The sequence below is a fragment of the Populus alba genome, chromosome 6 (assembly GCF_005239225.2).
Source record: "Populus alba chromosome 6, ASM523922v2, whole genome shotgun sequence".
Taxonomy (NCBI): Eukaryota; Viridiplantae; Streptophyta; class Magnoliopsida; order Malpighiales; family Salicaceae; genus Populus; species Populus alba.
The window spans coordinates 2,819,974-3,089,577 of record NC_133289.1 but is presented as its reverse complement, the minus strand read 5'-3'; the positions used below and the strand labels follow the sequence as shown (position 1 = coordinate 3,089,577).

The 269,604-nt window shown below is 32.9% G+C and overlaps 25 protein-coding genes, 3 long non-coding RNA genes and 1 pseudogene across 46 annotated transcripts; 12 read left to right on the top strand and 17 right to left on the bottom strand.

Annotated features, from left to right (window-relative positions):
- Positions 1 to 11,478: 11,478 nt before the first annotated feature.
- On the top strand, positions 11,479 to 21,901 carry LOC118053085 (protein STRICTOSIDINE SYNTHASE-LIKE 2). 2 transcript variants are annotated; one of them, XM_035064240.2, is made up of 3 exons: positions 11,479 to 11,965; positions 19,389 to 19,655; positions 21,190 to 21,830. In XM_035064240.2, the coding sequence occupies exons 1-3, from the start codon at positions 11,667 to 11,669 to the stop codon at positions 21,755 to 21,757; spliced, it is 1,134 nt and encodes a 377-aa protein (XP_034920131.1). In that variant the 5' UTR covers positions 11,479 to 11,666; the 3' UTR covers positions 21,758 to 21,830. The 2 variants fall into 2 exon arrangements, with proteins under 2 accessions (XP_034920131.1, XP_034920130.1); XM_035064239.2 differs by lacking the exon at positions 11,479 to 11,965 and adding an exon at positions 17,684 to 18,587 and having other exon boundaries at positions 21,190 to 21,901.
- A 122-nt stretch (positions 21,902 to 22,023) lies between these two features.
- On the bottom strand, positions 22,024 to 22,356 carry LOC140955656 (ATP-dependent zinc metalloprotease FTSH 6, chloroplastic-like). The gene has a single exon (XM_073409624.1). The coding sequence runs from the start codon at positions 22,354 to 22,356 to the stop codon at positions 22,024 to 22,026; it is 333 nt and encodes a 110-aa protein (XP_073265725.1).
- Positions 22,357 to 22,972: 616 nt separating this feature from the next.
- Positions 22,973 to 27,496, bottom strand: LOC140955655 (uncharacterized; annotated as a pseudogene).
- A 5,771-nt stretch (positions 27,497 to 33,267) lies between these two features.
- LOC118053095 (uncharacterized) lies at positions 33,268 to 37,302 on the top strand. The gene is made up of 6 exons (XM_035064251.2): positions 33,268 to 33,708; positions 34,256 to 34,362; positions 35,395 to 35,503; positions 35,594 to 35,755; positions 36,298 to 36,471; positions 36,994 to 37,302. Exons 1-6 carry the CDS (start codon positions 33,457 to 33,459, stop codon positions 37,021 to 37,023), a joined length of 834 nt encoding a protein of 277 aa, XP_034920142.1. The 5' UTR covers positions 33,268 to 33,456; the 3' UTR covers positions 37,024 to 37,302.
- Positions 37,303 to 39,049: 1,747 nt separating this feature from the next.
- Positions 39,050 to 50,876, top strand: LOC118053114 (kinesin-like protein KIN-7O). The gene is made up of 33 exons (XM_035064275.2): positions 39,050 to 39,262; positions 39,367 to 39,456; positions 39,529 to 39,647; positions 40,999 to 41,112; positions 41,198 to 41,279; positions 41,397 to 41,464; positions 41,539 to 41,613; positions 41,713 to 41,858; positions 41,942 to 42,044; positions 42,152 to 42,232; positions 42,416 to 42,484; positions 42,572 to 42,631; positions 42,714 to 42,875; positions 43,600 to 43,656; positions 44,522 to 44,764; positions 44,839 to 44,904; positions 45,001 to 45,186; positions 45,349 to 45,453; positions 45,812 to 45,880; positions 46,820 to 46,942; positions 47,105 to 47,218; positions 47,406 to 47,492; positions 47,589 to 47,792; positions 47,875 to 48,063; positions 48,212 to 48,418; positions 48,533 to 48,622; positions 48,722 to 48,850; positions 49,070 to 49,167; positions 49,292 to 49,370; positions 49,485 to 49,649; positions 49,776 to 49,844; positions 49,924 to 49,995; positions 50,301 to 50,876. Exons 1-33 carry the CDS (start codon positions 39,139 to 39,141, stop codon positions 50,538 to 50,540), a joined length of 3,885 nt encoding a protein of 1,294 aa, XP_034920166.1. The 5' UTR covers positions 39,050 to 39,138; the 3' UTR covers positions 50,541 to 50,876.
- A 697-nt stretch (positions 50,877 to 51,573) lies between these two features.
- On the bottom strand, positions 51,574 to 54,156 carry LOC118053091 (uncharacterized). Of its 2 annotated transcripts, none has more exons than XM_035064244.2 (8): positions 53,997 to 54,156; positions 53,523 to 53,839; positions 53,188 to 53,280; positions 52,872 to 53,016; positions 52,648 to 52,758; positions 52,490 to 52,572; positions 52,342 to 52,399; positions 51,574 to 51,888 (listed from the first exon to the last, which is right to left on the bottom strand). In XM_035064244.2, the coding sequence occupies exons 2-8, from the start codon at positions 53,805 to 53,807 to the stop codon at positions 51,809 to 51,811; spliced, it is 855 nt and encodes a 284-aa protein (XP_034920135.1). In that variant the 5' UTR covers positions 53,808 to 53,839; positions 53,997 to 54,156; the 3' UTR covers positions 51,574 to 51,808. The 2 variants fall into 2 exon arrangements, with proteins under 2 accessions (XP_034920135.1, XP_034920136.1); XM_035064245.2 differs by having other exon boundaries at positions 53,960 to 54,119.
- A 1,103-nt stretch (positions 54,157 to 55,259) lies between these two features.
- Positions 55,260 to 60,265, bottom strand: LOC140955699 (uncharacterized). Its single transcript, XR_012170118.1, has 4 exons — positions 59,835 to 60,265; positions 56,548 to 56,735; positions 55,667 to 56,411; positions 55,260 to 55,552 (listed from the first exon to the last, which is right to left on the bottom strand). It is a non-coding gene; the product is annotated as an uncharacterized lncRNA (long non-coding RNA).
- A 1,166-nt stretch (positions 60,266 to 61,431) lies between these two features.
- On the top strand, positions 61,432 to 67,308 carry LOC118053092 (ABC transporter C family member 8). 3 transcript variants are annotated; one of them, XM_035064246.2, is made up of 11 exons: positions 61,436 to 63,286; positions 63,378 to 63,698; positions 63,889 to 63,975; positions 64,060 to 64,710; positions 65,060 to 65,224; positions 65,312 to 65,603; positions 65,684 to 65,898; positions 65,988 to 66,293; positions 66,399 to 66,462; positions 66,558 to 66,797; positions 66,933 to 67,308. In XM_035064246.2, exons 1-11 carry the CDS (start codon positions 61,790 to 61,792, stop codon positions 67,076 to 67,078), a joined length of 3,984 nt encoding a protein of 1,327 aa, XP_034920137.1. In that variant the 5' UTR covers positions 61,436 to 61,789; the 3' UTR covers positions 67,079 to 67,308. The 3 variants fall into 3 exon arrangements, with proteins under 3 accessions (XP_073265858.1, XP_034920139.1, XP_034920137.1); XM_073409757.1 differs by lacking the exon at positions 66,933 to 67,308 and having other exon boundaries at positions 61,432 to 63,286; positions 66,406 to 66,462; positions 66,558 to 66,791; XM_035064248.2 differs by lacking the exons at positions 66,399 to 66,462; positions 66,933 to 67,308 and having other exon boundaries at positions 61,432 to 63,286; positions 66,463 to 66,600.
- A 17,350-nt stretch (positions 67,309 to 84,658) lies between these two features.
- On the top strand, positions 84,659 to 90,270 carry LOC118053083 (CDPK-related kinase 7). 3 transcript variants are annotated; one of them, XM_035064237.2, is made up of 11 exons: positions 84,662 to 85,487; positions 86,320 to 86,450; positions 87,026 to 87,067; positions 87,159 to 87,267; positions 87,484 to 87,562; positions 87,673 to 87,969; positions 88,067 to 88,179; positions 88,421 to 88,528; positions 88,646 to 88,712; positions 88,843 to 89,003; positions 89,842 to 90,270. In XM_035064237.2, exons 1-11 carry the CDS (start codon positions 84,999 to 85,001, stop codon positions 89,929 to 89,931), a joined length of 1,686 nt encoding a protein of 561 aa, XP_034920128.1. In that variant the 5' UTR covers positions 84,662 to 84,998; the 3' UTR covers positions 89,932 to 90,270. The 3 variants fall into 3 exon arrangements, with proteins under 3 accessions (XP_073265789.1, XP_073265790.1, XP_034920128.1); XM_073409689.1 differs by lacking the exon at positions 88,843 to 89,003 and having other exon boundaries at positions 84,660 to 85,487; positions 88,646 to 88,708; XM_073409688.1 differs by lacking the exons at positions 88,843 to 89,003; positions 89,842 to 90,270 and having other exon boundaries at positions 84,659 to 85,487; positions 88,646 to 88,825.
- Positions 90,271 to 92,638: 2,368 nt separating this feature from the next.
- Positions 92,639 to 96,349, top strand: LOC118053097 (uncharacterized). Its single transcript, XM_035064256.2, has 6 exons — positions 92,639 to 93,043; positions 93,585 to 93,677; positions 93,922 to 94,155; positions 94,714 to 94,816; positions 94,935 to 95,164; positions 95,737 to 96,349. Exons 1-6 carry the CDS (start codon positions 92,718 to 92,720, stop codon positions 95,963 to 95,965), a joined length of 1,215 nt encoding a protein of 404 aa, XP_034920147.1. The 5' UTR covers positions 92,639 to 92,717; the 3' UTR covers positions 95,966 to 96,349.
- An 861-nt stretch (positions 96,350 to 97,210) lies between these two features.
- On the top strand, positions 97,211 to 101,263 carry LOC118053084 (uncharacterized). 2 transcript variants are annotated; one of them, XM_073409692.1, is made up of 7 exons: positions 97,211 to 97,652; positions 97,746 to 98,185; positions 98,616 to 98,647; positions 98,859 to 98,923; positions 99,036 to 99,114; positions 99,516 to 99,821; positions 100,703 to 101,263. In XM_073409692.1, the coding sequence occupies exons 2-7, from the start codon at positions 97,785 to 97,787 to the stop codon at positions 100,855 to 100,857; spliced, it is 1,038 nt and encodes a 345-aa protein (XP_073265793.1). In that variant the 5' UTR covers positions 97,211 to 97,652; positions 97,746 to 97,784; the 3' UTR covers positions 100,858 to 101,263. The 2 variants fall into 2 exon arrangements, with proteins under 2 accessions (XP_073265793.1, XP_034920129.1); XM_035064238.2 differs by having other exon boundaries at positions 97,214 to 97,652; positions 98,616 to 98,668.
- A 1,935-nt stretch (positions 101,264 to 103,198) lies between these two features.
- Positions 103,199 to 109,473, bottom strand: LOC118053088 (rhomboid-like protein 20). The gene is made up of 8 exons (XM_035064243.2): positions 109,281 to 109,473; positions 109,056 to 109,156; positions 108,097 to 108,237; positions 107,593 to 107,659; positions 105,475 to 105,626; positions 105,238 to 105,339; positions 104,116 to 104,238; positions 103,199 to 103,788 (listed from the first exon to the last, which is right to left on the bottom strand). Exons 1-8 carry the CDS (start codon positions 109,303 to 109,305, stop codon positions 103,621 to 103,623), a joined length of 879 nt encoding a protein of 292 aa, XP_034920134.1. The 5' UTR covers positions 109,306 to 109,473; the 3' UTR covers positions 103,199 to 103,620.
- Positions 109,474 to 112,571: 3,098 nt separating this feature from the next.
- On the bottom strand, positions 112,572 to 116,022 carry LOC118053113 (F-box protein At2g26850). The gene is made up of 5 exons (XM_035064274.2): positions 114,915 to 116,022; positions 114,711 to 114,790; positions 114,291 to 114,463; positions 113,986 to 114,060; positions 112,572 to 113,051 (listed from the first exon to the last, which is right to left on the bottom strand). Exons 1-5 carry the CDS (start codon positions 115,515 to 115,517, stop codon positions 112,864 to 112,866), a joined length of 1,119 nt encoding a protein of 372 aa, XP_034920165.1. The 5' UTR covers positions 115,518 to 116,022; the 3' UTR covers positions 112,572 to 112,863.
- A 7,657-nt stretch (positions 116,023 to 123,679) lies between these two features.
- Positions 123,680 to 127,255, bottom strand: LOC118053111 (uncharacterized). Of its 3 annotated transcripts, none has more exons than XM_035064272.2 (7): positions 127,108 to 127,255; positions 126,750 to 126,889; positions 125,733 to 126,572; positions 125,483 to 125,626; positions 124,363 to 124,454; positions 124,221 to 124,289; positions 123,680 to 124,070 (listed from the first exon to the last, which is right to left on the bottom strand). In XM_035064272.2, exons 2-7 carry the CDS (start codon positions 126,880 to 126,882, stop codon positions 123,681 to 123,683), a joined length of 1,668 nt encoding a protein of 555 aa, XP_034920163.1. In that variant the 5' UTR covers positions 126,883 to 126,889; positions 127,108 to 127,255; the 3' UTR covers position 123,680. The 3 variants fall into 3 exon arrangements, with proteins under 3 accessions (XP_034920163.1, XP_034920164.1, XP_073266238.1); XM_035064273.2 differs by having other exon boundaries at positions 123,680 to 124,033; XM_073410137.1 differs by lacking the exons at positions 123,680 to 124,070; positions 124,221 to 124,289; positions 124,363 to 124,454 and adding an exon at positions 124,463 to 125,319.
- A 1,481-nt stretch (positions 127,256 to 128,736) lies between these two features.
- On the bottom strand, positions 128,737 to 133,406 carry LOC118053110 (uncharacterized). Of its 2 annotated transcripts, XM_035064270.2 has the most exons (12): positions 133,275 to 133,406; positions 132,280 to 132,896; positions 132,047 to 132,187; positions 131,579 to 131,715; positions 130,856 to 130,927; positions 130,644 to 130,724; positions 130,524 to 130,553; positions 130,234 to 130,320; positions 129,769 to 129,829; positions 129,508 to 129,583; positions 129,247 to 129,320; positions 128,737 to 129,028 (listed from the first exon to the last, which is right to left on the bottom strand). In XM_035064270.2, the coding sequence occupies exons 2-12, from the start codon at positions 132,890 to 132,892 to the stop codon at positions 128,901 to 128,903; spliced, it is 1,500 nt and encodes a 499-aa protein (XP_034920161.1). In that variant the 5' UTR covers positions 132,893 to 132,896; positions 133,275 to 133,406; the 3' UTR covers positions 128,737 to 128,900. The 2 variants fall into 2 exon arrangements, with proteins under 2 accessions (XP_034920161.1, XP_034920162.1); XM_035064271.2 differs by lacking the exon at positions 130,234 to 130,320.
- Positions 133,407 to 135,935: 2,529 nt separating this feature from the next.
- Positions 135,936 to 141,741, bottom strand: LOC118053109 (uncharacterized). The gene is made up of 13 exons (XM_035064269.2): positions 141,620 to 141,741; positions 141,382 to 141,442; positions 140,226 to 140,808; positions 139,902 to 140,048; positions 139,267 to 139,403; positions 138,834 to 138,905; positions 138,657 to 138,737; positions 138,547 to 138,576; positions 137,926 to 138,012; positions 137,670 to 137,730; positions 137,256 to 137,331; positions 136,822 to 136,895; positions 135,936 to 136,593 (listed from the first exon to the last, which is right to left on the bottom strand). The coding sequence occupies exons 2-13, from the start codon at positions 141,382 to 141,384 to the stop codon at positions 136,466 to 136,468; spliced, it is 1,479 nt and encodes a 492-aa protein (XP_034920160.1). The 5' UTR covers positions 141,385 to 141,442; positions 141,620 to 141,741; the 3' UTR covers positions 135,936 to 136,465.
- Positions 141,742 to 145,520: 3,779 nt separating this feature from the next.
- LOC118053107 (pentatricopeptide repeat-containing protein At1g80270, mitochondrial) lies at positions 145,521 to 149,374 on the top strand. The gene is made up of 3 exons (XM_035064268.2): positions 145,521 to 145,703; positions 146,564 to 147,152; positions 147,938 to 149,374. The coding sequence occupies exons 1-3, from the start codon at positions 145,669 to 145,671 to the stop codon at positions 149,183 to 149,185; spliced, it is 1,872 nt and encodes a 623-aa protein (XP_034920159.1). The 5' UTR covers positions 145,521 to 145,668; the 3' UTR covers positions 149,186 to 149,374.
- Positions 149,375 to 152,406: 3,032 nt separating this feature from the next.
- Positions 152,407 to 157,939, bottom strand: LOC118053108 (uncharacterized). Of its 2 annotated transcripts, XR_004688318.2 has the most exons (4): positions 157,752 to 157,939; positions 154,274 to 154,456; positions 153,612 to 153,705; positions 152,407 to 153,526 (listed from the first exon to the last, which is right to left on the bottom strand). It is a non-coding gene; the product is annotated as an uncharacterized lncRNA (long non-coding RNA). The 2 variants fall into 2 exon arrangements; XR_004688320.2 differs by having other exon boundaries at positions 152,407 to 153,705; positions 157,752 to 157,936.
- On the top strand, positions 152,517 to 156,760 carry LOC118053106 (uncharacterized). Its single transcript, XM_035064267.2, has 8 exons — positions 152,517 to 153,532; positions 153,633 to 153,765; positions 154,228 to 154,443; positions 154,654 to 154,809; positions 155,040 to 155,292; positions 155,385 to 155,785; positions 156,131 to 156,247; positions 156,337 to 156,760. Exons 1-8 carry the CDS (start codon positions 152,517 to 152,519, stop codon positions 156,670 to 156,672), a joined length of 2,628 nt encoding a protein of 875 aa, XP_034920158.1. The 3' UTR covers positions 156,673 to 156,760.
- A 1,278-nt stretch (positions 157,940 to 159,217) lies between the features above and the next one.
- LOC118053105 (DNA gyrase subunit B, chloroplastic/mitochondrial) lies at positions 159,218 to 168,066 on the bottom strand. Its single transcript, XM_035064265.2, has 21 exons — positions 167,862 to 168,066; positions 167,425 to 167,569; positions 167,229 to 167,309; positions 166,983 to 167,096; positions 166,372 to 166,428; positions 165,966 to 166,067; positions 165,440 to 165,590; positions 165,014 to 165,090; positions 164,641 to 164,751; positions 163,838 to 163,908; positions 163,517 to 163,658; positions 162,987 to 163,085; positions 162,740 to 162,868; positions 162,478 to 162,592; positions 161,796 to 161,863; positions 161,438 to 161,551; positions 161,217 to 161,333; positions 161,033 to 161,086; positions 160,828 to 160,933; positions 160,276 to 160,406; positions 159,218 to 159,709 (listed from the first exon to the last, which is right to left on the bottom strand). The coding sequence occupies exons 1-21, from the start codon at positions 168,014 to 168,016 to the stop codon at positions 159,641 to 159,643; spliced, it is 2,208 nt and encodes a 735-aa protein (XP_034920156.1). The 5' UTR covers positions 168,017 to 168,066; the 3' UTR covers positions 159,218 to 159,640.
- A 1,913-nt stretch (positions 168,067 to 169,979) lies between these two features.
- Positions 169,980 to 176,152, bottom strand: LOC118053104 (UDP-glycosyltransferase 76B1). The gene is made up of 2 exons (XM_035064264.2): positions 175,531 to 176,152; positions 169,980 to 170,872 (listed from the first exon to the last, which is right to left on the bottom strand). Exons 1-2 carry the CDS (start codon positions 176,012 to 176,014, stop codon positions 169,986 to 169,988), a joined length of 1,371 nt encoding a protein of 456 aa, XP_034920155.1. The 5' UTR covers positions 176,015 to 176,152; the 3' UTR covers positions 169,980 to 169,985.
- Positions 176,153 to 178,562: 2,410 nt separating this feature from the next.
- Positions 178,563 to 185,117, bottom strand: LOC118053102 (microtubule-associated protein 70-1). 3 transcript variants are annotated; one of them, XM_073409751.1, is made up of 11 exons: positions 184,776 to 185,117; positions 184,208 to 184,293; positions 183,749 to 183,814; positions 183,493 to 183,663; positions 183,183 to 183,353; positions 182,912 to 183,067; positions 182,652 to 182,798; positions 182,064 to 182,135; positions 181,456 to 181,986; positions 181,170 to 181,345; positions 178,563 to 178,935 (listed from the first exon to the last, which is right to left on the bottom strand). In XM_073409751.1, exons 1-11 carry the CDS (start codon positions 185,023 to 185,025, stop codon positions 178,866 to 178,868), a joined length of 1,896 nt encoding a protein of 631 aa, XP_073265852.1. In that variant the 5' UTR covers positions 185,026 to 185,117; the 3' UTR covers positions 178,563 to 178,865. The 3 variants fall into 3 exon arrangements, with proteins under 3 accessions (XP_073265852.1, XP_034920153.1, XP_034920154.1); XM_035064262.2 differs by lacking the exon at positions 178,563 to 178,935 and adding an exon at positions 180,235 to 180,903; XM_035064263.2 differs by lacking the exon at positions 178,563 to 178,935 and adding an exon at positions 180,290 to 180,869.
- A 2,702-nt stretch (positions 185,118 to 187,819) lies between these two features.
- LOC118053101 (uncharacterized) lies at positions 187,820 to 190,918 on the bottom strand. The gene is made up of 4 exons (XR_004688317.2): positions 190,761 to 190,918; positions 190,108 to 190,256; positions 188,763 to 189,596; positions 187,820 to 188,654 (listed from the first exon to the last, which is right to left on the bottom strand). It is a non-coding gene; the product is annotated as an uncharacterized lncRNA (long non-coding RNA).
- A 2,408-nt stretch (positions 190,919 to 193,326) lies between these two features.
- On the bottom strand, positions 193,327 to 199,958 carry LOC118053100 (transcription factor TGA2.3). Of its 2 annotated transcripts, XM_035064259.2 has the most exons (12): positions 199,797 to 199,958; positions 199,232 to 199,626; positions 197,876 to 197,979; positions 197,198 to 197,271; positions 196,901 to 197,095; positions 196,644 to 196,721; positions 196,494 to 196,553; positions 196,253 to 196,330; positions 196,111 to 196,162; positions 194,793 to 195,064; positions 194,150 to 194,398; positions 193,327 to 193,955 (listed from the first exon to the last, which is right to left on the bottom strand). In XM_035064259.2, exons 2-12 carry the CDS (start codon positions 199,339 to 199,341, stop codon positions 193,809 to 193,811), a joined length of 1,419 nt encoding a protein of 472 aa, XP_034920150.1. In that variant the 5' UTR covers positions 199,342 to 199,626; positions 199,797 to 199,958; the 3' UTR covers positions 193,327 to 193,808. The 2 variants fall into 2 exon arrangements, with proteins under 2 accessions (XP_034920150.1, XP_073266100.1); XM_073409999.1 differs by lacking the exon at positions 199,797 to 199,958 and having other exon boundaries at positions 199,232 to 199,785.
- A 12,424-nt stretch (positions 199,959 to 212,382) lies between these two features.
- On the top strand, positions 212,383 to 214,268 carry LOC118053099 (uncharacterized). Its single transcript, XM_035064258.2, has 2 exons — positions 212,383 to 213,040; positions 213,892 to 214,268. The coding sequence occupies exon 1, from the start codon at positions 212,560 to 212,562 to the stop codon at positions 213,016 to 213,018; it is 459 nt and encodes a 152-aa protein (XP_034920149.1). The 5' UTR covers positions 212,383 to 212,559; the 3' UTR covers positions 213,019 to 213,040; positions 213,892 to 214,268.
- An 8,174-nt stretch (positions 214,269 to 222,442) lies between these two features.
- LOC118053086 (amino acid transporter AVT1A) lies at positions 222,443 to 227,000 on the bottom strand. The gene is made up of 12 exons (XM_073409666.1): positions 226,566 to 227,000; positions 225,528 to 225,802; positions 225,209 to 225,423; positions 224,961 to 224,984; positions 224,675 to 224,855; positions 224,332 to 224,551; positions 224,124 to 224,259; positions 224,023 to 224,039; positions 223,691 to 223,839; positions 223,366 to 223,409; positions 222,967 to 223,029; positions 222,443 to 222,856 (listed from the first exon to the last, which is right to left on the bottom strand). Exons 1-12 carry the CDS (start codon positions 226,754 to 226,756, stop codon positions 222,761 to 222,763), a joined length of 1,611 nt encoding a protein of 536 aa, XP_073265767.1. The 5' UTR covers positions 226,757 to 227,000; the 3' UTR covers positions 222,443 to 222,760.
- Positions 227,001 to 233,390: 6,390 nt separating this feature from the next.
- LOC118053035 (uncharacterized) lies at positions 233,391 to 235,958 on the top strand. 2 transcript variants are annotated; one of them, XM_035064164.2, is made up of 5 exons: positions 233,495 to 233,541; positions 233,777 to 233,881; positions 234,428 to 234,614; positions 234,762 to 234,834; positions 235,588 to 235,958. In XM_035064164.2, exons 1-5 carry the CDS (start codon positions 233,511 to 233,513, stop codon positions 235,834 to 235,836), a joined length of 645 nt encoding a protein of 214 aa, XP_034920055.1. In that variant the 5' UTR covers positions 233,495 to 233,510; the 3' UTR covers positions 235,837 to 235,958. The 2 variants fall into 2 exon arrangements, with proteins under 2 accessions (XP_034920057.1, XP_034920055.1); XM_035064166.2 differs by lacking the exon at positions 233,777 to 233,881 and having other exon boundaries at positions 233,391 to 233,541.
- Positions 235,959 to 236,634: 676 nt separating this feature from the next.
- Positions 236,635 to 243,761, bottom strand: LOC118053034 (nonsense-mediated mRNA decay factor SMG7). Of its 3 annotated transcripts, none has more exons than XM_035064162.2 (8): positions 243,582 to 243,761; positions 243,175 to 243,274; positions 240,855 to 241,460; positions 240,603 to 240,725; positions 240,166 to 240,398; positions 238,166 to 240,091; positions 237,925 to 238,057; positions 236,635 to 237,139 (listed from the first exon to the last, which is right to left on the bottom strand). In XM_035064162.2, the coding sequence occupies exons 2-6, from the start codon at positions 243,241 to 243,243 to the stop codon at positions 238,255 to 238,257; spliced, it is 2,868 nt and encodes a 955-aa protein (XP_034920053.1). In that variant the 5' UTR covers positions 243,244 to 243,274; positions 243,582 to 243,761; the 3' UTR covers positions 236,635 to 237,139; positions 237,925 to 238,057; positions 238,166 to 238,254. The 3 variants fall into 3 exon arrangements, with proteins under 3 accessions (XP_034920053.1, XP_073265948.1, XP_034920051.1); XM_073409847.1 differs by having other exon boundaries at positions 237,925 to 237,996; XM_035064160.2 differs by having other exon boundaries at positions 237,925 to 240,091.
- A 4,440-nt stretch (positions 243,762 to 248,201) lies between these two features.
- LOC118053033 (ferredoxin-dependent glutamate synthase, chloroplastic) lies at positions 248,202 to 263,958 on the top strand. 2 transcript variants are annotated; one of them, XM_035064158.2, is made up of 33 exons: positions 248,202 to 248,717; positions 249,325 to 249,637; positions 250,055 to 250,497; positions 250,577 to 250,708; positions 251,299 to 251,397; positions 251,774 to 251,844; positions 252,307 to 252,403; positions 253,215 to 253,307; positions 253,825 to 253,970; positions 254,422 to 254,581; positions 254,745 to 254,855; positions 254,982 to 255,197; positions 255,850 to 256,007; positions 256,639 to 256,768; positions 257,262 to 257,320; positions 257,437 to 257,542; positions 257,673 to 257,769; positions 258,079 to 258,194; positions 258,311 to 258,508; positions 258,723 to 258,833; positions 259,096 to 259,335; positions 259,430 to 259,528; positions 260,199 to 260,294; positions 260,389 to 260,586; positions 260,667 to 260,741; positions 260,875 to 261,003; positions 261,103 to 261,201; positions 261,515 to 261,657; positions 261,759 to 261,852; positions 262,222 to 262,460; positions 262,559 to 262,637; positions 263,236 to 263,319; positions 263,428 to 263,958. In XM_035064158.2, the coding sequence occupies exons 1-33, from the start codon at positions 248,421 to 248,423 to the stop codon at positions 263,590 to 263,592; spliced, it is 4,893 nt and encodes a 1,630-aa protein (XP_034920049.1). In that variant the 5' UTR covers positions 248,202 to 248,420; the 3' UTR covers positions 263,593 to 263,958. The 2 variants fall into 2 exon arrangements, with proteins under 2 accessions (XP_034920049.1, XP_034920050.1); XM_035064159.2 differs by lacking the exons at positions 248,202 to 248,717; positions 249,325 to 249,637; positions 250,055 to 250,497; positions 250,577 to 250,708 and adding an exon at positions 251,130 to 251,220.
- Positions 263,959 to 269,604: the final 5,646 nt, after the last annotated feature.

The window sequence follows — 269,604 nt, the reverse complement described above, 5'->3', positions numbered from 1 at the left end:
TAAAAGTTGCACCATTGTAGACAAGGGCATCCACATTGAAACAGGATGATTGTAGCTGAACTTGTCTGCCTCAGAACCAACCTCACACGTTCACTCATCAGATTTCATGGTCACTTTGGCCCTACCTTTGTTTCAGTGACATTTGGATTTGGTATTTCCATCGACCAAATATTTCAGTATCGGGATCTTGTCTCTCTCTCTTTTTTTTTTTTTTATAGAATTAACTCTTAGCTAGTGAATTGAGTTCTTGAAATGAGTTTTAGTGGACACACATGCAAAAACAATCACACCAATATGTTAAGCATGTCTTTGGTTGTGCGATAATAACTATTAAGACAAGAAATAACATTCATCAACCATTTTTTTTTATGAAAAGATATGTTAGAAAATAATATAAATCATATTTTTAAACTTTATATAATAACTTAAACTTTCAAAAATAGTTTTTTAATAAAAACCTCACAACATTATCAAATACACTAAAATCAGCTCAAACAAACACACAGTTAAGCTAATTTTAAGAGGTTCCATGGTGTAGCTAGGCTCCATGAAATAATTAAGAAAGACTGATTTCCTCATTCCATTAACACATAGATTAGTTCAAGATTACCGATCATTCAACCCTAGCCTCATGATAAACAGATTAACAAGTAAATTAATTTGCTAATCCTTCCATTAGAGCGTGTTATATGTGTAGATTACACTATCTGTGTCATTATCACAACTTTTCACCTGTAAATTGTTTACCATTTAAAACCTCGAGGGATTTTTGGCGTGGCCACGTTGCCGAGAGAGCAATATATATTGTACAAATTAAATCAAGAAATGAAAAACTTGAAAACGTACATATTGGTGGGTTTGTAATAATGAAATGTAAATAATCCTGTAGAAATTATTAAGACAATAAGAGTGGACGGAGGCATCTCGTCATCACATGGCTTGTTGACACACTTACACGTATATATAGAGATCTATGCTTTGACAGATAGAGAAATCTACTGGGTTAGAAATTAGGGTTTTTGGGTGCCGAATATGTGCATGGTCCCTCCTCTCTTCTTACCCTTTGCTTTGGGCCTTTTTGCTTCTCCCCATCTCTCCAATATATATATATATATATATATATATATATATATATATATATATATGGTCCCCGCTCCTCCTCCATTTCTCTCGAATCTGAAAAAAGAAGATAGATTTAAGAGTTGATTTTGGGTACCACGTCATATTGGCATATAAGTGGACACTCATCATCATATATTATAATCACTCTATCAAGAAAATAAAGCCATGATATATTGTAATCATTATTAATACGGTAAGATATGGATGATGAAAAAATTGTGGTAAGATATGGTTTCCATGGTTGTTTAATCATGTACCAATAAAACATTGCATTATCAACACAAAAAATAAATCATTTTATTGAGTCACAAGGTAATTAATTAATTCTATTTCAGTGTTAGTTTTACAATCTTTTTATTTGTTGCATGGTGCATACAAGGGGTGATGATCATGGTAAATCTACTAAATCCCAAAATTCATCTTGTTAGTTTTTCTTTCTAGATAACTAGCAATCTATATATGACAAGGGTAGCATCATTAAACCCCACTCAGTTGGAGGTTTGAGTCATAGGGTTGAAGGTATTCATCCAGATTATTCTAAAATAATGTTGTTTTAATTTTTTTAAAAAATTAAATTAAACTTTTAAAAGTTAAAAGGTTTTGATTTTGTCATAAATTGACCTGCCAGGTCAATTAAGCCAGTTCTCATCTAGTTTATTTTGAAACTCGGCCTCAATTATGTCTTGGATTGATAAATTATCTAATTCACCCACCAAACTAAATTTAATAAAAATAGTAGCTATCACTCGTTTATCTTTATTAAATTTAATAGTTTTACAATTAAAGTTTTTGTTAGTTTTTACACTAACATATTACATGCTTATAAATAGAAATAGTCCATCAAAAAAAACTCTTTTGATTAGATATACTATTAAATTGTAATATTTTTGGAATAATTTTTATACATGAAGACTGTTTGTTTTTTTAGTCGAATGAAAGCAGATCATACACTATTTATATCAAGATTAGGTGGTGATTCATCCTTCTCAAAAAAAAAAACATTAGCTAGGTGATTCATAAACTAACCAACTTATTTTTTTATTTGACTTGTATAACGAGAATATTGCAAGGTCATTGTCAACGAAATGATAATGTTGACATGCTAAAAATTCTCAACATGTGACTAGACATAGGGGACCTAATCCTGCTCACAGTGATGCATCATTTGAGTAATGACATGCTCCTAAGATGTGCCCTTTCAACTAAAAAAAGCATCCTTCCATGAGAATTCCACTCTCTTTTTTCCCTTAATCATCAAACAAAGACAAGGTAGCTAGATAATACAATAGTAAAAATAAAACCCTTCATTTTTTTCTTTGGACCAACACATACAAGACAAAAAAAAAAATCAATATGATCTCCTCATGTCTCTATATTTGTTCTAATTACCCGACAAGATTTGGGAATTTTTTTTTCAAAAATCACATGAAACCATGATAGAAATTAACAAAGAGGAAAGGGGGGGGTTAAAATTAAGAGAAGGGGGTACGTTATACCTAATGATGTTCAATGAGCAGTTGCAACCAATTAATTAGTGATTGATTCAATGAACCCTCCTGCAGGAAAGCTATTAGATTTATAAGATATAGTTTGTACTTTTTCAGATCTCTTCGGAGAATATACACAATTAGATAAGAGATTAGTTAATTAAAGGCTTATAATAAACACATGCAAGATTAGGTCTAATTAGGTGTGTATGATCATAGCCAAATCATGGGCACACAAACTTGAAATAAAATAAGTTTCATGTAAATCTAAATCCCATTTGCCGAGGCTGGAAAATTTGATCAAGAAATATAAAATACCACAATTGTTTTGCAAGCAAAAGCCTAAACCATTGTAAGAGTCGTTGGATTTGGACCTCGAGAATCATAGTTAATTAAGGAATGAATTACTTTTCTAATTAAAAAAACTACTAGACAAGTAAGGTTGGATTATACTTCTGCATTTCAAAAACATTTTTAAAAATATTTAAAAAAATTTCATTGTTTTATTTACTTCAAATTAATATTTTTATTGTTTTTTAATTATTTTGATATGTTAATATTAAAAATAATTTTTTAAAAATAAAAAAATATCATTAACATGCATTTAGACACAAAAAGTTATTTAAAAATCAATTATAATTATATTTTTTTAAAAAAAATCAAAATTAATTTTTTAAATAATTTATATCATCAAGAGTATATTAAAAAGTCCATAAATAAAAGATTACATCTTACAAGGTAGCTCGAAACCTCTCTGGCTTGTTTAGATGAACCAATTGATGCCATATATGAATAGAATTCCTAACCAAACAAAATAGTAATTGGAAATCATTATCGCCTGGGCCCCAAACTAATCATGGGTAGGTCAACCTTCAATGAAATGATAAAATATAATTTATTGGATTTTTTTAGCACATGAGTAGATATGGTGCATGGTGGATCTTTTGTTTTATTAGATATTAACCATAGTGGGCTGGATATTTTTTTCAATAAAAAAAATTAAACATGGAGGAATTTGCAATATTTTTTTAATATAAATAATATTAAGTGTAGATTGTAAAGTTTGTATACGTATCTAATTAAATAAATTAAAAATTATTTTTTTCAATAAATAAAAAAATTCATTAAAAATAATTAAATACACTTTTAGAATTCATCATCATTTCTCTTTCCTTTCTTAAATTAGGAACTGGAAAAAAAATATATGATATTTTTATACTAAAATTAAATTGAAAAACTATTAAGAAATTGAACATGTATAATTTGTAAGATTTGAGGAGTAAAGTAATTTTTTTTAGCTGAATTGATATCTTTTTAGCTCGAGCATCATGTGTTATGCCTTCAATTCTTCATTCTTGGATTTCCATATCCGAGGGGGGAATCAATTAAATGTTGGAATATAAATACGGGACGAGAATTTAATTGGTTGTTGGGAGCTCAAAATAAATAAATAAATAAGGTAGATGGTAAATTACTACAAATAAAATCAATATAATATTCTTTGGGAATTGACATTATAAAAAGAAAAAAAAAAAAAAGAGACAAAAGTATCTAACGACAGCAAAAAGGAGAATGGTTATTCGATAATGGTGGGATTAAAAGCAACCCTCATGAAGAGCCCGTTGTTTACACGATGCTTTTAAGAAAATAATTTTTTTAAATAATTTTTTATATATATTTGAATCATTTTCATGTACTTATATCAAAAATAAAATTTAGAAAATAAATAAATAAATTTAACGGACATGGTCAGCCCAGTGAGCACAAGTGAAGCAGCAATCATCTTTAAGATTTATAGAAATCGTAGCTGTTAACTGTTTGTAAAGGTGAATGGTCCCAATCTCGCATTCCAAGAAAGGCTTTGCCATTCCAAAACAAAAGATCCTTTTATAAATTGGGATCATGATTCTTGCCAGGTATTGTGGGTCTTGTTTTCCTCTCTAAAGCCTCTCTGTAGGCCTACCTCCTTCATGTCCTGTTCATACATCTATTTATCATCTAAATCAAAGACGATTATCATATATTTTTTATATATTTTTTATTTTTTTTATATGTCTTATTATTTAGCTGTATACACTCCACTTGATTTGAATTTAATTATAGAACGATATAATGATTTTCTATTTTGAATCTCTACACTTATATTTTGTGTAGAGATATTTGTTTCAACCTTGTTTTTGTGTTTTTTTTTTTATTTTTCAATAGCATTATTAAATTCGATTCAGTCTAATAGGTCAACCTGACATTTGAATAATCAAGGACTTGATATTGGCCAAGTCTAAAAAAACCCAAGCAAAATCTAATTTAATTAAACTTAAATGATTTAATGCGTCAATCCGTATTCTATTTATGGTCCATTTAACTTTTTAAATTTTCTTTTCAAAATTAACAACATGAACTTTCTTTCTAATTAAAACGATATTGATATTATTTTAATTGATATGGTCAAACCACCTAACCTTAAACCGAGTGATGAATTAGGACGAGTTTAATAGTTTTGTCTGAGAATAATGAAAACATGAGTTTTTCATTATCTAAAAAAAAAAAAAAAAACAGCTTTACTTTCAAATCTGTATCTCATGGGCTGTAGTTATCTTCAATTTCTACTCAAAGTCAACGTCTTGTTGTGAAAGATTTCCTAATCCGTTTGCATGTTTTGTCATGGAGATATGGCAATTTTATTTTCTTCATCTAAACAGCGATCGAATTATTGATTGACCCTTGTTTCTCGCTTTTCTTGGATATAGCTCACAAGAACTTGAAACGAATACAGTGATGAGAATGCAAAGGGTCAATCAAACAAGAGAGCTTAACAGGAAATTTAAAAGTGGAAGGGCCTATATGAAAGAAATAGGATAATATTGAAACTAAAATAACACAAGGCAAGCCATGGAGATAAAGACACCAACTTTCACGGAACCGATTTGAGATTTCATTGAAAATAAACCAAAGTTCAAGGACTATAATCTAAAGCTGAAAAACAAGAAATTGGCTCGTAGACTCGATATAAAAAATCCCAGACTTCTTAATTTTTCTTCCACTACTTGAACCAAAAAATCTTGGAAGCAGTTGTACCAATGCAAGGATACTCTTTTTTTTTTTAATAATTATGTTTTTTTATCGTAATTGTTCTTTATATTCGAATATTAATAGAGCCATTTTCTTTCAAATCGATACAAATATTAAAAAAATATATATTTATCTGTAAAATTTAATCCATAAAATAATAAAATGAAATCCGCCCACCATCTCAACAGTCCAGTTGTGCTTTAGTTTATCGTGCAATTATTTTTGGGATGTAGGATTTGGTATTAACTTGCTGCAATGATAGTCGTATTGTTTTATATTATTCTTTTTATACACAAAATCTTCTTTGGCTTGAGATCTTTAGGGTATTTTTAAGCAGTGATAACACACTCGTAATGAAAGGATTGTGCCCCTAAGATGGCCTCTTGGGGCATTTGTAAGTGTCCCTAGGACATCCCTTTGGGGCACGCAAAATCTTTCTCCAAATCTTTTCTTGCTTCGGATGTCCATTAATGGATTGTTGAAAGATTTCTTAAGAGAAAATAATATGTGCAAAAGCTTCTTCACAAGCAACATCCAACACTGGATTATGTAAAGTTTCCTCATAAAGTGTTTTGGCAGATTAGTTAATTAGAGCCTAATTAAGCTTTTTCAAGCACAATTATTTTCTACATGTACTGGAATTTTTTTTATTTTTTTGGGCACCTATTAAGCACCCAGAAAAATCCAAATCATGGTAAAATTATCTTAGTGAATTATTTAGAAACAGGGAGTCAAAAATGTATATCTTGCCTGCTAAAAAAAAGAAATCGGGATAACAATGTACGAAACTTCATGATTTCAAAACTGTTTAAACATATGTCAATTATTTCTTAATTATTAAGGATGGATTTCAATTTTTTTTTCTTTATATATATATATATATATATATATATAATAAAAAAGAAAAGTGGGTCTTTAATAATAAAACTTCAATCATGATCATGGACGGACAAAATTAATTGGAGTTGATCATGGACTCACAAAATTAATTTGAGTTGATGTAAATTATTTTTAATGGTAGACTTGATTATACCATATAACTCTTTTTATTTTTTTTTTAAAAAAAAACTCAATATAAATCAAGTTTCGAGTTGAATGGGTTCAAATTAACTTGTCGAGTATGCCTAAATTAACTATTTGAAAGTGCTTTTTAAAAGTGTTTTTGAAAAAAAATTGAATTTTTTTTTGCTTTGAATTAATATATTTTTGATGTGCTGATCTCAAAAATAATTTTTAAAAAATAAAAAAAAAGCATTATTAATATGTTTTTCTAAATTAAAAATATTTTAAAAATTGAATAATAACCACTATTTCAAATACGTTAGAAAGCGGGTCTCAAAACATTTTTGGGTGATAATTAGAGGTTGTGTAGATTGGACCAAAACCAGCACGTATCCCTTAGTTTGAACTTGTTCCTGGGCTTTGACTACATTCAATTGCCAAAATCTCCCAAGCCTAAACAGAATTCTTCCTTCAATTAAACACACACTCGCACACACACAAGAAAAAAATCTCCCTCTGATAATCTGAGTTGAGTCAATCAAGCTTAAAGATGCTACAGACAAAACGTTAATAACATCAACCTTGCAATCTATATAATAATTAAAACGTTTGAAAATCACAATACTTCATCATCACGACATAAAAAATGATTGATTTTTGTCTTCACAGGAAAGTTTAACTCAACAAAGGCAATCAATAAAGACGTATATTTGTGAGCTTTTGGAATCAATAGTCAGAGCCTTGAAGAAGTTTTCAAGCTTGAGTCCAACAAGAACATGAATTGTTTGACATTGAAGGAACTAAAGTAATCAAAATATATTTCTTAATGCCTCGACTAAGAATTTGATTAGCTTGCTTTATCTGCTCTTTTCTTTGTGGTTAAGTTGTCCCTCTCCTTCATAGAATAACCATGTATTTAGCACTTGATTATGGATTGGACATGAGGCAATTTGGGACCTTTTCACTTGAGTACTCTCGAGACCAAAAAATTTGACCCCTATAGAGAAAATATGATAGAGATTCTTGTATTTTATGTTTATATCACATGAAAGACTCGTCTGCTCACTGTTTCTTGTAAGAAAAGGAGAGAAGCATTGGAAACTTGGATGATTCTTCTTAGGAAGACGACATTTAACGAGGAACTTCAAATTTTTATTGGCCTTTCTTGTTCTTTGTCTGTGGATTTGTGACGCCATTGTCTATTGTTTATATCTATTAAGATGATTGTGGTTGTGATTATTATTGGTGCATTTTGACAATCAGGACAAATTTTGTATACCGAGAATTCTTTCTTTCATGGATCAGTGTATTAAGAAAACTTTCCGGCAACTTTCGAGATCCGAATCCGAGGTAATAACATGGTAGAAAGATCCGTTTAAGGTTTTGATTAAATTTTCAATTATGCAGCCCAGTTAAAGAGAAGGTGCAACTTGAGTTGGGCTCATCTCAGGAGGAAGGTAGAGGTCAGCCTGGACCAAGAAATTGATTTTTCGTTACGAGTGATTTGCAAAAATCATAATTAAAACATGGTTTATAGTTCACCCCATTAATTTATTGATTCAAAACCAGGTTTAAGATGTTTTATTTCAACCGATTTGAAAATACCTAGTTAAATCCAGCCGAGATCCGACTAGATCAAGGGGATGTAACTTCATTAAAAACCCGATCGATTCTAGAAACAAAACCACAATCCGAATCTCCACTCAGGCTCAAGCAACTGCACTCGCTGTTAGTCACTGATCGGCCATTTGAAAATATGATCAACGGCTCCACTGTAGTCAAATCTAATGATTCAATGGCCGTCCACATTTCTGATGTTGCACGGTTGTCATCCCTTCCTTTAAATCCATACTTTAATTCTTTGTTTACTTGGGCCCAGTTTCTGGAATTCGACCACACTGAATTGTCGAATTAATTTCAACATCCTCTAAGAAGATCACAGTGCATGAACTGGACGAGAGTATACCGATGCATGAGCTTCTGATTTATGATGAATCGAATACAAATCTATTGTATATTTTATACACTTTCATCTTCTAATTTTAAAAATAATATAAATAATATAATTTTAATGTCTTAATTTTTTTCAAATTCAATTGTGGTTCAAAAATTTATCTTTATTTTTTTTTAATTCCTGCTTGAAAGAGAAAAGAAAAGCTGTCATTTTAGCAGTAGTGAAAAAAAAATATTATTGATATTGATTTAAATGTTAAATTATTTCGCTAGATGAGGAGAGTTTATATTAGATATTTTCTTACTTTTAAATTTTATGAAAAAAAATAAAAATAAAGCTTGTTTTGATTTTTAATTTAGGGTTGATTTTATTTAGCCTTTATTTTTTCATGAAGAAAATGCTTAAGGAGCATCGTTTCTTTTCCTTTTCAGTTTTGATATGCAAGTGATCATGTCTTCTACGCCGGTGAATATACGGCTAGATTATTTGATTGAAGCTGATGGGTCACTCCCATGTGAACATCATCATCGATATTGCCATCGTTTTGAAGGCATCTTTTTTTCATTGATAATTATTTCATATATATCCACGTAATTAAAGAGTCCACCGAGGAACGTTTCAAATCAAACTTTTAATCATATCTCCACGTATATAAGGAATTATTTCAATAGCTCAACCGAGGAATCTGTTGAACAGAGAGGATCGTTTCATTTTTCTTTTAGATTATGAACCCTAGCTAGTATATAACAAGCCGAAGGCCAGCAGACAGCAACGCAAGCAGTCGATCAGCAGGGTAAGTAAGTGAACAGGAGAAGGAAACAGCAAAATGCCCATATGCCACTTAGGTTTTTTTCTTTTAATCTTAATTTTTATGTATAATCCATAGTCCGTACTTGATCTACAGTTAGAAGAGACACAACTGCTTCGAAGATTCAAGAAGTCATTAACTAGAGAGACGAAGCTGGTCCGAGATTCAAGAAGTCATTAATTAGAGAGACGAAGCTGGTCCGAGATTCAAGAAGTCTTCAAGTACGCATCAGCAATTTGATTTTTTTTTTTGGGATGGTTTTTTTGGTTTTTAAAGTCATGGATAGATTTATTATAATTTCTAAGATATTTTAGGTAATAATAAAAAAAAATTAAACCCTGATTTTCTAATCATTTTAGTTATTGAAATCTGAGCAAATTAGACTACACGTCGTTTGATGTTTTTTTTCAAAAAAATTAGGAAAATAACATATCATCTGCACCTACATTTGTTGCAATAAAAAAAAAAATATAAAGATCTAATTACATGGACCCCAACAAAATAAACTAGATAGGCTGCCCTAACTTGTCAAGTCCCACAATGTTCACCTTAGTTTTTTTCCTTTTCTTTTTTCTTTTTTTTTTTTTTTAATTTTTTTGGTTTTTTTCTCTATTTTTTTTATATTTAAGTTCATATCTCTTCTTTTTATCATTCTATTTAATGAGTCTCTTCTAAAAGATTATTTATTTTTTGCTATGAATTTAAATTTTAAAGAGTTTTTATAATTCATCTATAATATTTTTTTTATTTTCTGTATAAATAAACTTTATTTTTTAAAATAAAAAAATTATTTTCATATAATATTTCTAATATAAGTCGTCTTGTATATTATTTTTTTTATTTTATTCAATCAATTTACTTTGTGTCTCTATAATCATTTGCTTAAATAAAAAAAATATTTTAATAAATAAATTTAGTAAGCACAACTAGGTAAATTTCTCAACTTGTGAAATCAACAATTGTCTCTTAATTTTTTTATTTGTATTTTTAGTTATTTTTTATGATTTTTTTATTTATTAACACACATAATTTTTATTTTTTTCATTACATCTATAGAAAAAAAATTTAATTTTTATTTAAGAATTTTTAACTACAGAAACATGTTAAAAAAACATATATTATCATTTTTTTATTTAAGAAAATATCTTACCGACGGCAAAGTAAATATCAAGTATCTATATGTATCTATTGTTATTCATGGATGTAATAGCTAGAAGCTGTGGCTCACATCTTTTGTTCAAATGGCTCACATCGTTAGCGGTGGCTCTACAGTCCTGTCAGAGAAGTCATTTTCTTATCAATTTCTTTAGTGTCAATCCAATTGAATTTTTAGCTTGTTTATATAGCATAGTTTAAATAGTTATTAAACTTTAATATATTTGATGATTCATTAATTTAAAACTTAATTTAAAATAAGTTTTTTATATAAAAAAATCACCGATATTTTCTAATAACCTTACGGGCTAACTTGCAATCTAATTTCACCAAAATGAACAATAAGAAGAAAAAAATATGTTTAAAGAGCATCATTTCTTTTTCTTTTCAGTTTTGATATGTAAGTGATCATGTATTACAAACGTAAGTGATATGTACCAAACTTAGCTCTAAATTTTAAAAATGTCTCAATTTTATTGTTAAATTCAAAGATTTTTTTTTTAATAGAAGCATTCACTTAGGTCTTAGAGAATAATTTCTTTTATTTTATAGTTTTGTTTTGTTTAAATTTACTTTCAAGTTTATCCTTAAATTCTTTATATCAAAAACCCCTTTCATAAAATTCTAGCTCTGCCTTAAACCCAAGCCGGGAAAAAAAAAAAAAAGGGGGAATATTTTTCCCTGATTGTTCAACGTCTAGTTGGCAAAGAGGTTTAAATTCTAAAATTACAATTATTATTATTATGGAATTTACTGCTGTAGTTGTTCCAGGCAAATAATAATAATAATAAAAAATAATAATTACTCCTGTAGCTAGAGAAATGAATATTTCGTGAACATATATAGAAAGAAATACCTAGAAAAACACACATTGATCGATCTTGCATAATTAATTGGGGATAAATAAGGGGTATCGCACTTTATTAAAGAATTTGAACCACAAATCAAAGAGTCCTATCTAATTGGTGTTTCCAAATTCCAAGAGAATATAAACATATATCTCTCACCGTTAAGTAACATATTTCATACTCTATCTATATCTCCTTCCCGATCCTCTCATCTTTTCCCCATGGCCATGAGCTCAAAGCTATTCTTAACAGCAACTATCATAGCTCTAACCTCTTCCTTAATTGCAATTACTCATGAGTTTTTGTATCCGCCATCTGTTGTAGAAAAGATTTCTAGCACTGGTCATGTCCAACGGAGGGAGTGGGAAGCTCTTCAACTTGAGGGTGCCACCGGGCCTGAAAGTTTTGCATTCGACTCGCTTGCCCGGGGTCCCTACGCCGGAATATCTGACGGTCGAGTCGTCAAGTGGGAAGAACATGAAAGGCGTTGGATCAATTTTTCCTTTGCTTCTCAAGAGAGGTACTGTTTATATAATGAATCTATCTATATTATTTCTTTTCAATTTTAAACGGTAAAGATGTTCTTGCGTCAGCTTTTGAAGTCTATACTTGCTGTGTTTACGATTATTTCAATGGTTTTAATTTCCCTCTTTTGTGGAGAGAATTAATGGATAATGAAAGAACGAAGGAAAGTGAATATTGAAAAAGAAAACTAGTGAAGGAGATGACACTATTTCATGCCTGGCTTAGATTTGCTGACAACAACCCTTGTTTGAAAATGACGATTTAATGTTTTTTTTTTTAAAAAAAAAAAAAAAAAAAACACCTTTAGAACGATTGGATTAGGCCTAACAGCTGTTTTTTGGTTATTCCCGAACAGTCAGTAGAAATAGGATATGATTCTTCTTCCACTCCTCATCACTGAAAAAAAATATATATTTATTTTTCCTTTTTTGAGAAGCTACTGCTTACTGATATTTAGTCTTTGAAAAATAAACTATATATTTTTATATTTAAGTAGAAAATAAAATAGAAAATATTTTTTAATATTTTGTTATAAAAAATATCTGAAAAATCACTTAATAATAAATCAATTTTTTTCAACCTTATCTAACAAATACAAAACATTAAATATAATTATTCAACATATATCTAGATTTTTGTATTTGGAAAACAATGAAAATAAATTTATTTTATATGGCATCGTAATTTCATAACATAATTTTATGATTTAAAAAGTATGGCTGTTATATAGTATGACATATTTTGCATTCAAAAATATTTAATATCAATATTATTTAAATTAAAGTATTAATTATATGCACTAGTATTTTAAATTAATATTTTTTTATATTTTATATTAATATGTCCTAGTATATTATTTCCTATATAAATATATTATTAATTTATTATCTTCTAATAATAATATATTTTTAAATACTTTATTGATAATAATAAAAGTTGTACCAATTTAGTTCTTAATGGAAAGTATTTTCCAATCTTTTAAACTGAAAAAATACCTTTTTATATCTAAAATTTAATATATATTTTTAGAAAAAAGTGAATTTAATTGACCTGTAACGTAACATGAAAAAATCAAGAAAGTATTTTCTAAAAAAAAACACTTTCCAACAATAAATAAGACGAAAACAGTACAAAACTAAAGTGTCAAGAATAGCTGGTGTGTAAATTAAGAAGAAGGGAGCGGCAGAGCCTTAATTAGGGGGTAAAGAAGAAAAATGGCATGTGAGAGTATATTAAGAAAAATTAAATCATGTTGGTATCAATAGTATTGCACCTGATATATTAATTAATCAATACAATTTAATGTGTATTTAATAATATGGTGTATATATTTTTATAAAATTACGTTTGGATTGAAACATTAGTTTGGTATTTTAAAATTTTTTCCAATGATTTTAATATTAAAATTATCTAAAAATATATAAAATGATATCATTTTAATATCTTTTTTATTATTTTTAAAGTATTTTTAATGATTTTAATATTAAAATCATCTAGAAATATATATAAAATAATATGGTTTTAATATCTTTTCAGTTCAAATTCATTTTAACATTAAAATCGAAATTTTTTTCAATAATTGCATGTATTTTCAAAAATATATATATTTTTTTAAAACTAAAAATATTTTTTTGATAACAGTGAGATTATATATATATATAAGGCTAGAATGTTTAATCAAATATAAATCAGTATATCATAGGAGGCAAATGAATTGATTTCTAAAACTCTTTGATCCTTGTTACAATCTTGAACAAAACCTACAGAATCAAGTGTATAAAATTGAGGTAATGGAGGATATTGAGCTGAAAGAAAAAAAATATTGAAATAATAAGGTTTAGGACAGAGCTATGACGACGGCGATGGAAGTCTTAGGGGACGGTGACGTCGTTGTTATGCTCCCCAAATTAAAGAGGTCACAACTTTTTATCAGCGTCTCATCTTTGTGTGACATACATTTTCATGCATCTTTCGGTAAAAACTAGAGATAGGAAAAAAAAAATTAGATTAAACTAGTTTATGGACTCGTTCTACCGCAAGTCGGAGTGAAAACATTAAATGTGAAAAAAAATATAGGCATTGTTAATATGTCTTAGAAAAAAATAATTTTTTACCATGAATTTAAAATCATGTGTATATTAAATGATATTTTTATTTAATATTAAGATAGAAACACATTAAATCTATTTATGTTAGTCTGAGTTGAAAACTTGCAGGGATAATTTTGAACAAAAAAAGCTAGAAAGCTAAATCATTGAAAAACAAGATTGGTAAAAAAACAAAAAATCAATTGAATAAAAACATGTGAACATGAATCAACCAACTATAAACTTGTGACATAAGGAATGCACACAATAGATTCAATAAGTTTTTTATTTCATAAATTATTTTTTATTTAATAGATTTATATGACAATAAAGTGCATGATAATTATTTTATATTGAATATTAAAAAAAAAACATGATTGATGCATGGGACTGGGACAACAAAAGCAAATTATTAATAACAAGAGTCAAATTGCTCTTTTTTTTTTCAAGTTAAATAAAAAAAATAGATCATTAATAATAAATTATGAAATTTTATTTTTTTTTATATTGAGGGTCAGAAAATGCATTGAACCAAGAAAATAATAAATCGAATATTGTGGTCTAACCTGTCGAACTTATAAACCAGGTCACGGACTTAACAAGGTTCAATTATTTTTTTTTTATAAATCTATAATTAACCTAAACATAATAGAGAAAGGGCCGACAACCAACCCAGTAATGTGGGCTTATGGCTCGGTTCCTTGGGCTTGTGAAAGGAAGGGCTTGGGCTTGTGGCCCCTCAAGCCCTAGCCAATATGCACTTAGGCATGTTTTTTTTTTTTTAATGATTTAAATGGGTGGGCGACCTTTTTTTAAAAAAAGAAAAAAGATAAACGACACATCACCAGTTGTAGGAGATGAAGTTTGCCAACCCATAATCTAGCTACTATTGTGGTGGTTGGAAAATTCAGCCTATGTGTTTTTTACCTAAAAATTCAATTTTCAACTCATTTTAATTTGAAAAAACTCCTTACAAAGACTTTTAAAACATCAACAAACCAACTCGTTAACCTAATAAACCCAAAAAAAGTTATAAATCACAAAATCAACTCGAATAAATTTTTTTATTCATAACTTAGATATGGTTTTTAGACAATATTAATACTAAAAACAACTACTATAAGACTATCATCATCGAAAGGATTATGATAACACTAATTTTAACCATTGTGATGGTCGGTATAGGTGTTAGCAATATTTTATTTCTCTACGCTGAATTTCAACAAATACCTCTTTTTCTTTCTTTTCTTCATAAAAAATAATTGAAAAATAAAAAAAATATTTAACAAGGACCAAACTAATTTTTTAGATAAAATTTGAAGAGTCACTATTTATTTTATATGTGTCTTTCATGTTAATTCTTTATATTTCAATTTCATCATCTCTTAAACAAACAATGTGATTGATTATCACCTCAGAGTCAGAAATGCTCACTTGTGAAAAAAAATCTGATGACAAAATTTAAAATTATAAAAAAAGAATTGAGAATAAGTTGTGTACAGTGCAAGGTATACTTTAAAATCTCCACATGGCTTAGTTTTTTTTTTTTTTAATGTCAGAACAGGGACTTGTCGACGTTTGAACTTTATACTAGCTGTCCTTCCAAATCAGATTTAATACTTCTGATGAAAAAGATGGCTGCAGTACCACGGTCGAGGACCAAAAACTATAGACACCACATTAAAATCTATATGAAAGTATTTGGGAGTGTAGTAGTGGTTATTTTTTAAATAGTTTTTTATGTTGAAAAGCATGTCAATAATGTTTTTTTATTTTTTAAAAATCATTTTTAATATCAGCACATCAAAACGATTTAAAAAGTACAAACCGCATTCAATTTTAGCAAAACAAAAAAAAAATTTGAATTTTTTTCAAAAAAACAGGTTGCACCTCAATTGCAAATGGAAGATTTTTCATGGTTATTAGAGCGGGTCTTGGTTGGCAGGATAAATTAAACCTATATTAAAATAATATTTATTTTTTTAAAAAAATTAAATTATGTGTTTTTAAAAAAAAATAGATGCCAACTGAATTTGATTAAATTAACTTTTTAAATTGATCAAAAATAAATTCAAAACAAGTAATATTTTAGATTGGCAAACTATACTCGGGGAGGATGAGTATGATAACTACAATATTTTCTATCATGGCACTTGCAATGTTCACCACACAATTTCCTTTTACAACTTTTTTTTATATATAATAGCGTAGTAAAATTTTGTAGTACTAAGTGATAACATATAAATTAAAAACAAATTAAAAACCAGCCCCACCAACGTTTGAATTGATAAAGTGAAACACAAATATTGGGAGGGAGTAAATAAAAATCAAGTAATTTATAAACATAAAATTCGATGCTGAAAAAAGTTAATAAAAGTGCACATGCCATGCTTATCATTTTATTTTTAGAATCTCAAGTTATAATAATAATAATAATAATAATAATTCTCAAGTTCGAGTCAGGACGTGTATTTTTTGTAAGAGTCTGGGACAGCTGGAGTTTTATTCGTTCATCTAGGCCCACAAAGTATGCTTTTCGGAGGGTAGGTTTTCTCGAATAAAAAATAATAATAATAATAATAATAAATAAATAAATAAATAAAGCATGGCGTAAGAAAACTCTAGGCCGGATCGGCTGTAAATATTCAATTCATGTGAGCCCAGACCATTAATGTCCTCATCCGAATTAATTCTAGTCAGAATACCGTCAGCATCACATAGACTAGTTGCAGACACGTGTACAAATAGAGTGTACACATGTATGGTGTCGTTTTGTTTGCACCAAGTTATTAAACCCGGTCTTAAACCGGTCATTAATTCAGCATTGAATAGGTTATTTTTAAAAAAAAATTAAATCAAATATATTTTTTACTGGGTTAACTTACTAGGTTGACTTTGTCAAATTAAGATTGATTTTTAAAAAATTCTGATCCAAACTAAGGGTTAAATATTCAAATAGGTTTTAAATCAACCTACCATGACAAAATAAATTTAATAACTTTTGATTTGCTTAGTTTAGTATTTTGATTATGGATTTTATAAAATTTCTCAGTTGATAAGTAGAGAGAATAAAAAATATATATTTAAATTTAAATTAACATTGAAACTATTTCTTGTGATTTTATTTTTATCTTTATATATATCTCTTTAACGTGAATTTGTAAACCACAAAGTAAACTTTGATAGTTGTGATTTTTCATTTAAAAATGAACGTAAATTGGAACTAATAAGAATTTCATTACAATAATAAAAGGGATTAAGATATTTTCATGTTTTTTTTTCTATGATCTAATGATGTTTATTAAATTTAAAATGTCAAATCCCAAATCAAAATAACATGATTGTAGCATATATTAAAAAAATATAAAAAACGTAATTCACTAGCTTAATTGATAAATTGTTTTACCGTACCTAATCCAAATCACTGATGGATTCAAAATCAATGATAAAATTAAAAAGTATGATTTACTATGTTTTATTTAAAACATAATATAAATATTTTTTTTTAAAAATGAGAAACGCTATTATTTATTACTCTTTTAAGATACGAGGGAATTCAAATCCATTATTATGAGATGTAAATATTTATAAATATATCATTTTAAAACAATTTAGTGAAAAGACTCCAATATTACATTAATTGTTGAGGGTAAATTAGGTTAAATTTCGAATATTAGCATGACTTAATCTTAAAATTACTTGGAATTAACTATATGCATGCAGTAGCTTTGCCAATTAAATTAGAATTTAAACACCAAATAAACCTCGGAATATTAATTAATTGACATGCACGTCTAAAAAGAAAATTCCTAAAAATCAAAATTTGGCTGGATACTTCACCTCTCCTCGCCCTTGAAATGTTGGATGAGGGTTAATCCTAAGAACACACAATATGCCACCTGTCCTTGGCACTTACCCTAGCCTTCACAACTCTCTCAAATATTATCCAAATTCTTCTAATTTCCAGCAGCAAACCAATCATGAATGAGAGAGAAAGATGACGTGTAACCTTATATTATTGTCATCAAACCCTCTTCATCTCTGTACAATATCTTTTTAAATTTTAATAAATTTTTTTGTTAAAAATTATTATTTTAATATATTTTAAAATAAAACATACTTTAACTATTCCACCAGCAAATAATAAAGCGGACACACCCTTCTAGCTCCGTGCGCAAAAAAAAAAATAATAATTCAAATGTATATGAATTCTTCTCTCTTTAACAACAACAAAAATTCCTCCTTTCCCATAACTATGGCTTCCAAACTCTTGCTCACGGCCATAGCTCTTCTTCTCTCCACCTTAGCCATTGTTATTTTTTCCTCTGAAACATCCAATATAGAACCTCTTTCCAGTGCCGGAGCTAGACAGCTCAAAGAGGTTCCGATTGCGGGTGCTTTTGGGCCTGAAAGCTTTGCATTTGATTCGCTTGGGAAGGGTCCCTATGCCAGTTTATCGGACGGCCGGATAATCAAATGGCAAGGAAACAGAAAGGGATGGACAGATTTTGCCGTGGCTTCTCCAAATAGGTATGCATGTCAGCAACAGCCTCTTGCTCACGGTGGTATAAGTTTAGGAAGTTCATGGCTAAGATGTTTTCTAGGCTAGAAAGTCAAGTCGTCGTTATCACTCATCAGCATCAAGATGAACACGTTGAAGGTCTAAGCTAATTCCTGCAATTGTCTTGTATGTTGAGCTTTATCTTCTTCTTCTTCTTCTTCTTTTTCTGCTCTTTAGCACCAAATTTTTTTTTAAAAAAAACAGGTAGGTGATGGAGATGGAGATAGAATGGAAATAGTAAGCCATTTATTGTCCTTACCTTATCTTTCATGTTTTCCTTAAAGAAGGGTAAATATGGTCATCATTGGCACCATATTTTATAACCTGATCGGGCAGTCGATAAGGATAAGGATGGTTCAAAGGGCTAATCTAAGTTAATTATTTAAAAAAATTAAAATATTTTATTTTGACAAAAAAAAATTATTGTTTTTACTGAGTTTTACTAAATCAGGCTACTAGTTAATCAGGTTTTTTTTTTTAACTAAAATTTATTTAGATTTTATATTCCTGCTAAAACGAGTTAAACAACAATTGAAAGTCGTTATTGTACCAAATTGCTGAAGAAATGGAATAATAGTGATTATCAAAATCCAATTGCAAATGGAATTGCATTTGTGAAAATTCTTATATTAAATGGAACGGTTTCTTATTTATTTTAATGGGATTTTTGTAGAGACCAGATTATATAAAATAAAATAATTTAATTTCTTATTTAAGTGGGATTTTTGCTTGGACTTAATTTAACATGCTATGATTGACAACGCCACCAGGGACGGCTGTGGAGGGCCGCCTGATCACCAACAGACGGAGCACATTTGCGGGCGTCCATTGGGTTTATGCTTCGACGAAACACACGGTGATCTATACATTGCTGATGCTTACATGGGATTACTTAGGGTGGGGACCCAAGGTGGCTTGGCCACCAAGATCGTGACACATGCACAAGGAATTCCATTGAGATTCACTAATGGTTTGGACATAGACCAATCAAGTGGTGCCATTTACTTTACCGATAGTAGCTCACAGTATCAAAGAAGGTATGTGAAACACTCTATCTTTCCTTGTTTATTAAATAATAATATTAGGAGAATATTTTTGTTTAAAAAAAATATATTAAAACTAACTTAAATTAACTCATCACTAACGTGTGATTGAGTGTTGTTACAGTTATTTTTTAAATAATTTTTTATATTAAAATTTATGTTAATAATATTTTTTTATTTTTAAAAATTATTTTTAGTATCAATACATTAAAATAATTTAAAAATATTAAAAATATATTAATTTAAAATTAATAAAAAAAAAATTTTAAATACTTTTTAAACATAAAAACAAACACTCCCTCATGGTTGGTTGACTGACTAGCTCCATTAAATTAAAGTGATATAATTTGTGTATATATATATATATTGCCTGTTAATAATCAGGACACGAAAAGATATCATTTTGAATATAGGTTGGAATTTTTGTACCAAATTTATTTTTATTGATAATTTGTAGATGAGAACTCAAGTGTGAAACTTTGTGATAATTTGAAAATAAAAATATATTTGATGTGAGGAGTAGGGGGGACAAAATTGAGGCTATCCCAGTACAAAGACCGCCGGGACAAATCTTTAAGTGGTGGGGATGGATTTTCTTTTAGCCACAAACTAGCTGGTTTGCTGCAATTTTTGTTTTTTTACATAATTAAAATAAAATAATTCAAAAGGAGAGGAAAAAATGTATTCGTATAGTAAAAGATTCTATTTTTTATTCATGTATTTCATAATTAAAATAAATATTTAATAAAAACTGAAAACAATTCAAAAGAAGACGACATATTTATTCATAGAGTAGAAAATTATATTTTTTATTCATGCATTTCATTTTCGTTTTGATAAAAATACCTTCTTTAATATATAGTAGCTTTTTTTAGAAAAAAAAATAAATTAGATTAAATATTTTTAAGGATTTTAATAATTTAAATTGAGAAAAAAAATATGGATTATTTTATTTAAAAAATCGTATTATTTATTCAATTATTTTTTTTAAATTCTAAACATGTTTTTTTTAAAAAATTTCATTATAACCTGTAAAACAAGTTTTAATTAAAAAAAACACAACTTTATGATTTTACCGTAACTATGTGAAAAACATAATGTGATATATATATATATATATATATATATATATATATAAGAATATAATTATATTTTAAGCATATTTTAAAATACAAACTTTTGATATTTATTATTTTTCATAAAGAGAGAGAAAAAGGCCAAGAGAATGAGGCCAGCCCCGCCTTTAAAAAAGCAGGCGCTATTGGGTCTGTATAGCCAGGCCCACCTAACTTAACTACTAAAAAAACTCGGGCACATTCTAGAAAGGCCAGACAAGTGCATCTAAGCTTTTTTTTTTTTTTTTTCTTGCATGGCATGCCCCTTCATTTGAATAGGTTAGCAAAGCAATAATGCAACTGAAATATTATTAATTGGTCAAATTTTGAACGGTTGTCTAGGCAGCCTTTAACCTGCACATATGTTCTTAGAAATGTTTACAACAGCCTGAATGATAGATGCAATCTTGCAGGAATTATCTCTCAGTGGTATTGAGTGGGGATAAATCAGGAAGACTAATTAAATATGATCCAGTAAACAAACAAGTGAGAGTTCTTCTCAGCAACCTCACGTTTCCAAACGGAGTAGCTCTAAGCAAAGATGGAGACTTCATTTTATTAGCTGAGACCACCAGCTGTAGAATCTTAAGGTATTGGATAAAAACGTCGAAAGCTGGAACTGTCGAAGTCTTTGCTCAACTGCAGGGTTTCCCGGATAACATAAAAAGGAGCCCTAGAGGAGGATACTGGGTTGGTATAAATTCAAGAAGAGAGAAGCTATCTGAGCTGTTATTTTCATATCCATGGATAGGGAATCTTCTGCTTAAGCTTCCACTCGACATAACGAAGATCCAATCAACTCTGTCCAGGTATAGAGGGAGTGGCTTGGCGGTGAGGTTGAGTGAGAATGGTGACATACTGGAAGTGTTCGAAGACGTGGACGGAAGTAGGTTGGAGTCTGTAAGTGAGGTAATGGAGAAAGATGGGAGATTATGGATAGGGTCGGTAGCTTTACCTTTTGCTGGAAGGTATAGGATATGAACACGCAACTATATATTAGTGTGGATATTTTTCATGAAACAATTAAGAATTACATGCAAAGTTTTTTTTTTTACATTGAGGCAATATAAGTATGTACGTATATGGTTTTTCATCATATATATATATGAGAAGAAATTAAGGCCGGGCTCCGGTTAGCAAAGTAAGCAAAATGATATAATGGATTGAGAGTGATAATATGGACAATATAATTATAACAATTTACATCTCACTATAATTTTATATGCTACATTATCCAAGTAATTATGCTAGGCATTAATCAATTCTCTTACAGGGGTTCTATCTGTTTTATCAACATGAATATCTGTGAATTCAGACAAGATTGCCCTGAACTCATCCCCAGAGAGGGTTTCCTTTTCTGGCAGCACCTCCACCAGTTTGTCAACGGCCTCCCTATTGTTCCTTATTTGTTCCTTAACAATCTCATATGCTCTTTCAATTATGTCTCGCACTGATGAATCGATATCTTCCGCGAGTTTCTCTGACATGGAGTTTCTAGCTAGCATCCTTAGAACCACATCACTGCTCTGTGCTGCTGGATCGGTCAGTGCCCATGGTCCGAGCTCAGACATGCCATTCATTGTTACCATCTGCAGGAAAATAATTTATCAATCCAAGTTAGAGAAGTTTCCCTTTCGTTTTATGATCTGTAAATTTGAGTGATCTGTTTAGTAATCTTAGTTTGTTATGACTTACCTGTTTAGCAATTTGAGTGATCTGTTGCAGGTCCCCTGCTGCACCAGTTATGATTTCTTATGTCGTGAGGGATATGACCTATGTTAGCAAAGAAGGCCGGGCTCCGGTTAGCAAAGAAGAAGGTTTTAAATCTTTCAATCTTATGTCGTGAGGGATATGACCTATGTTAGGTCCATAAGATACCACAGCTTTTAGTGTTCTATAATTCACCTCAACATAATGAGTAGGTAGTTCAATTCTTTTGATTCTTCTCTTCATAGTCCACCTTTGGGGGGATGCTGAAAAGATGAAAGAGAGATGTATATTGATTGAATGAATATTACAGACCTTAGGTCATGTACAGTATTTGTACAGCAAAAGTATTCCTATAAGTTAGGAATAAGAAACTACATTACAGGAAATTAAGCTATAAGATAGGAACTATAACAGGAAGATAATATGTACTGATTATCTATTTCTATATAAAGATAATGTTAACGTTTATCTTGCTAACACTCCCCCTCAAGTTGGAGAGTGAATATCTTGGACTCCCAACTTGCGGATCATAGGAACGAAATTCTCCTTTCCCAAAGACTTGGTCAAGATATCTGCTAGCTGATGTGCAAAACTCACATATCTTGTGATCACTGAACCATCTTGAATTTTATCTCTAATGAAGTGGCAATCCATCTCTATGTGTCTAGTCCGCTCATAAAAAACTGGGTTGGCTGCTATGTGCAAGGCGACCTTGTTGTCGCAAAACAATAGAGTTGCTTTATGATGTATTAGACCCAAGTCTTTCAATAGTTGACGTAGCCATGTCAACTCACAGCAAGCTCCTGTCATTGCGTGATATTCGACCTCGGCAGAAGAAAGGGAAACTGTTTTCTGTTGTTTTGACCTCTAGGATATCAATGACGGTCCAAGAAAGACACAATAACCTGTGGTGGATCTCCTAGTAAGTGGGCAATCTGCCCAATCCGAGTCACAATATGCCCTTAACCTGAAGTCATTATTCGATGAGAAAAATAAGCCTTGACCTGGTGCACCTTTCAAATATCGGACAACCCGAAGTGCTGCTTCCATGTGAAGTTTTCTAGGCTCATGCATAAATCTACTCAAAACATGTACTGCATATGTTATATCTAGCCTCGAAACTGTCAGGTAAATTAATCTACCAACCAATCTTCTATACTTACTCAGTTCTTTCTAGTCTGATAACTTTCAAACCTCATTCCATAGGAGTGTTAATTGGGGCAGCTCCTAACAAACCCACATCATTAATGATTTCCAATGCATATTTGCGTTGACAGATAAAAATACCTTTCTTGGATGCAGAAACTTCAATACTAAGGAAGTACTTTAGATTACCAAGGTCTTTAAGATTAAACTGACTATGCAGGAATTTCTTAGTGTCAGCAATGCTAGCATGATCATTTCCAGTAATTAGAATGTCATCAACATATATCAAAAGTGCAATAAAGAGCTTGCCTTGTGTTTTGGTGAACAAAGAGTAATCGGCTCGAGATTGAATGAAACCAGCAGAACAAATAGCCTCTGAGAATTTAGCAAACCATTGTCGAGACGCCTGTTTCAAACCATACAACGACTTATATAGACGACACACCAGATTAATCTCCCTCTGTCGCTGTAAGCTAGGTGGTGGACACATGTAAATCTCCTCAGCCAGATCGCCATGAAGAAAGGCGTTGTTTATGTCCATTTGATGCAAAGACCACCCACGGGCTGCGGCTAAGGCGAGCAAGCAGCGAACTGAAATAATCTTGGCCGTAGGAGAAAAGGTATCCTGATAATCGATGCCCTCCAGTTGAGTGAAGCCCTTGGCGACCAACCGTGCTTTGTGCCTTTCAACAGTCCCATCTGATCGGAGCTTGACCTTATACACCCATCTGCAGCCAATGGGAGTTTTACCAGTGGGAAGTGTAGTAAAAGTCCAGGTGTCGTTAGCCTGTAGAGCTTGTAACTCAGAAGTCATGGCTTTCTGCCACTCAGGATGAACAACGACCTCTGAATAGGACTTAGGTTCAGTAATTGTACCAATTTGAGCAACAAAGGATCTGTGATGAGGCATGTATCTGTGATAGGAGAGGTGGTTAGACAGAGGATGACGAGTACCTTTAGTTGGACCCAGCGACAAAGAGGTGGATTGGTTAGTGTAAACATTGTTGCAGATGAAATCCTTGAGTTTGATCGGTGGACCGGTCTGACGACTTGAGCGACAGAGAGGAATAGGGACAGGAATAAGGGTAGTTGGTGAATTAGGGGGTGATGAGTGTTCAGATGGTGGAGCTGAAGGAGATGGCCGTGTGGGTGAAGAAGGTGACGGTGATTCACGAGGTGAAGGGGACATGTGTGATGGCTCCGGCAAAGGAGAGGAAGGTAGGGAATTTGGTAAAGGGGGTGTAAGGGATTGTGACAGAGAAGCATCTGATGTGGAAGGAGAAGAATTGGGCCAAGGGATGTGACAGGCCATAATAGGAATTGGGCCAGGCTCGGATGGGGAAATGGGCTGGACAGATGCATAAGGAAAGATGGTTTCATGAAATTTGACATCGCGGCTGGTGAAAATTTTTTTATTCGACAAATCAAAAAATTTGTATGCCTTTTGTCCAACGGGATAACCAATGAAAATTGAAGGAATGGAACGCTGATCAAATTTATGAGAAATACGGACATTAGTAGCATAAGTTAAACAACCAAAAACACGGAGATGAGAAAAAGAGGGTTGTTTTGAGAAGAGAAGTTCAAAAGGAGTTTTTAGAGAAAGAATCGGAGAGGGCAATCGATTGATTATGTGGACGGCAGTAAGAGCACATTCCCCCCAAAAAAAGGTAGGGAGATGGGCTTGAAATTTTAAAGCGCGAGCCACTTGTAAAATGTGACGATGTTTACGTTCCACAACCCCATTTTGTTAAGGCGTGTAAACGCAAGAATGTTGAAATACGACCCCATGATCTTGAAAAAAAGAACATAGGGAGGTAAATTCTCCACCATTGTCACTTCAAAATGTTTTTATGTGAGATTCAAATTGTGTCCGAACAAAGCTGAAGAATTTTTTTAAAAGTGATTGTGCTTTATTTTTATGTCGCATTAAAAAAATCCATGTGAAACGAGAAAAATCATCCACAATGGTAAGGAAATAATGAGCACCAGTAAGAGAAGGATGTCGATAACGACCCCAAATATCACAATGAATTATTTCAAAAGGTTTTATTGAAGAAATAGTACTAGGACTGAAAGGTAAACGACTCTGCTTTGCCAAAGGACATACATGACAAGCATTATTTGACCGAATTGAAAAATTTAAAAAATTCTTGGCAATAAAACTTAAACAAGGAGATGATGCATGTCCTAAGCGATGATGCCAGAGATCAGTGGATGAGATGGTAAGATTGCAGGTTGGCTGTTTTGTGGGTGAGGAAGAGGTGTTTACGGTTTATTCGTCACAAGTGCCGACAAATAATATAAACCGTCTCTTTGTTTACCCAAACCAATCATCCTCCTCGTAGCCAGATCCTGCAAAATACACCAATAAGGGAAAAAAGTTATTGAGCAATTCAGGCCTCTCGTCAAACGACTAACTGATATCAGATCAACTTTGAAAGTAGGAACACAAAGCACATTATGCAGATAATAGACAGAGTTTAAAGGCAACGATCCTTTCGCGACAATATTGACTTTATCTCTGCTGGGCAACATTACCGAATGTAATGAACAACTTTTATTTTTGCGGAATAATTTAGATGACGAAGAAATATGATCCGTCGCCCCGCTATTAATGATCCAATTACGGGAAGTGATTTTAGACAAACCTGGTTTGGTCACATCATTTGCCTGAGATATAGAGTCATCATTCATACTAACAAGTGACAAAAGTTGTTTTAATTGATCCTCTGAAATCCTAATGAACTGACTGCCATCAACCTTGGAAGGGCTCTCGACCACATTATTCACTGCAGGCCTAGCCCAAGAACTCTCGGCCACATTATTCATTGCAGGCCTAGCCCTGTTATGGAAACTTCTTGAGCCCGGGTTGAATTTGGCCTTTGGATGGCCCACTGGATACCCGTTTAGCTCATAACATGTCTGGACCCAGTGTCCCATTTCTCCACAATGTGAACAATTGGGACGTCCTCTGCCTGGGACTGTGCCCTGTCTTCGTCTGTCTTGCCTGAAGTTGTTCGTCTGCCTCTCTTGCGACTGTGGTTCTTGCGAACCATATAGACGGTTGAATCGCTCATGTCTGACTGGATTGGGTCTCCCTCGAACAGCCATAGCTGCGCTGTTGCTGGGTTCAATTGCGGCGTGTGTTGAATTAGGGATGCGCTGTTTCTCTTCCTGGGAAATGGAAGAATACGCCTGCCGAATTGAGGGAAGGGGATTCATAAGGAGGATTTGCCCGCGAATAGCACTGTAAGAATCATTCAGCCCCATCAAAAATTGCATCATTTTTTGTTGATCCTGTTGTGCCTCATGTACTGCATTATCATAGGAAGCCAATTCATCCCATAAGCCTTTTAATCTGGTGTAATAAGAAGAAACAAAGAGCTGTTCTTGTTTGATATAAGCAATGTCTCGTTGGATTTCAAAGATGTGAGGTGCATTGCTTTGAGAGAATCGTTCACCAAGATCTTCCCAAACCTCATGAGTAGTGGAATAATAAATCACACTGTTTGAAATTTCTGGGCTGAGAGCGTTGACGATCCATGAGTGGACCATATCGTTACATCGAGACCATGTTGCATAGCCTTTGGGATCAGTTTCTTCCGAAGGAGCTTTGATTGAATTGTTAACAAAGCCTAATTTGTTTTTGGAGTTCAAGGCTAAAGTCATAGCCCTTTTCCAAGTGGAGTAATTATCTCCGTTCAAAGGTTTGGAGACCAAAATCAAGCCCGGATGATCTGAGTGATGAGTGAAATAGGGATTTGAGATGTTTGTTTTTGAGAGATCTGCAGAAGTGGTAGGAATGGCCATCTGATTTCCCAGGCCTGTGTCAATTGCTGGAGATGTTTCTTCTGTGGACATGATGATTGTAAAAGGAAGACGTTACACAGGTGATTTGAATGCAACGGAGAACAGCGAAGGATCAAGATGAATCAAGATCTTAATTCTGCGCTGATACCATGAAAAGATGAAAGAGAGATGTATATTGATTGAATGAATATTACAGACCTTAGGTCATGTATTTGTACAACAAAAGTATTCCTATAAGTTAGGAATAAGAAACTACATTACAGGAAATTAAGCTATAAGATAGGAACTATAACAGGAAGATAATATGTACTGATTATCTATTTCTATATAAAGATAATGTTAACGTTTATCTTGCTAACAGATGCGGAGCAATAGCCTTCGAAAACGAAAGCGCTCGCACTCAATCAATCGAAGGCGGAAAGCATTCTTATTCCGGGCAGTCGGAAACGGTATACCCAGCAACCTAAAGAAGGAAGAGAAGAGGATGAAGAACAAGCAAAAATTAACCACTCTTTCAGAGCCTGATGTGACTCGGACCTCCAAATGAGCAGATCTAAAGCGACGTTCCTTTAGTTTCAGGAAGAAAGTTGGGAAAACATAATGGGTTCTTGGAGTATGATTGGAGGAGGATTAGTTGTGGAAATTAATGGCAAAAAATTGTTTAAAAATCTTATGTGGATTACAGGTGATCGATCACTTATCAGGGCCATATATATAAACTTCCTGGTGGAAAACTGACTGGTGTAAAAATAAAAAATGTCAATGGAAAAAGACTCCTTGACCTCTTATATATACATAGCTCTGTCAGCAGTTCCAAAAAAGAAAGCTTTTGATATGCGAACTTCTCATCAGAAAAAGGTGTCCATTTTTCGTCTATCATTAAACTAGGTATGCCATACCGCAGAACTTCATATTTTCGATTGTTTTTCTGAAAAAAAAATGATTTTTTTTTAAATTTTAAATATATATATATATATTTAAATTATTTTGATATAATAATATTAAAATAAATTTTAAAAATTAATTCGTATCATACTTTCAAATATCCAAACAGGGATGCAAATCCATTTCACTCCTTGACTCATACGAGGCCACGAATAACTTCAAGGGAAGTAGTCTTTTTTTTTTAATTAAAAAAAAAAAAACAGCTTTAATCTTGCCTTTTTGAAGTGCGGGGCAAAAAAAACTATGCCCTATAAAAAAACAAGAAGAAAAATCGTCTAGAAAATTAATCTAAGCTTGTATGAAATTGTATAGAGTATGGAACGGTGAGTATTCTTGAAATATTGGAAAATATTTTCATTTTTATTGCTTGTTGTTCAAAAAAGAAAGAAAAGCTTCAAATTATTTACTTGAGATTTATTTAATAAAAAAATAAAAATTCAAGAATATAGAATGAAATGCATGTCTAAGGCTGCTGTTGTTTAAAAAAAACAAAAAATATTTTAAAAAAACAATGAACAACATATTTTTTTTTAAAAAAAAACCGAAGACACTTTGATTGCTATGCACAAAAAGTCACATAAGGAAGTCACGTGAAAGGGGATGGATCGGCTGCAGAGACCAATTTGTAAGCTGTGTCCTTCCATGGTTCCGTGTTTTATCCAACTTGCTTGATTTGCATTGGTTACAAGTTACTACAATTCTTGAAGATGACCTCTGAGTATAGATAATTTATTTAAGATATAGTTAGAAAGATATTTAATTTCAAGACATAAAAATTGGTTTGCAGATATATGTATTCTTGAATTTTTTTTTAAAAAAAACTCACAATTATTTCGAAGAAAAGATGAGTAAAAAATAAATTCCCCCAGTCCTTATCCATCATACTTGCATACATGTAAGACTGGTATTAGATTATTCATAACAACAATAATAATAAAAAAGTTTGGTTTAATTTGGTTTTGACTAAATTATCTCTAGTCAACAACCAAGTCATAATGTATTTTAATTGGACCAATTTATAGCCCAACAAGCTCATTCTATTTTTTATTTTCTTCATTTCTCTTTTTTTTTTTCAATTGCCTATGTCAATTTTTTTTTAATTTATTTTCTGAGCTACCATCATATATATATATATATATATATATTGACTTACGTAAGCTACAACTTCAACTATAACTACCACCTTTCATGATAAGCTACTCATAATACAAGCTACACGTGACATAAGCAGGCAATCTTAAGACATGAGTGAGTTACAAAATAGAACTATTGCCTTTTATAGTAAGTTGCTCTAGATTTTTTTTCAAGATAAACTATATATTCCCAAGTTTAACGAGAGAGAAAAAAGAAGTGTTCTCATCTCAACATGACCAAAAAACATTTTAGTTATCTCTCTCTCTATTTGCTTCTCTTACATTATATATATTTAAAAAAAAAAAACTCAAACCGATTTAAGCATTGAAAGGTTATTTTGCAGGTAATATCTATCACCTAGACTATTATTATCCGTGAAGAAAATCCAGGTCTAGTGAAGTTTTTTCAGCTTTATCAAAAAATATCTGATACATTTTGATATGGTTTTAGATGATTATATGTATCTATGTATAGTTTATTTATTGTAATTTTGAATCTGAAATAATAGCATACAAACCAAATTTATCTATCAAGTGGAGCGAAGTTTAAACACCAATGGATTGATTTAGAGCGTGTTTGGCAGTGTGGTAGCGGTTGCTTTTCAAATAGTTTTTCGTGCCGAAAAGCATGCAAATGATGTTTTTTTATTTTTTAAAAATTATTTTTGATATCAGCACATCAAAACGATCCAGAAAGTACAACCGTCATTTAATTTTTAACAAAAAAAAAAATTTGAATTTTTACAAAACACTGGTTTGACAGCAATCCCAAACGGGCTCTTAGTGATTAAGGAGGTCTGTTTCCTTCATTGATTTTTTAAATTTAAATTTAAATTTTAAGGCTGAGCTTCACCTCCGCGCAACCTGTTCTCAACCACCACTGATTCTGTCGTCTATTGCTCGATACCTGGTTCTGTCATCCGCTCTGAAAACCGACTTCATCAATCATGGGAGCTGTCAAGATCATAAACACACAGATGTGGTCTAGAATCCAACATATCCTTCCTCCAGTCAAGCTAGGCCACCCACCCATCACTGTATGGTCTCTTGACAGGCATCGATTTCAAGGTTGTGGGCTCGCTCCTGGCTCTGGACACAGTCCTGGTGTTTATCTTCATGTCAAAACCTAATCTTGAACACGGCCTTTTGTGGTCGAAAATGGCTCCTCCATCGGATTCTTGCTTTTCCTTCGAAAACTATATATAACCACCAACTGAGAACCTGTGGTTTGTGCTTCAAGCTGCCTTCGTGTGGCTGACAATGCTCTGCATAAACGATCACTTTAAGGTGTAGTTTTGATTTTTCCTATCGTTTGTGAGTACAGATTTCAGTGTTTTATCTCAATAAAAACAGTGACATTGGATCTTGTATATAATAAGATTCGTATATATAATCGAAAATGAATTAACTAGGTTGATGCAAGGCAGAGAAGAAAGGAGGAAAGGTGCAGATTCTTGAATTCTTTTTTCTTAATGGTTAACGTTAATTCTTAGACCATGTTTTAGATTACCTGCGATGAAATCTCAACTTCCAAAATATTTTTAATGGAGTCGAGACCGCCGCTGCAACCTCGACTTTAATAACAAATTGTTTGTTTTTGCGGCCGGTTTTTTTAAAATTAATTTTTTAATATTTTTAAATTGTTTTAATAGGTTAATATAAAAAATAAAATTATTTTAATATATTTTTAAATAAAAAACAACAATACAAATTACTTTTTTATTCCTCAGTCTTGATATACAATGAAATTTATCTTCATTTCCTTTTTACCTTTTTCTTAGCAAACTTTTTTCAATCCTTGAATTATTTTTATGCGTGATAAGTTAAATCAGTTTTTTGGGTGAGTTTTGACAGATAATTTATTTATTAATCGATATATTGATGGATTGTTTTTCCTCATCTCTCCTTAAAGTCAAGCAGATGACCAGTTATTTAATGAATAATGTAAAACATTTTTCATTTAATGAGAATAACTCAGTACACTTCCACTACCCTGTGAGGCACGTCCATAGCGACAAGACCAACGTTATGTCAACGTTAACAGTTCCATGACGTGTTTGAAAAATTACAACGAAATTTACAAGAAAGGGTTCTTGTACTTTTCTTTTTGAGAATTTCCTATATTTTGTAAATCCCCTGTCGCCTTTTGCTCCAATAATTTCATCTGTATTTCCACCTATATATTCAATTTTTTTAAACAAATATATAAACATTTGTTAAATATTAACAAATATATATTTATCTTGACTTGTAGGGTTGAGTTGAAAAATATTTTAAACAAATATGTAAACATCGATCATAAATGAATTGCTAAAGATCACTAGACTTGTCATGTCGCTTGCATCGATCATTTTGTCACCTGGAGCCGAAGGATAACAAAAGTGGGCCCACTGTGATGGTAAGAATATGAGTGATGACATGGGAAAAGGGGGCCCACTTGTGGCCCCACTTTGTGTTGAAGATGGGCAATGCTAGAATTTGGTGACGTGGTGTTTAACTACCATCATTGCATGCCACATCATGGCTTCTGTAGGGCTTGCTTCCCAGCTTGGTAATATAATGACGTATATAGTGATTTCTTAATTTCTTTTAATCAAAAATATATTAAAAATATACATGTTAAAACTATCAAGAAATATAAAAAAAATGAATTTTTTAATTAAAAAATATTTTAGAAATTACTTTGTATCAAATTATCACGAATGATAATATTTTTTTAATTTAGATTTTGAGTTCAATGATTGATTCATGAATATTATTAATTTGGTAATATATTTCATCCGTTGATGTGATAATTTTTAATTATCATCTCAATTTTGATTTAGGGACCATATGATCCAGTGCTTGCATCCTCGCACATGTTTCATAGATGGGTGAATGTTAAAAATACTTTTCAAAAAGAGAAATTAAGATGGCAAAAATCCATACTACCTTGATTTTTCTCTTCTCATCATGAAGGAGAAAAAGCAGGAACCTTCCTTTTATCTTATCTTATCTGCTATGCGGTGTTGTTTAAATATATAAATTAAAAATAATATTTTTTAAAAAATAATTATGATATTAGCATATTAAAATAATATAAAAATATAAAAAATATTAATTTAAAATATATCTTTTAAAAAATACTTTTAAAATATAAAAACAAATAAATTTTATAAATGATCGCTAAAATTCAAAAAGATAAGTCAATACACAAAATAAAATATTATATCAACTTATATGGTTTTTTTATTTTATTCCACAAAATAAGATGCATTTTAATTTAATATTAATATGTTTATCCAGGGTTGACATGAACATCAACCTCTAATATAATATTTAAAAATGATGTCATTAATGAATTGTTACCTTAACAAGTAAATAAATGAGTTTTTCCGTACATATTCTATTTGCAAAAAAGAAAATAATATTTTTAAATTTAAATAAATTTAAAAACACCCACACACATGTAATTTTTTTTTTTATATATCTTAGAGATCAAAGCTGGTGAACAAACCAGGTGCAATAAATTATGTTGTTTTTTATAGAATATTTATGCAATCAACATATATCCACTTAGACACTTTATTATATATAAAAATAGGAAATATTTTTGAATAAATTAAAAATCAAACATTCAAGTTTAGCACTCAAAATCACTTTATTCCTTGATATTTTATTTTGTGTACCAGCTTATATATACCTTAAGCCAGCTTATTGATATTCACTATGTTACTATCCAATATCCATAAAATGGCAAAACCGTAATATACTAGTCCCTACAAGCCCACTATCACAATCTCCCAAATTATCCGACACTCTTTTTCTTTCAGGTACCCGGTTTCTGCTTTCTAAAAGCCTGCTCTTGCCACTTGAGAACCCAAAAGCACGAAGAACCAAAGCCACCATAAATGTAGCTACAAAGATCACAGTACTAACAAAACTAAGACAGAAATGGCAACAGCAGGAACAAAACTAACAAGGGTTCTTTCAAGATTCTTCATTAATAATGTTAACAACAAACCTTTGAAGGTAATGGGATCCGGTTCTTCTTTTAATGGGTTGGCCAAGTATTCAACATCTGCATCTACAGCGGTGAAGGATTATGAGGATTATAGGAAGTCTCTATACGGTGATATTTCACATAGAGCTTTGCTTGTTGATGCTGTTGGTACTCTTGTTGTTCCCTCACAGCCCATGGCTCAGGTACTAACGTGTGTGTGTGTGTGTCTCTAAACTGTGATTTTGCGTGTTTTGATTTCCGGGCTTAGGGTGTTTTGGTTGTGTGGATTGTGTTATGAGGTTTCCAAGTGGTGATGTTTGTGTTAAATTTTGTTTTTTGCTAGTGATTTTGTTAATATGCCGGGCTCTGAATTTTGTAGTTGATTAGTTAAGTCATTCTCAACATTTCTCAGGAAGATTTTGGGTGGTGTTTCGAGAGCTTGTGTTATCAGTGAAATCAGCTTCTAGCTTAAATCAAAAGCTCCCATCTCTCGTTATATTAGAGCTGAAAGATCTGTGTGTAGATTAGGGGAGTCTGAGTTTGTTTCATTCATGGATTCTGTATGTAACTCTTCCCTGTATAAATATGCACGGTGAATAATTTATGCCTTTCGCTTTGTATAGTTTGTTTACATGTCTGGATAAATTATTCCGGGTGGTATTTAACATTTTCTTTTTTTTGGTTCTCTTGTATATTTGTAAACTAATTTTGATATGAATGGAGTGATAAATTGTTGTTTTGTTGTTGTAGATATATAGACAGATTGGAGAGAAGTATGGAGTGGAGTACTCTGAGGATGAGATATTAAACAGATACCGATGGGCTTATGGGCAGCCTTGGGGCCGATCTCGTCTCAGGTCTGCTCCCTTTTTTACTTTTCGCATTTAGATGGAATTAGTTTATGATTTCCTCGCTGGAATCCATGTACTAGAACTTGTGGATTTTCTTAAAAGATTACTATTCTTGCATCTATTGCCTTTCCGGACTGTTGGAGTAGCAATAATAGTGGTAGCAAAGAAATTATTAAGTCGTTTTGTTAGGTTGTATTGCTATAATGGCTCGTACTGTGTCTTCATCCCTTTTCTTAGGAATGAGTTAAATAACGCTGCCAGCAAGTTGGCTTCTTTAGTAAACTTCTTTCTGCTTGACAGATACATGATACCAGATTCATCATGTGTAAGAAATCTAGAATTATTACATGCAAGTTCTTGAAACTGCAGCTGCAACTGCTTCTAATGTCCCCACAGATGATTCTAGTAGACAAACCATGGTAATTGTGCTAAGATCTTTTGCAAATTTGCTTAGATTTATGGTTGGTAATGGTATCATATTAGGCATGGGCCTGTTTTCACTTTTTCAATGTGCAGGGCATGTTTCAAAAGAGTATTTGATGCGATATGGACAGATTGGACTGTTAAACAATTTAAAATCCTTAAATGGATGCTGGAATGATTTCTAAGAATGTGCTCCAGGGAATCTCAGCGATTCCAGGAAGCAAACTAAAAGCATGAATAGAAATATTAGCACATGGAAAAGAATCAGTTCCATTTTAATGTTCTTTACATATAGCATGGTTGTATATTGTATCTCCTAGATTCCCACACATTCCAAGCATGCTACTTTGTAAAAGTTGTTGAATTTCCTGTCATTATTCTGATATTATCAGTTTTTTCTTCTTCTGAGGGTCCACTAATGACAATTTGGCTTCTAATCCTAATCTTCCTAGGTACAATGTGCAAAGACATATTGTCTACATGAAAAAGGCCAATGGTCACGCATGGATTATATGTCTGTCAAAAATTATCTTGCACTTGTATGCCATGTTTGGCAAGAATTTGTTTTTCTTGTGGTCATCAGCTTGATATTTATTTTTTAATATTTTATCGCAGATATGTAAATGATGGGAGACCCTTCTGGCAGTTTATAGTCAGTTCTTCCACTGGCTGCTCAGATGCTCGGTACTTTGAAGAGCTTTATAGCTACTATACCACTAAAAAGGTACGGTAGATTGTTTGAGCATAGAAAAATTCTTACCTTTGTAATTCATTTGTTATTCTGGCTACAACTTTCATCTGCTGTTTTTTTCAGGCCTGGCACCTCTGTGATCCGGATGCTGAGAAAGTGTTTGAGGCCATCAGAAAAGCGGGTGTAAAATTGGCTGTTGTGTCAAACTTTGACACTCGTCTTAGACCTCTCTTGCGGGCTTTAAACTGTGATCACTGGTTTGATGCCGTGGCAGTTTCAGCTGAAGTAAGAAAATCACATACACAGAGACATGCATTGAATTATTCTCATTTCCTCTCTCTTTGAAATATATCTAAAATGAGAAAAAAAAATTACATGAAATGGTGTACGGGCTTTAATTTTTCATCTGTATATCAAATACTAATAGATCTGTACAGGTTGGTCTACAGTAGTCATTACTCTTGTTCTTAAGAAACTCGGAAACAGAGAAACTAAAGCTGCTCCAAATTTGTAGAATTGCTTTCTTGTCTCGTAGTTATTTTCAAAGAATTGAAAGGTCTGTAGTCTGCATAAGGTTTTTTCCATATTACTATCCAAACTAAAGTAAAGAGAATTTGATTTGTTGGAAGATAAATTTAACGTCCAAACTTTAAATGACTGAGTTTTGTTTCATTTTTGTTGCATTCAGAATTGATCATATGCATGAAGTGCATAGCATTTGGTGATATTCTTATGATATTAAGAATCTTTTCATATGACAAAAATAAATTAAAAAAGGATAAAGTTCCTTGGTATTGGCAATCATTCTGCTCTCTTTCTCTAATCAGGTTGCAGCGGAGAAGCCAAATCCAACAATATTTCTAAAAGCTTGTGAGTTGTTGGAAGTAAAACCAGAAGATGTTGTGCATGTAGGCGATGATCGTAGGAATGATATATGGGGTGCAAGGGATGCAGGCTGTGATGCTTGGCTTTGGGGAAGTGACGTCCACTCCTTTGAGGAGGTAGGCTTCAATAATCAATATAGAACTAGGTGAAAACTGAGGGTGGGGAAGAGATCACATTAATATTTCTTGGAATCCTTAATGTTTCAAATCTCATGACTGTATTTGATCACTAAAGCTCTTGTAAACTTGCATGGAGATGTGTTCACAAACTGCAGCTAGGATTGTTGTATCTGCATTGAAATTGGAAACCAGCCTGTTTATTCTCAAATTGCTTTTGCTAAAATTTGACATAACATGTCAACATCTTTATGGGGATTGTGACCTGACATGCAAAGTATATGTTCGTTTCTAGAGGTGACTATTTTCTGGCTGTAGTTAGCATGTCAGCCAGCTGTTATGGGTTCGGTTTGCTGTAAATAGGATCCAGGTTGCAGTTTGCCATGGTTTTTTGCACGAGACAGTCATTACACACTAAATACCATGACTTGTAGACATTACAATTATCACCGTCATGATCATCATTGTTTGTAATTACCCTTGCCAGAAGTAAGAATGATCGCTTTGATTTCGCTTATGCAGGTTGCGCAGAGGATAGGAGTGCCCGTTTGAGAGATTTTTTCTTGTGTAACAATCTTTAAGAGGCTCTCTATATGTAAAAGGTTTACCTAGACTTTTAAGAAGAGTTTGTGCATAGTGTTCTCTTCTGCTGTGGCCTGTAGAAGGACAAGTGAGGGTAGTAACTAATGTAAGATGAGAATACAGCCGTTTCCTTGTCAAGTAATCGGTCATCTCTTGTAAATCTCGCTTCTATATTGCAAGTTTTCTTATGCAGACAACCTGTTTCTTTTCTTTTTGATGGTATGCAGACAATACATGGTATGTTCTTGACGGTTGTTCGTACTTTTTAGTGGTCCGTTTGCATGGAACGTAGGGTTCTCTGCTAATTTTTTTCTTTAGTTCATCAATCTAGAGAAAAGAGAAAAACCATACTGACAAATCTTACAATTGAAGCCCAGAACTCGATATCCCTGGAAAGGATCAGCACAGTAATTCACGGGTTGTTTTGCAGCAGACCTGCTTGCTGTGGTCCTTCTGAAATATTTACAATTCAATATAGGTAAATATAGTTCATAATTACCTGATTGTTAGTATTTGTTATAGTTGTGAAGGAATTGGCTAGATTATAACAAAGATTAATTGTTATTTTTAACAATGCATTGAGTGAATCTATTTCCTTTTTGAAGATAACAATATACCTTTTGAATTATAATTGCACAATTATATTAGTAACTAGTATAATTATGAGATAATTAGTTAATTTATTGACTGACAAGATAAATTATTATGATAAAATAAGTAAAAATATTTAATTATTTGTATCCTGAAGCCCCCGTAACCAAAGGAAATTGTATTATTTGCAAAACTTGGACATGTAAAAAGGTGCAAAACTTCTACTTGGCACATTTTAGCAGTGCATGCAAAGGCTATTGGTTCAAGTTCAGAAGGTTCAGACAACACTCGCAGGAGCTGGGTTAATTTGACGGATAACGTGTTTGGTACTATTTAACGACTATTTTATAAAATAAATTTTATTTGAAATTTTATTGAGATAATATTTTTTTAGTTTTTAAAATTTATTTTAATATTAATATATTAAAATAATTAGAAAATAAAAAAAAACTCAAAAGAAAATAAATAATATATATCTTTGATTTTTTCAAAAAACACTTTTGAATCACAAAAATAAACAAGATTTCAGAGCTGTCATTGCTATTTTTGTGATTTTATTTATTTTTATTTTTTTATAATTTTAATGTGTTTATATAAAAAAAAATCTAAAAAAATATTTTAATATATTTTTAAACAAAAAATACTTTTAAAAACACACATTACACCATAATACCAATCACATATTTCATATTAATTTAAATGAGCATTTCTTAATTTTTATTTTTACCCCATTAAATAATTAAAGTTGCATTATAGATTAAAGTTCCAATTTTTATTTTTTGACCAATTAAATAATTGTCCAATATAAGCTAAAGACCCAAACACATTGATGGAATATTTGGAAATGTGATAACAGTTATGATTCAAAATGTTTTTCGCTTGAAAATGCATGAAAATAATATTTTTTTATTTTTGAAAAATTACCTTTGACATCCTTTTATCAAAAATCAAAACAATAGGAATATATATATATATATATATATTTTAAGTATTTTTTTTTTATTTTTATAGAAAACACAATTTCAATTACATTCTCTTCCAACTCAAAACCTTAAAAAAAACCTAAAAAAGCCCTAATTATATGAGTTATGAATTAATTCAATTTTACAAATTAAAAATAAAATAAAATAAAAATAAAATCAATCAGTTCAATTTGATTCAGTTTAGTTCAAAATTGAAAATTCTTTAAAAATAATGAATTTGATTGGATATTTTTTTTATTTAAACCAAATTCAACCAAGCTCGCCTGATAAAAAATAAACTTGATAGTTTTCAAGAGAGAGTTAAAAAAAAAAGTCAGTAAAATAAAATCAAGTAAGCTATCAGAAAGCCCATTTCCATAACCAGGCCCGACTAAACCAATCTAATAAAGACACAAACAATGAAAAACGACTCTCTCGTAGGCGGGAAAAAAACCCAGGCACACCAAAAATAGGGCTTTTCAAATTTTCAAACATCAACTATTGACTCCCTCCCTCTCTCCAAAAATCGAAAATGGAGAGAATCCACGTCGCCGTCAGAGCAAGACCATTATCAGCAGAAGACGCAAAATCTACTCCATGGAGAATCTCCGGAAGCTCCATTTTCATCCCTAATTACTCCAATAAATTCGAATTCGGTGCTGTCAAGTTCACATTCCACTTTTTTGAATTTTTTTTTAAATAAATTTTTTTTAGGTTTTACCTCCGGTTTGCTAATTTTTAAATTTTTTTTGCTGCTTAGATCGTGTTTTTGGTGAAGCGTGTAAGACTGAGGAGGTTTATAGATCCAAAACTAAAGAAATCGTCACTGCTGCCGTTCGTGGATTCAACGGTAAATTTTGAAAGTAATTAAGATTTTAATTAGTGAATTGGATTAACTCAAGAGTGTAATTATGGTTTTTAGGGACTGTATTTGCTTATGGACAAACTAACAGTGGAAAGACGCATACAATGAGAGGGACATCTAATGAGCCTGGCGTGATTCCTCTTGCTGTGCATGATTTGTTTCATATAATACAACAGGTAATTTTAATTTGAATCTAATTTTAGTTGCATGTTAATTGAGATTTACACAATTTTCTGGGTTTATTTTATTGTTTTGTTTAATGTTGAAATTTTTAATTAGCTTTTAGATGGCAGTGAGCCTTTCCTTTCTGGACATGTTTTAGGAGTTTATAGAGAAGAATTTAAGTGTTTATGGAGAGGAGAGGAAGAGAAAGAAAGAATTCTGTTTTGTATTGCCTTTGATGATTAAAATGATAAACGAGCTAGCTACGTATACAAGGTTCTCTATTCTAACTCCATAAATGTTCTGACTTCCATTAACAAAAGTAATAGTTTGACATGCAGTTTGACAACAAACTATTGCTAATTCCATAAATGTTCTAACTTCCATCTTGATTAAAAGTTTCCATTTGATTCACTCTATTAACACCATTGACAAAAGATTTATAGCTTGCTACCGTTCCCATATTAACTGCTTGATTAGGTAAAACTCAAGACTATTTCCCAAATTTCTTGAAAATATTGTGGAATCATTTGGTACTCCAAACTGTTTTTGCACTCTAACTCCATAAATCCAATAATAATGATTTTGTGAAATACCACATAACCGTCACCATTTACCCCCAAATGATTAACAGCGTCTACAAAAGATTGTGAATTCCGTAAGACCCCAAAATTAGTCCCTTACAAACAAGTACTAACTTTTCTCCTAAATATTCAATCCATTTACTCTATTCTCAAAGAACTGGTTATTTTGGGTGGTAACACCAAGGACTATTCTGAATTTACTTTTCTAAAATTCTGGACCGAGTCCTCCAGTTTCTTGATTTCTGCGATTATGGTCCTTTTTTATGGTAAAAATTTACATAAACAAGAATTAAGTGTTTATAGGGAAGAAGAGAAGTTGTAATTTACAAAGGAAGACAAAGAAACGATTCTGCTTTACATTTCCTTCGATGATTAAAATGATAAACGAGCTAGTTATTTATACAAGGTTACCAATTTTGTTGTAGCAGCTACATAATCTTACCAAATGCCACATGTTACATCATCTTTATTACCCACAACCATTCAATCGATGCCACATGTCCCTCCAAAATTAAGTTTTACTTTGACTCATAACAATGCCAAACTAGACGACCCTTTTAATCTCTGCAAAAGATTGTGCATTGTATTGATGGAGTTGAAATCACAAGGACACGGAAAGGTCATTCGTGAAACACAAGAGAGTGAGACCTTGGCATCCTCGATAATAATTATAATTTGTTGAAATAGCTTTAACAATTTAGTAAAAGTTTGGATATGTATATTTAATTTTGCAAGGAATTTTTTTTACTCTTACTTGATGAGACTTTAATTTGTAAATTAGGATGTGGACCGGGAGTTTCTGTTGAGAATGTCTTATATGGAGATATATAATGAAGATATTAATGACTTATTGGCTCCCGAACATCGAAAGTTGCAAATTCATGAAAGTACAGAGGTACTCAAAATTTCTGTTTCTTGGAGATTATGTGCTATATTGCCAAGATTGTTGCTAGCTATTTGTTTTTGTTTTGTGTACGTAGAGAGGAATATATGTAGCTGGATTGCGTGAAGAAATAGTTGCCTCTCCCCAACAAGTTCTCGACCTTATGCAGTTTGGAGAATGTAAGTTATTTTTAGACGTAAAGTTAATATTTTTGGATTTTTGTTAGAAACCACCATTTTATTACGTTGGCTTTTTGATGATTAATTGGTTTCTGTCTTTTCTTCATCGAATTTTAGCTCACAGGCACATTGGAGAGACAAACATGAACTTGTATAGTAGTAGGTCCCACACTATTTTCCGTATGGTAAGATCAAATTCTCCTCCCACTGATTTTGTTTGTTTTATACGATCATTTTCCTTATATTCATTATTGAACAGATTATTGAGAGTAGAGATAGGACTGGGGATGAGGACAGTAGCAACTCATGTGATGCTGTACGTGTATCGGTTTTGGTATGTGATTCAGTGTATTGTGTTTCCTTTTATCTTTATGATGGTTATGCTTCTTTCTGTTGTCGTTATGGTAATTAGTATGGATGTTTTTTTTTCTAGAATTTGGTGGACCTTGCTGGTTCTGAACGGGCGGCAAAAACTGGAGCAGAAGGTGTTCGGCTCAAAGAGGGTTCACACATAAATAAAAGCTTAATGACACTTGGCACTGTCATTAAGAAATTGAGTGAGGGTGCAGAAAGCCAAGGGTATTTTCTATATTTGTGTGACTATCTTTATTTTTTAATGACTTCATGCACTTTAACTGTTTTTATTATTCAATTTGATCTAGGGGTCATGTTCCATATAGAGATAGCAAACTCACACGCATTTTGCAGCCCGCTTTGGGTGGAAATGCAAATACAGCTATAATATGCAACATAACTCTTGCACAGGTAACATTCTGTAGCCATTCAAATTTATCTTGGTTAACATTGTTAAAAGCTCAAGTGTTATGATTTCATCTGTTTTTTATGCTGCTAATCACGTTTGTTGATAGTAGATTCATGCAGACGAGACAAAGAGTAGTCTACTGTTTGCAAGCAGAGCGTTGCGTGTCACGAATTGTGCACATGTGAATGAGGTATTTTTTTGCTTTCTTGCACTAACTAAACTGTATTGTACTTATTTTTATGCTTTCTAAGTTCAAAAACTCTTTTAAAGTGTTTCATAATTTGAGCTTATGTTTTGATGCCAGCATATCGTCTCTGGATGTCATTTCTTTTCTTTTCTTTTGGAGGAGTAACCAATGTTTTCTTCATGCTAGATTTTGACAGATGCTGCCTTGTTAAAGCGTCAAAAGAAAGAGATTGAGGAGCTTCGGGAAAAATTACGGGTTAGCCCCCTTAACATGATAGGTGCAGTTATTTTTTCATACTTTCGAAAGTTGCTCACCTTTTAACTATTATTGATTTCAATCCAGGGTTCTCAATCCGAACACCTAGGAAAGGAGATTCTCAATCTTCGAAACACATTATTACAGGTTCAATCATCTTGCTTTTGATATTAATTTTTTCATATGCATGGAATGATTTGTGTTTAGATGTTGAAAATATTTTTTGCAGTCTGAACTGGAGAGGGAGCGCATAGCTTTGGAATTGGAGGAGGAAAAGAGAGCTCAGGTTGAACGTGAGAAGGTTTTGCAAGAGCAAGCTAAGAGAATTAAAAACTTGAGTTCAATGGTGTTGTTCTCTAATCGGGATGAGAGTCGTGATCAACATAAGAGGGTTTGTATGACTTCCTTATAATTCATCAAAAACATATGTTTGATGCGCCTTCCTATAATTTCTGTGCAAAAAATGTAGGATGGTGGATATTATTGGTGGTAGGTATTAGTTTGGGGAGTACAAGTTGATGATTAGTTACTTTCTTCTAGACTAAGAATAATTCGTCAATTGCATTGGTAATGGAGTTTAGTGCACCTTTTTATTTTCAGATAGGATCTCAACTCCCAAGGTCACATAAATGGGTTTGATCATATTTGTGGCGCTAATTTGGAGCAGTTGAGATTCCTCAAAATATGTTTTTATTTCTAATTTTTTATTGATATTTTCTTCGTATTTGCGTGAATTCGAGTTAGAGTGAATTGCTTGTAGTCCATGGAGTGAATAGCTAGGCGGCTGGCCAATTTTTTGGGATGTTGTCTTTTTACTGCATTCACACTTAGAGTGGATTGTCTGTCACAAGGCAGCTACATTTCTCGATTCTATGGTGGAAAGATTCGAGGGAAGACTAGCTTACAGGAAGGGGCTTCTCATTTAGAAAGGACTTAGAGAATGGAGACCTAGATTGGATATCATTGTCTGATTTACTTTATTTATTTGTTCAATTTTTGTTTTAGTGGTGCAGATGCTGTAAAAGGTTGCAAAACTTTTTGTTGATGAGAGACCAACAATGAGTTAAAAAATAACCCCTTACGTAGTTCTTACGGAGTTTCGTTACATTCTGCAGGGGAAGAGACGAGACACATGGTGCCCTGGAAATCTTGCACGGGAAACTCTTCAAGAGGTATTATGTTTGCTGTTACTAAAATGCTTAAGTTTATCTCCTGTTAGTCATGAAACTGGAAACTCTTTGCTAGATCATATTTGAGGTCAAAATTCAAGAGTGAACCTATGCATGTTGAAGTTGATTGTAAACAGTGATGGATATTTGTTGCAATGTTTAATCATTGAGTAGAGGTAACATAATCCTGTTTTCACTTGGACACAACCACCCAGGGGGTGTAAGGGATGCCATCTCTCAAGAAACGAGGACAAGGCTACGTGGCCAGCGTGTGTGTGGTTCCGTAGTTTGACAATGTTCACTCAAAGAAACTGAACTGTAATTGAGTGTCTGTAAGTATACATAAGTAATGAAAGTTCGAAATCCAGCTTTAACTTTGCATTCAATTGTTAAACAAAGGTGGACAGCAGTATTGCTTGAAGTTCTCGCACAACCAAAGTAGGAGCATCCTATAATCATAGAATATAATAAACGTTTTTTGATGCAGTTTGCCCATATATAGTAGTTTGTACACTGTTCTATCATGAATTGACTTGGTCTGATGGTTTGACATTTTAGGTATTGCCTTATTAATGGATTATCATCTGAAATCTTAGCACAATTTGCACAAATAGAAAACCATGGCATAGGGCAGTGGTACTTGTGTGTGTGTTAGGAAGTTTCGCTTGATTTATGACCGGGATTCACTGGGATTTCTGTCATATATTGTCTTATGAAATTATTGAGATGATCAAGCACATTGATAACTAGTTTGTACTGGAATCAGGAATTTGCACCGTAACTATGTGTTGAGAAAAGCTATGGAATATTGCACAATAAATTGGATTTAGGCTGATTTGCTAGCTTATAATCTTCTGCTTTGCTTTAGGTGGATCCCAATACCCAGCCAAGGGCCTCTGCTATAAAACCAATGAAAGATAGAAGTGATATGGGACCACTTTTACCCTTTCAAGAATTGGTCAGCGAGATTGAAGTTGGGGATGACGTCAATATGCAAAGTGAAGATTGCCAAAATAATGCATCAGAAGACTGCACCCTTCCTGATCCATGTTCTTTATTGCATGTGACAAATAGGAGAAAGGCGCCACCTAGGAAGAAAAGCTCAACTGCGGTTTGTGCCCTTTCTTTTTATCTATATACCCTCTCATTTATCTGTTGATGCACTAATATGTGTTTGGGTGTCAGGAGGACCATGAATGGGCAGAAATACAAGTGGAATATGAGGAGTTGCTTCAGAAACTTGAAACTCAGGTTGTTATTCTTCTTTAGCACATCTGTTTTTAGGAGATGGATGTGGATATTCACTCATTTCTCCATTTGTTTAATTTTTATATTTTTACCATGCAGAGAACTACGAGTGAGATACAGATTGATTGTTTAAGAAGACAGCTTGGTGAGACTAATTTGATTCAATGTGTGAAATGTAGTAATTATCTTACTTCTGATGGCAATACAAGTACCAATAATTTGGACAAAAACGTAAGTCTAAGGGAGTCAGAGGCCATTATTGTGATCAAACAACTTCAAGATAAGGTTTGTTTTTTTTCCTTCTTCCTCAATTTCTTGTTTGTTAATAACCTTTTGTTTTTAAATCTTTGAATTTTATGTTTTTTTCTCTGGTTCATATTGTTCCTAGAATTTCTTCATCTTCTGTTTCCACTACATGTGATTTAAACTTATTTTTTCGTTGTTTAGATTAAAATGTTAGAAATGGAGAAGTCCTCTAGTCAGCAAAATCTAGACAATGTTGTTGAGCTAGCAACAGAGCAAAATATATGTGCTAGGGAGACGTTTGAAGAGGTAAGTATGAGCCATCAATGAATTTTCTGTGTTTTCTAAGATGTGCTTATGGGCAAATTTATGAACTGCTTGAATATGATACTATAAATACCTACCAAGATGTTTCCAAAAGATGATATATTAGTGATGTCTTTGCTGTGGTTTCCAAGAGGTATTCATGGTCTTCATCAATAAAAGTACAAAATTATATGCATTTTAATGTTGGTATTTTTTAACTTCCGTTTGGTTTTCATTGGTTAATGAAAGGTAACTGGTATTCGTTCTTCATTTCAGCTATGCATTTATAGTAAAATTTATTGCGTTTACTTTATGTTGGAAAATTTGTAATGCTTCTGTCTTTTCTATTGTGATCTCTTAGCTCCATGAAGAGCTTCAAAATGCACGAGAGGAGACGAGGATTGCTCATGAACAACTTAACATTATTGATGTAGGTGACTTTTACTTTTCTTTTATGCCTAGTTTGTTTGCTGGAAAGTATTTTTTTTTTTGAAAAGTGAATTATTTTTCAATGTAATGAAAAATAAGTTGGAAAATACTTTTCAGTTTGGTTTTGTTATGGAAAATAAGCTGGAAAATAACTTATTAGTGTTTTATTTTTTTTTCAAGTTTATTAAAATAATACGGAACAAATATTACAAATTAAAAAGTTGAATGATAATGAAATTGAAAAAAAATAGAATTTCATTAATTATCTCAAATAAAATAAATAATAATAAAAATAATAGAGATCAAATCTAAAAAATAAAAAAAATTGAAAGATGAAAAAATTAAAATAATAATAATTAACATTTCATAAATTATTTTATATAAAATAAGTAACAATAAAAAAATAAAGACCAAATTTGATAAATAAAAAAATTTTAATTAAAAAATAATAAGGAAAAAGCAAATAATAATTATAAATATAAGGACCAAAATTAATATAAAAATTATATTCTAAGGGATGAAATTAAAAAATAAATATTCAAAACAAAATATATATAGCAATCAAAAGTTTGAGGATCAAATTTGATATAATCAGTAAATAATGATATTTCTAATATATTCACAACTTCTGTAAAGTATTTTCCGCTCAAAAATACTTTCCTGAAAATCAAGTCAAATTTTTCTTTGACTGGAAAGTGTTTTTCGTTGACCAACTTTCTTAATGATAAACAAACACAAGAAAATTTAGAAAGTGGTTTCTTGGAAACCAGTTTTCAAGAAAAAAACACAGACTTAATCTCTTGAGCATTCCTAGTCAGTCCTTGTTCTTTATATTTTCTGTACTTAATATATGTATTTGTCCGCAATGTTTTTGTTCTTTATGTTTTTGAGTTCTTATTCCTATTCTCTTAACTAGAGGTGAATTTTAACTCTGATAAAGGTTTCATTGGAGATTGAAGACATCATGTCTGAAGTTAAGAACTCAAAAGAAGTTGTTGAAAGCTGTTCCTCTCTTTTGGATGACGTTTTCCAGAGTTTTTCTTCTATATCTAATGCAATAAGTGTGAGTAATCTTGAAATATGAACTGATTGCTTATTTTATTTTATGACTGTTCATTATGCGAATACCTTCTGGATGTGTGGCAGGCTCTTTGTTTTCTTTGAATCTATATTAGACTATGTTTTAGGGGGCACGGTTTGAATAAAGTAATTCGTTGCAATGCAGGATTTCAAGGCTTTGATCTGCCAGAGCTCTCATGAACAAGGATTAATCATTAGTAGTCATGAGAAGTTATACCATTGCATGAAGCAAAAAGTTGATGAAGTGGAGAATGAAAAGGTATGGTTGTTTCTCTCTTCAATGCAGGGGACTATAGCTAAATGAACCGCAGTAGTGATAAAGAGATAACGCAGTTCTATTTGTTTGTTACAGATAAGAAAACAGAAATTACTAAATGAAATCTACTATTTCCTTTTAGTTCTTTTCTGGCTATATCTGCTAAATAAATTAAAATTTTCAAATGCAGCTCCTTTTACACAAAGAATCTATGGGTCTTCAGAAACAGATACAAGAACTGAGACACAATACTCAAAATTATGAAGAGTCTTTGAGAGTAAGAAAGCTTGTTTAAATGGTTAATTTGACTTAACTCACGTATGCATAACATGCATGGCTTGATGTACTTGTCTTATTCCTTTGGTTGTTGCAGGCACTTACAGAACATCAGAATTTTGAAAAGGAGGAATTTCTTTCTCAAATTCAAAATCTTCAAAAGGAATTATCATGTTTATCTTCTTGTTTCTTGGCAAAAGAAAAGGAAAATTTGAGAAAAGATCTTGAGAAAACAAAAGTGAAATTGAAAGAGACTGAATCCAAGCTCAAGAATGCTGTTCAAGAGAAAACCAAACTTGAGGTTTTGTACTATATGCATAATTTCCTACCATGCCAATTAAATCATATGATTTAGATTATAATTCATCACTTCATGTTTGTAGGGTCAAAAAACATTTGCTGAAAGGGAGGTAAAACGATTGCATGGTCAGAAGACTCTTCTTGAGCGTGACATTAGCAAACGTGACTCCCTGGCTGGTAGAAGACGTGATTCAATGGTTGACAGGAGTTCAAAGATGTTTGATCCAAAAAAGTCAAAGGGTCTTGCGGCTTCTTTTGAAGAGACAATGCAGGTGGTGACCTTGAATATTAATATCTGTTTCGTACACCTTGCATCGAACATCTGTAATCTAGCTATCAATTACCCTTGCTTGAATTAATCATGCGGATGACTTCATATCTTATCTTCTTTTTTTCCCATGTCATTTTTGTATTGTTTAGGAAGATTACAGAAATTTGGAAGTTCTTGCATTTGAAATGGAAGCAACTATTGCTTCTTTGGAAGAGGAAGTAACTGCTGCACACAAGGAAAAGGAAGAGGCTATATCAAGAAATGAAAGTTTGGCTTCAGAGTTGGAGGCCCTGACAGAAAAGCTTAACATATCAAATGCTGAAGTGAATGTGTTGCAGGAAGATGCTTCACGCCTTGTAAGTTTTTCCTCTTACATCTCCCCTGTTCACCAGTTTCTTTAATTCTTCATTAAAGCTGAAAGACTATTGTGTATTTGTGCTACTTTGTGCATCTTGTTTTTCTGTCTCTAGAGACTAAGGTTGGAAGAATCCACTTTGGACCAGCGAAAATTGGAAAATTCTATAAGATTGTTAGCAGAACAAAAGGAAGAGTTGGCAATGGTAAGCTCATGTTTTGTCTAATCTCTTAGAAATTAATTTACTATTTTTCTTGTTTTCATTGACAGAATTTTGGTCATGGGATTTTGTCTGATTTTGCAGCAACTTAGTGATTCCCTTTTGGAAATGGAGGAGGAAAAGGCAATATGGTTTTCCAAGGAGAAAGCTTCCATTGAAGTAATAGAAGAAAAAGGTGCAGAGATTACAGCAATGACCAAAGCAATGTCAGAGGTAAGCGACAAATTTCCACTTAAAGAATTTTTCAATACGCCATTCTATTTCAAATTCTGTGCTGTGTTCAGGGTCTGGTGGGGATACTGTAATGTCATAATTTGCTTGTCTCGTCCAAATTTATTTTGAGAATGAACACCATTTCTTTTAGCGTACATGATTGCTTTGTTTTATTATACCCACTTGTCTGTTAGTTTGATTATGGATGTGTTACAATAGGTCAGAAACGAATTAGAGTCCTGTAGGGAAGAATGCAAGGTCCTCACAGAAAAACTTGCATGTTCTGAGGAAAATGCCGAGCGGGAGAAGAAATCAAGGTATATATTATATTCTAAATAAACATGTTCGATAGGCATGTTTTCTGTATTTTTTTTTGCATCATTAGTGACCTTATTGCTGGCGACTGGCTATTCCTCAAAGTCGAACTCTTTTCTGATCCAGTGCAGAGAAGTCTCTAGAGATTGATCAACTGAAAAATCATCTGATAAGGGCTGATATTGAGAGCAAACAATCTCAAGAGGTGAGATACAGGTTCATTTTCATGTGATAAGTTTTTTTATACAACATATTATTAGCTTATTACTCTATTTGGAAAGCAGAATCAATCAATTTCTTTTTTCCTCTTATGCTCCAGACGTTGAAATCAAATCTGGACACTCTCTCCATGGAACTTGATTGTGCTCGCGGGAAAGTGAATGCACTTGAGAAGGAAATGATTATTCTGAGCAAGGAGCGAGATGATCTATTTACTCAAATTAGAGGGTTGGATACAAGATTAGAACCAGAAAATGACTTCCAGGTTCGATCTACATGCATTGTTTGCAAAATGAATTTACATTTGAAAAAAGGGAAAAGGGCAGACTCTCTCTCTCTCTCTCTCTCTCTCAATTTAGTGATTTACTTGGTCACGTGGTTTTTTTGACAGAATCTTCAAAACAAACTACTCAGTATAACAAGTGAAAGGGACAAGTGGATTAGGCATTGTGATGACATGGTAGGTTGGTTATTAATTCTTTTGTAGATTTGGCACCCCATTTATCTCAGAAAGGTCTGATACCGTGAATTTGTTCCAGTTACTGGAGTCTAAAGTTCAAGTTGAGGAACTTAATGGGAGAATCTCTAGCATGGAGGCCAAAATGAAGAATGTAAGTATCTACACAATTGTATTCATCCGATTCAAGATCTAGCATTACTTGTGTGTTTCATCCCAGAATCAAAGAGTTAGAAATGCTCTTTAAGCTGCTCTACCATGGGCTAATTACATATAACTCGATCTTCTTTTCTTTCTCGAACCTAAAAAGACGCGTTCCCCATCCATTAGTAGCATCACATTACATCAGTTTGAAGGAGGAAGTCCCTCAAACATTGAGATTTGTTGTTTAGTCATTTTCTTCAAGCGAATCCTTTTTGATCTAGTGAAACATATCATGTGTTGCTCAAATGCAAGCAGGAAGAAGCCATGAACAACAAGGAAAGGGCAAAATTTAGAATGAGGCTTCGAGGGACACAAGCAAAGTCAGATGCCTTCCATTTTAGATACAAGGAAGCAGTAAATGAGTTGGCATTCATGAACAGAAACTACGAGGTGGCTTCAAAGAAGCTGAAGAACCAGTTAGCTTCCTATGGAATTGAGATCCTCAACCTCAAGAAGCAAATCGCTGCCTTAACCGGGCAAAGAACTGATCATTAAACAACAGTAGTTGGGTCCAATTTTTACATGTTAGCTAATTATTTATCCAGGATACAGCACAGCAGCTTACCATTGTCAATATGTACATTAACATGCTATTTCTCTAATGAAAATAGAGTAGAAAATTCACGAGTAGATATTAAATTTCATTAAAAAAAGTTATCTTTAAACTTTTAGGGTTGAAATAGATAGACACAAATTTTTAAATAGAAAATTGAAACCAACTAGGGCTCACGTGTATTCAAATTTAAAAAAGTCATTTTTATTTATTTGTTTGGTATTGTGGTAATTTTTATTTATAATTTGTAAAAAATTGTTTTATATAAAGTATTTTTGATTGAGGTTAATTTGATATTTATGTATGTTTGGTTAAAAACCGTGGTTTAAATTAAAGTTGAATAAAAAGTAGTTTAATATGTTTGGTTATGAATACTTTTGAAATTGAGATTATAAAATAATTTTTTAAAAATATATATTAATATTGATGATTTTTAATTTAAATATTATAAATTTAATTATTGCTATTACATCATGAAATAAATAATTTTTTTTATTATTTCATTAAACTATATACAATTTCATCACGTATGAAATATATTTAATAAGAACTATAATTTTCTTGGTTTTCTAAGTATACAATATCATGTAAAGTATAATTAAGAATAAAATTGAGATTGTGATTAAATTATATAAATATTATGTCATCAAACAATCTTCTTTTAATTTATATAATATTATTAAATAAGGTTAAACACTAATTTTTTAAATAAAATACAATTAAAAAAATATTTTCTTATTTTATTAGATCAGACTCAGTTTAATATATTTTGAACTTTAAACCGGACTTAGTCCGGCCACAACAATGAAACATGCCTCTAGTATTTGCGTGAACTTCATTTGCGCAAGAAGCTGCTTTCCTTCCCTCAGTATTTCAAACACAAATTACCATGGGACCCATAAACAGTAAACCGTGTTTTTGTGGTCACCAAAAATGCTGCATCTGCATTTGAAGTAAAACACATTCGCAACCTCCTAAACAAACACTACCTTTACTATTGAGCCAAATGGTTACATAAGCAAATATAAATCGGTATGAGCAGGGGCTCTTTAGTGAACAAGGCACAAGTGTAACATATTTGTGTCATCAAAATGAAATAAAAATTGCCATTTAAATTGTTTTTGTGCTACTTTTTGGCTTTACATGTACTTCAATTCTGGTTGTGCTGCCAGATCAGAATATGATCGACAAAATGCAGAGACATGAGAGTTTACAGCACACGCCACTTCTTCGACAAAGCCTCGCATACCCTTGCAATACACCAGGCAGCACTCAGCGGATATTCAGACACTGAATGGGAGACAACACAAGTAATTAGGATTCCTGCTTCAAAAATCCAAGATGTCAAATACAGACAGGAGCAGGACATTCATCAGGACGATGAAGCCTCAACTTCACAGCAAGTACAATGCCAATACATTAACAGATATTCAGAGGTGTTCTGAAGGATGCCACAAATCATTACAAAGGTAACCAGTTGCATTTTATACCCAATCAATACGTGTAATGTATTTTCCGTAACTTGTGCATTGGTTTGCGTCAAGTTCCGATCAAATCCTCCTGGCAAATGCTTTGAGCTAAACAAACGTGTTTATGGATAGTGCCTTCAGAAAAACATTATACATGAACTTGGGGTCTATCTAGATTCTTTATCGGAAGCTAAATCTAATCACTATTGATTTTACTGCGTGCATTGTTTCTGCATAAGATGATTGTAAAGAAATGGATCTAGGACGAGCTTACCTGATATGAAGTCATCTACATAATCACACTCAATTTTACCATGGGACATAGCACCAACCTGATTTTTTTTTTTTGAGAGAGAGAGATCAGAAAGGTTACAAGTTTCTCAACAAAGAATGTTTTTAGAACAGAAGTTACTTAAGCTTACCACGAAAACAAGGTCGGTGTCATCACCAACTCCAGCCACATACTTCTCCATTTGGACCAATTTTTCTGAGCTATGGGAGAAGCCTGATAGGAAAGCAAGTGACTTTATCACCCCGTTAACAGTCCATGACTCATAAAACCATAAAAATCCAAGCTCACCTATTTTACGAGAGTTTAATGGCAGGTATTGGGTTACAGGATTCTTGATCACACGCAAAAGCTTCTCACGATTACCGACAGCAGTTATACTCAGTTTTTGTAGCAGCTGCACTGCAACATAGAACAAGGCGGTAAAAAACAAATACAAAGATTCACAGACAAAAACAAGATGGGCTATATTCCAACATCATACAGAAGTCTCAGGGGCGATCAGCCGGACTTACACATAATGCCGGCAAAACGCTTGTAAGTCCTCGGAATACGAACATGTGGCTTAACTTCAAAAAGAACACCTTTATCTGTTTTCACATATACAGCTCTCAACCGCCCAGCCTTATTCAATGGGCTATCTAAGATGGATAGGAGAGCCTGAAATTATCAACAACAACATTGATACAAGGGCCAGAATATTTCAAACAAGGTAACCCTGCTCTCAGTAACTTTGAAACTGTTATGCCTGCTCAAGAAAGACAGTCCTGGGAATGGTCTAACAAACACCGTGACTCCGGAATCTGACAGCTAGTAATAAAATGCACTAACCTGATAAATAATGTCAGGTCTGTAATCAGCAGGATTTTTTTTATTCCTCCTCAGGAAATTGGCATGCTCCTCGGAATTCAAAATTTGGTAACTCTGTACAAACAAAACTAGTCAGATGAAAACGAAAACATTCCAACTAAGTGATAAAACCCCACTTCATGAAAACCCCCAAAAACCAAGACTTCAAAAATCCACTCTCTCAGCCCTAGACTCACATTCAAAACATTACCCCAAACCTCTACATTACTACTAAAAAACCCACACTAAGCCATACAATGATTCTAATACGTTACTTGTAAACCAAAAGTTGAAATGAAAAGTTACAGTCTTTAGACCTTTCCAACTTTTGCAACTTCCAAAGAAGCCTTTTCGAGCACGAATATAACCCCAGGTTTCTTGCCAGTTTGATGACTTGGGACAATAGGAATGCCCTCCTCCACCCCTGGCAGTTGCATTTCTTTTTCCTCTTCTGTTTTTTCTTCGTCATCTCGAGCAATCATTTCATTCTCACTATCAGTTTTCTCTTCTTGAACTTGTTCATCTTCCACTTCCTCTTCTTCTTTATCATACCTCTCCTCTTTCTTCCTTTTCTTGTGCCCTTTACCATAAGGCCTCACCATTTTCTTCACTCACAATAACCTTATCCTTCACACTGAAAAACAAAAGGAAAAACGACTGATCAAATTTGCAAATTCAACCCACTTTCTCATTAAAGAAAGAGTGCTAGAACTTTCTCAAACAAGAAAAAACCCATCTGTGTATAGAAGAAAACCTTTAAATAATCTAAAAAGAGAACGTCAGTTGCATACCCAAAGAAAAAGTTGCCCAGTGAGAGTAGAAGAGGCAGAGAGATGAGAGTGGTTAGGACGTGTTAAAGGTTTTAGGAGCGGAGAGGTAGTAGATGAAGCAGATGAGTAGATATTCTTAGGGTTTATTGGTGGGGCTAGCTTCCATGTTCAGGCTCACAAAGTTTTACTTGAAAATGGCTTGGGCTATATTATTAAGCCTTGGGCTTGACTCTGAATAAATTTCATCTTTCAAAACTCCACGCATAGAACTCTAATATGGAGTGAAAGCTAATTAAAGGGTAAACTTTATTTTTGGTCTTACAGGTTCATTAATATTCCATTTCCACCCCTATTGTTTTAATTTTGCGATTTTTACCCCTCCACCCCTAACCATTAAACATCAGAAGGGTTCTTTTTTAACACTTTAATTAATTTTTCGAGATATTAGAAAATATATAAGGATTTAAGAGGAAAAATATTTAAATAATAAAGTAGAAAAAGATATGAAATATAAAATGTTTACTTATGTAGTAGTGAAGTGTAAAATTGAAACTTTTATAAAACCATAGGAATGATATTGAAAATTTTAAATTATTGGACAAGATACGGAAGATTGATGAATTTATGTTGACAAAAAAAGATATATTTTACCCATAGTTACCAATTTGCATATTAATTAAATAAATTGACATTTATTTTGAGAATAATAATATTTTGTTTTTGGAATCATTAACAAAATAAATAATATTTACTTTCAATCTAACCTATGACTCAGTTTCAAATCTCAAGACATGGAATATATAATTCAGTTCAGATTAATCTAAAATATTATCATTTCAATATTATATATATAAAAAAATTAAAATAATATCGTTTTGATTTTTTTAATCTCACTTGATTTTTTTTTTAGTATGATGACTAGATCATGGGATTGACCAAGTCAACCCCCTCCTCCCAATGTAATATAAAACTTGGTTTGAGAAAGGTTTTAAGAGTGTGTTTGGTTTAGAGATGTAGTGACTTTTTGTTAAAGGTACAATATTTTTTAAGTACAAACCACACCTCTAAAAGCTACAAAAACATGTTTTTTACTCAAAAAGGCACAAGCTACCTCCCATTCAAACATCCTCTAAATCAATAAATAACCGGGTTAAATTGTTAAGCCAGACCGATTTTAAGAACACTAGAATCACCAACCTTTCCAGGCTTTTGGAATCATCAGGTGACGCAGGGAAAATTGTTAGACAATTGTCATTTTTTAACTCTAGTGTTTCATGTTGTTTAATCAAGTATTGTCTGTTTTCTTTTCTTTCATTTCTGTTTTGATTTTGTTAAAGTAAATCCCTTGTTTTTTTGATGTTGTTGCTGAGATTAGTGGCAGCATATTCTCCACTACAGTTAGTGGCTAGTGACAGCAAATTATCCACTACAGTTAGTGGCTGATAACTAGGGAGGTTTGTTGTATTTAAAGACATGCAGTTAATGAAATACTCACTGAGACATTTTATCAAACACCTTGTGTGTAATTCGTGTTCTTCAATACCAGCATTGTTGTTCTTGATTGTGCATCCCTTCACCTGCACAAAACACAGCAACACAATTGTCAACAGTGGTATCAGAGCATCTCAGATCTTACAGGACCAAAACACCTTTTTTTTTCAAAATCTCAAAAATGACATCCAACAACTTACTTTTAAACTCCCCCATTATATTTACTGGTGAAAACTACCATATTTGGTCAGTGAAGATGCAAGCTTTTCTTGAAGCTTATGATTTTTGGGAAATTGTTTCCGAAGACAAACCAATAGCTCCCTTACCAACAAATCCCACTATGGCTCAAATCAAGTTCAGTAGTGAGGAAAAGGCAAAGAAATCCAAGGCGAAATCAATCATCCAAAATGCTGTGGCAGAAAGCATTTTCTACAGAATTATGGCATGTAATTCAGCCAAAGAGGCTTGGAACAAACTAAAAGAAGAATACCAAGGCAGTGATAGAACAAGGCAAATGCAAGTGCTGAATTTGAAGAGAGATTTTGAGGCACTTAACATGCAAGAAGATGAAACAATCTCTAAGTATTCTGATCGAATTTCACTAATTATCAACAACATCAGATTACTTGGAGAAGACTTTCCTGACAGTAGGATTGTGGAGAAGGTTCTTGTGACTCTTCCTGAGAGGTTTGAATCCAAAATCTCCTCTCTAGAAGAATCAAAGGACCTCAGTAAAATCTCATTAGGTGAACTAATGAGTGCTCTTCAAGCACAGGAGCAACGAAGAACAATCAGGCAAGACAGATTGACTGAAGGAGCCTTTTATGTGCAAAAACAACAAGCTGGAAAAGGAAAGAAGTTGCCTAATCTGAGATTCAAAGGCAGAAATGAAGGGGGCAGCACTAGTGAAGCTTCAAAACAAAAGAAGTTTCCTCCTTGCACTCACTACAAAAGAAACACACATTCAGAAAAATATTGTTGGTGGAGGCCAGATGCAATTTGTGGAAATTGCAAGCAATCAGGGCACATCACAAAGGTCTGCAAGTTCAAAAAATCAGATCCAAAACCTCAACAAGCTCACCTAGCAGATGAAGTTGATACACAGGAGGAGCAATTCTTTGCTGTCACTTGTTTCTCAAACAAATGATCCAGCTGATACTTGGCTTATTGACAGTGGATGCACACATCATTTTGTGCAATGATGCTGGAATGTTCAAAACCCTTGATGAATCTTACAAATCCAGAGTAAAGGTTGGCAATGGAGAATTTCTAGAGGTCAAAGGCAGAGGGTCAGTAAATGTTCAAACAAGTTCAGGTATCAAAATCATTCCTGATGTGTTATTTATACCTGAAATCAGTCAAAATTTGTTGAGTGTTGGACAAATGATGGAGAAAAACTATTCTCTTCAGTTTAAGGATCATAAATGCATTATCTTTGATCCTTCTGGAGAACAAATGTTCTGTGTAAAGATGAAAAACAGAAGCTTTGTTGTTGACTGGGATAAAGTATCCAATCATGCATATGTGAGTGTTACTCAGGATGTTTCAAATCTTTGGCATAAAAGATTTGGACATTTCAATCAAAAGGGCTTGTCAATTTTGAAACAAAAGGAAATGGTTGAAGCATTGCCCACATTGAATGGTGAGATTCAATTGTGTGAAACATGTCAACTTGGCAAGCAATCAAGGCCACCATTTCCTAAAAGGCAAGCATGGAGAGCCAGCCAAAAACTTCAGCTCATCCACACTGACGTGTGTGGACCTATGAAGACAGCCTCATTATGTGGTAACAAGTATTTCATTCTCTTTATTGATGATTATACTAGGATGTGTTGGGTGTATTTCATCAAATTTAAGAGTGAAGTATTTACAATCTTTCAAACATTCAAAGCTTTAGTTGAGAATCAAAGTGACATGCTAATTAAATGCTTAAGATCTGACAATGGTACTGAATATACTTCAAATCAGTTTCTTGAGTTTTGCAACAGCAGAGGCATTGTGCACCAGTACACTACACCATACACACCACAACAAAATGGTGTATGTGAGTGGAAGAACAGGACAGTAATGGAGATGGCTAGATGTCTCTTACTTGAAAAGAAAATGCCAAACAAATTATGGGCAGAGGCAGTCAATACCTCTGTTTACTTGCTGAACCGACTTCCAACCAAAGCACTGGAGGACAAGACACCATACGAAGGCTGGAATGGTGTTAAACCTGCTGTAGATCATCTTCGAATCTTTGGCAGCATATGCTATTATCATATAGCTGAGCCAAAGAGGAGCAAACTTGACAACAAAGCTCAAAAGGGAGTTCTTGTGGGTTATGGAATAACAACCAAAGGATACAGAATTCTTTGCTTACAAACAGAGAAGGTAATTCTCAGCAGAGATGTGAAGGTTGATGAAGCAATCACATGGGATTGGGAACATCAGAAAAATATGATTTCTAATCAACCATTCACCATTCAGCCCCAGCCAGTAGCTGATGAATCAGTGGATGATTTTCCAGTTAGAGGCACAAGATCATTGGAAGATATTCACTTAAGATGCAACATGACAATCCTAGAACCAACCAGCTATACTGAAGCTCAAGAATTTCCAGCATGGAGGAGAGCAATGGAGGCAGAAATGGAAATGATCAACAAAAATGCAACATGGCAGCTGATTGAAAGGCCAGCATCGCAAGGTGATAGGTGTAAGATGGGTTTTCAAAACAAAACTCAATTCAGATGGGTCAGTATGCAAACACAAGGCTAGATTGGTGGTAAAGGGCTATGCTCAACAATATGGTGTGGACTACCTAGAGACCTTTGCTCCAGTAGCAAGGTATGATACTATTAGACTTCTCATTACACTTGCAGCACATAACTCTTGGCAGATTCACCAACTTGATGTCAAGTCTGCCTTCTTGAATGGATTTCTTCCTGAAGAAATCTTTGTAGAGCAACCCGATGGGTATGCTGTTAAAGATAAAGAAGATCATGTGTATCTACTTAAGAAGGCCTTGTATGGGTTAAAACAAGCTCCCCGAGCTTGGTATGACAGAATGGACACACATCTGCTTCAACTTGGGTTCAGCAGAAGCCAAAATGAAGCAACTTTGTATGTGAAATCATGTGGTAATCATTTTCTAATTGTATCTATTTACGTAGATGATATGCTTATCACAGGAAGTGAACTTGGAATGATCCAAGAGTTCAAAGATGAAATGAAGAAGATGTTTGAGATGTCTGACCTTGGAATGATGAATTACTTCCTTGGAATGGAAGTGATGCAATCCAGCAATGGCATTTTTACATGCCAAAAGAAGTATGCTTCAGACATCCTAAAAAGATTCAAAATGGAGGATTGTAAACCAGTGGGGACTCCTATGACAACAAGTATCAAGCTTAGCAAGGATGATGAATCTGAAAAAGTGGATGAAAGTTTGTATAGAGGCTTAATTGGCAGCCTTCAATATCTTACAGCAAGTAGACCTGACATATTATTTGCTGTGAGTATTCTTTCAAGGTTCATGCATTCTCCAAGGGAGACTCATTTCATTGCAGCAAAAAGGATACTTAGATACATCAAAGGTACCATTGATCTTGGTATTTTCTGTCCAAGATCATCAGAAGGGGTTGTGGAACTAAAAGGCTATACTGACAGTGACTGGGGAGGCTGTGTTGATGATTCAAGAAGCACTTCAGGGTATTTATTCTCACTCAATTCAGGTGTCTTCACCTGGAGTTCAAAGAAGCAAGAGACAACAGCTCAATCCACTGCAGAAGCAGAGTACATTGCTGCTGCCGCTGCTGTCAACCAAGCAATTTGGTTGAGGAAAATGTTAAAGGATTTGGGACATGAACAGGTTGAAGCTACTAAAATCATGTGTGATAACAGTTCTGCAGTATCAATTTCAAAGAATCCAGTCTTTCATGGACGTACAAAGCATATCAAAATCAAGTTTCATTTTATTAGAGAAGTTCAACAATCTAATGAAGTGATGCTGATTCATTGTTCTTCCGAAGAACAACTTGCAGATATATTTACCAAACCACTACCTAAAGAGAGATTTGAGACATTAAGACAAATGATTGGAATTTGTCGTCAAAATGTCAAGGAGGAGTGTTAGACAATTGACATTTTTTAACTCTAGTGTTTCATGTTGTTTAATCAAGTATTGTCTGTTTTCTTTTCTTTCATTTCTGTTTTGATTTTGTTAAAGTAAATCCCTTGTTTTTTTGATGTTGTTGCTGAGATTAGTGGCAGCATATTCTCCACTACAGTTAGTGGCTAGTGACAGCAAATTATCCACTACAGTTAGTGGCTGATAACTAGGGAGGTTTGTTGTATTTAAAGACATGCAGTTAATGAAATACTCACTGAGACATTTTATCAAACACCTTGTGTGTAATTCGTGTTCTTCAATACCAGCATTGTTGTTCTTGATTGTGCATCCCTTCACCTGCACAAAACACAGCAACACAATTGTCAACAAAAACATTATCACGTTGCTTGCAATCCAATATAAATAATTGGAAATCTCTTAAGTCTCAACATTGCTAAGACATGTAAATCTATGTGTTAGCAGCAGCTAGTGATGAGGGAGAGAAATGGAGCGTGGGGCCGCGGCAACTTTTCTGCCATGGGAGAGTTCTACTTAGAAGGAATAGAATTCTGGTGTTAGATGAAGCAACTGCTTCCATTGACACTGCAACAGATGCGATTTTACAAAGAGAAGAAGGCAAGAGTTCTCAGGAAGCACTGCCATAACCATAGCTCACAGAGTTCCTACAGTTGTAGACAGTGACATTCGGTGAAGTCTCTCTTTCAGAGGAATCCACTTAAGGTTATTTATGGATCGATAAATATCATTAATTAATTGATAATCATCCAATTAGGAAGACAACAACAGTTCAATTATATAAGAGACAGAATTTTAATGAGCAAAATAGTTGCCGAAAAATAATTCTAATAATGTGTTTGCCTCCTTATAAATTTACAAATTTTTTAAATAAATCAGAAAACTTCATTTAAAAAAATAAAATGCAAAGGGATAAAGAAAATTAACACATAATCTAAAATAAATAATAAATCCAAAATAATTTTAAAAAAATCACAAAAATTGATCCAAATAATAACTTATTTCCCTAATTTTAGGAAATTCAATGGTGTAGTAAACAACAAAAGTGATTTTTTCAAAGTGGAATCAACTCGAAAAATATGAGCCCAATTAACCATTAGATCTTTTATTATTATATTTTTAAGTTATTATTCTGATTTGATGTAATTAAATTTTTTTTAATCTAGATATGTCTTATTACTTCATAAAAGACAAATATCAAGCTATTCAAATATTCTAGCATACATTCATCCAGTTGTGGGAGATACTATCTAAATGCTCATGAACTTCAGTTTCTGCAAACCCAACAGCATCACATCTATTTAGTTTCTGTATCTCTTGAGAGAAGATGAACTTATTACAAGGTAAAGCAGGCGTGAGAACAAAGAGAATAATATCCGATTCACCACAAAAGAGGAAAGTCAAAATTCTAATCCTGCTGAATTGATTAGCTGAAGAAGCTTTTTTAAGAAGCCGCAACAATGTGCTCCGTAACAAGGTTTACAAAGCCTCATTGCGTTCCACTAACGTTGTTTCAAAGTGAAGTGGTCCATAAAAGTTTCGAAAACAGCAGAAAACATTCTTCGCCTCCATCCGACTCAGACAGCATAAGATCAATGTTTCCTGTAAATTGATATTAGGTATCATGTGCTCACTCCATTGATGTTTAATCACGCATATATAGGAATTATTAAACTTAGTGCTATCTCCACTAGCATGCAACACTGCAATGGTGTTTATATATGCATTAGCTTTAGCATATTAGGCGTGTTTGTCTGGATTGCACTATAAATATGGTGCTTCTCTGACTCCGCTAGCCATTAATTCAACATTCTCATATAAAATACCTTGGATTTTGATGGCATATGTGTGCCTGCGTTTACCTACACTTGCAATATTGAATTATCTCAGTTTTGTTATGATCTCACTGTCTTGCATCCCTTTCCTCCTCTTCCGATCATCTACACAGCTTCTCAAGCCCATGTAAACACATGCAAACCTGACTACAATGGCGACATGGTTTGATTAAGAACAACCTGAAATTCCTTAGGCACGGCATATATTTTGTTCTTTTCTCTTTTCTTCCCTTCTTTGTTATGATTTTCTGTTAGAGCAAGTTACCAGTTTCTCATGGAACTGGTAATTCTTAAGATTTCGAGGATATTAGATTAGGGCATTCAACCTGCTAAACATTTAACTTTTTATTTAGGTTAATATGGTGCCATGGTGTTCAAACTTGTCAACTCTATTCCATCACCATGATTCTGCAACCTCTATTTCTCTTAAGCTTCCATCAAATAGAGAAGGAGAGAAAAAAGAGGGTGCAGGTACTGAATCAAAACTAGGCCAAGCAGGTGTCATCAGTCGTTTAATAATTTCTTGGATCAACCCAGTATTGAAGTTAGGTTATTCAAAACCACTGGTTCTTGAAGATATCCCCACACTCCTGCCTGAGGATGAATCCCAGGTAGCATATAAGAGATTCTCATACATATGGGGTTCTCTCAGTAGAGACTTCAACTCTAGTAATGCCAAAAACTTGCTTCTCCGAACCTTAGCTATAACTCAATGGAGAGAAAACTTATTTGTAGGTGTTTGTGCCTTGGTTAGGACAATTGCTGTCGTGGTATTGCCCTTAATTCTCTATGCCTTTGTGCAATACATAAAAAATGAGAGCAAAATCGCATCTAAAGGTTTGGTTCTTGTGGGATGCTTAGCAGTGATCAAGTTTATGGAGTCTTTATCCCAAAGGCACTGTTACTTCAACGCAAGGAGGTCTGGTTTGAGAATGAGATCAGCCATTATGGTAGCAATCTACCAAAAGCAGCTGATACTATCTAGTTTAGGAAGGAAAAGGCACTCAACAGGTGAGATTATGAACTACATCGCATTTGATGCTTATCGGATGGGGGATACGTTGTGGTGGTTCCACAGGGCATGGAGTCTTGTTTTGCAGCTGTTTCTTTCAATTGGCATTATTTTCAAGGTTGTTGGTCTTGCTGCGCTACCTGGTCTAGTTCCCATCCTAGTTGTCATCATTCTTGACATTCCCTTTGCTAAACTACATAAGAAGCATCAGTCCCAGTTCATGGTTGCACAAGAGGAACGACTGAGGGCCACCATGGAAACTTTGAACAACATGAAAACCATCAAGTTGCAATCATGGGAAGATAAATTCAAAAGCACGATTGATTTGCTGAGAGGCACAGAATACAGATACTTGGCTAAAATGCAAGCTAAAAGGCCCTACACCACAGTTCTGTATTGGATGTCACCAACTATTGTCTCTGCAGTTGTCTTCATTGGATGTGTACTAATAAGAGGCACCCCATTGAACGCTGCGACAATATTCACAGTATTAGCAACTTTACGAGGTATGTCAGAGCCTATGAGGTGGATCCCCGAGTCACTTTCCTTACTAATTCAAGCCAAGGTTTCAGTAGATCGCCTCAACACATTTTTGCTTGAAGATGAGCTCAACGTGGAGGAAATGCAAGTTTCATCAAAGAGTTTAGACAAGAGCTCAAACAAATGTGTTGAAATACAAGGAGGTAACTTTAGCTGGGAGCCAGAATCTGCTGTTCTAGTACTAAAAGATATCAACTTGGAGGTTAAAAGGGGGCAGAAAATTGCAATTTGTGGTCCAGTTGGTTCTGGTAAAACATCACTCCTATACGCTATTCTCAGAGAAATACCAAAGATATCCGGATCAGTAAGTTTAAAAAACACCATACTAACACTGTGTACTTCATAGGAGATTCTAATGTTTTTTTCTTTCATTTTGATCGCGTGTTGTATTGTAGGTAAATGTGTTTGGATCCATTGCTTATGTTTCACAAGCACCTTGGATTCGGAGTGGAACCATTCGTGACAACATACTATGTGGAGAGCCAATGGATAGAACTAGATATGACATGGTTACAAAAGCATGTGCTTTAGATAAGGATATTAGCAGTTTCAACCATGGTGATCTCACGGAGATCGGTCAAAGAGGGAATAATTTGAGTGGTGGACAGAAGCAAAGAATTCAACTTGCCAGGGCAGTTTACATAGATGCTGATATCTATATTCTCGATGACTCTTTAAGTGCAGTGGATGTCCATACAGCTGCAGTCCTTTCCAAAGTAAGAAAATACTAGATGTTTACTTTCTTAGAAGGCTAGAAACCGATATAAGCAAGAGTTTTGCTTTTACTGTGAATTATTATTGTATTAAGCAAACGATGCATTGCACTTATCCTTTGAAGTTTTTGGATATTATGGTTCGTTATGGTAACAACGATAGGTTACTTACTTTCAAAGGTTTTAATTACAGAAATGTATATCGGCTACTCTCAAAGACAAAACTGTCATTTTCGTGACGCATCACCTTGAGTTCCTCACAGATGCTGACAAGATTCTGGTAATAGCTGTATTGTTATAACCATTTTAATTTGATGTTAATAGTTTGATTTGTGCTGAAGACTCATCGTGAATTTCCTTCCAGGTTATGGAAGGTGGACAGATAATGCAGGCAGGAAGTTTTGAGGAATTGCTGTCTGCTGGGACAACATTTGAACAGCTTGTGAATGCACATAAGAATGCAGTCTCTGAATTGGTCTCTCCAGAACATGGAAACAAAACTGAAACTCCAAACTCTAATGTAGATCAGTTTGAGGAGTCCGACGAGTGTTTCCCCTCTAAAGAAAACAATGATAGGGAGATTTTGGCAGGTGACCAGTTAACAAAAAAAGAAGAGAGGGAGATTTTGACAGGTGACCAGCTGACAAAAGTAGAGGAGAGGGAGATCAGCAAATTTGGGTTTAAACCACTTTTAGACTATCTTCGTGTATCCAAGGGCTCCCTTCTGTTCGGCTTAGTCATACTGTCCCGGATTGCCTTCTCCCTTTTTCAGGCTGGTGCAAGTTATTGGCTGGCACTAGCAATTCGAAATCCTAAAGTTTCCAATGGAATCTTAGTTGGAGTTTACACAGGAATTTCAATATCCAGTTTTCCTTTCGTATTTTTAAGGTCTTTTTTAACCGTCCTATTAGGATTGAAAGCTTCAAAAGCGTTCTTCTCAGGTATCAATAAGTCATTGTTCGAAGCTCCCATGCATTTCTTTGACACAACTCCGGTTGGAAGGATATATACTCGGGTAAATAAGACCTCTATATAAATTAATGAGCTGCTGAAGTTTCTGTTGCTACTATTTATTTCATCATTTTCTGCTTTTGTTTGGGGTTCAAAGGACACACTTCTTGAAATACTAGACCTAGTGGCATACACCTAACTAAACATTCATAAAAGAGAATCAGGGGAGCCTTAAAATTACGAACACAAAGCCGATCCCAAAACCAGTGGAAGTATTATAGTCAACGAAATATTAATGTCAGGATGGTTCTATTCAAAGTCGAGATTTCAGCTGCTTTACATAACAGAGATAGAGGACATGAGCATCCTATTCTGATACTCTGTAGCTCTTGCATTAATATTCTATTTCACAGGTTTCATCTGACATGAGCGCATTGGATCTTGATGTTCCTTTGAGCCTTGGCCACTTGGTCTCCACCACAGCTGACCTACTTGTGACAATAGCTGTAATGGCCTCTGTCACTTGGCCAGTACTTATTGTATCCATTCCAGCTGTTATGGCTGCAATATATGTTCAGGTAAACTCCATATCTTGTTGCTGCAACTGCTTAAATTATTTATTGTCTGCAATGACCGTAATGTTATTACATGGTTTGTGTACATAGGAATATTATGTATCGACAGGAAGGGAATTAATCAGAATTAACGGAACGACTAAAGCACCTATTATGAACTGTGCAGCCGAGACATCTCTTGGGGTGATCACCATTAGAGCTTTTAACATTAAGGATATCTTTTTCAAAAACTATCTGAAGCTCATTGACACAGATGCAAGTCTTTCTTTTCATTCTAATGCTGCCGTGGAGTGGTTGATTTTACGTGTAGAGACACTGCAGAATCTGATTGTACTAACCGCTGCACTTCTAATTGTTCTGCTTCCTAGCAAAAACTTACCAGGTAATTGAAATCAATGTACATTTTTTATTTTAGCTCATAACAAAGTGAGATCAATAAGAAGATTTTGTGATTATTTGAAGGGTTTGTGGGACTGTGTCTTTCTTATGCCCTATCTCTGAATAGTAGCCAAGTGCTCATGACTCGCTGCTATTGCGACTTGTCAAACTATATTGTATCTGTTGAAAGGATCAAGCAATTCATGTGCATAGCACCAGAACCTCCTGAAATTGTTGAAGGAATGAGACCGCCTTCTTCGTGGCCCGCTTATGGAAGAATAGAGTTGCATGATCTGAAGGTACGGAAGAAACAAATTTCAAATTCTTCGGTTTCTTATAGGAAAGACTAAACTCATTTTCTGATTTTTCGGTTCCCTGGCAATGAAAGATACGATATCGGCCAAATGCTCCTCTAGTTCTCAAGGGAATCTCCTGCACAATCATAGAAGGGACTAGAGTCGGAGTTGTTGGAAGAACCGGAAGTGGCAAGACTACATTAATCAGTGCTTTGTTTAGATTAGTAGAGCCAGAGAGTGGGAGAATTCTCATAGATGGACTTGATATCTGCAATATGGGGTTGAAGGATTTAAGAACAAAGCTTAGTATCATTCCTCAAGAGCCAACTCTTTTCAAGGGCAGTGTCAGGTCTAACTTGGATCCGCTAGGACAGTACCCTGATAATGAAATATGGGAGGTAAGCTCAATTTTGTTCTAGTTCTTGTAATGTTCTATGTGAAACTAGATTCAGATTATCTGACAGAAAATATTTCTAAAACATGACATTGTCCTTCATTTCAAGACTATTGAGAAATGCCAGCTTAAAGATACAATCAGAAGTCTTCCTAACCTTTTGGATTCACCAGGTAAATGTAGGAGAAACAACTTATCAGTTGCATTGCAACCCAAATCATTGTAAATCTCTCAAAATTACCAGTTTGATGGTTTTACATGTCGGCAGTTAGTGATGAGGGGGAGAATTGGAGTATTGGGCAGCGTCAACTTCTCTGTCTCGGGAGAGTTCTGCTTAGAAGGAACAGAATTATGGTGTTAGATGAAGCAACTGCTTCAATCGACGCGGCCACAGATGTTATTTTGGAAGGAATCATAAGGCAAGAGTTCTCAGGATGCACTGTGATTACAATAGCTCACAGAGTCCCCACAGTGATAGACAGTAACATGGTCATGGTCCTCTCGGATGGTAATATTCCCAGCTTGTATCCCTCCTTCAGCAGTAACGTGCATGTATACATGCCTGATATTACATATAATGCAGAATTTAATGATTTCTGACTTTGGATTTTGGTCTTTGACGCCGGGTCTCCTGTATTTGTAGGGGAAATTGTGGAGTTTGACGTGCCTTCAAAGCTTATGGAAACCAACTCGTCCTTTTCTAAGCTCGTGGCTGAGTACTGGTCCATTTGCAATAGAAACTCTCTGCAGAGTTCCCGCAGTCTTCAAAGAAATTCCCAGACAATCTAGCTTGTAGAAGTTCCAAGCTTGACTATCAGAGGAAGAACTCGAAGGGAAATGACCCGAGCACTAATATGCAGCTTAAGGCTTCTTCCCAGGCCTAAGCCCTCTATCTAGAGACATGTTTTACTTTGCAAGCTATGTTCTTGTATTCCTATGGTTTTTTATCAGTTCCTTGTAGACTGCTTCTCCTTCAGGAGCCGTTGATTAATTAATATGTTCCTTCTTTTTCTTTCTTATTTTTTAAATTGTTAAGTTTAACTTCTTTTTTTAAAACAAGAATTAATCTTGTTAATTGTTTTTTTTTTTTTAATTTCATAATACTTCAGAATTATTAAGGGAATAATTGTAATGCGTCATCAAGGGAATGCAGCTTTGTTGAAACTCGACTGACTTCTACAAGCAAGTTCTCCTTCCTGCATGTAAACTACAGATCGACTACCCCTTCTGCTTTGTGAGCTGATAGCTCCTCTGTGAACCAGGAACATTAATTAAGGCATGGATATTGATCCCATTCGGTAGTCTCTGCTAAGATTTTCAGTATCATTTTGGATGATCCAATTTGGTGATTTCTGCTAAGATTTCCAGTATCAGTCCTGACCAGAGAAGTTGCTGCCCTGTGGAAGCACAAGGATTTAATTACAGTAGAATTGTCGAATCATTTGTAAAAAGAATCTTCTTTCCTTGGATGTAAGCACGTAACTTCAAAGAAAGCAATCAAATTTCTAAATTGCTGCTATCATTATTTCTCTTCACTCCTGATCAATGCAACTTCGGTATAAAAAAACAATGCACGACGCACAGCAGATACCAAAGAGTTGATCATTCTATAAGGTGCCTTGCCTTGACTGATTATAACCTCATACTGCTTTATTTGTTTTACGATAATAGAGCATTCTGGTTTTATCCCTACGAGCTCTGGGTGCTTCGAAGTCAGATCCTCATTATTCTAGAGTCATCTCCAAACAGAGCATGAAATTTAATTAACCTCATGCATGGTTATTGTGCTCAACACTTATTATTATTATTTTTTTTTTATAAAAAAAACTAACTTCAAGGTTGCAGAGCAGATCACTCACCAGGGAAAGAGAGACCTATAAGTTGTTTGTTTGTTGTGGAACGGCTCAGAGAAAGAGAGGCTAGGGTTAATGTTGTTTGGTGCAGTGCATATATTCCATTTAAACTCGTAAAATCGGTCTTAGAATTGCGATTTTTCACGATTTCACTTGATTTTAACGAGTTAACACGATTTCATCATGATTTTATCACTTTTTGAATTTTTAAGCTGATTTAGCATGATAAACATTGATTTAAAGTTTGAGGCCTAGTTAACTAGCTAGTAAGGCTGTAGCCAATGGAAGTAGCTATAACAGTGATTGTGGTAGTGATTCTGACTTATCATTTGTGTCTTTGTTTGTGCGCGCGCCAATTCAGGTGCAAGGATCGATGCTGGTGAAAAAGATCAAGAAACGAAGAATGGGAAAATACACGAGGTCGAGAATCGAGATCACTATCGGTTGCAGTGACGGAGGTGGTGATGGCGGTGGCTGCGGTGGTAGTGATGGTGATTAAGTAAGAGAACCGCTATCATTAGTGTTCATATATATGACATCAAGCATTCTTTTTATCTTATATGTAAAGCTAGAAACCATCCATACTGATTAGTGCAAGCTACTTGATTGCTATATATCGTTCTTAAATTTGTTTTCTGCTGTTCTTGGGCTGGCATCTAGATCTCTAGCTGGCTTGCATATGTGCGTGTTTTCCTCCAAGCTTGACTTGGTGCTTAAGGAATTCGCATGCTTCTTGGAATTGCATCCTATATATGATTTTGTTGATACAAGATTACACCTGGGGTCGGAAATGAAGAACGGGAACGAAACGAAATAAGGCGTTTCTAGCTCTAGTTTCGGGTGAGCTTCTCCGCATTTTGTCTGGTAATAGAATGGGGCGGCTTTTTGCTCCGACCGTCACTAAGACAGGCTTACCAACACTCTGAGCTCTGATCAAGACTCCACTTTTTGCTCCGTCCACGGAGCGTATGAATTTCCTGGAATGCTTAGCCGACCGTCACTAAGACAGGCTTACCAACACTCTGAGCTCGAGGAGCTCTTCGAACACCCGCCTGAGGATATCCCATGCTCAAGTCGATCCAAATTTTGATTTTTTTTTTTTTAAGTTTATTTTTTTAATCTTGAAATGACAATTTTAGTAAAACATTGGAGTTTTTCTCCAAATACTACAAAATTAATGTTTGTTTTTGCTGTTGTTTTTGTTTTTAGCAGTGAGACCCATTATTAAAAACAAAAAACATAACAACAAAAGCATCAACTTAGTATTCCGTAATAAATATAAAAATAAAAGCGAAAACAAATACAACCTGTAGAGCAGTAGAGGCTAAGGCTGTTCCTCCAACTGATTGACTTCCTCTTTTTCTACGGGGATATGCAGGAATTAATCCTTTACAAACAGAGCACCCGGATCTTCTTTCTGAGATGTTGAGGTAAGGGGAGAGTGAGAAGCCTTCTAGAATTTATGCCATCGCAATATCATGGAGTAATTCTTAAAGCTATTTTATTTTATTTTATTGATAATTAAAATAAATATTTGCAAGAGTTTGAAGGAATTAATCTAGAATAATATATTCTCTTGCTAAAAATAAATTTTTAATACTTTTAAAATATAGCAAAAAATCCTAAAATATCATTCAATTTTAATATAAGAATACAAAACCTACAAAATAGTTAATATCTAAAATATTATTAAGGATAATGGTTTATTATTACTCACCTTAATATAAGAATAATAAACTTGTATGTGGTTAATATTCAAAATATTATTTAGAGTAATACAACTCATGCACTTATAATATAAATATTAAAAAACTATAAAAAATTTTATTTGAAATATTATTTTGAATGACCAATAATAAAAAATTTCAAGTTTATCCTAAAAAAACATCAATAATAATTAAAGATAATTCACCATTAAAAATCAAGTTTTTGATTTAAAAAATTAGAATTTATTCATCGAAACAAACCCCTCACTGATAGAAAATTTATAAATAGTTGGTTTAAAACTTAATCAATCATCATGGTAAGAGGTATACATCCTATTAATTTTCAGCTGCGATTATTTGTTAGCATATTGAAATTATTTTACATTTGGATGGCCATAGAGTCAAGTACGATTTGCCTGCATTAAAAAAAGGCAGCTAATTGTCCACAGGAAAATAACAAAAAATTTTCTTGTCATTATCAAATGCAACCAAGAAGAATATTAAGCAAACAACGTTGTGCAGAGGAAAACCAAGTAAACTTCTTATATAATAGACTGCATTGAACAATTATCTCATAGGGTTTTCAGATATATGTTGCGATGGCGATGACGGTGACGGTGACGGTGACGGTGACGGTGATGGTGGTGGCAATTAAGTAAGAGAATCACTGTCATCAGTATTGATACTCCATCAAGCATTCTTTTATTATATGTCAAGCTAGCGTGATCATTCATACTCATTACTGCAAGCAACTCGATTACTACACATCATGATTGTATTTGTTTCCTGCTGTTCTTGGGCTGGCATCTCTAGCTGCCTTGTGTGTTTTCCTAAGGCTTATACTCATTGCTCATATGCTGGATCGTCCATGCTTGCAACCGGAAAGATGTAGAAAAAGTTGTGGTAAGCCTTGTTTTTTAGAGTAGCTTGGGGAATTTGCCTCACACATAATCAAGTTGTTTTTAACATCAAAACTGTGGATTGAGATTCAGTTTCATTATCTATCTTATTGAATAAATTAAAGTTAGCGAGTCTGATTTTTTATACACGAGAACTAACTTCATTTACATTGCTGAAAGCATTCATCTTTGGATAAACATAGGCAGGAAGTACGCAATTAATGAAACTTATATTCTATGTTATATATTATATATTATAATTGTACTTGTTTTTAATCTTTTCTTTTTTATTTTTCTTTAAATTCATTGTAGTTCTCTCGAACCATTATCTAATGGTTATTTCATTAATAAATCAATTATATATATATAGACCTTTTAGTCTCCTACTTGACTTTTGAAATTAAAGAATGCCTTGTCAAGATTGTATCCGACATTATACTAATAGAAGTTGGAACTTTGGAAGGCTATGTTACCTTGTGGAAGAGCTTGGAAGGAATCGTGGAGTTGCATGATGCGAGAATTGAACGGAGATGTAAGGGCTTTTTCAAGAATGCGTTAAACACAATGTGAGGTATGACAATCTATCACGAGATGCAACACATCCACGGAGAAAAAGAGAGTAATGCACTTAAAATAAGTTGATTTTGTTGCTTCCAACGAAGAAAAGAAGGGTTGATTGTAGATGAAGGATCAACATAATTGTTATAAACATGAGACGGAAGATATGACATTGAGCCATCAACGAAGTGAAAAACACCTTGACCAAGGAGATAGGGCTTCATCTGCATTCACCAATAAAGATAATTTGTGTTCATAAGTTTCAACGAAATAACTTGGCAGGTGTTTGATAAAGCAACGATAGCTGGAATTTGTGTTCCCATAATGTGCAGAGAAATGCCAAAACTTGTAAGGAGAAGTTAGAGACATACTTTGCAAGTTGAGGCTGCTGTTGTGGAGGAAAGACACCATCGGCAGCATCTTGTAGATGGCTGGCCAGCTAGGCTGAACCACCGGTGGTGAGGAAAAAGTTGGCGATAGCATTAGAATCTATTTAGAAAAAGTAGAGAGAAGGCCGGCTGAAGGGGGAGAGGGAGAAAAGAGTTCTAGAGGCAGAATACTCTGATATCAAGTTAAGAATAATTAGAAGGTTTAACAACCAACCTTCTCTCTCTCTCTCTCTCTTTCTCTCTCTCTATATATGTCTATATATATATATATATATATTAAGAGCAATATATAATAGTAATGATGGAGGTTACAATACAAGAATAATATTTCTTATATATGTATAGATACATTAATAAACTTGGACCTCTATCTACTGACTACACGGATCAATTATATATATTATAAACCTTGGCTTTACAATGACTAAAGTATTCGTATTGCATCGGAGTATCGGACAATAACTAGGTAGTCTCGGGGAAGCCTTTCTGGATCACAGTAAGAAACCAGGAAATTATCATGTTATAAACACATAAGTTCATTTGCAGGAATTATAAGCTATATATATGTCAAAGCATGAAACCTAACTGCTAATTAAGGAGGCGATGAGAACCTTTGAAGGTCTAGGAGAGGGTGCGCTTCGTGACAGTCCCAAATCAATCAGTACCATCCTCTGTAAACATGAATGTTTTGTTATGAATGATTGAATGGGGTTAATGCTTTGATCTTTAGACACACTTAGAGCATTGGATCAATTCAAGATCTTATATATGCCAACGCAAACACAACATGTAATTATCTGATGAATCATCTTGGATGATCATATAGGCAAATACGCGTTGTTTGCATTAAAAAAGGCAGCTAATTGTCCATATGGACAGTACAGATTTTTTCCTGTCATTATCAAATGAAACTAAAAAGATTAAGCAAACAACGTCAGTTACGCGCGTGGAGGGATCAAACCAAGTAAATTATTATAAAATAGACTCCAATGGACAGTTATTTTTTGAGAAAATTTATTATCGAATTTAGGAATGGCTCAAGTCTATATGACCATGATATATAATTTCCAGGAAAGCCTGAACTTTTTGGCCTGGCTAGAAGCGTACAACAGAAAGAAACAAGGAACACAGACTGCACTATGATTTTTTAATGTTCATGTTGCAGTGGGTCAATAGGAAAACAAGCTTGGAAGGTGGGAGGAAGCCCGTACGTTTAGTCGTCGGAAGACTTTTTGGCCAGACTAGAAGCGTACAACAGAAAGAAACAAGGAACACAGACTGCACTATGACACCTGGAAAGTTTTGATGCCATGGATTTTAGGTACATATATACGTTGCAACCGTCAGAAATATTAGCGTCTGAAAGTTTAAAGCCTAGTTGACTAGCTAGTAAGTATGGAGCCTGTGGCAGAAGTTATTATAGTACTGTTTACGGTAGGGATTCTGATATTTGTCATTAGTATCTCTGTTCGGGCGGCCTCCCGTTGTCGTGAAGGGACCGATGCTGGTGAAAACGATCAAGAAAAGAAGGACGGGAAAAAACGTGAGGTCGGGATCACTATCGATTGCAGTGGCGGAGGTTGTGACGGGGGTGGTGATGGTGGTGGTGGTGATGGTGGCGGCGGTGGCTGTGGCGGTGGTGATGGTGGCGGCGGTGGCTGTGGCGGTGGTTAAGTAAGAGAACCGCTGTGATCATTATTCATATTCCATCAAGCATTCTATTTATTATATGTCAAGCTAGTGTGATCGTTCATACTCATTACTGCAAGCATTCTTTTTAAATACTTGCACCGTCCTCGCGTGTTTTCTTACTTAATCACCACCACAGCCACCGCAGCTTGACATATAATATAAATATCAGTTGCTGTGGCGGTGGCTGTGATGGTGACTGTGGTAACGCGATTGCTATATATTGTTCTTATATTTCTTTTCTGCTGTTCTTGTGCTGGCATCTCTAGCTGCCTTGTATATGTGTGTTTTCCTCCAAGCTTGACGTCGTGCTTAAGGAATTTGCCTGTTTTTTTTTGTAAAAATAAATGCTTCAAATATTTATTCCCAGTTCTATCATTTCTTGTTGTGGAACTTTCTTTCTCCCCCTCTCTTGTGATAACTGTAACGGGTAGAACTACTTTATAACGGGTTTATGGCAAATTCTTAATTAAAATTCTGAGATTTTTAATTTTGCCTATAGATAAGAAGGTTATTTCATAAAAGTTACAAATTGGTCCCTCGAGAAATGACTTAATTTCATTATGATTCATCCTTACTAAATCCTTAATTTAATTCATTTTTATGTGGCTTCCATTTAAGCAAGTTCATATGATGGAGTGAAGAGAAAATTTTGGTGCCTCTACTTATACAAATTTTGTAATCAAGTGACTCTACTTTTATTTTTCATATTTGAGTACCTTTGTCGCTGTTTTTTTTTAATTAGTGTTCTCTATTTTTGTTCATCTATTTGAGTGTTTATATCTCGATTTTTTTAAACATCTATTTAAATGTTTATACTTGATTTTTATTTATCCGTTTGTTTTTGTATTTTAAAAAAATTTAAAATTTTATTTATTTTTTCTTTGTTTTAAATTAATTTTTTTGATATTTTCAAATCATTTTGATATGCTGATGGTAAAAAATAATTTTTTAAAATTTTTTTTAAAAATTATTATTTTAATATATTTTTAATAAAAAATATTTTAAAAAACAATTACAACCACACTCCTACTAGAATTTATTAGATTATCATTGATGCATCCATTAAACTAAACAGGTGCCATGCTTATTGTGGGACACAATATTCATGAAAAAGGAAAGAAAAAGTAAATAATAAAAAAATTTTGTTTAAAGAGGGAAATTACCAGCCTCTTCTTCCTTTTGTAGGTAGGCTATTAAAAAAAATAAAAGAAAAATTCTAAATGAAAAAAGATAACGATAAAAAATACAGACATGCAAACAGGAAAATAAAAAATAAAAATAAAGATATTAAAAAAAAAGTATATTTGATTAAAAAATACGTTCAAGTTTGTATAGAAATTTTCATTAATTACCTCTCCGTATTTACACCTTCCAAACTAATTTGGATCACAGCTAGAGATCGGATTTTAGAACATTTGTTCAAGCCTTTGGGCTAATAATGGGTTGCATCAACATATATACCATTACGTAAAATCTAACTTTTTTATTGGCTTAAAAAACTTGCAATATTATTTTTTATTCTTGAATATCTTGTGTGTAATTCAAAATTAAATTTCTTTTCATAGGGGCGCACCTCCAATATTGACTTGGTACATTTAAAAAAATTTAATAAATTTTTCTAAATACAGATCACAAGATTTAAATCCAAAAAATTAAGAACGTAAACAAAACTCTTTGACTACCAGACTAGCTAATCCCTTGAGACTAAATCTTCCATGGATAAAAATATTAGAGCTTTGATTCTTATTTTTTCTGCCATGGCTAGCTAGTAATGAAAGATAAATGCTAGTGGTCTTTGTTTGTCCTCTAGGGCATCGCACGTACTGATGGCCAAAGTTGTGTGTGTTTTTTTCTAAGCAATATATGTATTTTTAAGTTTATAGTGACTAGATCGATCTTATTATTGTACATATAATTAATTAGACTGTGGAGTATTTGAATTTTATGGAAAGAGTTGTTGAAATTTTGTTAGAGGACAAAAAATTAAGGATAAAAAATATTATTTTTTTATCAAACAATGTTCTGGCCGCGTTTCCAAATAGCACAAAAAAAAAACTCATATTAATTCCAAATTGAATCTTAAATCTATAAATTTTATCAATTAAGTTTCAAACATTTTAAGAAATTCTTAATCAAGTTTTTTTCTTCAATATTCATCAATATTTTTTTTTCAAGTATTCTTCAATGTGATATCCTCAACCAGGTCGAATTTTCTTTAATTTGACACCATTTTAGTACATAAATTATGCAAATCAGACTTGAACTATTGAAATAAATAAACAAAATGAGACAATTGAGAAATGTATAAGATATTTGGATCCAATTTGATACAAATTCATAGGTTTGAGACCAGGTGAGGTTCCCCCAAGAATTTATGAGAGCAAGCCCATCCTCGTCCAAATTAAGCAAGGTTTCTGATAATGGACTTTCATGGACCTAGTGAGTGGAAATTTGAATGACAACTTCTCTATCACTAAGCTGGCTTGCCGATACCAAAGATAAAGAGCTATACGTTGTGCCCTTTCTTTGATTTTCTTGACGATTTTATTAAAAATAGAAAATATTTTTATAGCATAATGTTTTTTTTTCTCATTCAATTTGTCTCTTTCTTGTTGTTCTCTCTCACTGATGATGTCTTTCTCAGATTGTATGTGTTAAAATAATTTAATATATACGAACATGGAAAAGAAGGAGGCTAGAATTCTCCTCAATTAATTTGTAATTTATATTATTGTTCATACTTTAATCTAAATACAAAGAGTTTATATATAGATTAAGTTGAAACTATTATTCTATCTTTAATAAATAAAATAAAATAAATATATTATTTAAAAACAACTATGATATAATTAACAACTCCAATCTTAAACTGATTTTAAGAACCCTAATGAGAACCCACCATAATCCTAAACTGATTTTTTACTTGTGTTCAAAGACTGTTATAACATGTGATACGTACAATTGATTAGATTTGAAACTTGAAAATTATAGAACAAAATTATACAATTGTTGAATCTGATGCTATGTATAATAAAAGAAAGAAATTATATATATATATATATATATATATATATGTTTTAATATATTCTAAATTTTAATAATTTTTAAAAACAGTTTTAAAAATAAATTACAAATTGTTTACAATGGTGCTAAACCGAGCTAAGTTGGAAAAAAAAAATCCAAAATAATAAGAAAATTAAAGAAAAAAAAAAAAATAAAAAAAAAACATTCTAAAACAATATTTTTAGGCCTAATTTGGGTGTGTCCATTACCCAATCTAGTTACAGCAAGGTAACTTATTGTAGAATTGGGCTCGTAGAATATGTTGTTAAATCTCAGTTTGATTCAACAATTGAATAGAAAATCTTAAGTTGATAAGTTAGATTTTAAAATATAATTTATATTATTATCTAACATATCTTATCAAGTAAAAATTGTTTTGAACTTGAAACTTTTACAAACCCACATTACCTTGTGTTTAATATTTATAAAATAAATAAAATTAATGAGATTTGAACTAGTGATTGTTTAATTATCAAAGTTCTAATACTATGTCAAAAAACAAATTCAATCTAATAACTTAAGTTATTAAATAAAATTTATATTATTCTTTATCATATAATTGCCGCAAAGTGTATAAACATATTGAAGAGGTGATTGGCAGAAGCCCTGATATTGAAGAGGTAAAGCCAGAGAAAGCAGTGAACAAGAAAGGAAGGAGAAGGATCTACAGAGAAGAGCAAGCCAATTCATGGAGGTTTGGAAACTTCTACTTGTCCATATTCCACATGTCCAGAAATACTGCTCACAGGCATGAGATGCTTACTTTCTTCAGAGGTGGTAGTGCTGGAATAGAATCAAACAAAGTGAATCGGCAAAGTTGCATTTCAGTGAGGTTTTGGCAGAGAATCTCTAATCGCAACGAAGCCCCCACGGCATCAATCATGTGGACAAGGAATAATAAGAGAAAATCGACAAGCTGCTGATACAGCTTCCATGCGACGTCGACAGATTCTTGCCCTAACTCGTTAAAAATAAAGTGAAATGAAAGCAACATAAACCGCCACATATCCATATTCTAGTGAATAATCTCAACGATCGACGTCTCTGCACCCAAGTGGCTCTTCCTTTCCTTTCCTTCTCTCGTCGGATCGGATTTTTTTAGCAAGAAAACGGCAACTGTCTGCGGTGGGTCACTTAACAATATCATATGATGAAAGATGAATTAGGGTTACTAAATGATCATTAGACGCGCATAATAATGACAATTTCTCTAGGTACTTGCTGTGCCAAACAAACAATGCTCCTAATTAGCTCTTTATTAAACTCCCAGTAAACTCTTAATTACAGAGAAATAAAATATGGTGTGCGATGGGGCTGCTAAATTAGCTAAACACGGTATACAAATAATAATAGTATATTTCAAGCACATATATAATTGTATTTAGCTAGCATCTCATGATAGAAAAAATGTATTTGAATAAAGAAACGGAGATAAAAATGTGAAATGAATATATTTATGAGATAGTTTTATAGTTAATTTTTATCATTTTAAAACGAGAAGATATATATATTTTTTGTTTTTATTATTTATCTTTTTTATCTCGAGATAATAATTAAACATTAGTTTAAAGATTTAAGATTATAGTTTGATGATAAACCTTATTAAATATTGATTTTTGTGTTGTTATTCAATGTTTGAAATTTAAAATTCATATATATATATATATATATATATATATATTTTAAAAAAAGTTTAAACTTTTTTGAATACCAACACAAAAATTAAAAATTTAAATCTAAAAGCTATTCCATGGAATAAAAACTTAATTTTTGCAGATAAAAATTGATATGATAATACTTTTTTTTCTTTAAAAAAATAACATATCTGAAGGCATTATAGTGCCCGAAAAGGACTAATTTCAACACATCTCTTCATTAAACCATGTAATTAATGGCTTACAAGAAATTATATGTATAACTATATAGAAAGCGACATTGGAAGCCGCTTTTTATCGCGATTAGCGCTTTACGTATAAAATTGCCATGGGATTCTAACACGATGATCAAGTGTGGGTATTAACAAACATTTGACTAGTTAAACTGCTAGTTTTGTCTTCCCGGTCCAGAAGAAAATCTCCTCTTGTGCTAGCTTGGAAACATCTTTATTCCATGGTCTTGCATGTTCCCATGCAGTTCTTAAGACACACCAACTCTCTCTCTCTTTCTTTCTACCATTTACAAATATTTTTCTTTTCCCTCTTTCATTCCATCATCATCAACTTTATTCTGTTGAAAAGAAGAGGTTGGGAGGGGAGAATCGAGGAATAAGAATATATATTTTCATAAAACAAAGTCTCCACTCATCAAAGAAAAAGAAATCACTCAAGTCCTTGTTATGTTTTGCCAATATATGATATATAGGGGCATGCCATCTTATCTCGAGTGCCCAAAAAGAGAGCTGAATCTTTCTTTTTTTCCTTCTTCCTTCCAAGAAATTTGTCGCTAGAGGGTGAGGGCTAATTAAAAAGGGCCCCTCTCTAAATTTCTGATGTGTTTGGCTTTTGACTAATGAACCATCGATTTATATTATTATAGGGCTCAAAATGAGAGATTAGCATACCATAAAATACCAAGCCATTGCCTTTCCACTGCACTTTTGCTTCGAAGGAGTCCAAGGATAATATTATGATGCTCCTTCCACACTCCACATCATTTCCTCGATTCGATACAAGGAAACATTTTAAATATATATGAGATGCATTTTCATATGATTGCTCCATTAATTAATTTGACTGATGAAAACATGGGTTATTAAAATTGATCAACTACTAATCATTGAAGTCACTGAAACCAAAATAAAATCTTGATTACCATGGAAAATATATAGTTTTTAACTGGTGTTAACTAGCTTGGTAGCTTCTGTCTTTTTGTGCGCTTCACTTTCAAAAAAATATTAAATTAATATTTTAATGATTTTTTATAAGTATAACGTGATAATGTTAAAAATAAAATAAAAAACTAAAATATTATTTTGGATATGTAAAGACTGCTTGACACTTTGTTTCAACGATAAGTTTTAAAAGTGTGATTGACTTGAAAAAATATTAAATTAATATTTTTTAATGTGTTTTATAGTTTTAATGTACGGCTGTTAAAAACTAAAAAAAATATTTTTAAAATATTTAATTTGGTCAGTGGTTGAGACTTAGTTTTGATGAAGCAAATGGATGGATTTGACAGCAGGGTTTCTTACGTGGGTGTGCATATTCTTTGGCTCGGTTCGATGATGTTTTTTTGTATCATTATGGCAAGTACTTAAAGTCAATCTCACATTAACAAAGAGGACTTGCCGTGCCTCGCATGGTGTCGTTTCAAGTCTTTTCACTTCCGTATGGGCTTTGCCAATTGGTGCCCCTACACAGCAAAACTTAATGAGTTTAAAGCTACTTAATTATAGATGATGTTGGTTCACATCCGTAATTTAATTTACCCTTTAAAATATATTTTTTTATATTTAAATGAATATTCTTTAAACAATGTTATTTTATATTTGAGTTTATAGTACTCTCGCAACACGTTTTTGTTAATTAAGAGTTTATATATATCTACGGTTTACAAATTATAAATTGTCTAAATTCTCAACTCCTAATTAATATAAAATATTAATATCATCAATAGTGAAAACTAATATTTTAGAAACATAGTTCGTGCAACAACCAATGTGACCAAAACCCCAATATTTTTTTTAATCAGCTAATGAAGAATAAATGTAAATATATAGATCATTAATAATTTACTAATTAATTACACTAATTAAAGAATACACATGTAACAAAACTTAAATAGTGGATTAAGAAATTGCTTTACTCGTTGAACGGTTTATGTTCATGTTTAAGTTGCTTCTGAAACTTCATCATTTAAGGTTTGTTTAAAATTGTAATAATTATTGTAGTTTAAAGTATTTTTTATTTATAAATATATTAAAATGATATTTATTTTATTTTTAAAAAATTAATTTTAAAATCAATATATTAAAACGATCTAAAAAATAAAAAATATATAATTTTTAATAAAAGAAATTCAAAATTTAAAAAAACTTCCAAACATGCTCTTTATGATTACTCTAGATGACTCAAGATATATAGTATTTTTTTTTTTCTTAAGATGGAAAACGTAGAGTGGAATCCAAGGTTCCAATTGTCTCCAAATCTTGCGAGAGAGCATAGAGAATTGCACGGGTGCAAACTCTATATTAGAATTGTCAAGAATCAACGATAGCAGGTAGGTAAACTTATTATCATGCTATAATGACTTTAATTCGCATGGACTCATAAATTTATTTCTTCGGGAGTTGATTAGTTTGACTTAAAAAAAAAAATTAATAAATTTTTTTTGATTAACATAAATGTTCAAGTTAACTTACGTGCATCTCAATTAATCCTACAAATTCTAAAGTTAATAACTATGTAAGCTTCCAATAGCCGCGAAATTTGTGAGACTCGAACTGATAATTTTTAAAAAACAAATCTAGAACTTGACCAATTAAACTACACTTATCATCAAGATTAAGAGGAAGGAGAATTTTGAAAACTAAAAGTTGTATTTTCTTTAATAGTTTGTAAAGATATTATACAATATGGTTTATTGATCATATAATATCTTTAATAGTTGTATTTTGATGTCGTTTTGGAAAATGTCAAAATCTTTGGAATCATAATTAATTAGAGTGGTTAGAAGCCTCGATCATTTTCTGCCATTTTAGTTTAAGCAATAACCGAAGTCTACAAATCATGTACAACCCTTGACTCTCCACATTTGATCAAATCAAACCTTACACCTCCATCAATGGAAATCTGAGATCCTGTATCAGATCTCATCATAAAACGTTGAATTTATATGGAAATTTGATTTGTAAAGCAGTCGAACAAGGGAGATCAGATCACCTTCAAAGGGTTTGATTTGATCAAATGCATGAAATAGAGGGACCTTGCAAATAGTTTAGAAAACAATTATAAGAAAGAGAGACCACAGCCATTAATACATTAGAGCATTGATGGAATAGTTCTTCTACTTTGGCTGCATTGAAGTTGATTTCTTTCAAATTGTTTGATGAAGGCTGGACATGCATGTTCTAAAGGAACAAAGGGAAATTAAATGCTTAAGCATGAATTAATGTGATCGTTCTATGTTCGTCTTCAAGCTATGTTTTTTTTTTTTTTTTTTTTTATGTGGGAAAAGAGTATATATATATATGAAAATTGTGGGAAATATATATTAGAATATTTTATGGACTGAACTGCTCTGTGATTGTGCATTGCAAGTGCTTTTGGCTTATCCATTGCATGGTGTTAACTGTCTCGTCTTAATCCTTGTAAAATATTTGTAGTTTATTTATCGATAAAATATCGAAAAATAAGATCTAAGATGTTGAGTTTGGTAAGATTAATCTGCGATTATAACTGTGATTATTTGCTCTAATACAAGCCTGCGCACTGAAGGGGCCGGCGGCGAGCAAAGGTCAGCTACCACCAAAAGTTAGCCCTTGTAAGCCATGTTTCCAAAGGTGTCAATTGAATCAGATGCCTTGTCTTTACCTTATTGATCAAGTAAAAGTAGCCGTTAATTATATTTATCCATTATGTTTAATATTACAGCATTTAAGCCCTATATATATACAATACATAAATAAATTGTTTTTGCTTTTACATGCAGTGGGATTCACATAAGACTCCAGCTGTTAAAGGTGTTTTAGCCTTGCCTCAGCTCTAGTCAAATTGAAGAAAAAAACATAGCCTCTCTCAGAAACACCAGTACGTCTTATTTAGCTGCATGAAAGTAGATGCACCAACTTTTGAGGAAAAGCCCACTTTAAAATAAGAGGGCACATACCCTACCAGTACATTTTTCAGTTAAATAAATGATGGTTTATATTAGGCAATTATTTTCTAATTTAAGCATGGATGTTTAGATCAAAATGCGGTTGTTTTTACTTCTAAAAAGTATAGCTTAATTGGTTAAGTTTCAGGTTTATTTTTTAAAAATTACCAGTTTGAATCTTACAAATCTTACAGCCACTGGAACTTATCATGTATGGTCGTTAACTTCAAAACTGTGAAATTAGTTAAAGTACATATAAATTAAACCAAATATACTTATTAATAATAAAAAAATAGCCATGTTTAATTAGGCATGAATCAGTCACAGCTTTCATTGCAAAAAAAAATATGTTCACGTACAATACAACTATATTTTATTATTTGGAATAAAACCATGGCTGGATCAGATGATCTAATATGAACAAAAGGAACTTTTAAAGTGAGATTGTGGGAAGAAAATATATATTGAGAATTTTCAACAGAATTAGGTTGGCTAAAGTCTACAATCAATTGAAGGATCGATCGAGGACACAGAGTTGGGAGATGTCAAAGACACACCTGCACATATTAATTTTGGTTTGAGAAATGTTATCACCAAATATCACTCATTAAATGCATGGCTAATTTATAAGATTGTTGACCCTTGGAAAGGCAGGTGATAAGAATAAGATTTAGCTTCAAAGTTATTTAAGGCTTGATTCTTTGATTAGGTCACGTGTTGGAGAAGAATCAACCTGTTAACCTGCTAACCTGCTAATTAAATCAATTCATAACTCGATTATGTTGATTAAAATTAAGTTTGATATTTTTGTTAATTTCTTTTAAAATAACATAATTTTGATTTGAAAAAAAAAAAATTAAATGACATTGTTTTGATTGATCAAATTCAACTCATCTAAATTGTGAATGTCATTTTAATTGATCAAATTCAATCAATTTAACCTATAATCTTAGTTTTAAACCTTTATATCATGATTACTTGATTGGTAATTTATTAGTCTATTTTATAAATATAATGAACTACAGCAGAAAGGGGGGAACAAGGCTTGAATTAAGGGTAAAAAAATTAAATAGTAAGATTTGATGTTTATGTCAATTGCATGATTCTGTGATTTAGTGCTACAAAATGGGCAGAAAATACAGTTTTTATTTTCTCAATATTAGTAAGTGGAGAGTTTGTGGATGTTTATAGGGAAAAGGAAGTAGGAGGAAGGAAAGGAAAGAAAGGGTTTATTTTTTAAATTATCACAATTAATTAAAGGTATTTGCAGAATATTACGGTTAAAAAATTAATAAAATAATTTTGTTATTATTTAGAATAGTGATATCCAATAAAAAAAAATTAATGTGCAAGAGAGATGAGAAGAGAAATAAAAAATAAAATAAAATTCAAAAATACATCAAAAATTCTGATTATAATAATACTAACATTATGAGAAAAATCTTAATAAAAAGAATTCAATAACTTAAAAAAATATAACAAGCAATGATCTAAATAGACTACATTTAAAAGAACAAAAAAAAACTTTCAAAGCCCAACAAAAGCATAGGAGTGATTATTTTTGATTCGATTCAATTTTTATTAAAAATAAATAAATAAATCGATTTAAAAAAAAACTGAAATCGGTTCAAACCGACTGGTTTCGGTTTGGTTTGATTTTTTAAACAAAAATCGATTCGACTCGGTTTTTTTTATTTGAATTCGGTTCAGTTCGACTACTTAGTTTTCTTAACTTGAAACAAAAAAAAAAAAAAATTCACATGTCAAGAAAGCTTGAAAAACCCACCACATCCATCTTAGTTTTTTGGGATCAATAAGAACAGGCTGGAAGGATCTAAACTTCCAACCCCACTTCCATTATTATTTGACAAGAGAAGAGGAGGAAGAAGAAGACAATCATCAATCCACAAAGAAATCTACAGAACTGGCTGCTACTTCCTTGCTCACACACAACTACACACCAGAAAAGGCAAAAAGTATTACCAACCAAAAACCAGAAAGAAAAAGATGTAATTAAAAACAAAAAAACAAAGAGAGTTTGCAAAAAAGCAAGAAAAAAAGAAGCCTTGTGCTCTCTCTTTTTTCTTTTCCTTGTAGCCTCTGCTAAGCATCTTTTCTTTCACTTCTTACTGTGCTTTTGCCTCTCTTCTCTCCATTTTTCTCTCTTGGAATACAATTTTCTTGTAGTTTGTTCTCTTTTGCTTCTCTCATTCTCTCCTTCTCTTCTCCCTCTTTAAGCTTCTCATGCAACTTGCTTCTTATTTATTTGTCCCTTGCTTTTATTTCTAAGCATTTGTTTCTTTTATCAGTAAAGTCTAGTTCCTTTTTTCTTTGGATTTATTTTAAATTTCCCACCTTTTTTCTAAATCCAAATAATTGGAAAATCCTTGTGCTTTGGAATTTACAGCTCCATCATTTATGGATTGTTTTGACAAATTGTAAAAATTTAGTCTTGATTTCAGTTTCTTGCTTACATTTTTTTTTTTTTAGGGGTTCATATGGTCTTGATATCTGTACCCTTTTTTTTTTATTTCTTTTCTTGTATAATTCACTGTGGAATCTTCTTTCTTTAGCTTCAAATCCTTGAATTAAGTCACTCACTTTCTTTGGTTTTTTTGTCTCTTCAAATGGTCTAAATTTCTGTGCTTTTCTTCGAGTTTCTTGATCAAAGGTCTGAACTTTCTTGATTTACAAGTAATTTCTTGAATTCTCTATTCTGGGTTCTTGTTTCCATGGGACTTTGTCATGGAAAACCCGTTGAGCTCCAACAAGACCAATCCAAAAACAACACGCTCTCCATTGAAACAGACTCAACAAAGCCACCAAATTCACACACTAGGAAGAACTCAAACTTCCCTTTTTACAGTCCAAGTCCATTATCTAGTCTCTTCAAGACTTCACCTGCTGTATCAAGTGTAAGCTCCACTCCTTTGAGGATTTTCAAGAGGCCTTTTCCACCTCCTTCCCCTGCAAAGCATATACGTGCATTGCTTGCAAGAAGGCATGGCTCTGCTAAGCCTAATGAAGCTTCAATTCCTGAAGGAAGTGAGATTGATATTGGTTTGGACAAGAATTTTGGGTTTTCTAAGCAGTTTGCAAGTCATTATGAGCTTGGTGAGGAAGTGGGGCGTGGACATTTTGGGTATACTTGCTCTGCGAAGGCGAAGAAAGGAAGCTTGAAAGGCCAGAATGTGGCAGTCAAAGTTATTCCAAAGTCTAAGGTTTACTTCTCAACCTCTCATTGACCATGATCTTTCGATTTTGACTAGCTTTTATTGGCTTGAGTAATTCCTTAGATTAGCTTAAAAATTTGGATGTTTGAATTGTTGTGTGCTCTGCTTATGTACAGATGTGATTTATTTTTATGTTTCTAAGCACACCTTTCTCTTGTTACTGATATTTAGCATCTATAGAGGTTTAATGCAATTCTGGCTGCTATTTGTAATTCTAACTGATCTGCCTCGCTTGTGTTGTGATAATATGGGAGTATACGATGAGAATGATGTATTTGCTCGAGGTCTTTCCCTGAAAATGCAGCGCTTCTCCGTTGTTTAGGACACTTGTAACTTGTGTCTTAACACAGCCTTCCTTGTTAATTGGAGTATTTGCATTTATTAATGAATGCTCTGTTTCCTGTTTAGGCTATCCAGGCTCAAGACACACGGTTGATGGGTCACTATCCTCTAAATAAGTCACTGATAATTGAATTAAATGGTTTGTTTTTTGTCTAATTGTCCATAAAGCTTTGGTAGCTCATTACCCTGTCATGATAATGATATTATATCATAACTTAATCCAATGCAAACAAGGTATTCTGTAATATTCTCCATATTTGCTAATATCGATCTATTTGTGAAAGCATATCCTGTTTTTGTACTAAATCATTGTGCACAAGTACGTACAAGGATCATTGAGCAAAAGTCTCATTCGCCCTACATGATAGAGGCATTAGCACCTTTATTTATGCCATAAATGATAGTTCTTTTGACCATCAACTGTAGAACCAATGAGCTATTTGTCTTTTTCTCACGTAAATTGGGCAATGTTTTACAGATGACCACTGTAGTTGCCATAGAGGATGTGAGACGAGAAGTGAAAATATTACGGGCTCTAACGGGACATAAGAACCTAGTGCAGTTCTACGATGCCTACGAAGACGACGACAATGTCTATGCTATAATGGAGTAAGTTTTGACTGCACTTATTTTTCATGTAAAAACGGATTTAATTGTGTCACTTTTGCCTTGGTTATACAGTCGATGTTTATGGCTTAAAACTGTGATAATGACTGCCAAGAAATTGATGACAGATAGGACAATCAGATAAGCTAAGCAACTAGCTAGTGCTTTTAACCCCTACATGTTTCAACGAATTTTATAAGCATAAAGGACGTACAATGCACAATTTCATGAACCTTTTGGCCAGTTGATCTTCAATGTCAAGAAATGTAGACCAATTATATAAATGATTCTGCCTTGTTCAATCAAATTTGCTTTTAATGAAAAAGCTTGATGGAGTTGTGAATAATACAGAGAGTCTTTCGTGTTAACCAAACACATGAAAAAATAACCATGCCAGTCTTTTGGTACATTTTCATGGCTGTCATCTGTGAAAAACTTGCATCTGATTATCAAGGAGAAAAAGAGCAGAAAGAAGAAGTTAATCCATTGGTTAGTTAAGCTTCTACATTCATAATACCATAGACTTCAGACAGATAAGTTGTTGGAACTTACCTTCTAAAAATGTTTTTGTTCTTTAGGTTGTGCGAAGGTGGCGAATTATTGGATAGGATACTCTCAAGGTACTGTACTCTTAAATGCTGTTTTCTTGATGATATATCCGTGTCTTGTTCTGTGAGTTTCTAACTGGCTGAACTCCTTCATATTATAAAGGGGTGGAAAATACTCAGAAGAAGATGCAAAGACCGTTATGGTTCAGATATTAAGTGTGGTTGCCTACTGCCATCTCCAAGGTGTCGTTCATCGTGACCTGAAGCCTGAGGTAAGCAATTAATAAAAATAATTATATGCGAATTTCTTGTTGTGTTACTTTTTTCTGGAAGATGCTTGACTAACTTCATGAAGTTAGTTGTGACACTGTAAATATTTAGTGGAAGAATATAAAGGTTTTGGGTGGGAATTGGGATGTGTTGCACTCTGTTGTAGATGCAATTTCATTCTGGCATATCCTTATTCTTTTCTAATCATTTTACTTCAGAACTTTCTCTTTACCACCAAGGAGGATAATTCCACATTGAAAGCCATTGATTTTGGACTCTCTGACTATGTAAAGCCAGGTCAGTTTTACTGGATACAGCATCTCAACTTTTTTCTTTTCTTTTCTTTTCTTTTCTCTTTTTGGTTTTCGATGGGGGGTGGGAGTTTTGACTATTTGAAACTTCTGCAGATGAAAGGTTAAATGATATTGTGGGAAGTGCATATTATGTAGCTCCTGAAGTTCTACACAGATCATATGGAACCGAGGCAGACATGTGGAGTATTGGTGTGATTGCTTATATTCTTCTGTGTGGTAGCCGGCCCTATTGGGCCCGGACAGAATCTGGAATCTTTCGAGCTGTTTTGAAAGCAGATCCAAGCTTTGATGAAGCTCCCTGGCCTTCTTTATCTCCAGAAGCTATTGATTTTGTGAAGAGGCTGTTGAACAAGGACTATCGGAAGAGACTAACAGCTGCTCAGGCTCTGAGTAAGTTCCTATAGCTATAGTCCTGATGATTTGGTCACCCTTACATGTGAGATCAAAAATATAATTCTAAGGTGGCTACCTGCATTTTTATGTTTAGGTCACCCATGGCTGGCTAATCATCATGACATAAAGATTCCACTGGATATGATTGTATACAAGCTCGCAAAAGCTTATATATATTCTTCTTCCCTACGAAAATCTGCTTTGAGGGTGGAGTAGGATTACTGCTGTCCTCCATTTTATAGTTGCAACTCAAATGCCAGGTTTTCTTCTTTTTTTTTTTGGGTCAAGTCCTAAGCATTTCATCCGAAGTTAAATGCAATTGTGTAGAGTTTGTCTGCATCATAAACCAAAAGTCATTTCAAGCTGGAGGAGCCACAAACTTGTTTATGTTTTTTTGGTGTGGTGTCTTTGATATAAATCTCAGCAACAAACTTGTCGATTTTGACAGGCTCTGGCGAAGACGTTAACTGTTGCTCAGCTAGCTTTCCTACGGGAACAATTTACATTGTTAGGGCCAAGCAAAAATGGCTTCATTTCTATGCAGAACTTTAAAAGAGTGAGCTCCTTCTCTTCCAGCTTTTGGCTCTCAGTATTAACTTTCGAACTCTTTTTTTTTTTTTTTGCTTTTTGTTGTTTCTCATGTACTCATTCTGAAAGATGCTGATATTAACAGGCTGTAATAAAGCACTCTACAGATGCCATGAAGGATTCCAGGGTCCTCGATTATGTTAACATGGTAATGCATAACGCCTGTTCTGGTTTCTTACCTATTTTTTGCTTAATTGTTCGTACCATTCTATCAGATTTATTTACTAGCAGAATTGATTTAGAGTTCTAGTTAATTGTCTACTCTTGCGTGTTTCAGGTTATGTTCTCTTCAATACAGTAAATTGGATTTGAAGAATTTCTGCTGTGCCATAAGTGTGCATCAGCTAGAAGGAATGGATTGTTGGGAGCAAAATGTTAGGCGTGCCTATGAATTGTTTGAGAAAGATGGAAACAGACCCATTATGTTTGAGGAGCTTTCCTCAGTATGCTCTCTCTCTCTCTCTCTCTCTCTCTCTCACACACACACACACACACACACACTCGGGGGTTTGCACAGTGGCAGAGCTAGGAATTCTACGTGGGGGACGGTTAAATATACTAAAATGAAAAGGCTGTTGAGATATGTAATGGATGGATTTTGAAGCTGCATATGAGAGGCTAGCAAGTAACTACTTTTATCTATTTTGAAGAAGCCATTATGTATAAAAAAAATGTACCAAGACTTTTTTGTAAGAAACCATTACACTTGAGGGACTCACTTGAACTTTGGAGGGGCCAGGTCCCCTGCCACCCTAGCTCTGCCCCTGCATTGACAGACCTTTATGCTCTTTTTTCCTGACATATTTCCCTACAATTTGACAGATATCTGAAGTAATTCAATAGGAATGTTCTTCTAGTCGTAGAGCTGAATTCTAGGTGCAAAAGTACCATAGGGAATGCAAAAATGGTACAAGACTGGTTTGACCAGTAAGTAGGTCCTGTTTGACTGCCAAAGTACTTGATATTTGCTTTGGAGTGGGTGTCCAAATTAATTTTTCTCCCCTGTAGGACCTTTTTGATTCAGGTCTTTTACTTGCAACTAACTAAACAAGTTGATAGCAGTGGCAAAGACTCAAATTTGAAGTTTCTAATCATCCAGTTTTTCACTTAGAACATAGGGAAAATGGAGGTCCAGGTCCAGGTCTATTTTTCTTACTGGTATCGTCCCTTCCCTGAGGAAAGGAGGAGCATAGATGATGAAGCAAGTCTGCTCTATCTGGAGACTTGTTTTGTTCTTTAAGTGAATTCAAGTACTAAAATTATTTGCTTCTCTGTTTACAGGAGATGAGACATTCAGATGGTAAATTAACCTTCTTGGGGTTTGTCAAGCTTCTCCATGGAGTTTCTTCACGAACATTTCAGAAGGCTTGAAGTGAATCCTACCAACACAAACTATTTTGTCCACTGTCCTGGACCATTTTAATCCAAATCAGGCTCATGTTCTCGTAATCATAACAAAGGCTACCGCTACCGATGAAGCCATGCACGACATGATCGATCTCATGTTAAGTATGCTTCCCACTTTCTCTATGATCGGTGCAACTGGGATTAGAGGATTGTACAGATGAGGGAAGATCAGAAAAGTGGATTTAGGGTTAGCAGACAGCTTTTAACTCGAGTGAGCTCTCTGTTCTTGGGTTTATCCCTTGTGTACCCATCGCACTAAGTTATCTAATAAACCCTTCATGTGATCTGCATGAAGTTATCAAACTATGAACTTCGATTCTAATGGTTTTCACTTCTTACTGCATTTTCACCTCCAAGCTAAACCATTAATCCATCCAGTTATGATTTCGCTATGAACTCCAGCAACCAAGAAACAGGGGGTTCGGAAAGATTTGTGTACACAACTGTAGAATTACACATTTTCGTGGCGTGATTCTTGACGTCCTGTCATTAACTCAATGATAATCTAGTTAATGTAACAGGACTGGCTTCTGCTCGATTCACTTTCTATGATGGTGCCATGTTGGGTTGGCACTCGACATGATGACAATTGAACTGCCCTTGTGTAATAGTGATATTCGTCGCCCAATGTCTGAACAAGAGCTCTTGTACTCCAAATAGCTTCAAATTCAACTGAATTTATTTCTCTTGTAAATTTCCAGAATTACTGCCAACGCTCCAACGATTTAAATAAAATGTTTGATGTTTCATGTGAATATATGTGTGTTCATGTAGAACATGAGAGTTGTGATCCATTTCCACGAGGAAGCCTCTGCATTTAGTAAATACATGAGATTGCGTGGTAATGGTTATTTTTAAAAGTTATTTTTAAAAAAAATATTATTTTAATATATATTTTATTTTTAAAAAATATTTTTAACATTAACATATTCAAAACGATTTAAAAATATAAAAAATATTTTTTAAAAAAAAAATTTAAATTTACTTAAAACCTCATCTGAAACACAATTCTAAAAAACATTTTAGTTTAATTTGTGGTAACTTAAAAAATTAGCTAGCATTGTAGTTATAAGTGTCGGTTTATAGTCTGAGTTGCAATTTATTCAGGTCAACCTACAAGTAGATGAAAACTCAATTTTTTTTAATTCAACTATGTCATTTTATTAAAAAAATAATTTAAAATAAAATTTAATCCAAATCATATTTTAAATCAGTCAAACCAAGATTTATAACTATAGCTAGCAAGCGAAAACCGTGTCCCAAATAAGAATTGAAATACTGAAACAAAGTTTTTTAAAAAAATAAAATTGCACGCTGTCTATTATAAATATAAATTGAAATCAAGTTATATTAAAAATATTAGATGAAGAGTAGTTATACCTCACAACCGACGGTTTAAAAAATCAGAAAAATTAGCTCAAAGGGAAAAAGAGTATTGATTATAGTTTTTAGACCCGACTCGGTCCAAGATTCGGGTTCCGGATTTTAACCATGTCATTAGGTTAATTCATTTTTTTTAAAATCAAAATAATGTTATTTTAATAAAAAAACAAAAATAAAAGTTAACGGGTTGCAACTAGGTTTTTGACCGGGTCGCCGAGTTAGCCAGGTTACACTGAGTTTTTTCCTTTTTATTTTTTTTTCAACCAAATTTAGTTTCAGTTTTGGGTCAATCAAATCCTAGATCAACCTATCAAACCAAATCAGGTTTTAAAATTATAGTATTTATGTTAGAATTCTCGTATCTAAAGTCTATTTATTTGGAGTGAGAATGTTTCATGAAAATAGTTAGTTGGCACTTTAATGATTAATTATTATTAGTAGAATATTATATATATATATATATATATATATATATATATATATATTATTGATCAAGTTTTTAATATATCTCCATATTTTTAATTGTGTCTTCTTATATTTTATTAAATTCTCTAATATATCTTGTTGACAAATTTTTCTATCCAAATTGAAATAAATATATTTTTCATTATACAAAAATATTGAACTATTCAAGAATTATAGTTTTAGATTTTTTATAAAAAAAATTAAATCTTTATTTTTTAAAAAATTCTAATTTTTTTACTAACTTTAAAACTTTTTATATCTTAAATGTTTTTGAGTAATTTTGATAAATTCTTCTATCATGTCCTCATTTATCTCAAGGAAGAATTTAAATAAAAAAAATATAATTTTGTTAATTTAAATGGAAAAACTTGGTTAAAGGATATATTCAAAGAACAAATTGAATTATTTATCTATTTTTTAATCATATCTTTACAACTTTAAGAGATAGATAAGAAATTAAAAGAAGTTTTATTATGCTTTCATTTTCGTACCACGAAGCTAATATTTAGAAAAAAAAAAAACAAATATTAAAATACTATCATTACTTCTTTTAATTTTTTGAATTCTTACCATGAAATCTATGTCTAAAAAAACTGATGATAATTCATTTGTTTTTTACTATTCAATTTTCATCATTTAAGAATTTTAATAAAAAAAGATCATTTGACTATCAGGGAAGAAAGCAAATTAAATTGCCTATTACATATTCACTCATAATTAAAAAAAAAAATTCACATTTTGTACATCCATCAATCTGGCTGACGTGGCAAGATCTTGGCTAAAAAAAATTAAAATTACACATGCCATGATGCCAAATAATAATAAGTTAATAACACTCTTCAGACTTGAGCTCTCAAATCTCCTTCTCCATCTTTCCGTCTCTCTGCTACTTCAATCCTTCAATGGCAACCATAAACAAACCACTAAAGCCAAAACCTTTATCAAAGCTCAGATCCCCAGTTCTCACTTTAATACTCTGCATCTCAACCATTGCATTGTTATACTTGTTTTTTTCACTAAATTCCACAGATGGGTTCTCCTTTTCATCTCCAAAATCCATAAGGAACTCTGTAGACAAACCCAAAAGACAACATACCATTCATGAAAAGTACTTGTATTGGGGTAATAGAATTGATTGTCCTGGTAAACATTGTGAGTCTTGTGAAGGTTTGGGTCATCAAGAGTCTAGCCTTAGGTGTGCTCTAGAAGAAGCCATGTTCTTGAATAGGTATGTTTTTTTTCTTTTAAGTTATGTTTTTTGTGTCAATATGTTGTTGGGTTTGGTATTTTTTTGGTGGGGTTTTGTTGGATTTGGGTTTTAAACTCTCTTTCTGTTGAATTGATCTGGTATGTTACTTGCTTAGTTATGGGGGGTTTAGGTGTTAATGACATTGCAGTTGGATTAAGTGAACTGAGTAAATCTTGGATCAAGTGTGATTCTTGTTAAGAAACTGTGTTGTTGGGTATCTACATATTTAGCTGTTTGTGATTTAGTGAACTTGAATTGCAGTTATTATTATTTAACTCTTTAACAACTTTTGGTTTGAGTTGAAATTTGTTTTTTTTTTCCCTGAAAAGTTGAAATATGAAAGGAAATTGTGACTGGATTGATTCCATGTGTGTAGCAATTAAATGAGTCAATAACAATGATTTATTGAAACCAAATGTTTGGTTGTTTTTTTAGTTGTTAAGGTTAGCAATTAAACACTGCAGAGTTGAGATTGTTTGTTTTAGCATGTTTCTTATATTTACATATTATCTTGTTGCAGAACTTTTGTGATGCCTTCAAGGATGTGTATCAATCCAATACACAATAAGAAGGGGATCCTTCATCACTCTGACAATTCAAATTCAGAGGAAAGGTAAGTTTATTGAACTGTTATGTGGACTGTTGTTATTGCCAGAGCTAAACTGTTGAATCTAGAGTGCTAAATCCAACACTACCTATTCTTATGTATGCTTGTCTTCCAGTTCTTGTGAAAAGAAAGATTATAATTCAAAAAAAATGTTTTTGGCTTCAATTTTTTAATGAATACATATGTAATGCTAAACTATCAGAAAAAGCTAAAAGTCCGTGATCTGAACTTGCTTCCTTCTATTTGGCAGGTGGGCCGAAAGTTCTTGTTCCATGGACTCTTTGTATGATATGGATCTCATATCTGAAACTGTGCCTGTAATCTTAGACAACTCCAAGGATTGGTATCAGGTATTATCAACAAGTATGAAGTTGGGAGCTAGAGGGGTGGCCCATGTGGAAGGGATTAGTCGAGTTGATCTCAAAGAGAATAGCCACTACTCAAACCTCTTGCTCATTAATCGAACAGCGAGCCCACTTTCATGGTATGAAATGTAGCTGCAATTTTGGCTTTTTCATGTTTATTCTCATCAAATGACTCAAAGACTGTTAACTGCATTTATGGGAGCTATGTGAAAATTGGGGAGAGGTGATTGTGGGAAGAAAGATGGGTGTGTTAGTTTGGATAATAGTTTTAAGAGTTGTAAATAATGATAGTTCACCTGCTTTGCTTTTTAAATTTCACAATCAATACAGATATTATTCTTGATGTGCAAAATTTGTTTACATGTTTTCTCTAAATTTTTGAAATGGAGTAATTGGCCTGGCTGTAATGAAAGGATTGGTTTTTCTTCATGTGGTTTAGAGAACCTGGACTGTTCTAATAAGCCAATGCTGGATAGGAAGTGACTGCTCTATTTAGAGGGGAAAAAGAAAAATTAAAAGGAAAGGACTTGTGACCGCTATACTGTGGGAAAAAGAAAAAGGAAAAAAGTTTGCACTTGCTATTTTCAGTGTAGCTATTTGTCATGATATAATTTGTCTTCGAGATTTTTAGAATCTAGCAAATTTCTTTCTAGGTTCTAATCATAATAGCCATTCAGGTTCATGGAATGCAAAGACCGAAACAACCGTAGTGCTATAACGTTGCCATATTCATTTCTTCCTACAATGGCAGCAGATAGATTAAGGGATGCTGCAGATAAGGTCTGTATCATGTGATATTGCTGGGTTCTCCTTGCTTGTTTCACACCATTTGTCTGCTTCTGTTTCCTCTAAAACAGAAATTGATTAACCTGCAATTCATCTCATCTCATGTGCATAGATTATGGCACTTCTTGGTGATTATGATTCCATCCATGTTCGTCGAGGGGATAAAATAAAAACTAGGGATGACAGATTTGGGGTTTCTCGAACCCTACATCCTCATCTTGACAGGGATACCCGTCCAGAATTTATACTCCATAGGATTGAAAAATGGGTCCCACCTGGACGAACTCTTTTTATTGCTTCAAATGAGAAGACACCGGGATTTTTTTCACCTCTCGCTGTCAGGTAAACCTTCTCAAACTTACAAATTTGAATACTATACACACTAATTCTTAGCTGTGAAGTAGCACAAATGATTTGCTCATGACAGATTATACATACAGATCTGAAAATTCTCAAAAAGAAATAAATTAGAGATCAGCATTGATGCTTCAAGAAATAAATTTGCAATTATGCATCTCTGTTAATTTCTTGTGTTATTGTAAGTACTTCTTAATTGTAACTCGCTAAATTCATTATGGCAAATATCATTCTGCAGTTGATATCTTGCATGATTGACTCAACCTGTACGGATGCTTGGCATGACATTTTTATTCTCTTTGATTAAGTTGGTTGAACATGTTTCTGATGCATTTCTGCTGTAAGCTTTTTCAAAGTATTACTTCCTTTCTCTATAAATCAATGGCTCTTGCTTTGTGCCTTTTACGAGATATCTCTAAACTTATAGAAAACTTTCTGCCATCTTTCAGGAAATTGGAAGAGACCTTTTTTAAAAAAAAAATGTTAAATAAGGTTTTGTTGTAATTTTTATACAATGGTGAAGCTGATGTTGAACTTTGGTGGCTCATAATTTGCAGATATAAATTGGCGTATTCATCTAACTACAGCATGATTCTGGATCCCGTGATTGAGAACAACTATGAATTATTTATGATTGAAAGGCTTATTCTGATGGGTGCCAAAACATTCATTAGAACATTCAAGGAAGATGATACTGACCTCAGCCTAACCATCGATCCAAAGAAGAATACCAAGTCATGGCAATTACCTGTTTATACCATGGATGAAGTAGAGCAAGGAAGCTGATAAAGCATTTATAACCATTTCCCTTTCTGTCTCCAATTCAGCCCTTGAGTTCGCTCCTTGCATGCCATTCTTGCATATATGGTGAGAATACGGTGTGGCATACGGTATACGCTTGGATTGATTTTCATGGATGAGTCTTGTAGCTTTGTTGAAGATAATCAGCGTGATGTTGGTGATGAGGGCCTTTTAATTTGCCAATGTATATTCTGAGCTATCTCGTAAGTTTTAATACAAGGTTGTATGCGGTTTCTTAAGATGTTGATTGTTATTGCAGAAAAATTTTGTAGAGAAAAGAGGAACCTTAAGCCCTGTCTTCAACCTTTTTCCCCTGTTCATGTGGTAACTAGAATATCCATGAATTGCACCGGCATGCATAGAATATCATCTGTGAATTGAAAATACATTGACAATTTTCACTGTAAATGGTCATGATGGCCGGTAATGATTTACCAAGTTGTTATGATAGCTCGGTTGGTGTCCTCACCATAGTTTTTTAACCCGGTGGGATCTAATGATCGGGTCACGGGTCACCCGGGTTAACCCTAGAAAAGTAACACTTATAAAACCCACTGATTTTATCAGAAATGTCCATAAACTATGGTGAGGAGAAGTTGAGAAGGCAAGTTCATCGGGGAAAAGGAAATGTCACTCAACAATGCAACACCAAATTATTTTGAAAAACAAAAGGTTTAGAAAGAAGAAAAACCAAGCTCTGCTTCAAGGCCCCCAGCATCTTCAGCATTCCAAAGGCATTATCGACTAAAGTTGGAATGCAGCTGATGAGAGCAAAACAGAATAAGATAGAGAGCTCACCATCAGCAAAAGTTTCGTCTGAACCAGCATTTCTTGGATAAGTGCTGTAACTCAGCTTTCAAGGTTGAACTGCTTCCACATCTTTTTTAAGATCTGTTGGAAGCGTAAAGTTCTTCCAGAGAAATAATTGAATCTAGCAGGTCCATTTCTTAGAGCTCACTCGAGTTAGCTCACTCCCTTGTTGCAATTTTTCAGCTTGTGTCCTCATAATATCGTGACCATTTCAGTGTACCGCTTTCAAGTTTTCTTTAATTAGGTGGTCTTCACTCATGTTTGGGCTTTTTAACTGTTAAAAAGCTAAACGATGCCGTTTCTCACCGGGTCAAATGCTGACTGTTTTTTACATGTCAGCCGGGTCCCGGGTCGACCCGCCGGGCCGGGCCGGGTTTCAAAACTATGCTTTTAACGGTTCACATCATGGGACGTTACCTTTTTTGTTCGAACATGGCTACACTACACACGATCATGTCGCTTTGCCTGTACAAATCTAGCCTTGTCTCTTACTCAACTATGAAAGACATGTCGTTTTCGAGGGAGTTTGTCCTACGTGGAACACACAAGCCTCAAAAGGCAATCAATCTTCGCCACCTGTCCTGATATTTCCACGCCACACCCCCTCCATTGGAAGTGCATGGTGGGCCCAATACTTTACAGGCAAAAAGACTACCCTTCCATCTCCTGCCACGTAGAAAAACCACATACTCATTCACACGTACTAAATCAGTTATTCACACGTGCCAACTCACCGCCTGCAAATACCTGCCAGTCTGCCACTCTAAAGAATCGCAGAAGTCAGTAGCAGTAGCCGTAGACGAAGATAAAAAATCAGCATAAAAAAAAGGATTCCATCCTTCTCCGGAATATTCTTTCTAAGGTCAGCCCAAATCACATTAGTTCGAATTAATCGAAAAAATTATGAATTTTAATTTAATTTTTTTGTCTTAGAAAATTCCATAATTTTTCGCAGGAGAAAACAAGCTTGTAATTTTGTTAATATATATTTTTGATGCCGAATCTTGTACGCGAGAATCTTTTCATCGGAAACATAAGCAACGCGGCGGAGGTTCTGCAAAACGGAAGTGCGGAAATAACGCATATATTATCGGTTTTAAGTTCCGTGTCGATATCGTTCTTTACGGAATGGAGAAGCGGAGTCATAATTCCGACGAAGGAGATAAAGAAAGTGTGTGTCTGTGATGAGTGGAGGAGTTGTTTGGCGGCGAATAAGGTTTTGTATTCGTTAGAGTATGCAGGGAAGGAATTGAAGCTAGTGAGAATGGCGGTGCCGATTAGGGATATGGAGAGTGAGGATTTGTTGGATTATTTGGATGTTTGTTTGGATTTTATTCAGAAGACTAGAAAAGAAGGAGCTGTTTTGGTGCATTGTTTTGCTGGCGTTTCGAGAAGGTATGATAATTCTGTTTTGTTTTTTTAATGTAAATTAGGGTTTATTTGTTAATCTTAAATTAGAGGTGGATTAGAGTAGTGATGTTATTTGTTCCAAGAATAGCATGAACTGTATTTGGGATCCACCAGTCAAGTCCGCTTTAAACATGGATATTATGGGATGAATAACGAAGATCTGAATTGCATGCTTTTAACTTAGATGTGCAAGTTTGTGGCTATTTACTTTTGGTTAATTTAAAACAGTCATGAAGTGTGTTTTGATATTTTTCAGTGGACCAGTTTATTGATATGAAGTGGGTTTAACTAGGAAAGAAGTGTTTTAGGTTATTTTCTGACCCAATCGATGAGTGTTAGAAATTGTCCAGAACAGACCTGCCGTGAATTCTCAAGCCCTAATGGTTTGGTCCTCTCTTCGTTGTTTTCTTTGCAGTGCAGCTATCATTACAGCGTACTTGATGAAAAGTGAGCAATTATCTCTTGAAGGTTTGAACACATCCACTTTTTATTTGGAGCATTTTGGATCTGCTGATTGGTATATGCAGGTGGCCTTCATTGCTTACATTCTGAAAATATGGTGGTTCTTTTTGTTTGACAACAATGAAAATATGTGATGTTATCTCTTTTGAATTTTTTTTTAATTACCATTTCATCTTTTCCCTACGTGTCTCTGTAGATGCTCTTGAATCCCTAAGGCAAAGCTGTGAGTCTGTTGGTCCCAATGATGGCTTTTTAGAACAGGTGATGCAAGACATGCTAAACAAACCTATATGATTTGTTGGGATGCATTAATGGTGACTCTGAGATTTTAGTGTCTTATGTGATTCTCATAAATATTTTTTTTCCATTGCAGTTGAAAATGTTTGAGGAAATGGGTTTCAAGGTTGATCATGCTAGTCCCATATACAAGCGGTTTCGCCTGAAAGCACTGGGTACATGTTCATAGTATTTGATCCTGAGTTGCTGTTCTTGTTAATAATTTTGTTGTGTGTTAAAGTGGGAGGTCATTAGTTGGGCGCTGCATAAGCAGAATTTTGGAATCATGACATTAGTATGTTCTCAACCTTGAGCATTTGCATCAAGTGGCTGCTCCCTAAACTTTAATCCGTGTATAAGAGTTGGCTTAGCATAAGTGGTGATGCATTTGTTACTTTAGCTACTCATCCATTGAAATTTTCGTTCTTGTGGAACATTATTATAGATCCTAAACTTAGTAATATCTTTTATGACTGTTAGAAGCATAGTCTTTACTGTTACAAACATATGGAATGATCAGATATGGTGAATCTGTGAATATCCTTTTTATGAAGGATTAATTTCCCCATGCTTCCAGGTGAGTTTTACAACCGCGGAGAGAAGATAGACAGTTCTAAATTTGGGGCAGATCCTGGTGTACCTACACAAGTCTCCTCTGAGGAAGAAGCATCTCCAAATGGAGGGGAAAAGGGTATTCCTGCATACCACTGCAAGAAGTGCCGTCGAGTAGTTGCATTGCAGGAGAATGTTATGGATCATGTCCCAGGAGAGGGTGAGACATCTTTCGCATGGAGCAAGCAGAAAAGTGGCAACCCCCTTAACAAGTCTGATGAGTCTGAGTGTTCTTCTATTTTTGTTGAGCCTTTAAAGTGGATGACAGCAGGTATGTGCAATCTTGTTTGTAGAAATTCCGGTGCCACTGGACTTTTTTAAGTTCAGTCATAAAGAAGAAGCTGCGGAACTAATTGCAGCTTCATTGGTTAACCTTGGGTTAGCTATAATGGCTCACTACTGGTTAGAGATTCTTTGAAACCTTGATTTGGTTTTTCAACCAAATGGTCAACCTCTGTGGTGTTCCTTAATTGTAGAGAGCAAGCTCTTCTCATCATCAGTTGAGATCATTTCTGGGCTTAATATAATATATTTATGAACTAAGCCATATGGTTATGTCACGAAGGTGTACTGACCTGTGCAGTTATTATGATTCACTCTTTTAGCAAAAGCCATCCTTATATTCAGTACATAGAGATTTCTAATGGAAACCACTAACTGATAAAAGTTGGGTAAATTTATGAACCACGCAGAGTTGCAGACAACCCAGTTCCTTGTGCTAAAGCCATAATGAATCAATTCTTTTGCGATCTTAAAAATGGAGGCTCTATTTATATCTTGTAGGAGAGAATGGTTAGGGGGGGATAACTCGACACTTTAGAAAGCATATTGAAATATTTATCAGACACCTTAGAGAATTACCTGTAATTTATACCTGTTATAACAAACTTGGGTGCATTGCATTTGGAGTTGGTATCCCATTTTTTCTAAAGAGGATCCAAACATGGTTTTTGATTATCCATGTTTTGCCTAAATCTTACTTGGCTTGTTCCGACCATCATTGTCATCTAGAACTCAATTGATCCTGATCCTTGGTTTATGCCTTACCTTAAGCATGTCTTTTTATTGGATTCATTGATTTAAGGAATCGGAATTGTGCATGCTTGCTGGCAATGATACCACTTAATACAATAGCTCTTCCTTGTTGTCCAGTTGAGGGAGGAATGTTGGAGGGCAGGTTGTCCTGTGCTCATTGTGAAGCTCGTTTGGGCTCCTTCAATTGGTCTGGTATACAATGCAGTTGTGGGAGCTGGATTACTCCTGCCTTTCAGCTCCATGAAAGTCGAGTAGACGTTAGCACTGTCTAATACCTTCGAGGCAAAAGAAGATGCCAGCTTATCTTTTGACCACAGAAAAGCTCAGTTCTCCCAGCGAATTTGATACCATGAAGAAGGGTATGCTATTTCGTCCACAGGCTGCACTTGCACAGAATGAGCAAGCCCCGGAGCATTTTTCGAAGTTGCAATGTATTTTTCCACAAATATCTTTGTGAAGCTGGAGCTGTAGATTTGTAACTCGAGAGAAATATTGCCATGTATTTGGTGTATGATATGTTCAAGCAATTATACCAATTTGCTTGGTAGTTGGAGTTTCTCCAAATTGCTTTGGTCCTAAAAAATGTCTTTGGTTAATATCTCGAGGAGGTAATTGAAAAAATAAGACATGAAAACAGAATTGTGTTCGGTAATAAAGTACAAAATTGTCTTCCGCACACCGTAGTTGCATGAAAAAATCGTGTTGTCCTGGTCGGGATCAAAGTGATTATTTCTATATATATTGTTTGATTAGTGGTGGATAAGATAATAAAATATGAGTAACCTAAGTTCTTATAATCTTAAACAGCCTTGTGCTGACTTGTGGCAACACGTACGGGTTTCGATTTTGAAGCATTCGAAGTTCCACGGGACGTCGAACTTAATTTCTCAGACTTGATTGTCTCACAAAAATTCGGTTATGCTGGAGAAATGCGAAGAATTTGCTATTTAAAAAAAAAAAAAAAACACAATATCCACATATTGGCAGCTGCACTTGATCTGTGAAGGTAAAAAAAAATTATGATTAGAGAGATATTTAAGAAAGTGGTTAAAAAAAACAATAAAAATAAGAGATCTAATCCAAAAAGAGAGGCACCTCTACCGTTGATTAAGAAGATGATTATTGTTTTTTAACTCAAAATAATTAATGTTATTTATTTAAAAAAGAAAGGGGCAATTTTGAAATTAAAAGTTACCTGTAAAGATATTTTAAAGATAGAAATATATATTTTCTGCTTTGGAAGGAAAAAAAATTCATCCTGAAATTATTATTGAGATAAATTTATTTTTATATTTTTAAACATATTTATAAATTTTTTTTTATATATGTTATTTTGAGTAAGACATTAATACAAAAAAAAAAAAAAAAAAAAAAAAAAAAAAAAAAAACCTTGATGATATATGCCTTTAAATGTGATATTAAATATGATTTAAATCTTGTTTGGCAATGTGGTTGTTATTACTTTTTAAATAATTATTTATATTAAAATTCATATCAATGATATTTTTTTATTTTAAAAAAATTATTTTTAATATCAACAGATTAAAATAATTTGAAAATATTGAGAACATATTAATTTTAAAGATAATAAAACAATAAAATTTTTCAAATTTATTACAAGAGGGTAACTTCTTGCAATAAGATGGAAGTCATTTTTGTTTCAAGAAATGAAGGCGAAGATCTCAAAATGGCTGAAGTGGTTGTATTCCTCGACTTGAAATATCCCTTTCTGGATCAACCTCCAAGGCTAATTGATTTTGGCAAAGAAATGGATGCATCTGAGCTTCGTTCTCTTCAAATGAGTGAGAGCATGCAGCAATTGGTAAATGATTTGGTATGTTCATAGATTAATGGGTTGAAGTAGTTATTCCTAATGCCTTGCAATTTTACCCATATTATACATTATAGCATTACAGGCTGCAACAGAATCAGTCCTCCTGTTTAGTGTTCAGATCCACACAAGCCACTGCTAGAAAAGGAAAGAAGTTTGTGCTGGTCATTTTCTTTAACACACCTGACTCATGAATCCAGACCAAAACAAGTTTAATAACTTCAGCACAAACATGTGTTTAAGCAAAAATGATGGGAAAAGGACTCGAATCTATGTAAATTTCTTTAAGACTTTGTTTTATTTGATTATTCATGTTCACGTGCTATTAAGTTGCTTCATTCTTGCTGTTTCTTTTTGGTCCTGTGGTCATCAATATTTTATTTTCTATAATGAAGCCTACAGTATCCATCTACAAAATGCCACCCCTCCTCAAAGAGCTTGCGATGCTCCTTGCATCCACAATGAACTGCAGCGTAAGTCAATATCTCAGCCCATGGCAATTGACATCTCCCATTTGAGTTCATTTGACCAACAATCCTCCATCTCAAGTGATTGCAATGATTTAGCAAGCACACAGGCCATCTAGCAAAAAAACTGACATGTCGCCATGATCATGTTCGATTTCTTTCAAGCAAGAGGATCTTGAGGCAACTCTTTGGAAATAAAACCCAATCCATTTGGCTCCTCAACTCCGAATACTCTTCTCCGGCTTACCAGCATTTTCGAACACGTGTGTACTATGTACGTATACAAACAAGCATATGAGCGTGAAATCACATTACTATACCTAAACAGAAAGTTCAATATTAGACATAAATTTACAAAGCGTCAGCATATGAACACGACCATTTTCACCAGATGTCCCATAAGAGATCAATTGATCAGAAAGGCTGGAGTATGTGAAGATAACTATGTACTTGCCCCTCCATGACATGCATATGCTGTCAACAATTATACAGGTTCCTAAGTTTTAGACACATTTCTTTGTGAATTACTAATCTCAAAAGAGACAACTTAGGTGGAATACACCCCCCATAAAATAAACAAGAGGGAAAACACTAAAAAATGATGCCAGGAGCACCTGATGAATTCCCGAGTGTTATCTGGTTATCAAAATAAGTTCATCCGACTGATCACCATGTCTCACTACTGATGGGTTATCTCCAAATTAACAGGCTGAATTCCATTTCACAGCATTGATGAATCAGTGGGACTGTGCTTCAAGAAGGATGTTTGTAGCTGTGTTGACATCATTCCTAGCCTGCACAAGTGCCTGTCTAGCTGAGTTCCTATCGAAACCCATAGAAGCCAGAGTAGCGATGGCATCCTCTGATGGCTCGGTGGAAGGAGCCATGGGAGCAGGATAGGTTCTCTGAAACCAAAGAGAGAGATCAGTTGTTATGGATAAATTAAATGCAATAAACAAAGGGATGTTGATGCAATCTAGGCAATTGATTCACACACTAGGAATTTCAGAGGTAATAATTTATTGTTTCAAGTGCCATTCAAGAAAAGAAAAGGGCGAGACAAAAGATCTTCATAGAAAATTGACTTTTTAAACTTAGAAATCATAGATTTTCATAAAATCCAAACTTAGGTTCCGACCCCCATGACAACAAAAAAAAAGTGAAGGAAATACAAAGAAAGTGATGGTGATAAGGGAGAAGGCAGCAGGGATGGGTGCTATCAAGAAACTTGCCTGCACATGACGGCCAGCATAGGATGGTGCACTTCCTGTTACATTCCTAGAAGTTGCTCCACGTGGACTGCCCGTAGATGGCCAAGAAAGCCGTGAGAAGAATGAAGCTATGAACTCAGGGAACTGTAGCAGATAGAGTAAACAAGTGAAATGAAGTATTAGTTTAACAGCTTCAAGTCAGCTTTAGCAATGGGAAATGGGAAGAAGGCAAATAAAATTGACACTGCAAACAGATTGAACATTTGTATTAAATTATTAAAAAAAAAAAACAGGTGAAGGAAAAAAGGTAGGCAGTAATACTTTCTAAAGCAATATCTAAACTGAACTTGTTTCCTTAAAAAAAGACAGTCATGCAAGTTAAAAAACAGAAACAACTATCTGATGATCAAACAAATGAACAAACATCTTCATTTGTAATTTTGTATAGATAAGTAGAGCACAAGAAGCTGAAGCATATCTTGCACTGTGCACACACATGCAAACATCTCATTTCTTCACATTGCTGAACCCCAACAAGTTCCACAGATGATCAAAGATTTGATGGTTCATGGTAATCATAATAAAACTTATTTTATTATCATAAATCACCCAAACAGAGTCTGTCCAGGAATTATCAAATGATAAATAGTTCATACATTTGGCGAGATTAAAATCATATTGAAACTTTGTGCAGATACAAGCCCCATAATGCACGCAGAAACCTAAAAATACACCACATGACTGCACACATGAACCAACCTAATCTGCTACTTTATTGCTATTAAGGAATTTTCTCAATCAAAATTTATAAACACAGTAAAAGAAGTTCTGGTTAAATTATTTTCAAACTCAGAATGTCCTATGAGGAATCTTCTCAACCAATCTTTGTGCATCTACAAGTAAGTTTCTGTTGAGTTAATCAGATATCCATCTAACAATTTCCTACCGAGTTTTCTCAACCAATCTTTGCACATAGAACAAAGAAGCTCCAGTTAAGTTGATCAGATCTCCAACTCTCAATTTCCAATTTGATTTCAATACAAAGCTAAGACCTAAAAAGTTAGATACCTCACAATCTACGATATCATCTTTGGTAGTTGTCATTTACTTGCAGAAAGGAAGAAGTGAAACAAACAAACCTACCTTTGCCTTACGGATACCAAAGAGGTTCAGACGATACAAGGAACCAGCAAGGATACCACATATCCCAGGCAAAATTGATCTTTTCCATGATGATAAAAGAAGCTGCAGAACCAAAGCTAATATTGGATCTCTGGGATTGGAAAGAGAAACTAAAGGGTAGATGTGGAAGAAAGTAAAAGGACAAGGGAAAAAAAAGCAAATACATCACACATGGATGGCACAAGTATTCTCTTTTACCTGAACACCAGCTAGATATATGAAAGACTTGTCAGAAAGGTGGACTCCAACGACTCGAAACCGAGTTGATACTGGAATGTCAAAGTAGAAGGGAACAAATGAAGCAAATATAAGACCATAAGGTCCTGATGTCAAAAGGTTGGCTAAGGGATCTGCATAAAAAGAGACACATCAATTATAGGGCACAATTGTAATTCAGCAGAAAGAACATTTTGCTGAAAAATATTATAATCACCTATAAAGAATCGTGCAGTGGATAAATAAATAAACTCTTAATTTTGCTAGGACACTGCTGGTAAAATAAACTTGCACCCTTAAAAAGAGTGTATAAGAAACATTATGTTGAAATTTTTCTTCATACTCAAAGGATTATGAATTCTGGTATCTACAAGCTAGAAGATGGCAAAGGTATGCACGCAGCACTCGTCTGACTACAGCCAATATCATCCAGCAGAGCAGGGGTGATGTGTGTCACCACAACCCATGATTAAAAACCATGTATTTGAACTCCAGCCTCTAGACCCCAGAACTTCCTAGCATGACCTCCGTTGAGGTTCTTTACACGAGAAAAATAAAAAGAGAGAACCAATGGGCAATATATATCAATATATTTCCTAGCAAAAAGAAAATAGCATAGCCGCAATTTTACCCCAATTAGTTTTTAAAGTGGTAAAAGAAATACAAAAACTTCCATATAACTGGTCATTTATGCCGAAAATAAAAGAAGCAAAACTTATGTCTTTTTGTAGGCAAGGGTATTTTCATAATTTCCAGATTTGCTGGAAAATCTGGAAATTTTGTTGTTGTGAAACCTGCAGCAATAATTATGAGTATTGCACAAGGGAGAAAACAAGAAAAGCACACAGTGATTCAGCAATGTGCCCACATCCACAGGAGCGAGGAGCTTTATTTCACTATATGTCAAATTAGGGTTACATATTGTGTATTTATAGTAGATCCTAGCCACCCTAGGGGTATTATTAATAAAATCCAATAATACCCCTTTACCATACCACGAGGGCATTGCCCCCACACCCCCAACCTATCAATCGTCCCTGGCAATAAAACAGTAATTAACATCCAATCTGCCTATGAACCACAAACTACAACATTTGTCTAGGTTTTATTTTCTATTTAGTATTATGTCAGTTCTACAGTAATCAGATGTAGTAGGTTTTTCCTATTCTAAATAGATTTCTTATACAGGAAATTAAGTCCTTGGGCTAGGAGGCAATAGCATCTCTATATAAGGTTCTGAAGTCTTTCAGTATTTTAATTACAGTTTAAGAATAAAATTCTAGCAATGTGCTTTTGGATTTGTGAATCAATCTCCCTTAAGTGCAACTCATGAGAACCCTGGGCGTGAAGCTTAGGTTTTTGTATCCTACAGGTGTGACTCCTAGAAACCCTATTAGCATGACAAATAATTTCTACAATTCCCAGCAGAAATCAACACCAACACGGACCTAAACAGCCTCTAAACTCAGATCCAAAACAGCCACCCTAAGCTGTCCTGCATCAGTCATATTCTTGAGGATGTAAAATATAACTAGGTACAGAAAATAGATGCTAATCATCAGCTCAGTAGTGGATTCCAATTAAAAATCCAGCAGTATGTGCTCAAGCAGTTCAGAAGAATGTTTGGGATGGATAAGCCCTCCCTGAGATGGTCTAGATCGGATGCTGAAAATAAAGGTGGAAAAGAAGAGGAGTAGAGGCTCATCTAATTTATACAATGCAAACTCCAGCAGTATGTGCTCAAGCAGTTCAGAAGAATGTTTGGGATGGATAAGCCCTCCCTGAGATGGTCTAGATCGGATGCTGAAAATAAAGGTGGAAAAGAAGAGGAGTAGAGGCTCATCTAATTTATACAATGCAAACAGTCCAACAACTTCCATCATTTATGAGGTGAGGCCTCTCCAAGAGAAAAGCAGAACGCACCCACTGGAGGAAGAGGGAGGGGGGTAAAGCATTTAGCCTAAGCTAAAAACTAATGACCACCACAAAATTGAAATTGATTTTCTTTAACAGTTTGGGGATATGAAACATTGTTTAAGAGATTGATGAAAAGGCACTTTGAGAAGTAGCAATGTAATGGACCACGGATACAGGTCATACCTTGAAGGAGTGTGACAGCAAAGACCTCAAAGAGCAAAGAGACTATCACAGAGAACAAAATAAAGACCTGCATAATGTGGGCAGATTTTCAATATTTAAAAGAACACAAAAGGGGGAAGAATAATAAAGAATAAAAGCACACACAAAAACACAATCAGATTAAGTTTCTTTCCGATATCCAATCTTGATTAGTAAATAGAGAACCAAAACCAAATCATAAACTAAGCAGCAAAATAAGAAATAAGAAAAAACAACATTAAGATAATATAAAGAAAAAAATTGATACTGTGATTGATCAAAGAAACAGACCTCCACTTAACAAACACGTGTTTCTTAACTGGGTAAATTTTTCATTAAAAAACAGTAACAGGTAACAGCAAAGAGAATTATGAAGACATGCAGAATCTCTGAGTGTAGAAATATTTGTAATGTCAATTTGGAAAATTTGTCTCATATCCCAAGCCCCAAAAATTAATGAGCAAATTAGGCTGGAAAAAAACTCACAGAGTACTTGTTGGAACCAATCTGTCTCTCAAAGACCCTGAAGTAGTAAAGAAGATATAGCCCAAACATCATTTCTGGTGTAGATGAAAAGGCAAAAACTGACAAAACTAACTTCCAGAGACGTGGATTCCTGAAAATATCCTGCAATAAGGAAAAATAAATTTCCTAAGTTGCATTCCAGTTTTAAATTCAAGGATGACACCACATAAGAAACATCAGAATACAATACTTTGAGGTCAGCAATTCAAAAGTCATCTACGTAGTGAAATCATGATGTAACCTATCGTTTAAAATCATGATGTCACAGTACATTGCTCCAAACAGATGCCTCAGTCTCCCAAGTGTACACAGTCCCTCCCTCCAGAAATAAAATAAAATATCTGCCACGGGCGCCCAGTAAACCCCTACTCAAGTCAATCTTCAACTTCAATACAAGTAATTGTCACAAAGGATTTTGCAAAATCAAGCTCCTAATCTCACACTACTCCTGAGCTGACTCATCAGACATTTCCATCTGATCGCACTGTCATTTTCAAAAAGTTTCAGCTTGTACAGCCTACCATCTCCAATACAACAACTCCCAAATCAACAACATTCCACAAAGCAAACTGAACCCACGAGATTCCCTGCCCAACTACATGCTCTATCATCCCATTTATCTCTACTTCTACTCTACACTCTCCTTCCCTCGCTTTTCAACGCTCATCAAGCAACCTACTTAGTTCTGGTATTTCCTTCTAAGCAATCCAATTCTAACCTCAAATTCAAGCTCAGAAAGAAATTATCAAAATACGGATAATTAACAACTAAACTAAATATATTAAATTAAAAAAAAAAAAAAAGGAAACCCAACAATCTTTTCGAGAAACAAAATAGAATTTATTATCCTGATTCGATCAATCTTACCACTAACGAAAAACCCACAAAAAAACCACGCCAAAAAACAATAGTAAAGCTACCTGATACGATAATCCAAGCTTGTTAGAGCCACCTTTGATCCCCAAGAAAACGCTAAAGATAGCGCTTGCAATAACACATATTCTTGTAACTGGTGCATTGTCTATTTGTCCCCAACCCCAACACACACAAAAAATCACAAAATTTATAAACAAATCAATATCAACATCAACGAAAAGGAAAAGGAAAAGAAAATGAAAAAAAGGGGGTTAATGGGTTTTACGCACGGAAACCAGATGGGCCGCCGTTCATCTTTCTGAGTCAAGGAGGGGGGACCAAGCCACGACGACGAGTACGAGCTTTCTACTAATTTCTAAGTTTTCGTTAGGGTCTAAATTACAAAACTTTTTTGAGTTTGAAGAGGAGGAGGAGGCTGGTGGTAGATGGAAAATTGAGAGTTAGAATGAAATGGAAGTGTGCGATTATATTTTTTTTTTTTTTTTTTGTATTTTGGAGTCAAGGTTTTTTTTTCTCTCTCTCTCAGATAATGTTTTTTTTCTTCTTTTTTTTTAGAGGATATAAATCTATTGAATTTTTCTTATAAAAATGTATTTTAAAGTTTTTTTTTTAATGTTTTTCACTTATTTTTTAGCAATGCAATGATATTTTTTCCCAACTCGATTATTTAATACCAATTTTAGGAGAAAACAACTAGTTTACTTATTGCTATATCCTGGACTAAAAAAACATTTAATATAGAAGAAAATATATAAGTTGTGAAGAATTTTTAACATTGTCATTAAAACCAATCTAGCAAGTTAAATTTAAAAACTCCTAACTCAAGTTTTTGTAAAATCCAGATTTCTAATTAAATTATGTGGAAATTATTTTAATATAATTCATTTAACTTGACGAATATAAAAGCAAAATAAAAATTCAAAATACAAAAAAAATAATATAAAAAACAAAGATTAGACCCACATGTTTAAAGGCAATCTAGACAACTGTTGGAAAGTGTTTCACTTAAAAAAAAATTTGAAATTGGCTACTTTTTTCTTTTTAATATTGAAACAATAACTTATTAGATCGATTCTAGTTAACTCACCTAATCCATGACTTGGGTTGTTAATTCCAATAGGTTCAATAATATGTTTTTTTAATCATATGATAAAAAAAATTAATTCAAAATAAACTTCATATTAAATAATAAAATTAAAAAAATCATCAAAAACACAATATTAAAGGATTTTTTTCAAAAAAAATAAAGTTAGGTCAGGCATGCGGGTCTAAGTTGCCAAGCGTATTAAGGCCTTAAAAAATATCAAATGCATGGGTCTAATTTAGACAACTTTGATGATCATTAAAAAATAATTAGATTTCTTTAAAAAAAAACTTGAAATTGATAATTTTTAAAAAAATCTAAATGATAATATATCGGATCGATTTTGATCAACATGAGTTAACTCATCAAATCAATGAACTAGGTTGTGGACTCCAATAAGTTTAATAATACTTTTTATTTTAATTATATAATAAAAAAGATCAATTCAAAATCAATATAATTTTAAAGAATAAAATTTTAAAAAAAAAACTCAATAAAAACTCAATGTTTAAGGTTTTTTTTATATATAAAAAAAAATGCTAGGCCAAGACCTTAAAAAAAAAAATCATTCCTATTTTTTTCTCTTTTACAAGCCCTTTATTTAAATAAATAAATAAATAAGTCATCTATTATGCCCTTCTCATAATCCAACATCTATTGTGGTCGTAAAAAAATTATAAGGCAAGGCTTTTGGGTTGAAATCCACTTTTTAAATCATTTTCACCTCAAATATATCTAATAAACACTATAAAAATCTTCATGAACCATCTATTAACCTTAAAATACCCCTAGAATCTCCCAAGAAAACCAATATTAATTGAACCAAAGAAATCAAAATGAAACTTGATCTCCTTTTCTGACATGTTTATAAGGAAAATCAACTACTATCAAACTTTCCTTATTGAATAAATTTTTTTACCAAAAAAAAAATTGTCGTGAATTTGGATCAAGCCATGTGCTTTTTCATGTTTTAATTTGGAGCTTAATTTCATATAATTAGACTATAAAAAAATGCAATTGAAAAGGAAAAAAAAAAGTTGGAGTTGATGTCAGGTCACTTACTATGCCCAACTTAGAATTTGTCCATCACCGTTGTGGTCGGAAAAGCATAAGATGGGGTTTTTTGGGTTGAAAAAAAACACACACACACACACATCTAATAAACACCATAAAAGTTTTTCTAAATTACCTACTAGCCTTAAAATACCCCAAAATTACCCGATAAAATCAAAATCAACCAAACCAAAAAAATCAAAATGAAACTTGATCTCTTTTTTAGGCATGCTTACAGGAAAAACCCACCTCCATCAAATTCTTCTCATTAGATGGAACTCGTTGACACCAAGATTGATCATTTGTGTTGTTGATATGCAATAACTAGCCATTTTCTCTCTCCTTTGCTATTTTTCAATAACTTTATTTTGCCTCTCTCTAACTCAAGAACTAAAAAACGAACAAAATAAACTTTTAAACTTGAATAAAAATTATCATGAATTTTAGGTGAGCCATGTATTTTCTCCTTGTTTTAATTTGGAGCTCAATTTCATATATTTAAATCATAAAAGATGCAATTGAGAAACTTTTTTAAAAAAATTCAAAAACTAAAAAAAAAAAAAAACACATAAACACAAATATTTTGTTTTCGTGCATACGATGAAATTCTAAAATTTTTTCATGCATATTTTTTTTTTAAAAAAAAAAGATAAAATCGTATTTTTATCATATTTAAAAAAATATAAAAATGAATATTGTAACTAGTTTTTTATTATTCATTAGGGTTTGGTCAAAATACAAAAAAGCTATAACAACTATTCTGTTCAGGACATTAGGAATTAGTTATATTTAGAAAATAAATGTGATGCTAAAATTTGAACCCCAGAATGGTAGAGACTCTCTCACAAAAAAAGATCTGTCTTAGACCTTAGAAAAAGACCAATGAATAGAAACATAACCTAGAAAAACAATTAAACAACAATACAGCTTATCTTAGGTAGAATGTAGTGGGGGTGATATGTCTTTCCCTTACACAACTAGTTCGTTATTCAGACCCTCGTAATCATAATACTAGGTAAGGAGTCCTGAACTTATAATCATAATTTTATGATTACCCTCAAATTCTATTTTCAACACACCTTTCAGGAGGTAGACCTGTTATTCTCAACGTCGCGCTACGCCTCGACATATGGCACTAATTTAATGTAATTATCTAAGTTACAAGGAGCATAATCTAAAATTTAGTACATAAAAGCATAAAAGCATAGTTTTAAAACTTGAATTGTAGCAAGACATGGGTTACATGTTAAGAGATTTGACCGGGTTTTACCATGGTCATGTTCTTCCCTTATTTTTCTTCAACCCATGCTGGTATGGGTCCTGGGTCTGAGTCAATTAGCCAAGCCAGCTGGTTTTATAGCGGTGCATGAAAGTTGAAAATTGCTGTGCTTTCAAAATGAACTAACTACTGAAGATTCAGAAATGTATCAACTGAGAACAGAAAACTGATCATATTTTCCCTACACAAGACTCATTAGTGATGTGTATATATATATATATATATATTCCTTACAAAATTATTATACACATAAGGCTACACTATTCTTAGACCGTGGCAAGCTTCGCAAAAACTCCGAAGCCTAACATTCAACTTTCTAGGAGCATTTATGTGACTTTGAACTCTCTAAATCATAAACCAAGAGAGTAAAAAGGAAGGGGGCTATGTACACAGGGATGTGGTGAGAGTGGAAGGGAAAGGGTCCCTAAAAGCCATACTAATCGACGATTTGGTTCGGCCATAGCTGCTTCCATTTTGAGATTTCTTCAGCCTTGCAAAGCTTTCTAATTCCTCCATAAAAACCATCAGCTTCGTTTCCTACTTCCCTGTGGTCCTTTCTGTTTATTATCGTCTGTCTCCATCGAGATCCAGGAGTGTATTGGCTGAACTCCAGTACTACTGTATCTGTTAGCAAGATTTCATGTAAGCAAATAAAGCAAGTGCTGCAACATGAATGGCATCAACATGTAAAGAAACCAAAATATTCAGATTCACATGCACCCTGCGATGGGGTTCATTAAACCAGGTACACAGCAAGATGCCAGGGTGACGTGCCTCGCTCTTGCTTTCAGAGCAGCAATTTGCCCGGTGAGCCAGAACTAACTATAAGCTAGACACAATTATAACAACTAAACAGTGGCTGTAGTAGTGCCATCATACTTAATTATGTCCTTAAATCTGCATCCTCTGCTTCCAACAAGATCTATGACTAAGTGAGTCCCTGGATTAATTGACAATGCTGATAAGTTTTATTCCACTTGAAAGGTCTGTTTTATGTGTTGATGTTGTCTGCAAATCAAAGACCAGCTGTTTTTGTTTGCTATGCTCGTTGGTTCTGCAGCATATTTTGGATTGCGTAATTCGATCTACGATGTGTCATTGTTGAATTGGCTTCTTGAATTCATCAAGAAAAGATGCTGGATAGAGATTGATGGGAGAAGGGGAGAGCCATTAAAGTTAATGAAGAAAGTGGGGAATCGATAATGCATCATGCACATGTTTTGTCGCTCACTTTGGAAGAAAAGTGAACATTTTAGAAGTGGCCTAACTGGTGTCGAGCTAGCCTGAACCACTCAAGCTCACTTGCCAGACAAAGCTAAGTTATGACAGGACAAGTTCCCAACATAGCGAGAATAAGAAAGATATTTAATTCTTAAAGCATTTGTTCTTTATTAAACAGGACGAAAGCAACAAAAAAAAAGTACGTAGACATAGTAGTTTCTCACGCTCCAGGCTAGTTCTGTACTTAAAAAATGATAAGAGTAGGTTTTTCCATGTCAGAGGGGAAAAAAAAAAATTGATAAAAGGATAATTTTGCAGTCTCTGGTGAGTTACTCACCGTCGTGTCGACAACGGCATCGATTCTGATTCCCATCACATAATTCCTGATGCCCCACAACAGCATACCACCAACCTGCTCATTTAGCAAAAGAACATTTTAATGATATCCACAAACACGGGATTTCATGGCCAAAACATGAAGAAAGAAACTCAGATGCAGAAACTAGAGGTAGAAAATTTTGCAGATATTCCAAAAATCTCAAAAAGGGGTTGAAACATCGTTCTAGAAAAATAATGTAGAAGGTAGAAACTCGATCGATCGATTGATTCCGAAGGCGGTAAATTTTAGGATTGAGAGCATACCATAAGGGAACTCTTTGCTTCGCCTCCATTGGATCTCGATGTGATCACCGGGTTTCAGGTCACTCAAACAATCAGAAGTATGAAGAACATGTGCAGGAGTATCAACTGGTGGTGCTCTTAGCCTTTCCCAGTGTATGCTTTGCTCTATTGTTTGCCGCGCAAAAGGAGAATACCTGCAATTAAAAAATACACTATGATTTGAGCACGGGGCCCTGTCTTACAGATGATCTGGCCAAGTAGAAATGAACAATTGAAGCATAGATTACTTCTCTTCTGGAACTAAGATTTTTCCAGCTATATTAACAGATATAATTCAATGTGTAGGAAAAGGTTTGGGATAGGTTAAAATCTCCAAATGCTGATTTAAGGCTCATTACAGCAGATACAACGTTTCAGATTCCGAGTTCTCTCTCTTCATACCTTGCCTGAAAGGTGTCTGTCTTGGAATCATAGCTGAGTTGTGCATCATAACATGACAGCATAAATCCAACATGTCCGTTCTGAAACCAGACAGGAACAAAATCTCATTGGATTTGCCAAAAAAACAATTAATTAAGAGAAATTGATATCAAGAATTTGAAGATGCAAGATTGATTCCAAGAATAGGTCTTTCGCAACCCTTACCTCACGGTTATAAACCTGAGCTGGAAACCAAAACTTGCCACTTTCAAGAGAGAGATACAAAGCCATGATTGAATCAACTGGTAAACAAGTTGTTGGCTTGCTTCTACTTTCACACTTGGGTTTAAACCAACAAAAAGGCCACATACTAATAAGAGATCCCATGAAACCCTTTTGATTTCTTTGATCTAAAAGGCTCGACATCTTACTTGAGGCTATATGCCATTGCCATTCCTTATAAGCAGACTCACCAATCACTCTACCCCATTTCTGCTTCAAGTGTTTCTCCCATAAGTGATCACTTCTACACCTATCCCTTAAAGAGCTACAAACTCCAGCCATGCTGCACAATCCAGCAGGTGAAAGCCTCTCGAGGATGCGTTCCAAGGCCAACTCAGGCAAATCCAGAAGAGAAGGCTCCTCCTCCTCCTCCTCCACAATCTCTTGAACTCTTGAACCAAGATTCACCTTCTTCAGTGGCATTTTCACAGGAACTTGAAACAAACTAACAACAAACCTTCCTTTATTGAACCATGAAACAAGAAAACTAGAAAACTCCCCCCAAAACCGAGGTCCCAACGACAACATCCTCCCCTCACTCCTCATTGGAGAAAATAAAAGAAAGCAAGAAATCAATTAGCAAAGCATTGAATATGAGGAAATTATCAAATGGGGGCGGTTCAAAACTTGTCCTACTACCATATAAATTGACAATCTATGATAGCTAGGAGAGGCCAAGGGCTAATAACCATAGAAGAGTAGTGATATAAATACACAAGCAAAGTGAAATCGACCAATAGAGTTAGATTTAAGAAAGGGTGGCCATAGCTCGGTAAAATCGAGACAAATATTAAAATAAAGGAGCAAAATTTAAGATAACACAACCGACAGTGCTTTGATTGCTGGCAGTTACAAGTTACAACACCACTACGGATAAAATAACAGCCAGCAGAGGTTGCTTTGCTTCAAACATGCTATGTCTTGGCATCTACATACAGTGAATTCCTATTTATGGGACCCTACGCCTATGGGTGTTCCAAGGCCTCTTGCTTGACTTCCCTACATTTCTGTAGTTCAAAAGAAAAATTACAGTCAACCCCTGCATTATCTCTCTCTTCTCTTGGACTCCATTTGTCATTGTGTTATAGTATTGTTGGAGATGCTTTTAGTTTAAAAATAGTTTAAAAGTTGATTGATTTTTGTATGTTTTTCTTATTAAATTATGATAAAATTCAAATTCAAGGAAAAGTTATGATTTTTAATTTTTTTTTCCGATAAAAACTACACTTGTCGTTTGTCAAAACTTCACAGCTTAGGCTTGCTTATCCAATTATTGAGAAAAGAAAGAAAGAAAGAAGCATCAACAAAAGCAGGGAAAACTCCATGATCGATGAAGATTAGGATGAACTTGAAGTGGGTCCTTTTTAGTTCAATCAAACTTTTATCTCACAACAGCAAAGAGAAAGAAAGAAACTTCTCGAAATTGGGTGGTAAATACATCTGTGGTGACACATTATCGTCCAAGTTTTAAAGTAAAACTCGGATCGAATCAAGCTCGTCAGTCTTGACATGGTCTTATATCTATTTCTATTTCTATTTCTATTTTTATGATGTGCTTGTTTGGAATCACGATATAAATTTATGTTTTAAGAAAAAAGAGATTTAAAAAAAAATTATTGATATTTTTTTAAAAAAAATTGTATCTTAATGTATTGATTTTAAAAATAAAAAATTATTATTTTAATATATTTTTAAATAAAAAATATCTTAAATTACAGCCACTATTACAATTTCAAATAAATAATAAAAATCAGCATGATTTGTCACCGTATAATAAAAGCCAACCAGAACCTTAACCTAACTCCCAAGTCCCACCAAACACACAACAGCCACACCAGATCGTGCAGACCACGTAAATTACTTTGACAGGATTCAAGAAATCGTGTCCTAATTAAAGAACGAGAAGGTGACTGTATATATACATGTATATGCTACTACAAAGTCTACAACATTACTTTGTTGAGGTAAAAAAAAAAAAATCTTCTAGGTTTTGTGGATATTATTCACCAATAACTCTCAAGACTTGATGTATTTTTTATATATTTTTTTATTTAAAAAATATCATATTAATTGTTTTTGATGTATTCATATTAAAAATAAAACAAAAAAATCTTTTAAAAAATATTTTGATTCTTTTAAAGTAAAAAAAAATTTAAAAAAATATTATGCATCATAATAATATCTTGATTATTTTTATTATGAAAGCTAATTATCCAAAAAGGCTGGGTTATATATTTGGTAATTCAATCCAAAAAGATTTAAGAGATTTGATGACAACCATCAATACAATTCCCATTTTGCATATTTTTACGTAGTTTATTTAAAATGTCCATGGAGATTCAGACTAATTTCTTTATTTTCTTGAAAAGGATATCTTGCATAGGCTATTATCTTAGTACTTGTTCATGACTATGATTTATATAGAAAATGGAGCCACAAAATAATCTGTCGAATTAACTCTCAGAAAGAATGCATAATTATCCTTTGAATGAGAGGCCAAGGCAGAGTTTTCAAGCGAGGTTTGAAGATTTTGGTGATCCTCCATTACTGGTTGTTGAGCTAATTAATGACAACCTCTGATATTTTGTTTCATGACACTGACCAGTCGGTTCCTTAAATGTAAGGGACCGTTCCTCTTATCCTATCTGTACTAGGTTAGGAAATCAATACGAAGATTTTGCACCACAAATAGAAATGCCCTTAGCATAGTTAATAGTTTTTCGTGCTGAAATACATGCGAATAATATTTTTTTATTTTTTAAAAATTATTTTTGATATCAGCTCATCAAAACGATCCAAAAGGTACAAACCACACTCAATTTTAACAACAAAAAAAATTTCAAAATTTACCAAAACACAAGTGTAAACGCAGCCCCAAACATACGCCTGTCCCATGGTAGATAACGGATCAAGCATGTTGACTTTACATAAAGTATAATTCATGGAACAGAAATGATATCTAAGAAAATAAGTTAATATAATGACGGATCAATTCAAATTTCTAATCGAGTGAAATAACTTTTACTTTTTTTATAAACTTGATTTGAGCTAGATTTTGAGTCGATTCGTCGACCTTCCAGGTTTTATAAAAGCACCCTCCATTAGTGTATTGATTTTGTCCCATTTTCTTGAAAAAAGTAGGGATATGTATAATATATAGTTTGCATGAATTAAGGGTTAGTGGGGGATCTTTAATGGAGTATTGGTCAATGAGAAGAATCATTTTGATATGGATGCTCCAAATCTTGGATTCACAAGTAAACCATGAACTCGAGTAGACCACCAACATAAGCATAAGAAACCCAACATTATAAGGTTTAGAATTAGTGTGATGTCAACATTACAGAAATGGAATCCAGAAAGAAGGATAAAGAAAAGGAAAAGGAAGGGGGGGCTAAAAATATGGCTCCTTTTGAAGGCAGTTGAGTGGAGCTCTTCCATCAATCAATAAAAGATGAGCTAGCTACATTGCAAGCAAATGAAGGTTGGGTTTTAGGATCATGTGGGGCCTCAAACTTTCTGCATCATCATCATTTTAATTGAGATTCCATGTATCTGCATATTGAGATCATGATTTTGATGCTTTTTTATTATTTTATTAGCTCCAATCTTCAACTCCAAATTTCCATGTTTAGAAAATCAGGCTTTAATCTTTTATAGATGTAATGAGTTTGGAGAGTGCGGTGGTGCTTTTTATAGGAGTGCATTTCAGAAAAAATGTTAAAATTGATTGTTCTTTTAGTAGGTTTGATATGCTAATATTAAATTTTAAAAAAATATATTTTAATATATTTTCAACACAAATAATATAATAACAACATATGTATTATTAGGTTCAAATCCTATAATTGTATAGGAAAGAATAATTTTTTTATTGAAGACGTGTATCCATCTTAAAATAAAAAAAAAAAAAGTAAAAGAACTTGAATAAAAACATATATATTTGGATAAATTTATATGTCACTAGATTGTGTGCACTCACATAAACTTTAAATATATTGCAATCCACTCATTTTTCATATGCTAGAGACCAAGATTGTCAAAATTATGACTCGTAAAGTCATATGATTTATAAGTTAATTTGTATTTAACATGTAAAATCATATTAAAACTCAAAAATCAATAAAATTATACTCGACTCGGATAAACTCGGTAAAATTATACAAACTCATGATTTTACATTGATTTTACAAGTTTTGATAGAGTATATATACTACATTAATTAACTCTCATTTCTCCCAAATTAAACCAAAAAAAAAGAAACCTAGCCTGCTCCTCTCTCTCTCTCTCTCTCTCTCTCTATATATATATATATATATATATATATACACACACACACACATATCAAACCACTCGACAAGCTTGTAAAAGACAAGTCTAAGGGTTGTTGCTGGTGAGTTGGTATGCAAGTTTTTCTCTCTCTCTTTTTTTTATGTGGTTTCTTAATTTTGTTAATTAATTGACTGCTAGCATACTTTTTAGATGTTTTCATAAATGTAAATTGGTTTGTGTTTTGTTTGTGCCTACTTGCTTCTAGATTCAGAATATAAATTGATATTAAAACAAACTTGTTAAATTATCCTTATATTTTAACCTGTAATCTCTCTTGAGTATCTAAAATTCTGATTTTATATTTTAACCGATCACTCTTTATTGTTAAAGTTAACATAATTGTATCATGTTTGAAATCAATTACAATCTTTAAAACTTAATTGTTTTTATTTTAATTATGTGTTTTAAGATGTTTGAAGTATTATATTGTTTATTTTATTTTTATCATAATTAAATTATATTGTTATTTACTACTTGATTGAAATTGTTTATATAATTAGTTTAAAAAAATTATTTATATTTTTATAATTTATATTTATATTGTATTTTTTATATCATATTAAAAAATATATTTTTGACGATACTTGTACGAGAAACGTTTTGCGAAACTTTTTCTTTCATGATAGTTCAATATGCAGGAATGCTTGAGACTTGTAACGATCCTAGGCTTGACACTTCAGCAAGAATTACTCCTATTCAAATTCATAGTTAATCATTGATACATCAACAAGATTTACTCCTAGCCTTGATTTATTCTTATTTAAATTCAAAGTTATTATATTAGAATCTTTTAAATTTTAATTTTAATTTCTTTTATATTTAAGCATTAGCTAAGTAGAATTTTGGGATTATGAGAAAATCATGGAAAAATTTATTCAGACTTTTTATTAAGTCATTTGGAGAATTGGACATCCTCAAATATATTTTTATGGAGGCCCAGGCAACCTCAAATATACCCAAAGAAATATCTTTTATCTTTTTTTTCAATTAGGTCTTTGTGAGTCAATTTATTTTATTTCAAATAGCTGTTATTATTAACTTGAGTTTGTTTCAGGACTGTGTCATCACTTCACAAATATGATATGAATCATGTAAACTAGCTAGCCAGACATGCAAACAGATTTTATCACATGTGAAATCTAATATTTTGTATTTTGTAATGATTTTCAAATGTCATTTTTTTTTCTAGAAATTTATATTGATTAGTTAAGTTTTATATGAATAGCATAGTAAATGTAAAATCAATGAAAAAATAATCACTTTCTTTTTCATATTATTTATCTCTCACACTAGATCTACAAAAACATTTGTGATATGTACAATATATGAAGCACGGTTATAAAAAATATCCCGGTTTAGCCAATAGATCAAGTTAACTTCAAGTTAATTATTGAAAAAATTAAATAAATTAACCTAGTTTAAATTCCATAACTTGTGATTTGGACCTTAAATCAAGTCAAGTTTAATTAAAGATATTAGAATATGCTTAATTGATTATAATTATCATAGTTCAAAATGATATTACAATGGAACTGTTTTTTTTTGTTTTTCTTTACCACATTTCAGTACTATCAATTCATACAATTATGCATAGTATATATGTCCCCCACTTACATTATTCACCCAAACACTATGAGTGACTTTATGCTAAAAGTTGCTGAAGTAAGCAAAAGATTTGTAAGTGCCCTCTTCCTGCCAATTGAAAGGAACATGGACAAAGTTGCTCTAGCCTAGCTTAGCTATCCTTTTTCTTTTTCTTTTTCTTTTCTTTTTTTTTTTCTTTTTTTTTTCTTCATGAACACATATACCATTCCTCCACTGCCAATCAACGTTTTTTAAGAATATTAAATGACCATTTTAACTCTAGAAGACAAAAATTGTAATAGAGTTCATGTGAGTGAGGCACCACAATCATATTAAGTGCTTAAATATTGTCATTTCTTTAGTTTTTTTAGTTTTTAGGTTGTATTCTATCAATATCCCAGAACGAAACAAATATATATAGAAGAGATAAAATTGTATTTTGTTAAAGAAACAATAATATAAAATAAATATAGATGGAGAACAGTTTTATAATGTATTTTTTTATTTTAAAAACAGAAAATACATGAAAATATATTCCCTTTATTCCCATTATTTTTATTTTTATTTTGTTCTAAAACAGTATCTAATTACTAGAGTTTAGAATTTGGGGTGTAGCTAGGTAGGATGCTCTTAAAGGTGGCTGTAGTAGAATCCTTGTCTAGCCCATAAAAGTGATGAGTTGATATCCTCCAAATCTTTGATGCTTTCTTATGAATTATGTTTCATCGACTACCTCAACTCTCCTCGTAGTATTCTCATTCAAAAGTGAAAGTACAATAGAAATCCACCATTACAAGGATGTCATGTCATAGTTTCAACATATATTTATTGTGTAAAATAATGTAAAATTAAAAAATGATAAAATGAGATTAAAATCATGTAAAATTAGATAAAATCATGATTTTATTATAGATTTTGTGATTTTACAATAATTATAAATTTTTATTTTTCTTATTGCATACCTTTTTGTTTACTCATTAACGCATGAGTCTCATCAACATTTGTATCCAAGAATTATTTTTTCAGTCAATAGTACAAGGATGAAGGAAACTTAGTTTTGCTTAAACCCTTTCTAATAAATAAAAAATTAGCTATTATGGGATAAGATTTTGAAAATTCTTATTTTTTAAGGATATTTTTATGGATAAAAGTGATAAATCATACTCTGAAATCTGATCCACCATAATTAAAAAAAATCATACTTTGAATTGTTTGATTCATTGTTTTAATTCATATAAAGCCTACAATTCATTATTGATTCACTTTGTTGATATTCATGGTGAGCAACAAATAATATTTGAAATTTATGAAAGAATAACAACATCTAAAAGAAAGCATAACAATATTTAAAAGTAATGGAATCAAGGCAAAAAATATTAGATAAGCTAAAATAATACAAATGGTCATGTATTTGGAGGAATATTGGAACTTGTTAGCCAACAAAAAAGCATGGTTGTGAAGACATAACTATTTTCAATGTTTTTTTTTTTTTACGCAAAGTCTTAAAATCCACTTCCAACTTTATCCCTTTGATCTTGCGTGATAAGATTTTATAATTCAAAAACAAATATGTCACTTCTTTATTAATATAATTATTTATTATTTGTACGAATCATATTTGAAAAATAAAAATTTATTTATAATTTTATGATTTTACGATTCGAGTTTATGTTATATTTTTCGTGTAGTGTTAAAAAAGAGTTTCTGACTATCTTGGTTTCAACTTTCAAGATAATTACAGTGGTGTGAGGGCTCAAATAAATGAGAAGGGGGACTTAATCTTCTTGTGCTAGTATGGTAGGGGGCTAGAATAGAACCAATGATGCTGGCTTTAAAGATCAGGTGGTCGGGTGCTTCAACTTTTAGGATAAGAAAGGTGGCAACAATTGTGGTTTAGGCTGGCTGATGAATTGGTGGGGTGCGACATTTTAGTGCCAACCCACCTAAACCCCACTTGTTAATCCACACAAGCAATGTTCTTCCCCTAAAATTAAAAAAAAAATGATTGGTACAGGCAAGAGGTGTTCTAGTTTCTCAGTGGCTAACCCAACTTCAAAATACTCAAAACAATGAAGTTCTAAGTTCTGCAAGAAATTGGGCAAAGGTGACGCTAGCTCCTCTATAGCGACACAAAATAGACTTCGAGAGAGTCTTGTTTCTTTCACCTTATTACCACCGTTGCCACACAAGTATCCATCACATCCTCACATAACGATACACTCACTTCAGCTGGGCTACAATTCTGAAGTAACTGGAATCTGAGTCATTTAGATCTGTTTTTTTCATTACATCTTCATCGTGATCGATTTCTACAAAGTTTGAGGATATCGAACTTCTTCTTGTTTGTGACCCAAAATCCATCGACCAACATTCTCTGTTTCTGTCTATTTCAGATCTTGCGTCAGAAGAAGTTTGGATTTCTGCTTGGTCGTTCAAGACGTTTTGGAGCACCTTGCACTTTATTTTCTCATTTTGGAATCAGATGTTATCATCCTTGTAGGATTGGATTAAAAACAGATCATCCACATCACAACTATAAAAATTCATGAGATTTACTCATCTGTGTATGCACTACAGCCTTGGTTCAAATCCCATTTCCCCTCTAATCACATTGAGATCAGCTTCCAAGGCTGCTGCTAGGACTGAATTGAGGAAGCTATCAAATCCAAGCCAAATCTATCACGACTGTTTTGAGCAGCGTTCCTAGCCAAATTTTTAACCAAGAGGGTCTTTGGAATAGATTAGATACGAGTGGCTTAAACCAACCCATGGTACTTGAGACAGTCGCGATATTCATGTAATCATGCAAAATTGCAACAAACATGAACACTTCAGCACAATCAGGATACAAAAATCTCTCAAGTGAGACCGTTCCTTAGGCAAAATGCGAGATGTCCAAGGGCAAACATGGCAAGCGCATATAGTTACAGAAATCGTGATTCTTGCACAAAAGTGCAGCAAAATATCTGGAAACAGTGTTTTGTGAGATCTTAAACAGATGCTCAAAGACCCAATCCAACAGTGCGGCCATCTCTTCGTCGAAGCCCAGCAGTGTACTGTTTTTCTAGATCCATCTGAAGTTCCTTCTGTTTCTCTGCATCTTGACTGTCGGGTTGGGGCTCCACCTTCACATCTCCTTTTACACCCTACAATTGGCCATAGGCACCAAGGCAAACTCAGACTCTAAAACTGTGTTAGTAGGTGAACTAATTGAGAATGGAAACATGCACAAGCAACAATGGATCCTTTCTATAAAACATTCCTAACCAACCTGACAGCGGAACCACTTTAGAACAGATAGAAAGAACCGTGAAAAAACAAAATGAGAATTACCATGAGTTTGTTGAACTTTTCTTGCCTTTCACGATCGCCAAACATAACGGTATCCCACCGGCGACCAGTCTGTAAAAAGAGCGAGGGTGTTCAACAGGTAAGTAGAAAGAAGCAGCCAGCACAAGCAGAATAAAGGAGATACCTCTTCTGGAGCAGCACTCTTTTTACTCCCCCAAAGCAGCTTCTTCTTTTGCTCAGTAGACATAAAACCCACTCCAACTAGATTCTTGTTAACTGAATCATGCATGAAAAAAACTTTCAATTGAAACAATTTCAAGGAGATAAAAGACTGTCAGTGCATCATTTGATTTGAATGACATCTATAGCACCCATGGGCATCAAACAATGGAGACAGGTCCATCCATTTGTTTCACGCAGAAATAAAACATGCATTCCTCTCAAATACCACGATGCATGAAGCTAGATGCAGCTCACCAAACACTCTATTCATTCAGCTCTATCATAATGGCCTGCTTGGCATAAGTGAAGATGGTGCAAATGAAGGGTGAATATATAACGGAGAACTCAAGAAAAGAGGAAATGAAAGGCACTGAGAAAGATAAAAAGAATAAAAAAAAAGTGTGCAAAAAGAAAATAGTAGCAGTATGGATGCTAGGAGGTATAATTAGTAAAAGTAAAACTAACTCTACAAAAAGGCACTAATAAGATGCCACTCATTTAATGTGACCAAAAAAACTACAAACAAAAAAAGAATCAACATAACCCAAAACATTCTCATCTATGAAAAAACTTCCTCGTGAGCTGGAAACGCAGAATGCCAATTCAATTATCCCACAAGAGGCAAGAGAAGCCTTTTTCTCTTGATACCGGAAATCATGTTGTTGTATTCCTCCTGCAGCCACCAAAATATACCTACAGGGATTCTAACCTGTGCTCACTTTGCATTTACAAAAACATATCTGAAAACAACAGGAGTAATGGATCAACCCAATCAATACCAGCCAACATGTACCAATTTCTATAAAGATGTGCCCAGGCCCCAAACATGAGTTGGATCTTGTACAAAATAAGTTTCCATTCCCTCGGATTCATAAAAGAGCATGAGACTGCAAGCTAAATCCCTCTTGAAGTATACACTCTGTACGTGAATGATTCATACTATAAGACTGAGGCACTTGACAAATCTTCTTATTTCATATCATGCGGCCAGACGACCCAAGAAGTAATGCATGCAATATAAAGAGAACCCTCCATCATAAAATATCAAATATCAATTCCATATATGTAGAAGTATTGTGTACCTAATTCAGCAGCTTTCATAGCAGCAACCTTTGCAGCATCTAGATCATTAGCTGCCTCTGAAGTATTGGCATGTGCTTGTCCTACATTGACCTTATTATCAACCTCCTGGGCTAGCATTGAACTTGAAGACTGCTTTTGATTAACTACACTTGTAGAAAATTCATAATTAATAGAGTTCAACTTGTAAAAACAAGTATGCAAACAAGGTAAAGTGACTCAATAAAACATCAGACAAAGCAAAATGATTACCGTCTCCGCTGTAATCTAGGTCCTTGCTAGAGCTAAACAATTTTGGCTTTTTGGCAGGAGATTCTGGTTTTTCACTCCCAAAAGCAGATTTATCATCATTCTTTTCCCCTGGTGCTTTACTGTACCGATCCTTATCCCTGCTAGTTTCCCAGTTATCATGTTTCTTCTTTTCCTTCAGGCCATTCAATTCCTTTGGGTCACTCTTATAAGACTCTCTAAGGCGATCCTTTCCAGAAGAGTCATTTCGATATCCTCTCGTGTCCTCGTAATAGGATGATCGATCACTTTTATGATCTCCAGAACTCCTATGATAATCTCTCTTCTCATCACGACCATCTCTGTCCCGCCTATGCCAATCCCTATCCTTCTCTTCAGAGACTATGCTAGTATATTTCCTACCAGATCCAATTCTATCAGGTGAAAAGTCCTTATCTTTCAACTTCTGATGCTCCGATAATTCCCTCTCTTTGTCCCTGTTTCTGTGACCTGAACCATCATGTCTATCACGAGAATATTTCTCCGAATTTCTGGCATAGTCCCTTGACCTACCACGGTCACCATCCTTTGACTCCCGGCCAGAATGAGAAACCACCTGATGATGCCTGTCTCCATCATCTACACGCCTGTCATGTCTACTATAGTCATCATTCCTAGAATAACCATGAGAACTCCTGGAAGAATAGCGATCAGAATGTCTATACGATTCTCCATTCTTCTCATACCGACTCCTCCCAGAATCCCTATCCAGTTCTTTCTCTTCACCCTTCCTTCTCTGAGAAGCTTTTGCAGGATCATCCCTCTGAACTACCGGACTAGAGCTTTGATCACGCTTCGGACTCCCTATAAATTACACAAAAAAGCAACCGAACAAAACCAATCAACCCTCACTACACTACAATGCTGTAACTCAATAACAAATGTCTTGCAACAACATTCTAACGAAACCATACCAAACTTGAATCAAGCTAAAAAACACAACAAACCCAGAAATCCAAAACCAAAATTTAACAAACTAACCATCAGACAAGGATGACCCATTCATAGGAGAATGGCGTCGATATTTCCTGTTAGCCATATCATTAGAAGGCTTACGAAATGTTGCTTTCGTTTCAGTATTCTCCAACTGCGGAGACTGAATGCCGGAATCCATTAAAACCCTAAACAACATATACACCATAAATTAATTACTCAAAACAAGATAACTACTAAGCATATCAAACACAATAATTAAAACAATTTAACTATTTCATAACTAAATTTAATAATAGAAAGGGGAAAAATTGAAAGCGAATCTAGGGTTCGAAAGCCACTAATTTTTCACGCAAAAACTAAACGAACCGAAAACAAGCAGAGAAAGAGGGTAGAAGAAACGAACCTGTGTCTTTGTTTTCTCTCTTCTATCTATCCTTCTCCACTCGGTCTCTAGGGTTCGTTCTTTTCTCTCCGCCTATGTCATGATATTTGTTCGTTCGAGTTTGGTTATGTCTGGACCCGGCCGGGCTATAATAGTAATTTAGAATATGATAATTGTTATTTTTTAAAATATTTTTATTTAAAAATATATTAAAATAATATTTTTTTATTTTTTAAAAAATATTTTTAATATTAACTTATTATAAAAATATAAAAAAAATGAAATCAAAAAATCAAAATTTTAAAAAACATTATTTCGAACGAGTTTCCAAGCAGGCTTTATGCATGGAAAGTCTGAAGTGGTGCTCTTCAATGGGGTCTGCCGCACCTCATGCACCCAAATTATTAACCTTGCTTGTTCTGGGTTATAGTTAGATATATTTATTTAAATTAATTTAAAATATTATTATTTAAAAAACAATTAAAATTATATTATCTTTTTTAAAAAAAATTAAATTAGATTTTAACCGAGTTAATTTAGTTAAGAATTAACTTATTAGATTCATTAGCTCTCACTAGATTAATTTTTATCTGTCTAATTTAAAATTTAATTTAAATTAAAATTTCAATAGAAAACAACAAAGTTAATCAATAGGAACATATTTAAATAATTATATTTTTATTTGATGATTAAGATATATTTTTAAATTAACTTTTCTTACATTTTTTTTTTAAATGGAGAAATTATAATATATATCAAAAAAATGGTAAGAAGAATTTATTTTGAGATAAACTTATTATACAACAAAATTTAGTCACAGCATAGTCAACTTCTTCATTAGGATTTTCAGTAACAAAACCAGCAACTGTGATTGTATTCAAAATGACTTTAATCAACACATAATGTTGACCAAGCATTCTGGACTGTGAGCTTACGACTGCAACATTTAGATCCTCCTAGGAGGTGTGATCTTCAACCATTCTCAGGCAATTAAATTCCAGATCTGTGATGATTCTGCCTATTTAGCCGAAGGATGTATGTCACCCTTTCCCGGTTCATTGAACGATCAATTTGACCACCCGTGGATTTTTTCCAATGAATTTTGATGATCTCCTCCTACCTCCGTTAAGATCCAACGATCCTGCTAACAGCGGAGGCGGTTCTGCCAGCATCGGCAGCCGCAGTTTGCCATCCATACAGCATAAGGAGAACCTTGGATTCCTTGTCAGTCCTCTCCTGATACCGCATCATTGCCCCACCGCAACAGCGGCACTCAAAGGAGGACTTGAGAATCAGTTCATACTCCATCCATCTGTGATAGATATTTTCTGAGCCTTTAATCTTTAAATGACGACAGCCTTAGATGTGAGAATGGGGTTTAATAATAATTCAAGAATACCATGGATCTTTCGAAGAATTGGACACGTCATTAGATCCCACGTTAATATTCTGATTTATGATCCAATAACCTTCTTGAGCTTTTTCTTCATGTCTCCTAGTGTTCAACATTATTGTTTGATTAATTTTTAAATTTAAACATAATACTTTTAGTTAATCAAACCATCAATCTTAAAATTGGTAAGCATATGTGATATGCTTAAAAGTACAAGATTAAAAAAGAGTATTGAAACTCCTAAAGATTCTGTCTGGTAAGAACAAATTGAGAGACCCTTTAAATTGACAAAGATGAGGTTTTACAGATCTTTATGGATAACAATTGATAATTACAGTCTACACGTTGTATAAATTACCCTCTCTTTCTACTTGTGCCTTGCTAATGTACAGAGCAAAATTTTATATGGGGAATTCTTATTTTAACTTGTCAAAGTTCCATCCCTCCGGTCAAGCACAGTTCTCACATAGTCTTCCAAATTCACCACATTGACAGCACCTCTCTCTTTAACAGCAACCAGCACAGTTGTAGCGACCCCGGTAACGATACCTGCAAGTTCACTCGTAAGAATTTATAGTATCATGCTAGGAGAAGGGTAGGTTCTGTATCGTGTCGGACGGCAGATTCTAGTTACAATGGAATGTACAGTATGTATTTTCATTATGTCAGTCAAGGTTACCAGCATAAGTTCATGCATGTTCAGTTGGGCATACATGCAACAAATAAAAATGCTCGAAAAATACAGGAAACAAAGTGCAACTTCTTACCGTTTTCAACCACGCCAGGTAACAATTTAATGTTCTTCTCAAGTTCAGCAGGGTTCTGTATCCCATTTGGAAAGCTGGTAAAAGGATTAGTTAACATTAGTCCATGAATATCATGAACATGAGTAAAACGCTCGTGTCTGTCAATTTTGATGTCGATTCAGATCCACTTTACAAATGTTAATGGTACTTGGGTTCTAGAAATTGACTATCAAGTTTTTGCAACATGATTTGGGCCAAAAAGGAGAGACAAAGTTAACATACCTCACATCTACAACCATATTCCCAAGATCAGTGAACAATGGACCATTCTCATTTGAGGTAAATCGAATTTCAGGAACTGAAACATCAACAGGAGATGGTTAAACAAAAAACATGGAAAAGGGTTCTTGACTCTAAAAAAACTTGAAAACAAAAAACACCAACAGTATACTTTTAGTGTTTCAACTAAAAAACTAGTCTGTCCAAAAACTTTTGGTGTGTGAAAAAGGGTGTTCTTTTAACTCAGTATTAGTCAAAACCAACCTCCTCCAAGAGTAGCAAGACGCTTCAGCACAGGTGTGAGGGCAGGAGGAAGAACTTCAACCTAAAACATATCTTGTTAGTATATAGCATGTCCATAAAGATCACAAACATGCAGCCATGAAGGAAAAAAGGGGGCATTTTTGTAACAATAAAAATTTCAACGGGTCACCTCTGATCAGCACTGAAGTTCTTATTATAGTATATTTTCAATCCAAAATATTTTCCTATGATTTTTATCTGTTTTCAACTAACAAACAATCCATTGTGGACAATAGATCAGTAGTGCTGTAAGCAGTGATTGTAAAAGAAGGGTTGTTGAGTCTTGCTTAATATTCATTTGATCTGGCTGTCGCAAAAACATATGATAATTTGTATTCAGATGTCTAAGAAAACAGCAGTGAGCATCAACTACTTGGAACTCAAATGTGTACTGATAATAAATAACCACAAGGAATATAAACTGACAGGAACAGGGAATGCGCTGCCAAGCCGGTGAACAACCTTCGGTTGATCAACTAGTATGATGCATTCACTTGCCACAGAATCAATTACCTGTTCAAAAATAAACAAAAAATCATGGCAATCAAAAGGGGAGATGAGTAAAACTACTTGACTGTTGCAGTATTCAAGAGCTTTGATAAGGCATAAATTTTAAGGATTTCCTCTGACTGTTTTCACACCAAACCAATGCCACAGTTGTCTAATTACACAGAATAAAGAAAATATGGCATCATCAGAGAAATGTTTCTGTGTACCTTTTGCATGGTATGTGCCGGTCCTCCACACTGCAAAGCAAAAGGATAACTAGTGAAGGAACTTTCATGAAAATTTAATGCAGATCTGAAAAGACGGATGAAAGGATGAAGCATTCTGACCTTTAATAGATTTTTATTGAAGTCCACTTCATCAACCCCATCAAATGCAATGTCAATTTTACTAACACCACTCAAATCAACCTGTGAACCAATTTCATGAAGCAGGCCATGTAAATGAAACATAGGGGAGATCAACAGCTTTCGAGACCTTTTTTGCTTTTTTAATAAAAAGAAATTGTTGCAAACACCATTTTTCCTCAACATAGACTTACAATTGTGACTCCAAACTGTGTAGCCAAAACTCGTGATTGATAATTGCCCCCAACTGCTATGATATCTTTCAACTGGAAAGAGGAAACCAAAAAAATATTCTCAAAGTTAAATCAACTCAGCCAATACATATGGGAATCTACTTTAGGTCGGCTTCAACCTAGCGCATGAAGGCATTCAAGTCAGTGGCTGAGCAGCATCACACCAGGGAAAACATGAGCATTGGATGAATTTGAGTGGCCCAAGAATCAACCAATCAGGAAGCCCTTTAATTGATAGCTTCATTGTCTGTCATTTTCCAGCACTAATTTAGATTTAACTAAGTAGGTTTTTCGCATTTATGCATCTGAATATTTTGTGAAGAATACATTCGTTCAAAAATAATTGGTGAAAATGGAAAGGAGTAAACTCGTCCCAGGTCAAGTGCAAGCCCAGTTGAACTTTAGAAGTAAAATATTGTGTGCATTTTAAATGCTATTAGATATAAGCTAAACCTCGAAGTACTATTCTTATTAAATTTAATCCTTTGAGGCTTTAGGCCATCTTTTTCATAGGAAACTTCCAAGGATTTGCATCAAAAGCCTTTTGCAATGACTTTGTCTAAGAATTCTAAGAAGTAAAAAAACCAGCATGGATTTGATCTCCAGCATGTTAACCACAGAAAAATAAAAGGCAAGAAACAAAAAAAAAATAAGAGTCCCATTGGGTTATTATGGGATACAAACCTTTCCTTCTCTAATTAGTCTACCAAGTTCCTCCATAACCATAGATATTGCGGTTCCTGAGCCCAGACCAATTACCATTCCAGACTTCACAAGTTCCACGGCTTTCCTTGCAAGGATGCGCTCTGTTGATTCCTGATCTTCAAGTGTTCACACGTGTAAGTACTCAACAAATCAAGATATTTAACATAACATGAAGGAAAGAAGCCAAAGACAAACACACTATTTTAGTCATGAAAGAAGGCTGCAGTTTCAAAGGCACTAAAAAGCACCAAATACTAGCAGTATCATAGCATCATGTCACTAATCCAACTCAAGCCATATTTGGAAAATATGCTAGTTATACGCACCCCGGAAACAAAATTCCGAAATTACCTGACAGCAGATATAACTTCCAGTGCATTGCCTAATCGGCTTCTTGATTAAGCACAACAGCTATCTAAACAAGAAAGAAAGGATTTTTAAACTTACTAAGCACAGGGTTTGCAAATACTGAATTTCTTCTCTTGGAACTACTTGACACATTCCTATTAACAGAACGTTTAGTGAGAAGATTGCTGCTTCCAAATATTATTTGATTGGGATCGGTGACAATTCTTGGTATGGCATAATCTGTTTAAAAGAGAATCAATTAAATGACATATTTCCAATATTTTTTTATGTTAAATTCTCATTTCTCTCTACAGGAAGAAAAAAATGCTCACCAGATTTGAGGTTTGCAGAACTCCCAGCTTCATGAACAACTGAATGTGGCACTTGGCTTTGTCCTGTTCCCACCTTTTTCACTCGAGGGGCCCTTGATTTCTTCCTTTTCATACCATGTAAACCCGGAACCAGTTCATGATTATGCTCGAGAATAACACGACAGACATACACTCGTCCATCAGGACCTATGGTTACATTCAACTTGGCTTTACAATTCGTTCTAGGTGGCAACCTCTTCCGAAAATTAAACCTGTTAGTCTGACTAGCAGAGGGCAACTCCTTTCCAGACCGCGAACACGCAAGCGTAAAATACTTCACATTCCCATCATCTCCAGACTTTGTGCTTTTCTTTATCGTATTAAACCCCAAATGACAAGCATACTCGTCGTAATAGGATCGAACTTCATCCGGGGTGTTGAACACCATTCCAATGCTAGGGGGTTTCATCTCATCATCATTCCCAACTCCTTCACTCTCTTTCTCGTCAATACTAATAACTATCACTTCATCACTATCAACTACCATTTTATCATTTCTCCCTTCTATGTCTTTCTCCACTGTCACATTCACTTTAGTATCTACTATCACGTTCATTTTACTATCATCCTCCATTTACCTATCATACAGCAAAAACTGACGTTAAATTCACATCTTCAATCCTTCAAGTCACATAAAACACCAAATTCATCAACTTTTGAATGCATTTAATCAAGTGGGCCAATCTCAAAACTTATTTACTCCACTAATGATCAGTTTAAAAGAAATATCATTAGAAATACAAAATGACTAGTAACACCAAAATTTGGAGATTTTTTACGCTTATAGGCAAATAAAATGAAACCCAGATAAAAAAAATCGAAACTTGACATTGCTAATGCATTAATGACTGAATCCTTTCAATGAATTGGAGTCTAATTTAGTTCATTTGAGCTCAATTTTTATCATGCATTCAAAAGGGTATCTGTTTGTGTGAGAGAGAGGGAAAGAGAGGAACCTTTGAGCTTTGAAGTGTGGCCGTCGGCAGAGAACTGGATTCTTCACGAAAACAGAGGCAGACAATGAATGTAGACTTCTTATGCCGACTTTTGTCACAGAGCTAATTTTATGAATTGTGAATACTTTTTTTGTGTGTGTGTGTGAGAGGCTGACAGCCATGTCTATATATATTTTTTTATATATCAGTTTATGAACACCAAGATCAATTTCACATTTCTATTTTAAAAAAAATATATAAAAGGAAATAAATTTCATAATCTGTATTTTCCTTTTGAAACATTGCCAAACTCTAATTTTTGTTCTCACTAGATTATATTTGACTAAATTGTGGCAGAGCCATAAAATTTATTTGTTGGAATCAATTGACAAATTGTAATTGTAGAGATAATATCTATTTTCGTGTATGGAATTTGATAGATTTCCAAAAATGTACTGTAAAATAGTGATAGACTTCTAAATTACAACAAAAAATATTGATTAAATTCCCAATAATACACAACAAAGGTCTTGATAAATTTCCAAAAATGTACAAACAAAATCTTGACAAGTTTCCAAATATGCACAAAAAAACCTCAAAAACAAATCTTGAAAATTTTCCATATATGCACAAAAATAGAAAAAACATAGGTAAAAATAAAAGAAATTTCCTATTTACCACCAAGAATGCTCTCCTGTAAATTTCCTAAAAAAGCACAAACAAAAATTGATAAGTTTCCAAATATGATAGAAAACAAAATCTTGATAAATATTTCCTAAACATTAAAAATAACAAGAAAAAACTTCAAGAATATACATGAACCATTGGATAATGTTTTTAAAATGAGACCCGCATTCTTGTTGTTTTTCTTAATATTTATCATTACTCATTTAAGTTAAATATGAACAAAAAAGAAAAAAAAAACTAAAAAATAACAAACTTTATCATATATTTTTTCGCTAGTCATCATGTGATAATTTCATAAATAAATAAATAAAAACTTAATAGGCTGATGTAATAACCTTAACAAAAATATTAAAAGATTTGGAGTGACCTTCACTGTTTATATTAGGGATGATTATTTTTTGTTTGGTTTGATTTTTATATAAAAAAAAAATAATCAAATTAAAATTTAAAAAAAAAACAAAACTGATTCAAATCAACCGGTTTTAGTTCGGTTCAATTTTTTAGAATAAAAACCGGTTCAAACCAGTTTGGCTTAGTGTTTTTTTTAATTTGGCTTGAATTTTTTCTGGTTTGGCTAATTTTTTTCTGATTTTTTCAATTTGGGTTCGGTTCGTTTTGGTTTTTTCGGTTACAAGCTTATAAAATCGGAACCGAACATATCGATTCAATCAGTTTTTTTTCACAGTTTGGTTTTTTCAATTATTTTTATCTAGTTTTTTTTTATTTAATTATTTTTTTGATTTATTTGCTCACCTCTGGTTCATATGAACATTGAAGATCTTCCCTCGTAATTATCTTGTATTTTATGTATTTTGTCTTTTTAGCCTATTTGTTTTGGGGGCTCCACGATGGAAGTCTATCGCTTATTCTTTTAGCGCGTGTTTAGTAATGTGGTTGTAGTTGATTTTAAAAGTATTTTTCATTAAAAAAATACATTAAAATAAGATTTATTTTATTTTTTTAAAATTATTTTATATATCAGCGCATCAAAACAATTTAAAAACACTAAAAAATATTAATTTTAAATAAAAAAAATTAAAATTTTAAAAATCATGGATAAAACTACATTTCCAAAACATCCCTTTAGAGTACCTATGTTACGCCACACAAGTTAATATAACGTTTTTTAAAAATAAATAAATAGTTGTTTAGATATTGTTATTATATTTTATATAAAAAAAAATCATGAAATAATATTTGAAATTTTGAATATATAAATCAATACAGTATAAAAGAAGTATTAAAAAATATGATTAAAATATAATATAAAAGAAAGACAAAATATACTTTTGACTGCAACAATAACCCATAATATATTCAACTTAATGTAAAAAGGTTAGCTTGGGAATACCAAAAGTCATGTGGCAAATAAATTTTTTAAAAGAAATTAAAAATGAAATTATTTGCTACATGACTTTTGTTATTCCCAAGCTAACCTTTTTACATTAAACTGAATATAAAGCTTAAATAAATTTTGATATTGAATTAATATTTAATTTAATAAAATTTTATTTTATTTTATTGATTTAAACCGATTAAAATTTTTAAAAACCATAATTTTAAACTAAAATGAATATTTAATGTTTTTTCTTTTAAAATAACATAACATATTTATCTCAACTTCCCAGTTCAATCTTTAACTATACTAAATAATTTTATTATTATTTATTAATATATATATATATATATATAATTTATAATAATTATTTTTTAAAAAACACTAAAAATATTAATATTTTTTTCAGCGATGAGATCATCCTACGGCACAACATGTAAAGTCAAGCTAGTGTCCAATAAAATAATAGGTTTAGGTTTAACCCATTTAGTACTGTATTTACAGTTATTTTTTAAAATATTTTTTATTTAGAAATATATCAAAACAATATTTTTTTATTTTTTAAAATATTATTTTTAATATCAGCATATTAAAATAATTTAAAAATACTAAAAGAGTATTAATTTAAGCATGACTTAAAGGAGGACGAGAAAGAAATAGAGTATAGAAATACAAGATGTTTAAGAGATTGAGTGCCAGGGATGGCTGCCATCAGTTTCTAACTTGTTCATGCAACTCTCTGGTTCTCGGATCAAAGTATCCTCGAGCCAATTTTATACATCTTACAAATCATCCAGAATGATAACGTGGAGAGAGCACATTACCAAGCGAACTTTCTGATTTCTGCTTTCCACAAAATTCAGATGCGAGCCATTTGCCATAGCTCATTGACCTGACAGATGCTGCCTCTAGTTTTTCTCATTAACTTCATGTAATTTGCCTGCTGTAGACATGTAATTAACCCGGCCATAAAGAAATGAACCGACGTGGCTTTGCAGCTTACAAAGCTAACCAGTTGAAAAAAACATGACAGTACGCCATAGCCACTAGATTTTAGCACAGGGACCCCACCTCTCTATCTGTGATTTATCCTGCGATTATGTACCCAGATGGGTATGCTTGCATACCCACCAGATTAACGACACCCAAAAGACAAGCAACGAAAACCAAGAAAAAAGAAAAGAAATTGTTAAAGGGAAGAACTTGCGTCTCTGTGACCGGGTACACCTTCCAGGAATTCTTCTAAATTCATTACTTTGATATTACCTCTGTCTCTGACAACAACTAGCACTATTGTCGCAACCGCAGAAAAAATGCCTGCAGGAAAACACAATATATGGTAAGTTTAAGAATCACGAGAAAGTTGTAGAGGTGCATTGAGTTTTAGGGTGAAGAACTTATCCTTCATCTCTCTTTTTTTACTTTTTTTTTTTTGAAGAAGAAGAAATTACTTTGGCTTCTGAATCGGAAACTGCATAATGTATAAGATATATGTTTATTTTTAACAAATGTACCAAGATACTACATGCTCCATGTCTTTTTTACCATTATCAACTACACCAGGTATCATGTTAATGTTCTTCTCAAGCTCAGCAGGATTCTGTATTCCACTTGGGAAGCTGCCAAAGATTAGGGAAACTTGAGTCAAACCACTTTAATCATTAAGAAATTTTAACATTAGCATTTTGGAACCACTCTAGCGCCAAGACAGCGAGACCATTAGATGCCCAATAAATACTTGTTTTGGAAATTTGTATGGTTAAATAAATATACTGCTGAGACTAAAGTTTAAGCAAAAGAGAGTAGTATATCCATTGCCTCTAGGAGGCTACTTGGAAGGCAAAGGTGTAGGTTGGATTGGGTCTTAGACTCTTAAGCACAAACAAAAAAGAGGGTTAGCACCGTACAAATGGTTCATTTAAAGTACAATTCTGCTCCCATATCAATCAAATGAGGGGGGGACCTACATATCAACATACCTAACATCTACGACCATATTCCCAAGATCTGTGATTACCGAGCCATCCTTTCTCGAAGCAGAACGAATTTCAGGAACTGAGAGATTTACAGCAAATGCAGTTATTAGCATAGAGCACAACTTGCCATGGAACTTATCAAACAAAATTTAAAAAAATAAATTAAAAACTGCTAAGGGATAATTTATATAGTTAACAAGCCACACTCTTGTAAGGGGCCATTTCCTCTTATATGAAGGCACTGAAATGACTCTATACCATAAACCATTTATGTTATAATAGAAAATCACATTGTTAAACGTTTACAGTTCTCCTTACTGTATTAGGACCAAGTGACTTGCCCAAGATGTATTATAAAAATAAACACTTCAAAGATGGATCAGTTGTGAAAATTGGAACAATGCTGTCAAAACTAACCTCCTCCAAGAGCAATGAGGCGCCTTAAAACAGGTGACACGGCAATAGGGAGAACTTCCACCTAAAGAGCATCTTATCAGTATTCTAAACATGATAACACCGATAATTTTCCTTGATCAATCGTTATATAATACTTATGCCTCAATAATATTAAGTATGGAAAGCTATAAGCATCAGCCATGAAGAAATCACATAAATATTGCAAACAGAATAAAAAACAAAGAATTGATTAACCATGAAGGAAGTATAAACTAACCGCTACTGGAATATTGTTACCAAGCCGGTGAACAACCTTTGTATGTTCAACCAATAGAATACACACCTTTGCCATGGAATCAATCACCTGATTTAAGGAAGAAAAAGAGAACAAATCACAAAGGTATTTTGGAGAACATTTTTTGTGTCAGAAGGCTGGATTACAAAATGGGAGGCAGTCCTTCCTTCCACTACCCAATATTCCTCTCCAGTTTGAAGAGGAGGTAGACTAGATTCTAGAATCCTCATCAACCTGGACGTTGAAATTTTTAGTACTATTTCTAGAGCATGTTAAGTAGAACTATTTAGCATAAAACACATTATTTTGAAACTATAAACTCTGTTTAAAGCCATCAAAGATCATCATCATTCCTTTAAGTTGTATATGCTGACTAGATACAGGCATACAGAAAAGACCAGGTTAGAGATTAGGATAGGGATGTGAGATGGGACATTCGATATTGACTGAGAAGATAAGATAAACCTTATAAGTTTTTATAAAATCAAACACACATAGTTTTGTTTAAAACTAAAAATTTGATTTTCGAATAAATTAGTATGAACAAGAAGGTGATAGTAATAATCTGCTACTGACCAAACAATTGCCTTATCATTACCTCACCTTCTGCACAGTATGATTAGCTCCCCTGCACTGGCAAGAGAAGACAATGGTAAATACACCATCATAAAATCAAAACACACAAAAGAGGCATTATGATTTCAAATCTCAACCTTCAAAAGGTTTTTGTTGATATCGACTTCATCCACCACATCAAATGCAATGTCAATGTCATTCACATCATTCGGATCAACCTGAAATGGTGCATGATAGATGAAACATAGAAAAATAAAATCATTTGGATGTCTGATTTAGAAGAAGCACGCTATTAAAAAGAATCTGAACCTTACAGCTGTCATGCCATATTGTCGAGCTGTAATGCGTGACTGGTAGTTTGTACCCACTGCAACAATGTCTTTCAACTGGAAGAAAATTAGAGAAGGCAAAGTTAAACTCATACATCAGAATCAATAATTTGAAACCAACACAATATAGATGAACTACTGGTTATTAAGGGTATATTCAATAATTGGTGCCATCCCATTAAGATCATAATCAGACTACTGAGATGCAAGAAAAATTTTCCAAGAGTAACTATATCCACTAGCACCATTTCAACTAGCATGCAGGTCTTGCAAAGGCAGCGACTAAAATGGACTGACAGGATCTCTAGTAACATAAATTTAGGCATACAAGATGTATATGATGGCACCGGTATTACTTCAAAAGGCAATTCAATCACTTTCTTCTCCAGATAATAAGTTTCAGAGAGGATATGCACACCTTTCCTTCTTGAATTAGTTTTCCAATCTCCTCAATGACAAGGGTTAAGGTTCTTCCAGTGCCTAGTCCAATCACCATACCAGATTTAACAAGTGCCACAGCCCTTTTGGCAAGGGCTTGCCTTAAGGAGTCTTGGGCTGCAGAATTATAACATATAGATTATATAAATGACAATACAGTAACTACTCACTGAAGGCAAAGGAAAAAACTTAGAAGACAAACTTGATATTCCAAGTATGAATGAACCAGTCCAATAAAAAAATAAGATTTTATCAAGAATAGTTCAATGTAGTGAAATAGTAGAACTAGGAACTACCTGGCATTGCAAGTGGAAGTCCAAATAAGACAGCAGATTATGTTAGCAAAGAATTTGGTGATGAATGTCAAAGAGTATGTTCACAAGCAAGCAAAAACCCTTCTATAAATATAGCAAAACAATTCATACATGTTAACATCAAAATTATGAAACATTGAGGTACTTGAGAGCATTTGGGAAGCAAATTTCAGTTTTGAAACTTATGAATTATAGCCGCAGCAGTTCTCATAGAAATCGAGTTCCAAACCATCTCCATAAAATTTTACAAGGAAACAAGACTTGAGAAACAAAAGTATGGAAAGTGGGTCTTCAAACATACAGTTTTGGGAGCCTTCAAGGGATGGGCTTCTCCTCTTGAGACGATTGGATATGGTTTCCCCTGTGGGGAGGCCAGTGTAAGAACAAAGAAGATGCTTGTCACCATTCAGCAAATGATTTGAAAAGCTGGATCGTTGCATTACGGAATCTATGAGAGTAAAAGTTACTATGTCATCATATTGCTATATAAATGCATAAAAGAAAACGGATGCTTCTGTAGAAATGTTCTACAAAAAATCTAAAATTCAAAGAACCAAGTACTTTGACTGTTATACAGCTATATCATACATGAAGACATGAGTACTTGCAATGAAAGAAATTTCACCTGGTGATGCAGTCTCACTGCCCAGAGGTTCGCCAAAAATTGACCGAAAATCTGGGTGCAACATCATTCCAGCCTGTTCTTTTCCCTCACGTCCCTTTCTCGTTCGAAAGCTTTTACTCTTTTTACAGATGTTCGGGTGTAACTTCCCTGGAGTCAGTTCATGATTATGATCAAGAACAACATTACATATATGGAACTGTCCTTGAGGATTCAGTACAAGATTAATCTTCGCTTTGCAATTCGTTTTAGAAGTCTGCTTCCATTGGAACCTACTCTTTGGAATTCCTCGGTCCTTACCACATTGCGAGCAAGAAAGTACAATATATGTCAATCGCCCATCATCATCACACCTTGAACTTCGTCGCATGATTCCAAAGCCTACACGCTGAGCATACCTATTATAATAATCACGAACTTCTTCTTGAGAGGCAAAAACCATCCCAATCCTTGGTGTTTCTACTTCCCCATCCTCATTTAAATAAACTCCACTGACACCATGTTCATCTACTTTCTCATTGTCACTAGAAGACACTTTTATGTCTTTCTTTAACGGTACATCTACCATAGAATTACTTTCCATCTCCTGATCAAATAAAGGAAAGGAAAACTAAAATTAGCATGAAATGCAAAGCCAACTGAACTTGGCAAAACAAAATTTAACAAAGAATGAAGCAACACACCAAGAATGTTAAAACTGGCACTCTAAATATTGAGAATTGGTAGCTTAATGTCATCCAAATGCATATGAAAATCTAAAAGAGATTCAAAATCCAGCCCAGAATACAATTCATTCCAGATGATCAGATACTGGGCTGCATTTTTAATCTGGACAGTCCAAATTTTCAACTTTTCAGAGTCATGCCTAGAAATATCAACAAACTCTCAACTAGCTACATCTTATTTCAATTAAACTCCATGGTAACATTAAAGCAGCAATCTTTAGTTGAACACAATCTGCAATAACGAACGTTTCTGCTTAAGCCCTGCTCCAATAGCTCACAACCATGTTTGAGCACAGTCAAATCAAGAGAAATAACTACAATAAACTCGAAGCTTAACATTTGATTTGAAGCCCATTTCTTGTCAGTTCCATGCAAATCTAATAAAAGATCTTTCTTTTTGGAAAAAAGAAAGAAAAAGAAAACGAAAAACCCACCATATTTTGAGCTTTAACCAAGTTTAGCCAAAGAAATGCTTCCACTTCAATCGGCTGAATCCTGAAATGGGGATTTTGAATTACTCTCTGATCACAAAATCGGTGTGATTTTCAATTTGCCACGCTCTCTTGTCATTACATGTATAGAGTAGCGGATAACTAGCATAAAAGAAGAAAAAAGTCAAAGAAAAAGCAAACATGCAAGAGACGGAGGGGGCGAAGTGGCGAACAGACATACCCATGGTTATAAGGTAGCTTTTGATTACAATCATGTATAGAAAATTGGAGATAATAGTAGGAAAAAAAGGGAGTTTGTTCGAATAGATAAAAAAGAACATATAAAAATAAATTTATATCTACGTTAATATATAAATTGTTAAAATAGAAAGTAGAGAAAGTATATGTTTTAATATATAATATTTTTTTTATTTTTTATTCTAAAATATTTTTATAAAAAAATAAATTTAAATTATCCAATTAAAACATATTGCAATACAAAAATTTCATCATAATTTTAAAACTCAACTCGATAGTTAATCCAGGACAAAATCCAAGTCACGAGTAGGTTGATTTAGTTTGACCCAAATTGATATAAAAATAAAAATAGTTATTATCATAATTTTAAAAATAAATTCAGGGGTCGACCTGAAATAAGGCCTGAGTTATAAGTGAGGTTGATCATTGACCGATCAATGTAAAAACAAAAATGATTATTATTATAGTTTTAAAACCTAACTCAGTAATCGACTTGAGGTAAGGCTTGAATCACGTGTAAGAAGGGTTAAAGTAAAACAAAACTGATTATTATCATAGTTTTAAAACTTAATTCAATAGTCAACTCATGATACGGCCCGGGTCACAAATCAAAAGGGTTGATTTGGGTCAATGTAAGGATAAAAATTATTATAGTTTTAAAACCTGACTTCAAGGTTGATCAGAGCAAGGTCTAGGTCACAGGTCGGGAGAGTCAATACGGGTTGACCCAAATCAATACATAGATAAAAGTTGTATAATAATTGAAAAACCTGAATTGGGAGTTAACCTGAGATAATGGTTAGGTTACGGATCAGGAAAGTCAACATGGCTAACCTATATTTAAAAATAATAATAATAATCAAAGCAATCTTGTTTTGATTATTTTTTTCAAAAAAAAAAATCAATGGTTTTTTTACCCATATTTTATTCTGGATTGACTTAGATTTTTTACTAGATCAGGTCAAATTAACCATTCTTTTGTTATTTTTTTCTTAAACTCAAACTAGTTTAGGCCCCTAATCAAACCCATCAAGTCACTTCTAGTTTTATGACTATGAGTATTATAATATCATTAATTTTAACACTTAGCATAAACTAAAGTAAAAAAATATATCTAATTATTTTTTTATTTAAATATGTAAATTTGATAACATTATATATTAATGGTAAAATATATTTTTTTATTTCTTGTTCATCATAACCAAACATGATACAAAGATAGATACTTTGTCTTGTGCTTTGTTATCAAACACAAATATGTCTTCGTTTCCTTTTCTTTCTTGTTTTCTCTGTCTATGGCGTTTCTTTCTTTATTGTTTTGGGATAATAACTATACGCTACCTAAGAGACCGTTTGGTACCAAGTGGCTTATATTCAGCTATTTGTTATTGTGTAGCTTTTGCTTTTTATAATTGTATTTCAGCACTGTTTGTTTATGCTGTTTAACCATGCTTTTTATTTTTTTTAATTTTTTTTTACTTTAAAATTTTTTTGTGCTTTTTTATTCTTTTAATGTGCTAATATCAAAATAAATTTAAAAATAATAAAAAAATATTATTTTGATGTATTTCCAAGTAAAAAAGCATTTTTTTAAAACTAAATTTCTCATAATGACAAATACTGCGTTCAAATCTTGTTTTTATAAAAGCTAAAATAACTTGGTTTTTACTTATTAATATATGTTTTTTTTTTTACATATAAAAATCAATCTCATAATAATTTTAACTAGATGTATTTTTTTAACACTCAGATACCAACTCATAATGGAATTGCCTAACACAGATCATGAGTGAAGCAAATTGCTCGTAAATGGATGGGTTAATTAAAATTATGATTTTTTATTTTAAAGTATAGAAAACGTCATCATTGTAGAAGGTTTTTGTTTTTATTCTTTTAAAAAAACAAGTCTTTATATACACACACACACACACAAGTCTTTTTAAATTTTAGAAGGTTTTTGGTTTTTTTTTATTATATCACTCCTTTGTTCAGGGCATTATAATCTTTTAATTAAAATAAAAAACATTACATTTTAAAAAATTATTAGTACATGATTTAAACATGCCAGCATGTGGGAGGTGTCATGCACTTCGGATGGTGCATATGACGCTTCCTAATGATATAATCCAACTTTTGATTTTGATTTTTTCTTCCATCAAGTCTGACGTGTGTCAATAGTTGTTGGACGGTTTTTTACTAGTGAATCTTTTTTTTTTCTTTTCTCTCTTCTCCCTCAGAAATTGCAGATTAATCTTCTTTGTATTTGTTATTTCTACCTTATTCCCTTTTCTTTTAATTTTTAAATTTTGTCCTTAATTCTTTTGTAAAAGTTTTATTTAATTTTTATTTAGTTTTTTAATTCCAATTTGTCAAGGTAATGTTCTTATATTTTTCATTTCTATTTTTTTTCTTGTCCCTTTCATAAAAATTCTATTGATTTTCAATTTCACAATTCAATCCAAATTTATGGTGTGTTATTTTTTTGTCATTTTTTCTTTTAATTTCTTATTTTTATCCTTGGACCTTTTGTAAATTTTTTATTTCCTTTCAATTTAGTCCTTTTATTTTAATTTTCCATAATTTCTTTTTAATTTGATCCTTATTTTTTTCATTTATGATTTTTCTTCTTAGCTCTTTTAAATTTTTTTTACTGGTTTTAAATTTTACCCTTAAGTCCAAGTTTATGGTGTGTTTTTTTTCCGTCATTATTTTAATTTTTCCCTTTTTATTAGAGTCATTTTTCTTTCTAATGTAACCCTCAAATAAAAAACAATTAGTCACCCTTTGATTTATTTTTTATTTTGATTTTAATAATTCATTCTTTTAATTACATTATTTTTTATTTTGGATCATTTTGTGTTGTTTTTTTTTTTTTCATTTCATTATTCAACAAAACAGTTGCTAGGTATTATGCTTCACTGTTTTTTTATGCATGATGCTTCTCGTTTAATGACTCAAGTCACAAGTTTGAAAAGTTTATGTGGGTAAATATTCTTTTAATTGTTTTTATTTTATTTTATTATTCTTTTAATTTTTTATTATATATATATATATATATTTTAAATTGCTTTTGTAGTTTTTTTAAAATTTTTTTTGTTGAGTTATCTCGATCATATGATCTAGATCATGAATTTCACGAATTAATCCGTGTTGGCTTGCATCTTATTACTTGAATTAAATATCTATCGCATTACCTCATATTGGCTCATATCATTCCCTTTTTTTAATCCAATTTTGTTCTTCTATAACTTTTTTCTAGGTATTGCAATTTCTTTTTTTATAAAAATTGCATGTTAACTATAGTTATATATTTTTTTTTATCATTTAATTAAAATAAAATAAATTTATTAATCCTAGGTGGTACTATAACCTAAATTCTTGATTTTTCCTTTTCTTTTTAAACATACCTGCAACATTTAAATATCATTAAAAAAAAAAAAAACATAGATCCGCGGCGTAACGGGGCCATGCCTAGTCACTTAACTATATAAGTGGTTTTAGTTTTATCATTAAATAATTTTTTTATATCAATTTTATCATTAAACTCTTAAAAATTTTCAATCAAGGACTTCCATCCAATTTCAAGGATTTTCACCTATATTTCCATCTCAACTTTACCATTGATTTTTATTTAAAAAATAGTTGTTATTTTATAAGAAATTTAATATTTTTACCAAGTATTCTAATAGAAGTCTTTAGTTGAGAAATCAGAATAGTTTATAAATGAAATTGATAATACCCCAATATTTTGTGGTATATAATAATAAATCTTTAAGAACACGTATAGGGGTAGTAGAACAAATAAAGAAGTCTTCGGGGGCAATCCTGAAAAGAAAATAAACTTTTGGTCGAAGCCTTAGCTGAACCGTATATTTTTCCAAAAACCCTAAAGAAACCCAAAAACCCTTCAAAAAAGGTTTCTCCAGGGTTTTCAGAAGGAGGCTGTTACCTTAACTCTCACACTCATTTCCACTATTGGATTTTCAATTTCTTCACCAAAAGCCTTAAGATCCATCTCCATCAGCCGATGCCATGTGGGCTCTTCGTCGAGCTTCTAATCCTTTCAAGTAACTCTCTTTCTGTAACTTTGTTACTCTTTTATTTTGGAGAATTATGTATTGCAATTAATATTTGAGTATGGATTAGAAATGGGTTTGTTTTCCTTTTCATTTTGGTTACTAAAGATTTGATCACCATAAAAGCAAAAGGGAAAGTTCTTTTGCGTGCCTTTTTTTAGTAGCGAGAAGGGGAAAACGAAGGATTGAAATTTTTAGTTTTTAATGGTCTTGTTGTTACTGAGATTCTTGCAAGGAAGAGAAATGGGACCCCTTTGAATTAATTTAGCTGGTTGTCAGTGCAGTGCTAGTTAAACAGTTTTGTTTTATGGGTGGTTTTGGAATTCTGTAATTTCATGAGTTTGTTTGATTACAATGAGTGAAAGCTGTGGAATAGGGTTATACTGTATGGTTAGTTTCATAAACTAACCCCGTTTGCGTTTGATTTCCGGAATGGGAATAGAGAAGTGGTGAAAATTACAACAAGAGTTAAGAATGGGTACAGATCATGTGAAGAATGAATCTGTATCTGTTGCATCAGGTCTTTAATGTTCATTAGATATAAGGGAATGTAGGATGTGATTGGGGGCTCAATGATCACTCCCACAGTCAGAACACAAGTATCTCTATAACTGTCCCATTCTCTATTCTATAAGGGAATGTAGGATGTGATTGGGGGCTCAATGATCACTCCCACAGTCAGAACACAAGTATCTCTATAACTGTCCCATTCTCTATTCTTGTTCTGTTTACATGAGAAGCTTAAAAATACATTTCCATGCTGGCTTTCCATTGATTTTATGCCGAGGGCAATTTTTATTTTTTCTTTACTTTTGGTATTTTTGAGTGATAATTTTTCATTCTGTTTCCAGGTTCCGTGGATTGAGTGTTGGAACTTCTCGCAGTTGCTGTGCTAAATCAGAAATAGTATCTAGTTATGTAGAAGGCAAGGCTGTCACTGTCAACTCTCCTCAACCTGTATCTCAGAGTCCTCGATTTCACCAAAGCACAAATGTTGGTTCAAAGTTCTATTTGGAAAAGCGTGGTTTTGCTTCGCAAGCTGGTGCTGAAAACAGTGGATCAGATGATGACTTGGAGGATGGGTTCTCTGAACTTGAAACACCAGCTAATGTCAATGAAAGCACGGTCAATGCATTGGCTGGAAATGAAGATCAGCTAATTTCTGAACCTGAGTTGTCTGATGATGACAATGATGATATTGGAGAACCTGCTCAAAATGCACTAGAACTGTCAGATAATGAAACAGACTTGGTGGTGAAAAGCTCACCGAGGAAAAGGGCTACCACAGAACTATTCAACGCCATTGTCTCTGCTCCAGATGTTTCTGTTCAAAGTGTTCTTGACAAGTGGGTGGCAGAAGGAAAGGATTTGGACAGGTTAGAGATATCTAATGCCATGATCAATCTTCGCAAGCGTCGAATGTTTGGAAGGGCTCTACAGGTGATCTGACTTGATGCAATCCTTTTTTGTAGCTGTCTTATGTATTTAACTGTCAGTTGCTTGAGGCTGTTACCCTTGTATACAATTTGACCTGGGGCATATTATTCATATGCGAGGTGGTGTGTGTGAGCATTTGTACCAGCATGCTGTGAGGAATGAAAATGCAAATTAAATTAGAATATGCTTTAGTTAATGCCTGTTGCACATGTTGGACGAGGAAGTTAAGTGCCTGAAATAAAATAGGGATGTTTGCCAAGTGAAATGAATTACTAATTGATGTTGTGTCCAAGAGTTGGCAGCAGCCAATGCAATTAGCTTCACAAATTAAACTGCAATGAGGCCATAAATTGTTTTCACAGGACATGGATTCCTTCTTCTCCTCTCGTCATACTAAATTGAACACTTTAGAACAGTTGTAATCCATTGGGCCCACCAAAGTTGGCCTTGGGTAGGAGAATTTGGAGCGATCTTATCCTCAAGTGCTTTTGCATGAAGTAGTTCCTGTAAAGACTTGAGCTTTCACCAGGTAGTTGCAAATCCAAGGCAAACCATCATAATAAATAACACCTCCTTTTTACTACATGCACTTACATATGAATAGGATTTTTTCATCACAACCTTTCTCAAAACACCAGTTTAAATGGTGATTGTTCGGGTTTTGCTTGAAAGATTTATGAGTTTCTTGTTGATTGCAAAGTTGTGAGAATTACTTGTCTGCCCTTTAGTTATTCAGAGTTTTATGAAGGCTTTTGCCCTTTTGAGCATTTTAATGGTTGCTTTTGCAGCTCTCAGAGTGGTTCGAGGCAAATAAGCCACAAGAATTTGTTGAAAGAGATTATGCTTCACGCCTTGATTTAATTGCAAAGGTGCGTGGTCTCCACAAGGCGGAGGTTTATATCAATAAAATCCCAAAATCCTTTAAAGGGGAGGTGATCTACCGAACCTTGCTGGCTAACTGTGTTGTAGACCATAATGTGAAGAAAACAGAGGAAGTATTTAATAAAATGAGGGACCTGGAATTCCCAATCACCCCATTTGCTTGTAACCAGCTGCTGCTCCTCTACAAGAGGCTTGACAAGAAGAAAATTGCTGATGTGCTGCTATTAATGGAGAAAGAAAATGTCAAGCCCTCTCTTTTTACTTACAAAATCTTAATAGACACCAAAGGTCAATCCAATGACATGACGGGGATGGATCAAATTGTAGAGACAATGAAGGCTGAAGGCATTGAACCTGATATCAGAACCCAAGCTATCATGGCCAGACACTATGTATCTGGTGGCCTCAAAGAAAAAGCTGAGGCTATTTTGAAAGAGATGGAAGGGGGCAATTTAGAAGAGCATCGATGGGCTTGCCGATTTATGCTTCCTCTTTATGGTGCGCTTGGGAAAGCTGATGAAGTGAGCAGGGTATGGAAGTTCTGTGAGAAAAGTCCCCGACTTGATGAATGCATGGCTGCCATTGAAGCCTGGGGACGGCTGAAGAAAATTGATGAAGCTGAGGCAGTTTTTGAGTTGATGTCAAAAACATGGAAGAAGCTTTCTTCTAGGCATTATTCTACACTTTTGAAGGTTTATGCAAACCATAAGATGCTATCCAAGGGTAAAGATTTGATCAAGCGAATGGGTGATAGTGGGTGTCGCATCGGCCCTTTGACATGGGATGCACTTGTAAAGCTTTATGTGGAAGCAGGGGAGGTGGAAAAGGCTGACTCTATTCTGAATAAGGCTGTCCAACAGAATCAGATAAAACCAATGTATAGTTCTTTCTTAATTATCATGGAGCGATATGCGACGAAGGGTGACATACATAATGCAGAGAAAATGTTTCACCGGATGAGACAAGCTGGATATCAGGCTCGAATTAGGCAGTTCCAGACTCTAATTCAGGCATATATAATTGCCAAGGCGCCATGTTATGGCATGAGGGAGAGGCTGAAGGCAGATGGTATATTTCCCAACAAGAGTTTGGCTGCCCAACTTGCTCAGGTTGATGCATTTAGGAGGACAGCAGTTTCGGATTTGCTTGACTGAATCATTTGATGGTCCCTTTGCATGGATTACTTTCTCGTCAACTCTTTTGTCTTCTGCTCATAGTTGTCAGTTGTTAGCAGGTGAAACATTCTTGATTGTTCATGCAGGCCTTTCTACTGCTACTCCTGTCGTCCCAACAGTTGTTACCCATGGGAATGTTTAATCTCATGCCTGTCTTTATGTTTCTTACGCGCTTTCCTCTTGATTTTTTTTTTTCTATTTCTAGTATAAATCAGCCGTGTGGTTGAGATTGCATTGCGGTTTGACCTTGATGCCTTGGTTACGGGCATCGTATACCATGCATCTCTAGCGCGCTGGAACAAGTATAAGCCATTAATGTCTTGTTGCGTTAACTCAATTTGGTTATCAGCGTATCAGCAACTGCTCTGTTAAGAAACTAAATCTCAAGAGTGGATGTGAGAAATTCTGGATATGAAAAGAACAAATAGGAGGATGAATAAGTGACAGATAGGTTATGTTCAGCCCTTATAGATCGATGCTGAAAAGAAACCCAAGTGACAGGTTTTCTGCGAAACCGTCCGCGGGAAGATTTTATGGAATAAGAACTCGACATTTTATTGACCAACGAGGGTTCTCCAGATGCAGGTGAGTTGGGGGTAAGGATTCTCAAACCTCCATTGAATGTTGGTTAACAAAGAAGGTAGTCTCGCAGGTTGCAAAATGCTGGCAAGAGCACTCTCGTCGGTAAAGTAGTCATAACTCTTGGTGAGAATCTTCGAATCATGCACCGATTGACGTGTTGGAAACTAAAACACGTACTCCCCTTCTCCAAAACCTCAAGCTTGAGTTTTTATGGCGAGGCTTGTTCGTCGATCACCTGAAAAGTACATATCCCATCAGTCTGCAACTGGACACGTGGCCCTTTCTAACATCTTGGGCCTAGCTCTTGTTGATGCCTGGTGATTTCTTAACAAGTTCAACTGATGTTAATTTTTTTTTTTAATTTCAAGTTCAACCCTTTATTTTAAAACAAAAAATAAAAAAAAATTCGGGATCCTAGTTTTAATGAATTTAACATAATCTTTAAATCTTATTAAATGAAAATGTGATTTTTTTTTGGTTGAAATATTCAAAACAGATCATATTCGACTAAATTGCCATCCCTAAATTGAAATGTATAAAACTTGGAAATGGAGAAAATATACCAACACCTCGATCATACCACAAGAATATTTTGAGTTCAAACTTGGCATTTACAAGACTAAATGAATTCGTTGACTCTAAAGAATTCTAAGATTTGAGCCAAAAAGTATAAATGATGGAAGGAGCAAAATTGATTTGCTTCTTCCAAGTGGACTACTGATGGGATACATTGGGATGAAGATGAATGTTGCCATGTATCAGGTCTATGTGCATTCCACCCATGAAACCACATGCATAAACATGGCTTCATGCACTATCATGAACGATCCCCTCTTCATGGAAAGGTTCCATTTCCATTTTTTCTCACGTGACTTGCAAAATGAAGACTGCCTGGGATCATGCCTGAAGTTCATAGTTTTACATGTACAAACAACTCAGAGACAACAAAATAAAACAGAACGGAAAAGCAGCCTTCATTTTTGTCGGAATTCCAATGTTAAAATATTTGCTAAAATACCCATGTCTTGGACATCGGTATCTACTTGAATTCTTGGATTTAAATAAAGATACATTTTAAATGAAAATCAGTATTTTACCGGTTACTAAATAGAAATTATAATTATCAAACCTGATACGAGATTACCATAAAAAAAGTTTGAATTATTAAATTATCGAGTTAACTTTTAAATCACCAAATCAATTATTTTTATTAAAATAATATAATTTTTTTATTATTATTTTTATATCGATTCAATAAAATTTAAATTTGTTTTGGTCAAAACAATCAAATTATTAAGAATTTTATTGGTCAATCAAGTTTTATTAAGGAAATATTTTATGCAATTAAATTAAAAAAAAAAACAATTTTAATTCTAGATTTCTAAGTAAGCTTGTTGAATTAGATGATTATGCTCAAAACAAACATCTCAATATTAATTGTTTTCGTATTTGAAATCAACATTTTTGCAATTTGATAATGTGATTTTTGTTTTGAAGATAAATTATTAATTACCAGATATAAAAATAAGTAATCATTTTTAAAGATTTATACAGATTAGGATAATAATCTCAAAGTTTCTAGGTTGTAATCACAATTTTATAAAATGAAGACACCATATATAGTTTCTCCTCATCTATTACTTTTTTTTTTTATATAAAAAAGTAAGAGAAATAAAATAATTTTCTTTTGAAAAATAAAATGAAAGAGGACACTTTATCTTGTTTTGATAAAAGTTGTTTTCAAGAAAGGCTTAGACGCAATGGAAAACAAGAGAGTAGTCGTCAAAAAAGATAACATCACGTCCCTTTCTACTTAAAAGTGTGTACGCTAGGTCTAAATTGATGTTCCATTCAAGGCATAGTCAATATTCTCGATACTCGAAGATAAAAAGAAAAAAATTCGTGCAACTTTCTATCCTCAACTTTTTTTTTTTATTCGTTTAATAGAAATAAACATGGTTCGGAATTGTCTTGAAAAAGAACGTGGTTGGATCAATAAAAATTAATTATTTTTATTAAAATAATATTTTTTGTTTTTTAAAAAGATTTTGTTAAAGAAGACACGATTAAATTTGGATCAAGTTATTAAAAAGAAGTCGATAAAATTAATTAGTTTTGGGAGTTCAAATTTTGATGTATCAATTTCAAAGATGCCGGCCAATAAGACCATTTCAAGGTCCACCAATGAAAACTAAAAAGTTATTAAACCTGCTTAATCAGTGTGAGTTTAATTTATATTAAACTGAATTAATATAAAACAATTATTTAAAAAGATTAAAATTATTTTATTTTATTTTTAAAAAATATTAGCAAGTTTTAATTACATCAACTCAAGTTTTTTTTTTATATTAAATCAACTTATAATTTTGTTTTTAAACCTAATCCAAGCTAGGTATTGTATCCACTACATCCTAGGTTTAATAACAGTGCTTGATACTGTATTTATTTTGTCAAACTTAAATAAAAATAAGAACAAATACGCCAAGAAGGGGGGCACAAGTGCAATAAATCACAACTACCAGATTTCATACGTTAATAAATGACTTAATATTTTTTTTTTTTTTAAAAAAAGAAGACCTTTCTTCTTCCTTCTAACCTCCCTGGATAAAGAAATTGAAAAATTCTAACAAGAACAACCTTCACTGCTCAATTTACGTGTGTCAATATCTCCGAGTTTATAAATAGGGCATAGCTACATGTATAGACCACTTTATTCTCTAACAACAACATGGGAACCCTCAAAATCACCAAAAAGCATCATAAACACCTAAACAACCCCTTCCCTTCGACACCAAGATCACTTCCTTTCATTCAAGGACGTCTTCTTTTCAATTCTCAAACTGTCCCACCAAACAAAATCTTCTCAGTTGGCAAGGATTTCCAGCTTCTTTGGAGCATAAAAAATGGAGGGTCTCTCTCAATTTATCACCAGTCTCAACCTACAAAAGCCCTGTGGTCTACCATCCCAGGACAAGCTTTTGTTACTGCAGCATTGTGTGAGACAGAGGTGGAAGAGAGCAGAGGATCTTTTGCTATAAAAGATAGGAATGTTTATTTGGTTTGTGATCATCAAACAATTGAAGATATAAGAGTGATCAGTGAACCTGATCACCATTTTGATCAGGATAATGATCATGATCTTTCATCTGGGAATATGAGTTTTGCTCAGAAAAATGATTTGAAGGATACCGAGTTTCCTGCCTTGGTGATAACAGGTTGGTTGTTCAGTAACAGGAGGAAGAAGAGGCATCAAGAATCTGGCATTTACAAAGACATAGAGTTTGAGACAAGGGGACCACCAACTTGTGCAAGGTATTGGGTTCTATTTGATCAAAAGAATAATAACCAAATTGGTTTTCAAGTGAGAGTTGGACCACCAAATTTTGAATTCCAACAAAGAATTTCTCCAACTCCTTTAGGAAGACACCGGCGATTAAGGTGGAAGCTAGGAAAGATTAGAAGACGAAAGCTTGGATGGTATCGATTCTTTACAAGGTCCAGAGGGTTTGTTGCAGTTTCTTCCTCGTCAGAGGAGGAAATGGAAATGAAGTCTGCGGAGTTGACAGAATTCAATAGAGTCTGTATTACCTATTCCAGTGAAGGAAATGAAAGGTTTTACGGTTTTGGGGAGCAGTTCTCTCATATGGACTTCAAAGGCAAAAGGGTGCCCATTTTTGTTCAAGAGCAGGGAATTGGAAGAGGAGACCAACCAATTACTTTTGCTGCTAACTTGGTTAGCTACAGGTAGATTAGCTATTAGCTTTTCAACCACTAAATTCCAGTTAAACACAAATATGAAAAATATAGGCTCAAAAAATCTTACCTTTGTTTCTTTCTATTGCAGGGCTGGGGGCGATTGGAGTACAACTTATGCTCCTTCACCATTCTACATGACATCTAAGATGAGGTCTCTTTACCTTGAAGGATACGATTATTCAGTATTCGACATGACAAGACATGACAGAGTTCAAATACAGGTAATTCTTGATAATTGTTGCATATTAATTATTATTGGCCATAGTGAGTGGTGAGAACATTATATTGCAAATACTTTGTACTGCATAACACTCAGGAACTTAGAATCAAATTATTCATGAGGGTGTTACAAATGCATTGTAATGACCAGAGTGAAGGCTGAAGCAAGAACGCCAATGACAGTGAGAAGCAATTCTTTATGCCAATAAACAATGTGATTGCCAAGTGAAAAATATGTTTTCTGCGTAGAATGTTTAGGTTTAATGCAATGAATTATTGGCAAACTTCAGAATACACAGTTAACAGAAATTTTCATTGAATGAAAAGTTTCTTTTTCAAACTTAAGTTACACTTGAATAAAACACTCAAAATTTAAATGGAGAGAACAATATTTCAAGTACTGAGCACACTCATTCAGGGTTTAAACTTGCAGTTTCCTATTTTCTGTATATTGGAGCTTGCAGATTCAGAGCAATTCAGTTCAAGGAAGAATATTGAATGGCAACTCACCTTCTGAGATTATTGAAAACTTAACAGAAACTATCGGGAGACCTCCTGAGCTTCCTAAGTGGATTATATCTGGGGCTGTTGTTGGAATGCAAGGTGGTACAGAAGCTGTACGCCGTGTTTGGGATGAATTGAAAGATCATAAGGTTCCTGTTTCAGCCTTTTGGTTGCAGGTATTCCCTGTACCTATACAGAAGCATATCAAAGCACATCAAAATCAACAGAATCTTTCACATTCACAAATACTTGCAGCCATGTTAATTTTCTATGATTTTTATAGTTAAAGAACAACTTTAAAAGGTTTATATTATATGTCATTACATAGATGGTATGTATGAATATCTTCATGTAGAAGTTCTCACCCTGAAGCACTTCATTTGCAGGATTGGGTAGGGCAGAGGGAGACAATGATTGGATCACAACTGTGGTGGAATTGGGAGGTAGATACAACGAGGTATCATGGATGGCAGCAGCTAATTAACGATCTCGGTGCAAAGAATATTAAAGTGATGACATACTGCAATCCTTGTCTAGCTCCGGTATTTTTCTTTTTCCAAGTACTTATGGTACTATCATTGTAATTTGTAAAAAATTCAATACATGATCATCTGGTGTGTGACAACATACAGCCATATCAATGTATAGAGCAAGCTGTAATTTCTTAAAGTAGGGTGTCTTTGCATACTCTACATCTCTTTTTAACAGTACATGTTTTGCTATCATTATCAGTACCTGAGAGTTTGAGACTTGGTTGCTTTGCTTTAAACAGGCTGATGAGAAACCAAACCAAAGGAGAAACCTTTTTGAGGAGGCAAAAAAGCTGGATATCCTGGTGAAAGACAAGTATGGAGAACCATATATGGTTCCAAATACAGCATTTGATGTGGGCATGTTGGACCTTACACACCCAGATACTGCTGCTTGGTTTAAGCAGGTTTTACAGGAAATGGTTGATGATGGTGTGAAAGGGTGGATGGCTGATTTCGGTGAAGGACTGCCTGTAGATGCAACTCTCTATTCAGGTAACAGAAGAAAAGTTCTAACATGTTTCTTCCAGAAGCTAGGATTCATGTGCAATAGAGATATACTTATCACTTTGGATTAATTATTTCAGGTGAAGATCCTATATCAGCTCATAATAGATACCCAGAGCTATGGGCCCAAATAAACCGAGAGTTTGTGGAAGAATGGAAGTCAGGTCGTGCAGCTAAGGAGAGAGAAGACCCAGAAGAGGCTTTGGTCTTCTTCATGAGGGCTGGTTTCAGGGATAGCCCCAAATGGGGGATGCTATTCTGGGAAGGAGATCAAATGGTAAGTTGGCAGGCCAATGATGGAATAAAAAGTTCTGTTGTTGGCCTACTGAGCAGTGGAATTTCTGGATATGCTTTCAACCATAGCGATATCGGAGGCTATTGTGCAGTAAACCTACCTTTTATTAAGTACCACCGAAGTGAAGAGTTGCTCATGCGATGGATGGAGCTAAATGCTTTCACCACTGTTTTCCGGACTCATGAAGTAAGTTTTGATACCTGAAATGCATGACCCTCAATATCATAAAACCAAGTTGATGCAATATTACTTGTTTATTTCCCTCCAATTAAAATTTTTAACAAACATTTGACGACACATACTGTGTTAAGCTAACTTGATGGTAAATTGCTTAACTAAAGGAGCCATATTCAGAATAAATATTTGACTTGCCCACAGTTTCCAAACCCTTGATATATAGCACTGTCTCCAGAGAAATGAGATAAATTTTACATTATTCAATAGACAAAGGAAGTTAATAATTTGTTCGACTAAGCAGTATGACTAATATGATCCCATCAGCTACTAATTTCAGAAATATTCTGCATGCAGGGAAACAAGCCATCCTGCAACAGCCAATTCTACTCTAACCACAAGACTCTATCGCATTTTGCACGCTGTGCTAAGATGTACAAAGCTTGGTATTTCTACAGAATCCAACTAGTAAAGGTGATGCATGATTCATGTAAATAACTGGAAGTCAAATAATTTAGGCAGAGCATCTAACAAATCTCTCTCTGTCTGTTTTTATAAAACAGGAAGCTGCTCGAAAAGGCCTACCTGTTTGCCGCCACCTATTTCTCCACTACCCAAATGATAGGAATGTGCATAGCTTGAGTTACCAGCAGTTCTTGATTGGTACCGAGATCTTAGTGGTGCCTGTACTTGACAAGGGCAAGAAGAATGTCAAGGCTTATTTTCCAGAGGGTGAAACTTGTTCCTGGCAGCATATCTGGTCAGGAAAACTATTTAAAGAACAAGGTTCGGAAGCCTGGGTAGAGGCTCCAGTTGGCTATCCTCCTGTGTTTATTAAGGCTGGCTCCAACGTGGGAGAAACATTTGTAGAAAATCTGAGAAATCTTGGCATTCTCTGAGCGCAAAGTCCTCAAAGAGATCCATGATCAATTTAAGTTGCATTGAATTTTTTTACTAGCAAATAAATAACCACAAATTCCTCTAAACTTTACTTCTGTATTTTTCAACTGTGTTTGGTGAACCCTTAATACACGCCTGCTCAATTTTCCCTGCACGCACCATGCTCTAAAACTCCTGGACTCCTGACTTAAAGCTTGAGCAACTCGTCTAGTGCCTTCTTTCATGGTCATCTGTTCAGCTTATTTCCCTGACCTCATCTTATCCAATACGTTCACTTTCGTGGTCCAAAGCTCTAATCTAAACATGATTTTGATTCCATTGGTTTCTATAGGCTGGTGACAAACCTAAAGAAATGAGTTCACAGAAGCACATCTCAAACGAGAACGAGGTCTACCCATGTCATATGGACAACATCTCCAGTTTCTCAAATCTATTTGCCTTAAACTTTTACGATCATAAAAAAACACGCATTCTCTTGACTAACACTCGAGGAAATAATCAACCAAAATTACACAATCAAATTCTAATGATACAACCTGCACATCCCTATCAAGCCCAGAGCACTAAGGCAATAAATACAGAACAAGCTTTAAAAGCTTTTAATGGTCCTGAGTCAACAAATGTTGCCCCCTTTCACAAAAAAAGTCTTTCTGGATTGATAGTTCATAAAACCCATGAAATGCTTCAAAGACATAAAAGACACAATCTTCAATAGAATTAAACAATATCAACTCAGAAAATGCCATCTTTCCTCAAAAGGGGAGTCACAAAATCAGGATCCCAACAGACAAAATCCTTTTTCAGACAATCAATCAAACAGCTGCTAGTAATTCATAAGTGAACCCTGTTTAAAGCAACCAGTCCATAGATTTTCGCCAACTTAACAGAATCACACAGTTTTTAACTACTTACCATAAAAAAGATTAATCTTAAGATGTTTTCACATAAACACAGCATGCATCCCCTTGATGAACATTGAGTTCTCCTTGTTCTTTGTATTAAAAAGACTTGAAACCAAGACTCTAGCACATGCAATGGGAAGATAAAAATGAAAGGAGAGAAAAAGATACTAACAGACCTTGAAATGAGAGGTTTTAGACACTGACGTTAAGGATTCATTCTAAGCAAACAAAGACAGATGATCTTTGCATCCTTGGTCAACTTGGAAGCTGTAAAGAGAGCCTCAAAGAAAATGGTGATCATCAAGAGGTTTTTGTCTTGTTTTTTGGTTACTTAAGTTCTTAAGCTTGTCAAGTCCTTGTTTCTTCTATGGATTCGGACACTTCAATTGGATATTCTGTTCTGTCTTTCCCTCTCTCTACGTATCATTTAAGCATGATGTGTCAAAAAAAAAAAAACAAACTTTATTTTTGTACCTATAAATTCATCCGTGTTTATTTATACTCCTATAGTTTAAATCTCTCATTGTTACGTTACCAAAAAGTTATAATTTTTCCTCCAATCTGGTCTATTCTTAAATCTTGACGATTCTTTTGTGTCAACTCAAAATCCGGCTAATCAACTCTTAGTCCAGGTTGGATGTTAAAAAATATTTGTTGGTTAACATGTGTCAAACCGTCTAATTTATGATCCTATTTTATGTTAAGTTATCTCTAGTCCGGATTAATAACTATAATTTTGAGTGTTTTGTGTGATAGAATATAAATAAGATTTGAAAGAAAGAAAAATATAGAAAGGTAAGAAAATAAAATAAAAAGAGGAAGAATGTCAGGTTTTTAGTTATTTAGTAGTAAAGATAACAATTGAAATTCTTTTTTAAAAAAAATAGGGTAATATTGAAAGATTTTAAGCTATAGGGATAAAAGTGAAGTATTAGTGAATCTTTAGAGCAAAAAAGTAGTTTAGCCGAAAAAACACCAAGCAGCCCAATGAGTTACATTATGGACCCGAATAGTTACACCTTTTATGGGCTTCTTGAGTTCAAAGAGACCAAGAATGGAAAGAAAACAATCCACAAAATTATGGGCCAAGAGCCCAGGAAGATGGAACCTTCCCTTTGATTTTACCTCCAATCCTGTCCCTGCCAAGCTTGGTGACACATTAATTAATACAAACAAAAGATTATTGCCAAGAACCAACCATCGAAATAAAATTTAGAAATCCTATTTGAATAGAAAGGTTTTTCCCAAATTAAGAAAATCCAGTTTTAATCTTAATAAACCTTAATTTGAAACATGGGTGACAAAATTGGCAAGAAGCTTAACAGAACATTAGTAGTTATTTTCTAATAATTGTTACACTAGATTAAAAAATCAACCTAAAAAGATCATGATCATCGAATTATCGAAATAATTTATAAGTTATCAAATCAATTTCAATCTCAATCAATTGATTTTATTGAATTAAAATAGTGGCACTTTATTTTTTTGGTAGTGATAATAAAAATAAAATAATTATTTTTATATTTTATTTGATTAACCATAAACAAAATAAAATATTAAAAATTTTTATTTTGTTCTTAATATATATTATTATCATATTTAAAAACTTACATATTTAAAAAAATAGTTAGATATTTTAGAATTGCAAAAATTCACTCTGAAATCATCAATGAAACAATTTTTTTTTATGAATACATTCATGTCTTTTCAATCAAATACATTTCTATTCCTATTATCCCTATTTCTTCTGCCCCGTAATAATAATCAAATGTTATCTCATGAAGCCTTTGAGAAACTGATATCAACAGAAAATTAAACTAAAAGTACATCTATGGAGAGGAAAATTGATGCTATTATACATTCTAGATTAATAGAGTTCAACGTTCGCGCATCTTAACTGCAATGGCCGAACCACCTACTGAACTCTTCCACCTTTTTTTACACCCAAAAGCAATCTATGGATTGACATGGAGATCAAAAAAATGGGATGCCTAGGTCAATCATGTAGCCGCACCACCTCTGACTTATCCGTGCTGCTGTGTACAGCATAAAAACTTTGGTGTTTTCAGATGTCCAAATGATCAACGTTAATCATTCTTGCCGCTTTCTGAATAAGTTCCTTACGGACATCCACCTGAAAGAAAACCATAAAAAAAAAAAAAAAAAAAAGTTGCATTGGAACATTATCACCATGGATCAGTAATTCCAGCAAGTTACACGGTCTAATTTATGTGATTATTGACACTTCAATGGAAAGGTCTTTCAAGCATTTCTTGGAGCAAAATTTTCCAAGCAAGCAAGAACAAGCACACATGCATATTATATACACATTGTAAAGGAAAAGAGAACTAGTCCAAGATACAATTCCCCTGAAAAATGCTTTAGTGTATTTTTATTAAGTTGTCTCCTTATCAATCTATTTTCCTATGTTCATTTGTATCCTCAGGAAGTTCCCTGGAAAATTTACACGATTCCTTTTATCACTATTTAGATATGTTATTGGTTTTTTAATCTCTTCTGCATTTAAAACGCTGCCCTTTACTGTTTCTAAGACTGAAAGGTCCCAAGTTCAATTTTGATAAAAGAAAAGGCAAAATAGTAGTTCATTAATAGCTCCTTCCAGGAAGCTCAAAAGGAGCTAGCTGGCTCAAGTTTATTGTAATTTGCAACCTGAACATTCGTGTGCAAGATATAACTTACCCGGGTACCCATAAGAGATGAAAAGACAACATTGGCCTCTGCTGCATCTTCAACCACTAATTGTTTCAGCAGCCTTTGCTCTGGGTCCATTGTTGTTTCCCACAGTTGTGCAGGCATCATTTCCCCCAAGCCTGTATTTTACAAACACATGTTAGAATATCCAAATCTCAACTGTTAATTGAAGATTGATGCATATACTTTCTTTGAGGTTTTGAAGATTTTAGGAGAGGGTGAAAAGTATATATTCATCTGTGTGCATGTGTGCGTGTGACCCAGGGGAAAGTACGTCATACTGCATCATCATATTGCACCACATTGATTCAGTAACAGAATTCTTTATTACACAGTTGACTATGTAGCACATGGATGGCTGAATTTCAACTAAGAAGTTAGATAAGAATGCACATGACCATTCGATGATCTATAACTGCTTGTTTTTTCCATTTAAAAACGAAAAACATTAATGCATTGCTAGTTGACAGAATGAATGGAATGCAGGGGAAAGTCTCATAAATAGACAATTATGTTCGTGTTACAGTTGATAGATCTTACCTTTGAACCTTTGCATGTTGTATGATGCATTTTGAGGGAATGACCTTTGAATCTTTCTGAGTTCTGCATCATCAAAACAATAGTAAACCTGCTTTCCCCTCTCAACCTGGTCATGTCAGTTGGAAAATGAAAGAAACAAATTGGCCGATGGATAATAATTTAGAAATCAAACTCTCACAGGGATCCATCATATAGAAAAACCAACCTTATATAGAGGCGGCACACCAACATAAATGCAGCCTTCATCAAATAAAGCTCTCTGCACAGAAGGTTTCCATAATTGTACATCTCTCCTTCAATTTTTTTAAGGCATTTAAAAGTTGTTTATTTCTCTCATTTATTTATTTTAAGAGGAAATGTTTGTTGAGACAAATTTCTCCATTATCTACCTGATATCTAAAGAAGAAAGTCAGCAGAAGAGTTCGGATGTGAGCACCATCCACATCAGCATCTGTTAAGATGATGATCCTATGATAACGAAGAGCATCTTTTTTAAAATCCTCTCCCTGTAACCAAGAAGATTTCACACATGAAGTAAAAGCAGTTCAGATGATAAAACCAAAAATGACAAGTAAAAGAAAAAAACAAAACAATGAGAAAACGACTTTACCTTCACTCCAAGTCCAAGGGCAAGTATGAGATTTTGGATCTCTTCATTTTTGTACATTGCCTCCTCATCTCTTCTTTCTATATTCAGAATTTTACCCCTCAAAGGGAGAATAGCCTGCAGTAACAAGTTTCAGTGATCAATATTCTACAGTCATCCCAAGTTATTCTAGAGTGCAGGGAAGACATTACAATCAGAAACAGCAGCACCATTATCCCAAATGAGTTCTAACTTACTTGGGATAATAAAACTGTTCGAGACCATTGAGACATTGTAGTTGATACAAGCCCATTCCATGAAAACAGAATAAAAATTGCAATTGCCTGCAGATTAAACGCCACCGCACATTCAGTGTAATTACCTGAAAGCGTCGATCACGGCCTTGTTTGGCACTCCCTCCAGCTGAATCTCCTTCAACTATAAAAATTTCTGCAAACATCAAAGGACAATTAAATAACATGCTAGAAAGACAAATGAAACCAACAGACTTTAATTCTTATTTTCTGAAAGTCCATCTAAACTCAACACAGAACTAGGTTTATCATTTGCCTACATGGCAAATTAGTCATGCTAAGCATATAAACTAACAAAAATGTCTACAGCTTGTTGAAGTGGGTGCTAAAGGATCATTTTGAAACTAGTAATGACACCAGTTGAATTTTAGCATTGTTGGAGCCATATGACTTGCTCCTAAGCAGAAATGATGTAACTGGAGGATCTTGATCCAACCATACACACTTGCAATAATGAACAAATTGTAGTGGTCAGAAGTGATTATCGGATGAATGAATAAATAACTCACTCTGCCGCATGTGTAAATTCTCAAGGATCTTTCTTAAACTCACATGTCAAGCAATTGATCAGTAATCCAACCATGCTTGTAACTGATAGATGATGTCCACTTGATTGAACAAAGGCAAGACAACTCAAATGGCATGAATAACATAAGATGCATGGTCATTATTATAGAATTTCTAAAATCCCATGAAGGTCAAACGAGTTTCATATTAAAAGCACAAAAGAAAAAAAAATAGAACAGCTACCAGATTCTTCAGGATCAGTAGATGAGCAATCAGCCAGTTTTCCTGGAAGAGATGATGATTTCAAAACACTTTTTTGTCTCACCAATTCTCTTGCCCTCTTTGCTGCCAAAGCTGCCTTTAATGAAAAAAAGACAGAAAATTTCAAGGTGTAAAACCAGCAGAAACACAATATTTGAGAGTTCTTAGAAAGAGACTGTTTTACAGAATGATGATTGAATCACAAAAGATAATGAAGAAAAAAGAGTGCTAACAACAAAGATACCTTGAGAGCATTTAGAGACTTTGATAAGATTGAATCAAGAACATCAGGATGCAACTCCAAATATTCAGTAAGATACTCCTGGACAGATTGCTCTACCAATTTCCGCACCTCTGGATTTCCCAACCTTGTCTTTCAGACATACAGAAAAGCCAGTAATTGATGGTATGAACAGCTTGAGAGTGGCAACACCAACAATAAGATGGAGAAATCATCAGTAACTCTTGAAAATTATGATGGATGGACATACCTTTGTCTGACCTTCAAATTCTGGGCTTGGAACTTTGACTGAGATAATGCATGTCAATCCCTCCCTTACATGTTCACCACTTAAACTAATATCCTTATCCTGCAATCAAACAGAAAAAATACTTTATCATAGTGAATACAACTACTTAAACCAGCAGTTCACCCAATCAATAATGAAATAGATTTCCATCTTCAATCAATTTAACTACTTAAATCATTTCATTCAAATATGAACTGCTCTCCATGATCCAATACCATGTTTTGAAAGCATCTTATGCCAAAGAAACCAGGTTTGTGTTCTATCTTCCAATTGTAATACGGTAACTTTGCATTTGGAACTTTCTGTTATAAATGAAGGGCAGAGAAAACCTCAAAGGGTAGGGCAGAACATAAAATTCTTAGGAGGCAGCTGTAAATGAACAAAGATGGGTGGGAGGGAAAACCTCAAAGATAGAGTGAAGGTAGCTAAACAACCAACAGAAAGGATGCTGAAATTCAAGAGTGGCCAACAACATGCAACAAGGGACGTACCTTAATGACTTTCGACTTTTTCCCAAAGTTATTGAGAGTTCTTGTCAATGAAGCCTTCACCCCATCTATATGGGTTCCACCATCAACAGTACGTATGCTATTAGCATATCCCAGGATTGTATCTGAGTAAGCATCAGAACACCTGGTAAAGAAAGGAGAAAAGTTAAAGCACATAGGTTGTTGAAGGAATGACTGTCAACAACATGTAGAAATAGTATTCGATGCAGCAATTTTGAGACAGAAGACATTAACAATCTTGATGCATACAGAAAGGAAAACAATATTGAGAGGAAGCATATGCACTGGTAGATAGTAGTTTACCATTGGAGAGCCATATCAATTGCAATTCCATCTACTTCTTTTCTGAAACTCACAACATCATGAAGCGATTTCTGGATCAAATAACCATAAGTCAACATTCAATCCAACAAATAGACATGTCCAAATGATGTAGCCATATCCATGTCGGAATTTTTTTTTGAAGCTGTCAAAGAACCTGATATTATTAGGTTCCCTAATCCCTCAAGGAGTTGCAAGGTAAAAGACCTAAACCAGAGGCAGTCACTCACAAATGGGTCATACCAACCCACCTCCAATTAATAGGGTATACTCTTCCTGAACCAATAAAATGCATCAATAGGAAGTCCCATCCTGGACTCCAAACCACTCATGATTTATCAAAAAAGCCTGCATCACATGTCTCAACCTACCAGGAAGCATGTAATGTATCAAGAAATGCAAGGATAGATGTGGTTTCTCAACCATTGACAGGGGCATAGATGTCACCAATCATAAATCTATTATTTACGAGCAAATCACCAACCATAAACTTCCACTCACAATGGATAAGGCAGATGGAGCATGTCTCTTAAGGGGCCAAAAAAAAGTCACAGAGTCTGTTTTTTTTTCCTTTCCCCTTGATAATTTTCTTTAGTCCTCAGTTATCTTATTTCATCAGCAAAGACAAACCCAACCATAAGAACCTAAGTATCATCTTTATTCCATCATGATTTATGGAAGACTGAAGAGTTTGCTAACTTGCTAAACAAGATAATATAACAAAACAGAGGTTGTAGGCAATAAAATAACAGCCAAGAGAGTTGCTCAAAAAAATATAATAATACCTTATCAGTATTTAGCCAATTCACGTATTCAATCAATCCACCTGCATAGAAATGTTCATCATACTGATTCTTCTCCGGATCATTGTCCTCTTTTTTCAATGAAATAGCAAGCTGCAAAGGCAAATCAAGAAGAGACAGCATCCCAATTAATGAAAAAGTAAGCATTGCATCAAATTGCAAAGCTATCCAATCACATGAAGAAAATAGATAATAGCCAAGGTCAATTATTCCTAAGTAGAAAACCCATTTGTGATGAAAAGTAAAATGGATCAGAATAATCATTCGATTATTCCTCAAGTAGAAAATCGATTTGTGATGAAAGAGTAGGGATCAATAGGATTAAGGTTGACATAATAAAAAGTAACAGCTCTACCTTTGGGTTCAAAAATGCAAGCTCCCTAACCCGTCCACCTATTGTGTTGTAGTCAAACTGAATCTCAGTGGTGAATACTGTGAAAGAATTTAGAAGTCAACAAAAATAAAGAGATTGTCAGAAAAAAAATTCAATAAACGAAGAATGGTGCATTATGAGGAGAAGTACATAAATGAGTCTATGAATGCAACATTCACCACCAAAAAAAAGAAAAGGAAAAGGAAAATAAGCTAAGAAAACTGAAGGGAGAAGTGGAGCCCAATACTGCTGAACATCAGAAACTCCTCTAAAGGCCCATGAAGCATTACACTGTGAAGAGGCAAACACTATTCTATCCCATATTGTAAACAAACATTGAGAACTGGGTAATGAAGCATAAAATAGCAACCATAAAAATTATATGGGTTTTCAGAAGTCGAGGAAAACCTTCTTTGTCAGGCCAGAATCTGATGCGAGTCCCTTTTTGGTCTTTTGATTCTGCTGAAAGTTCATAACACATTAGAGTTGTCACAGGGTTTCCACGAGAATATTTCTGCTGGTATTCCTTTCCATCACGCCAAACTGTAACTTCTAGTTCCTGTGATTTAAGATGTGACAAATTTTACAAAAGTCAACATTTTCTACATTGTGGTAATTGGTAACCAAGAAGTAAACCTTAAGGCAAAGGCAAAGCAAGACATGGACAGTGAAGAAGCTTATAAATTCCACAATTCTCCATTGTCATAAATAAGGAAATTTCAATTCCCTGCAAAGGGATTGCCCTTGGACATTGCCTCTAATTTAAAATATTCTGGATACAGAATATTTATGTCACGTTAATTTAAAATCATAATAATGCTAGCAAGATTCTATGAATTCCGTCCATTCTTAAAGTAGTCCACGTCCTGGTGTTGTAGGTTAACATGTGCCTCTACAAGTAACTAAAAAAGTCCAAAACATAATAGAGACATACCTCAGACAAAGCATTGACAACAGATAAACCCACACCATGTAGCCCACCAGAAACACTATATCCACTGTTAGAACCACCAAATTTGCCGCCAGCATGTAAGACCTGCAAATGAAAAAAAATTAAAAAAAAAAAAAACTTTTGAAACACAATCTAATACATGGCAACAGGAGGAAAAAAAAAGAAAAAAAAATGCAATAACAGTGTGAATAAACTACAAGTACATTTACTTGAATGTTTAAACTAAGATTTTAAAATGCAGGTTTCATAAAAATAAAAATAAAACACTCAGCACACTCAAATATCATGCTTCTATTAAGCAAAAAATGCATTCAGCACCTTAAAACCCTCAAATATGATGGATAGAAATAGTCATATTTTAAGATGGCCAGTTGACCATGCATTTTACCGTTAACACAGTCTCCAAGGCAGATTTCTTTGTCACCTGATGCAAGTCAGTGGGAATCTGTAAACAAGTAAAACAAAGAAGCATGTTAGTGTAGCAGTAAAATACATGATGAAAGTTGGCATAAATGACCAAAGCCTCTAGGGCAATCCTCAAAACAAAATTCTTATTGTCAAATTAGAAATCTTCAAGGGAAAATGGTAAGCAGTGGAACTCAATTTAAAGTTAATACAGGTCCTTGAAAAAAAAATGAAAAGAAAATGGCTTGGAATAACTTCTTGTCTCATGATTATACAGGTATTTAGGTCCATTAAAAAAGAAAAGAAAAGTAACATCATGATCATTACATTTCAAAAGGCACGCTCTAAATTATATTCTGAAAAGAGCATCAAATTGTTTCCAGTCACATGTAAAAGCATAAACTAACAATATTCTCCAAACTAGCATCCTCTCTGACACAAACAAGCCCTGGAAAGAATTGAACGTCACAGCATGAATAACAATGGGAAAGTCAGATGCATAAACTGACAAGCTTAATCATATTGGAATTAGAAGAAAAAAATCTATAATAAAAGGTAATGACAATAACTAAAATAACAAAAAAATCCTCATACCCCACGCCCATTGTCAGTAATGCTAATGGAATTATCCGAATGCAGAACAACATTTATCTTTGAAGCATATCCTGCTTGGGCCTCATCAACAGCATTATCTAATATCTCATACACCTATTAAAAAGAACCACAACCAATTAAAATAAAAAAAATAAAAAAACCTTGTTTCCAATATACCTAAGATAAACTGAGTAAAATAGAACCTAGAATCCGCAATGACAAAAGAGAGGTAACAATATAAGTTACCAAATGGTGCAGACCACGCGGTCCCGTACTTCCAATATACATCCCTGGCCTTTTCCTTACAGGCTCTAATCCTTTCAACACCTAGACATATCAAAACAGAACTTATCAAACCCCTCATTATTTACAAAGCATCCATTACTTACAAATTACAAAAAAAAAAAAAAAAAAAAAGACTTTTGTTTATATAAATTTTCACCTGAATTTGATCAGACCCATAAGCTTTCGAGCTCGCGCTTTCTTTCTGTGATTCAGTTGCTGCACTGGTAGACATGAAAGCTCTTGGTGAGACCCCATTTTGCACCAAAAATGTACTTGGAACCGTCCTCAGTGGAAAACTCACCCTGTAATTACACAAAAACAAACAAATAAATCAAAATCTTAAAAGTTTCGATTTTTAAAACCCTAGAAAAACCAAAACCCCTTCTTTCACCATAATTGTTTTTTTTTATAAAACTCTTAACCTGCATTAATTTTTAACAAAAACCCATAACTTTTTTTCCTCTAATTTCCCATTTTTCCATCAATAAAAGAACTCAAAAGCACCAAAAATGCAACTTTCCCTTGATTTATCTCGCGATTTCAACAAACAGAAACTAACCAATGAATAAGAGAGTAATAGAGCAAAGAAAATACCTTGGCTTGAAGAAGACTAAGGGGCGGGAGAGAGAAGAGAATGAGTGAGACCAAGTAACAGAAGAGGAGGAGGAGGAGGAGGAGGTCATGGTATCTCTAAGTAAAGAGATGCAGTGTCTACTGCTGTTGTGAGGTTTTAGAAGAAGACGCGCCATTGTTTTTTGCTCGTTTTTTTTTTTTTTTTTTTTGAGCCCAAAGCAGTTAGAGTCTTTGTTGATTGAAAAAAAAACAAAAGCTGGTCGATTTCCCTCCTCCCCTTCCTTGCGGGTCAAATGTTTAGGGCTTCAATTTCTAGCCACCCATGAAGATATTCTATTTTTATGGCCCATTGGTACCTTGTCCATGAAGTCAAATATGGGCTTTGAAAATATAAACCTAAAATGTTATGTTTGGGCTTAGCCTATAAGTAAAGCCCACCACCATAATTACCTCTAAATCTCATTTTTATGTGGGTAAGAGAACGACAATGTCCTAGGTTTGGAAATAGCTTATAGTATATCTTTTTCATGGAGTATTCTCTACTCAATTTTAGTACAAAGAGACTAGCTTCATCTTATAAAACTTGTGAAAAATAGGTTATGGTCATTTTTAAGAGTAGAAGACTTTTAAAAAATTTTACTTTAATCCAAATGATTAAATGACTAAGAGGAAGGAATCATGTTTTTTTCCTCGTAAGTTTTCCTCTGTCATGTAGATTCAAGACATGCTTTTTAAAAATATTTTTTAATTAAAAATATATTAAAATCATGATATATATATATATATATATATATATATATTAAAATGTGAGTATGAAATTTTTAAAATGATAAAACGAAATTTATTACTTGAATCTATAATAATTATTAACCTGGATGGATCTTCTAAGCCTGAATTAATTTTTTGAATTTACAATCATAAAATCATAGAATTAATTTCTATATATTAAAGGATGAAATTAAAAAAAAAATAATTTAAATTTAAATTTAAACACTAACCAATTTATATTTATCTTTTTTGTATTTATTTTTTTATTTTAAAATACTAACCTAACACCGGAATAAGTGAAGCCTAAAAAAATATTAAACCTAAAATATATGTTTTAGTCTAAATCAAGTCACACAACATTGATATTAAGAAAAATGCTAAATTAATGGGTTTTACATAAACGGGTATCACTTATTTGATAAATTTACACATACAATTGATATTCAAATAATTTGAACTATTTATATTTTTTGGTGAAATTTTATTTATATTATTTACTGCACAGAGAATGACATCATGATAAACAATTAAAGTGAATTTTTTAAAATTCAATTACTTGGCAAATTGTTATAAGGTTGCATCCTTTCCTGTACACTAATAAATTCAAGGGTTGGTAGAGTAATAAATAGATCATACTAAAAGTTGAAGAAATAAGATAATCATTAAAAAAAAAAGGAGTTGATTCCATTGTAAAGACAGAAAACTATACTACATAATCTCATTGAACAAATTATAAATAAAATCTATACAATTTACATCCCTTAAATTATATAAACATTCATTCTAGCACGAAGACATCACACAGAAAGATCTCTGATAATAGTTCATCAAGAAAAAAAAATAACATGATGAATTAAGCAACTAAAGAATTGGTTTCTTTTTAAATACAATACATTCTATTATCTAATACTAATAAAAAAAATAGCAAATGAATGAATTTTACATGCACCGCGTAAACAAACACGCATAAAAATATTTATACATGGAGGGTGAAGGGTGGCAACCTTTAAAAACAAATATATAGAATAAAAATTGTAAATTAATATGGTTGATCATTAAAGTAATTAATATTAAATATTTTATCAAAATTTGAAAGGACTTGTTTATTATAAATGATGAAGTAAGTGGATTGATTTGTCCAAAAACTATAGAAATCAATGTGAATAAAATAAATATGTTTAGATTTTTCTATTATTTATTTTATTTTTAGTTTAATTATATTATATTGTAAATTACAATTTGATTAAAATTATTAGTATATAATTAGTTAAAATATTTTATTTTATAAATAATTTAAATTTATTATTCGAGTTTATATTATATATTTCGTATAGTCGAAGCCACCTGTGATACATGCATAAAACCTCCTGAGGCCCCTTAACAACTCAGTAACAAGTTGATAAAAGCGATCAAGTTGACAACAGATTCATGAGAGGAACCTCCTTCTCTTATTGAAACGTCGATCTTCTCCTTCAGCTGCATAGCCCTCATTTTGGTTTGCTTTCCTTCATCACCCGCCATTAACCTTCTGATAAAGTCCTCTATATTTCCTCTCTCCAATCTCTCCAACTGGATCCCAACCCTCCATAAATGGCTAACGAGCCTTGCATTCACCTTCTGGTCTCCCACATGGGGCCAACAAAGCATAGGGACCCCTTCGCTAATACTCTCGATGGTTGAGTTCCAACCATTGTGGGTCCAAAATGCTCCTATGGTTTGATGCGCCAGCACCTCCTTTTGTGGTGCCCAGCTAACTATTCGACCTCTTTTCTTCGTAATATTTTCAAATTCTGTAGGCAAGAGATCGAACCCGCTTGAACCGTGGACCAAACCAGGTCGAATCACCCACAAAAATGGCTGACCACTATTGGCTAGCCCCCAGGCCATCTCAGCCAGTTCATTTTCCGTTATCATAACTAAGCTACCAATGCTTACATAAATGACAGAATTTGACCTCTGTGTGTCGAGCCAGGAGATGCAGCTTTGTTCTTCGGACAAAAAACTGCTTAGAGCAGCGTTCGAGTGCTTATGAAGAGGTCCAATGGGGAACATTGGGGCTACAATTTCTGATTTGAATTTGTCACAGATTGCTTGTTCTAGGCAGCTAAGAGAGTTCCAAATTATAGCTGAAGCTGTCCTGGTTCCGTCATCAATGCGATCAAAAACCCTGTCTACAACTTCTTGGTTGGATTTGTTGAACAATGGCATGTCCTTGACTCTTAAAAAAGGGATATCATCAAGTGGTTCCTCCAGTTGATGTTCAGCTAGGAACAAATTAAAAACAAGTGTGAATCCACTAGAAAAACTAGAAGCCTTAATAGCTTTTCAAATAGCTTTTCGTGCTGAAATACATGCCAATGATGTTTTTTTATTTTTTAAAAATCATTTTTGATATCAGCACATCAAAACGATCCAAAAAGTACAAATCATACTTAATTTTAGCAAAAAAAAAAAATTCAAAATTTCCCAAAACACAGATACAAACGCAGCCTCAAACAGCCTCATGTGCAAAAACTTGTTTGAGGGTACCGACTATTAAAATTGAAAGAAACTAGGGAAATTGCCTTAACCCTCATGAAATTTGAGGTCCGTAACAGGAAAAAAAAATTATATCATACTAAAATAACATTTTACATATCAAGTCATAAACTTCTGAAGTCCAGCTAATAATTTTTTTTAAAAAAAATATTACAAGTTTATTTTTATGATTAATTTAATACTAAAAAATACCATTATTAAAAAAAAAGGCTAAAAAAAATCAATTTTTAACTTTGCATCAAGACACAATTTACTATAAATTGAAGTAGTTAACTTGTCATTTTACCATTATAAATCAAAATCATCTAATTAGCTACTATAGGCAAAAGAGTATTTTTCATAAGGTCCATTTATTATTATTATTATTATTATTATATTGATCAAGGACAAATTAGTTCTATAACATTTTAGATGTACAATGAAATGATTTAAATAGCGTTTAAAAACAATTGTGGTCCAAGGGATTTTTGGTATTTAATACTTTGATTGCACATTAAAATGGCTACATTGCCTTCCAAAAAAAAAAAAAAACTTTACACTTGGAGTTTTTTGTATTTCCATCATAATATTTTAGTTATAATCAATTTGAAAGAAGAACAATTATATCTTTTAAAAAATATGAATATAATTAAAAAATAAATAAAAGGTGATTGATCATGCTACGCACACGACAACAAGTGGGAGACACATGCATTCTTTGAGAGACGTGCATGGCATCTCTCAACAGTCAAACGCAGCATTCCATGAAAGTGTTGGAAGTATTCATCATCCTCTTCTTGATGATCAAGAGTGTGTGCATGACGAAGCATCGATTGGGTTCCTGTGGATATTTTTTCTTTTCCTTCCATTTTTTTCTCTCATAACTTGAATTTTATGCCAGCCCTTTCAAAGATTAAATGTGTCCCATTAGTTTTTATTTGTATCAATTTTGGTTATCATTATTTTTAATGCTATTTGTTTCTCTTTTAATGCTTTTTTAAGTTTATTTTTATATACATAATTTTGTCCCTCATCATTTTTTTTCATTTAATTTTTATATCTAATTTGATCTTCATTCTTTCGATTGGTATTTTTTTTTATCATTTTCTTGATTTACTTTATTTTTCAATTTAGTCCCTCAATATTTTATTTCATTTATTTTTTTATCCAATTAGATTTTTTTTTTTTCGATTGCTATTTTTTTTATCATTTTCTTGATTTACTTTATTTTTCAATTTAGTCCCTCATTATTTTTTTTTTCATTTAATTTTTATACCATATTTGGTCTTCATTATTTTGATTACTATTTGTTTTGTTTTTAGATTTTGGATGATTAGGAATTTTGCTTTGTGATTTTTTCATGTTTATCTTTTATAGGGTAATCTTGGTTAGCTCGATTTTTCTTGATTTTAGGAGTTTTAAAGATTAGTTCGATGTACTTTCGGTCATTTAAGTTCTTTTTATTTTTTTTGTTTAATTTCATCATTCAGCATTGGGTCATTGGGTCTTGAGCTTCGTGATTTTTTTTCCTCTTTAATTTCCGTGGGGTTATCCTCATCTCATATCTCGAATCACAAGTTAGTCGAATTAACTTGAGTTGACTTGTGTTTATATATATATATATATATATATATATATATATATATATATATATATATATATTGCCTTTTATCATTAAATTTGCTTGAGTTGACCTCTAATGTTATTCGAGTCTCATAACCAGACTGTAAATTTAGCATGTTAACTTGAGTAAGGTTTTTTTGTTCTTTTTTAAAACTAATTTTTTTTTATCAATTTGTTTTTAAATGTTTGCTTTGCTTATAATTGAGCTTCAAATTTATTTTATTTTTCTCTTTACGAGATTATTTCATTCTCATCCAATATTTTTTTTGTTATCATATAAGATCATTGAGATCTTTTAACAATATTTAGAAGGTATATTTTTATAATATTGGATACGCTCATTTTTTTATATTAGTCATTGACTTTTTTTGTTAATTTTTTAATTATATTATTAAATTAATAAAAATTATTAAATTCATTTGAATCAATAAGTCGGGTCTCATATTTTTCTTCGTCAAGCTTTTTCATAAATCTTACAATTGTGGGGTTTTTCAAATTGCTTTCATTTATAGTATCTCTAATCAAACAAAGAAAGTCGCTGTGGATTTAAAAGTATTAAACACCAAGCCCGTGAAACATGTAAGATAAATTGTAATCAGATACTGTGAAAGGAGCTTTGATTTGACCTTAACACTAGAGCTATATATTATCTTTTCACTCGGTGGCTCTTTTAACAAGGTTGTTTTCATTCTCTTCTGCTTGAAATAATTGACATATTTTGTGTCATTTTTTTTTATATATAAAAAATTTAAATAAATTTTATTTCATATTAAGTCCTGGAATGATCTCAGTTTATTCTGGATTTCTTGGACAAATTTTGGTCAAGACATTCTAGTTTCATTCCATGCATTTATTGAAGATTGTTTTTTCTTTTACTTTTTTAATATATATATATATATATATATATATATATATATATAATGTTAAATGCTAAAAAACAAAATGTATCGTTTCAATTAAAAAAAATAAAACACCAACTGTAAAGAATTAATAACTCAAAACTAGCCCCTTTCATCCTCTCAAACTCCTGAATACACCTAGCAAGAGCTCTATCTTCATTCTTCTCTCTTTGCAATTGTAAGTGCCTGCAACCTTCTTCCCTGATTTTCTTAAATTCTTAGTGTTTTCAAGCCTCTTTCTCTCTGCATCACACACCTTTTTTCGTTCTTTGTAAATCACTACAAACCCGAAAAAATCAAGCAACCATCACTATGATTTTCTCCAAACCCACTAAATCTCCAATTACCCACCGCACAATTCAAATTAAAAAGCCCAAGTTCTTAAAAGACTTGGATCTTACAAAAGCCAATTATAAAACAACCTTCAAAAGCAATTTAATCTTTGTCGTCATCATTTCCCAAACCCAAAACTCACTAAACTAGCTAGGAAACCAAAACAAAAATGAAGAAGAGGCACCAAGAAGTAAAAGAATTAATAAATTAAGAATTATAATTTTAAATTAGGATTTGTGATCTGATTTTAATTTTAACAAAGTGGATGTGATGACCTTGGTGACAAGGAGAAAGAATAGGAGGAGGAGGAAGATGAGTGGGGTTTTATTGACCTGGTTTGGTCAGTCAATGTGAAAAGGAAAGGAAGTGAGAGAGGAGAAAGAGGAAGGAATAGAGGAAAGGGAGAAAAAAGGTGTAAGAAAAGGGAAAATAAATAAATAAATTAAATCATGGATAGTTTTTATCTTTTCATCAAAACTTAAATATTGTGTGATTCTTGCAAAAATAAATTCTGTGTGTTTTTCGAGGATACTCTAATATTTAAGTCGGTGTAATAAAAAAAAATAAACTAGAAAATACAGATAATTTTATTTTTTATAATAGTTATCAAGGGAGTCATTATAATTTTCTCAAAGAACAAAAAAAGTTTCTCAAAGTCATAGAAACTTAATGCTTGAATAAACAATACGAAAACTATTAATATAAAAAACTTTTCCTAAAAAAAACTCAAGAATTTATTCTTTATTTATTTATCAGAACCCAAATTTATATAATTCTATCAGGAAAAGAAAGAAAATACAACATATGTGGACGTGAAAATTAAAAAAAAAAAAAAAAGGCTTCAAATGAGAAATTCTTAGATCAAGGTTTATAACCTGGAAAGGTAATTATTAAGTCCAGTAAAAATTATTTACATGTCGGAGGATACTCTTTTTTTTCTCCCATTGCAACACATAAAAACCACATGAAGGATACCTATTTTCGTCAGCAGATTAATTGTGGGAATTGGTTCAGCTTTGGCTGGTCTATAATTTGACTTATCAAAACCTTCCAGGCCAAGAGAAATGTACATAATTAATAAATAAAGTGGATCTAAATCTACCACTTTTTGCTTAGTTATATACTAATAAATATATCTCACATAAAATAAATACAAAAATTAAAAGAAATTAAAAACAACCATCATAAACTCAACTACCAAATTTGATAAGTAATTAAGTATAAGGTTGTCAAAACCAACTTAAAAAAAAAAAAAAAAAAAGAGTTTGGATTATCATGCTGGTATTTTTATTAAAACAATATTATTTTATTTTATTTTCCTTGATGTTAATTAGCCTTGATTGGAGTCGATCCGGTCTAACTAGTTAATTTTTTATTCTATTTAATTAAAAACTCATGCCATTTAACAACTACATGTATAACTCAAAACGACAGTACCCGTATAATAACTTCTAAACACTTGGTCAGTTATGGTTCAAGCTGTGTGGATATTATGCAGACAGTACTATGTTATATGAACAGCATCATTTTCTAAGTATGTTTAACCGTACCTTGGATTGCAAGTAGATCACCCTTTTGCTTGAGAAGTGAAAGCCCATAGAAATTGGTGGCACTGCTTGTCCTCAAGACAATCCTTGGAATCTTCATATCATCTGCAACATCTACGGAAAAGAACATGACTGCGTCATGGATGATGCATGTTACAGGACCCTGTCTGCTGTTCGTTTGGATCCTTGACAAGCAATCATGGAATGGTGCTTTACACTTTGTGTTAAGCGTGTATAAGAACGTGGCAACATCTCCTCTGAATTCACTATGGCTGTTATCCAATCCATCAATGGATTCAAACAAGAAATCAGGGCGGTGGGGAGGGAATACTACCGGAGAGCTGGGCTGTGTTTCAGTAATGGTGATTAGGAAACCATGAGAATGAAGAATTTTGGCCAAGTGAAGCATTGGGTTCATGTGACCTTGCAAGGGGCAAGGGACAAGCAACAAATGACCTTTTCTCTTTCCGACTTGCTTGTTCTTCATGTTCCAGGCTTCTGTTTCTAGTTCCAGTTCACTTGCATATCTTGCGATGTCCTTGATATAGAAGGTTTAATTATATGTTTTGTACTGCTGAAGTCTTAATTCCATTTTAAGGTGACAGCATATATAAATGGAAGACAACCTGGGAAGATAATGATTTGAAAGGTTGAAAAGTAGATATATATCACTATAAATAGAAGTAGTTGGGATGATTTAACGAATATATTGAGCTCTCAAGAATGGAAAGTATATATATATCATTCACCTTTCCTCTCACTGTAAAATAAAAATCCTTTCCATTTCATTCTTTGACGGTTATCACGTAAATAATTAACAATTTCATTAATTATATCCAATAAAATTATCTAAATAAAAAATAAATAATTGATATAAAAAATACTATGAGTATATAATTGGTATTAATTATCTAATATAGTTGAATGGTAAATTTAAAATTTATCCATGACTAAAAAAAAGATACCTAACAAAACCTAACCACTTTTTGTTTGGTTCTAAGTCCAGCATAACAAACACATGCAACTATTTTGTAACCATCTAAAAAGTGGTTCAGTTATAAGAATTTAGGATTAAGGGATTTGTTTTTTCTATGATCATAGATTTAAGCCCTATGATTGTTAATATGATGGTCACTGGAGATTTATATTGTCGTTAATTTTGAGACCCATGAGATTCATTGAGATACACGCAAACTGACTTGGACATTCATATTAACAAAAAAAAAAAGTAAATATTTTATTATTAAACTTGCTTTGCATGTTAACCTATTGACTTGCCAATTTATAATACGGTATAAGCTAGGTTTTATATTAAACTAAATAAAATTTGACAGTCAAATGTAATAAATCAATTATCAACTTAAGTCAAAATATAGAAATAATAGAAGTGAAAATTCCATGTTTTTTAGAGTTTTTTTTTTTATTAATAAGAGCCCAAGATACATCACTGTGGATAAAAATGACAATAAGAATACACGTTTGAATTTCATTTATATTTATATCTTATTCATTGTTTATTAGATAAAATATTTAGTTATATTCATATCTTATTTATCAAATATTCATTGAAATATCCATTACTCGAATGCTATCTATGATCAAGTATAAAATAAAAGAATAATACTTATATTTTAGGCATCTGTGTGTGTATGCATATGTTATGTTAATATTGAGGTGTGTATATATTATATTGGATATATATATATATATATATATATACGGTCATATCTCGGGTAAAATTTAATAATAGTAATATTGTAACCATCAATTATGGGATAAAATAATTACATAAAAAAACAAAACTCACTTGTTTGGATTGGATTGATTCCGGTGGAAATCTAATATTATTAGATGGGGATAAATTACAAAGCCTGATTATGGTTGAGGAGGTAACTTGCAACTTACAGGTTGATCAATTGACCGTCAAATGATCCAAACAGCCACTAAGAAGCCCACCCGAGTCATGGCTGCATCTGGCCATGGAGGTGACCAGGTCTGGACTCAATGATGATCCTTCAAATTGAAGGAGAAAAAGACAGAAAGTAATGCGTGGATGCGATTCATTGCTGAAAGTAGTATGTTTTTTTATTTGTTTGTTTCTTTATTTCGTGTGTTGTGAAAGCTGTGATGTTTCTCATAGGTCCACCATGTAATAATAACCAGGCATTGTTATGAACTATTTGTTTTTATAATTTTAAAATAATTTTATTTTTATTTTATTTTTTTCTTTACTTCAAATTAAAAAAACATCACCATACCATGCTTCCATCCATGATGCAAAATCAGGGATGGCAGCCACATCCATTGCCCTTTGTTATGCCTAAATTAAGTTACAGCAGATACTAAGTATATCATTTTTATTAAAATTATATTAATTATTTTTAAAAAGATTTATTATTTATTTATTTAAATAAATAAATTTAGTAAATATATTTAAATGAATGTTTTATTTTTGCACTTTTTTTTAGTTATTATTAACTATTTTTTTTAATTTACATAAATGATTATTGATTTATTTAGTTTGATGATTGTATAAAATTTTCAATTTATATTTTAAATTTTTCATATTAAAAAACACACATTAAAATAACCTACATACTGTTATTTTTGTGAAAAAAAAACTATAACCCGTTACAAGACAAAACAAGTGGGTTAATATTCTATCAAACACCCGTTACTTAAAATAGTTATATAAAAAAACACTCAAATATTCTATGAGCTTGACTGGATAAATATTTATTGGATCGAGTTAAATTGCAATGCCTCATGATGGTGCATCATCCAATGCTAAAGCATCAGGGAGAAAAATAATTTTACGGGCGCTCATGAAATAATTAAAGATATTTTATTAGTTATTTTTAGGAGTTTATTTTAAAAAAATACAAAATTGAAAAAGATTCATAACCCATAAAGAATTATAAAAGTACTTTTATTTAGTATTTCTCATTATCTATTCATTTTTAAAAAATATATCTAAACATATGACTAATAAAAGATCATTAATTACTTTCCAATCACCTCACGAGGGGTTATCATAAGGGGATGGTGGTGTTTAATCATATTTATAGGTGGCATTTTAATGTTGAGAATTTAATTAAGCATCAATGTAGCATTAATTAGGCTTCTTTGAAATAATCCATCGACTCGAACAGTACCTAGTTACGTGGGCGTACGAGAGAGATCGAAGCTTTAAAGAATCACACTACTTTCAGTCAGTGAATCGTATCCACGAAATATTTTCTGTCGTCTCTGCTTTATCTTGAATTGACTGAGTCCAGACACCTGGTCACCTCCATGGCCAGATCCAGCCATGACCCGGGTAGATGGAGCAGATATTTTTAAAATACTGTTAATCCGTACTTCCACTGAGCTAGCGTGGAAAACACCGTAGTTGTCATAAGAATTGACCTGGCAAGTTATCAATTTACATCAACTATTCTCATTAAAATAAAATTATTTTGTTTTTCTTTTTATGAAAGTATTCTCAGTGTAATTTAGCTAGATATTGGATCGGTCGGTTTTTATATCATATCAAATTTTTAGTTCAATATTTCAAGCCAAGCTTGGTTTGAACAACTATGAAAAATAGCAAGTTCGCTCTCTTTTTTCAAATAAAAAATATTTATATAATAACATCTACCATCCAATCATACACATGTTCCTTATGTATTAATATGATGATATTGATGATGGGGCACTTTCTTTGTTATTTTTGGTATAATTATTTTTATTATATTATTTTTTTAATTGTTAAGATTTTCTAGGTTTTCAAGAAATTTCAAAAGAATTCAACAGATAATTTAATAAAAATAAATTTAATTTTTTATTTAATTATTAAATCGAGCTAAAATTTTATCATATTATTTTATTTTAGGACAACTGGTTCATATTATTTTATTTTAGGACACCTGGTTTACTAGCTAGATTCATTTATGCCCGGAACCTGCTGTTTTGAAATTTTCATTATTTTGTATTTTACTTTTTTTTTCTTTCTATTTGGATAGGACTTTCAATTTTATTAGGATTTTACTAATTAAGACATAGGCAAATTTACTTTTATTTGTCTTTTCAAAGTTGACGGTTTTAACATTGCAACAGTAACCACAAGAATAACATTGTTGCAAACACTACTATGCTTGTCGGTGTTTTATCTACCAATGATGAAAGAGAAATCAAGAAAGCTCTTAGATTAGCATCCTGTATTAATTCTCAAGATCTTGAAGCACTGGAAGAACAAAAAAAATGGTTTCCATTCTCGACTCACACACGCTAGTGTTTTGACTCTGACTGTTAATGCCCTTGATGGTGAATCAGATGCTCTAGCTATGAAGTTTACTTACAAAGAAGCAGAAGAGCTTGAGATTAAATCAACTCATGAAAAGCCAAACACAAGTTTGAATTTCTTAAGAGGTTAAAGTTGATGTCAAAGATGACAAAGAAGAGTATTCTCTTCTTGAAATTGCAGAAAAGACTAGTCTGGAGGATGAAAAGAAAGAGGCTTAAGGAACTTATTTAGTTTAAGTGCTAGTAAAAGAAGTTTAGTTTATAAATAGACTATATTCGAAGTATCTATTTTTTAGAGTGATTAAGTTCAATTTTTGACAATTCGAGGGTAGGTTTTCTTGGCATAATTACTTTTATTGTATTAACTTCTTAATTATTAAAATACTGTAGATTTTGAAGAATTCCAAAAAAATCCAACTTGAAGGTCTGATTAATATGCATATAATTTTTTACTCAATCATTATATTAAAATTTTACCAGATCATTTTAAAAGCCTGTTTATATCCTTCTAAAAGCCTAATTATATAGGGATAGCAAGCTTACCAACTGATTTATTTTTCAAGCTCAAATTAGGACCAAAAGCTATTGTTTCATAATTTTCTTTATTTTCCTTTTGTTTTTGGATTCTTTTCCCTATTTAAATTAGGATTTCAATTGAATTAGAATTTTACTAATGAGTATGTTTTCTTGTGTTTAAACAACTTTATAGGCTATTTTTCAGAAGTGAATTTAGTAAAAAAAAAAATCTGAATACATCAAAGTTTTCTCTACATTGTAACTTTAGGACCAAGAACTTAGTTTTTTTCTCTACAATTTAGAACCCTAAACTCTAAGGATTGAGAAACTCTATGCACGTTTGACACCCTTGACCTTAAAGCTCTTTAATGTTAATATTGTTAATACAGAAAATATACAAGTCAGTTCTTTACAAATATAGACAGAAAAGAGCCAAAGAAAACATACAAAACTATTTTTACTACAAAGCCGAATAATCAAACAGGCCCTTGTCTGGTCATTGTCTCTCGGTGGCATCAATTGCGTAAGAATTTCTTGTGCTCCTGGAATAATCCAAGTATCAAGTTTATGAAACACCTAATTTCAAAATAGTGCCAGGAAAATTCTTTACTGGAAAATGCTTTGCTTTAATGAGCTACTTGTGAATTCTCCATGTAAAAGTGCATCAAGCATAGAACTTGAAGCAGAAGATTTGTAGGATGAAAAAATTTCATTAATTTAATTCTGCACTTAAATGGGTAATGAAGAAAAGAAGCAGTAATCATGTGGTAGCACCTCTCTGTGTAAAGTAGACTAGCGAAATGCAATCCAGATCAAAATTCCATTGCAAGAAAGAACATTACCTCGAAGGGAGTAACAGAGAAGCCCTGGGAGCACTGCTGCGTTGCGTCCTATGATCATGCTCCTTGTTAACTCGCATAGCGGCGACTTCCTTTTCCCTTGCAGCAACTTCCCTCCGCATCTTTTTCGCCTCAACTTCCATTGCTTTGTTCAATGTATCGACTTTCTTTGCCAACATCTAATTTATCCATTTTCAAAACAGCAAAACAAATTACCAACAGAAGACAGAGGGGAAGGCCTTGGGAGTTGGGAGATGTGAAAAGTTGGCCATAATTTATATCTACTTACCTCGATGGCATCATCCTTGTCCTTAAGGCTTTGATCTTTTTCGTGGCAGGCTTTCCTCAGAGTAATAACGTCTTTCTGTAACATATCATACAAATATCCTGAAACTTGATCTTCTTGCTCTGATTTCGAATTTTCAGTTGATGTCCCATTCTCAATCTCTTCGGTCTCAATTCTCTCAGTATTTTGGGTCTGATCAGAGGCAGCAGCAGGTGCATTATCTTTACCAGTTCCACCTACAAGCAACTTATCATCTAGGGATCTACTACCTCCATCAAACGATCTTGATGACATCTTGGCATGTCTCAATAATGTGGCAGCACCGTTGGATCGGAGAGAACCAGCTTGTGAATTTGAGGCTTTCCTAGATAAATAACCATTGAAGGATGATCTGGAAAAATTCTCCGCTCCACCAAGAGACTGACGTCTTGAAGGCCCGTTGCTTGTGTTTTTTCCTTCAAGTGTAGCACGAGAATTACCATTTGATGCTTTAAGCCTTTCCTCCAAAACCTTGAACCTTAATTGATATTTATCCTAAGCAAGCCATCAATAAGTTAGTATTAGTTGATGGAGCACAAAAGTAGATAGTTTAATATAATGGGTTGACTTACTTTTAACTGTGCTTCTGCCTTGGCAGCACGTTCTGCAACTGCCAATTTATCTCGAAGCTGTTGCATTTCCCCCTGAAAGAATACAGAAGATTGTGTGAACTAATAGAATCTAGTCTTGCATTATCTCCCAAGACCCCTTGTCTTTTTTATTTTTCCTGGAACGGTAAATATGATGTACTAAGAATAATGCTTCCTCAAGCACATATTAAACTTGCAAGAAAAGACGTTCAAATATATTAAGCAAATTTGAGAACTGGGAAACTAGAAAGAGAACCTCTCCCTAAATGAGCTGGTTTTTTTATCCCTAGAAATTGCAACTCGTGAAATTTTTTATTATTAGGAACAGGCTTTGCCTATCTAACCAAAGAGGGGCAAGGATAGAAAGGGATCGGTCTTAATTCTGCCCTGTGTCATGGAAGAATTTGGCAAAACTTTATTGGTCGCAAACTGTCTCATTAGTTTATAATTCTATGAAAATAAAACAGATTTATTTATCAATACAAATTCACATACTCGTAGTTATGATACTAAATTAGCACAGAGATCCATAACAAAGAATCAAAAAAGAAGATTGATATAGTAAGCAACCTGAAAAAATCTTCTTTCCTCGAGCCATTGCTTCACAGGCATAACCTTGTCATTGCCGTCTTTCCACTCATTTGCAACTACAGTAGCTACCCTATTTGCTGAGACCTTTGCACGAGCTACTTCCCGTTCCAGTGTTTTTTTCTCCTCCTGTGTCAGCTTAAAAGTCAGAAGCACTTCGGAGAATTTGTGATAAACTTAAGAGTACACCTAGTTATTGTGGAAGAAATGGAGTCCCAAAACTAAAACGTAGCAGTCATTACATTCATCTCTTGTACTTTTCGCTGGTAATCACGCACAGCATTAGCAGCAGCACCTCCAGCTAAGACAGCCTCCTCGAGCTCATGGACAGTTTGCATCAGCTTTTCAACTTCAGCAACCTTTTGCCTGTGCATTTTGTCAAGGATTTTGTTTTCCTCCTATGAAGTGTGCAAAATATGTTAAACTGAATGCCTATCCCACCATCAGCAGTTCATGGCAACTATCCTCATTTTCATGAACAGCCTGCAAGGGAAAAACTTCAAAAAGACAAACCTGGCATATTTCAATCTGCTTCATGAGCTCTTGATTTTTGTTTTGCAGATCATCAACCAGGGATGCTTTCGCCAGAGCAATCTGAACAGTTCTCTCAGCCTCAAGGAGAGCAGCCTCCTTAGATTTTGTGAGCCGATCAAGTGCTCTATTATCATCTTGCAACTTTGCTACCTAAAATTCCAAACATCATGCATGAACAGGAACCCTCATTGATTCATCTTGAACACAAGAAAAGAAATTAATTACAACATTCAATGATCTAACACCCACGTCCATATCTAATATTAATTATTATTTTTTTCTCATATACCTCCAGCCTGGCCAGCTTAAGCTCTGCCTCCAGCGGAGTGATGATGGCCTCAATAGGAGGCATTTCATCGTCCTTTTGAGCAGCATGGACTCTTCGAAGCGTGGCTTCTGCAGCAAATTGTGCAGCCAAAGCTGCTTTTTTCTCATCATTTATTTTCTTAATCTCGAGGTTCTGCAGATGATAATGCACTCGTTATTTTAAGATGAAAAGGACTTCATAAGCTTTTCATCACACAAAACCAGTAACTTCAGAATACCTTGCTTTCCAAAAGAGCTTCAGTAGCTTTAAGCTTTTCATCCACTTTATCTAGCTCGTCAGTAAGCTGACATCACAAAACCAAAGAAAGGAATAAGCATCTTCTTTCCTCGCAAAGCTAATGCAACTAATATCTTTTTTACACGCCAAACTCCAACCAGTTGACATTTCCATCATCTGCGATCATAAAACTCCAATTCCCAACAGCATATATATTATATATAAGCATTAAAGGAAATGAGAAGAACATTGGCATGACAATATACTAATTGATGAAACAATAACATTTTCAATGTTTTCAAAACATAAAATTTTAGCTAACTGCTAACAGTGAAGGAACCCAAAATGACTGTGACCTCCAAAATCAAAGCAGTTGGCAATACAATGAGCAATATAAAACTTCAATGCTGATCCGATAAGCAAAAAACCCTAGAGGGTGGGATATAAATTTATATATCACCTCTTCGACAGCCCTCTCTTTCGATCGTTCCGAATTCTTCAAGGATTTGATTTCCGCTAGTGCCTCTCCCAATTCCCTATCTTTATCTGTAAATACAACACACAATATCCCATCATCTCTCCATTCTCTTTTTAAGATCATCGCTGACGCCAAAAACAGTGAATTTTTTTAATTAAAAACAGTTTAAGATTCTAAGTTAACACAGAATTCAACTCCAAATTCTTTATTATTCTTCTTTCAAATTCTCTAGTATCACCAAATCCAAAAGAAAATCTAGAAAAATGAACAACGTAAAAACACAGTTTCCTTTAATTGTCTCGAGAATACAAGCATTTTCCGAGAAAATTAATGGTTGTTATTACCTCGAATTTATTTGACACAAAATGCAACTCCAAATTCATCATTATTCTGGTTTCAATTTCTCTAATATCACCCATTTCAAAAAAATAAAGTAAAAAACCCCGCAAGCACGCTTAGTTTTCTAGAGAAAAAACAAAACAAAGCATTTTCCCGAGAAAACAAAACTTTTCCGTGATAATAAATAAATGATCGTTGCTACTTTTAGTACCTCGAAGCTCGTTTTCGAGGCGGTTAAGTTCGACGCGAACGGGATCGGAGCCGTGTAAAAGAGTGATGATTTCATCGACATCAGAGCCGGCTCGAGAGAGAGCTGCAGCACTGTTCGAGTTGTTGTTCGCATTTGCCTTCACCGGCTTCCGTGTCTTGAACGAAGCCGACGTTGTTAGTGTCGGCTTGGCCAGTGGCTCGGCTTCTCCGTTGCAGATAATGTGATGGTGGTGGTGGTTACTTCCCATCATAGAAAAGAAAAGATCCGGTGTGGCTCAGCTCATGTAAAGATGGTGTTTTAGTGATTGGTGAAGTGAGAGAGGGGGGGGGGGGATTATGGAGGGAGGGGGGGTTTAGGCGGGGGGTTTAAATGAGAGGAGAGATGCTGATTATTAATTAATTAGAAAGCTGTTAAAGACTATTGTTAAAACCTGGAAATGCATGGCAATTGGCAAGTGGACCCAGGCTTCAAGTCAAAGAAAAAAAAAAAAAAAAACCTTGATTAACTGATTAAAAATATGGGATGATTCAGGCCTGATACAATTATTAATTTATTGACTTTTTTCTGAAATTTCTTTTTTATTAAGATACTAATTTCTTGATAAATTATTGTTTAGGATTTTTATAATAATTTTAATTTTCAATAAATTATTTAGACTTAGTTATAAATGAATAATTTTTTATAAATTGCTTTGAGTTATTTCCAAATGAATAAAATTTGAATAGTTACGAAATAAACATATTCGATTTTCAAATAATTCTATATAAATTGTGATAATTATGATCAAATTAGTTCTTAAGAATTTCAAACTATATAATATAGTTTTTAACTGAAATTGAGTGAACACTAAGAACATAATTGAATTAAATTTAAATTTCATGATTGTATCACCAAACATCTCCCTTTATTGATGACACGAAAATTTGTTACATAGCCATAGCAAAATAAACCCCAACCAACTAGCAATCCAATTTTCACCAACCACCATTACACAAATTACCACTTTGTTCTTGTAGAGACGTGAATTAGAATTAGTAGAGGCATAACCTCTAGCTCTTTTTTTCTAACCACGAACTAATCTTCTTAGTTTAGTGTTATTAAGTTAGGAGATTTTATAACTTAAAATTTAAATGTTAAATTAATCGGTTAATTTGAGATAATATGAATTGATCATAAAATAATATTAATTTAAGATTTTTTTTTAAACTATAAATAAAACAATTAGATGGTTTGTTGAACTTATAGCAGGTTAGCATTTATCAGATATAATTTTTTTTATTATTATTAATTAGGTGGATGTAGGCACATACTAATAAATTGTGAAGTTAATGATCGACTAATCTTATAAATTTTGAAGTTAATCTAAGATAAAAATTTTATTGGATACAATTTAAAATTGAGCATAGGTGGAAGATTAACGGGTTAATGCAACAACTAGGGCTGGGGCCAGGCTTATTGACTTGAATGTGGTGTCATGTTATGTAACTCCAATGATTAAAAGCAATAATTTGAGCTGCTTACAATGTATTTGCCACATAAGAGTCACATGAACTTGATTAAGTCGTAAAGACTCCCTCAATCAAGGGAGACAAATGATTTTCAACTGAGAAATTATTAGATTAAAAAGACAAAGTATCTGTATCATAAGCCATGATTAATAATAATATATAATTAGATAGACACCGTGCTACTCTCCCATACTCTTACCCAAATCCAACGGTTGGCATTCATTTTGGTTAATTACAACGGTCCAAATTAACTGATCCACTACCAAACGACAGCCACTGCAATTTACCGTTGTGGTGGTGACATGAAAGTACTCATTGCCTCCACCAAAAAGCAAGGCAAAGTGCCTTTTCTTTTTTCTTTCCAGAAAAAAAATGATGTTTTCTGGCTGTAATATTAACGATGTTTTGAAGAAGAAAAAAAAGTAAAACGAGGTTTCAAGATTATAAAATTACTATAAAAATTATTTTTTACAAGGAGCACACCTAAATTAATATATGTATATGAAAGTTGAAACATGAACAAATAATTAATGTGAAAATGAGCTTTCAAACTGCACTTAAGAGGTCATGCATGCGTAACTATATATTTGAATCAATAAACACTAATTTAGTGATGCTGATGGGGTTATTTTTATTTTTATTTTATTTTTAAGTTTTAATAAAGAATTTGTTTGGGAGTATGGGTACGGTTGTTTTTTAAAATGCTTTTTCATATCAAAATATATTAAAATGATGTTTTTTTTTAAAAAAAATTATTTTTAAAATTAGCGCATTAAAATAATCCAAAACATAAAAAAAATATATTTTTTTTAAAATTAAATTTTTAGAGAAAAAGGTGCCTTAGTTGTTTCCGGTTCCAATTTTTGCCGGTTAAAATAAATTTTCTTAAACACGTCATTTATAATTGAAATCTTGATAAAATAAATTTTCTCTGTTTTTTTTTAATGCAAGTCCGAAATAATAACATGAAAAGCAAAACCCACCTAAATTATAATGACCCAACGTATAGCGAATGAAAGAATCAGAGTTTATTCCTCAACCGTTCCTAGCTAAGGTGATTTTTTTTATATAAAAAAAATCTAGTTGCAGCTAGTTGTTTATATATAAATCAGACCTAAAAAATTTTAATCTATCCAATAATTATATTAAGAGATACTCATTTTTGTCAAAAAAAAAAAAATGTAATATGTTCAAACATCTTTTTAAATTTAGGTTTTTAATACAAATTTCTTATCATAAGAATTAAAATAGTATGAGGTAATTATCTAGGAGGAGGTCTAGTGATAAAAACTTATAACTAAAAAATTTGTTTCTCCAGTAATTTCAAATCGAGCTCTATGATTGTTAATATAATGACCACTTAAGGGTTATATAGTCATTAATTTCCGGATTCCATAGGATTAACAAGGAGAAAACAAACAGACTCAGATATTCATGTTAATAATAATAAATAAAAAAAGTGTTTGGTGTGGTAATAATTATTATTTTTTTTTTTAAAGAATTTATCATTTAATTTTATTTTAAAAAAAAAACACAGCACAGACAAAGAGAAACGGCTCTGAATCCTCAGGCTAACCTTGTTCTCCGAATCCAGAGAGGTAACGAAGCTTGTGATCAATGAGCAAAGAGTATGTGGGTGGATGTAAAGTGGAGTTGAAAAATAAATGTGAAGTTTAGAGAGGAAGCTGTGACAAGGACACGTACACAGACAGAGAAATACGCACAGATGGTGAGATATCGTAAAAGGAAGTGTTTGGGCACACCAAATGGGACAAACGCACATGCGAGTAGGAATGCGTAGAGAGCACGTGGCAAAGAATGGATCTGACCATCTGCTTGAGCCCCACTTATCTCCATTATTTTTTATTTTTGTAAAGTTTTCAATTATTTTTATTGTTTTAATTAAAAAGTCGCCGTTGCCATAAACTGTTTGCATACCCGCACGAACGTGTTTATTTTTTTTTTATATTTCTTTTCCCACAATAATGGCAACTTTATATATTTTTTTATATATTTTTTATTGTTTATTATATATATTTGGCAACTTTGAAAACATTATTTTGATCCTTTTAATGCGGTGCACTGTTGTTAAGACATCATTTAAAAACACGGCGCGATCTATAAAAATATTAAATTAATATATTTTTTAATTTTTTTAATGATTTTATATGCTGATATTAATTTTTTTTTTATTTTCTTACATTTTAAAACTAAAAACACTTAAAAAATCACCTTGCATCATAATATCAAACACACACGAAAATATCAAATACACACGAAGTCACAAAGTCCTATCCTTCTCATCAGGAAATAACGTTGAATGTCACAAAATCAACTACATTGTTAGAGAAAATAAATAAATACATATCACCTGGTTTCATTTGCTATTTACTATTTCAAACACACGAAGTCACAAAGAGGAAATAACATGTCACAAAATCAACTACATTGTTAGAGAAAATAAATAAATACATATCACCTGGTTTCATTTGCTATTTACGGGGTATTTGACAGTGAGGTTAACCTTTTTTTTCTTTTTTTAAAACTCAAAATTTTTTGCTTCGAATTATTTTTTTATATTTTTTAATCGTTTTCATGTGATAATATCAAAAATAAATTATAAAATATATAAAAAATATATTTTAATATATTTTTAAATAAAAAGTACTTTGAAAAATAATATATATCACACTCTCAAATTCGCATAACTTATAACTTATATAAACTGGTAGCTATAACCTCTGTTCCTTTCACAAAGTGATAGTTTAAATTTAAAGGGACTTTCAGTTGAAGTTTGCATCACTGATGATCCTTGTAACACTAGCATTATCATGGCTAACAGCAAAAGAACATGCAACTAATTGAAACTTGCAAGGAGGAAAATCTATCATTTTCATTAACATGTAACTAGATAACATGTCATCCGGTGGACCTAGCTATGGTGCAAGATGTATTTAGCAAGAAAAAAGCTACATGGGTGTCAGAATGGTATTGCTAAGCCTACCATAAATCTCCTAATCAAACCTCAGAGGCTTCATTCTGATTTCTCAATCAAGTTTCTCCATGAATTCTCTCTGCTACAAAAATGAATAGGTGCTACTTTATGCTCCAATCAAGGAGTTTTATGCAAGACTTGATCTTTTCTTCTTCTTTTTTTGCATATTTTGATGGGAGAAAAAATTAGGTGAACACCATCAAATGTCACACGTCAATTACAAAACCAACCAAATGTCTAACCTCGAAGACCCATCTCTGTTCATCTGGTACCCTTTGTTAAGGCATCAGCTTGACGCTCCTGACAGCGACGTTCTCTCTAAAACACCAAATGCAAGACATGCAAAAACAATAAGAGCGACATTAATCACCAAATATGAAGTTCAACATGTCAAAGGAACCATGTTTGTTCATTATTCCTTCAATGTGTCAAAAACTCACCAAGATATTAACAACGCTATTATGGCAACTAATATGGTAAAATTAAACTAAAAGTATCTCTTCACAAAGGAAACACTGTTTATGAGAGAAGTTTTGCTTAAGCTTGTCATTCCCGAAAACACTCTGGGTGCCAGTGTGCATCTGCTACTGATTTAAGGATGTCTCCTCTCTGATACTCCATGTTCAATCAATACACATCGATCCACACTCAGCATTTTATTATGTTTGATTCAATAATTCATGTAATAAATCATTCTAACATCCAGGCCTCAATCTTATACTGATTTATCAATTTATGTGACAATACTTAAACCCTATTCTCTACTTGAAAGAAAAAAAAAAACACTTCTCTAGCAACCAAAAAATGGGAACGAAGATTACAAACATACCCTTCTTTCCCAGTACGGAAGGAAGCAAACAAAATCATAGACTGGAGTAATGGTTGATACCAAGATCACATTGAGTCCAGTGAACACCAGCAGTGCAGTCATTGGCCGTGTTCTATGCGGCATTTTCCCTTCAAGTCAAGATTCTTTATCTGCAAACATTAAGTTATTGCTGACATGTTGAAATTTAATAACTAAATTAAATCTTAATAAGCTCAATAATAGCCAGGCTGTTTCTCCCTCGTCGAAAACTTTCCCTACTCCCTAGCAAATCAAGCTAAAATCATAAGCAAGCACAAATCCACCTCAAAGCTTCTTTTCTTCTTTTTTTAATACTGTTCTGTTCTAAATTCCAATTATTCAGAATAAATCCATTATATTTATACAAAAAACCTAAACTAATCAATTAAAGGTAATAATAATCAAAAACAGGCCCATCAAGCACGGATCTTTTTTTCTTCTTTTTTTGGAAGCAGAAATGCCATCAAAGGCAGTGTATATTAATTCCCATTTGCCAATTTCCACAATAACTCATAAGGAAAAAAATAAGCATCAAATATTGCATTTTCGTTTTTTTCTCTTTTCATTTTCTCAACAATCAAACAGAAATAAGAAATAAAGGCACTAGACAAAGTGAGAAGAGAGTAAAGCCATACCTATTATACAAGATAGCTCCACCGAAAACCAGAAATTTGATTAGAAAGACAGTTCCTTTGTGAACCAAAACCAAGGAGAATTGAGAAAAAGTTCTGCTCTCTTTCAAAGCCTGATTCTTTTTGTGTTCGACCAAGTTACCGCTGTGTTGTTTGTTGCAGAGTTGGATGAAGGGGGAAGCTTATGATAGAGCCATTAACGGGCCTTATTGACAAAGGGGTTTAGCCCATTTAATACCCAAATGCTTCGGTTTCTGGCCCAAAAGGATAATTGCCCAGACACTCATAATTTGTGAATAAAAAAAGTGATTTAATTTAAAAATAATTGGTAATTTCTCGTTAAATAATGTTATAAGGACTTAGTTCTAAGTAGATAAATTTCACTAAATAGTATAATTTTATTTCATTATTTTTTTTGTATCATTAATATTCATGATTTAGAAATTTCTTTATATTGTAAACATCAAGCCATTATATATATATATATATATATATATGTGAGTAAAATTATTTTCTAATTAGTATTAGTTTTCGTATATAAAACTAAAATTGGTTTTGATTAGGATTTAAGTAGGCTAAAATTTTAAAAGAAAACACAAATTAAAATGACATCGCTTTAAAATAAATAAAAAAATCATCAAATTTTAACTAAGTTTATCAAATCATGAGTTAAGCTAAGTTTTTTACTGGATCATACTATCCATCAACTCCTTCATATTTTTTATAAATCCTAGTCCAAGTTGGTTTCTAAGTTAATGTGCTGGGTCAAATAAAATTTAATAATGATGATTTTTTTAATATGTGTTTAAAAGTCACGCATAATTGATATATTTCAAAAGTTTTTCTCATTTAATATAATTGATAAATTTATTTCTATAATTGTATAAAAATCACATCAGTAATTCAATATTACTAGTATTGAAATGATTTAACTTGTATCCTTTAAGCATATGAGAAAAGACCCTCTCTCTAAAAGGTTTATTAAATCAGTTTTTTTAAATAATATTAACCATTGATTTGTGAACCTCGTAAAAAAATTATTATTTGAGATAATATTCGTGAAAGTATAACATTATTCTTTGTGATATTGGGGTACTCCTATTAAATTAAATTAAATAAAACCATGAAACTTAATTATCAAACAACTAATATTAAAGGAAAAAGTTGTAAAAAAATCATTTTTTAAAAAAATAAAAAAATAAAAACTTGAGTCAACTCATAATAACCTGCTAACCATACGACCAAAGGGCATAAAATTAGAATAACTCCATTAAAAAAAAAAACTAAAAAAAAAAGCATAAAAAACAATTATCAATCAATCAACTATTAAATGATAAAATTAAAAAAAAAAACTAAAAATAATCAAAGTCAACTCATGCTAACTTTTGAGACCCGTGATCTTTGTCATAAACTCAGTGACTAACCTCATAGAAGGCAATCTCTAAAAAAATCACAAGCAAAATTTTCAATTAACCAAATGCTAAGGGATGAAATCGAAAAAAATACAATAAAATAATAATAAAAAAGTAGCAATAAGAATGGGACTAAATTGGACATAAAAAAATTAAAATATAATATTAAGAAATGAAATTGAAAACAAATTCAATTAAGAAAAGGATTCAAACAAACAAGTAACAATTAAAATAATGAAAATCAAATTTGATAAAAAAAATAAATGAAACCAAATGATGAATGATGAAATTAAAGAAATAATTGATAAAAAAACAAAACAAATAATAATTAAAAGAACAAAAATCAAATTAGATATAAAAAATAAATTATATAACACATTTATATTTTGGAAGGCCAGCGCAAAATTTAAGAAGAGAAAAAAAAAAAGAGGAAGAAAACAGAGTTCACTAAAGCCCAACCGATGCATTGTTGTTCACATCATTATTAGAAAGAGGGCGTCAGAAAGCTTTCAAGGTTAGCATTGAAGGCAGCGTTTAGCCACCGGGAGACGCCAAACTAGCCACCCAAAGAGCACAAAAGTCTCATGCCCACCAACCATTTAAAAAACAATATATATTTTATATTTATTAAAATATCAAATTGCTTCTCAACCAACTTAATTATAACTAAAAAATCAGAGTAAAAATATAAAAAACCCGTTGGATGCCAACTAAATAATTTTTGCATCAAAAAGTAATTTTATCGTGTTTAAATAAGTTAAAATACAAAAAAAAACTCTAGACACTAACTTAATAATTTAATCATTTTATCATACATTAAAAATGTAAAAATACATCCTCGATCAATATAATAATCATCAATAAACCCCAAGAAAAAAACCATACCATCGTGAGAGCTTTCCAAGTGCTTTCTTTTTTGCATTCGAGTGAACTTATATTCTATTTTTTAAGAAGCCAATAGAAGGAGAATATCAAAGGTTCTGCCATTTGAATTCCTTGACAAATCTTCGTGTCCGATTGTCGGGAGGGACTTCCATCCTGTTTTCATGTGTATTGGTTTTCAAGAGGGTGAAAAGAATCATTTAAAAGATTCAAGGACCAGTCCACTTAAAACACTAGCCGAAAGCACTGTTTACGTGCCATGGGAAAAATCTCCATAGCTCATAAAGAAACTATAATCCTGATTTATTTTGGTTTCTGGAATACAAATAGAGAACTGCAACCTATGTTACATATGACACTCCTATTTCCCATCATCAGTTCTAGCAAACACCAAACATTATCGAATTATTGCCACTAATTGTTTTATAACAGGAAGATAAGCATGCATCTGTGTGAGCAAACCTGGCGTTACAACTGCACATGAAACCTATAATTACACCATCAATCACCCCTATTTGTTTTACAGCAAGAAGATAAGCATACATCTGTGTGAACAAATCTGGCGTTACAACTGCACATGAAACCAATAATTACACCAATTACGACCTAACCACACCACAATTGCCACCGATGATGATGACTAAGACCACCAGCGGCAGTCCCACCCAATGGCATGATGAGAACTGAAGGCCAAGTAGGAGGGTGGTGAAGTGGTAAATATTCATGTTAATTTTGTTGGGGGGCAACATACTGCTACTCATTCCTGTGGCCGGGCCAACCAGAGAGAACTAAGGGCTCGTAGCCTAGAGAAATAGTCATGTATAGCTAGAAGAGCACGGGCTGATTGCCGAGTTGTCAATATACGGTGCATTTGTTCTAGTGTTTGCTGCCTCAGATTATCAGCCTGAGAATAACCAAAGCAAAAAATAAGTATAAGCAATGAAATGCCAATAAGATAATTATATACAAAATGAGCATGAATGAGGCAACGACAATGGTGGTTTGAGTACAATGTGTGGAGCAGCCTAGGCAAATCATGAGCAATATTGCAACTATAAAAATGAAAAGGATTGTATGACAGATTTTTTTTTTTATTACCTGACGAAGGAATCCCTCTAGAGTTCCTAGCTTTCCCATGGCCATGGCCATTTGACCCATATAGTTTGCCACGTTTGCAGACGAACCTGATGAGCCAGGGTTGCCATTAGCCAAGGTTTCTGCCAGTGATTGCTGCAGTGCTTCCATCCCTTGTGAGAGAGCATCTTCTGCCTGCTGAGAAGATTGTTGCAAGTTGTAAATGCTCATTAGCTGTTGCTCAGTTAGAGGCTCCAGTTGATTGACAAGAAGCTGCACCAGTTTCACCAAATTCCATTCAGTTCACATAATAAACCACATGATCACCACCTTTTTTGTGTGTTAAAATTATTAAGAACATCCAAGAAGGGGATGATATGCTTGGATTTTGAGAAAGGGTGTAGAGTGGAAGTTGCTGTTGCTACATTTACCATTTCTTCACACAATCTCATCACCGGGGCATGTACATAAAAGATGGGAGGAAAGTTTTCACTCATCATACAAGACAATGGTAAAATCAAGAATTCCAATATGAGATGCATCATTCTCATAGCTAGAATACACAACTCTAATAGCAAAATATAGTTAACAAGCCACATCTTAGCACAGCCAGAAAAAAAAAAAGGGGGAGAACATAAAGCGAAGGCTATGGCAAGACAGCACCCACCTTGAGGAGTTCAGATGAGCGAAAGCCACCTATCCACATGAAACAACGCTCTGCTGGTGTCTTCCACATCCCTGATAGGATGTGGAAAACATCAGCTTTTGCAGCAGTGCCTTTCAGCCTGAAAACATCACTGAAGTGTGAAGCAACATTGTCGACAATAGTACGAAGTTCAGTATCTCCTGCATGCGAATTGACTGCAGCCCTCAGCTCGCTTATTTGCCTGTTATGTTCTTCTAGCCACCGTGCATACTCTGCATCAAATGCCAAGGCACCTGTAGAACAATGTGATCAACAGGATTTGTATTAAAGATCTACAGTGCCAAGACTGTTTCTACCATTGTATATCTGTGCAGTGGAATAAATTGGAATCAGTAGCACCAAGCAATGAAGACAGGACACATATATGAATCACAATAGAATAATAATGGAGAGAATGGAAGAGTAAAGCTCCAAAAATATCCAAATCACACAAGAAGATTGTGGCTAAAGAATCAAAAGGATGCTCAAGCCCAACCTCCAGCTGGCAGGCCAAACTATATTCGGCTCCCACAGCACAAGGTGTTTAATTTGTAATTTGTGACAATAACTAAACAAAAGCATCCCATAAAGATTGTCATGAGCACTAAACAAACAACCCAAAGCTGTTGAAGCAGGAGGAAAGTGTGATGATGAGATGGCACGTATGATTCGTGGAATGCAACTCTATGTGAAACATTGTTTACAGTAGACATCCATTCATAAACAACAAATATAGGGGACAGTGATTGGAATACAACACTTCTCTCACTCACAAAGCATATTTCTTCTGAACTTCAGAAATGTGTGCATCTCCAAGGAAAATGTTAATTGCTTGTGTTTTATGGTCAGCAATCAGATCCCATCATGAAAAGTCCTCCAACTTTATCAAGTAGCAAATTTAAGAAGCACCACAATCAGGGCTACAGTTTATCCCATACAAAAGCCGGACATTGTTTATTGCAACCATGAAGCCAATTTGTCAACCCTAATGTCATTGTAGAAATCAGTAACTCAACACAATAACATAATGCTCACTTCCTCGAACTTTTCCAAGTAGCAAATATAACAAGCACCACAATGAGGGTTACAATTTATTCCATACAAATGCTGGACACCATTTATTGCAACCATGGAGCAAATTTGTCAATCCTAGCGTCATAGTAGAAATCAGTATCTCAACACACTAGTGTAATGCTCACTTGATTAACCACAACATATTGAAAACAAACCATCTTTACTATGATCAATTCTGCATCTCCACACAAAATTCAAATCAAACAAATGAGAGGTAATTATGTACCATTTCCACTCATTGAATGGGTTTGGTCTCCTGAGCTTGAAATGAAAATTCCCTGCAGTCAAGAAATTTAAATACAAAATATAAGACATAATAGGTAATCCTGCCAAAATAAGACAGAGAAGGAAAACAATAAAACACAAACCTGTTGCCGGGCTTTCTGGAGCTCTTGCTCCAGTTGAGTCAGCTTCAGCCGGCTGCTCTCCAGTTGTTGTACATATGCCTGTAAAGGAGAAAAGAAAGACAACAAATTCCATGAAGAATGCATAGAACTGTTTAAAATTGAAACTCATAACAAATACAGACCTATCCTTTGCACTCACAGCTTTCCTAAATAATAGCAAAGGATTGTGGGAAAAGACAACAAAAGATCACACAGGACATACTTTTTTCCTTAGTCGGCTTTTTCTGGCAGCTTCACGATTTTGAGCAAGCCTTCTTAAAGTCTGCATGACAATAATTAAAAGAAAAACAAATGAATATGTCATAATGTTGGGTGGTGGTTATGTAAATAAAACCAGCTGCATATTTGCAACCTTCTGATCCCCTGCTTTTTCCTTTGACTTGTCACTGGAATCGGATGCTGCTATTGCAGCTGATTGTCCTCTCTCAAACTGCAAAGGAAATTACTAAATTGTCACCCACAACAGACCAATAGCCTACGTTCTACCAGGAAACACAATTTCCTTTTGACAAGAACGAAACATTTAGAGAGAGAAAGGAGTGAGATGCATAGGTCAATGAACTTTTGCAAAACTGAGAATACGCTGCATGGCAAAGTAAGAGACATCACCCTTTGATTTTTTTCATCTGTATCATCTGTTGAGGTATCAGTTCTAGGACTGGCTTCTGCCATATTGGTCTCTCCCCAATTCTCAGGATGGTTGCTGTGTGTAGAAACTGGATTTACTTGCACTTCTTTTTGCAATGGTAATGTCTGGGACCCCACAATGGCAGCTGATAGATTTATATCTGAGGATGCAAGGGACTGAATTCCAAGATATGAGGAAAGGGAAAAAAATATCCATTAACTTTGACACCATCATCAATATAAAAGTCAAAGAAACATGGAGGGAAGATAAAGGCTCACCTTATTTAAAGTGCCAAACTGGACATCAGCACCTATTGCCTGGCTGCTAGATTTTAATTGATTAAAGATAGAATCTGAAAGACAAAATAAATGACTAAGGATACAAGGTGCATAAAACTATATCAATATCAAAAAAAAGAAAAAAAATTGTAGATCAAGAACATCATCACATAGTAGTGAACTATATCAATATCATAAAACTATGCTCAATGGATCTTGCTGCAAACTGAAATCATCTGGTTTGCAATCTACCTACAACATCATGCAAGGATGTGTTGACGATGTTTCATCTAGAAGATAACCAAATAAAAGATTAATGCTTCAAGTAATGTAGTGAAGAAAAGATGTTATAGAGAAAATGGACCCATGTTGAGAACACTATCCAGGGCTAAAAATCTGTTCTAGAAGATGATGTCTAAGCAACTGACAGATTGACTGTAAGCCCAAATGGAAGACCGGGGATTACAATCAAGTGCCTCCTGAGCTACAATAGTTGATAAAAAGGTATAAACAGCAATATCTTATGCATGATTTAGTGAAATTAGATATGCCATGATACAAGGTACAATGGTTAACAGAAACCAAAGATGTGCAAACAAAATTAAACATCTAAGGATCGTCAATACAGAGGAGGAAAGAAAGCTGCTTCTGACAGAAGTCAAGATTTCAACTACATACTCCTGCTAAGATCAACAGCATCATCTATGCGAAACCCAAGAGATTGCTCAAATGTGGCAAAGTCTGAAACTCGAGAAGGATGAATGCTATTTGCTTCTGTGCCACTGAAACATATAACATCAAAACCATGAGTACCAAGAATAACTATACAGAATGCAAGGCAAAGCTGTCCCAAAAAATTTAGCCTCGGCAGAATTTATAGACAGCGACACATCAAGTAAACCTTTCTAATCTAACCAACACACTGTAAATTCTAAAGAACATAACTCCATAAACCTAAATAATCAAAGATGAAAGTAATCAACCACATGAAGAAAAAAATGGAGGGAAAAAATATAATAATCCAGCAAAAGAAAGGTAAGAAAAGAGGAGTCACCAAAAGATACTTCACCTACTAAATACCCCCATCATCCCTGGAAAAAAAAAGAAGAAAAAGCAGATGTGCCATCACGTAAATGTTTCTTTCTAAACTTTTGAGACTTAAACATGTTTCCCTTGCTCTGTACAATGGTGAAATATCAGGCTTCAACCACAAGGATGCACGCTCAAGTCAATCACAAAAACACTAAAAGTGTAGAATTCTCTCCAAAATTCCTCCCTTCTAGGACCAGACTTCAGTGGAACAACAACATGTAGCCACTTTAAAAAATGATGTTTGAAGACCATGCCACAGTTGCAAATATCTAATACAATTGCAGGGCTTCACCAGTGATAATGCAATGGGGCCAAATTTAACTCCACAATCCTTTCTGATATCAACGAAACAGCCTCACAATACCTATACTATCAAACAGAACCTCACACAATTATATAAACACACACATCATGCCATTGTCTACAATCTTTTTTAAAGAGAACAATAGTCACTCCAAGTCTCACAACATTTTCGTCTAAGAGCATCGGGCTACCTTAGGTTCCATTAAATGTTCAAAAAATGTGCAAATAATATGATGCAGTTAATAGCTTAAAAGGCAAAAAAATTAAGACTTGATTTTCTTCTCACAATTTTTTTTCCGGGGAACCAATAAAACAATAAAATGTTCCACATTTAATCTTTCAACTGCAAACAAATGATTTCTTGTGAATTAGCAGGAAGCAATTTCAACTGCACACAATGATTTGTCGCCAATTAGCAGGAAGCTATCACTCAAATTACAGTCTATATTGCTTCACAAGAGTAATCACAGCAACGCAGAAACAGACAGCCAACCATGATAAAATCCAAACTTGCAATAAAATCAACAAAAATCATAGAAATGAAAGTATAATTTAGCCAGATAACTTATAACCACAACAGGAAGAATTACTTGTGCAATTCAAACTGATAAGGAAAAAATTGAACAGAAAACAACTCACATGGGATTAGAAGTGGATAGCTGAGGTACATAGCTTGGCATCTCGGTCACAGCTTTATTATTATTATTATGATTATGATTACGATTATTATTATGCGTTCTACTCCCCATGAATCATCATCAACACAACCACCACCACCACAAACACCAATCTTTTGTAAGAACCAAACAGACCCTTCTCAAAATTAACCAAACCCAGAATCCAAACACTTCTACACAAAATTAAAAGAAAACCTAATCCTTCAATTACACGTAAAGCACCAACCTTTACCAAGCACTCAAGACCAGACCAAGAAAACAACACCCCTCTATCCAAACACAACCCAAGACGGGAAATTCAAGCTCAAACACAAAACAGCATCTGTGGGACACCGAGGTTGTTCTCTACTCACAAAGCTACAAGCACCAAAAATTGAAAAAACAAAGTAAGGCCTTCAACTTTATTCGAGCAAGGAAAAAACCCAAAACAAGAAAAATAATTATCAGTGCTAAAAAACTGAATTAAGACTAATTAAGCAAAACCCAGATGGTGGAATGAAGAGAAGAGTTCAAAGAAAAACCCTAACCAGAAACACAGTCTTGTAGAAGATAAATACTCCAAACTTTTTTGACTTTTTTTTAATTGTACAGAGCATATATATATATACCATACAAAATAGTATATACAGAAAATATATATATCTATTAAAAGGTCGCTCCGCGTTCTGTGCAATGAACCCTTGGTCCTTTCTTTCCTCTCACTCTCTGTATTAATAGAGTAAACAATTTTTTGTCTTCAAAGACTCAACCTTTGAATTTTAAGTTCTTTATTTATTTTATATATATTTTTATTATTTACCACCTCAGGTAAGAGATAGTGGAGGAAACGTGACGTTCATATTATTCCAACCTGCCCCTGCTGTCTTTTTCTATATTTACTGTTATACTTTCAATACTTTCTTTTTCTTACTTTGATTTTTCGAAGCTCCTTTTCATTTCATTGTTCTTAGTATTCTTTGAGAGTTTTGAAAACAATGAGAATAAAATTGATATATTTTTTATTTTTTTATTTTAAAAACATAAAAATTCATTTTAAAATTATCATAAATAAATTTATTTTATATATTTACTTTTTTTTACAGATATATTTCTATCTATTAAATATCTGTTTTTTCTCTTGGACATTAACAAAATGCAATCCAAGGAATCTTAAAGATTATGTAGGTTAAATTCTATGAAAAACTATTCATTTAAAACGAAAAATAAAAAACGTGTAATTGTTATCTATAAATTAAGTTGGATTTGTTTGGAATCATGCAAGAATCATCGTTGCAAAAATATATGAAGTGGGCATTGAATCTTTGTCCTAATTTAGTAAAGAGCACGAAATCTTATTCCTTTTTTTTTTTTTTTTACTCTTTGGGATACCTCAAAAGATTCTTAATTTAGCGACAGTCTAGCAGATTGTTTTCCATGATCCCATGAACATGTCTGCTTTTATCTATGATTAATAAAAATCATGAACCAAAAGGGTTTAACTGTAATTTTCTAATATTCTCCAGACAGCCAGGTCAACTTTCAGGGGTTGGACAAGGATACAAAACTCTTGAATGCGGCGACTTCAGAGCAAGCAGAACAGCAACGAAACATCATGGCAAGCTTCTCATCTTCATATTTTTAATAATTGTAATCTTACTTATTAAATTCAATTTGAGGGTTGATTTCTGGGCTGTGTTTTTTTAAAAATTATTTTAAAAAAATAATCTGATTAAATTTAAATACGAGATTCGATACAGTTAACTTCAATAATTTAAAAGGAGAAGTTGTTCAAAATAACCTTGTTTGATTATTATTTATTTATCCAAAACAACATTATTCAAGTTCTTTTTTTTTCTAATTAAAACAAAACTGTTCTGAAATAAATCTAAATTAACTTTATAAACCCATGAGGGTCATTGACAAACGGTGCCTAACACAGCTGGTGCAAAAGAAAAGAAGCAACAAAGAACACATTTAACTTTCGAAATCTGGCTCAAGTTTTCAATCTACTCTCTACTTTGTCTTGTTACAGTGATCTAGTCCCTTTGGAAAATAAATATTTTCTACATATTTGAATAAGTTATTTATGATCTAATGATCGAAACATTCAGATTTAGTCTACCAAAACTGATCCAATAATGCCCTAAATATTTTTTTTTTTTTTAAAAAGGAGTGATAGCTCGAATAATTGTCTTTGGTTGTCTTTGGTTCTATAAAATCAACGCACAACCACTGAAAAGAAAATCGTGGGTATTTTTTTGTGTGATTAAGGTTGGTTTTGGGCTTGTGATTAGCCTGGTAGAAGAGAGCAGCAGGTGAATTCCAGCAGCTTTGAGTTCATGAATGCTCAGTTGCTTGGCCGCCAGGTTAGAATGTTGTGCAAGTCTCACCCCTTTTTCCATTTTTGCTTGTCTCGGTTCATGTATAGCAGAAACCTTTCCCTACCAGAAATCGAGACCCATGCAATTTTTTAGAAGCAAAAGTCAACTGCTTCTCTCATTAAGGTTAATATTTTTTCAAAAAATGCATTCATCACCTGCTCCCCCACGAAAAGACAGCTTCGAAATTCTATTTTTTTGTTTTTATATATATATATATATTTGTACTTGAAAGTCTCTTATTTGAATAAGAACACATTATATATGGAGTTTTGTTGCCATTTTTTTTAAGTGTCAAATTCTTATTTATTTTCTTTAATCATGTGGGTTGGTTAAGTAGTTAAGATGGTGTGTTTGAAATTGTAGCAATGAGTTTTTTTATAAAAAAAAATTTGTTTAAAATTACATTAAAATAATATATTTTTTTATTTTTAAAAATTAAAACAATTCAAAATCTTTAAAAAAATTAAAATTCATAATTCCTAGAAACATTTTTTGAACGCTAAAACAAATACAATTTAACTTCCTTTTCTTGATTTTCTGGGTACAAATCCTAAGATTGATATTTAAAAGAATTTATTAACTTTTTATAAACACCGTTGAAGGAGAAATTTAATTTCAATCAACATACTACTGAGTCTTTTGTCTGACTCAATACCTTCTTCTCCCCGACATAAATGAGATTTGATCTCAAAATGTCTTTGAATATCTCAATTTGGATTCTAAGACGTGGAGATTAGAGGGATTTTATTTATTTATTTATGAGATCAGAGGTTCAATCCCACAAAAAAATTATTTAACAAAAAACAAGAGAGTAAATATTATTTAAAAAAATATCACAGGCAAATCCATTCAAGGAGATATAAGCACCCGTCAAGGGACTTTGTGCCTTCCTTTTATTATTAGAAAACTCAGCTCACTGTGTCTTTTAGTCTCAGACTTTCAGTTGAAAGCTGCAAAGAGTAAATGAACAAAGATCATGCTCATATTTTTTTTATTTTTAAAAATTATTTTTAATATCATTATATTAAAATGATTTGAAAATATTTAAAATATATTAATTTAAATTTAATAAAAAATTATTTTTTTTCAGAAACATTTTTAAAATGCAGAGCTTTTGAAATGTAGTAATGAATATTCACTATTCTAGACCTTGCAGCTCAGTGACACGGTAGCCATGGGGCCTTTATAAATTCGGCTAGCCGAGTAAGAGCTCAGTAAGGTAAGCCCAGCTAGACCATCGGGTCAATGGCATGGAGCCTCACTGCTCCAGAATGGTCTGTAAGATCAGGCCTTTTCAGACCTGAACAAAGCCCACCTAGCTATTCTCAATGCCCTTGAAGCCCACTCATATCCATCCAGTCGAAGATGAAAGGCCCATTGATCTTAATTTGACGCCATGCCTGGGATTTAGAGAGCTGAGATCTGCCTAGAAAAATCTAATCGAGCCCAACATTCATGCTTAATCAAGCTTTATTGTGTTTCCTATCAACAATGTTTTTTGCTGGTCCAGGCATGGATAAATTCATCGTCGACATGATTCTTCATTTATTAGGCCATGTGGGTATACATTGGAAAAATACTCCTGTGATGGCATAGATATATATACAGTGCCAATGAAAACCACCATGCTATCTATATAGCCTAGAGCATTAAAATAGGTTTGGATAGCGGTGATGGTAGTGGTGTGATTTGATGTTTTTGGAATTATATATATTTTTTTAATTAAAGATAAATTAAAATAATAATTCTTTATATTTTTTATATCAACACATTTAAATAATAAAATACTATTAAAAAATATTAATTTATTTTTTTTAAAAAAACAAGAATCTTAAAAAATTGCAATCCAACCACACTCCTAAAACATTTATAATTAGAGGGTGTTTGAAAGTGTGGTAACGGTTTAAAATATTTTTTGTTTGGAAATATATTAAAATAATTTTTTTATGATTTAAAAATTATTTTTGACATCAACACAATAAAAGGATTTTAAAAAATATATATAATAAAACTTTTAATAAATATGGTTTCAACACCTTCTTAAATACTAAATTAAGCATTTATTTGGAAACACGTGTTCTAAAAAACATGAAGCATTTGCTTGTTTTTAATTTTTTAGGAATGCGGATTTTACATTGTTAGTAAATTAAATTGTACATGCACTATCATTGCAAATGCACCGTTTTAATAGTCGAATTGAAAGAGGATAGGGACTCGAGCATTATTAATTGAGTACTCGTATTCGAGAGGGACCAAGTTGCCTCGGAAGAAAGCAGAGTTTGGCTTTTAGACGGGGACAAGACTTTTACTACAAAACAAATATGTCCATAGCCTAGGATTTCCTAGGTTTCCATTAGCTGGACGCACTCTCCTTGGAACAGGTTCAAGGGAACTGGTTGTCTGAAAAGTATAGTTATAATTATTTTTTAAAGTATTTTTTTATTTAAAAAAATATATTAATAATATTTTTTTTATTTTTTGAAATTATTTTTGAAATTAGAACCTCAAAATAATTTGAAAACATCAAAAACATATTAATTTAAAATTAAAAAAATAAAAAATATATTTAAAATGCAGTGCCAAATACACAATATCCTTGCTTGGGATGGATTTAGGGCAAACTCTAGCAGGCTGCCGTTCATTTCTGTGGATACAAGAGTCAGATGAGCTGGAATAGATCGTGTGATTGTGTGCAAGTGCACGTATATTTATACAGTTATGATTTTCAGGGCTGTTTAAAGATTGATTTATATATTTTTCTGAATTTCAGATATGCTACTACGTACGTACGTATATAAGAAGAAGAAAAAGGTTCTTGAGACTAGCTTGAAATTAAGCTTCTTTTCTCGTATTATTAATTGCAATCGATGCTCGAAGATATACAAGGAATAATTTGTTTCGCAATGGATGCTGTGTTTAATTGTATTCGTTTGGTATTTGTGGTTGAGGATGCGTTTGCCCCAACTATAATTTATAGCTATTTAATTAAAGAAATTAATGTTTGATTTAAAGATGGGGTTCATCAAGTTTTACTAAAACTAAAAATTATTGTTTTTTTATTATTAATTTATGCTAGCATTTCGGTTTAAATCAACTTCAATTAAAATTATTTTTTATAAAATATTTTTTTAAAATTATAACTATAAAAACTACCATAAATAAAAAACTAAATCCTTTGAAAATTTAGAGATGAAAAAAAAACCGTACGTCTAGCTGTGTAGGTCAAAATTCATTATCTTAATCCATTGAAAAAGAAAAGAAATATTCATTTGAGTAAGAGAGTTCAATACTGGTGTCATTGTGTTATCGGATAATCGAGTGAAATATTTAACCACTCATGACATTTCATGGCTATTTATTGATGAAAACCGTGACATAAAACTTTTGTTAATAAGTTTTGACATAAACAACGACATAATAAAAAAATAAAAATTAATTAATTAGCTAACGTGTCAAATTACCAATTGAATTTTCATTGATGATTTAAAAAAAAAAAAAAACTTGAGAGTTCTCTCTTCCCCCACTTCTTCTTCAATTCAATTCAAACTATATTCCTAATTTTTTTCTGATTTTTTTATAGGCCCCATTTAAAATCCATCCACCCAACCCACCTACCGATGCAACCTTTCTTGTCAAACTTCACTCTATCAAACAAAAAGGCTAGTTCATTTTAAAAGTATTTTTAAAAAAATTTAAAAAATTTTTTTATTTTTTATTTTACTTTAAATTAATATGTTTTTGATGTTTTCAAATCATTTTGATATACTAATTTTAAAAATAATTTTTAAAAAATAAAAAAATATTATTGATATGTTTTTCTAAGTGAAAAGCACTTTGAAAAGCAACAACAACCACATTCTTAAACACCCTCAAAACTTAACATCTATTTAAATTTTAAGTTAACTTATTCAAAATTTATTTGTAGAATTTGTAATTTAAATGTATATTTAAGTGTTTTACTTGTTATAATAACGATAATTTTATTGTATTAATATATGATTTATATTTTAGAGTTTGTTTAGGATTTAAAAGAATGAATTTAATTTATTAAATATGATATTGTAACTTGCATGTTAGAATCGAGTTATTATCTGGCAATTCCCTTTGATTGTTGTGTTGGAATTAAAAACAGGAACTGGAAAGACAACGACTGCTGTCATGTTTATTAAATAGACTGACCAAGCTGCCTCTTGCAGTGGAGTTAAAAGATTGATTCTTTTCTATGCCCCAACAGTTCATCTTGTTAATCAAGCATGCTGTTCGTTTTAATAAATCAATCTCTCCTTTTCTCCATAGTAAGTGAATCTCTGTAAATGTTAATGCGCTATCGCATGTTCTTCAATAGATATATAAAGTTTTTTTTTTCAGTGTTGTTTTATAGTAATTTTTCATATGTATAAAATCCGTCAAATAATCATTTCAATTTAATAATATATTCTTTCAGATAAAAATTTGGGTAAGATGTATTTAAAATTTATATTATTTTATATTTAATTTTTATTAAATAAACTCGATCAAAATTACCAATAAAAAATTATATTGGTATTAAGTTTTTATGATGGATTGAGAATAAAATTACTGGTGGAGATAATTTCTTACTATATTTTTTGTAATAGTATTTTCTGGACATTATCTTATCCATCCAGCACAGAAGGATATTAAATCAACATTTTACATGATAGAGTACTATCAATAAATGGGTTTGTCATGAAGTGATTTTTTTTTCTTTCTTTCAATAAGTACATGGTTGAACTTTATATTTGTTGTACAGTCGTTTTTGCCTCGTGCCTATTAATTAGATCAATAATAAAGAGATTGTATGTAATTCTAAAAAAGGAGAAAATAATTCATTTAAATTTATCATTTAAAGGTTATAGCCACTGTGATTCAACAGAGGCCAATTCCTAATGCTAACAAAATATTTTGGCCATATTCAACTAATGTCTTGTTGGCCTACGGAAGGCAACAGAGCCCGTACGTACCCTTCATTCATTGCAATAAATATTAATGTAAATATGGAGGTGCCCTCCACTTTAGCGTCACCCTTCCCCTCTGTACGTATTCATTACTTCCATGGAGGGGCAGGTGAGATCTTTTTCAGTGGAGTCGGAGTGGCTTGCTAGCCTCCATTGATAAGCCGCTTGTCGCTCATCTCTCCCTCCCTCAACAAATTAATGTATATATATAATTATAATTTAACGGTTAAATTTTAGATTTATTTATAAAAATTTATATAACCATTAAATTTATATACCCGTGTTAAAAATAAAAATACATTTCGTGAAATCTCCTAATCTTATTGATGGTGATTGATTGTGTTTTTATCTTTTTTTTCTTCTTTTTTCGGGTTCAAAGTCTAATGGCATTCGGTGCTTCAAGTGAATTTCCATGAAGATGACGGGGTGGATGAGGACTGTGACACCCGTAGACCTAGAATTTAAGGGGTAAAGTGGTCATTTTATATTTTTATTTCTATAAATAAATATGGATAACACCTTAAAATATTAGTGATAATTGTAAGTGTAGTTGCTAAATCCGTTATCGTTTACAGCAACTTAGAAAGCAATAACCATGTTTTTACTCCTTCAAGTTACCAACAAAAGAATTATACTATTTGATTTCTAAATATATAAAAAAAAAAAAAAACAAAAAACACACATAATGAAGGATTATATATATTATTCATCCATTAATCCAATATGAACTTGGGGTCTTATTTGAGCTAGGTTTTTAGTTAAATCATGCGAGTAATTAACTTGTATAAACTTATTAGTTTCATTAAATTTTTAGTAATTTAATTGATTTAACTAGATTTAATCAGTCAACATTAAAAAAAAAAAAAAAACATCAAGTTAGTTCAAATCATCCAACTAATTCTACTAAATGAGACAATCTTTGCAACTTAGAAGAAAAATGAATTTATGGCCTCTAGTAATCTAGATTACCTTTTGGATAGTAATTAATATAGTTTTGAAATTCGACTGGGTTGACCTGGTAAAAAAATTTAGTTGCAATTCATTGATTTTTTTTTTTTCTTTTTAAAACGGTATCATTTTGATTAAAAAAAAAAGAATTGATTCGGTTAAAACTTCAAAATCCAGATCTTTAACCTATGTTAGGTCTGAAAATTATGGTAACTAGTATCTAACAACTATATTTACCATTATTGAATGCAATTGAAATTAAGTAACGTGTAAACCACCTCATCTGAAGAACGAATAGGAGACTACGCATACTTTACGTTGAAGACATGCATTAAATATTATTTTAAGTGTTGATAAAACAAAGAAATCAAACCACATAGTGGTGAGATTCAAGCAAGAAAAGAGGATAATTTGGCTGATGATGGACTATTTAGCTAGTTGATTACATGTTGAATTTAGAGCATATCCTTTTCTTTTCGATGAACAGGGAGAGGTAGTGTGTTCACAATAAATGTCATTTTACTTAATGGCCTGTGCTTCTTATCATATATCATTACGTGTTCCGTTGAGCCCTTAGATTCCTTTATTAAAATTAAGGAAAGTCAAAACACGTGCGAGCAGTAATGCCCCAGCTCGAGTTTCTCTTGCATGCGGTCTCCCACACCAAACAAAACTATGTAAATTATTGTCAACAAAATATTTTTTTGACAAATCGAAAGACATTTTTGCACCGTAGAAATAGCGCTAGATCACCCACCACGACCGTGTGTGGTTGTGTGCTTTAATTTTTATTTTTTTTTAAATAATATATATATATATATATATATATATTAAATGATTTTATTTAATTTTTATATTAATTTATCAAAATTATAAAAAAAATACTAAAAATACATTAACTTAATGTTATTTTAATATGAAATGTATTAAAAAAAATAAAGAAATGTTATCTTTATTTTTAAGATAAAGATAAAAAAAAAAAACACGTCATAATTAAGATACTAGCTTGATATGAAACAAGTAACATCCTTCCTAGAAGATAACAGTCTGTGGAGAAATGATCATGAGACAAAAACAGTGAAAACAAGACAAGATTCAAACTTGTTTGGTCTATTTATAGATTCTAGAAAAAGATAATGTTTCGGATGATATGTGTCGAGGAAAATTCCGTGTGGAAGGGGATCATTTGGTCACAAGTGCATTGCTATCATCCTTGAGTGCTTGTTTTGTAATATGATGGAATATATTCTTTAAAAATACTTTTTTGTTTAGAGATATATGGAAATGATTTTAAATTTTTATTTTATTTTTAATATTAATATATTATAATCATAAAAAAATACATAATTTTAATGATTTTTCAATGAAAACACACTTTTTAAAAATATCTAAAATTAATATATGATTGCATGTTAGATAATTTTATTGTTATATAACAATAATTTAAAATAATTCACGTGTTATCCTATCATATCATATCATAAAAATTACCATATTCTCTAAGATTCTTATGAAGTTCAAATAATTTTGTAGGGCCAAATTAACATTTATTTTTATGTTATACATGTATTTTTATTTATTTCTTTATTTTTTAGTTGATTTAATATATTTTTCTCCTGTTTTTTTTATCGTGTCAGTATACTATAAGTTCAATGCATAAATTAAATATGATAGGATAGGATAACACGTGAATTATTATATCTATACTATATTTATCAATTTTATTTTATTTGGAAGAAGAAAAAATTTCTTTTAAATGACCAGTGGCGGAACTAGAGCTTTTTTCTATGAGGGGACAAATTAATAATAAATACTATAAATTTTTAATATGATTTTTTTTAAAACTTACTCGAGTTATATAACTTGAAGTTTTGAATGACTATTCATCCTTAAAGGATTTACACTTGAAATACTTTTATAGTGACATTTTAATTTAATTGATAAACTTAGTGATTTAATTTATTATTATCACTAATGTCTCCATAATAATTAACACAACAATAAACTCAGTTAAGTTGCATAATAATTCTAAATTTTTATGTGATATTCATATCAAAATACACATCAATTTATCAAAACTCATTTCAATTTTATATATATATATATATATATATATAATAAGTATATTGATTAAATTATACTTAATCATTTATAGACATTTAAATTATTTCTACACACACACATAAAAGTTGTATAAACTCATTAAGTCAAATATGTGAAACAAGTTTTAATATTATACTTTAGTTTCAAATAAGAAAAAATACTAAGAAAGAGAAAGTGTAACTTATGGGATTTAAATCCATACCCTCTTCTAACTCCAAACATCTTGTTAACAATTAATTACAAATAAATTTGATATAAAATGACAATTAATATATGTACATTGTAAATTAAGAGACTTCAATTAAATAATTAATCCATAATTATAATGAACTAAGAGATTTTAGTTAAATAATTTTAATAATTTACTCTGTCAATACAAAAGATGCAAAAAATAGTGATTTTGTATGAACATTAATTTATTTCATTTATAATAAAAAAAATTTAATTGATTAAATTAAAAAATTCAAACATTTATTTTGAACATATTTAAACACATTCATATCAAAACCCCTAAATTATCATAAACTCTAATATTTTTAATAACTAATTATAAAAAAATAAAATTAAAATTAGATAATGAAATAAATAAGATAAAAAAAAATCTTACCTCAAAAGAAGTTACTGGACTTGAAAAAAAATTTTAAGAAAAAGAAGAGGCAACAACAACTTATAAGGAAAAAAAAAAGTTCTCTGTTAATTAGTAAAAAAAAAAAAAAAAAAAGGAAAAAATTTAAGTAAATGAGCTGGAAATATATATTATATTAAAACATAATTAAACAATAACTTTTCACTTTCCATGTATCAAACCCTCCCCAAATTATTATATTAATATCCTAATATAGGAAACATTTAAAAAAAAAATTAAGGGGGCAATGCCTCCTTTTTGCACTCACGTGGCTCTGCCACTGTAAATGACCTGTATTTTTTTTTTTTAAATCATAAATATTTCAGGGACACAAAACTCATTTTCTTAGAGACTATATATCTTTGAAAAAGAAACATGATGAACCACTATATATTTTTTTATATAATTATAAGAGAGCAAAGGCTCTGGATTCTTTTAAAAATATAATGATATGACGTGGAACTTCGAGTGACGTTCAGTGGCGGGTTCATGATTTATGATGATGGTAATCAACACTAGATCATTCATGCAGCCTAGCCTAATCAAAGCCAACTATTGAGCTCCATGATTTACACTACTTTACGGCCATGATGTCATCACATGACGACGCGACGACGTCGGAGACATCTAAACAGCCTTTAGATGAATGCCACGTCGTAAAATTATCGACACACCGATCACTCCAAGCTCCCATAGGCCCTATTGCTTTCACGTGAATCCTAGGCGCGTGCTGAACACCGTTACTGCATTCTTCCTAATCTAATCACACAATTTACATCAGGGTGAGTGTAATGATATGGATTTGTTTATAATTGGAACAATAAATAAAATAAAATGGAAAATCAAACTGATAAAGTAATTTTAATAATTCTTTTACGGATAATAAAGTTATTTAATTTTAATAATTCTTTTACAAATAATAAAGTTATTTAGTTTTTTTATTTCTTGTTTAACAGTCGAGTTCATTTAAAAATGTATCATGAGTCATGATAAATATTAAGATTATATTATTTAAAATGTGTATAATTTTTTTTATAAATCGTTTGATAACTAGTATTTTGATATAAAAAAATAACACAATGTTGATATAATTAAGGTGTGAAATGTTGTGATAGGATTTCATGTAACAAGAGAATCGAACTTTTGGTATCATCTTGTTTATTATATTTATCCAAAAATCACAATATCCTATTTTTATCATCTAATGAGAGAATCATTTCCTTCAAATTATAACTACTAATTTCTTCCCAAGCATTTTTTTTAAATAACAATCATGTAGTTGTTCTTGTATAATTGAAATGATTTTTCAATATATTTTTATATCCTTAATTGAGCTAGTTTTATCATTATAAAATGCTTGATTTTCTAATCTCTCATTCTATTAATTTTTTTCATCTTTTCATCCTAATTAATATAATCTATCATGCATATCTAAAATGAAGGAGGGCATCACAAGAGAGAGAATGAGAGGGCAAGATGGAGAGGAGGGTTTCAAAGAGGGAGAGAGGTTTGGTTCTTTGTGAATTTTTCAAAACAATTTTTCTTCTCTCTCTTTTTTTTTTTCACATGTCTTAAGCACGATTAACATGTTCACGTAGCTTAAGATTATTTATAATATAATATTAAGTCATGTACATAACTAATTTAATTAATTTAAATAAAAAGTTAACTCAATAATAGATTGAGAAATTATTTATTTCATAAAAATAAAAATAACTCAATTAAAAATATAAAGTTAGATTGAAAACTCATAAGACCGGAACAAGAAAATAATAAGGGCCTATTAAGAGAGTATAATTAAAGTTATTTTTTAAAATGGTTTTTTTTAGAAATATATTAAAATAATATATTTTTTTATTTTTAAAAAAATTATTTTTAATATTAAAAACATTAAAATAATAAAAAAAACACATTAAAAACAATTTAAAAATTAAAAAACACCATGTAACGGCAACGTCAAATTAACACGACTTGAAGTCATTTATGCTTGAAAAAAAAGAATCTATATCTTGGAGGAGGCAATTTCTAGTCGTGCTTTGGGCGCGACTGAGACTTGCATGTCTCACCCGAACTTTCTTGATTGCATTATTTTGTACTATCCAAACGTCCCCTTTTTCAAGCTTCCAAATTTCTCTCTTATCTCTCTCACCTTTTTCTTTCTCAGAAACCTCCTCTGCAGCCTCAAAGAATTCGTCCTTGGGTTGTCCACAATTATCTCTGTATGTAAATACAGTGCCACTCTTGTGATTTCAAAGCTTATCCATCTATCTCTACAGTCATGGATAACAATCATAGTCACTCGGTAGGTGGTGGTGCGCAAGAAAAGAAAGCACACAGAATTGCCGGAACCAAGAAAAAGCCTATGAAAGTAGTTTACATATCCAGCCCCATGATGTTCAAGGCTAGTGCATCTGAATTTAGGGCTCTGGTTCAAGAACTCACCGGTCAAGATTCTGAATTGCCAGACCCTAGTAAGTTCGTGGACAGTGACGGCCATGATCGTGATGTCGGTGGAAATTATCAAACGGTTCCGAATGCTTCTAAGACTGTTGTTGTTGATGGTGGTCATGCACAAGAAGTTCCCACAGAGGATCCTCGTCAAGAGCAGCCTGAAAGACAAGAAGCCCCATTTGAGTCTTTTGATGATGTTTTCATGCCTCAGATGTTGGAGGATATTTCAGAGAAAATGCCATCAAAACTATGGTATGAAGCTTATAACTCATGGATGTGCCCTTGAGAAGCCTTGCAATGTAATTTGGGTAAGATCTCTTTGGCCCAGTTTGCTACTGCTCTTATTTAGGGTATGTTTAATTCTCCCATATTGTACCATGGTAATTAATCACGTGGTTAATCTTTCTCTGTGTAATTAACCTCTTTCTCTGTAGTTTAATATTGAAAAGGGATTGCAACTAGCAGGAGTTTTGTGGGGACTTCTAGCTAGTTTAATGTTGAAACGTTCATATTGATAACAATTTGCTTTCCTTTATCTCTACCCAGTGCCAATTAGTGAACTTTCAAGTGTGTTTTCGTTTTGAGTACGGTCTTTTACAAGTTTGGTGCTGGGAATTGTAGCAGAAGATCCAAGCTAGGAGTGGTGCAAGAAACAATGTCACGGAACCCGACTTATATAATCTTATAAACAAGCAAAATATATATATATCGAAGTTAACAAGCAAAGTACATCACAAGAAAGGGTCTAGCCAAAACTAGCTACTGTTACCAAAAAAAAGCAAGCTAGCTAGCTAGCTAGCAAAGAAGGCCAAACACTGAAACTAAAAACCATCTAGCTAGAGGTGGTGTGAAAACGCATGATATAATTGATTTTCAAGTGGTCATTGTCTATAGAAAATATTAGTGGTTAGCGCGACCTTGGTCAAAAGTTAATGGTTCAAGTTGTTGATTTTCTAAGGCATCCCCAAAAGTAATTAAGATTTTCTTAGTGGATTAGCCTCGTCCTGGTGATGATTGATCAGTGAGGAGAATCAAATAAAACAGCATTAATCTTCATAAAAGATTACACAAAATACTACAAGACTGCTCATTGCTTAGAAGTAGCTCAATTTTCTTGCAGTTTAATGATTAATGATACCTGGATGATTTTGATTGCTAGACTGGCTGGGCTAAGAGATAGATGTACTATACACCCGCAGGCTGAATTGCCCAGATAATGCGGCACAGCGATGTACAAGTTGTTGTTTGCTAGCAGAGCTAGGTTCCCACTTGCAATGTACGATTAGCTTTTGGGATTTATGAGGGCTTGTCTTTTCTTTTTAAAAAATTCACCTTCTAGGGTTCATTGAATCCATAAGAAAAAGGTTTATCGTTCCTCTCTCTGTGAAGGATCTGAAGAGACTGAACATCCACTGCTTTCTACCCTTCTCTCTTCCACATTAAGGGCAGTCCACAATTAACAGATGCGCTCTCTCTCACCATTTCAGCGCATGCATGCATGCTTTCTGAAATATAATTATTTTGTATCTTGCTCAAGTGTCCTTCACTATTTTTAGGCCATGGCGGACAGGAAATTATCAGACATCTATAATCTTGGCAAGTTGTACCACCGTACTGTTCTGACCATAAGTGATATTTTTGTTAGCAGTGGACAGGACTCATGGGGGATAAAAAAACTTGCTCGGTCTCATCAGAAATACTAGACCTAGATGGTTTTGAACTGCTTAATCATTTCAAAGAACTTGCATATAGATAGATATTCACTCTGGTAGGAAATCTGAGTTTTTTTTTTTTTTTTTTAAAAAAATTAGCATGGTAAGAAATTAAAGAAATTGAGAAAATAACATAATCATTAAAGTATTTAAAAAAAACAATATAATTTAGTGGGTTACTATATATTTTGTGTCCCTCGCGAGTTTTATGTTTCATTTACAACCCGAGAGTTGTGTCTCCACACGGAGAGGGAAAGAGAGGTGGGGGAATACATGTCAAAAATATTTTAAATTATAATTATATTTGATGAAAAAAAAGATTTAATGAACCATTTAGGAGATAAATATGAATTATATTTTAAATTATAAATATATATTCAAAAAGATTTAAATCAAAACTTTATATGAGATATATATGAGATATGAGGTATATTAAGCTAGCAATTTGTGTTTATTATCAGGCTGCCATTAATTTTCCAATCTACATGGGGAAAAAAAAAACTAGAACAAGGTTTGAAATTAATACAAATAGGAAGTGTCATGTCTAAGTTTTTTCTATATCATACAAAATAACCTTGCAATGCTCTTACTACTGTTTCTCATGCTGCAAAGGAAGAAACACAAGGCAATACTAAAACTTCAAATTAAAAATTTTAAAAAACTGAAAAGTTGGTGAAAACATTGTTCTTCTAAATACATTGCACTGTGTACATAAATAATATTTTAACTATCTTATCTTTTTAAAAAAATTTGTTGATGGTTAAGGGCACTATTATGTTTGCCATAAGACAATTATGATATTTTTTAATTGAATGAAAGTAATGTGGGTATTTATTTTTTAAATGCACAGTGAAATAACATTAATACCCTTAAAGGTGAGAACTTTTTGGGTGACATGTAGGGTTCAATTGGTATCTTCATATGAAAAGTGTATAGTAGAATAACAACTTTGCACTTCCAAAAGAAATAACTTAACTTGCAATGAGGGTTTTTTGTTCTTTTTTGTGTGATTAGCAAAGTAAATATACACACTTAACCTTGGAGTTTAGTTTTTTATACCTTGGATCTAAAGGTATCTTTGTCAATGTACTTTAAGTGTTTTGCTTTTTGTTATTACTAGATAAAGTTAAGAGTGATTTGGTTTTTAAAAAATCAAAAATATATAAAAATAATAAAAAAAATTTATAGCATGTTAGTCACTTCGCCATCTTCACGTTGTTCATGTAACAAATTTAAAATGCCAAAAATATCATTTTGGGGTAGTGTTCAATTAGTCTTGGTGTTTTCTCCCTATTAAAACGACGCGTGCTACGAAATTCTCTCTAATTTGGCTCTAGCAAACATTTCTTGGTTTTTTCCTATTTCTTTTCTTTCTCAGCCTTAATGTTTGTATTGCCTTGTAATTTTTTTAAATCATCCCCTGAACTTCTCTTTTCTTTTGATTTAATCCCTGATATTTTAGTTAATGTTTGTTTTATTTGAAATAATTAATGGAATTTAAATTTTGTTTTGATTTCATCATCATTTGATTTTTTTTGTTTGTCAAATTTTTCTTCACTCTTTTAATTGTTATTTATGTAATCCAATTCCTTTTGATTTAGTCCTTGGTTTTTTTGGTTAATATAAATAATTTATGAAATTGAAATTTTGTTTTAATTTCATCCTGTTGTGATTTTTTTATTTGTTAAATTTTTCTCTCATTCTTTTAATTGATATTTATGTAATTTGAGATCAGTTTTAGAATTAGATTTTTTTACAATTTTACCCTCCATTATTTTTATTTTTTTTTTACGATCACACCCTCTATCATTATGTAGACACTAGTTTAAAGCAGCTACATTGCATTTAGATAACCTTATTTCATTTTTTTTAATTTGGTTAATCAGGATATTCAAAAAAATCTAGAGTAATATAATGACAAAATCTCTAATAAAGTTTAATATTTATTTTTTAAAACATTGACAAAATTGAAACAGTAAACACAAAAAAGACATCGTCCGGTCATATTGTTAGTATCGAGGCTATAACACATGTATAAAGCTTGAAAAGTGCCAGTTGCAGAAGTGTGGTCTTTAGTGACACTTGGTTGGGCGGCTTCTTCTTTCTCGAATGTCTTTAGCTAATTGTCGTGTTTGTGTTTGGTGCCACACTAATTTTTTTTTTTTTAAAAGCAACAGTAAAAGTTTGTTTTTGTGCTGTGGAGAATTATTCTTGTGACAAATACAAGCTCAACCACTTAACCCAAATGAACTCTTTTTCTTACCACCGTGATATTTTATATCAGTTTTTATGTGTCACGTCTTTCTTTGGTAGAATTTTATATATGTTGTCTAAGTTATTAATCTTTGTTCAACTCTAGGGTTATGAGTTTAAGTTATCTTGTATGGATTATAATCTATTTAAAATGGTTTTATTAAAAAAAATTTTTTTTTAAAATAAATTAAAATCACATCTTTTTAATATGTTTTTATTTAAATCAAACCAAATTTTAACTTATTTAATATTAAAAATAAATAAATTTTGATCGAGTCAACAAGATCAATACACACTTGATTTAATTTAAAATCTAACTTGAGATCAAAGACTGAATTAACAGGAGTTGATTTATACAGCTAGGTTTTATATCAATTCACATCCAAACTTGCAAATTGAATAATTTTTTTTTAAACCTAAAATAGAAAAGCTTTTTTTTTTTTTTTGAACACAACTCATAATAAAAACATTGTCAAAGCAAGCTAACTCTTATAAACAACACACATTATTTAGTCAAATGAGATAAAAGGTCTTTATAAAGGCTTACACTGTTAGAAAATAACATAAATTATATTTCGAGACCTTATTTAACAGCTTAACTATTGTGTTAAGATGATTACTTGACATGGTATCAGAGCCTTGATGATTAAGTAGTCACGAATTTAAATCTCAGTATCTTTTATTTATTTGATAAAAATTAAGTATAAAATAATATGATTTTTCACAAGTTTCAAGATTTAAAATTTTTATTTTAAAAAATATAATAAAAAATAATATAATTTATATACTAAAATACTGGGTTGAGATATTTCATACACAATCTAGAAATAAAGGCTGCCACCACGGTAGCCAGTAACAAGCAGAGGTTTTTGTATTTTCACTTGCCACATAAAAGACATTTCAAGAGTAGTCCTTGTTGAAGCTGCTAGAGAACAAAAATATATAACCTCGTGACTAGAGAACATGACTTGGTTGCAGCCTTCAGCGCTGCTGTCTAGCTAGCAGTACTTGGTATTGTACGTTGTCGGCAGGCAGAGACAAGCCCGTAGCCCAGCCCATCTCAGAAGAGGAAATGGTCGCAACCAAGACCACGTTCTTGTCTTGGAAAGAAAAGGTGGCAACAGTTCAACAGCCCAAGCACGAGGATCATACCTTGACGCATCTTGCTTTGAACAGATTTTTCCTGGGGGCATGCAGCTGCCAATCATTGATCTATTATAGGACCTGAGAGCATCCTTCAATATTCTTTTTGAGCAACCAATTAGGCTGTAAATGAACCTATAATTGTACCTAATCTTTTGGATTTCGAAAAAAAAAAAAAAGGGGTGAATTCCATTGAAGTTGTTTTTGATTAACCAATCAGGTTCTAATTAATCCTTGATAAACAAAGTATTTTGATTAATTTTCTGGTTTAAGAAAATGACAGCCTGAGCTCCATGAGAAGTAGTCGAAATGTCAAACCATGCAGGTGACGTTATTGCTATTTTTATCCTTTGAATCAATCATTGACTTTATTGGCATTAAAAAAGGATCCGGTCCTCCTCTGGAAATGCTACAAGTAGAAGATAAAATCCCAAGAAAACTTTATTATAAAAAGTTTTCCATGGGGGAGATTAAGGCTTAATTAAGAGCTCAACCATGTAAGATGATCAATGGATCAAGTAAACCTTTCTCTTCTTCTTGCACCAAAACCGGGCTTGGTTTACTGTACAGGCTCGGCCCAGGTTGCATTGCAGCACTGTTAACTACCACCTTAGAACTCTAATCATGGTTAGAATAAAAATAAATAAAAAGAAAAACAAGAGAAATAAGGACATTCTATTTTGACATGAGACCCGCACCCAAGCTTCATAGCTTTTGATCCACTATCCTGATGATGATTGCGGGTAAGGATCCTTCCATTTTTGGTCAGTTGTGGATAAGGAGAGATTTGAACCCCGAGCACCATGGTTCGACCTCGCTCAAGTCTAAAGTTATAAATTAGATGGAGTCAATTCAAATTTTAATATATTTTTTAAAAAGTTTGAAATAACATTATTTTAATAAAAAAAGTTAGGTATTTCATTAACATGGTCTAAACTAAATCTTCAATTAAAGTGTTGGGTTGATTATGTATTATAATTTATATCATTACTTAAAAATAATAATTATTATCCCGATCATGATTTTCCTATCTCTAGAAAGAAGGATCCTTTTCTTTTTGGCGAGTTGTGGGTAAAGAGGATTTGAGCCTAGAATACCATGGTTTTGAGGTCCCCAGACACCATAGTTTAAGGTCGTCCTAGCTAGCTCAAGTCCAAAATTACAAATAGAGTAGGGTCAATTTAAATTTTGATATTTTTTTAAAGAGTTTAAAATATTATTATTTTAATAAAAACAATTAGGTAGTATATTAATATCATTTTAAAGAGTTTGGATTAAATATCGAATAAAATTGAAAAAAAAAAAAAGTAATTTATCACACCATACAATGTAGAATTGAGTTTCGAGTATTCTTAGAATCATTAGAGGTTTATATGGTCATTAATTTCACGACCTGTAAAATTAATCGAGGTAGATACAAACAGATCCAAACACCTACATTAATTAAAAAAAGATTAAATAAGAATCACCAAGGATAGGAAAAAAAGGACCCCATATGGATTTCCATTACACATCTCTCTGCATGCCTAAAAGCACAGGCATTTGTCGTGACATACCTAACCCTAGAGAAAAGAAAAGGGAAAGCGGCAAAATCACCCTCAGACTGGTGCATCCGAAACATGCACGAACAATTCAATGCTTTTTTTCTTCACCTTTTTCCTATTCAATGCTTTTCTGGAGATGAAGCAGACGAGTTTCATCATTGGATTTTATTTTTATCTGCTCATCATTTGATCATCATGCCATTAGTGAAACTTTCCTAAAGGGCATCTTTCATCAATTTATACGGGCAGGATTCCCAGCTTCAGGAATGGTTCGCCAACTTCTCCTTCGAGTGCTCTTTTCCTGGCCAAGATTGGAGCTCCTTTTCCACATGCAACGCAAAAAATGGAAGCTTTACACAGACCTTCTGGACTACATACTCGTCTTTGGAGGGTTTTGCTTTTGAGTTCGTAATGTCCCATAAAATGCTGAAATACAGGATGACCTAAATGTTAACGTGGGGAACTGCTGCTCAAATATTGGTCGAAATAAGCAGGATGTCACACCTAGAACAGCTCGCAGACGAAAACAATATAAAAAACAACACTCGCAATGAAAGATAGAAGTGTATTACGCTCTTTACTACTGTTTTTTTTTTTTTTTTTTTTTTTTTGCAGTTTGGTCTTTTTGAAAGGTTTAACATTTTAAATGGATTATAAACCGAACATTTTAAATGTAAAAAAACCAGAATTCCAAGTAAAATAAAAAAGACATCATAAAATATATAAAATCTGAAACTAAACTAACAATCTAAAAATAGAATAAAAATGATGGAAGTTGACTCAAATAGCATTTTCCAACATAGCATGAGTCTTTTGGAATTAATTGGTTGTAGCTAGAGAGCCGACCCTATAGAATCAAGCCTATAAAATGATCACATGATAAAATTTAAGCTTAATTCAATGAACATGGCCGAAAGTTACAAGCTTTTCTTGTTAGACTATTTGTTTGACATGAACAAGCCTTTTTTGGAGCTTAATTCTGTTTTATTTGCCTATAAAACGAGTTTACTAGGCTTTCTATATTATTTACCAGTAGGTACTAGCAGATTCATAGCATAATATTCAGAAATATTATAGATTAGCCTACATCAAAATACTTGAAAAAAAGTAAAGTATTATCAACAAGAATTAAAAACATTCTCATTCTATGGTGATATACGCAAAGAACTCAAGTTTGTTGTTTGAATTGTAGTCCTTTGGAATTATTAAAAGAAACAAAATTACATAAGTTGATGTCTTCTGAGCTAGGAAGCACAGACATGGATGTAACATCAGTGGATCTAATTCTTTCTGATGCATCGCACAAGTTTCTCATCGGCACTAGATTCAAAAGATCAGCACCCTAAAGCGAATGCCCGTTTATAAATCAGAATTCTCTTGACAATCAACTGGGACGATAAGCAATCCAAAATCTCATCTAATTCTTTCTGATGCATCGTACAAAATTGTTAGAGAATAATATAAATTATATTTTAGAATTTTATCCAACAGTTTAAGCTATTGGATTGAATTTATTCTTTGATAAAAACAATGCATGCAGGGTTTTCAAACAAAATAGCTCCCATTTCGCCATATAATTCTGCAGAAAAGCAGAGCTGCTCACCCCCTAATAAAAGATAGTGGTTTTTGAGGTTTAAATCTACAGCTAAAGGTTAGTTGAGGCGGTTCACACACCATATATCACCATGCGGGTCAAGTTATCAAGTATGTACAGCTAGCCATGAAATCTGTCCTTTCCATAGGTGAAGAAAAACTAGATCAGGAGCACTGGCTCCATTGGACAGTGGAGACAACGAGGCAGGGTCCCAGATGGGTCGGTTCCTTTCCTTTGCATGAGGGAAAAGAGCTTCTGGGGATTTGTTTTTTTTCTCTTTTTCGAATTGACCTTCCACCATACAGAAAACATAGCAAGATTATGTGATCTTCAAGCGCAGTGATTAAAGCTTCAAGCTTTCTCTACGTTCTATTACAATAGAATCACATAATGATTCTAAAGCACATAACAACCATGCAAATGAAACGACAAGAGAGGTTCAATTAACAGCCTGCAATCATTACCAAAAATGGCATCAAATTTCTTTTACATATATAGAAAAATAACGCCTTCGAAATTTAACTTCTTCATCCAAATTCACATTTTGATGCCATTAACAGTCTAAAATCATTACAATAATTACATCAAAAAAATTTCAAGATATAAAAAAATTCCCATAAAATTTAATTTCTTCACATTTTAAACACATTATTGATTCTTGCTTCAACAACCAGTATTTTAAAAAAAACCACTAAACTAATTAAAACCCATCAAAAATATCTTAATTCATGATAAACAATGCCAAATAGACTTTTTTTTATGATATTTATTTATTTATTATTATTATTATTATTATGTGTTTTGTGAATAAATGGATTGGAATAAGAAATTTTGCTTTTATGGATAAATGGGCTGGTAAAAAAAAAAATTTATTTATAAGATTCAAAAACTAGCAAGACATAAAGCTCAACCCAAGTAGCCCAAAAGTATGTTTAACAAAACAAATTTCTATCATTATTCTTTACTTAGGCCCAGATTGTTCTTTGCTCTGCTAATCGCATCAAGGACAGCAACTCTTCCCAAGTCCACCAGAGACAACTGATATCTACTCATTAACAAGAAGATTAAGGCTTATTTGTTTTTTGTATTTTAAAATTTTTTAAAAAAAAAATTAATTTTTTTTTAAATTAATATTATTTTAGTGTTTTTAGATCATTTTGATGTATGTATATCAAAAATAATTTTTTTAAAAATATATATTATTTTAATATATTTCCAAGCAAAATATAATTTAAAAAATAACCGTAATTATATTTTTAAATACCATGTAGAGCATAGTTATAGAATCTAGTTGAGGTTATCTATAGACAGGTCAACTTACAAATCAGTATAGTCAATTCTTTTTTAAAAAAAAATGTTGTTTTTTTTATAAAGAAAATGATATTATTTTTGTAGAAATAAAAACCTAGATACACATTAATCTCAATCCAATCCAGACCAGTTTCGAATCCACGGATCACAGGATTTACTTGCTAAGCAGAAACATACTTTATAACTATGGTTTAAAGTCCAGCAGCTCCAACATTAAATGATGAATAAATAATTAAGAAACAAGAACGCTCCAAGAATCGAAATTCCTGAAGTGCTGCTGTTTAGCTGCCTCTGGCAATTCATGTTGAAAAAAGGTGCTCAATATAGCTTCTCCAAGGAAAGGTATGAGAAATGATGAGCTTCAACATTAAAAATTACAAGGCCCTTTTGTGAAGTAGTCATGGAAACAGATAATTGCAGGAATTGATGCTTATCACCGGTTACTTGATCAAACGTTTGGCTGTTGGTATCTCATGGGTACTGCTTCACGATGTCTGATAATGAAGAGTATGTTCCTACGATCGCACAAATGATGCCCAGTGCAGCAGTCATTGAGCTCAAGACAACCTGTTTACAGACGAGAATAGGGTAATTACTCCTTTTAATAACAAGTTAGTGACAAGAAATACTAATCATAAAACCAGTTGAAGTTAAATAAATAGTTGAAAGTTGCTTACATGTGTCCTTGTGGCTTTCTTCCCCATGATCTTTAGGAAGCATAAAGCTGGTAATATTACTGCCTGAATATAGCCACGCAAACGATAAAAATGGATGTCGAAGTCCAGAAACAAGAGAGAGATAAAGGAAGTATAGCGCGAGGCAACAAGCTTGGTCATGGAAGCAAATGCTAAGCGGGAAAGATGCAGCTCATGTTCAGAAATTAACCAAGTCAGTTTTCATATTCAAATAACAACGATGGTGCGGATGATTATCGCGCCAAAATTGTCAACGAAGATCAAAATGTTCTAACAATCTTTGTTATAAACAAGAATACAAGTTGAAAACATTTTGAACTTGCAAGGGGAAAAAAGTTATTCTGTAATGCATAATACGTTTGCTCAAAGGTTTATACGTACCACAAATATACAGAGGACAGAACCCATCAAAGCCATTACAAGACCTGTAACGAAGAACATTATGACATCTGAGTTCAGTAAAATTTAACTTGATGGAAAAAAGATACGCGTACACTGAATTGCTTCTAACTACTAGTGGAATCGGAGGAAATTTTTTCACAAGATCATTCTAATCATTTGCATTAGTACCAGCTGGTTCATCATAAACTGTGCACAGAAGCAGAATATTTATCTCCAGAGATTAAGATACAAGACAATTGCAAGATGAATTTCACCCCGTGAAGAATATGAGATGGAACCAAGAAAGCCAGCTTTCGATACTTACCGAAGAAAGGAATAGAAAAGGCAACGCACACAGAAGATGCGACGAGCGCTGTTCGTAGAAGAAAGTAGCACCACAGACTATTTGCAACTCTAATAGGCAGTAGCTCCTCTATACTCCTGGCCAATGGGTTCATCAACAGTGCATATTTGTACATTGTCAAGGAAGTAAAAAGGATCGTTCAATTAATCAACTAAAGCCAAGAACCAACTATCGTATCGCAGCAAAAGAATCCATCATAAGGTGTTCTAGGATCACCATTTATTTGTCTGTAGCAGAAAATCATATCTACTGCTCTTCAGAATTCAAGAAATTAGTTGTCTAAAGGATATTTGGTAAGCGGGTTGGTAACCTGTGAAAAAAAGAAGGAATCCCACTTCAGTAACCAAATAAACCTTACAGTAAGCAGAGGAGGAATATAAAATCTTGTACTTACTGTAGTCCACAAAGCAATTTTTGATGTAAGGGTGTGTGCTGGCATATTCAAGGTTATCTGAGACAATGTACGCTCACCGAACATGAGAAATCCCAGAGTTGCAACACCTCCATAAATCACAAAGCTCAATACAAAGCTGTAAAACAACAACAAGGCATTGAAAAGGCACCCGAGATTTTATGAACCATAGTTGAGCAAAGTTTTATACCATGCTATTACTGCCTTGGTAAATTGTCTTTTGTCAGCCATTGATTGGTAGATATTTGGAAACACAGAGTGAGCTGAATAACAGAACCCATGCACACCAACGACAAATGGAATTCCACTCCACTTCACCAAAGGACCATTTTCATGGAATCCAACTCCATCGACAGTACCGACCAAAATCATACAAAGAACAATCATAATTGTCGCTAAAACCCCACAAGCTGCAAGAGAATGATGAAAGCAAAAGGTCAGGTGAAATGTGAAAGAATGCAATGATGCTTCATTGCTTCTATATTTCAATACAATTAGGGGGATAGACACATGACAGGATAAGATTGCATTACCAGAAAGGTACGAGATCACACGAAGATCCCTTAGCCAAACAGTTGGTAGAACAACAAGAGCAACTGTGATTCCAAACAAGTGCTTAGAGTCAAGATGAAAACCGGCGGAATCCAAAGATGTTCCAGGGAATAGCCTGGAAAGATTATCGCCTTCCAAAGTGATAAATTCTACACAGTAAGACTGCAAAAGAGGACAAGAAAGCCCTCGTTAATTTGCTTGACAAGTAATAGCATGTACTATACAATAGAAGAGACTGCAAAATCAGAATCAATGTTTAACACTTACATATAATTCTGTGTACAAAATGATCTGCACCAAGACTCAAGATTACAATGTTAGAAGAGAACATAAAAGCATGAAACAATTAAAAGAAAAGAAAAGAAAACAGATATAACCTATGATTATATCAGCATTCCTTTTCATTTCCACAATTATTAATTTTGCTGAACCTTCCAGATATATATCACCATTCCTGATAAAATTTGTTAACAAGGAAGACAATACTATGCACTTAAAGTTACATGAAAACTCACTGATATTGCTAGACGTCCGTATTTCCCAAAGGCAGCTTCTCCTACATCAGGGTAGCTTATGATGCCTTCCTTGCTCTCAAAACAATGTTTCATAAGAGTGGCTGTGTAACAACACACAAGTGCAAAAACAACAAGTAATACCAGACTAGCCCAGCCTCCTTGTTTCACTGTATAAGGCATAGAGAGAACCCCGACTCCAACCATTACATTAAATGCTGTTCCAAAAAAATGCCATTTCTCAATTTCAACCGAAAGAACACTACAGAATAAACAAAATTAAAGTTCACATATTATAGGACTACTTGAAAAGGGGGCTTACAATTGAAGACAGTTTGTGTGAAGCTACATCCATGAGGAACAGGTACTTCTCCAATATGAAATGAAGCTTTTGAAAACGATGACCGCGCTATTGAGATCCTATCCGACTCTTCTTTCTGATAATTCTTTTCAACATCAGACAGAAAGGGAGTCCTTGCATCCGCATCTGAAAAACTTTTACTACAATTTTCATGACTTGAACTCTGGCTAATTGGTCCACGTCGAAGAAATCCAAAATTTGGTGACACTGAGATTGTGTAAGGATCGATAGTTTCTCTGCCATAAAATGCAAAAGGAAAGGTTGTTATAAGAGGATCTACTTGAACACATTTCATTCTAACGGAGAACTCATCTCCGAATTTGTGTTTTTAAACAAAAGAAAGGCCAGCATTGTTGATGTTCTTCAATTAAATTCTTAACTAGGCCAGAGCAATGATAAATAAATTCCTCAATACTGAACTTCGGTAACCAGCCATAAGTAACTTGCAGAAAAAACACACTATTGACTGCACTAATTAAAGTGGATGCATTCAGAAGTATGGCCCCGGGCACCAGCTTTCTTACTCAACCACCATCTAAACACTCACTTTTAGCTGCCAATGCAGTCAGGGAGCAACTATAACTGAGTAGAACAGAAAAAACCTGTATATTGTGACAAGACTATCTTTTTCCTTTAACAGTACATTATAATCAACAAACTTACGATAGAGGGAATTTAATGCAGGGCAGGCAAGAAGGACATATAAATGATTTCGGGCATGCAAATCATATCATTGGACTTGTAACTTGTTCCCCCGTCCTATGATTTAATTTCCAAATAAATCTTAAAGAAAAATTATGCAATCAACAATTGTACAGTAGTCTTCTCATGAAAAGCTGCTTCGATACACAGATAAATGGATAGATATATAAACTAATCAAAGAATAATGCTAGTGAAAGATTTTTCTATGCAGCCTAGTGGGATTCATTTATTAATTTATTCACAAAAGTAAGGGATAAAACAAGCATTGCTTAATCGTTCAAAATCAAATTACGTACATGAAACTTTGAGGCCATTGCTGAGAAGAGAAAGTCCCATATTTCCCACCGTCATCTTCATCACCACCACCACCACCACCACCACCACTACTACTACTTTCAACCCGGTTCAAAACTTCTCCTTCCTCGTCACCATCTTCATCCTCCAAATAATACTCAATTGCTTCTTCCTCCTTACCTTTCTCTGCCATAGGAAATCGAAGAAATTAAGCAAATAAACACCTAGCCAGCAAGCTAGCTAGCGAAGAAAGGTTTAAAAATCTCGTAATTTAAGTGCTTTTGTTGGACAAAAATTTGATTTTGCTTTCTGTGGCTTTTGTTACACTTTTGTACTCTCCCTTTTGTGCGTAAACATGGTTGGCTAAAATTAGAAGTCGAGAAGGATACGGCGATGACAGAAAAGACAGCAATCTTTTTGGTGGGAAATTAGGTTACTGTTCAGAAGGAGGATGGAGAATTACGTAAATGCATAATAATGATTGATAGCTTCTGTCAGAAAACCGGTGGCAGTATTATCTACATTCTACACGCGCTTCTCTCTCTCCCCTTAGCTTGTTATAGTATGAATATCCTTGTGACGTGTAAGCATCTAACGAGTCATATCCTCGTTGAAATTTAAAGGAGTTATTATTTGTTTACCTTACCTATTACCAAATACAACTAACATACTTGGAAAAATCTCTTTTTCCTTTTTTCAATTTAGCCCATTTCTTTTTTTTTTTCATTCTCATATTTTTTAAAATTTTATCCTTATATTTTTTTAACAATTATTTAAGTTATTTTTAGATTATTTAAATTAACTTAATTACATCAAGACAATTTTCACTTCAATTTAGTTTTTAATATAAGCTAAGGAATGAGTTAGGTTATGAGATTTTTTTTATTAGTTTTATCTTTTTTTTTTTCAATTTTATCATAATTTTTTTTATTAATAGATTAAATTGTTTTTGAACTTTTCAAGTCTACTAGATCATGCCTAAATAACTCTTTCATGATTTAATTTTAAACTATACAAGACAAAAGATGAGTATGGATTTTTGTGTGTCAACTTCATCTTTTTTTTTTTTTTAACATTAGAATTTTTTTTACCAACAAGTTGAATTATTTTTCAATTGATAAAGTTAATAAAGTTATATCGGGTGAAGTTTCATATATTTTAATTTTAAATTAAGATTAAATAAAAATTTATATCAAAAAATTATAAGATTAACTTATTAGATCATGTTTAATAATAATACCAATTAGTTGTTTATTATCTCTATATTTTTTGCTATGTTAAAAAAATTCATATGATTTGTAATAAAGTCCAATCCTATAAGGTAGTATAGAGCTAGGGATTTGTCGTCAATTCACAATTATATATTATATAAATAAATATTAAAAGAGGCTGGAAGTGTAGTTGATAGGTTTTCCCGACTCTTTTTTTAAGGAAGGGGAAGAATGTAAAAGTTCTTTTTATTGGATTGTTACACCAAAAAAAAAAAAAATTTTTTTTATTGTACTCTGAAAAATTAAAATTAAAATTTATATTTTATATTAAATAATTTTTTTAAAAAAATAATTATCTTTATATACAATATACAAGAAACGACAAATCATAGTTAACACCTTTTCTTGTCCCGGTTTATTTAAAAATTAAAAATCATTTAATTTTCTGTTTTTTCCTCAACACATATGGATGCGCGTTGGAGGTAGATATTTGTAGCGTGCCATGTTTCCGGTCAATACGGACCACGTCATCACACGTGACACGTGATTGGAGCGGACGTTAAGTGGGCTTGTTTTTTTTTCTCAATAACAATCGTGGGGGGCAGGCAGTGTGTTACACGTCCTACGTTTGGACAAAAATAGCAGCCATTAAGATCCACCGCCTTATTAATGATTCATAGTATAACAATTTATTCTCCAGTAGACATTCATCCATTTGACATAAAGAATGAGTTTTTTAATATTTATTTTATTTGATATATAATACACTGAGTATAAATATTATCTAACTTAATTTGAATCTAATATATATAATATTTCTATTTTTTATGTTCAATATAATATATATGTATATCCTAATATAGATATATTGTTTTATTTTAAATTGAATAGTAAATAATTCTCAAATAATATAAATCTATATGGTATGGATACATGATGAATAAAATATTAATATTTAGTTTTTTCTATCAAATATAAATAAATAAGATGTAAATATAATAGAAACTCAATTTATAAATAATTATTATCATCCATCTCGTTGATGAGTAATAAATGACAGGCTATTTATGTTATTTTTATTTATTATAATTTTCTTTATTTATTCCAATTTTTTTATTGGTACTAAAAATTTTAAAATGTATAAAAAATTTTGATATGATTAACTATTTTTGTGATTATTTTTAAAATTTTGTTAATTGTTAATGTTTTGTTACAGTTTTAATATTAATTGACTATCATATTAATAATAATAGATGAACAATATGAATTTACCTTGGTCGTAAAGATGAAATATTTTATAATTCAACTTTTTAGATTTAATTTTTAGAAATTTGAAATTTAACTAATTTTAGATTTAAATTTTACTAGTTTTATGATGAGAATATTATAATTTATAAATATTTTTACAAGGCCCACCATGTTTATTGAATTATTGGATACCATGTGACATCCACAATGATGCCTACCCATGATCCATTAGTCCAATATTTGGAAAATATTTGATTTGGAGTCATCATTTTTAGTTGATTTAGATTTATCATAATCATTACTTGTTTAAAATTAGAAATTTAAATTAATCGAGATTAAATTTTATTTTTTAACTATTTTAAAGGACAATCCTTAATCTTGATGGGATGTATCAGGATAAATAATTTTGTTTTTACTTTTTTATTATACTTTTAAAACTTACACTTTATACCCTGAGTTAAATAAATAAACTATCTTTATTATCTAATAAATAAAAAACAACAAATCACATTTAACACCTTTTCTTGTCCCTTTTTATCTCCTCTGAAAATTACAGCCTCTCTTAATGAGGTGTGTGTGTCTATATATATAAACTTTAAAAACTAAAAATATTTTAATCTCCTGTTTTTTCCTCCGCCTTTAAAGGTAGATTAGGCATTATTTATTTTAACGGTGTAAATTTTTTTAGTATTTTTATATAATAATATCAAAAATTTATTTTTAAAAAATATTATTTTAATATATTTTTTAAAAATAGTAATTATCACACGTGATTGGAGTGGACATTACCTGGGGGGGGCTACGTTCGGAGTGGACATTACCTGGGGGGGGGGGGGGCGCTACGTTTGGACAAAAAGAGGAGTAGGCAGTGCGTTTCACGTCCTACGTTTGGACAAAAGAGGAGTGGGCAGTGTGTTACACGTCCTGCGTGTAACATTAATTGACTATCATAATAAGAAAGTTTAAATAGTAGGCGGAAATCACTCTGCATTAAGAAATATTTTATTTTATATGAATTGTAATAATAGTTCTTTTTTAAGTTTTTATTTATTTATTTATGAATAGATCAATGTTTTTTTTTTAAGAATATTCAAGTTTTTTTTAAAAAAAATTTAAGTACAAGTAAATAACATTTTTAGCCTTATAAAAGATAAAAAAGAAGCTTTGTCTTTGGGGGTTAGTATTTTGACGCTGTATCTTTTATTTTTTAATTATAAAATTGCTAGGGCGTGTTCCACATGCACCATTAAAAAGACGTGTGAGACGCTTTCCAGTGACCAAATCTGATCGATTGTCGTAACACTTGATGCACATACATGCTCTCTTTCACATTGAGCAGCGTGTGTAGACATATCATGGTTGAGTTATTGTCGATAATCGATTGTTTGCGTTATTTTTTTTTTTTATTATCTCTCATGAAAATTAAAATGCATAATTGTTCTCTCTTTATTTATTTATTTTTGCTTGGTCTGATATGGGTTGTCAGACCCAACTAAACTTGGATCAAACATGATTGCCAGATCCAAAGTGCTTGGGGCTTGGGTCTAGCATGGTTGTTGTTGTTATTCTTGTTGATATTGTTATTGTTATTATTGTTGTTATTATTGCGTGTAAACATATCATGGTTGGATTGCCTTCGGTGATTGATTGTTTGTATTTTTTCTTTCTTTTCTCTCTCTTGACAACTAAAGTGCATCATTATCCTCTCTTTACTTGTTATTTGCTTGGGTCTAACATGATTTGCAAGACCCAAGTATCTTAGATGTTACAACCATGTTTGATGCTAGACCCAGGAGCGGATGTAGCAGACCCAAGCACGGGTCTGAAAAACCCTTCTAAACTTGGGTGTCATGGTTTGCCATATCAAAGACGTTTGGTTTTGGCATGGTTGTTGTTATTGTTGTTGTTATTCAAGTAAACTTGGGTCATACATGCTTGCCAGATCCAAGTAACATGGGTCTAAAAATTATTTATAAACCAAGTATAAATAATGTATAAACAACAAATCATCACAAAAATCTAATTTAACATTTTAGATCTAAAAATTCAAACCATATCTTCTCATTGAAATAATTCATTTTTTATATTTATAAATTTGTTATTTATTCAATAGAAATTCTACCTTCTCTCTCTCTTTTTAACTATATTTCTTTTTTAAGTCAATATCTAGATATGGCATGACCTAAGCGCCTTGGCTTAACAACCATGTTAGACTCAAACGACCTGGGTCTGGCGGCCATGCCAGATCCAGGTGCCTTGAGTTTGATGACCATGCTAGACCCAAGCAGGTCTTATCTTTAAAAAAAACCTTATTTTCAACATATATCCACATAAAGGGTTCATACAAATATGATAAAATGTTAAAAAAAAAACTACATAAACTGTATAATGAAACTAAACACATATAGTCCAATATTATTAAAAAAATAAAAAATAATGTTGTCTTCGGTGAAAAATCACAAACGACCACCTATTAAATAAACATTTTTTTGCAATGAGTTTGAGTAAAAATATATATAAAAAATACAAATTCATAAAAAAAAAAGAGACGATAGAATTTATATTGATGCAATAACAAATTCATAAACATAAAAAATAAAATATTTCAATATGATGATATGATTTGAATTTTTAGATCTAAATTGTTAAATTAGATTTTTTTGATAATTTGTTATTTATAAATAATTTATAAACTTAGATTTATATTTATGATACTTTAAAGATAATTTAAATGTTTTTTTATAAAAAAATAAAAAAATTTATAAAAAAATTTATTAGTATTTATTTGTATAATACTTCAATGATAGTTTAAATATTTTTTTTATAAAAAAATTAATTAGACATGTTTACCAGATTCAAGTGGCTTGTATCTAATATGGTTGTCAGATCCAAGGTGATTGGGTATGGCATGGCCGCCAGATCCAAGTTCAAAAAACTTAAAATATTTTTTATATTTTTAATATTTCTTTTAATATTTTTTGAAAAAATAATATTTTGACTCGCTACAAAACACAAGTCAATATACTAATATTAATAACAGTAGATGAACAATAAGAATTTAACTCGGTAGCAAAGAAGAAATATTTCATAATTTAACTTTTTATATTTAATAAATTTTAAAAAGAAATGACCTAATTTATACAAGGGATGTATCCTAAAAAGGGGCCGAGCCGAGAATTATTTTTATGGGGTAAAATTAAGAAAAGATTTCTAGGAGGGGTAAATTTTTAGATTTGACTAGTTTTGGCTTTAAAATTTAAATTTTACGAGTTTTATAATGGACATATATATATATATATACACCCATCAGCTTCCTGTCTTTACTATTGTCTATCAAAATCATCTAATGACAATCAACATGCAAACTAATTTGAAAGTCTCTTATTATCGAACAAAATCTTGTAGTAATTAGAAAACTTGGGTTATTATGTTTTTCCAATGTAGATCTTGCTCCATTCCTGATCATATGATTAGAATAGATCATGTAATTAAGTCTAATCTAAATAACTATATATGTTAGTTGCATGATTAAGATTCAATTATATCAATATATATGCCTTCATAAGGCGCAATATAAAAGTATTTAAATTCTCTTTAAAATTTCTTGTATAAAATCACACTCGTAAACCCAATTTAAACCTCTCAAAACTTTTGTGTCGGTAGATCTAAAAGTTTAATCACTCAAATCATGCTATCTTCATCAAATTTGATGCACGCATGATCATTTTATTGAATTCAATTGATTATTGGATTATGGGATCCTATGTGACATCCATATAATTAATGATGCCTATCAATTCATTAGTCCAATATTTGGAAATCATTTTATCGGGTCATATTTTTAATTGATTTAGATTTAATATCCTAATCATTACTTGTTCAAGTTAGAAATTTATATTAATTAAGATTAAATTTTATTTATTTTTTATTTCAAAGGGCAATTCTTATCCCGATTAGATGTCGCGAGATAAGAAAGTTTTTTTTTTTTATATATAATAATTATCTCAAGATTTACCCCTTTTTAATTTTTAATTATTTGGCCAATCTCTTAATAATAACAACCCAATTAACCTTGCAAGTAGTAATATTTATTCCACTAAAATAAATCTCAATTCCAAACTAATTAAAATCTGAACTGATTAAATTTTTTAGCCCATTTAAACTATCATTTCCATCTTATAGTAATCTATTTAATCAACAGTGATTGGAAATTATTGCATTTGGTTTGGATAAAAACATTATTTTATGCCTTTTGATACAAAAATGCGTACAGAGAGGTACGAATCATCTTCCATATTCTTTAACTCCTATGTTTTATTCAGTATAAGCTTCTTCTTAGCATTGCTTCCCATGAAAGAATGCAATATACTCTGCCCAACGTACAAGTTTTCATTGCCCCGTGGATCACATGAACATATAAAAGCTCTCTTTGTTTTTATTACTTCGATCAGCCCCCCGAACTTTATTCTCATAATTTTGTGAAGAGACATGGGGCAGTCCTTGAAGAAATTAGCTCCTGGTACGGTTCTGGCCTTCTCTCTCGTTTTTTTTTTTTTTTTTTTTTGAGATTGCACTTTGCATTTGTCTTGGGAATTTCTAAGAAAATATTATACTATTGTTGCTGATAAACAGGTGCAAATGAAAATTATATCATCAAAAGATATCTTTCATGCATTTTTTTTTTTGGAGTTTTTTGTGTGGGGTTCTCATGTCTTGGGAGTTGCTCATAAGAACAAATTAATGAACTCCCACAGGGCTATTGTCGAGCTATTTTAAGGCTAGGGCTTTAAATTTTGAAGGTGTAGATGAATTGCTTGGACTGTTGTCAATATTGTCTAAAGAAATTGGTGCCAGAGAAAGTAAGAACAAGGCCTTGAAATCTGAGTTTTTTTCTCTTATCAAGAAATCATAGGAACATTTCTTCCTTCCTAAGAAACTTCATATACTTATAGATTCGATCTTGTTAATAGATTTTTTTTTTCCTTTTGGAATTGATTCTGTCAATAGATGTAATATTTTTCAAATTGAAAAAAAAAAATACCTGATTTGGCTATCAAATGAGCCAAGCTGGTATTGCATTTATTTCTCCTCCTCAAAATGGCATCGTTGCATGTTTTCTTAATAAAAAAATAACAAATTTATTATATTCGATAAAGAAGAGATAAATCATTATTTTTCATACTATATTAAGAGATATCATAACTTGTTTTTTTTTTTTCCTGAAAAAAACATGGTTGCCCCATTAATTCTTAGACAAAAGAAATTTAGCGAAAAGCCTTAAACTAGTGAGATATATATATATATATATATATATATATATATATATATATATGTTGAAATTTATGCAAATTAAATAATTATGTGAGAAACCAGGCTAACAACGCTTTAAAAATGAATGAATGCAGGGAGTGAGGAAAACAAGGAAAGGGAAATAGGCCACATAATAGAAAAAAACTATGAAAAATATTTTGGAGAAGAAGCCATCAAGAAAATGCAGTCAGCTCATGACCCCCAATCTTCATCACAGGAACCATCGAAGGAAGAGATAACCTCTGCTCCATATTTCATTCGAGCAGTATGCGAAATTGTCCAGTATATATACACACTGACCTTCTTCTTGCATTATATATATGTTGATCTCTTGGCTTTGTTTTTTGATGTTCTTGAAAAATAATTAATATTCATTAATTAGGAGTAATTGGGATTAACTTAATTACTTCTTCTTGTTGTTCTTTGCAGAGAAATTAACATTAGCCTTAAGAGCACGCAACTCCGTCTCCCAGATGCTGAGAAACTCAGGGAAATTTATAAAGTAAGCATTATAATTGTCTTATCCTTTACATTTTTTGCTAATAAGGATCGTTATTAACGTAGATATAAAAAAATTAATTCTTCTCATTATTTATTCTGACATTAAGTTATAAACATTTTTTGATTTTTAAAAACTTGAGTTCACCCTGAAAATTATTATTCCCGGCCCAATCGAGTTAATTGGAATTAACAAAAAATAGTGTTCTTTCAATATTTTGTTTTCAGAAACAAGTAAAACAATATAAATTTAAAAAGGAAAAAAAAGTTGGGCCGGGTTTTGAACCGATCGATCAGTTCAACAAAAAATAGTGTTGTTTCAATATTTCCTTTTTAAAAACAAGTAAAACAATGTGGATTTAAAAGGGAAAAAGAAGAAGTGGGGCCGGGTTTTGAACCTATCGATCGGATTACGGGTTGACCTACCAAGCTAATGGGATTTGAATAAATCAACTCTTATTTTATTTAATTTGAAACCCCATGTAGGTAAGGATCGGCGGGCTGAATTGGGTTTAATAATAATTATCGAATCTCCACCAAAAATAGGGTTGATTGAGTACCTCTATGTTTTTTTTTTCCCATTTATTTTGGCGTTTAAGAGTAGGCAGGAGATGTGTTAATTGTGCAGAGATGTGCTTAATTATGTTTAATGAATAACAATATTAGCCATGGATAGACTCAAATAATTAATGGTTATATCGTTCATATGATCAAGATGGCCTTTTATTAACAATAATAAAAATTTGAATGCATGCAGGACCACGCCCTGGACAAAGGAAAACATCTGGAAAAGGACGAATTCCAAAAGATCATCCAGGAAGTAATAATCCAATCAGGGTTTACAGGTTATGGCTCAAAAGACACATTCCTCTTCATCTTCGGGATTCCTTTAATCACATACTTCATCAAGCAACGAGTAGCCCCTAAATCGATCCCAAATGAAGTCTTCATACCTGGAGTCACCTCTGCCTCCGTTTACCTTCTTGCTAAACTTAACAAAATATGAGCATCCATCATCTGTGTGCTGTTGTTGATCAATTGTTAGTGCCTTTCCAATTCATTTACTCATGAAAATTGGCTCGTTATGACGCTTTCCAATAAATTTAAAATGATCCCTGATTTTTTAAATGAGAGGCTAGGCCGGCTTAAGGCCCAATATTCTCTTTTTTGTTTTTATGTTTATGTTTGTTGGTGGGATGAGGGCTGGACCCAGCCCAGCCTCTTGTAGGAGAGCCAACTGGAGAGCTTTATGTATTTTTAATGTTCTTCGGAAGAATTGACCTTCTTCAAGACTATATGAGACTGGCAAGAAGATAGAGCTTGAATGCAAGTCCACCAAGCACGACACACCTTCAATATCAGCTGTTGATCCTATATAGATGGACTTTCACTTTAAACTTTTGTTTATAACAGTTTCTGACGCGGGATGTTTAGCATATTCAATCATGGATGAGATAGACAAAACAAAGCCTAAGAACATGTTTGGTTGTATCAAGGTTTTCTCCCGATCCACCGTCGACCAAGATCCACCATGAGAGTCCAGTTGAAGCTTTTTATGCTGTATACAGCAGCACACGAATTGGAAGACGACTCCCTCTAAGTATAGTTCCAAATCTAGCACTTGTACATGAATCTATCAATGGCCAAATTATACACTTCCACAGCCTGTTTGCTTGTTTATTTATCAAATTGTTGCAGAGCCACTAAGAAATTAAATTCAATCCTATTCAATCCACAAACCATTTGAATCCAGTTGATCTTGTTTTGTGTTTCTACTAATCAAATCCACAAAAGATAAAAGACGGAGAGAGAAAAAGCAATGACATTGAAATGTAGAGTTGGTGGACAGATCATCGTGGCAACATGAAAAAGCAGTTTCAAGTTTTACACAATCATGTATCATAAGACTTCAAGTACTTGTTTATTAATGTCTGACAGCTCAAACACAAACCTTATTCATAAACCTTGACAGAGCCGATCTCTAAATATTGATGGCAGCACAGACAAGCAAATCTTAAACTCTGAAAACTCCAAGGCAGCTCACAAACTACCTACAGTATCCAGCTGCGCCTCACAGGAAGTAGGGCAATAAGTAGCATTCTTTTCTGACATACCGCTTTTCCTCTGAACATGCAAAATAGCTACCATTTCATTCCCCAGGACAGAGGACATTGGGAGAACCCTACGTTTCCATGCACAGGTTATGGGCCAATTCAATTCATCAGAAAAAGAAACATCAATAGCACACATATCCCATTCCCATCCTCTTACTGATTGCCATTCATAGAGACCTCAAATCTTGGTGCAAGCTGTTTAAGAAACAAGAAACCCACTCAGCTACGTCACACAGAATGAATGTTCCACACAGCGCAAATAAGTAACCAGCACTCAATTATTTTAAGGGTGTAAAAACAGGTTAAGATGTCAGCAAGATATAAATAGATGATGTCCTATCTTCCTTTCATCACTAATAGAACAATTCTGTATTTGTTCAAAGGTGGTAGATCTGCTTCGATCAGTGGTTGAATCAATCACACACACATGAGAGATGGGGAACCGGCTTTCTAGCCCACAGAGGACACCTAAATCAAATATTAAATTCACCTATTTGTGTTTCAAGAAGGCATCAGATCACATGTGAGGTTTATTACTCAACCTTCTTTAAACTCTGTGTCTGTTTATGTGCACACTCCATTTACCTCTGTAACTGCAAAGTAAAAATGACCTTCACTTGCTCAAATGAGGACATTATATGTGCTGAAGTTAATTCACTAGTCCAGGACATCATCGAATTCATTTTTCTTCAAAACAAAATAAAAATGGTTGAGCTCTAGGCATGCTGAAAACAAACCAAACAATAAAATCCAACTGAATGCCTTTCATGTGCCTGTTGCAATGTTGTAGAGGTTATACTACGCAGCTCACTCTCACATTCAAATACATTTCAGCATGGATGTCCATGGAAAAAATGGCAAGCATATACATTGGAAGAATTTGTAAATATAGATGCTTAAGAGGCAGAGACAAACCTGTTTAAGAGGCATATACATTGGAAGAATTTGTAAATATAGATGCTTAAGAGGCAGAGACAAACCTGTTTAAGAGCAAGCACCAGCAATACTCCAACACCAACCATTCTCCAATGAAGACTTCAACACTTGCAGCACTGCAGAGATGAAGATTACTTGGTCATGCCAAGCAAACAGATAGTTCACCCACAAAATATTCTTCATAGCCCAATGAAGACAATGGATCAGCAAGATCTGAGAGTAAAGGTTTGTTGCAATGTATACTTCGCTATATTGTCATCAATCACAAAAATACTATGAACTTACCATCTGCATCCTCTTAATGATTTCTCACACAAAGAAACGACCATACAAAGTAACTATCCACGATACTGCTGCAGCAGGGGAAGAGAATGCTAGCCTGTTTTTGCAAGTTGCTGCTGTTGCCACTCCTGGTATAGTTTCAGATGATCAGGAAACTGGTGGTTCAACCAGCCATTCTGGTTTTCAATTTTCATAGGAAATGTTTGGAGTTGCTTGCCAGGAAATGGAAACATTCTTGTTCCTTTCAGGCCATCATTCGCTTTCATATGATGACAAGATTGTTCAGGGTGATTGATAGAATTGTTACACACAGTTGCTTTTGCTGATGACGGTGGCTGATATCCATCAAGCCAGCTATAATCATCCATATGCAAATCATAATTCTCCTGACCAATGCCAGATAAGATCTCACATTTGGCCTTAGGAGGAACAGAGCCAAATCCAGGTGGAGGACCAAGGTGATGAACAGGACGGCTTACTGGATTCAATCTTGAACTAGCTGAGAACACTGATGATGCCTTCAAGGACAGACTGTCAAAACCAGAGACAGAAGACATGACTGGCTCAGATTTTGAGTGTACTACAGTATCAGAAACCTTAGCGGGTAGCAGGTTACCAGCACTAGGGTTCACAAAGATTGGAAGAGGAAGTGAAACTGCAGAAGGCTGCAAAACTACTTGGTGTTCTTGCAACCCACTCTTCATAGCAAGCCCATTCCCTACCAAATTGAAGTTGTTCAACCCATTGGAAATGGATCCTTCAGATTTGGCAGGCCATTTTGAAGCGGTAGGTTGCAATGCTTGAAAATGCAGGGGGGCAAGAGAAGCAGGAGATTTAGGGCCAACTGTGCTTCTATTGTTACCATTTGACAGATAATAAGAATCACAAGAGACAGGAACAGATCCTATACAGCTCTCCATGTTGCCTTGAGAGGCATTACTTGGAACCTCAAAAGTAGACAACTCAAGAGCATTGACATCAAAGTGCCTATCAGTCATCAACGGCTTAAAAATAATCACCTCGTCCTCTTCTTCCCCATCCATGTATAACGCAGTCTGTTCCACACTCAATTTCTCCACAGCTGGATATTTTTGCCCCAAAACATTTAAAGAAGACGTTTCAAGAGAAGCAGCCACCTCAAAACTATGGGCTGTTTGAGGCTCAGCACCAATGGCAAATTTCTTGGACTCTGAGTCAAAATACATGCCTTGCTGCCCAACCCGAACTAGGCTTACAAGAGCTTTTCCAGCATATAGAATCCTCTGAAGACATGCCTTTTTCTCCTTAACACCAACATCACTTGTTACAGATTGCTTCCTTGAAAAATCAAGAATCAATTGTGCTGGAGCAAGAGGCAAAAACCCTCTCAATTCAAAGTCCTCCCACAATGCAAGCCTGTTGGAGGTTTCACTTTCATCATAGCTGCTCATGTTGGAAAAACAAGCATCCTCTCCATCCACATCAATGGGCATGGTCCCATTTGACATGAAGTTGTTCAAAAAAGAAATACAATTCTCCCAAAAGAACAATCTAGCAGCAGCTTGATGCTCTTCCACTTCGATGCCAGTAGCAAAATCTGGATGACAGGCTAACCACTCCAAAAATGTCATCACTCCAGGCAACAGAAAGCTAGCCAAAGGATCATTCAGTTGTGTGCATCTCTTAATAATGAGCCCCATCAAGTCAAAGATGGCAGTAAAAGCATTCTGAAGCAAAACTGAGCGTTGCAAGATGTCAGCATATGACTCAAGCTTAGCTTCCCGATTCACATTATGGATTGTGAATATAAGAATGGATATAAGCCTAACAATCACAAGCCCATTATCCTCGGCGCTTGAATCAAAATTGTACTCTTCTTTTGGCCCAGATGACAGAAGTTCAAGCAAGTCACTTTTGACCATTGAAAGAACCTCTACAAAAGTTTCCAAACTGGAAAAACAAAAGGAAAAAAGGTCAGATGACCAGGCAAAAAAAAATAATAATAATATATCATGGTAATATACCTTGTTCGTGTAAATAGGATGCCATTTAGTCGGACAAATCGAATTTTGAAAGCTTTTAAAGTTTCGGGAATACTGGATGTGTTTTTCTTTAGAGCACTTGCATCTTTTTTATTGTCTTTCAAGGGAGACATTTTGCTACCTCTGCCTCTTCCTCTCCTACCGATTTGCCTTGTTGCATTCTTCATCAATGAAGCTTTGGCATCCCCACAGAGCTGGGAAAAACTTTGACGATTCTGTCAAGAAAAATGAGGTAATGATTAATGCATGCCTTCTAGATTCTAGAATCATACATTTTCCCGCCCTGGTACTTTTCTTCTCTCTTTTGTTATTACCAAATGTTCCATTTTCAGAAAAAAATTAAAGGGGACTTACCTAGACAAAAAGGAAATAAGTGGACTTCAATTATTTCAGTACCTAGTACATGTATAAGAACATACCTTCTCAAATTCAATAATCAAGTTATCTCTGGCAGTTGAGAAGGGGTTGTCAACGGCTAGACTCCTAAAGTAGCAGTATATTGCTTCAAATTCATCTCCTGAATAAGTAGCTAATATTCCAAGCTGAGATAACAGAACGCAAGTTAACACAATGCAACAAATTGATAGACACCTAAAAGGGAAGGGTATAGAAGACCACAAATCTTGTGAAATGAGAACCACATCGGCTAATAATGAATTAAAAAAGTAAACCTGATGGTGAGGGTTGCCACTTGAAGGCCACAATGAAGAAGCTTGCTTATAGTAACTTGACGCGGCTGAAAAATCACTTATTTTTGAGTCTCCTTCACCATATAAGCCTTTATAACGTGAAAGGTCACCAAGGTAAATCAGACAACGGTGGCAGGAAATCAAGCCTTTCCTCATCATGGTAGCTTTATTTCCTTCTCCAGACATAATATTCTGATTCTCCGAATTATCAGAAAAAGAAACTAAAGGAAGACCACACTTTGCTCTGATTTTCAACATTAAATCATGGTAGAATCCAGTTGCTTCAGACAGAAAGGTTTTAAACTGAGAACGAATTTTTGTAATTCGTTCAGGTCTTGCAATCATTGTTCCATTCTGAGATGTAACTGAACCATTTGAACCTAGAGCAGCTTTGCAATGAGTTCGAAACTCCTCAATACGCCGGTAATGCAACTGCCACAAAGCATATTCTATTTCATGTTGCTCAGAGAAAGCATGATCTTCTAGGATAATTGCCTCATAATTCTCTCGCATCTGTTGCCAAACAGTAAAATCTGATGGAATTCTTGCTTGGGCTGACCTCCGAAGCCTATTCCCCAACTCAACATTCTGCAGTTATATGGCACACAGGTCAATCACTTATTCTAAGCTCAACCCGACAGGCATAGAAGCCTGAACTACTTGTCCTTTTTTTTGTGAGATAACATGCGTGCATACATACAAGAACTTGTAATTCTCTGTAACTTGTACTGTTAGTTGAATTTATGCTCTGCCAACAGTTGTATTTAGTTTCAAAACGTATGACACTCTCACATGCTGTGGGGTTTGAAAGCTACATTTTTCTTTCAAAGAAATAAATTCATTGCTCTTTTAAGAATTAAGAATTTTAGCTATTCACATAATTTTTTTTTAAAATTTTATGATCAAGAGTAAGAATAAAATCCAATGTGCTGATTTTGGTGAAAAAGAAATGTTTATATGCGAGTAGCAAGAGATAGTTGAAAAGATAAAATCATATTCACACAATTCAAGACACCTATGTAAATAAGATCATAGTCATTAAAGTATAATGTCTTTTATGTGAACTACCCATTCCTCTTATAATATCTTCCTTTCCCCCTACAGACCTTCATGACTTCTTAATTTCTCTGTTTTGTCTTGCTTGCATCTGCTCCTAACTTTTTCTCTCTTTCTCCCTCTCTCTCTTTTTTTTTAATGAAAGAACAAAAGGCGGTGTAAATATTTCTAGAACTTGAGTTTGCTATCAATCCTAACCGTTGATATTAAATACAAAGTTTTTGGACTCAAGCCTCTCAACTACATTAGTATCTATTCTCTACCATTAAGACAAGAAACATTTAGGCTACAAAATCCTTTAATTTCCTAAACACCTCGCTCATCAAAAACCCAGTGAAAGATACATGTTAAAGTATCTAAGATAAGAATAAATGCCTGAAGTGAATGCTTTGATACTCACAAACCCTCTGCAAACGTTTGATAATATAATGTACACCCTATTTATATGGAACTAAAAGCACCTGCCAGCCAATTTCTTAACACCCCCTCCCCAAGCAAATTTCTTGGTCCCCAAGAATTTTCATTGCAAATCCTTTGGAAATTACCTATGAGCACCATTTGTTCCACCAGCCATAACACTCTTCCCAGGTGCTTTAACATTTGTTCCACCAGCCATTACAGTAAAGCATCTCCCTTCCCAGGAATTGGTTTTAATGTATTTAGAACGTGTTCACTTCATGCTTGCCAAATTTCAAATTGATGACATATCTATAACACTCTTAACATTTTATTTCTATTTAACACCAGTACATGGACAAGATCATCACAGTGTAGATAGAGTAGTTACTCCTATCTAATTGGCTTAAAGCATTATCAAAACTTGAAATCACCCCTGAAACCAAATCAGGATTATTTTGGTTTCTTGTTTTGAATTCTCCTGTTGGCGTAGTCAAGAGGCGGGGACATCGCATTTCTCATATATTCAAGATTGACAGAGTATCACACAGAAATACAAAAATACCAGCAAGACACATAATAACAACAACATAGTATTACAGCATCCTACACACAAACATCTTACATAATATCAGCAAGAGACTATCACAATTAAATATTAGCAGCCTTCTTTTTTATCAACACATACTACTTCATACTAACACTTTCCACATAGAGCTACATAATTTGCAGAAATTATTATCAAATGATTAATCAAACCCAAAACATCTTAAGTAGACATGAGTTCAAAGATAACACATCAATCAACCTCAATTGTCAAAATGGGATATTCAAATAAACAACAACAAACCTTGTCATAAAGACGTTGAACACAGTCCCGCGATGAAAGATCCACTGGATTATCCATCGGAACCGTCATTGTTCATCAAAAACTTGCCACCAAATTTCCCCTGCAAATCAAACGAGAAACACCATTGACGAGATCATTCCAGTCTATCAAAAATAAACTATAATGCTAAAATCACGACGAAAACACAGATTTAGGGCTTGATTAACAAATTAATAGCGTAATTAATGATTGCGAGAAAGATTATAGAAAGCGTAAAACTATTAATTACTGATGGAAGAAATTGAAGCAGTTGAAGAAATAAAGAAAGCTAGAGATCGATCAAACCCTAAATTATAATTAGGGTAGGATAAATTTAAAATAAAAAACAAGGAATTAAATTATTTATTCAGGTAAGAATACTTTCATACCCGTGTTTCTTGAATTTGATTTGAATTGAAGATCGAGAACGCGAATTTGAGTGATTCGAATGCGAGAGGATGCGTGTTGGAGAATTTTTATTTTTTATTTTATTTCTGAGGAGGAAATAAAAATTGGGGCAATCTATTCGTTTAAATATTTTATTTTTAGAGATGGAGTTGGAGTTGGATTTGGATTTGGATTTGGGTTTGGGTTTGGGTTTGAGGCTTTTGTTGCTGGTGATTTACCACCGCCACAAGTTAAACGGGGAGTATTGATGGAGGGCTTTTCTATCATATAAAGGCCTTTGGGCTTTTAAAATAGGTGGTAGACTTTTTTTTTTTTATTCATAAAGTTTCTTGGGTACAATTTGTATTAATTATTTTTATTAAAACGATTTTATTTTTTATAATAAATATTTTGGTATTGATCCGATTGGTTTGGTTTAATTTGGATGAGTCAATTGGATTTTATTTTAATAAATTAATTTTTTTTCAATTTAGCTTAAAACATGTCCCAAATTAGGTTATAAATAGTAAAACGAAATCTGTGGCCAAGAGTTTAGCAATTATCCTCATGATTGCTTTAAAAAAATCCGCCTTTTAATTTTAGGAGTTTAAATTTGTCTTCTTCTTTCTTCGGCATTTGTCTCTCGTATCTTTTGAAATATGTCCATCTGTCCATGACATAGCATTTACTATTTTTAAGATTTTTTATTTAACAATTTCATTCAAATACAATTACTCACTATTCTAATGCTATAAAACTTGTCAACTTTCACGCTTGTTCTTCTTACCTATAAATTTTAGCTATATTCTTTGCATAGTTTACGAAGTAGTTTGTGTTTATGTAAATTATATTTTTTAATATTTTTTATTTAAAATAATTTTTTATATATATTTTCAGATTGTTTTAATATGCTAATGTTAAAAATAATTTTTAAAAAATAAAAAAAAATATATTTTAATATATTTTTAAATAAAAAATACTTTAAATCGTTACTATTATAATTCCAAACAAGCTCTAAACTTGAATTACAGTATAAAAGAAGTGTGAAGGTTGTATGAAAAATTTACTTTGATTGAATTTTAATTTGAACTGGGATTTAATAAAATCTTATTGTTTCGACTGGATTAATACCAAAAATTTCATTCTAAGTAGCAAAATCATATTTTTTGATAAAAAAAATAATTGATATGAATTAATCCAGTTATCCAAGTCCTTTTCCTGTTTTTCACTAGAGATACAAGGATATAAATTGAATGGGCTTCGAGTCTTTGGACTCACAAAGCTAACATCCTGATATCTTCTTGATACGTGCAGCCCAGGTACAGGAGGGATAGCTCCAGGCCTCTAGAATCTACCAAGTGAACTGAATTGTGATTATTTTTTAAAATATATTTTTATTTAAAAATATTTAAAATAATATATTTTTTATTTTTAAAATTATTTTTGATATCAACCTATCAAAATAATCTAAAAAAACTAAAAAATATATTAATTTAAAAAAAACATAAATTTTTTTAAAAATACTTTTAAAACATAAAAGCGAATATAACTACTGTCACCAAGCAATCCAGGCTGTCAAGAAGTCGAGGTTATGTGGATGAAAATCATGCGGTGGTGAATGGTGCCGGTGGTGGGGCATGAAATGGACTTGCGTCTTGTAAGTTTTTGTGACGCAAAAGAGCAAAAGGAAACCTCGACTGGGCCCTGTGGGATGACTGGCTCTTGAGATCTTGTAAAAGTCCATTTTTGAGTGCCACTAGAAACATAATCGTTTCCCTTTGCTCTTTGTTTTATTTTCTCGGGGTCACCGATACTAGAGTTGTGCCCAGAATACTTGGTGGAGACGGGGAGGAGCCCTCAGCCTACGCAATTATTTTCTTGAAAACAGTGAGAATTGGACACCTGGCATTTGAAATGATGGATGCATTGTATTCACCTTAAAATGTTTGGTAGTGGTAGTGGTTGTTTTTAAATAATTTTTCATATTAAAATACATGTTAATGATTTTTTTTTATTTTTTAAAAATTATTTTTAATATCAGCACATCAAAATAATTCCAAAATATACAAACTATATTAAATTTTAACAAAAAAAAATTTAAATTTTATGAAAACACGGTTTTTAACCGCGTTTCTAAAAGCACCATAAAGCTAGCTCTAGATTTAGCTATTGTGAAAATTAATCTATTTCTTCCTTGGGGAAAAAAGGGAGAAATTTACCAAAATTCAATTTTAGGAAGCAAAATAATGGCGAGCTCCATCTAAATTTAAGCTCAATTTTGTTAGGGGTGGATAAAAAAATAAAAATATATTCGAGGGATAGAACTAGAAGCATATAAAATATATGTTTATGGGGTAATATTTTAATGAACTTTTTTCTTTTCAAAACATGAGATATAAAAGAATATATATTACTTGTCTCCATTATTTATGTGTTTTTTACCTCAAAAATTTAATTAAAAGCTGCCATGCAGACTTGTATTTTAACTCTTTCACTTTAAGTTTTTTTTTTAAAAACCTAAATAATAAAATCGATGAATAATGCAATTTTTACATGGATGTTAGCCTTGTCATGACAAGGATCGTAAACTGGGAAATCCATTGTTTATCCTACTCTGGCTTGCCTTGCCACGCCACCTGTAGTCCTCCTCTATATGTCTATTGATCATGCATGACATGATGCTGATTATCATAAATCTAGCTGGAGAGTTGAAATTGTCCTTGGCACGTGGATTAAAATTTAACAAGGGCTCTTGATTACGTACTTGCAATACAAGCGTTAGGTGATGATAGTAACAGAAATAAAAACAGACGCTGAAGGGGTGCTCGAGAGTAGCAATCCACGTCAGAGAGTGGAAATATACAACAAAGATGACAAGATACTAGAATCAATGTTAAAAAAAATAATGTTTTTCTCTGGCTATTCAGATTTATATTTAAGTCAAGTTGTGAAAAAAATAAGATTTTCACGAAAAGATCTTGGCATGCTATTTAATAAAATATAAATATTTTAAATTTGAATTTTGATACCATTTATTTATTTAAAAAAATTAAATTTATCAATATAGTAACATTAAATCAATTACACAAACTAATTCAAATATCCATCATTATTAAATAAAAAAATAATATGAAAGAATTGAGTTGGGAATATTTTTTTTATTCGGGTGATAATGATTTTTTTTTAAAATAGGTTTTTATTAAAAAAAATATTAAAATATTATTGTTTTATTTTAAAAAAATTAGTTTTTATATTAATATACCAAAATAATCTAAAATATTTAAAAATTTTAATTTAACATAAAATTTCATTGAGAACAGTGTTTTAAAAAAACAAAGCCGCCCTTGTTAATAAAATAATAAAATAAAACAGAAGTCGTGTAAATCCAAAAGCAAGCTGACGTGGCAAACTGACAAGCAAAAAAAGATTTCCGTATCGTAGTCGGTGTTAGTGCGTGCTCGTTTACAGCAGCAGCAGTAGCACTGTCGCCATACGTACCTTGCCACGTGCATTGAATGTTTTAATTTCGATAGTATAACAGAAAGTCAAAGATTCGTATGCTCTCTCTTTATAATTATTTTTTTAAAATATTTTTTATAATAAAATATATTAAAATAATATTTATTTATTTTTCAAAAATTCTTTTTAAAATCAGCAAATCAAAATAATTTATAAAATATAAAAAAGTTAATTTTTAACAATTTATTTTAAATACAAATACAACCACGTTTCTAAATACTATTATAAAGACAAATTTATTAATTACAAATATTTCATAGCTGTAAAACTCGTATGAGATTCATAGGGGTATAAAAATCAGGAAGGGTTGCCTCAACTATGGTTAATTTTAATTTTAAAAAAATAATCAAAACATCATTATGGTTGTTATTGGATAAACAATTTTTTTTTTCTTTTATTTTTTCAGTTAAAGTTTGGATGGATCTTTAGGTTGATTTGGGTTTTATAATCATGGAATGAATTTGTAATACAGACATTAGGGTTTTTTTTTTTTTTGGGTTTAACTCATTGTGAATATTCTTAAATTTCAACTTCTATATCATTAAATCCGATCTATGTTTTGGTTTGATTTTAATTAAACTGTTCACTTCGAAACCAGTGTCATAGATTAAAAAAAAAAAAAGGCCCGTTTTTTGCTTGGAAACAAAATAAATGGAGATGGGTAAAAAAAAGGTACAAAGAGCAAACTATAAGAAGAAGAAAAATAAAAAGAAAGAGATCACCCTAAAAAGAAAACTTCTTTCACAGAGATAACTATCACCAACTTCATTAATAGAAAATACCATTTTTTTTTATTTTATAAATATTTTTAAATTAAAGTCTCTCATAAACTATTTAACAATTCATAAATACTAGTTTGCAGCATAATTATAAAATCCAAATTGATTTACCAGGTCGATCCATTATAATTATTTTCTTTAATATAATAAAAAATATATATTACAAAGAATTATTTAATATTATTATTAAATATATTTTAATGACTCATTTTAATCTGAATTTAAAATTACATTGTACTCGAGACGTTATCCATAACCATGACGATCGTAAAATCATAGAAAATAGTGTGAGCCCGAGAGCAGGAAAGAACGGAAAATCCAAATAAAAAAACAAAACGTAAGGTAAAAAAGAAAGAGAGAAGAGCAGTGTGTGGTTACAGGTAAGTAGACGGCAGGGAGAGAAGTGAAGAGAAGAGGCGCGGGTGGTACCGGTCCTTTTTCTTCTTTTATCCACCTCTTAAAAAAACCATTCCTCTTTTCTTCTCCACACGATTCACACACCCACTCTCCGTCCTCTCTCGCTACTCCCTCTCTCACTCTCTCATGGCTTCTCTTCAATCACCATTAATCTCTCCGGTTCCGCAACTCGTCAATGCAACAACACCGAACTCAATTAATAAGAACTTATTATTTGTTGATTTTGTTGGACTCTATTGTAAATCGAAGAGAACTAGAAGGAGAATCGGAGTTTCTTCTTCTTCTTCCTTTTCCTCGAGTTTCTCTCGATTTGCTAACAAAAAGAAGCCCTCCTGTCCAGTCAACGCCACTCTCAGTGTTGACCGTCGTAATATCTCATCGCCGTCTCCTCCTCCTCATCCTCCTCCTGATTCGAAACCGCAGGTATGTTTCTGTCTTTTAATTCGTTTTACTTTTTAAGCTGAAATATTTTTTTTTAAGAGACGTATTCGTTTCGGTTCTGTTGGTGTTTTCAAATTTTTTAAGTCCGGTTTTTTTATTATTTTCAGATATATTTTTTAAATATTTTTATTATGCTATACTACGATAATAATTAGCTATTTGTTTGCCATGAAGAGTAAGAAAAGTAGACAACCAAACAGTCCCGTAGATATTCGATGGTGTTAAAGCTGTAACTACCAATAGTTATGGTATAGGAGAGAGATAGACAGATAAGAAGAGAAAATCACATCTAGGCATACCAAAATTGGATAGTTGAATAATGGTTATGAGCTTGAGTTTTTTCAAGATAGGTTTTCATAATTGTTAATTTTAACCCATAAAATTAATTAAATTACATACAAGCTGTGAAATTAATTAAGTTACACACAAGCTGGTTTGAATATCCATGTTAATAAAATAAAAAATCCTTGTATCATCTTTGTTATGCTGTACACACCGGTAGTTATAGCTTGAACACCATATATTTTTTTCTTATAAATACTGTTTCGTTAGGTGCATTTTTGTTTGATTATTTATTTATGGACCATAGGTAGCAAACTTGGAAGATATAATATCAGAAAGAGGAGCATGTGGAGTTGGATTTATCGCGAATTTGGAAAACAAGCCGTCCCATGCGATTGTCAAGGATGCACTTACAGCTCTTGGCTGCATGGAACATCGTGGAGGTTGTGGAGCAGATAATGACTCTGGTGATGGTTCAGGACTAATGACTTCGATTCCATGGGAGCTATTCGATAAGTGGGCTGAGAGTGAAGGGATTGGTTCTTTTGATAAATTGCATACTGGTGTTGGAATGATTTTTTTCCCTAGAGATGATAACCTTATGAAAGAAGCAAAAGAAGGTAACTGCCTGAAGTGGTTTGAATCCGGTTAAATTTGTGTTTAGCAAATGAATGCTTGTTCGTTATCTCATTTTTGATGCTTCGTAGGATGGTGCATTTAGTTTATTGAATTATATACGTTTACCTTTTTTTTTTTTATTTGATGTTGGGTTGAATTTGGTTTTCTTGTTGTATTTGATTTAAATGAAGATGGTGTTTTTCTTTCTGCTATGTTAATGCACTATGCTTTTGGTTTTCTGTATTGGCTAATGTTTTCCATCTTCATCCCTAAACATATATACGTTCTTCTATTTAGTTGTAGTTATCTTTCTCTCTCGCTTCTTTTTTATTTTCTTGTTCCAGTCTAATGTGCATGACGGATGCTTTTGTTCACCTTAGCATCAGTATGATTAACTGTACTTTGTGATTGTTTTGTAGTGATTGTAAATATTTTTAAACAAGAGGGCCTTGAGGTGCTCGGATGGAGGCCTGTTCCTGTAAATACATCTGTAGTTGGTTTTTACGCAAAAGAAACCATGCCCAACATAGAACAAGTATTTGTTAGAGTTATTAACAAAGAGGATGTTGATGACATTGAACGAGGACTGTATATCTGCCGGAAGCTGATTGAAAGAGTGGCAAACTCAGAAAGTTGGGGAAATGAGCTTTATTTCTGTTCTTTGTCTAATCGAACAATTGTTTATAAGGGAATGCTTCGTTCTGAAGTTCTTAGGCTGTTTTATTCTGACCTTCAGAATGATATCTACAAATCACCTTTTGCCATTTATCATAGAAGGTATAGCACAAATACTAGTCCCAGATGGCCTCTTGCTCAACCCATGCGGTTTCTTGGTCATAATGGAGAGATTAACACCATACAGGTTATAAAATTCTCTACAGTACTGAAATGTAGTTAGCATTTTGAGGCATTTTCTTATTTTGATTCTAAAATGTATTCAGGGTAACTTGAACTGGATGCAATCACGAGAAACCTCATTGAAATCTTCTGTTTGGCATGGACGAGAAAATGAAATCTGTCCTTATGGGAACCCAAAGGCATCAGACTCAGCTAATCTTGACAGTGCAGCAGAAGTAAGAGCTGCTACTTTTATGCTCACATGATTTCCTCAACCTTCATCTGCGGCTACTCGAGAAGTTTCTCCAATTTTTTATGTCCTTTAGTTTCCTTTTTTATCATAGTGGGACTCAGTTTGAGTATTTTATGTCTACTCGCATATTTTTCATTAGATATCACTAGCAAGGACTGAATGAGGAAACTTTATCAGCTGGAATCTTTAAATTTTTGACCATACATATCTATTGCATCCCATTTTAGCTGGGGCAACTTCTTTTTGGATTACCTTTTTTTGGTGCTTAAAGTTAAAATTTGGTAATGTTGTCACTCTTTGTTTTGGCACTATGAAGGAATAATTCTTGACCCTCTTTCTATGCTTAAATGAAAACCATGGTACATGGGTGTTTATTTGATGAATAATCATTATCGCCAGGATTATTAACTAAAACCGATACATGCGATGGGGTGCAAGCCACAACAAAGGGGGGAAGTGTGTTTGCTGTAGACCCAATTTAGTACAGTTTAATTGGTAAATTTTTTATTTCTTCTTTAGCTATTCTTATGTAGCCCTTCTGTGTTTGATTTTCCCTGCTCTTCTCCTTTTCAGTTGTTAATAAGAAGTGGGCGCACTCCTGAGCAGGCGTTGATGGTTCTCGTACCAGAGGCATACAAGAATCATCCAACTTTGACTATCAATTATCCCGAGGTATTTTCTGTTGGTGATTTGAAGTTCCAATTAAGCTGCAAGTTGACTAGGACAATTTTTCTTTCTGAATGCTAAACTAATTTAACTAAGCCATAGAACATGATTTATTGGGTCAGCATCATAAATCTCTTCCTATTTACCAAGTTTATTTTGGGCTTTGTTCCTTCTAGAATTTTGGCAGTCATGCCTTTTTGTCCACCTTAATCTATGTATTTGCTGATTCTTTCTTGAATTAAATCGGTGCTGATAGTGTTTCATCATTGATACTAAGAAAATATGTAACTGAAAAAGCTATAGTGATTGTAATTAAAATTTACCCCTCATAATTTTATTGCAATTACATGTAGGCAATGCATGGTTTTTTGGTTCTCTGCAGGTTGTAGATTTTTATGATTATTACAAGGGTCAGATGGAAGCTTGGGATGGACCTGCTTTACTCTTATTCAGGTAAATTTCCAGACATCTTGTACTACCCTGGGGTGTCAGGAGTTTATGGTAGCACATAGGGACCCATAGTAAAGAGCTACAGATGATGATTGGTGTGCCCGCCCACAATATGAAAGTGTCCTTGATTTGGTTTTGATATTTAGTCATTTTAAGCAGTTAAAAACATATAGCCACGGAATTGGGAAGATTGTTCTATTCTATTTCAAATGTGATGGTATAATTAGAATTAAGGGGTGTAATAACATCAGGTTTTTCAATAGAACTTCCTTGGAGTCAATTATGATGTAAAATAACAATTTGCTTGCTTATACACATGGAAATGCTCGCATGCAAGCACATGTATGTGTTACACATATGTAGTGGTCTAGAATATTGATCTTTTATTTCGAGCTTTATTATTTAATGTATTTTGTTTTCCAGTTTTCATTAGTGACTGCTATTGTATTATTTCAAATGGCACAGTGATGGAAAGACAGTTGGGGCTTGTCTTGATCGGAATGGGCTTCGCCCTGCTAGATATTGGCGGACAGTTGACAATTTTGTCTATGTTGCATCTGAGGTGTGTTCCACATATATTATAAATAGGAAGCACTCCATGATTGATAATCTCAAAGGAAACCGGATGTTAGAGCACGATATGCACATCTTGGTGCTGTTAATTTGCAGTGAATTAGGGTCCTCAAATGTCTGATTTTTTTTTTGCATCATTGTAGTAAAATTGCTTAAACTTTTAATTATGATTGATATGTCATTGCTTAATGGTGGCTTGTTTTGATGGTGGGATAAGGTATGACTTGGGTATTAGGAATCCAATTGTGGGTCCTTTCTCACAGTAGTCCTAAATCACAAAATCCTCCTTTTGTTAGAGTTTCTTTTTATTAAATAAACAATTGACATTAAGGTTGCTTGAACTGTTAACTGAAACTTTGGTTAGATAATTGAAGCATTGTTTTTTTAAAATTATTGAATATCACATAATTTGTCTAATATTATTGAATAGTATGGAATCTATGTGAAATGAACTCAAATCTGACTTTGACTAGCATCTCTAGGTGTTTGATATTGTTTTTATCATTCCTAATTTTCCTTTTTGCAGTGCCCATGAAAAAAAAAAAAACCCCACTTGAGCACTGCATAAATATATTCGTTGTAACTGCTGTGGTCATGGTGGATCATTTTTCACACCAGGTAGCTTTGGAGGAGTAAACGATTTGGCTTCATGTTCACTTTGTAGACAGTAAAGCAAAATATTTTGGATTGCATCATTAAATAATTTGATTAATTTCATATTATCACCTTCTGTTAAACATGCTCTTTTATGTTACAATCACTGCTCTTAAAATGCTAACGTCACCTTTTTTATTAATCAGGTTGGGGTTGTACCAATGGATGAATCAAAAGTAACGATGAAAGGCCGTCTAGGTCCTGGAATGATGATAACTGTAGACTTGCCTGGTGGCCAGGTTTGTGCTTCATTTTATTTTTATGTACTTGATACCTTGATGACGTAAATTGCACTGGAATTAGTTAGTTCATTGTAACTCTACAACAATTTTAACCTACTAAATTATCTTTTTTATACTGATATCTTCTCATGTGTTTTTAATGTTGAGTCACCTTCTCTCTTTTTTCAAAATCAACGTATTTGATGGAGAATGTATAAGAACTTTTAAGAATAATGTCTTATTTTGTTTTTTTAGTTTTATACTACCATTAACATTTTTAGTGGATTTAGAAACAGTTTTAATTTAATTTAATGTTACTCTTTGATTTTTTGAATTATGAAGTAATATTTAATTGCTGAAAATGCATGCTGTTTTTTGTATATTACCTTTATTTATGCTGATCCAATTCTTATTTTGGTAGATTCAGTGCAACTCTACATGTAACAGGCTGGTGGCAACTTTTCATTGTGATAGTATTGGCAATTCTTTGAACCCACATTTAGATTAGACTATTGATTAGTATTTTGGCTTGCAGGTTTATGAGAATACTGAAGTTAAAAAGCGAGTAGCACTGTCAAATCCGTATGGAAAATGGGTTCATGAAAACCTGCGATCCTTGAAGTCTGCAAACTTCCTCTCAGCAACAGTTATGGACAATGAATCAATTTTAAGATGCCAACAGTAAGCATATTGATTTAATTTGCTAAATATCATTGCCTGCTATGAATTATATATGATGATTTTTTTTGAATGCTTAACTTTACATGGATGATAGTTATATCTGGTACCAACTCAAGGCTATCTGCTTCTTAATTGACGTTGGGATTTGTGTTATGATTTTTATGAAGTTTAAAAAATCTCTAGTATAATGTATAGACTTATCTCATAACACCATGTGGGTTGTGTCCAACACCATGGCCATGTTTGATTGAGACTCTCAAACTCAACAGATAAGAACCGAGAGACTCAACCAATCATTCTGTTTCAATGCTACAATTAAGATAAACAGTACATCAATATTGATCACATATGATACGAAACAACAAATAATGAGTACTATGTGTTTATTTCTGAGCATAAACTGAACATGAGTGAATATATTGTTCACTATTTTGTACTCTCATGGGAACAGGGCATTCGGCTACTCCAGTGAGGATGTCCAAATGGTTATTGAGAATATGGCTTCTCAAGGGAAGGAACCTACATTTTGCATGGGGGATGATATTCCTTTGGCAATATTGTCTCAAAAACCACACATGCTTTATGATTATTTCAAACAACGGTTTGCACAGGTTTGAACTTTGAACATGCCTTTTAGTATTTATTTTTTAATTGTGCTTTATGATTTTCAGAACCAACATCTGTGAGTTCTGAATGTGCCTTTTTTTTAATCACACCAATTTAATTTGAAATCATATACTGTTTGCTGAGCTCGTTCTTATCCCATGAATGCAGGTTACAAATCCAGCTATAGACCCACTCAGAGAAGGATTAGTTATGTCACTTGAAATCAACATCGGAAAGCGAGGAAACATCTTGGAAGATGGACCAGAAAATGCTTCACAGGTGCTGAATTCATCCTAGCTTCCTCACAGTGAATCTGATGATGTTTATAATGCTTCTGTTGCAATAAATTGCATGTCAGTGATTTCATATATTGGGTGGACTAAAAAATTTGTTACTTTTATCCAGGTTATCTTGTCTAGTCCTGTACTAAATGAAGGGGAGCTTGAGTTATTACTGAAGGATCCCTACTTAAAACCTCAAGTTTTACCAACCTTTTTTGATATACGTAAAGGGGTTGAGGGTTCTTTGGAGAAAACACTGATTAAGCTTTGTGAGGCAGCTGATGAAGCCGTTAGAAATGGTTCCCAATTGCTTGTTCTCTCTGACCGATCTGATGATCTGGTAATCACGCCCTAGTTTTCCCCTTTCCATTTGTGATGAATTGGAATTTACTGTATTAAAAGTAATTAATATTGATAACACTTTCCATGAGAGTAAACTTTCAGCAATTATTTTTAACTCAGTTTTATACATCCCTAATTGCTTTCTTTCTCAGTGCGCTTTGTATGCTATAGGGGGCAAGAAAACGCTGATGATTCCTATTCATGACTTTCCTGTTTAAGAATCATTTTGGTAGTTGGACATAACCACGTGTGCATTTTTATTTAAAGGTGCATGTGTTTTTGTTGATACCTATCCATCTTGATTGGTCAACAGTGGATCTGCTTAGCCAGGATTTTTGAAATCTATTATATTGTATCACAGCATCAGCTGTTGTAAAGTTTCATGATCTCAATCAATTATGAAATTGTAATTATCTAATGTAATATATGTGTGTGACTGTCTCTCTAGCCCTCATAACTTAGTCTTTCCACATGGGAGAATATGTAAACTTCGCTATCCATAAATTGTAAGCTGACTGCCATCAAGCTCTTGGGGCTTATATATCTTGACCCCTACTTTCACTTTTCTTAGTTCTCCTGGCCATGCGAGGAAACTTCAATAAATGCTAATTTCTTAATTCTGAATGATTCCAATCTTTTTCCTCTCTCAGGAACCTACTCGACCTGCAATTCCAGTTCTTCTTGCTGTTGGTGCTGTTCATCAGCATCTTATTCAGAATGGTTTGCGAATGTCAACTTCAATTGTAGCAGACACTGCTCAGTGCTTCAGCACTCATCATTTTGCCTGTTTGATTGGATATGGTGCCAGGTTAAGTTTCCTTCCTCACATTAAATGTTTGTAGATGATGCTTTTGCCTTGTTTTTCTTAGATTTTGTTTATGCTAAAAAAATAGTGGATAAAACTGTTATTAAAGATATTTCAAGTATTCATAGTGATATATGCATTGTTATTTTCTCCCTTTAGGTTAGTAAAAAAACAATATCAAATTACTTTCCTATGCATGGGATACTTTTTTTCTGAGCCCTAAATAATATTGACCACTAATGAAGTCTATATTGGGAACGAGACAAATTGATGTGTAACATTCACAACTGTATGAAGAGTTATTCATAATTAAAGTTACAAGATACATGAAAATTGTTACTTTCAGCTAATGAGATAATATTTCATATTTATCATACTCTTTTGTATCTTAATCGCTTCAAAGTAGGTTTATTATTAACTTCCATTTGTCAAAGTAGGTCAGAATTCTAAATATCCTGTTTGAATCAGTTTTACTTTTGACTTATCTTAACTTTTTTATTGTTGGATCTTGTAAGAACTCACTGTCCATCCCCTTAAACTTTGCTTTTGCTTATGGTATTGCCACACGTCTATCGCTTGCATTAACATGAATAGTTAAAAATTATATTTTATATTGCTAAAATAATTTTTTCAGTGCTATATGCCCGTACTTGGCACTGGAAACTTGCCGGCAATGGCGCCTGAGTAAAAGAACTGTGAATCTGATGATGAATGGAAAGATGCCTACTGTAACAATTGAACAAGCTCAAAAGAACTTTTGCAAGGTTAGTACATCCTTGAAACAAGGAATTGTTTAAAGATTTTCACTGCATAAAAATGAAGGACAAAAAATCCAAGTGCTGTTCATACCTTAAAACTGCTGTGTTTCAGAGCCTAACTATAGTACTTTAGCTTCATTTTAGTTTCTTTATATTAGCTGTAACCTTCCTATGCATTTCCTTTTTCATTTGTTAAAAAAGTTTGAGGCTATGTGAACTATAGAATTTCATTTCTCTTGTAGTATAATCTTTTTGTTCAACATTTAACAAATTGGTAATAATTGAAATCCGGTGTTTTATTCAGATTAATGGGTTCTCTAGCAAAGGAAATGGATACAGTTATACGTTTGTGTGCATAAAAAAAGTTGCTTTGTCCTCCAGTTCTTAACGTTCAACCTTTATAAGAAAAATGACTTTCATTGTCCAAATATAACTGAATTGGAGCATTATATCATTTGTATGGATAGCTTATTGTATTGATTGCTCTTTACCATTCCAGGCAGTTAAATCTGGTCTTCTCAAAATTCTTTCTAAGATGGGTATCTCATTGCTTTCAAGGTACAAGTTCAGAGTTTCCAGTTCTCAATTATTTTCTTTAACTCTTTTGGAAGTCAATTTATAGATGCTTTGTAAAGTTTTGCTGGTCAATTGACTTGTTTGTTTCCTGTATTTAGTTATTGTGGTGCACAAATATTTGAGATTTATGGATTGGGGAAGGAGATTGTTGATCTAGCATTTTGTGGTAGTGTTTCAAATATTGGTGGAGTGACTTTTGATGAGGTAATTTGAAGTTGGTAAACTATAAGCTAACAAGTTAAGGAAATTTGGTGTTCTTTCTCATTGTAGTTACCTACCGCTTAAGTTTCAAATCTTTTAATCTTTATTTTGGATTGTCATTTTCTCTTTCCAGTTGGCGAGGGAGACTTTGTCCTTCTGGGTGAAAGCTTTTTCTGATGCTACGGCCAAAAGACTGGAAAATTATGGATTTATACAATTCAGACCTGGAGGTACTATTACTACTGAACATGTCAGTTACATTTTATACAGACAATTACAGAGAGCAGTTACTAGTTACCACTATCATTACTATAATAACCTGGTTGACATTGGTAGGTGTTTTTAGCAATAAGCGAATCAATACCTTGGTTGCAGCTGTGATTTGTAAAAACTTAATTCCAATTTCACTAGAACATGAGGATGACACTAAATTACAGATCCTGTCAAAGTTGACATATCTTTGAATTTGCTTGCTTATATTCTTCACAACCACAAAATCGTTCTTAAGATAACAATTTTAAATTTTATTTTTATTACAGGTGAATATCATGGAAACAATCCAGAGATGTCGAAATTGCTTCACAAAGCTGTTCGCCAAAAGAGTGAAAATGCATTTTCTATTTATCAGCAGCATTTGGCTAACCGGCCTGTGAATGTGAGTGCTGAAGTAAATTAGTTTTTGTTTCAATTTTTTTGTTAGTAAAATGTATTCCCTTGAAAACCAGCATGTTATAATCATGTAATTAGAATCTGATAGCATTTCAATTGCAGGTTCTTCGTGATCTTCTTGAATTTAAAAGTGATCGTGCTCCAATTCCTGTGGGAAAGGTTGAACCTGCCATATCCATAGTTCAAAGGTTTTGCACTGGGGGGATGTCACTTGGAGCCATTTCAAGAGAAACTCATGAAGCAATTGCCATTGCTATGAACAGATTAGGTGGAAAATCTAATTCAGGGGAAGGTGGTGAGGTAGTCTTTCATCGATTGGTTCTCTTTGCTTGTTTTGTTTATCACTTGGTCTGTTCACTGTCCACCTCTCTGTCTTATCTTGATAAATTACTCACGGGCATGCTCAGACACAAACAATAGTAATGAACCATCAGCTCCACATGGAACTATATATGTAATTGGTTTTTTCTTAACATACTAGAGACATCATTGTTTACAATATTATGTCATCCAGGATCCAATTCGCTGGACCCCACTTACTGATGTTGTTGATGGGTACTCCCCTACATTGCCGCATCTTAAAGGTCTTCAAAATGGTGATACTGCTACCAGCGCTATTAAGCAGGTGATTATCATGACATTCAATTTAACATGTTTGTAACCTCATGTGAAAGAGGAGCTTTCAAACAAGTTTGTAACCTCATGTGCAAGCGGATAGAGTATTTTTAGGGGATCATGAGTGCGTGGCTAATACATTGAATACATTGATATTATCTGTCTAGGAGAGAAATTGTGCTCTCTTTGAAGTAGTCAACTTAAACTGGCCTTTTCACCAATGCATCTTGGCATGAGAATTATCTTATGACAACTAGTTGCTTTTGGTTCAGGTTGCTTCAGGACGTTTTGGTGTCACTCCAACATTCTTGGTCAATGCTGTTCAGTTAGAAATCAAAATTGCACAGGGTGCCAAGCCTGGTGAAGGTGGCCAGTTGCCTGGGAAGAAAGTTAGTGCATATATTGCGAGGCTGAGAAATTCTAAACCAGGGGTTCCACTTATATCTCCACCCCCTCACCATGACATTTATTCCATTGAAGATCTTGCCCAATTGATTTATGACCTTCATCAGGTAATCATTTACTGTATCTGGGATCTGCATGCATTATTAACTTGAAGATCCATTCCCCAAATTGTAACAACTTCAATGTCTGCTGAACAAATAGGTCAATCCTAAGGCTAAGGTATCTGTAAAGCTTGTGGCAGAAGCAGGTATTGGCACAGTTGCATCTGGGGTAGCAAAGGGTAATGCTGATGTTATACAGGTACCTTCTCATGATACGTTGATGTAGTTCTGTTGAGCCTTAATATGTCTGATAGTTCTCTGGATCCTCATTCCATGCTATTTTAAGTTCTTAACGTCTTCCAAAGTTGGTATATTCAAGTAATTTGCTGGCTGTTGATGAAGAGGTAATATACTTTCGGTAAAATATGTTACTTTAACGAAGTGACTCTTGATTGTTCTTGGAAATGTCTCTTCTAAGACAACTATTTGGCATAAAGTTCAGTAGATGTTTAAGGTCAAAAGTTAAATCACCCTGACACTATCAGCTAGAAGAGCCTAATTTTGTGTTCTGTATATGTTAAGTGGTAAAGTAGAATACATACTGTTTTTTCTGAAAGATCAAGTTCCAGCTTTAAGATGGTATCTCAATGTGGGGTTTTGTCCCAACCATCCCAACCCCTCTCTTTTCTTCCATACCCCTATACACAATTCGCCATCACTTGCAGGTAATGTAACTGAATATCAAGTTCTTATGCAGAAGCATTCACTCATGCTTTTTTTTTTTTCCCTGAACGACAAATTTTTGCTATGAATCCTTGTGGGCATATGAAAAGGTGGAAAATTGTTGTCAAAGAAAATTGGTTTGATTAGGTTCACAAAAGTAGTGGGGACTGGGAGTGTTGACTCTTATCTCTATATTTTTTGGGCAGATATCAGGGCATGATGGTGGAACTGGAGCTAGCCCCATAAGTTCCATTAAGCATGCCGGTGGTCCTTGGGAACTTGGACTTACAGAAACCCATCAGGTAATTATATTCAACGTGTGAATAGAATGTTACTCCCTGTGGTCTGCTTCTCTCACATTCTGTGTGCTGTTTGATCATTGACAATCTTTTATAGACTCTCATTGCAAATGGGCTCAGAGAAAGAGTGATCCTTAGGGTTGATGGGGGCTTCAAAAGCGGAGTTGATGTCCTGATGGCTGCGGCAATGGGTGCTGATGAGTATGGATTTGGTTCTGTCGCAATGATTGCTACGGGATGTGTAATGGCCCGCATTTGTCACACTAATAATTGCCCTGTTGGTGTTGCTAGTCAGGTATCAATGGAAGTATATATGTGATTTGCATTTTGTGTATCCCTTTAGTGCCTTATTCTTTCAAATTTAATTTCCTTCAGAGAGAAGAACTACGTGCCCGATTTCCTGGTGTGCCCGGTGATCTTGTTAATTTCTTTTTATATGTTGCTGAGGAGGTAATCTTTTTTTCTGCCTTGATAATTTTGATGGAATTTTTGCACTTTCTATTTTTTTTGGTCTCTGGGTGACATTTTCCAAGCTATATCTAAATCTGTCCTGACTCTTGTTGCATTTCTGTATCTGGGCTAGGTAAGAGGCATGCTGGCACAACTGGGTTATGAGAAGTTGGACGATATCATTGGGCATACAGATTTGTTAAGACAACGAGATATTTCCCTCGTCAAAACTCAGCATCTTGATCTCAGTTATATTATGTCGGTATGTCCTGAAAGAGTATCTGAACTTCCCACCATATGTTTCACCAATTTGGACTTGCTGTCTTCCATATCTATAACATTGCTTCTACTTTATTTCCAGAGTGTAGGATTACCAAAACTGAGCAGTACTGATATCAGGAACCAAGATGTACACTCTAATGGTCCTGTTTTAGATGATGTTGTTCTAGCAGATCCAGAGGTATGCTTCATATCTCTCAATTTTCAATTTTGGACCAATGCTTTTAGTTGTAAAGGGGTTTTAGGGGGTGAGCTTTGCTTCCTGTGTGGAAGTGTCTTGGTGTGCCCCCATATTTTTGCTGGAAAACATTGAGAAAATTCCATGGGCTATGAGACTGAAGTTACGATCACTTGTACTCACTCATTGTTTTGGTTATGGTCATTGTGGTTCTATGATGGTAGCATAGACAGCATACTGATTATGTGCATGCATTCACAGGGTGCCTTGTTACCTTTTGCTGTATTTCTAAGAAAAATCATCTTTTTTTTTCCAGATTCTAGATGCTATTGAGAATGAAAAAGTTATCAATAAAACCATAAAAATATACAACGTGGACCGCGCTGTTTGTGGGCGTATAGCAGGTGTGGTTGCAAAGAAATACGGTGACACTGGTTTTGCTGGGCAGCTGAACATCACGTAAGATGTGGCTTTCCTGATAGCAAGCACTAAAAATTTAGCGGGCTAATATGACAGTTTCTTTTATTCTCAATTTAAATGAGTTATCTTCATATCAACAGGTTTACTGGGAGTGCTGGGCAGTCGTTTGCATGTTTTTTGACACCAGGAATGAATATTCGCCTAATAGGAGAGGCCAATGATTACGTGGGAAAGGTATTGTTGGGAAAATCTTCCACTCTTATGTAGTGGTTTGAGAAGTTTGAAGTTGAATTCAAATGCATGTTGGTTATTTGATTCAGCCATCATGCTTTGAGAGTTTCATGATTAATCTATTTCCTAGTTGTTTCTGTATTTGTGGTGAAATTTGACTAAATGGTTCAGGTTGGAATTTTGCTACTGTTGAATTAACTTGGCAGTTTCATAATTAACATGCTGAACAGATAAATTGATTTCAAATGATAATGTAACATCAATTTGGATCGTTCAAATGTTAAGCTAATATGATGTGCTAATCCTATTAACAGACTGTTAAATCTTGTTGCTGAACTATGGTTCTGAAACTAGCAATATAAATGCCTTTAGGGTATGGCTGGAGGAGAGTTGGTCGTAACACCCGTGGAGAACACTGGGTTTGTTCCGGAGGACGCCACCATTGTCGGGAATACTTGCTTGTATGGGGCTACAGGCGGTCAAGTATTTGTCAGAGGGAAAGCTGGGGAGCGGTTTGCTGTGAGAAACTCACTTGCTGAAGCTGTAGTTGAAGGCACTGGAGACCATTGTTGTGAGTACATGACTGGTGGTTGTGTGGTGGTACTGGGAAAGTGAGTAATGTCTCCCTACCTTACATCTTTCTTCTTATCAAGCAATATAAAGAGAACTGTTCAGAATTTTGAGCCATCATCACATTTCCATGTCACAGAGTGGGTAGAAATGTAGCTGCTGGGATGACCGGAGGTTTGGCGTACCTTCTTGATGAGGATGACACTTTGATGCCCAAGGTTTGCGCTCGTGAATTTCAAATATACATACTTTTTGTGAAGAAAAAAAAAGTTGTTAAATTTTGAAATTGCAAATTATATTCCTATAAAATATAAAAAATAAAAGGAATGTTCTCTTCCCACACTTTTCCATTGCAAATTTTGTAATTTTAACTCACATTGAATCTCCACGAAGGTGCTCCAAATTGGTGCGTTTGCTGCTTAGCATTTTTATGACATGATCAGCATCTCAAGCACACACAAACATCGGTTCCCTAGTAGGGATTATCTAAATTCTGAAACTTACAATACTGCGTCATTCCAGATACTTTAAATTCGCTATACAATCTATTTATTTTCCCTTCATTTCCTTGATTGAGGAGGAATCTCGGGGCAGTGGTAAGGTTGCCCCATTGTGATCAGGAGATCACGGGTTCAAACTATGGAAAATGCCTCTTGGCACGTACACCATCGTTCTCTCAATTAATCTTTATTGCTCCTTCCTAATGCATGCTTAGCGTTCCCGAAATCCTCACCAGCACTTGGCTTCAAAATTGTTTTTTTTTTGCCAGTTCTTTGAGGAAAGCTTCAAAATAATATCTGTTGTAATTCTGAACAGGTAAATAAAGAAATAGTGAAGGTCCAAAGAGTGACTGCTCCTGTTGGCCAGATGCAGCTAAAGAGCCTTATTGAAGCTCATGTTGTAAGTATACTGAACAAAACTAGCTGATATTCACAGATGCACTTTGCAAATTAATTTCCATTTTATTTCTCCTACCATAATGTCCTCACAAACACCTTTCCGGTGAAGGAAAAAACCGGAAGCGGCAAAGGTGCTGCTATCCTGAAGGAGTGGGACACGTATCTACCGCTCTTTTGGCAGCTAGTGCCACCCAGTGAAGAAGACACCCCAGAGGCTTGTGCATCATTCGAGGGAACCAGTGCTGGGCAAGTGACATCATTCCAATCTGCATAAGCGAGCGATGCTAGAAAACCCTCGAGGCCAGCCGAAAAAACCCGAATTTGCAACCTCAACCTGTACATGTCAAATATAAGATGATGAATTCTTGACTTGGAATTCTCCACAGATTTATCGGGGAAACGGAATGCTTTGGTATCCTTGGCGATGAAGTTTTTGCGATTGAAGAAAGGTTATCATCACCCAATTGTATCTGCAACCCAGACATCCATTTTCGAGCATCAAGCATCCCCATTGTCAGAGAAATTCTATAGTGATTTGTGGCAGAAAATGTAAAATCAAGTTCAAAATCTTCCACTATTGTCAAGATTCTGATGTCCAATAATAATAATAATAATAATAAAATTGATTTCATTTCCATGATATCCTTAGGCAAAAGATACACGCCAGGAATTAATTTTTTTGTTGGCATACGCAAGAGACTTGCTTAACTATTTTATTGATACTCAGTTTAACTATGGGCTTAACACAAAAACTGTCTAGCTAATGATATTACATGCTTAATATACCAAGGACCACATGCAGAACGTAGCCATGATTTTCTTCTTCTTCTTCTTGGTTTATTTAGAGGCTTGATAAGCCTTGAGGTATATAATAAAAAGAATATTGATCTTATTCCATTATTATATATAGTTGCAAATAGATAAGGTAATTTAATAGATACTGACCTCACCTGATATGAATGAGTGAGTATTTTTTGAATTTAATGTCATATTTCAACTTTGTTTTATAAAAAAAACGATGTAATTTGAATAAAAATAATAGACTTTTGTGGACTGACAATCAATAATTTAAACTCTTGAAAACTATAATTTTAAGGTGGTAGGCTACGGTAAAGTTTGGGTGTCTTTCACAGTATGTTATAGGTTTCAACTTAGCAACAGACCAGAACTCAGGACCATTGTTCCTTCCTAAAAATTTTCCTGCTAGGGTAAAAGAAAGGATTCTGGATGGCGATTGAGTGGTCAAAAAGCTGTGCCAACTTGAAGCGATTGTTTTAGTCTTGTCTCCTATTTGGGCTGCTAAAACAATTTGCAAGATGGGCGGCTACACAATTGATTAATAGTCAATTGATTATAGGATATTGAAAATCCCTAGAAAGTTTTTTCTAGGTGCCATCATTAAAAAATAATAATTATAATATTAAAGAGTAAATATATTATTTTTAATTAGGAAGCTCTTAATTTTTTTTCTTTAAAGAGAAAGAAGAAGAAGAATATTTAGTTTTTCAGCATATTTACAAAAATATCATTAATGAACCCACATGTTATTTTTTGTTCAATTGATAATATTCTCACATAGTCTTTATAAATTTTGATTACTCTAAAACTTTAATCCAAGATAAAGCAATGTATCCGGAGACTTCTTGTAAAGTTTTAGTCTGGTTCGATAGTCAAATTAAGAGTTATGTTTAATAGCGTAAAATTAATCAGTGAGTGATTTTAAATCAAAACCGAAATTTTCTTATTTAATCATTGCTAGAACCATATCAGTTATTTTACTAAGACCTCAAGATCATTTTCATATTCTAAAATTTATTTATTTTTTATTTTTATTATTTGTTTTATTTATAGATTTATTACAGTTTCACGGTAACGTTATCGATTTTTAATCGCGGTTTACACTAATACTTTTTTGCACAACTATTTCTTAAATTTTATTTCTTATTTTCATTATAATTTCTCATAATTATATTTTTATTCTCAAAACACATCCATTTTAAATTTTCCTAAATTCTTCTATCTATAGAAACCCGTCACCGGTTTTAACATAATATATACTTCATTTGATTATTTTTTTGGGCAACGTGAGCACCGCCACATGCTGGATATGGTGGCCTTATTCGGAATCACGGTTGTTGGATACACAGATTCTCTTGCTATATAGGACAGGCTTCATACCTGGTGGCTTAGCTCATGGCTATTCGGCATTTTCTATCTCTAGCTTGGCAAGGCAATTCATCTTCTCTTACATAGCCGTGGCAATATGCATTTTATTATTATTATTATTATTAATAGGATATCGGAGGTAGTTTTATATATTTTTTGATTATTTTTATTAATTTTAAAATTAATAATTATATAAGTTTTTATTAAATTTAAGGTTTATAAAACTTAAATAATTAAAAAAAAATTGAAAATCTTAATAGTTAAACTTTATTATACAGTAAATGATATTCGGAGCTTCCAGGAAAGAATTCGGCGGGTTACCATCAACCATGTCTCGAGGAAAGGCAAGTATTGCGCAGACCTCGTGGCTGAACTTGGTTCTCATCAATCAGATGCTGAGGTGATTTGACTTGCCCCTCCACCTAGGCTTCGGGAAAGTCTTCTTGACGACAGCAGTGGTGTTCTCTTTGTCGGGCTGTTTTCTCTTTACCTTTTGCACCAAAAAAAAAAAAAAAAAACGAAAAGTGAAAGAGAGTTTACGCCATGATCACGACTTGTACAAAACTATACGTATTGATCAACAGTAAGAAGTCTACCTGTAATTTGATTTTGAATCTTTAGCAATTTTTCATTTTGTGGATCTTTAGCAATTTTTTTTAGATTGTAGAGTTTGTTGTCACTCAATCATGTTTTTATCTTTCTACCGTAATCTCTTACGTGTATTCTCATATTTTATTGTTTAACCATTACAGAACTATAATATGATCGGTCCAGTTGAGAAGTGACATTAGGGGAAAAAAAACCAAAATTTTGAGTCTAGAACACTGTTGTTAAATTTAGCTTGTGCCGGCTGGTTGATACGAGTAATTGTCCGTTTCGCACTGTGATTCAACTTGTTTTTTGAAAAATTTTAATTTTTTTTTTTTTGCTAAAATTAAGTACGATTTGTACTTTCTGGATCGTTTTGATGTGTGCTGATATCAAAAATGATTTTTTAAAAATGAAAAAACATTATTGACATGCTTTTTGACATGAAAAGCTATTTGAAAAGCAACAACTACTACACTCCCAAACACCCTCTAACTTGGGATCTTAAGCCTCACTCTTGCTTGATTTTTAGTTAAATTTAATAAAATATTTATCCGATAAAATCTATTCAACTTGATTGAGTTTTAATGTTTTAGCTAACCCGATTAAACTGATCTAAATTTAAAAAAAATAAAATAAAAGATTTATCCAATCTAGAGACCGTTTGGTAGTGAGTTTGAACCTGTGTTTGCTGAAATTTTGAATTTTTTTTTTTTGCTAAAATTGAATTCGATTTGTACTTTTTGGATCGTTTTGATGTGCTAATGTTAAAAATAATTTTTAAAAAATAAAAAAAACATCATTGACATGTATTTCGACACGAAAAAAGTTATTTGAAAAGCAACCGTTACCACACTGCCAAACACACTACTAATAATAGATTCAAAACCTTCTTTACAAGATTGCTCAAATGCACTAGTTGAGTTATCAAGCACAACTTGACAACTTTTTTTTTTGAAGTGTCGACACCCCCAAATGTTGATTTTACAAAGATAAGAACTATAAAAAAAATGCTTAGTTTTCATCCCAAAATAATGAATTTGACATTTGGGCATGGCAGCGACCAACTTCTAGCAAAACATCTTCTAATTTTCTTGTTTTAGCTGTAAAGCACCAACAACCACGTACAATTGCTAAAAGAACTTTGCAGATCAATCCAGATACAGATGAATCTCTCCTGTATAGATCTTAATATTCGCCCACAGAATTTAAAACATTAGAGACCAACCTCTTGATGTTTTTTGTTGTCTTTCTTCAGTTTCAAATTAATACTGCCCCATCTTCATTTCCATGCGTGTTCATATTTGCATGCTCTTATAATTTAAGATAAAATGATTTATATTATTTTTTAATATTTTTTTTTAGTAAAAACATTTTGAATTTAAAATTTATATATACTTACATTACCTTATGCTATTAATCAATTTTAATTAAAAAAAAAAAAGAGAAGAATAATAGGATTTGAAGTCGTAACCATTTAATTAACAAAATTATATATAAAAAAAAAATATCTCAATCCAATAACCTAAACTATATTAGATAAGACTTTATAATATAATTTATATTATTCTTCCATACTTGTAATCTAATAATAATAATAAAAAATCCTCTTCCCCTTTGCAGGTGTCTATTTTCCTCATTCTCTTCCTTAAAGCTCAATCAAAGTTACTCCTTTTTATATATATTTTTATAATTGATTTGTTTTTGTCACCCAATTTTTTATATAGATGCAAACCAAAAACACAACTTCTATAGTTCAAGTGCTGTTTGTTGGTGATGGTTGAGATAGATTCTCGCCTTCAAGTGTGGTGTCAATATTTTGTTAAGTAATAAGCCAACCTACTTGCTTTTTTTAATATATGCAATCAATTTATGGCTCGTCGATCTACCGAATTATTGATCCATATAAATTAAAATGATTTTGTATGCATGTATCTTAGCTAAATCCCCGGGTTATCCTAATAATTAGGGAGGGGAAATCGTCGTTAATTTCCTACTCAATTTAGAAGCACTTTTGTAGCTGGCTGCGGCATGCCAATATGGAAAGATGGCTTTGGTTATCCTGATTAGAGAAAGATGAGGTGTGAGCCTGAGACAAAATCTACAGAGGCAGCAGCCGTAGGAAAAGTCTAACCTGGAAGGACAGCGGCGTGGTTGGAGTTCTTGCTTTTTGGCAATTGTGAAGTTTCTTTGGGAGGATTAGCGTTCATTGCATTGGGACTTTGAATTTATGATATAACATTTTAGAAATAAATATAAAACTTTAATTTTAATTCATAGTTTAAATTTATGAGTTCACTATGTTTTTTATTTCATGGTATGCTGTAGACATGTCAATTTTTTTTTTCAATACAAAAATATTATTTAAACAATATTAACTTAAGTGAAATAAAATTAACTTGACTAATCATTATGATTTAAGTAACACGCAATGTCTCATAAGCTTTATCTTTACTCGAACACTTTAAACAAATGACATCACATATTCTATTTAAAGGATATAGTAAAATAACCATAAGAAAAATACTAAAATATCATTTGACTCATTCTTTAATTTTCTTGATTTTAAAGACAATGAAGCAAATGTACTATTTGTAAAAACTAAAGGCTACACAAAAATCTCTTATCCTTTTTTTTATTATTATTATTATTTTGCTTCTAAAAGTATCTATATAATTCAATTTTATATAAAAATATAAATTATTAAATTCTTCCCAAGATCTCTGGGTCCCATGAAAAATATCATTCTACTCTCGAAAGCTAGGCAAAACCTTTGTATAAAGAATGACAAAAAAGTAATTATACCGTGCAAATTCACATAAAATTGTCTCATAATCTATTGAGCTTTTTTAGTTTAGTTTTTTTTTATATATAATATAATTCTTGATATAATATTATATTTTTAATAATCAAACTATCAGAAACTCAAATCTTGTAATCCAGGGAGAAAACTAAAGTATTTTTTCGAAAAACCAAAATATGAGAAATCCAATGTCTTTTTGGAACAACAAGGTTCAATATATAATAGAAACAGAAACTACAAGGATCTTCTCGGCCATATAGCCATTGAACCGAGAGACGAACATTTGTCAGGATCTTTCCATGTACATTACACGGTGCCTGTCTAGGTAGGTGGCTAGCTGAGTGGCTGCAGCCTGTAACCTTTGCAACACTTGCAAGTCAGGTCGGACCCCAGCAAGATGAACGCACTTGCTTTCCAGGAAAGGAAATATATATATATATAGAAAGACATAATTAAAGAACAATGAGAATGTTGTTTCACTGTTTTTTTCTTCCCCTTCCCTGTCCTCCAGTCATTATGCAAAATGCAATCATCATTACATCTTGATTTCAATAAAAAAATATATCAAACTATGAATATTCAATCAGATAAAAAAAACCCACTACAATTAGTTCAAATTCTTATATTTAAAGTGATCATTACAAAAAAAAACGAGGAAAAAGAAGAGAAGAATAAGAATTAAGAAAAAGCTTCACAGTAGAATTTCTCCGAACACAGAGTCTTACGCTA

What these genes read in the sequence shown, in the direction of transcription:
- LOC118053085 (XM_035064239.2), top strand. Translation starts at nt 18,256, where the DNA reads ATGTATATGAATTCTTCTCTCTTTAACAACAACAAAAATTCCTCCTTT. An exon ending in GCCGTGGCTTCTCCAAATAG is followed by an intron (nt 18,588 to 19,388) that starts GTATGCATGTCA and finishes CAACGCCACCAG; the next exon opens with GGACGGCTGTGGAGGGCCGC. An exon ending in AGCTCACAGTATCAAAGAAG is followed by an intron (nt 19,656 to 21,189) that starts GTATGTGAAACA and finishes GCAATCTTGCAG; the next exon opens with GAATTATCTCTCAGTGGTAT.
- LOC140955656 (XM_073409624.1), bottom strand. Translation starts at nt 22,356, where the DNA reads ATGAATGGCATGTCTGAGCTCGGACCATGGGCACTGACCGATCCAGCA.
- LOC118053095 (XM_035064251.2), top strand. Translation starts at nt 33,457, where the DNA reads ATGGCAACAGCAGGAACAAAACTAACAAGGGTTCTTTCAAGATTCTTC. An exon ending in CCTCACAGCCCATGGCTCAG is followed by an intron (nt 33,709 to 34,255) that starts GTACTAACGTGT and finishes TTGTTGTTGTAG; the next exon opens with ATATATAGACAGATTGGAGA. An exon ending in CCGTGGCAGTTTCAGCTGAA is followed by an intron (nt 35,756 to 36,297) that starts GTAAGAAAATCA and finishes TTCTCTAATCAG; the next exon opens with GTTGCAGCGGAGAAGCCAAA.
- LOC118053114 (XM_035064275.2), top strand. Translation starts at nt 39,139, where the DNA reads ATGGAGAGAATCCACGTCGCCGTCAGAGCAAGACCATTATCAGCAGAA. An exon ending in CTAGGGAGACGTTTGAAGAG is followed by an intron (nt 45,454 to 45,811) that starts GTAAGTATGAGC and finishes GTGATCTCTTAG; the next exon opens with CTCCATGAAGAGCTTCAAAA. An exon ending in ATGAAGTGGAGAATGAAAAG is followed by an intron (nt 47,219 to 47,405) that starts GTATGGTTGTTT and finishes TTTCAAATGCAG; the next exon opens with CTCCTTTTACACAAAGAATC.
- LOC118053091 (XM_035064244.2), bottom strand. Translation starts at nt 53,807, where the DNA reads ATGGTGAGGCCTTATGGTAAAGGGCACAAGAAAAGGAAGAAAGAGGAG. An exon ending in ACACCGACCTTGTTTTCGTG is followed by an intron (nt 52,400 to 52,489) that starts GTAAGCTTAAGT and finishes AAAAAAAATCAG; the next exon opens with GTTGGTGCTATGTCCCATGG. An exon ending in TGTAGATGACTTCATATCAG is followed by an intron (nt 51,889 to 52,341) that starts GTAAGCTCGTCC and finishes TCTCCCATTCAG; the next exon opens with TGTCTGAATATCCGCTGAGT.
- LOC118053092 (XM_035064246.2), top strand. Translation starts at nt 61,790, where the DNA reads ATGGTGCCATGGTGTTCAAACTTGTCAACTCTATTCCATCACCATGAT. An exon ending in TACCAAAGATATCCGGATCA is followed by an intron (nt 63,287 to 63,377) that starts GTAAGTTTAAAA and finishes GTTGTATTGTAG; the next exon opens with GTAAATGTGTTTGGATCCAT. An exon ending in CTGATAATGAAATATGGGAG is followed by an intron (nt 66,294 to 66,398) that starts GTAAGCTCAATT and finishes CTTCATTTCAAG; the next exon opens with ACTATTGAGAAATGCCAGCT.
- LOC118053083 (XM_035064237.2), top strand. Translation starts at nt 84,999, where the DNA reads ATGGGACTTTGTCATGGAAAACCCGTTGAGCTCCAACAAGACCAATCC. An exon ending in CTATGCAGAACTTTAAAAGA is followed by an intron (nt 88,529 to 88,645) that starts GTGAGCTCCTTC and finishes TGATATTAACAG; the next exon opens with GCTGTAATAAAGCACTCTAC. An exon ending in CGATTATGTTAACATGGTAA is followed by an intron (nt 88,713 to 88,842) that starts TGCATAACGCCT and finishes GTTTCAGGTTAT; the next exon opens with GTTCTCTTCAATACAGTAAA.
- LOC118053097 (XM_035064256.2), top strand. Translation starts at nt 92,718, where the DNA reads ATGGCAACCATAAACAAACCACTAAAGCCAAAACCTTTATCAAAGCTC. An exon ending in TAAGGGATGCTGCAGATAAG is followed by an intron (nt 94,817 to 94,934) that starts GTCTGTATCATG and finishes TCATGTGCATAG; the next exon opens with ATTATGGCACTTCTTGGTGA. An exon ending in TTTTCACCTCTCGCTGTCAG is followed by an intron (nt 95,165 to 95,736) that starts GTAAACCTTCTC and finishes CATAATTTGCAG; the next exon opens with ATATAAATTGGCGTATTCAT.
- LOC118053084 (XM_035064238.2), top strand. Translation starts at nt 97,785, where the DNA reads ATGCCGAATCTTGTACGCGAGAATCTTTTCATCGGAAACATAAGCAAC. An exon ending in TTTGCTGGCGTTTCGAGAAG is followed by an intron (nt 98,186 to 98,615) that starts GTATGATAATTC and finishes TTTTCTTTGCAG; the next exon opens with TGCAGCTATCATTACAGCGT. An exon ending in ATGATGGCTTTTTAGAACAG is followed by an intron (nt 98,924 to 99,035) that starts GTGATGCAAGAC and finishes TTTCCATTGCAG; the next exon opens with TTGAAAATGTTTGAGGAAAT.
- LOC118053088 (XM_035064243.2), bottom strand. Translation starts at nt 109,305, where the DNA reads ATGAACGGCGGCCCATCTGGTTTCC. An exon ending in TATATCTAGCTGGTGTTCAG is followed by an intron (nt 105,340 to 105,474) that starts GTAAAAGAGAAT and finishes TTGGTTCTGCAG; the next exon opens with CTTCTTTTATCATCATGGAA. An exon ending in TTGGTATCCGTAAGGCAAAG is followed by an intron (nt 104,239 to 105,237) that starts GTAGGTTTGTTT and finishes TATCTGCTACAG; the next exon opens with TTCCCTGAGTTCATAGCTTC.
- LOC118053113 (XM_035064274.2), bottom strand. Translation starts at nt 115,517, where the DNA reads ATGAGGAGTGAGGGGAGGATGTTGTCGTTGGGACCTCGGTTTTGGGGG. An exon ending in AAGCAAAGAGTTCCCTTATG is followed by an intron (nt 114,061 to 114,290) that starts GTATGCTCTCAA and finishes CTAAATGAGCAG; the next exon opens with GTTGGTGGTATGCTGTTGTG. An exon ending in ATGCCGTTGTCGACACGACG is followed by an intron (nt 113,052 to 113,985) that starts GTGAGTAACTCA and finishes TCTTGCTAACAG; the next exon opens with ATACAGTAGTACTGGAGTTC.
- LOC118053111 (XM_035064272.2), bottom strand. Translation starts at nt 126,882, where the DNA reads ATGGATTCCGGCATTCAGTCTCCGCAGTTGGAGAATACTGAAACGAAA. An exon ending in CCTAGATTACAGCGGAGACG is followed by an intron (nt 125,627 to 125,732) that starts GTAATCATTTTG and finishes CTACAAGTGTAG; the next exon opens with TTAATCAAAAGCAGTCTTCA. An exon ending in AAAAGTTCAACAAACTCATG is followed by an intron (nt 124,071 to 124,220) that starts GTAATTCTCATT and finishes ACACAGTTTTAG; the next exon opens with AGTCTGAGTTTGCCTTGGTG.
- LOC118053110 (XM_035064270.2), bottom strand. Translation starts at nt 132,892, where the DNA reads ATGGAGGATGATAGTAAAATGAACGTGATAGTAGATACTAAAGTGAAT. An exon ending in CACAGTTTGGAGTCACAATT is followed by an intron (nt 130,725 to 130,855) that starts GTAAGTCTATGT and finishes ATTGGTTCACAG; the next exon opens with GTTGATTTGAGTGGTGTTAG. An exon ending in GCAGCGCATTCCCTGTTCCT is followed by an intron (nt 129,830 to 130,233) that starts GTCAGTTTATAT and finishes GATATGTTTTAG; the next exon opens with GTTGAAGTTCTTCCTCCTGC.
- LOC118053109 (XM_035064269.2), bottom strand. An exon ending in AACTAATTCAAGAAGGAAAG is followed by an intron (nt 138,906 to 139,266) that starts GTGTGCATATCC and finishes ATTTTCTTCCAG; the next exon opens with TTGAAAGACATTGTTGCAGT. An exon ending in CCTCATTGCTCTTGGAGGAG is followed by an intron (nt 137,332 to 137,669) that starts GTTAGTTTTGAC and finishes TAAATCTCTCAG; the next exon opens with TTCCTGAAATTCGTTCTGCT.
- LOC118053107 (XM_035064268.2), top strand. Translation starts at nt 145,669, where the DNA reads ATGTGGGCTCTTCGTCGAGCTTCTAATCCTTTCAA. An exon ending in CGAGCTTCTAATCCTTTCAA is followed by an intron (nt 145,704 to 146,563) that starts GTAACTCTCTTT and finishes TTCTGTTTCCAG; the next exon opens with GTTCCGTGGATTGAGTGTTG. An exon ending in TGTTTGGAAGGGCTCTACAG is followed by an intron (nt 147,153 to 147,937) that starts GTGATCTGACTT and finishes TTGCTTTTGCAG; the next exon opens with CTCTCAGAGTGGTTCGAGGC.
- LOC118053106 (XM_035064267.2), top strand. Translation starts at nt 152,517, where the DNA reads ATGGGAACCCTCAAAATCACCAAAAAGCATCATAAACACCTAAACAAC. An exon ending in CTGTTTTCCGGACTCATGAA is followed by an intron (nt 155,786 to 156,130) that starts GTAAGTTTTGAT and finishes TTCTGCATGCAG; the next exon opens with GGAAACAAGCCATCCTGCAA. An exon ending in ACAGAATCCAACTAGTAAAG is followed by an intron (nt 156,248 to 156,336) that starts GTGATGCATGAT and finishes TTTATAAAACAG; the next exon opens with GAAGCTGCTCGAAAAGGCCT.
- LOC118053105 (XM_035064265.2), bottom strand. Translation starts at nt 168,016, where the DNA reads ATGGCGCGTCTTCTTCTAAAACCTCACAACAGCAGTAGACACTGCATC. An exon ending in TTAGTCTTCTTCAAGCCAAG is followed by an intron (nt 167,570 to 167,861) that starts GTATTTTCTTTG and finishes GTGTAATTACAG; the next exon opens with GGTGAGTTTTCCACTGAGGA. An exon ending in CATCTCTTATGGGTACCCGG is followed by an intron (nt 159,710 to 160,275) that starts GTAAGTTATATC and finishes GTTTTCTTTCAG; the next exon opens with GTGGATGTCCGTAAGGAACT.
- LOC118053104 (XM_035064264.2), bottom strand. Translation starts at nt 176,014, where the DNA reads ATGAAGAACAAGCAAGTCGGAAAGAGAAAAGGTCATTTGTTGCTTGTC. An exon ending in TGATCTACTTGCAATCCAAG is followed by an intron (nt 170,873 to 175,530) that starts GTACGGTTAAAC and finishes ATTTGTTCCTAG; the next exon opens with CTGAACATCAACTGGAGGAA.
- LOC118053102 (XM_073409751.1), bottom strand. Translation starts at nt 185,025, where the DNA reads ATGATGGGAAGTAACCACCACCACCATCACATTATCTGCAACGGAGAA. An exon ending in AGGAAAGAAGATTTTTTCAG is followed by an intron (nt 182,136 to 182,651) that starts GTTGCTTACTAT and finishes GTATTCTTTCAG; the next exon opens with GGGGAAATGCAACAGCTTCG. An exon ending in ACAAGGATGATGCCATCGAG is followed by an intron (nt 181,346 to 181,455) that starts GTAAGTAGATAT and finishes TGGATAAATTAG; the next exon opens with ATGTTGGCAAAGAAAGTCGA.
- LOC118053100 (XM_035064259.2), bottom strand. Translation starts at nt 199,341, where the DNA reads ATGGGGAGTAGAACGCATAATAATAATCGTAATCATAATCATAATAAT. An exon ending in CTATCCACTTCTAATCCCAT is followed by an intron (nt 197,980 to 199,231) that starts GTGAGTTGTTTT and finishes TATATGTTTCAG; the next exon opens with TGGCACAGAAGCAAATAGCA. An exon ending in TGCTGTTGATCTTAGCAGGA is followed by an intron (nt 197,272 to 197,875) that starts GTATGTAGTTGA and finishes TTTGTCTTTCAG; the next exon opens with ATTCTATCTTTAATCAATTA.
- LOC118053099 (XM_035064258.2), top strand. Translation starts at nt 212,560, where the DNA reads ATGGATAACAATCATAGTCACTCGGTAGGTGGTGGTGCGCAAGAAAAG.
- LOC118053086 (XM_073409666.1), bottom strand. Translation starts at nt 226,756, where the DNA reads ATGGCAGAGAAAGGTAAGGAGGAAGAAGCAATTGAGTATTATTTGGAG. An exon ending in TGTGATCTCGTACCTTTCTG is followed by an intron (nt 224,552 to 224,674) that starts GTAATGCAATCT and finishes ATTCTCTTGCAG; the next exon opens with CTTGTGGGGTTTTAGCGACA. An exon ending in CTGTCCTCTGTATATTTGTG is followed by an intron (nt 223,030 to 223,365) that starts GTACGTATAAAC and finishes GGCTATATTCAG; the next exon opens with GCAGTAATATTACCAGCTTT.
- LOC118053035 (XM_035064164.2), top strand. Translation starts at nt 233,511, where the DNA reads ATGGGGCAGTCCTTGAAGAAATTAGCTCCTG. An exon ending in GCAGTATGCGAAATTGTCCA is followed by an intron (nt 234,615 to 234,761) that starts GTATATATACAC and finishes TGTTCTTTGCAG; the next exon opens with AGAAATTAACATTAGCCTTA. An exon ending in AACTCAGGGAAATTTATAAA is followed by an intron (nt 234,835 to 235,587) that starts GTAAGCATTATA and finishes GAATGCATGCAG; the next exon opens with GACCACGCCCTGGACAAAGG.
- LOC118053034 (XM_035064160.2), bottom strand. Translation starts at nt 243,243, where the DNA reads ATGACGGTTCCGATGGATAATCCAGTGGATCTTTCATCGCGGGACTGT. An exon ending in TTCAACGTCTTTATGACAAG is followed by an intron (nt 241,461 to 243,174) that starts GTTTGTTGTTGT and finishes ATATAACTGCAG; the next exon opens with AATGTTGAGTTGGGGAATAG. An exon ending in TGATTATTGAATTTGAGAAG is followed by an intron (nt 240,399 to 240,602) that starts GTATGTTCTTAT and finishes TTTTCTTGACAG; the next exon opens with AATCGTCAAAGTTTTTCCCA.
- LOC118053033 (XM_035064158.2), top strand. Translation starts at nt 248,421, where the DNA reads ATGGCTTCTCTTCAATCACCATTAATCTCTCCGGTTCCGCAACTCGTC. An exon ending in TATACAATTCAGACCTGGAG is followed by an intron (nt 257,770 to 258,078) that starts GTACTATTACTA and finishes TTTTTATTACAG; the next exon opens with GTGAATATCATGGAAACAAT. An exon ending in CTACCAGCGCTATTAAGCAG is followed by an intron (nt 258,834 to 259,095) that starts GTGATTATCATG and finishes CTTTTGGTTCAG; the next exon opens with GTTGCTTCAGGACGTTTTGG.